The sequence below is a fragment of the Trichosurus vulpecula genome, chromosome 1, assembly GCF_011100635.1.
Source record: "Trichosurus vulpecula isolate mTriVul1 chromosome 1, mTriVul1.pri, whole genome shotgun sequence".
Lineage (NCBI taxonomy): Eukaryota > Metazoa > Chordata > Mammalia > Diprotodontia > Phalangeridae > Trichosurus > Trichosurus vulpecula.
In genome coordinates this window covers 220256066-220544423 of record NC_050573.1, presented here as the reverse complement: position 1 = coordinate 220544423, position 288358 = coordinate 220256066, and the positions used below count along the sequence as shown (strand labels likewise).

The window sequence follows — 288358 nt, the reverse complement described above, 5'->3', positions numbered from 1 at the left end:
AGTATGTGTCAAGTATCTGAAGCTGGATTTGAACTCTGATCCTCCTAACTCCAGGGCCAGTGCTCTATTCACTATGCCACCTAGCTGCCCCGTTTTTATTTATTTATTTACTTTTTCTTATGACTTACCATTTCCTTTATTTGTACAAAATAGTAAATAATCATACCCTGGCTGGGACAAAATGGTGGTTTAGGTTTTAAACAAATCCTTCTATCCTGAAGCATCTATTCTGAAGGCTTGGGACTAGCCTTACTCATGAGGAAGTTAAAATCTTCTGATTCAGTTTCAGGAAATTGGGGCAGAGTCAGGGAAGCGAGAGGCCCCAACGACAGTCACACTGACCTCATCAATTCCTTATGGTCTATTCTACTTGGACTAATAGGACCTCATACAGAGGTGATGATAAAAATTGAGAATGTGGACTGTAATGGTGACTTGGAAAGTAGATCTTAAATTACCATCATTTTCCAATCTTTTATGACAAATATCTGGGTAAAATAACTTTAAAGCTTATGACAGGGCTTGGACTTTGTGATTTGAGTGATAAACACTATCCATAGCTAGGATATATCTAGGTATGGAAGGAAGGAAGCTTGAAGTTTCCCAAGTTGGTCTGAGTCAATAGAAAAGTGGACACTTTGGCTCTGGTAGGGACAAACCCTCCAACACTCACTGGAGTATCAGCACTGATTGGAACTAATTCTAGAATTTTCAAAATTCCAGCAGGTTACTGCAAGGGACAAGTTAGAACCAATACCTGCACACTTGACCATATATGCAGACTGTGCAGAGGCTTATAAGAAGATAAAGTAAAGAGGTTTCCTTTCGTGCGTAAGTCTCTTTTAACTCTCAAATTGTGATATTACTATCACTATTATTGTTATTAGCCTTATTATCTAAGTATCGGCGAAAAGAAGTTATAGTTCTAACCTAACCTGAGTGTTTATAGTAACACAATGCTGTTTTTGTTAGCCAGTCACATGACTCCTTTTTGTAATATTACAACAGTCTTCTTTGTAAAAAAACAAGTAAATAGTAATTCATATCCTTGAGAAGTTCAGCATATTTGAAGTTTGAAAAACATCAGCATTATATAACAAACCTCTCACATCTGTACAAATCAAACTGCGGTGGACATTGTTCTTTAAGATGGAATGCTGTGAGGAGAAAGAATAAAATAGATCTCACAGCAAAGCCTTGGGAATGAAGTTAAAGAGTAGGAGCATGATCTGCTTGGGGGTGGATGACTTTTTACCCATTAGTTAAATGTTTGCAGGCACTGAAAAATTTCTCAAAGAATGCCTGTGTTCCTTACTGTAGGTTCCATTCATGAAATAAAATGTAAATATTCATAGATGGCATTTATGGTTGTGGAATAATGACTTCTTTTCTCCTAAGCAAAGCATCAGCAAAAATGAATTATTGTCAGTGCAGCTTAGTTAAATGTGGGGGGAGAAATGGTACATTGTGCATTATATAAGCACACTAAAAGGAAGGTTATCCTAATTTGAAGCAAATCTTCCTTGTGTCATGACTTCAAAATTCTTTCAGTCAATAATATAATAAACAAGCTCCTCTTTGTCTTAATGGAGATTCAAGAAAACATTCTGCACAGCCTTCCCACTAACCTTCACCAAAAAAGAGCTATTTTTTTTCACTAAAGAGAGTAGAAAAGTGGTTCTATTTGTGATTGATCTGTGCCACACATTTTCTCTATCAATAAAATGTATAATTTAGAAATAAAGTTCACATCCTTTCAGAAAAAAAAGAGTTACTCAGAGAGGCTCCCCCAGATTCAGGCTATCTATATAATAACAAACAGCCAGATCAGAAGTGGTTGGTTCATTCATTCAAATATCCAGCTGTTTGCCATCATGTAGAACAAGGATAAGTATGATGAAGCAGATTTTTCACTTTTGATCAAGATCATAGGACTGTAGGTTAGAACTGAAAAAGACCTTAGAAGCCATCTAGTTCAATCTCCTCTTTTGAACAACCAATTAAGAACCAAGGTCCGTGGAGTCATTACTTACCCAAAGTCATATAAGGAAACCAAGATCCATGGAACAATGTCTAGCTAAAGGCTAGCATAATTTGGTAGATGATTTAGTGGCATTCAACACACCCTTTCTGAGTAAGAAGCATGGACTACATTTAGTTCTGCACAATTTATTCTAAGGAAAATTGTTTTAGAGTCTCAGAGTCACAGAATCTCTGAGTTGCAGGGTGGTTTCTTCAGTGACCATCTATTATTTTTTGAGAAATTTCTTTTCCAATATATTTATTGGTCAACTTCAAATATTACAACATAACATAATTGTACCATTTAATATAAATCTGTACTTCCCTTCAGGCATTTTTTTTCTTCCAGAGTATGCTGTTCTGAAGAAATCTCATTATAAACTGATGTTTATAAAAGCAGATGTGTTCCATGTGTTAATGCTTTCTCATCAACACTTCAGTAGCTTTTTTTTAAACTGTGGTTGAAACTTGTTATACAAGTCATTACTCCATCTCTACAGTAAACTTTCTGAATAACAATTGACACCAACCCTAAAGTCATTTGATCACAAAAAGTCAAATGGTTCCTAAATTTTAAAAAAAAAGTATGGGGAATGGGGTGGAAAGTGGGCTAGTGGAGAGCAGTAGGAATTCTACTTTGGAAGTATTGACCACCATTTGGGGTATATTTAGTCAACATATCATTAATGAGGGAAATGAAACTATGCCTAAATTCTTGAAGTTATCCACTTTTGTCAGAAATTAAGGCTAAGAAATCAGTTAAATGAAAACTGACCTGATTAACTTTATATCTGCCTAATAGCTTAATCAAGTTGAATGACCATTTCAGTCATGGTGTCCAAACTTGTTCATTTCTGTTCACACAGGCTGGCACTTTAACATGTGAATATCCCACTTGTGAGTCTGGGTATTGAAAGCTTTAACTTTGACAGATAAAACCTGTACCATTTATACTTCCAGTTACATGCTCAGTATATGGAAAGTGGTTTTTGAGAAATGATAATTGTGGCCATCCGCGTGTGTGTGTGCGTGTGCCTGTGTGTGTGTGTGTGTGTGTGTGTGTGTGTGTTATGTGGAGGAATGTGGAGCCTATAAACCTGGGTTTCATTGGTGTGGAGAACTCCCAATGAAGAAATTGCCACTACCAATTCAAGTTGGCACCTGCTCAGCAACTTCCAGTCTAAGAGCTGACTGAGGCATGGAGAAGTTAACTAACTTGCGCAGGGTCAAAGATAGTATGTGCCCTGGAACCAAGGTCTTCCTGACTCAGAAGCTTCATGATTCTGAACTTACTGAGCAAGCCTGTCTTGCTAAATCAGAAAAAAAGTTTGCACCGAAATGGCTAAACACAGAAATTCCAGGGCCCCTGATTCTTAAGGGCATGGAATTTCCAAAAATATGTGGACATACTGTGGACACATTTTCTTGAAATCTGTGAAGCCTTATGTGTATAGGGAAAGTAGGGGATGAATTTTACTTTAAGATGATTTAAGAATTTTTGGATTAGGCTTGTAGGATGGGATGAAATTTAATGTAGAATGAATGTATAAGAGGAGATAAATATTTTTCATAGGACTTTCTTTTAATTCTTATGACCAGGATTAGAGTAGCATCCCTTATTTGTTATACAAGCAATGTGTTTTGTTCTTCGGTTTCAAATATCAGACCTCAGGATTCATGAAATGTAATCTGCTAAATTTAGGTAAAAACTGAAGCAGCAGTAGTACTAAGAAGGGTAGACATGAATAGAACGTAAAAGAAATCAACTTCAAAAATAGATAAAGTAGCATAGAAAAGGTGGTGACATTTCATTCAGATAGGCTGTTATAAAGTAAAATTTAAATCTCAGAAATTAACTAAAGATTTAGAGGCATGGTAGAATTCTCCTAGAAACACTCAATCCACTAAAGGAGGAGAGAAAAAGGCAATTATTTTTATGAAGAGATACCATCCAATTTGCTAATTTGGACACTAACATCATTCTGAAGCTTAGCCAGCCTTCCATAATTTAGCAAGTTGCTTTGATAATTTGTCACATTGTACACAGTCAGTGTGCCATTTCTAATTTAAATTGACAGAGACCCTTAAATTGGCCCTGGACAAATGTGGTAATTTTAGAATGACTTAGACGAGCTTAACTATGTGGAAAGAGTATTTTTGGACACCTGTCGCTTATTTTTCAAAGTGAAAAGCTGTGTCAAATTGCTGATAATCAATCAAAAATGGAGGAAAACCTAATGTATCTATTAAGTAATAAATTCTTAATTAAAAGTATTTTATGCTTAGCAACATTTTGGCACTGATGCCAATATTAAGGATTTATTTAGTAATTAAGAACTAAACAGCACAAACAGGACTCGAGTGGTAAAGAGACCAAACCAGGGTGATAAGGGCCTGGAGACAAAACAGACCTACAAGAATGAAGCAAGTGATGAGTGAAGATTTAAGCAGCAAAGAACAGAAGGTTGAAAAAATCAGATAGGAGGGTACTTGGTTTCAGAGAGGCTTGGTTGTAAGCATCTGGTAGCAGCTATCCTTGTAGTTATTTGAGCACTGTTTTAGGAAACTCTTGCTCAGATAAGCACTCAACTCCAGTCAGGTAAGCTGTTAGTATTAAGAAGTTCCAGCAGAAGGTACAATGATGAATGTCCAGGAACTCAATAGAGTCGCAACAGACATTCTTAATGGTTTTTTTGCGTGTCAAACTCCTTCTTGGCAGGCTGGTAAAGCCATGGATGCCTCAGAATGGTTTTAAATACATAAAAATATATAGGACTAAAAAGGAAACCAATTATTTTGAAATAAAGATGTAGTCTACTTTCCAACTCAAGTTCATGGACCTGAAATCCATCAACAATTCCACAGGGAATCCATGGATCCCAGGCTAAAAACCTCTGTCTTGGAGGAACTAAGAAGAAAAATCTGGCCGTTACTTAGAGGAAATCCAGAGCTCTGGGGAGGGAAAAACCACAGGACCCAGGCCTGGGAATAAAAAAAAATAGAGATAGTTTTTGAAATGGAAGTTAAGAGAAAAATCTGGGGAGTGATCTTCTAATTGTTAAACAGGACTTCAGTAATGTCAACATGTTTATGCTGCCCAAGATGACTGGGAGAGTGACAGCACATGAAAATCTTTCATAAAAGAAGTGTAATTAGTAGGTCTTAGTAAATGTTTTATTAAGAAGCCCAATGCTTAAGTAGACCTATAAAAGGATTGTCTTCCTGAAATTAATGATAGACGTTATTTGCATGGGCCTATTCTGGTGTGATATTTATCTACTCAGGATCTGACCAGCAGTATCTTGTTAACTAAAGCTACATGGGCAAAGTGCCAGGACCAATGAATTATCAGGTGAGATACCTTCCCAATTGACTGAGTGTTGTAAATATACCAATAGACTCACCAATTATAAAGTGGTGGAAACAAGTTCCATTTGAAGCACCACAGTGAGAAAAAAGAATGGCCAGTAGAAATGCCATGGGGGAGGGGCATATATTAAATAAGCGCTGGAAAATTAGCCCAAGACAAAATGATCTACGGACTTAATGAAGACCAATATGATATTTAACATATTATTTTAAATACAACTGCAATTATTTGACTTGTATTGCATGTTCACCATTATGGATATTACAGCTATATTCCTTATAGAACAGAGGCAATACAGTTTGGTCTTAGGAGAGTAAATTTTCAATATGACTTTGAAACCTTCTCTAAGTATTATTTTTCTGAGACTTTGGGATCTGATTAATTGCCGGACTTCAAGAACTGACTGCAATAGGTTAAAAGGTGGTGGCTTGTCAGTGGGAAAGAAAGCAAGAGATCAATTATAGGACCCAGAATTCAAGGTCAGAAGTGGACCAGGAGCAAGGCTGGTTTTATGCTGATCTAGGTAACTTACGGGCTTCTTATATTTCTCTTGCCTAAGGACAAGAATGATCCCAAATTTGGAATTGGGACTTAATTTACATAGGTGAAGGGTAAGTGGCTTCAATTGCAAAGGTAAGAAGGATTACTAGGCTAGAAGAGAGTATTACATTAAATTTTGCTTTGTTTAATTTAACATGTTCCAGATAAAACTGGAAACTGAATGAGATGCCAGTGTGATAAGCTAATGTCGACCAAGAATAAAGAATATGAAAACTATGTGATACCAGAGTATGCTATTATCATTGTCTGAATACCTATTGGTGGATTATATTTTCTTTGGATTATCCTGGAATTTATTACTATAATTATTTTCAATATTAATAACAAACACTACATTGAGTCAATAATTTCCCCTGGAAACTTCATGGTTGTAATTCCCATATCTTTGGACATAAACATAGACATAGCACCAACAACTGTGGTTAGTCATAATTTATTGCTTAGAATGAAAATAAATTTAAAGATATATGTGAAAACATTCAGCATTTCCTAAATAGTTAAGTCATGCCGTGCACCATGTGCCACATCAAGGATCAAGCAAGCTGCTTTCTCAGAGGAATGGGCTGGGATAATGCCAACTAAATGCATGCAGAGCTTAGCTACTTCTGCCAAGGTCACAGATACAGGCATATTCGCTGCAAGTTTGCCTGCTAACTCAGCAATGTCCCATTAACGATTTGTATAATCCTTGTTAAGTTTATTATCAGTTCTTTACATTCTCTCTTTTAGGACAGATTTAGGGTGGTTTGTGATACTTGCCAAAGTGTTATTGTTGTTGTTAAGGATATCCCCATTCTTATCACATTACAAAATATAACATTGCTGAGAATTATGAACTATCAGGCAAGACAACGAGGACCTCAAGGGCACAGGTGATGTGTGTGTGTGTTTGTGTGCTTTAATCATCATTACAATTAAAGACAAAGACTTCCAAAAAAGAAAAGAAGATAAAAGAAGTTTCATTAATCAGCCAATCTCCAAGTAGTCATTAAGCTCCTACTATATGACACCATGCTACATATTGAATACAATGTAAGAAACAATCCCTGCTTACAAGGAGCTGACATTCTAATTGAGACAAGCAAACATAAAACACATATATAGCATAAATTTAAAATTAATAAATACAAATATATGCAAAGTAATTAAATACAAAGTAAGTTGTGAGAGAGGACCTTATCATATGAAGGAATCTAGAAAGATTTCAAGTAGAAAATAGTGTTTCATTCTAATAAATTATTACTACTATTTATATTTATTCTTTTACTCTAAAGATAATTTGCTGTCTTAGATACTCTATTAACAGGAAGGAAATAGTTATTAAGCACCTAGGCCAGGCACTATGTTTTTATGAATGTTATCTCATAAAATCCTTACAGTAACCCTGAGAAGGTAAGGGATATCATTATTTCCATTTTATAGTTGAAGAAATTAAGTAAAAGAGAAGTTAAGTGACTTGCACAAGGTCACACAGCTAGTAAGTATCTGAGGCAGGATTTGAACTAAGAGCTTCCTGACTCCAGGACCAGAGTTCTATCTATTGTGCCACCTAGCTGAAAGATTTTGTTCCATCAAGAGGAGAAAGATGTGCCAATGCAGACACAATCTACCTATGACAGGAGTCTCTGATTCTCTGATGTCTGATTTCCTTTCCAGCTATGTTCTTGATTGGTTAATCTCTCTTTAAGCACAACTGTAACCTACACACATATATCCAGTTAATGTTCATTAGTGACTAACATATCAGTAAAAACACAGTATCACACAGTCTCAGAACTGGAAATGACTTGATTTAGCAGGGGTTCACATGGTCAAATTAATGTTTTAGCAAAATTACTTTGGCAGCAGTGTGGAGGATGTACTGGAGTTTGGAGAGACGTAAGGTAGAGAGATCAATTATGAGGCTGGCTAAGCAAATGTAGTCTGAGAAATGGATTTCTGGACCACGGCATAAAATATAAGGATGATGGGCACCTGGCCAGGGATGGAATACACCTATCATGGAGTGACAAAATACGATTGCTTAAAATCTTGCAAATATAAACCAACAGACTTTAAATTTAAAAGGAAAGGGAGAGGGAGAAAATGTCCTGTGCATTTTCTAATCTAGATACCACTGAAAGTAGCTACAAAGCAACAGAGATACCTAAAAATTCACTGGAGGAAAAAAATTAAAGATAAAATAAGAAAGAATCTTTCCTGAATGATTTGGGGGAAAGCCTCAGAAAATTTAGATAACCTTGCCCAATTGAAAACAGAGGGAAAAGTGAGACCTAAAGAATAATTAGCCTGGTGAGAGTTTTGTTGAGACATTTGACTTGTGAGAGTTGCTGATGTAAGTGGTCTGGTCTAAAGAAGAGAGGATGTAGAATTGTGAAGGCTCCAAGTATAAAGTAACTACAATACGATTTTCACAGGATTGACTTTTAGAATCAAAGACTCAGAGCTGAAATGGACCTCAGACATTAGTCCATCTCTTACCATATTGAACACAGATCTCTTCTACAACAAGCTCAACAAATGGTCATTCCTTCAAAGACCTATAGTGGTCTTCCTCAACTCATTGTGTGAAGGATGCAGAACACAAAAAGGAGGAACCCACTGCCTCCCAAGATGGTCCATTCCATTTCAGAACATCTCTTTTATTTTAGATCAAATTAATGTTGTTAAGAATAATTCTACCTTGGGGCGGAGCCAAGATGGCAGCTGGAAAGCAGGGACTTGCCTAAAGCTCTCCCCCAGGACCCTCCAAACACCTATAAACATGGCTCTTAACAAATTCTAGAACTGCAGAACCCACGAAATAGAAGAGGGAAGCAGGGCTCCAGCCCAGGACAGGCTGGATGGTCACTGGGTAAGATCTATCGCACCATGCTGGGAGCTGAGCAGAGCAAAACCCAGGGTGGGCTGTGCCTGGACCATCCAGACCTGGAGCCGGGTGGAACAGGCCGTAGCGCCCTGAATCTGTAAGCTGTGGCAGTTACCAGACTTCTCAACCCACAAACACCAAAAACAACAGAGAAGGTTAGTGGGAAAAACCGCAGGGATGTAGCGAAAGGAGTTCCTGGTTGGCCACCACCCGGGGGGGGGTGGTGGAGATGGTGCAGCTCTGAGGCTGCTTACAGAGCTACAGCTGCAGTTGCTTCCAGCCCCAGGGCCACCTGGTGGGAGGAATTAAGTGGTAGATCAGAGCAAGAGTGCAGAGCCCGCTTAGATCTGAGTTGTGGTCCAGGTTGGAGGTTCTTCGGGGAGGAGGAGCGCTGGTGTGGCAGGGCTTGCTGTGTAGAAATAGCTCTGAAACAACAGGGCAGCCCCTCAAGGTTGGAACAAAGTACTCTCTACCCTACAAACAGTCATACCCCGACCAAAAACTCAAGGGTCAAGTAAGTTGGCTGGGAACATGTCCAGGCAGTGAAAACAGACTCAGATTCAGACTCAGACTTTGGAATCTTTCTTTGGTGACAAAGAAGACCAAAATATACAGCCAGAAGATGTCAACAAAGTCAAAGAGCCTACATCAAAAGCCTCCAAGAAAAACATGCACTGGTCTCAGGCCATGGAAGAGCTCAAAAAGGATTTGGAAAACCAAGTTAGAGAAGTAGAGGAAAAATTGGGAAGAGAAATGAGAGTGATGTGAGAAAGCCATGAAAAACAAGTCAAGGACTGGCTAAAGGAGACCCCCCCAAAATACTGAAGAAAATAACCCTCTAAAAAATTAACTCAAATGGCAAAAGAGCTCCAAAAAGCCAATGAAGAGAAGAATGCCTTGAAAGGCAGAATTAGCCAAATGGAAAAGGAGGTTCAAAAGACCACTGAAGAAAATACTACCTTAAAAATTACATTGGAGCAAGTGGAAGCTAGTGACTTTATGAGAAATCAAGATATTATAAAACAGAAACAAAGGAATGAAAAAATGGAAGACAATGTGAACTATCTCACTGGAAAAACCAGTGACCTGGAAAATAGATCCAGGAGAGATCATTTAGAAATGATTGGACTACCTGAAAGCCATGATCAAAAAAAGGGCGTAGATATCATCTTTCAAGAAATTATCAAGGAGAACTGCCTTGATATTCTAGAGCCAGAGGGTAAAATAGAAATTGAAAGAATCCACCGATCACCTCTTGGAAAAGATCCCAAAAAGAAAACTCCTAGGAATAGTGTCACCAAATTCCAGAACTCCCAGATCAAGGAGAAAATACTGCAAACAGCCAGAAAGAAACAATTTGAATATTGTGGAAACACAATCAGGATAACTCAAGATCTTGCAGATTCTACATTAAGGGATCAAAGGGCTTGGAATATGATATTCTGGAGGTCAATGGAGCTAGGATTAAAACCAAGAATCACCTACCCAGCAAAACTGAGTATAATGCTCTAAGCAAAATATGGATTTTCAATAAAATAGAGGACTTTCAAGCTTTCTCAATGAAAAGACCAGAGCTGAATAGACAATTTGATTTTCAAACACAAGATTCAAGAGAATCATGAAATGGTAAACAAGAAATAGAAATCATAAGGGACTTACTAAAGTTGAACTGTTTTGTTTACATTCCTACATAGAAAGATGATGTGTGTAATTCATGAGACCTCAGTATTAGGGTATCTAAAGGGACAGAGGGCACAGGGTGAGTTGAATATAAAATTAAAGGATGAGAGAGGAATATATTGAGAAAGGGAGAGATAGAATGGGGTAAATTATCTCACATAAAGGTGGCAAGAAAAATCAGTTCTGTTGGAAGGGAAGAGGGGGCAGGTGAGGAGGAACGAGTAAATCTTGCTCTCATCGGATTTGGCCTGAGGAGGGAATAACATACACACTCAGTTGGGTATCTTACCCCACAGGAAAGGAGGAAGGAGATAAAAAAGGGGGGACGATAGAAGGGAGGGCAGATAGGGGGAGGAGGTAATCAAAAGCAAGCACTTTCAAAAAGGAACAGGGTCAAAGGAGAAAATTGAAAAAAGGGGGTAGGATAGGAAGGAGCAAAATATAGTTACTTTCACAACATGAGTATTGTGGAAGGGTTTAGCAAAATGATACACATATGGCCTATGTTGAACTGCTTGCCTTCTTAGGGAGAGTGGGTGGGGAGGGAAGAGGGGAGAGAATTTGGAACTCAAAGTTTTAAAAGCAGACATTCAAAAAAAATGTTTTTGCATGCAACTAGGAAATAAGGTATACAGGCAATGGGGCATAGAAATCTATCTTGCCCTACAAGAAAGCAAGGGAAAGGGATGGGGGGAATGGGGTGACAGAAGGTAGGGCTGACTGGGGAATGGGGCAATCAGAATATATGCCATCTTGGAGTTGGGGGGAGGGTAAAATGGGGAGAAAATTTGTAATTCAAACTCTTGTGGAAATCAATGCTGAAAACTAAAAATATTAAATAAATAAAAAAGAACATTATTAAAAAAATAATTCTACCTCTATGTAGTTTCCTACTTCTGCCCTTCATATCCAGCAAAACATTCTTAATTCCTCTTCCACATGACAGTTTTTCAAATAGACTCATACACAAGCATATCATTTGTCTGTTACTAAGGGAATATGAAGTTTGAATGGAAAGAACCAAAAAATCATTTTGGCATAAGGGTCATGAAGAGGTCTTTTTATTAGGGCACTAATCCTCCTGAAGGAAAAGGAATGCCAGAGGATAGAATGTAGTAAGAAAAACAGCACCAAAAATATCCCAAACTTCCATTGCTTACTTCCATACTCTCAGAGGTCAAGCTGGTTATCATTTGCCCACCAAAATCTTTCACTCTTTCCTTTATTTAAGTGTCTAATATTCTTGACCAATTAGAAATTCATTCATTTCATGAGCCAACACTTTTGGAAATTTTTTTACATTTTTGCTAAGTGAAAAAAAAATACATCTAATGCTAAATTAAAGGAGGTTTTGATTAAGACACGGGGGAAAGAGGAAAGGAGATTTCCTAGCTTCTAGCTCCCAGAACAACTGGTGTGCATCCTGCCAAAGAAACAGGTCTCCCTGGATTACAAATCCTGAGTCTTAAGAGGGATATTAGAAAAGCTTCCTACTCTACCTCTTCTTTCCATTTCCCTCTTCACCCTCTATGACCCTGAAAACGCATGGTTTGGCTTTCTAAAATAGTAATTGCAGCAATTTGCTCAAACTGTTTATCATTTATGTCTAATTATCATGCGACACAATAATGATTATGTATATAAAGGAATGTGTCAAATTAACTTAGTTGTTTTATTTGATTACAACATGAAAACTCTCCATACATTCAACCTGCATAGTTTGTTGCTCATGTAAAACAGTCAGGTCATCTACTCACAATTACTGAAAAAAAAAAAAAGAGGAATAGAGAAGAAATTGTGTTTGGAAGAAAGGCTGCAAACCTCTGTTTGATTTTTTGCATGTGAAAATATAAACTTCCATGATGAACAAATGAGGGTACACCCTAGCACTGGTAACTGATATTAGCTGCCTCTAACTTTGAGATTTTACCTGGCAGGGTATGCAAAGCAGTTCTATTTTTAGGGAAGTGAGGTTAAACTTGCTACATTTAACAAATATTTGTTGTTAAATTGAATGCTTGAATGGTTTAATGGACAGAATGATAGACTTAGAATAAGGAGATCTGGATTTTAACCCCACTTCAGATGCTCACGTGTGAACTTGGACAAATAATTTAACCTCTCAGAGCCTCAATTTCCTTACCTGTAAATATACTACTCAGTAAAAAGGGGATAACAACACTAATGCCATATTCACATAGTTATCAGAAGTAAATCACTTTATAAATGTTTTTATTCAAAATATTCCTCTAATTCAGTATGTATTCTCATTTCTAAGTAATTTTAACTAAGACTTTGTGCAACTCTGTCTCACTTAAGTCCAATTCATGCATGAGTCAAGATATCACCCTGTGATGTCATTAGTCCTTCTCTAAAATGGACAAACAACAACAATTCTCATTTTTATAACTCTCTAAGGCAAAACGCTTCTTTCCTCTGAGCAGTCAAGATAAGGTTGAAGCATTTAAAAAAGGGCTATATTAGGGAACTGAAGGAAAAAATAAAACAAAAAACCGAAAAACATGGAAATTGTAGAGGCTGCAGAGCACCAAAAAACCCCCAAAACCCATATCCCAAGCATTTTATAGGCTTTGCCATTAATTGGTTTCAGTAGAAGCACCATAACCTATTTCTATTCCTGATCTTTGGCCCTGCCAGAGAACCCCAAATTCCCTTTTTTTCCCAGTACTTGTGTTTCCCCCTAATTTCCCTCTCTGGGCTCAGAACAAAGTGGTGTAGATAAAGATAAGGTCAGACCTGGCTTGATAAGGTGTTGCTATACATATGCATTGGAAAAGTGAGACTATAAAGACAGTGGTAAAACAGTACAGTCATATATGCTGGAGGCACCTCTTCTTCCTTCTTAGTAACACACACATTCACACAGACATATGCCACATCCAAAGATGCTTATATGATGTTGGACAAGAGCACACTTATGATCCCTGGGTCTCAGCTGGATGATAATGAAAAATAAAGGGCTTCTTACATTAAACAGTGTGTGTATACATACATACATACATGTGTCATATCATATATGCATATGACTCTAGACACCTAACTGTATTATACATACATGCTAGTATCATAATACACTAGCGTATTATGTGTATGTGTAATTATGATACATAAGCATCATATGTGCATACATATACATGTGTGTCTATATATATATGTTGATAAACATACAAAATATTTGAGTAGCATTTATATGTTTTAATAAGTATTAAGATGCTGTAATGGCAAGCAAAGAGGGACTTTTTGCTGTTTTTTCCTTTGGAATGCTTCTCAGCACTAAGGCAATCAAGTGCCTTTGATTCAGTCTTTGATTGAATCAAGTCTTTGATGACCTGCTTAAGTCACAAGAAAGCCTGAGTCACATGACCTCTGACCCTGAAGAATTGGATATATACTCTGAGGTTAGCATTTTGCTTTGGGGGCACACTCATTGAAAAAGCATCCTGTGATTTCACCAGATGAGACTCTGGGTAGCCATTAAGGGGCACCCCCTCCACCCCCAGCTTTGAAAACCCAGATGTTGGTGCTTTTCTCTCTCTCTCTCTGGTAACTATGTATGTATTGCTATGGACAGATAGAAGCCCTGTCTGCTGCTTTGTGATATTTGCTCTGTTTATATAATTTCTGCTTGTAATTTCTGTTTGTGTTTTCTCTGAAGCCCAGGTTGCTGACTTTTCCCCATGAACTAAGTGAATGATATATGTATGTTTGATTAAAGTGAGATTGTAAATCCCTTAAAGTTGCTTTCCTTAGAAATTTAGTCTAGAAAACTTGGACTCATTTTTGTTCTTTCTTCATCTAAATTTATCTATCATCTTATGACCAAGGACCTATTTCCCCCATATGAATAACAGAAATATTCCATGTGCTTAGACGCATGACTCTTTGTTTTGTATTGCATAGGTGAATATAGTAATCATTTACAATCTATGGTACAATCTTCCTATTTTTGCAAGTTTTGAAGTTATATCAGTAGCCCAAGACTTTATAAAAAAATTAAAATTAAGCAAATGAATTCTAGAGATAGATTGTAAAATGTCTCTCTGAATATCAGCCTCCTGTGAAAATCTGAAAATGGGAAATTTACTGTTTTGAGGCATTCTGTTCCATTTTTAGAAGGTCCCAGTGAAGCAGTAGGCTCTTATCCCCAAATGTAGTGAACAAACTTACCATGATTGTTATATAGTATGGATAGAAGGGCTAGATGGCCTCTGAGGTCCCTTCCATCTACCTGAATTCTATTATTCCATAATTCTATGACATGCTAAATATGTTTTTTAATCCATTGCTAGACACAACAGATTTCTCTCTGTTTTTAGGCTTCATAGTTCTTATTTGGAATTTACTTATTGGAAACAGGACAGAAAAGGTGTTTCAAATAATTGTGATTTTAATTAGAAAACTGTTGCTTACTAGTCAGTTTTAAAATTTGTTCTTTCTTTACCTGAGATAAAGAAATATATTATTTGGAATACCTAAGGCTCTCCAGTTTAGCATTTTGAGGAAACTAGCCAGGAAAATAGTTTGACAGTTGGGGCTTGCCCAGAGAAGGCACATGGGGTAACTGAGGGTTCAGAGCAGAACAGACCTAGATCAGAGCCTATGGGAGACCTGGAGTTTAGGCTATAAGTAGGACATCATTAAAGGAGGGGACCACTACCTGTGGTAGTCAAAATAAGAGGAAAAAGTGGTTGAAAATAGACAAAGGAAATAAATAAGGCAGAGATGATAAAGTCAATCACCTTTCCCCTTTTTTCTAGGGCAGAAGTAGGTTCAATCCAACTCAAGTCAATTTAACAAACTTTTATTGAGTTAGTAATTTAACTAGTATTTATTAAAAGTCTGTTCTGCTCTAGGCAGAGTGTTAAGTGCTGAGGATTCAAAGAAAGGCAAAAGACAGCCCCTGTTCTCAAGGAGCCCACTGTCTAATGGGAAGGAGAATACAGGAATAAATGTACAAGCAAGATAAATAAAGGATAAACTGGGGATAGTCTCAGAGGAAAGGCTATTAAGGAGGACCAGGCTATTAAGGAGGAAAGGCTTCTTATAAGAAGGTGAGATTTTAGCTGACATGTTAAAGAGGCTAATGAAGTTAGGAGGTTGGAGGAGAGCAATCAGCCCACCTGCCACTACTTCCAGTAAAATGTTGAGAGTTCAGGAGATGGCATGACTTCCATGAGGAATATTAAGGAGACCAGTGTCACTAGATTGTTCATTATGTGGTGGAGAGTAAGGCAGATGAATTCTGGAAATGTAGGAAGTGGCCAGGTTCTGAAAGGTTTCAAAGCAGAACAGAGGATTTTATATTTGATGCTAGAATTAATAGGGAAACACTGGAATTTGTTGAATACAGAAGTAATGTGGTCAGATTTCTGCTTCAGGAAGGTAAATTTGACAGCTGAGAGCTAGATGGATTGTAGTGAGGAGAGAATTGGGGCAGGGGAAATAGCCAGGAGGTGATTACAGTAGTCTAGGCCTGAGGTTATGAGGAGCTGCCACAGGGCGGCGGCAGTGTCAGGGGGGAAATGGGGTATATGTGAGAGATATCACAAAGGTTAAAAAAAAAAAAAGAAAAGCAAAACAGGACTTGGCAGCCAATTTTTTTGGCAGTTTTCCTTAAATTTTAAGAAATTAAGCAATCATTTATATAACTGTTGAGGATATCACCATCTTCCAAGTCACCTAAGCTTTTCACCTAGGTGTTATCCTTCACTCTTCACTTTCATCCCCATATCCAAAGGATTGTTAACTAAATATCCATTAAAACAGTTTCCTAAAACCAAAGACTAAAAAAAGAAAAGGTCTTAAATTCCCCTCCCAAGGCAGGGTGATTTTAATATTCATGTATTGCTTTATACTGATTTTTGTGCTTGAGAAGAAGAGAAGTGAAGAATGTGTCAATAATTGTAGTGATTTGCAATTACATAGGCTTTTAACCTTTTCAAAGAATTTCAGGTACATTGTATCATATGTCATTCACAACATATAGACAGGTCCAGTACTCTTCCCTTTTTTACAGATGTATAAACTGAGATTTAGAGTCCTTAAGGGTCACATGAGCACAGTAGATACATGGCTGAATAGACAACTATAAATTCTTGGTGGTACAGCAGATAATGTGTAGAATTGGAAGACAGGGAGATCAGAGTTCAAATCGTTCCTCAGGAGCTTATTCTGTGTGACCCTAGACAACTTACCTCACTGATCTCAGCCTCAGTTTCTTCATCTGTAAAATGAGAATTATAATGGCACCTGTTTTACAGGTTTGTTGTGTGGATCCAAAGTGCTCTGTTAATTTTTTATTATTAAAATTAGTCCACTGCTTTTCCCCATACCCTACTTTGTCTGTTCCTTCCCCTTACACTACAAATCTTTTCTAATTAACCTGAATATGCTTCTCCTCTTTCTGGTGTTTTGGATGGATGTGTTTTTTACTTCATAGACCCTGTTTCATGATGAAGCATCTGCTGGTGGCATTGAAGTTGCTGGCATTCCACAAATTTGCCCTACAGCACAGGACAGATGGCAGTGTCACGGATGGTAATGATAGACTAATAGACTAACATTAGCCACAGGGGACAGCTTCTGCCTTTGTTCTGTTTTTAGTAGCAATCCTATCCAATGTATTGGAACATTTTTTCCTAAAAACAAGGAAACTGGCTGGTTTTGGAGGTGGCCACTGGGTGGGGCAAAAGTGCACACTTTAGAAGAGGACACTGCCCTATGAAAAACAAATCTTAATAAAAGTATTCTTTTTTTTTCCCACTGTTCATGTGATTTTGACAAATTTGATTTCTCAAATTCAGATCCTAAGTAAAGGGTTGCAAATACCCATTATCAGATGTACTTCTTCTGTAATGTTTGTACTGATCACATACTGTATGGCACTTCCTAGAAGAAACGTGTGGTATAAGAACAGATCCAAGAACTAATCGCAATCACTAATTTGTGAAAGAATTAAAGTGGTATTACTACTTATATTGAAGAACAGTTCCCTTCCATCCAACCAACCAGCATCACACATCATTTCCATTTGGAATTTTGGCCTTCTTTTGTAATTGAGTATTGACATTAGGCATTCCATAGAGTCAGTGCTGTAACCATGGCTAATTAGTATCTATAACCCTTTTAAAATAATAAGTGAAATGTGAAATTAGGTGTGGATAGAAGGGTTAAAAGAGTGAAGATGAATGTTTAAATTCATATTTAAAGATAAATTAGTCTTTTTCTACCAGCAGAAGATATCATTATGGGTTTGGATCCTGGTTTATTTTCATTTAGGCCCTGGATATGGGAATGTGTTAATTTGCACAGGTAGATAAGCTACATCCAGGCATAAGATGAAATGCGAGAGTACATCCAGGGGTGTAAAAATCTGGAAATTAATTTCTCACATACTAAGGAAGGGGGATGCTTTCTAGGCCTTGGTATCTCACTGACAATAAGATAAGATTATAAAATTATTTGTACAAATATGAAAATATCCTTTTCTGTTTAAGTAGACAAAGAATTGTGGAAAAAGTGACCAGCAAAAACAGTACGGTAAATGTTTTAGCATTAAATTAAAGCTAGAATATTACCAAATTTTCCTTTTAGACTAAACCAAAATATTTATCTTGTTCAAGTATGGAAAAAAGTATAGAAGAGAGTATCCAATTTGCAGGAAAAAAATCTGCTTGAATGATGCATTTTTAGCTCTTAAGAATTTATTACTAGGGCTGTCTACATTTTAGATGAAATATCTCAGCATATTATTCTTCTACTCTTTTTTAAAAAAACTCTTTTTATGAGTTTATTATATAACAGTGTAAGTATTGGGTAGGCAAGCTATTCAGCTTTTTCTATTACGAACTCATATTTTTGAAATATATGAGAAAAAGGGAATTGGAAAATAGGTAAAATTACACTGAATGTTCAAAAATGATATGGTCAATGTCTACTCCCATGACAATAATACTAAATTAATAAAATGTTCCTTTAGCAACTGTGACATGAATTTTTTTTGGCCATACTCAAAACCAACCGGGTAATCCTTATTGGGTTGTCTACCAATTCAGTAGATCAAGTATCTCTAGATTTTTAGCTCTGTAAAACAAGGGGGGCAGGGAGAGGAGGGAATCTACCTAATTTATGAGATGATATTATAATAATAGCTGATATGTTACTGTCTATATATAATCTTTTTTGAATAATATAATAATCTTGTAGGGCTTACAGTACTCATATTATATCATCTTCATTCTACATTTATAGTGACTTAGATGCATAGAAGTTAAAGGACTTTCCCATAGTCCCATACCTATTAAATGGGATAGCTGGGATTCAAACTCAAGGCTACCAGTTAAGACTTAAGAAGAGGTGGGGTCAGTCAATAAACATTTATTAAGTCAACTGTGCTAAGCATAGGGGATACAAAAGAAGTCAAAAAAGTTCCTGCTCTAGGGGAGTTCACAATCTACTGAGGAAGACAACACGTAAACAGTTATATACAAACAAGATCAGTATGACCAAGTACTGATCAAGAAATGATCAATAGCAGGAAAACACAAGCATTAAGAATTCAATTTTGGACAGGTTGAATACAGATTTCTATTTACTATGTTTACTGAAGAATATTACCTTGACAGTAAAGAATAATATCTATTTGGAGAACTGCTTAAAGAAGAAAAAAAAACATAAAGAAGGAAGAATAAACGCTGGATTCCACAATGGCATAAGAATGAAGGACAGAGTTGAGCTATATATTGTGAATATTTCTTCCTTTAAAATTCTGTAATGTCTGTCTGTAATTGGTCCTAATCTAACTTTTAGATTACCTAGTGAAAATGGTCCAGGGAACAGCAATATCTGTGAGAAGTAGCTACTCATGCTGATGTGTCTGTTCTTAACACCAAGAAAAAAATCAAGTTCTGTTTACTGCCCTGGCTGCCCACACCTACCTAATTCACAGCATTACTTTCCTTCTGCCATTACGAAAGGATACTGACTATAAACCACAGTTATACCGCTTCCTTCAGTGTGGTGTAGTGGAAAGGTCGCTAGTCTTAGAGGCAGAAGTCTTGAGTTCCAATAAATCTGTCACTTGTGAAGTCATAAACTCTATGAGTTTGTTTCCTTATCTTTAAAAATAGAAATAATCATATCTGAATTGCTGAATTGTCAGAGTTTTGAGGAAAGCTTGTTGTGATTGTATTGAATGGAATAAGAGTCTTTGATTTCAAGCTAAAAAAGCCTTAGAGATAATCCATTCCAATTCCTTTATTTTTCAGGGCAGGCATATGAGGTACAGAGAGACAATGCGGCACACTGGTAGCAAACAGAAGAACTGAGATTTAAATCCAGGTCCTCTGACTCCAAATTCAACACTGTACTCTGGGGATACAAAGAAAAACAAAAACATTCCCTGATCTCAAGAAGTTAACAGTATAATGGGGTAAAAACTATGGATGAATGTGATATGAACAGGATAAATTGGGAGTGATCTCAGAGGCGAGGCAGTAGCATTAAGGGGAATCATGCTGGTTCTCATCATACTGGCTCCCATTGTACCGAGATTAGAAAGGAAGGAAATGCCTCAAGCAAGGCTATTAAGAATGTGCTCCTAAATCACTGATAAACAAGACATGTGTGTGTGTGTGTGTGTGTGTGTGTGTGTATGTGTGTAAGTAAAATAGTATGGAAGGGGGGAGAATGGTCCAGGGACACTTCCCCCTTGCCTAAACAGTTTTTCTGGAGTAAAAACAAAAGTGTCCATTGTGACCCTAATTTTACATATGTGATTCTCAGGAAACCACATAACTTACTCAAGAGGGCTACCAAAGAACCAGACCTGGCAGCACTATGGACATATAGCCATAAAACTGGCTCATGTCACTGTACCTATTTCCTGCTGATTTAGAGTCTACTGAACAGCTGGAGCTGCTCTAATGAAGGACTTCATACTGTCTCTGCTAACAGAAATCATATTCATGGATACTGTATCTTCAGCCTAGGTAGGTCTTTTTTCCTGTGTGGTTTTCTCATATGTGCTTGGTCCATACAAGCCTGCTGAATGTGTATATGGAGACTTTAGTTTAATTATTGATTGAGGGAAGTAAATCTCCAGCCTATACTCTAGGACCTATATCTTGTCTGAAGGCATCATGAGGTACACACAGGAATACCTGAGAAGTCCTCTCTTGATGCAGTCAATATTTATCACCTTTTGTTCTTAGGTAAAGGTGCCAGATCAAGTACTTCCTTTCTCCCTTTAAGGCTGTTGCTAAGGTTGCTACTAAATTACCTTTAGGTGTGCTGCTAATTGTGATAGTAATTAAAGTGGGACTTTTTGCTGTTGACCTTTAATGATTCTGGCCTTTGAATGGGGCAGATAAAGTGGGATGTTTTTGTATATCTAAGCACTGAGACAATTGGGAGCCATTGATTTGTATCTGACGTGATATTGGGGGTGGGGAACTTCTCCACACCCAGCCTGGGTGAGGTCACCAGCCTGAACAGGATATATAAGCCCAGAGGTCAGCGTTAGTGGCCTGTGACTCTGGGCCAGCCATTCTAATGAGCTCCCCGGCTGAACACCCAGATGTTAATAACTATGAATTGTATTTTGTCTGTAATTCAGGGTGCTGTTTTTACCCCTGAACTCAGTAAATGATATTTGTATGCTGGATTAAAGTAAGATTGTTAACCCCTTAATGTTGCTTTCTTTAATAAAGCAGATGAAAAGGACCTGGGCTTGCAGCGTTCTGTGAGCTGGTTGTTGTTGCTGTAAATCATGCAAAATTAAATAATGCATTTGCAACTTCATAAGATACAATTAATTAAAATTAAAATATACACATGAGTAAAAAAAATAACTCAAACTATCAAATTTTTGTTCTTCACAACTACTTAATCTGTTATTTTGAGTTGCTTCATAATTTGCATAAAAAAATCCATTGAGATGAAGCTTCAAATATAAAACTAGATTTATTCAGACTTCAGACACCAAGAACCTTGGCCATCTAAACCAGAGATGGGCAAACAATAGCCCAAGGGCCAAATCCAGCCTTCTGACTGGTTTTGTAGGGCCCATGAGCTAAGAATGTTTTTTACATTTTAAATTAAATAAAGATTTACTATATTTAAAATATATATTTTAAAATTTTTTTAGTACACAGAGCAGTTGGGTCTGCACAGCCAGTACCTGATCTAATGCGCAGCCAAACATAGGCTATAACAGAAAGTAAACAAACAAGGAGTATAAATCACAGGAATAGCTGCCACAAAGCTACTGACTATTTATAAGAGGGCCCTCATAGATTATGGCCTCTTACTTTTCACAAAATTCTTACCAGTCTCCTTTAAAGACCCACAGAAGAATAAAATCAGCAAATGAATAGAACTGACACTAATAATAATACCAACAACAACAATAACTTACATTCCTTTATAGGCTTTTAAGTTTTGCAGAGTGCTTCCTAAAAAACAACCCTGTGAGTCCCAGTATTAGTTTACTCATTTTAGGGGATTAAGCAAACTGAGTCTCAGAGAGGTTAACATTCTTGAGTTATGGATTAAAGGTTATATTATATTCAGTATTCTCTGGTTAGGGGGGAAGGCAACACAGGAGAGCAGGGAGAACATCAAATTTAGAGACAGACCTGGCTTCCTGTCTCACTCTGCTACCTAATATCTGTATGATCTTGAATAAGTGAAAGTGACAATTTCTCTAAGTCTCAGTTTCCTCTTCTTTAAATGAAGTGGCTAGGACCACAATCAGGGTTGTGGAAACTGCAGGCCACATGTAGTCTTCTAGGTTCTTGGGTGTGGCCTTTTGACTGAGTCCAAGTGTTAAGGAACAAATCCTTTTATTAAGGGGATTTGTTCTGTGAAGTTTGGATTCAGTCAAAAGCCGAACCCACGTGTGGCCTCCAGGTCACAGGTTCCCCATCCCTGGAGATGAACCCTAAGGTTCCATCTAAATCAAATTTATAATCTTGTAAAAGTAAAACAATGTGAGATACACCAGAAATAGATACCATTTTGTTCATGGAAATGACCTTGCATTAGATACTTTACCATATGGTTTTCCCCTTTGTTCTAAAAACCACTGGACCTTTATATTTGATATACAGTAGAAACCTCCTATGTCTGCTGTCTTTGAAGTTAGAATGTGAGCTTTTTGTGAACAGAAAGTGACTTTTTTTCTGTTTAGCCCCAGTTCTTAGCATAGTGCTTTACATATAATAAGTACTTAGTACGTGTTTTTACATTTATTCACATAAAGATTTCCTTACCCCACCCCCAATAAAAGGGTTAAAAAAAAAGTCTAGCACTTAAGGATTAGGAATCAATTTTTCTAGAAAATTCACTTATAGGCTCATGTGGAACATTTGATTTCCCAAGTATTCTAGACTAATTATTTGTTCCTGTTTACATGGCACATAACTCCTTTTGCATACTGCAAGTAAAAAATTAGGCTCTTAAAAACATCTTAACTATAAAACTTTCACCAGAACTTAGCAAACTTTTAAATATGATGTGAGCATCACTAGACAAAATGAAAAGTATTATAAAAGTAAAAAGGTTTTTTCCTCTTCTGTAATTTGTTATTTTTAGATAATATACAAAAAATTTTGGAGGTGTATTATAGTTAATTGAAGCTCCAAGTCCATACACTGATTTTTGTTTGTACCTTTACAGTTTGTTCAAATGCATATATATGTAAATATGTTAGACACATGATATGACCGTAAATAAATAAAAAAGTGAGAAAATGTTTTCTACAGAGGATAACTACCCTAAAAAACACACACACATTTAGTTGAAGATTATATGAATAATACAAAAGAAAAATAATTTTAATATTATTTTAAAGGAATGCAAAATACTTGATTCATTTGTTTAAATGAAATTGAAAATATAAAACAATTTTAAAAATTCAAGTAAGAGTATAAACTCTAGGTCTGTGACCAGTTAAATGAAAAAACAATGAAATAAAAAGGGTGGAGGTAGAGGGGGTGGAAGAAATGTGAACAAAAAGAGAGACAGAAATAGACTGTGAAGGGTAGAGACAGAAAGTCAAGGAGAAATATGCACATATGAAAAAGAAACACAAACACAGAAAAAGAAAAACATTCAGAGAAAGTGTTGAGTGGCTAAAATTTTGTAGATTTTTAAAACTGTAATACATTTTTATAACTTTAGGCATACATAGATAAAATATTTCTTGGTGGTTGTCCTGAGGACAAGAAGATTACACTGAATTTAGGTCAGAATCTCTTTACTGTTGCCTCTAATAAGCAATGCACACAAACTTTCTGAGTTTCTGTTTCCTCACAAGTGAAATGAAGGTGTTCAGCAAGATGATGTCTAAAATTTGCTTTGTAACTCTATGATTCTATGAACCTGAAATTCTTTCTTTTATAATACTAGCACAGACATCACAAAAGGCATAAGCAGTAACAATGGGCATGATGATTAATGGCCAGAAGACTAGAAGTATAATGACATTTATCCTTTCAATATGGTACACTGTGGGTTAGTAGAAAGCACAATGGCCTGGCAATCAGGATAGTTCCCTGCTCGGTGGCTTCAGCCAGGTCTCTAGACTACTACTGTATAAGAGAAGAAGCCACTATTAGTGACTTCCAAGTTTTTCACTGATGGGCTACACAATCAGAAATTCTTAGGTATGGAGCCTCGATTAATTTAAGTATATGGTTAATTCTATAAAGCTTTAATTATGATGTATAAACTTATCCAAGCCTACCAACATGACAGTCCATTCTACAACAGAAGTAGCAGGCCAGGGGATATTAGTCCAGTAGTTTATGGGTACTAGCTAACTAGATATATAGCTCTGTCTCTCACCTAACTTCAACTTACACCTTAGGTTGGAAACCCAAACGGGACTAGGATAAAGGTACTCTGTGGGTCCACACTCCTTAATCTATAGCTCACATATTCTAACTGGAACATTTACCTTTAATAGTCAGCCAAAAGGGTACACTTAGCTCAAAGCAATGCCTCAGTGGCTTACTACCTTTATTACTTATCCTCTTTAGACCTCATTTTCCTAATTAGTATAATGAGAAGATCATAGGTTTTGAGCTTTAAATGTCTTAGAGGCCATTGAGTCCAACCTCCACATTTTATAGATGAAGAAACTGAAGCCAGGGAAGGTTAACTTGACCAAGGTCACATGACTAGTAAGTGGCTATAGAAACATTCAAATTCTAAGTTAATGCTTTATGTACTGAGGCAGCTACTTGGCCCCTAAGCCCCCTTCCAGCTCTAAATGTCATCACCTCTTCCTCCCCACCTAACCAAGGGTATACTTTCTCACAACTACAGACAGCATTGAAATGAACAGCGGGCACACACACTGAACACAATAGTAGAGAATGTACATATAGGGAACACATGTATCCTAAGCAATTCACATCTCTGTTAATTCAGAGCCCTAATTTGTTTTCTCTTCTTATGAAGTCTTCAAGCGGCTCCGTTTGGGCATAGCGTCTTTGCTAGGCACGTTGCTTATCCAGGCTTCTTAGGCTTGTCCTCCATAGCTCAATTCTCAAAAATCAGAGCTACCTTTCTCTTAACTCACTAAGCTCCTCTGTTATATATTGACTCACTGTGCCTGCTTTCTGAGTGGTTTGGTGTCTCATACTGCACAACTTTTTGTTGTTGTTCAGTTGTTTCTGTTACATCTGACTCTTCATGATCCCATTTGGGGTTTTCTTGGCAAAGATACTGGAATGGTTCACCATTTCCTTCTCCAGCTCATTTTATGGGTAAGAAAACTGAGACAAAAAGGGTTAAGTGATTTGCCCAGGATCACATAGCAAGTAAACTCATGAAAATGAATCTTCCTGACTTCAGGCCCAACACTATTCACTGTACCACCTAGCTACCCCTAGCTCCTATAAAAGACAGCATGGCTAATGACAGGAGAGAAGAGAGAAAGAAAACCCCTTTCTTTCATAAGTACGATGATTCTTTTTATTAACTGAGTTCTTCCATAGATGGTACTCTTTTCAATTGTCTGAGATCACTGTCCTCAAAATTTCTTCTGCTTTCTCTCCCTAGAGAGTACATTTTATTTTTTAAAGGATCGGTAGGGTCACTGCGGAACTTATAGTCAGTTGATGGTTATTTGGCCTCTAATTCCATGAACTTGACTGGAGAACTTATTCACACTTTGTAAAAGAGTATTCTAATCTACTCTCCTCCATCAGATACATTTTTTTAAAAATAATAATCCCAGGTTTGTGGCAAGTGAACCTAATGCTCCTACTAGCATGAATATTTATATGAGCCTATTGTCTGAAAAATATATGCATAGTTATATACAAAGTAATACTCAAGTACATTAGAGAAGTCAAAACAAAGTAGTATAGGCAATCTGAGAGACAGTAGGTCCTTAAGAACAATGGGAACAGTTCAGAGGCTTAATGGAATTAGTACCTGGGTTGGGTTTTAATGGATGGGTAAGACTTCAATAGTAAATAAAAGGAGGAAGAACATTTCAAGTAAGGAAATAGCATGAATACAGGTCACTGTTGTATGTGTTCAAGAAACAGCAGAAAGTATTGTTACATTATAGAGAAAGCTGTAGAAAGTAGAAACTAAAGCTTGAAAAGAAATGTGATGCCATACCATGGAAGGCTTCTGATGCCAGGCAAGGAGGTCTGGACTTTGAATAGCTAGGCAACAGGGAGCCACTAAAGATCCCTGAACCAAGGAGTGACATGACCATATGCATGTATGCATAATGAAGTGGTATGAAGGTGGGAGAGGTAGAAAAACCTTCAGAGGTGATGATCCTTTATACTGCTCAATCTTGATGGGATATCATCAGATGTGACAGTGGTTATAGGAAGGTGAGGACTGCAATGATGACTTCAGTTTTAAGCATTATCTCTTCACAAAGTATTACTTCTAATAGGATAAATTTAATCTATAATAAGTTTCTGCAGATGGAACAATGTTTTATTTTTATTTTTTCCTTCCAAATCCACTTACCCAGGTTCTTTTCGTTGACTTAGGGAACGATGCTACTTTCAACTTCTGCTTTACTTTTGTCATGATATTTTTATTGCATTTTGTTTCTACTTTCACATTTAACATGGAGAAGAGAAGATGGGAGAAACATAATTGCCTTCAATATCTGAAGGCCTGCCATGGGGAAGAGGGAATACCCTTGCTCACTTTGGCTGCAAAATCAGACAGAATCAGGAATAATGGGTAGACATTGCAAAGAAGCAGATTTAGGTTTCATGTATGGAAAAAACAAATTTCCTAACAATTAGAGTTCTCCAAAAGTGCTGAATTTTGAAAATTTAAATAGATCCCCTTTAATTGGAGTTTTTCATGCAAGAGCTGGATAATCACCTGTTGGATGTTTTGTAAAATAAATTTTCTTTCAAGTATAGGTTGGACTAGGTGGTCACTAGCATTATTCGATCCTGAAATTCTGTGATTCTATGATCTTTGTACTTCTATTTGTTTGTATTACAATAGGTCAGATTTACTTTTAATATACCCACCCCTAAATTGGGAAGTATATGCCTTAGGAAAATTTTAAAAATACTTTCCTCCTGCCTTACTATGATAATCTCAGAATTCTAGCAAGGCTTATTTAAAAAAAAAGTTTTCATTATTCCAATTGGACGCTCATATTTTTGTCAGAAAAATAGGAATTGCCATTCTGGAACAGACAGAGGGTATATCTAGTCTGGTGGCCAATGCCAGATGTTTCACTGAGAGGAATAAACCTCCCATAATACACCTAATTTCACAATACTATACCATGGGGGAGAATTTCTTCCTGACCCCATCTGGTGAGCAGCTTATGCCCTGAAGCATGAAGATTGATAGCTGTTGTAATTTTATCTTAGCTAGTGTACTGTAACTGCAGATGCTACTCTTACTCATATGAATGTCTAATTATCTTTAGGATCATTTTCTCTCAATCACATTCTGTGGCCTAGAGTTCCACAGGTTGAAAATATGGTTAATGCTTTAATGCTGCTCTGAAAATGGAATGAATGATTAATACGTTACTGTCTGGTTTTATTGAACAGAGGTCATCTGTTTCTTGAGAAATGGTCCTATTTATGCAACTGTGTTTGTGCACATCTTATAATGGTGTTTCAACTATATCTGTAAACTTTACTTCCCTCAAGGCCAATTGGTAGCTCCGTATATCCTACAAATGGCTTTGGCTATTTACCTGCTTTCCTTGGCAATTTTTCATACACATGAATGACTCTCTTTAGCACCAATTTTAGATTAAACGTCATTAATTACCAAAAATCCACACTACTGTAACAAATCAATTTTCCAAAATCATATTTCATATAGGGCCATTAGGACTATCAGGAACAGGGTAATTAACTTCACAATCTGAGTCATCTAATCATCATCTTGATTACTAATAATATTTGCATCTTGAAGGGATTTGAGCTTTCAATACAGCAAAGAGAATTAGGCTTTCAATTTCCACTTAAGACTTCATTATTGTTCAGAGGAACTTTTGTAATATCACCTGAATAGTCTTCCTGCCTCTAGTCTCTCTCCATTCTGGTGTTTCTTTAAAAGGGAGAGAATATGATCATGTCACCTCATTACTTAATGCTTCCTTATAGGTACCAAATAAAGTTTCAATTCCTTAGACTTGATGCTCAAAATACTCTTTAATCTGGTCCCAATTTCCTTTTGTAGCATTTATCTCTATTTTCCTTCATGTATCCTCTGTTCTTGTCAAAGTGGATTTCTCACCATTCCATAGATGAGGTTTCTATAACTGGGTTCAAAAAACCTTTCTTAATAAAAACAAGATAGGGAAAATATGGCTAGATAGTAGTTTGTCTAAGAAAGAATCAGATATTTTAGTAGAATCCAAACTCACAATGTATTAACCACATGACATGTAAGTTAAAAAAAAGAAGCAAATATGATCTTGGTATGTGCAAGGGAGAGAGGGCTTATAGGAAGAATAAGGAAGTGATAGGTTCATTGTACTCTGCCTTGGTCAGGTCACATCTAGACTGCTGTGTTCAGCTCTAGATGCCACAGTTTAAGGAAGGATTTTGATAAACTGAAGAACATCCAGAGGATGGAAACTAGAAGAGTGAAGGCTCTTGTGCCCATGCCTATAATAATCTATTGGAGAACCTTTGAAATGTTTGGAGAAGTGAAGACTCAAGTGGAATATAATAGCTTTTTTTAAGCAATTGAAAGACTATATTATGGAAGAGGGTTCAGGTGTATTCAACTTGGCCCCTAAGGAGATAAGTAGAGAAATGGGTAGAAGTTGGAAAGAAGAAAATTTGGGCTTCAGGCAGAAAAACTTCTAAAAAATTACAGCTATTCAATCATAGAATAGGCAGCCACAGGAGGTAGTGGATTCCTTCTCATTAGTGGTGTTCATGCATAAGTTGGATAATCACTTTTTAGGTCTATCATAGTGAGGATTATTTTTAAGGTATGGATTGGTTTTGATGACTGCTTAGGCCCCTTTCAGTTCTGAATTTCTAGACACCTGTATCACTGAAAGTCTTTAAGAAGAGCCAAAAAGACCATTTATCAATTGTTCTTATGGAGTATTTCCTCATCAGAAATGGGTTCTGAGGGTCCTTCCAACTCTTAGATTCTATGATTATAATTTTCCTTCTCTTATAAACCCCTGAAATTGTTGAAATCCTTTCCATCTTGACTCAATTAAAATTCTACATCTTTCATGAAGGTTCCTTATTTTCCAGTTGGAAATTATATCTGTAGCCTGGGAATTTGCACAGTATATTGTCCTCTCTTATAGAATTATTTCATTTCATATAATCATATTTTTTAGTTATACGTGCAATTTTCCCTGCTAGATTAGAAGATCTCTCAGAATTTTGTGTCTTATTTATCTTTATTTTTCAGCACTTTATGGTGATGAGGACAAGAGTACGGATGATGATGATGATGATGATGATGATGATAATGACAATGACAGGCAACATGGAGCAGTGATTGGATAAAGTGACAGACAGCCTTGAAGTCAGAATGACCTAGGTTTAAGTCCCATTTCTCACACTTACTGCTATGGGACCTTGGACTGGTCATTTAACTTCTCAATGTCTAGGCAATTTTCTAAAATTACAAGTTGTAGAAGAGATACTGATTTCCATTTGTAAGGATGTGGGGTTTCCTTACCTGATCTATATGAAGTAAAATAACACAAATAATAATGGGTAACATTTATTTAACATGTTAAAGTTTTCAAAGTGCTTATATACATTGTATCATATGATCTCAGAGTAGGTACTTAAAAGTTTATTGAATGTTTTGTTGAATGCAATGGAGAAATTATTTGGCAAAGTATTTCTTTAAGAATTATCTTGAAAGATCTAATTTTTCAGAAGTCTTTCAGGAGAAAGAAGTCACTCATACAAAGGATTAAGAAATACCTCATGTTTAGATAGGAGCTTAGGTGTGAGAGAAAATACCAAGAGATGCAGTTTAAGATGGAGTATATTACAAGCACTGGGGACAGTTCAAACTCAGGAGTTTATATCTGATCTTAGAAGTAGTCAATGGACTTTACTTAGTGAAAGTGAGAGGTGGAGGATGAAAGAGGGGAGATGACATGGTCAGATCTATAGTTTAGGAAATTGAATTTGATTTCTACGAAGAAGAAGGAATGGAATGAGGAGAGACTAGATTCAGTGAAAACAATTAAGAGGCTATTGCAATGGTCCAGGTGAGAGGTAATAAGGTCTTTAATTAGAGTGGTGGCTAGCTGGTGGAGAACAGAACATAGGAGAACAAAGTTATGAAAATAAGACTACACTAAGGCTAATGAGTAATCATCTCTAGAGGCATTTCCCCATCTCTTAAATTATGATATGATTAAATTGATTGACAAGCAGTAGAAAACTATTATGTGTAATATCTTTAATATTATCTTTGAAAACAAATGTAGTAGTTGATGTTCATTTTATTTTGAAATCATAAATTTTGTGACGTGTAAACAGTATATCAACTTTTAAAAAACTAAAGTACAGAATGCCTTTCTAAGTCACGGTCACTGGATTTTTTTAAATGGCAATATGTTGTATACCATGAGTCAGACACAATAAAAGAAAACTCAGCAGGTAATGAGGTGAGAAATGACAATGCTGAGATATAAAATCATAGATAAGAGAGTTCTCTGAAGGAAAAGGTAGAGGTCAGTATTAAAGATGGAATGCCTGAAGGGCTTGGAGAAAAACTAGATCTCCTTAAAATGGCAGTCTCAGAAACTATTAACAACTGGAGTGCCTAGGATCCTTAGTAATACCTATTGTCCACTGAAGCAAGAAAAAACTTGCTTATGCCAAGGGGAAGCCTCTAAATAGATCAGAGGAGTAAGAATCATCTTCTGTTCCCCTACCCTCTAACCACTAATTAAATTTAATGACAGCTTCATTTAACAAAAGGCGGGAAAACTCTCCAAAATGTTAATAGACTTTCAAAGTAAGAAATATATTTCATAACTAATGTATTCAAGTCAAGGACACATAGTTTCAAAATCAGATTTTTTTTAAAAGATTCAAATATTAGTGGTTAATTACTATGGAAAAGCTATATTTGTGTATTTTCCGTATTAATATTTTCTACAATTTGTTCATTGAGTCAAAATTTTCTGAACTTAATTTTTAAAAATCTTCTTAAAATTATTAACCTCAAATGTTCATTGTATGATAAACATACATTGAATACATTGAACACTGTTGTATTAGGTATATGAATTGTCACTGTGACTATCTAGTATTCTCAATCAAATAACTTAAAGGGAATTTTCCCCAAGGCCATTTATGTGACCATCTTTCTTCCTCCATTAATCTCTCACTTCGAAAATAAATGTATCCCCTTAGCCTTGCCTTCATTTTATTCGCATTACATTATTCTGAGTTCTATTATTTTATCAATGACATCATACCAGCCAATTTGTAGCTCTGAAATACAAGCTGTAGCATTGAAAATTGCCATTTTTAGGTAGGGGAAGGGGGAAAGGGAAAGGAGAGCAACAAGAAAATGGCTGGGACAAAATCTGCTTTCTTTTGGAAAGAATCAAAGAGATTTTATTGTTAAAGTTGTAAGACATTGACACTGCGGCTTAATGTATTGGTGGATTCATTTCTCTAACTTTATCCTCAGAGTATAGCTTGCCTGAACCTCATCGCTGAGGTAGACACTGTTAGCTAAGAAACTTAAGATTGATGTTAAGAATTTCAGGAACTTGATTGAATCCTGAAAGAAGGAATATCTTCATATTTAAAATACCTACTTTGTGTTTCTATCTTACTTAGCAGATTAGAAATTAATTGAGCCTTTTAAAAAGTAAATAGCAGGGGCAGCTAGGTGGTGCAGTGAGTAGAACACTGGCCCTGGAGTCAGGAGGACCCGAGTTCAAATCTGACCTCAGACACTTGACACATATACTAGCTGTGTGACCTTCGACTTAACCCCAATTGCCCTTCCCCCCCCAAAAAAAAAAACTAAAAAAAAAAAGAAAACTAAAAAAAAAAAGTAAATAGCAAATATTTGGGAACGTGTCCTCTTCTATGATACTTTGGCTCAATCATTTTTAATGGTGACTCAGAGGCACTGATTCTGGCTAGTACTGTGATTTGAGGCAGAATATGCTTTTTCTCTTTAATCTCTCCTACCATGCATAAAAATTGCTTCAATGTGTTTTCATTTCAACAAAAACTAGAATATATATGAATATACATGTATTCCAATACATGTATACATGAAGAATTATATATAGCATATGTAATTGTACAATCCTGAATATAGTTTAAAGGTTAAAATGGACGACAATTTGTTGAGCTTTGTCTAACCCACCATTTAGGAAGCTTACTTCCAATATAATCAGTCTTTATTTTCTCTTTATAAATATTTCTATCCATTCTCTCTTCAACGTATATCCAAGGAGAATGTCATATACAGCTGGCATTTGGGAAAGGGGGTATAAGTGGGAATTCCCCAGGTGTGCAGAGGTCATAGGTGCTACATGATTAGGGCATTAGATAATTAGGTGTAACTTAATAAATGCCTAAGTGCTATTCTTCCACACTTGCAATTTCTCATTGGTGTAACTATCTTGTAGTTTCTTATGTCATTACAGCCTACTTTTCAACAGGAGCATGTCTTAATATTGAGTGTATCAAATCTAATCCTACGGTTTATTGTGGGCAGCCCCAGTTGGTCTGTTCTGAGCTTTTCCCTCCTTTTTCTGGTGAATGGAAGTTGTATTCCTGCCCTGCTGGTGGCTTGAGTCACCTCAATTTGTTCTGGCAATCAGAGGCAGCTGCTTCATGTGAAAAGAGTGAGGACCACTGAACAGAGCATTAGGACTGACCTCAGACTGAATGTGAAGGGCTCGGCCCTTTCTGCTGGGCCAGTCAAGCATGTGCAAACAGATTTGCTGAAGTACAAAATGGTCCAGTGATTTAAAGCAAGTTTTCGTCTTTCTCTCTCTCTCTCTCTCTCTCTCTCTTTCTCTACCCTTTCAGAAATGAAACAGGATAGAGGACAGACTGGGTACAATCTTAGCAACATCTGTTGCCTTTCACTAGAGTCCTGGCTGAGGACAATATCTTTTCAAAAGGGGGCTGACATTTTGTTGAAAGAGGGGGAAAGCTCAAAGAGAGGATCATTTGAACATGTTTCCCAACACACACAGTTGGGTGCTTTTTTATGGCTGTGTCAGAATGTCTTTAAAGAAACTTTTCTCCCCTCCCTTTTCTGGTGAAGTTGTCAGAAAACAAATCTTCCCTCAATTAGTGCTTGATGCACTCTTATAGCAAAGAAGCAGTTACCGTCCTCCCCTTCAGCACCACACTCTTTGCTTTTATTCTCAATAACTAGTGTTTGACAGACCAAATCTTAAGCATAGTTAATCAGAAGTGTGAAGGAATTTATGCCTTGCATTGTTTCACATCTGTTACTTTCTAATTTTCTCATTAATTTAACTTTTATACTAAATACTGATAGCACTGAAGCATTCGTTAGCTTTTACTGCTTTTTTAAAAACATGATTGATAATTCACAAAGCTTTTTTTAAACATTTGGATTTTATAATATTCCTTCTTGCCTCTAATGCCGAATGCCCCATTGCAATAAACATTAATTTTAGTTGGTTCTTACATAGAAACAGTTACCTGATTTCTCTTTCAAAATGCTTTTTACAGGCAATTTTGTTCAGTCCAACCATGACATCCTTACATAAAAATGACAGATGAAGCAGCTGACTAACTGGTGGGTATTATTATTCTCTTGTAGGCATCTGCTTCTCCAAAAAGACAAAGCAAAACAAAACAAACATCATCTATTTCTTTCACTGACCTTAGGACTGAAGATGACCTGAAAATATTCAGCAGACTCCTTCCACCCCTTCACAATTCTACTGCCTCTCCAAAAAAGCAATCCAATTGCACAATAGCATGACTATAAAGTGAATTAAAACTTCATACCACTCTTTAATGGTTGTAACGTCATAAATCTTTCAGAAATAAAGAAGTATGTAAGTCTTCTCAGATCATAAAAGTAACTGCTATTAATGCACTATGGTACCTTGTTACTTATGTTAATTTACTTATGGAAATAGGTCAAAAGCCATATTTTGTCCATAAAGGGCTTAAGAAGTCCTTTAAACCGATTTGCTTAAAAAAAAAAGAAATTACTGAATTTCAAAATTAAAGTGTTAATTATTTAAATGATTCAGAAATAGATGAATCTTCATTTTATTGACATCCTTATTATAATCAAATTACACAAAAGTAGAAAAAGTATTAAAATATCCTGTGTAACTTATTGTCCAGTATGTCAAACAGCTGAACTCAAATGAGAAGACAATAAGCATGTACCTTGAAGAGTACACACAAAAAGACAGGGAACATATGCTATAATTAATCAACCCTTAAAAAGTCCTGTTATCACATAGAAGGCTTAGAATCATTCAGTATTTTTCTTTAGTAGAACTGTTCCCATTTTGCTTTTTTCCTCCTCATGGTTGGATCCACGTGTTAAATTCCTTCTATTGAGCTTGAATAGCCTTGGTAGGATACATAAAATGAGGAAAAGGTAGAAATCCATGTGTTTATTTACTCAGGCACAATAGTTTAGTGAAAACTAGGTGGCACAGTAGATAGAGTGCTGTACTTATTACTAGGAAGAGCTGGATTCAAATTCTGATGTAGACACCTAACTATCTGTGTGACCTTAGGCAAGTCACTTAAACTCTGTGAGTCTCTGTTTCTTTATCCCTAAAACAGGGATAATATTAACACCTACCTTGCAGGTTTGCTATGAAGACCAAATAAAAGAATATATGTAAAGTACTTACAAACCTTAAAATGCTATACAAATCATAGTTTTATATATACGTGTGTGTGTGTGTGTGTGTATTCTGAGATGTGTCCCATCAAGAGACATCATTTCTCAAATAAGTATGTTGACAACTTTAGTACAGAATGAATGGTGCTAATGTTACCATTCCCTTTGAATAAAAATAGCATATTGTCTTCATAGTATTCAAAAATATCGCTACACACATGAATGACAGTAGCTTAAAACGCCAATCTGTAGCCTTGTGTCATTTTCATACTTAGGGCTTATGTAGTCTATCCCCTAGCAAATGACTGTGTACCACTGTTTCTAACACATCTGCCAGTTCAAGTCAAAAGCTGCAAGCAATGACAGCTCCAAAGGAGTTATGGGATTTCTACAATAATCTCTATGTGCCAACTGTCAGCAGGCAGTGGTGATGCCATATTGCTTGATGTGTACTTTGGTGAGTTTTGCTGACTTTCTTGTGGTGACTTTTCTGGAAACTACTTAGGTAGTCTACATCCTATGTATATTCCAATCTGGTGGAGTTGTGTTCCAGTGAGCAGAATTTCAATGCTAATGAGCTGGTTACAATTTAGGATCTTGTTGATACTCTAATTTTGCAATATAATTTAATCTATAGGCTCAGGTGTTTTTTGATTTGAGGTTGTTTAAAAGTTTTAGTGATAAGATAGAGTTAGAAGTGGCAGGTCCAATGATGAATCATCTAGTAGTAATTCCATCCTAACAGAAATTTACAGTTTGATATATTGTTTATAAGTCATTGTAATTCACAGATTCTTCATGACTGTGTCAAGTATTTTCTTTGTCATCTTAGTTTAGTGGTCTGTTGGCTTTAAGGCAGTGTTGTAAAGTAGAGTCATGGATTTGGACTTAGAAAATCTGGGTTCAAATCCTACCTTTGATACTTATTAACTGTATGACTTGTCATTTGATTCCTAGGATTAGTAAACTAAGACAGAGAAAGTATTTCCTGTAAAAGCAGATTTATATTTAGGCCATGCAGATCACAAGGTTGTATTGAAGTCATTTTACTAAAAGTTTCTATTTAACACTAATGAAAGAGTTTCCATCTCTCCATTTCAAATTTTGATTTTCATATGTTTGCCTTAAAAAGAGTCAATACATCATATCTCACTTATTTTGATTCTTTAAAAGTGCATTTTAGTATTTCAGCTGTAGGAACATAAGGAAATTTTAAGGACAAGATTTAGGATGTTTCTATTTACATCCAGCTGAGAAAAACAGAAACCAACTTTCAGCTGCATAGTTCTGCAGGAAAAAAAAAATGAACAAAGGACATAAAGATAGAAATAACTTATCAAAATGTAATGTGTCTAGTAAGCACTAAGTAGATAAATGATAAAGGCATTATTAAATAAATAAATGTCGTTTGAAGCAAAAGAGAGTGAAGTTTGTACTTCTCTTCATTAATTATTTAAATCAATCCTTACAAAGAATTTAAATGAATCAATATTAGTCATTAGAGAAACACACATCAATAGGAATATTTATACCTCTATATTTGTTACAAAACACTTTCTAAACAGTAATCCCACATAATAATGTGTTGTTCCAGTCATTCTACCTATAATGCAAAAGGTCCAAGTAGGAGAAAACAGTGCTAGACTTGAAGTCAAGAGGGACATGAGTTCAAATGCTGCTCCCAACTCCTAACAGCTGTGTGATCATGGGCAAGTTACTTAACTTCATGGACTTCAGTTTCCTCATTTGTAAAAAGCCATTAATTCTTACCTCACAGTCTTCTTACGCTATATAACTGTCATCTTTTATTAAGTAATGCAAGTATTATCACTAACATGCATATGAAGAAACTAAGGGTGAATGATTTGTCTATAATTACAAATCCAGGAAATATCCAAGTTGCAACTTGAACCCAAGGCTTCTTATTCTGAGTCCAGTACTGTTTCCACCATAGCATGCATAATGATGGCAGCCATGATTTAATGTAGAAATAAAATACTTTTAAATGTGGTCTAAAAAAAGAGGGGGCATGGTTTAAAGAACAAAGGTCAGAGAGCTGCATTTTGTGGAGAGTCTATAATGAAATGACTTAATGAAATCAAAGTAAAAAAAAACCTGGAAAAATGTCTGAAATATAAAGGCTGAAACTTGGCTCAGAAAGAAAACAGAAATGCCTTCTTTAGAATTGGAAATAAAAGAAAACAGTTCACAGAGTAAAAAATCATTTGTATTTTAAAGAAGCTAAAGTGACAAGAATAAGTAGCATCAGATCACAAATGCTTTTCTAATTTCTTTTACACTAAGTAATCTAAATTTACAAGGTTTTTTTATCTCATTTCGCTTGTTGGTAAAATCATACCTACACTTAGAGTTCATTGTGAATACGTTCTCTATTCCAAGAAATTCATTTCCGTGGTAGATACTTTTCTTTACTAATTTTGAGGGAAAAGAAGGAACACTCTGTGTCTTGAAGTGTATAGGCCATGGCTTTGTATGGCTTTAACTTGTAACAAAATAAATAAACTGGATGTTTCCTATGTGAGGAGGGCTTCTGTTGGAGCCTCACGGCAGGATGCACATGTACAGAGAGTAATGGAATGCTTGGCTTTCCAAAGAGGTACCATAGAATATAAACAGATCCTTTCTGTCTACTGCTTTTAATTATTAGCTAAAGCATGAAGAATTCAGGGTCTGGTTTAGAAATAATGTTAAGGGGTTCCCTCTTGTACCTTGATGAGAACTTACTCTTTCTAACACAAAAACTATTCCTTAACCTCTAGCTTCTAAATAACTCATATCATTATAAAAGCCAGTATATAATAGATATTAAGTGACTGTAAGATTGATTATATTTTATATTCAAAAAAAATCTGGCTATTTTTTTAACCTGCCTAAAAAGTATGAACAAAGTCAGCAAAATACTTGATGTATCAAACTAGAATATTAAAAAAAAATTTCATGCTCCCTTCCCCTACATTTTCTTCATTTCATTCAGTAATGACAATGAACCCAGGCAAATATCGTCAGTCACCCTTTCTGACTTTCTTGGATTACATTTTATTGTATTTCTCAAACTGTAGGAACATGTTTAAATTTTAAAAGCCTTTTTGTGTTGGGAGTTTCTAACAAATAACATTTATATTTTCAATTAGATTTGTGGAGGCCTTATTTACTCTTCTAAATCTGAATTTAGGCCCTGAAGTACTTGGAGAAAAAAAAATCAAGTGATGAGGAAACTGAAATAACAATTCATTAAGATACTAAGTTTAAACTATTTTCATAGCCTACAATTGAACTGTGGTCAATCTGTGAACTATTCTGAATTTTGCCTCATAACACAGAAAGCCCTCTAAGTTTTACAGTAAAGGTCCAGCATCAGTAATTGTTATGCCGAGAGCCTGAATAATTTGCAGCATGCTATTACAATTTTAATGACAACAATGTTAGAAAGACTTTTCAATTGTCCTTGCCCAGTCTGAAGGGTTTAAGAAAAATACTTTCATGGTTTTTTCCTTTGTTTTTTTTTTTTTTGACATTGTGTATTTTCCCCCTTTGGTCAAGGCCAGCCAAAACATCAAATAAAAATGTGAATGAAGTTAGGGCCAATGTTCAATTTCCATTTCTTAAGAATATTAGATTATGTAAATCAGAGAGATTTAAAATGAAAATGTAAAATCATTACTTCTACATATCTTTGCTCTTTTGAGAAATACCAGAGTGTTTGCACAAGAAATTCTGGATTTTAGCTCTTGCCAGGTGACTCAAAGCTGCCATATAGTTAAAATGAGGGAAGTTTAAAATGCTTTGGAGGTGTTTTTCTTTTTTTAATGAGCCATTGAGTTAAGTTATTTCTACATATAATATAAATTATATAAAATTCTAGATAAATTCCAGGTATTATTATTAGTAACGTTATTGGTATGTAAGTTATTGTCATAAGTTGGATGCTTTATGAAGCTTACTATGTCAAGATAGTAATGTGTGATCGTGGTGCCAGGAAAGAGTACTGGAGCTGTAATAAGGAGAGACCTAGGTTTGAATCATTTCTCTGATCCTTGCTAGCTGTGAGAAAACAAGCTTAAGTCACTTAACTTTTCTTGACCTTAATTTCTTCATTCACAAAATGGGAATAAATTTACCTTAAGTAGTATATAATCTTAGAGTCGTATGGATCAAATGGGAAAATGTATGTGAGGTTCTTTGTAAATCTTGAAGAAGCACAGCTGAAGAGAATAATACAGGTATTAGTAGTAGTAAATTATCTAGGCCTGACAGTTCACATCTGTAATCCCAGCTACCAGGGAGGTTGTCACTGGTGGATCTCTTGAACTCTGGAGTTCTGCACTGCAGGGGACTACTAGGCTAATCAAGTGTCTACAGTAAGTTCAGCATTAATATGGTGATCCTCTGGCAGAGGGGTTCACATCTTTGGGAGGGAGTCACTAGGTTGCCTAAGAAGGGGTGAATTTATCAAGGTTGGAAACAGGGAAGGTCAAAGTTCCTGTACTAATCAGTAATGGTACTGGGCTCCTAAGTAGCTCTTAAACTTCCAGCCCTGTTGATAGGGAGATTGTGCAGTTAAGATCCATAGGACTCTAGGAGTATATACTACCTATTTCTGTAGTTAAAACAAACAAACAAACAAAAAACAAATAGTATGTTAGAGAGTTCTCACACACACATTATTTTCTTAAGTATCCTTTAGGTAAGTTTTCTTATGAATATATAATATAATAAAGCCTTTACTATATAACAATATTGTATTGACTGACCATTTCCACTCAAAAATATTCCTATATGAAGTTTATACATTTCACAGTTATGTTTCCCTTATGTGTAGAAAATGTTTATATTCATTCTCAAATATATTTTGAATGGTATACCTAATTTAATTTTTATTGACTATGATCTTTGTTATGGATGATTCCTTTTAATATATGTCAAAAAGAAAATAATCCTTCACAATGTCCCAAGCTTCTTGGATACAAGCTTCTTGGATAATCAAAATATGAGAAAGGAAAGTAGGATTACTTTCTACATTAAAGCCCATGATTGCTCAAAGGCATGATGCAAACCATACTGTTAAAGTAACATAAACCTTTCAGAATAGGGTTTTTTAAATATTTACTCAAATCTGGCCTTTCTCAGCAATTCACCTTTCCAGGTAATTTTCTCCTTTCAGCACTCTTTTGCATTGGAGTTCTGACCAAACTTTCCCTTGTTCAAGCCAAAGAAAGAATGAATCAAGTGCCCTAGGAGTTGTGTTCCTGGCTCCACAAAGCAAAAGGAACATCTTTGCCCTTGTATACATAAAAATTTTATGCATGGAAGAAGAAAAACATATGTACATATATGCATATGAATATATGAGTACAAATGTTTATAGTATGTGTGTACACACACATATATACATACACACAGACATACAAGCCTTAATTTAATGAAAAAGTAGTCATTTCATCCGAAGGTTTTATTTGGCATATGTTATCAACAATGCCATACTTCATTGTTTGGGATCTATTAGTATGTAACATTTAATAAGAAGTCAACATTATTGCTTTGATCTTTTAAAAGCTTTTGTGGAAAAAAGCTATAAACAAGAAGACAGGGATGTTCTAGGCTTATCATTTCTGACAGTTCTTCTGATATGAGCAAATATTTTAAAAGTAATTTGTGTTCTCCCTATTCTATACCTGAAGAAAATATGATTTTAACCATCTGCACATTGGTAGCATCATATACCATTTAAGTGAATAAGCATTCCTTTAACTTTGGGTAATGGCATATCCACATCACATGACTCTTCTACTTGCTCTTAGTATTCAGAAAAAATAATGTTGAGAAAAATAAAATTTAACAGGAATTGATTAGAGGCTGTCTGCTGTAGTGGAGAGAGAGCTGGACTCAGCTTAAGGACTCTCTGGGTTCTAGTTTCATCTCTGGAAATTACTGGCTGGCAAAGTGACCCTGGGCAAGTCACTTATCTCCCCCGGGCCCATGGAAACTCTTTAAAATTATAAGGTTCTGAGGGTGCTATTTGGAATTAGTGGAGAAAGTTTCTCATTCCCTATACCAATGAAACATATGTAAAGAACAATTTTCTTTTAAAGGAAATTATACTTCTATTTTAAAACATTAACTTATGGCTATCAAACCAGGATCAGGCATTCAGAGACATATGAAAGAGCGTCTAAAGGCCTGTCTGCAAATTGAGTTGATGATAGTAGCTGATATATCACACTTGATATACATTCATACTCTTAGGAGCACTACCACAGATTCTTCAACTCTGCTTTCCAATTCCATTGCATATTATTTTATAGCCATCTCTCTTCTGTGAATGGGTTTTTTCTTAATGACTTGGGGTAGGAATAAGGGTACCAGCAATCTAAAGGCTGAGACAGTTCCTTTTGCAACATAGGCTCATAATGGAAAAGCTTCAGAGAACCCTTTCATCAAGGAATCTCAGTTCTCTGATCCCAAATTGCTAAGAATTTGGTGCAATTACACTGTGGAGAATAGAGGCATCCTTAAAGGACTGTTGCTCTCCTCACCTGAAAGTATCCTTAAGGAGATCTTTTAGACTCTATTAAGCATCCCTTCATTTCCTAAGCATTTCCGTTGAAGCACAAAAATCTGCAGGGCCCTTTTATTTGAAAGGCATACCCTCCATGCAAGTGCCACCACATACAAAGGGAAGCTCTGAACAGTTTGGGGATGAAAAGGAAGCCCTTGAGAAAATCATTGAAATGCAGTAAATGCCATGCTGGATCAGTCCATGAGCCCTGTTGTCAATAAGCCCCAAGGGGTGTGCTATGAGAAAGAGGTACCGTAATGTGAGAGATAAGATAATAGCTCAATTTGTGTAACAATTTGTATCTCAGTTATTTATAAATTGGACATAGTTCTTTATGAATCCACTGTTATAACACTGCTTGATATAAAATCTGTTTGGCTTTTAAGTCCTTCATAAATTGGCCCCTTCTTACTTTTCTAGTCTTCTTATACTTTATTCCTCTCATGCACTTAAATTCTAGTGAAACTGGCTTCCTTTCTGCTCCTCACACAGGACAATCCATCTCCTGACTCAACAAATTTTTATTGGCTGTCCTTCATGCCTGGAATTCTATCTCCCTATTCCCTGGTTCCTTCAGGACCCAGCTAAAATGCCATCTTCTGGAAGAAACCTTTCCCAGTCCCTCTTAAAACTAGCAACTTCCTTCTGAAATTATCTTCAATTTATCCTGTGTATCTTGTTTGCATGTAGATGTTTGCTTGTGGTCTCCCCCATTAGACTATGAGCAACTTGAGGGCAGAGGCCAGATTTTTTTTTTTTTGCTTTCTTTGTATCCTCAGAGCTTAGCACAGTTATTAGCGTACAGTAAGTGCTTAAAAAATGTTTATTGACTCTTGAGGTAATGAGTTCCATTAGTAGACCTGCTGTCATCAATCAATCATTAAGCATTTATTAATCCACTACTATGTGACAAGTGCTAGAGATAAGGAAAAAAAGCAAAAATGAAACATTCTCTTCCCCAAAGAATTTACCTTCTGTTAAGGAAGAAAAATCGAAGATCAGATCAGAGTTGTCAAATACACAGCCTGCAGACACTTGACTGGCAACATTCCTGAGTGGCCTGAACCAGATTAAAATGTAATTGGGAAATACTTAACAAAACAAACAGAAATACAACAAAAAAAAGTGGATGACATTCACATGTAGTTTTCTAAGTCAATATGGGTACACAAGGGATCCTTATTTATGGTGCAGCAGTCCCCATTTTTATTTGAGTTAGACCCTACTGCATAAAGCAAGCTAGAATCCAAATCAGTGCAACATGTAGGATGCTTACTAAGGTGGTATGGAGGGGGGCCAAGAAATGTAGTACTTGCCTCATACCCCCCAAAACAAGTAATATCCTTGAGGTAAGTTTTTTTTGTTGTTGTTGTTCAGTGGCTTTTCAGTTGTGTTTGACTCTTCATGACCCCATCTGGGGTTTTCTTAGCAAAGATACTGGAGAGGTTTGTCATTTCCTTCTCCAGCTCATTTTACAGATGAGGAAACTGAGGCAAACAGGGTTAAATGTCTTGCCCAGGGTCACACTGCTAGTGAAAGTGTCTGTGGCTAGATTTGAACTCAGGGAAATGAGTCTTCCTGACTCCAGGCCTGGCACTCTATCCACTGCGCCACCTGGATGCTCCCTGAGATAAGATACTGCAGCTTTATTTTTTATCTTTGTATAACTAGCACCTAACTTAATGCAGGGCCATCTCCAGTCATCTTGATCTGTATCTTGCTATTGGACCCAGATGGCTTCGGAGGAGAAAGTGAGGCTGGTGACTTTGCATAGACCATCTCACTCAAATCCAATTCACTTGCAAGTTATTGCATTACTTCCTGATGTCATGGTTCTCTTCAGGAACCAAGGACAAACCACCTGTGAGTAGTCCAAGCTGCCCCACTAGGGATCCAAGTTCCAGTTGAACAATGCAGCTTCTTCCTTTCTTCCTTCCTTTTTCCCTTCCCTTCCTCTCCCTCTGTCCACATAGGGTATCAAACCCTTACCTGTGAGTGCTCTGCCTCGGGGAAAGTAATTTTGATGGCTGAAGCCTGGCAAGATATTTTGGGACTTACAAGATAGATTTCTTTCTTAAAGACCATGCCTTAAACCCAATTCACTCTGGCTCTCCTTGATTGGCCATCAATGGGTCCCAGCCCAAGCCCCACTTAGTGGTCATTGTTTGGGTCCTGATGGCTCAGAATGAATGTAAATAGTAATTGTTTCTGTTTTGGTCAGAAACCCTGAGGGTCTTCCCTTCCAGGATTGATTTTTTTTTTATTAGGTAAAAGGGGCCATTCCTTGGCTCATTTCTTACCTAGCCTTAATCACTGAATGGGCATTGCTTCAGTCAAGGCCAAGGTCTCCCATTGCATCTGGGCCATCTCTAGTCATCAGGATCTATATCCTGCCACTGGACCCAGATGGCTCCAGAAAAGAAAGTGAGGATGGTGACTTTGCACAGCCCTCTCTCACTTAAATCCAATTCACTTGCAAGTCATGGCATCACCTTCCTGATGTCAAGGACAAACAGCAATAACAACCTAGTATAGTGCCTGGCACATCTTGGGTACTTAATAGGTGCTTGTTGTTTGATCATTGATAATTCCTATAAATGCTCTGCAAACCTTAAAGTACTATATGATTTTTAATTATTACTGTGGAAGCATAGTATAGTGAATTTGCACTTGGAGCTAGGAGATCAGGATTTGAATCAAGTCTTACTTACTAGCTGCGTGTCCACTGATAAATCATTTAAGCTTTCAAAAATCTCAGTTTCTTGATTTTTTTAAATGGGGATAAAACTTAAGATTACCTACTTGATGGGTCCATAGTGCTTTGGAAATTTTAAAATGCTATAAATATATATATATATATGTATATGTGTGTGTGTGTGTGTGTGTGTATATATATATATATATACACATACACATATACAGTGTGATACTTTTGTGATACACAAATGTATAATGTTGCTTATATACAAAAACTCTTTTCTATGGAACCAGTCTTCACCAGATGAAATGTGGTAATGAATGTGAAAATTCTTTGAAACAAATAAAGTACTATTCAAATTTAAAATGTTACTGTTAGTATCTACATATTTTTATTGGAAAAAGAAAGTTCAGAACATAGATGACCGAGCTGGTGAGTAGCCTGCCTTTAATCAGTGTTTCTACCTTGTCGTTATGTTCCACATGTTTGTATTTCTATTGCAAGTCTTTCCAGCAAAACATATCACCAACAGTCAGAATCAAAAGGTTAGCTCTCAAATATAAGGGACAGTATTTCCTGTTTACCTTAATTAAAGGTATTAAGGGGAAAACCTAAAATACTAATATTTTATTACCAAAGGAAGCTAAGTGGCCCAGTAGTAAAGCATTGGGCCTTAAGTCGGGAAGACCGGAGTTTAAATCTGGCCTCAGATACTAATTGTGTGACCCTGGGCAAGTCACTTAACCTGTTTGTGCCTGTGTTTCCTTAACAGTAAAATGGAGATAATAGTACCTAACTCTCAGGGCAGTTGCAAGGATGAGATCAGATGGTATTTGTAAAGCACTTAGCATGGTGCCTGTGTGACACATGGAAAGTTCCTGAGAAATAGCTTCTGGGTAATAAATAATCAGTTTTATTAATTATGGCTATTAGATAATTAACAAAATGATGATCATTTGCCTTTCTCTTGTAAACCAAAGATGAATCACAGAGGCCACTCAATGCTTGCTGTACCCTGGAAGAGTAGGTGTTCCCCCGACAGGCAGAAATCAACTCTGACTAGTTAGCAATTTTGAAAGAATGAATATTATAAAGATAGGTGAGTCCATTCTAATAAAGGGCTGGGGTGATTATGTTACTTTTACTCATTTCCATTCAGACTACCCCCACCTCAGACAATCTAGACTAAGTGATCTACCTCCACCCAAACCTGCCTGATTATAACACAAAGGGCCAGAATTCACCTCTCTTCTTAAGATTTTCTAGTTGGGTGGGGTCCCACGCAAGATAAAAAGGCTTGTACCTGAGGATTTCAATAATCTTGTCTATCAGCAAAGTCCTCCCTGAGACTGGCTGAATAACCTACAGGGATTTATTTTTGAGTGAGCAAATAGAAAGAGAAAACCTTAATCTCTATTAATAATTGGTTATTAATATAAGAGAAATAAAATAGTCATTTCTCTCACCTGGCACATAACAAGTACTTAATAAATATTTGTTTCCTTTCCTCCTTCCTTCCTTCTTCTCCAGTATAGTAGGACTTTACTGGGCCCTCAATATGCCTTGGCTATTGAGTGCAAATTCTGAGTAAGAGACATAACCAAAGGATTATCAATTCTGGTGGTCCTTACAAGGATGAGAAGTAGCATAACATAATAGAAGGAGCATTGGATTTGGAGTCAAATACCAGGTTCAAATCCTACCTCTTTCATTCCCTATTTGACTTTGGGAAAGTCATTTAACTTCTCAGGGCTATTTTCCTTATCTGTAATATGAAGGGGTTGGATTAATGAATTTTAATCTCCCTTCCAGCTCCAAATCTCAGATCTTATGATCTCCAAGGTCTTTTCCAGTACATAAATCCATTGAATCCATAGCTCTTCCAACTCTCTGTTTTATGCTTCTATCATAAGTGATTCTGCTTTCTACTATATAGTTGAGAATGAACTAAAAAGAGAAAAATAATTTAAAAATGAAACTTTTGAGAATTGAAAGCAACAGATAAAATATTTGATTTGCATGTGGTATTACATACCACAAAGGCTCATGTGTTTCTTTTGAAGTGAGTGAAAAAATCATTACTGTTTGCCAGAGGAGCAATGCTAGAAAGTAAACTTTCAAATGACCAAAAAAAACTGAATGAAAGAACCATAGATATATAACAATATGCGAATGTGTACATGGCCTTTATTATCATTCCATAGAATCTGAGACCTGAAAGAAGACCTAGAAATGATTTAGTCCAATACTCTTGTTTTTGCAAATAAGAAAACTGAGGCCAGGTAAAGTTAAGTGACTTGGTTAAGGCTGAGATTGAAATTCAGGTGTCCTGTTTCCCAGTCACAGGTTCTTTTCACTACAGTACTGCATCCTCCCCTCTGGAAAATCCTTATGAAGTCTATTACTGAGAGTAATTTTAGTGGACTGAAGAATGAAACCATAGGAAAGGAGGTAGTATCTGTCTTCAGATAGACCTGAACTTGAAATGACCCTGCCCAGGCAGTACAAGGATAGCTATGGCATGAAAAGACCTGGACAATATAGTGGCACAATTACTCAGCCTCTGCAAAGGTTTCCAAATAAGCAGGTTTCTTTTGATATTTCCTGTGATGAACATGAACCAATAAACTGATACTGTTTATGTTATCTACAGTTTAGATGGAGCTGATTATTGGTAACATAAAAAATTCTGATTCCTAATCATGATACCATTTCATTTTTTAAGCAAAAGGAATAAAACAATCAGTCTATAATCTTTACTAAATACACTTCTTCCAGCAATGTACTAGTTATTATGTCATATACAGAAGTAGAATCAATCAGTCATTTTTAAGTGTCTCCTATGTGTAAGGCCCCATGTTAGGCACTGGGGATGTGAAGACAAAAATAAAACTGTTCCTACTCTCAGGGGGCTTACAGTCTATCAGGGAAGATATGTGTGCATGTGTACAAAATAAATACAAAATAAATGAGGTAATTTCTGGGTAGAGGGAACACACTGAAGACATGATCCATGCCCCTAAGGAGCTGTATCTAGTTTTGGAGATAAAATGTGAATACATAGAATAACTAGAGAACTATAAGGACCAGTTTGTATGGGACATTCTATGTTGTTGCTATTCAGTCATATCTAACACTTTGTGACCCCATTTGGCAAAGATACTGGAGTGGTCTGCTACTTCCTTCTCTAGCTCATTTTTACAGATGAGGAAACTGAGGTTAGGTGACATGCCCCAGGTCACACAACTACTAAGTGTCTGAGACTGACTTTGAAGTCAGGTCCTTCTGACTCCAAGGCCAGCACTCTATCTACTTCATCACCCCAGAAAAGGGAAAGATAAGAATGGTCTCAAGGAGGTAGGTCTTTAGTCAAAAATCAATGATTTTAGCATTGCAAGGGTTATAAAAGATGATCTAGTTCAAACCTGGCATTTTACAGATGAGAATGCTGAGATCCAGAGTGACTCACCAAGGTCATATATTAAGTAGTTAGCAGATACTGAATCCAGGTTTTCTAATACCAAATCTAATGTTTTTCCCTCCCTCTGGTATGCCACACTGACTCCAAGGTCTGTTAAAAGACCCAGAGATTACTGGTGCCTGATTGAGATTTGAGTAGTATAGGGTAAAAATAACACATTATGTTTTAGACACTATGGATTTGAGGTGATAATACCAATCCAAATAAAAATATGCTGTAGGCCCCTTGAGATACAGAGGTGAAGAAACCTGGAATTGTGGATGTTGTTATCATGAGTCATGAACCGAGTATATGTTTGCTGACTGGTTCTGGTGAAATTGGATTTTATTCTTGCCTTGTAGGGAAGGAGAGAGAGGGAGGAAGAGAAGGGGGAGTAGGGAGAGGGGGAGAGGGAGAGAGGGAGAGGAAGGGAGAGAGAGAGAGAGAGAGAGAGAGAGAGAGATTCTAAGGTCCATTGGTAGGAGTATAAGAATAATGGGCACAATGAAAAATTCCGCCTTGTTAGAGATAACAGGTTCCCTAGGATTTAAAACTAGAAGGAACCTTAGATATCAACTTACTTAATCCTCCTTTCCTTTCCTTTGGTTTCAGATAAGGAAACTGAGGTCCATTTCCCTAAAGGTCATGAATGAACTAAAGATGAGAACATGAATTCAAACCTAGGTCCTCTAATTACAGCTACACCTTCCACTCCCCCACTCCCCCCAAACTCACATGCCCCCATTACAGGATGCTGAACTGTTGGGAATATACTACATATCCCATTAGTTGGAAAGGCAAAATAAAAATTTATCTTCTAGCATACATATTTGGTCAATATGTCTTATTTCGCCCTTATCACAGAAGATTCAGCTCTCCACTTGGACCCCGGGATTGAATCAAGTAATGGAAGAGTGAAAGTAAAGCGAACCCAATTTGAGGCTGCTTGCTGTAAATAAAATGCCCACATATGCCCTCACTTTTCAAAGGTCTTTGGCATCCCACCGGGAATAAATTACATACCCTGCAAGTTTTTACACTGGCAAATCCAACAGGGAGGTTTCAACAAGCTTTGAATGTGGAACTAGGGCAGGCTGAGGAGATTGAAAGGGCAAAACTATAAAGCAAGAAAACTGTAAGTTCTGATTAGTTTTATGACTTTGCCTTCATGTCTCCGGAACTCAATTGATCATGGATTCTATGACAGGCTAACGGGTGGAGGGAAGGGGGAAATTAGGGGTGTGTGTGTGTGTGTGTGTGTGTGTGTGTGTGTGTGAAGAAATTCTTAAACTCTCTCCTCCAGCTTGCTGCTTTTCAAATGCAAATATCTCGCCAAGAAATGGATTGGCTGCAGCCCCCCCTCTTTTAAACCCTCGTCCTGATTTTTATGCAAAGGAATCCATCTGTATAGATTCCATCAAAAGGCAGGAGGAGGGTGCGTGCATGTGTACATCTGTGTGTATGTGTGTGTGTGTGTGTGTGTGTGTGTGTGTGTATGTGCGCGCGCGAGCGTGCACTGACAGGGTGGTTTCCTTTTTGAATTCCTTTTCCACAGCCACCATTGGGTCTTCGGGAGGTACAAAAAGTCTCAGTGCCTCCTCTGGCCGGCTTCAGATAGAACTGAGAGCGGGCGCCAGGCGGTGAACCTCCTCTCTGGGCTGCTCTTCCTTCCCCCACCCTTCCTCTTGCGCTCTCCCTTTCCCTTTCCCTCTCCCTAGTGGAACAAACCCTCTCTCCGTACCTCTTGCCTATGAGAAACGGTTGGGCAAGACCGCGAGAGCTCCCTCCGTGCATCGCCGGCTTCTGTGCTTGCAGCGCCGGGGAGAGGAGCGGGTTCCCTCCGCTAGCCGCCCACTCCGCATCGCGCCCGGACTAGCTCCAGCTTCTTGTGAATAGCGGGAGGGAGGCAAAGAGGGAGGGAAAAAAGAGGAGAGGAAGAGAGGAGAGAGGGAGGGAGGCAGTGAGCGAACGAGCGACCGCGCAGGCTGGGGTGGGAGGGAGGGAGTTCTCCGCAGTCTGCTCGCCCAGCGAGCGAGCTCCGGGGGAGCCCTCCGCCTCCACTGGATGCGCCCGCCGCGCAGTGTGATGTGATTGGAGGGAGGGAGCCCCCTGTGCCGAGCGGTCCAGAGCACAGACTCGTTGCTGGGCGATGCAAGTTCATCCCGGAGCTAAGAGAGGCTTAGGCACATGTTTGAGAGCTGCCCGCGAGTTCTTTGCTGATGAGAGTCTGTATCCATTTGGATTAAAATACTCACGCCGCTTGTGACTAACACCGGAGGGGGTACAACAAAATACCAGGTAAGAGAACTGGCATTCATTCTTCTTTGAGGTATAGGTTTGGAGCCTCTGTTATTTTTAATGTCCTTTCAGCCTTCTCCAAGTATTGCCAGCCTCCGAACAGGAGGAGCAAAGGAGGCTAGAATTCATTTGCAATTAGCTTTCGAATTCAAAAGTTATTGCTCTTTGATATGGAATGCTTCTATTGAAAACACGATATGCATATGGAAAGAACAGGTTACTATCTTGGAAGCCTTTGGAAAAATACACCAGATGTGACGTTTGAAGTAGTTCCGAATAAGAGGAAATGCCCAAAGACTCTTCGGTCAGTCAGTCAACAAGAATTTAGATGAAGCCTTAGACACAAGGAAGTCTGGACAGTTCTTCACACTTGAAGAGGGGTGGGGGGAATTAAGAACGCCCGCGTTCCTCTGCCACCTCACTGGTGCCTGTAAAGCTCAGTCTTTCTATTCAACACCAATCCTGTGTGGAGTTGTTGGGTTGAGGGTAAAAGGTTTTACTGTTGCAAGATAGATCTTCTTTTTCTTTCCCCCACCCCCTTTTAAACTATAGGTGTCAAAAATGTTTTACAATTCGAAAATGTGAAACAAGCCACATAAGGCTTTATTTCTGTAATTAGTATTCAACTGATAAGGTTGGCTCTGCAGTGCTTTAGCCTTTGATTAGTGACCTCCTCCCCCTCCACTATGTTGTATGTTGGGTGTATACCCAGGCATCATGCTTCTTTGATTTCAATTTGTCTGACGCTTAGTTCGCTTTCCATACTGGCTGAAGTCCTAAGTACTCGGTGCTACAATTTGAATGACAGAGAAAGAACCAATTGACTCTCAGAAGACCTTTCATACCCTTTTGTTGTCTTATGTACAGTTCAGGTGAGTAAGGGGTAGAGGCAAGTTCACATTAGTGGGAAAATGGATTAACTACCTTGGAAGGAGGGCCAGGGGACAGGATTAGCAAAGCCTTTTGGATTCTGCAAATTGAACCCAGTATATATACTTTAATCCTTTGCCATTGCAAGAAAAAAAGCTCCTTATTTATAAACAACTTATCAAGTGAAAGGAAAGACTCGAAAGAAAAAAACATGTGCTTCATAATCCCTTTGACAAGACAGATTTCACTGTCCTCTTTTATATGAAAGTAAATAATCAGACTTTGGAAGCAAACAAATGATGACATAGAAAAATACTGTGACCTAAAAGCAAATTTTATCTTGTCCCCTAACCTACTCATAAGATACAGGGACATTTACTTTTTCGAGACTTAACTATAACTCATTTCTTGTTCCTTGCAGAGAATACTTTTTTGTTGTTGTTTTTCTCTGAAAGGAATTTTATAAGCACTGTTAGTAATAGCCATGTATGCATTGCAGGTGTAAATCAGATGAACACCATTAAAATCAAACAAACAAACACAACTGAACCTTGTTTTTAGAGTTGAATGGATCAAGAATTTTCAGGGTTAATTAAAAAAAAAAACTAAAACAGTAGTTATTTTTATCAGGTTACTGCCTGGAATGCCTGGACAGTGTGAAGGTTGTTGGGAAGACAGGCTGAGGAAAATAATTTAGTGGTGCCTAATTAAAAGTATGTGTTTAAGTGCTATTTGTAACTTCACCTGGATACCAAACATGACTTCCTGCTTAATAGTCCTTGTTTTGACTTTGTGTTTATTCTCGAACTTTGCCTTATTGACTCTCCTGTGTAGGAGAACTCCCGATGGCTATTTTTTCCTTTTTTCTTTTTAGGGGTATTGGGAATAAGATGAATTAAAATGAAAACTCACCCAGGAAGAAATGAAGCAGAATGAAAACTGGCAACTTTTGTAGCAGTGAGAATAAGGGGAAAAAAAGAAAAACCAAGAAAAGTGAAAGCCTTATTTCTGTTAGTATTTAATGTGGAAGCAGACAGCTGAAGCAATTAGGTTAATATCCAAAGTTAATAGTCTTATTTCGTATGGCATGTTGAAAGTGTGCTGATGGGGGAAAAAATACACGCAAAAAAAAAAAAAACCAAACCAAAAACCCAAACAAACCAACAATCAGTGTGCAGGCCATCTTCCCTGCTAAAATCTATTAAGGTTTGCAGCTTTAATAAAAGGGCATTGTGCCCTTACAATGTAACATATTATTGTAATTAAGGGCTGCTATAGGTCATTAGAACTTTGTTAACAATCAGCTGACAGCCATACAACTCTTTCAAGTTTACTTTTATTGATTTAATAGCACAGAGCTTTTACCTTTTCTTATAAAAGGGTAATTGTAAAGCATCTGTATTACTGCAATTTACCCTTGAATTGACTGGAGTCTTTAGTGGCCAATGAAGAAGGGAATGCTGCACACTGAGTTGGCTTCTGTTCATCCTTCCTATGTATAAATATCTACAATCTGTCTTTTTTAGGTGTGTGTGCGTGCATGCATTTCTTTTCACTTCCCTGCTTATTTGTACATTATATAGCATTTTAGTTTACTTGATAGCAAAGTCAAAAAAGCCTTCATATAATCCATGATGAAGAAAAGTGAGCCCTGCTTGTGCTGAGTCAAATAATGCCTTAAGCAAATCTTTTAAACATCTTTTACAAGGTGCTAAACACATAAATTGTTTCTCTCTATAGTGGATAGTTATTGCTGAGTGGCCTCAACTCTCTTGGGCTCTCCAAGGTTTTAAATTGACTGTTGTAGCAGCTTGCTTATATGTAAAATCACTATGAGCTGGGCAAATACCTGTTTTTTTTTTCACTTGATTGGCAGACTTCAGAGCTTTCTATTACATTATCTTTGTCAGTGGCTTCTGAGTCAAGTCACTTTCTTTACTTGATTATCCAAGGTTTGTGCGTGAACGCCTCCGTGTAGACATTGAGAATTGCTTTTGTCATTAAGAATCAGTTGGTTTTAGATGGGGGTAATATCAAATAGGGCTGAACTGAGCACTGAAGAGGAAGGCATGTGAGCCAAGGACTCTTACGTGACAGTCTTTGACAAGCCTAGCACATTCAGTGATGAGTAGCAATACACGAGTGCCTCCTCTGGGATTTTAGAGGTTCTGCAGGAAGATACCCCTAATAATTTCTCCCTCTTGGTGTGCTATGAGACTGCACTGCCAAGATAGCCAATGCAAATGAGTTTGTAGGGACGTAGGCAAACTCTCTTGTTTCAGAATTGTTACCAAAGCTTGCTTTGGGGAGCACTGCTTTACTGTTATTCTATAAATAGATCAGGTTAAAATGATACATTTAAAGTCATATAAATCACATCTGATATAATGTGAAGGCCAGGGTAAATTTTGAAAAGTATATTACTGTGTATACATGCTCTCACAACATCTAAGAAAAAAAATCTTACACTAAAATAGACTTCAGCATTGCAATATTACATAATTAACTCTGAAGCACTCTGGGCTACTTCAGAATTGTTACTTTATTTTCTCTTTATGGCATATGGGATCCGTTTAGTTAATTGCTACCTATTCTTCCATTTCCTTGTTAAACCCATTAATTCAAGATAGAGGACATTTGTAGTTAACTTAGAGGGGCACTATAATCAATTTGGAGAAGTTTTCATTCCGTGTTTGATAACCAGATGCACACTACAGGCGAAGTACTTCATTTACAGGGACCCTGCCTGAATATTTAGGCCAGTTAACTGTGGGAGATTGTGGTCTGTAGTTGTAAATGTTATCTTGCCCAGGGAGCTAATGGATTTGATCACAGTTCCTTGACTTGAGAAATCACAATTAGAGGGTCCTAGCCTCACTATTTAAAATAATAATAATAATAATAATAATAATAACTTTGTCTTTGAAGAAGGAAGATGGGGACACATATCTTATTATAGTTCTTGAAAATACTTAGAAGATTTAGTGGTCTCTTCAAAGAAATATTCTTAAGGAGAATAAATCTGAAAGTATTGTAGCCATACACATAGGGATGTCAGGAAGGTTGGAAGTTATAGCAACAAAATTTCCAATTAGAGTTCTTACTTTATTTTTTACCGAATAATATCCTTAATACAAATATTTTATTCTTTTAAGTGATATTGCCCTAGGCTTGACGGTCTGATTCTAAGGTACTCAGGGTGGCATAGATCAAGTTTTAGTGGTATTAGTTAATTACAGAATACCACCTTATAGAAGGAACCTATTTTATTAACATACTAAAGGCATAGAAAGAAAATAATGGATCATTTTGTACTATTGATCCAGGGAACGCAGTACCTGCTACTTGGCATTGTTAAAGTGGCGCTTTAAGGAATGCTTTCAGTTGTGTCGGAGGTTATGGTTAACCACTAGCTATTGCTGTTGTTCAAAGAAGCTAGGGCTTAGGGAGAGAGAAACTGAAAAGGAAGAAAAAGTAAACTTGAACTCCTGAAAATTACACACACACACACACACACACACACACACACACACACACACACACACACACACACACACACACACACCCACCACCCTCAAGGGATTTCTCCATTCTCTCAGGGGAGGTACAGAAAAGGTACCAAGAGAAAATACTGAGGTATGAAAAATTTGAATATTTACTTCCTTGACCCTCACAGAACTACCAAGAAAAAAAGTAGATTTCTCTTGGTCACAAAGATTGACCCATTTAAAACTAGCCTTATTTAAAATCTTGTATTCAGTTAATGTTTCAGATCCATCCCTATCTTGAAGAGTGGCCTTCTGAGTACCTTTGTCCATTCTCCTTATTATAAGCCCTCAGGAATCCGTATGCCACTGCCCTATCCAATGGGGGAAGAAAAATACCTTATTACTTTTCCTTTCTGTCTCATAAATCCTGGCCTCATCCACAGTGTCAGTTTGTGGTCATAGGGAATCACCTACAAATAGGGCTTTTACCTTCTGAAATTCCCCCTTGCTGTCAACTCCCATCCACCTAAACCCTGTGGTTCCCAGCCTCCTTTATGCCCCTGATGATGTTATACTTCCTAAATATGTCTTCCTCCTGCCCTCATTTGTTTCTGTATTCAAGATAGTATTAATTGTGTCAGGAGACTGTGTGCAATAATAACAAGATCTTTGAATGAAAAAAGAGAAGACCTGGGTTCTAGGCCTAGTTCTGCCACTACTTCATTGTATGACCTTAGGCAAGTAATGTTTTCCCTGGGCCTTTATTTTCTCATGTGTCAAATGTAGGGGTGGAACTATTCTAATGTCATATGCCTCTTCTAGCTCTGATGTACAATTAAAAATTGATTTGGGTTAAAAAATGTTATATATGGAAGACAGGTGATCTCTCTGATATCCTGTCTTGATATAAATCATCCTTATTAAAACACCTGTGTAAATCCGTGTTGCATTCAAGTCAATCTGTAACAGGTGGAAACTATCTTGAGGAAAACCTAGTGATAATTACTAGTTTTGAAGGAAAAACTATGAAGTGTTTCAGAAGGCATTATTCTTTATTCCTGGACTACCTGAAGTAAGTTCACTTTCAACTAGATGGTTAAGAGAGGGTGACTTTTAGGAAGGACACTTAAATATCCAAAGGAGGACAGATAGGATTGTGAAAGGCCTCAAGGTCATGCAATATAAAAATTGGTTGAAAGAACTCACCTGGAGGAAAAGAAGGCTTGATGTGATATAATAGCCTCTGAGTATTTGAAGTTCAGTCATGTGGAAAAGAGATGGGATACTGGAAAGAGTGCTGGATATGCTGTGAGAGGACCTAGGTTCAAGTTCTGACCCGAGCACTTTTTTATCTGTGGTCTGGTACTTTCTATTTTGGTAAAGCCATGCAACTTCTCTTAGACTCAGTTTTCTCACTTGTAAATTCAGGAAGTTAGACTAGATTAACTCTGAGGTTCCTTCAAAAGCTTAAATCTGTGATCCTTGGACTCTAAGGGCAGAATTAGGAGCAATCAGAAAAGCCTCCTATCTACCCAAAAGTGTAATGAGCTGACTTTGAAGGTTAGTAGGTTTTTTCCTCTATGCAAGTCTTCATGAAAAGGTGAGGTGGCTTGGTTGGTTGGCTTTTTCAGCTCTAGTTTGGTATTGATGGCTTTTGAGGATTTTTTTTTGACTCTTAGATTCTATGACTACAGAAAATAAAATGAATTTTTCATCAGACTAAGCAAGAAAAAGTTTGATAGTACAATATACATGTAAAAAGGAATAATACAATTTTTAAATTTTGTAACATTTTGTCAAAATGTCCACTGTCCCAGTTAAACTTAAGGAATGTATTTTAATATGAGAACACGTGTGTGTTGTGTATATATCCATATACACAGAAATATATGTATATAGATACATTTCACTGTAAGTAATTATCAAATTTTTTTTCTAGGGTAGATCAAAACTGTTCGACATTGAAACAATTTTTGAAATGACTGTACCTTACCAATAGCATGTCTCTCCCCCACCCCCACCCCTTTTTAGAGTTGTGGTTTCTCCAGCTATAATGTTTTATAGATTAGTCAGTGAAATGTCTAAGAGAATATAAGCAAGATTCAGGAGATATTCAATAGTCAACCTTTATGGATTTTTTTTTTCTGATTCTTGTAGATCATTCTATAAAGAACACTTTTCTGAATCGGCATTTTATTCCTCTACTTTGTTTCCTGGAAAATGGAAATGTTAAAGCCAGTGATTATAGAATTCATTTATGGGATGATGTGATTACTGTTCTACCTGGCATTGTTCCCTTTCACTAAAATAAGAAATGAAAAAAAATCTCATCTCTGAAAAGAAAGAATTGGTGCTTTAAAGTCAGTTTGAAAAAAGAATAATCAACTGACCGGTCAGTTGTATTAGCTAATTATCTTTTGAACAGTTACAGATGATGATGGCTCAAGGCATTTAAGATTGCACAATCAGCTATATTTTGTTCATTATTTAAAGTGATAGAGGCAACTGGGCATTATACCTGAGGTAGCCATTTGGGTACTTACATTTGGGTAGGTAAAGTATATTTTAACTCACCTTTTCAAAGTTAAAAAGAGTAAGAGATTGCCTTGAATAATGCACTATAAGTCAATCGTGTTGTCTCTAGAAAGCATATAGAATAGTGCGTTCTCCCCCCAGAACGAAAATGTATTTATTAATTTACGATTATCAGGCTTCTAATCACCATTTGAAGTCCTTACCTTGGATTATTTGTAAATTTCTAATAAGTCAATTATTTTGGTTTATTCAGAATGTTGTCTTGAATTTGGAAGGATTTTAGCTTTATACCAGCAACTCAGCAGCTTCTATGTATGCTGAAAAATAAAAACAATTTTAGTTATTGGAAGTATTTGTTCATTATTTTTAAGTGTGAACAAAACATTTAGTTACAAGTGTGATGGGTACTTAATCTGATTTTTAAAATGGTTTCATAGAGATGCTAAGTAGGGCAGAAAAGCTGAGAAAATTTTAAAATAATGAATTAGTTCAGATAAAATAATATTATCTATTAAGGATAAATGAATAATAAACCATTTACTTGGAAATAATGTGTTGCCACTTAGCTGAACAAAAATAATTGGAACAGTGAGACAGCATGATAAAGTGATTTCAGACTAGATAAATAACAGCGATTCTGTGTATACTGCCTGACTGCTTTCCCTAATTTTTTCCTTCATTTTGGATTATTCTGTTTAACATTTGGGTTGTGTTATGCCCGATGTTTCATGTATAAGATTTCAGTTTTGTGCTATGTGTAATAAGGCAGTATGGGATGACCACAACTCTCTGTATGGTGATATCTCATACATTTTCAGGTGTGGAAAGATACATTTTGAAAGAATATTGTAATAAACATTAAAGAAACCTTAGCTTTTAAATGTCAGTGCCTAGTAACTCATTTTTCGGCGCTGATCAAAGAAGATTGTATTTCAAAGTAATTATTAGACCAATAGCTAGTCTCACAATGTCTTTCAAAAAAGCTGTCATTGACTATATACTTTTCTTTGCCACAAAGCAGCTAATTTCCATTTTAAAAAAATGTTTCTTGTCTGAATTTTCTATCCCCTAAACTCAAGCTACTCCTATTTATTTTTGGAAGTCATAATACTACATATTTGTAACTGTCTTCTCCTGACATGTATGTATTGATGTCACCTTAAAATGTGTACCAATACACCTTTTGAAGCATCCACTGTTTTCTGAACTAGAAATAGGGAACATGACAGACAGCCAAAAGCTAACTATTCTGTGTTCTCCGTGAAAGAAGGATTGTCATACTAGGCAGGATGAGCTGTGCTCACCCTGTTTATTCTGAAGAACTGTCTATCTAGTTAATAGCACACATTTACAGAGTACTTTAAGGTTTACAAAGTGTTTGCCTTAGCACAGCTCTTTAAAGTGAGTAGTGTAAACATTATTATTTATATTTTACAGATAATGGAACTGAGGCTCAGAAAAAATGTATAATAATTTATTAATGTTCAGGTCCCTACTAAGGGGGGTTGAGAAGTGGAATTGAAGCAAAAATCTCTTGACTCCAGATGCACTATTCTTCCATTATCCTATGCTGCCTCTGCATCATTAGCCTCATCATTGCAGCATTAAGGGTGAGGAGAGTGGACAAACGAGGCCTACAGGGGTAAGGTCTAACTTAGAAAAGTTAAGAATAAGGAGGAAAAACAGGGTTATTGTTGGGAGGCAGGAAATTGGCAGTCTCTGCAAATACTCCATATTCCAACACCATGCATTTTCACTGGCTGTCCCCTGTGCCTAGAAATCTCTTTTTTACTTGCCTCCATAGGCCTCTTCCTTCAAGTCTCAGCTAAAATCCTACCTTCTGCAAGAAGCCCTTCCCTGACCCTCTTAATGCTACCACCTTCTCTCTGCAATTTATTCTGTATATATCCTGTTCGTGGGCAGCTAGGTGGCACAATAGATAGAGTGCAGGGCCTGGAATCAGGAAGATTCATCTTCCTGAATTTTATTTGGCCTCAGACACTTACTAGCTGTGTGACTCTGGGCAAGTCACTTAAAACTGTTTGTCTCAGTTCCTCTTCTATAAAATAAGCTGGAGAAGGAAATGGCAAACCACTCCAGTATCTTTGCTAAGGAAACTCCAACTGCATTCAAGAAGAGTCAGACAAGACTAAAACAATTGAACAGCAACAACATCCTGTTTGTAATTAGCTGTTTGCACATTGTCTCCCCTTCCCACCCCTCCCCCCCCTCCCCGCCCCAGTTAGATTGTTGGCTACTTGAATTCAGGGATTGTTTTTTGGCTTCTTTGTATCCCCAGTGTTCAGCATAGTATGGAGCACCCAGTAGGCCTTTAATAAATGCTTATTGACTTGATTTCAAATGCATAATCCAACAGGACTTGACCAGCACCCACTGGACCTTTGCTAATGTGCTTTTGTGTATAAATTTTTTTTAATCTCTCCCTCTCTCGCCTTCCCTCCCTCCCTCCCCGCCTTATTTATTTTTGCATGCTTGACTGCTGCAAAATGCCAAGTATAGAGGATCCTCAGACTGGTTGATATTTTAAATACAAAGAATGGATGGGAGAATATACATATATATGTATGTTTACGTACACACATATTTTTCTTTTTAAGATCCTTAGTGTATAAAATAGAAGACATTGAATTGGTCTTCATACTTTTACTGATTTCCTTTAAGATTTAAAAGTGAGTAAAGAAAGATGGGCTGGTTGGTTTATGAAGTCAAAGAATACCTTTTAGCCAAAAACATCTTTCCCTCCAACTTGGGATTTGTGATAGTATGGTCATATAAATTGCTGTCTAAATAAGGGTAGCTAAACCAATATGATCAAGTCAAATAGCATTTTAACAATCCCCAGTTTGCTATTTGGTTATACTGCTTTTTGGCTTTGTACAAGTAAATTCTACAAAGGTTCATGCAGAGGTAATTATCATGCTTATTCAGGGATGGGAACTGTATTTATCCACTTATCTATAAATGAAAACTCACTGTGATCTTGAAGGACAGAGGAGGATCCTTAAAATCTCTCTATTTCCTTGTAGATCCCTGTGATAGCTCACATAAGGGAGTATAGAATTGACTCCCAGATATTCACTATATACTTTATTTGATTATTTTAAATTTAATGAAAGTGTGTTGAGATTTGTTGTTTTATTGAAATTACCAAGAAAGATTATCCTAGATGCTTTATGTATGAAAAGAAAAGAGATACAGACTCTTGGTGGTGCTAAGAGGAAGACAAGATTGGAATTTTGACCATTTTAAGGTTCATGTCTTTTGCTATATTTTCTTGTTCTGGTGCTTCTCCTTCCATCATCAGTGGGAATAGATTGTAAAATCACTTCAGAAACACTGCAAAGTTTAGAAGGGACCCAAGAGAACATCTAATCTGGCCCCTAATTGATTTTTGTAAGCTGATAGTGAGGGAGAAGTTTCAGATTGTCTCTAAGATCCATTTCAGCCTTAAATGTCATCATGATCCTATAACCTCTCCTTCTGTATCTGTACAGTTTCTTCATTGGCCTCCATGGTTCCTTTTTTTTCCCTAAACTCTTATGAATATTATCTAGATTTTTTTTTTAGTAAATACTATATAGATATAATAGGCTAACAGAACTGGGGAATCACAGAATATTTTAGAGCTACAGGAAACTTTGGAGATCTAGTAAACATTGTTCCTTATTTATAAAAATGAGACAAAGGCCTCAGGTGAGTTAAGTGACTTGATTATGGTCAGTTAGCTGGTTAGTGGCAGACCTGTAATTAAACCTGGATCTTAAGTCCAATTCAATTAAACAGTTCAAATATTTATTAATATTGTGTGCTACGGTGTAAAGAGTGCTAGATTTGTAGTCAAAGGGCCTATGTTCATATCCTAGCTCTGACTGTTCAACCTTGGGTAAGTCACTTAATACTTGTAGACTTCAGTTTGTTCAGTTATAAAATGAGGGAATTGGACTAGGTGATCTGTAAATCAGTTCATTTATTAAGCACTGTGTATGTTGTAGGAGGTATGCCAAGTGTTGTGAGGTTCTGTTTAGCTGGAATCTTTTCTGCTATCTGCAGAAGAGTTTACTAGATAGTGGAGAATATACAAAGCTTTTGTAAAAAATCACGTACCCCTCTCACATGGAAATTATAATTAAATGTAAGGAATTTGACACACAAAGAAATAACGATAATACAAAATATGATAAATATATGAGAAGCACCGTATGTGGTCCAAGGGAGGAAAAAAAGCAGGAAGGAAGGTAATCATTCTGTTATACTCAGCCCAGGTCAGGACAAATCTGGACTAGTTTGCCCTGTTTTAGATGTCACATTTTAGAAAAAAACATTGCTAAATTGGTGTTCAGAATAGGTAACCAAGGTAATGAGAGACCTAGAAAGTGTACTATATTTGGGAAGAAGAAGAGAAGATCAAGTTGGGAGACTGGGAGGGATATGATGTAGTCTGTACGTTGTACCTGGAAGGTTAGAGAAAGGCTGATAAAGGGGTGGTCCATCTACATTTTAGGCAGTGGGTGAAAATCACCGGTATATGGTTGGATGGAAGAGAGAAGGAGGCAGCCCAGGTAAGATAAACTTCAGATGTAGGAAAGCAAAGAAAATGGTATGGAGAAGGTCAGCATGTCTAGAATGTGTGTTGTGCTGGAGCCAATTCATACCATGAGTTGATTGTTAAATTTTCATTGTGAGCACTTATATCTTGGGAATCTGCAAACCCTACATATCAGGGCTGGATTTATACTTTGTTGATTTCTAGACTTTAAAAAGTGATAGAGGAAGTGTTAATTAAAGAAAATTCAGATTAAACTTAAAGTGTGTCCCGTGTGTGGTTGGTTGTTTTGGGGTTTGGTTTTTTTTTTTTTTTTGAGAATCAGTAGTTAAACATTTATCAGCATATGTCTGCCTGGAACATATACTATATGAGCTTTCTGAGAATGAAGTCTGTTTCATCTTTGTATTTCTAGCACCTAGCACAACATAGGCACTACTAGATGTTATGTTTGCTTTTGAATTAATACGTTTCTGACAGCTAGGTCTATTATGCCTTGGACCATAACAGAGTCAGGAAGACCTAAGTTCAAATTTGGCTTCAGACACAAGCTGAGTAACCCTGTGCAAGTCACTGAACTTCTAACAGCCATAGTTTCTTCACCTGTAAAATGTGACTAAAAATGGTGTCCACCTCCTAGGTTTGTTGTGAGGTTAAAATTTGTAGAATTCATGGTAAACCATAAAGTACTTTTATATATTATATAGATGTATAAAATCTATTGAGGTAGTCTAGATGGATGATAATGAGGATCTGTAGTAAGGCAATAGCAATAGGAATAGAATGAGTGAATGAAAAAGCATTTATTAAATGCTTATGTGCTAAGTGCCAGGGATATAAATAGGTAAGTGAAATAGTTCCTGCTCTCAAGGAGCTTACCTTTTAATTCAGGGGGATAATTTATAAAGTTGCTGTAGAATAGTGGTCCTAACGGTCTTGCTGCAGGGCAGATGGCAAGTCCTAGTAGTCCCAAACGAGCAGCTTCAAGGTAGATAGCCTGGCATGCATACAGTTCATTGGTATGTCAGATCAGATACTTGAAGGTCTGGAGCACATAGTGGCATAGCAGATTGTATGCCCAGTGGACCAGACAAGGGAATTAAATGTCCCAGTGCCCCTCCATCTGACTGTAAGGACTAGACTCATGTTCTTCCAAGGTGAGCATGGCTGCCCTTTAATGGTAGGGGAGGCAAAGAATGTAGGAGCCTTGCTCAATATTATTGAAAATGGGCCTGAGGGTTGGAGGTAGAGCAGGGACTCCAGTTTTCCTTCTTCATTGGTGAGGGGTGGAAACAGTTACCATCTAGCCATGAGGGGGAGAAGGGAGAGGAACACTGGCAGCAAGTTTCGGGGTGGAGGAGAGAGAGCTTTCCACAGAAGCTATTCTACTAGCCCTGGATGGTATCTGTGGTAGTGGGTGATGTATATAAAAGATAGGAAGCAATAGATAAGAAACATAATGCAGAATGGAATTGACAAGAATTGCCTACTGACTAAATGTAGAAATGAGGGAGAGAAAAGAGTCAAAGGTAATATCAAGGTTTTGAATATGGGTAACTGCGTGAATAGTTGTGCCACTGTCAGAAATAGGACAATCAAAAGAAAAAATCAGGTTTAGTATGGAACATACCTTGCATTTATTCCTAATCAGTGAACAGATTTAGTGGATTCATGTATTTCCCTAACATATATGTGTGTGTGTATATATATATATATATATATATATATATATGGTCTTTAAGGTTATACTTATTATCGAATAGGTGACCTAGGGGAAAATATTTAAAATGTTATGAAGAATTCATTTTTTTTCTTTCTGTTGGGAATCTGTAGGGAAGAAGGTAAGCCTCTGACCTCAACAAGAGCTTGAGGAAATAGTATTTCTCTACTTTGGAAATGCCCATGAGTAGGTAAAGAATTTGGGTAAAACATTTTATTCTATATTGTAAGATGTTGCAGGAGTAAATGTGATAAAGGCAGAGGAGTAGGCTGTGCAGTTGTAAAATTTGCCTTCTTCTTCCAGACAAAACATACCAATGTGGAGAATTAATATTTCACAAGTAAAGCCCTATATTAGAAGTGTGGTTTTCTGGCAAAGCCTTCTGTAAGTCACAGTCTGGATGGCAATTGTCATTCCACCCCAAGGATCAAAATTTACCGCCATGCCTTCTTTTACCAATAGGCATAGGTTTCCCTCAAAGGGCAAAGCCCTTCTGGGTAAGTCACAGATTGGATGTTGTTACTTCTTCAAAGGCTTCTCCAGGAGTGAGTGCCTAACTCACCAAGAGTCAAATGCTTCCCTGTTTGTCTCTCACTTAACCATGGTAGCCATAAGACCAGTGATTATTCTTTCCTTCTATAGAATATACCTCTTCACCAGAAGAACTAACCATTATAGGATTATGTACAACTGAAAGGGACCTTAGGATCTTTTGTCCAAATGTCACATTTTGCAGAGGAGGAAACTGAGGCCCAGAGAATTTACTTGTTCCAAGTCTCATAGATAGTAAATGGCAGAACTAGGATTTTGACCTCTGGATCCATGATATCAAGTTCAATTTTCCTTCTAGCATACCACAAAACCTCTTTCTGTGTGTATATAGCATAACATTCCTACTTTATTACCTACTGAGCCCACTGGAACTCTGAGTTCAGCATTATAAATTTATCAGTCTTTCTACCACATCATACTGCCCCTGTGAATAAAAACATGTTTTGAACCTTCATCACTGTTCTGCTAAAGTTTAAACACACACGCGCGCACACACACACACACACACACACACACACACACATACACCTACACACACACACACACACACAATTGTCATCAAACATTTAAGCATTAAAGTCTAAAAAATTCCATGGAGAGAGAAGAGGCTAAAATGGAAGGAATACCATCTCACTACTTTTGGAAGGAACATTTAAAATCTCCTGTGACACTTTAATAAACCAATGCTTCCTCTACATTTTCTCTCTTCTTTTTTCTACCTTGTTCCAACCTCCAGATTAGTTATTAGTTATTATTAGTATATTAGTTATACAAGCATTTATTAAGTACTTACTATGCCAGGCACAGGTTAGTAGTGCTTGAGAGTGTTGGGAATGGCAGTATTTAGAACAATTTGGGATTGGACATTTTAGTTTTATAGTGTTTTCCTCCCTCCTTCAGATCTTTAGATTCTTTACTGGTTCTATATGAAGTTACTAATGAGGTGTAGTCTCTCCAAAGATAAAGATAAGATACTAAGGTATCCATTGCTGCACATCCTTTGGGATTCTTTGTCTATTTCTTCCCATGAATTTTGCAAAAAAGGATCTGCATAACATGCTACTTCTTTTAGCTTTACATGGTTATGAGTGAAGCACATGCGTCGTCCATCTGTTGTTCCTCACTGTCACTCATCCATCTCTCTGATGACGCACTTTATACTGTTTCTTCTGTCTAACTCTTCATTTCTAGTATATTGGAGCCTGCTCATATTTACTATGTGTTTCTCAGTTGGGTGCTATTTGGGTGACAGAACATTAATTCTCTCAACACCTTTGTAATCCATGATTGCATATGGTACATTGTAATTAAAATGTCAGATTTTTCAGATGGAAAACTTGAACTACAAGTGTGAAAAAACCTTAAATAGGTTTTAACATTACTCTTACCGGGTTCTACATTGCTCTCAAACCTATCCCCATCTAGCTAGAGTTCATTCTCTCTCGAAATTACTTGGTGTTCATTTTTTTATATGTTATGAATGTATTTATAAATGTACATGTTTTCTTTCTCAATATAATCAAGCTCCTTGAGTGAAGAGACTGCTTTGATTTTGTTCTGTATCCTTATTCTTAGCATAGCACCCGGCATATAGCATATATGCTTAACGCATCCTTGTTAATTTCAATGAAAAACATTTCTTGCTGGCTTCCATTGTCCACTTGTCATCAACCTTTATGTTTTGATAGTGTATCAAGAGGCAATGTAGTATGTCATAACCAATCCTGGACTAGCTGTCTGAAGACCTAAGTTTTAGTCTCTAGCCATCTGATTTTGGGTAAGCCATTTAATCTCCATGAATCTCAGCTTCCTTATTTGCAAAATCAGAATATTTACCTGTCTTGCAAAAGGTCTATCCAAGGAACATAGCATAAAAGTAGTGAAAAGTTTATATACAGGAAGAAATCTTGCAATTAGGAGTGGTAATCAAAATAGAATTCTAATTCACTCCTAAAATCTAAAACCAAGGTTATTAGTGCAAGCATCATAAATTTCCTAAAATTTGTTTCTGCATAAAAACAGTTAACCACATCTGTGTTACTTCTGACTGGTAGTTAATCGGTAGCTAGTCTTTGATCAAAGGATCATTGATTTAGAATCAGAAGAGAATTTAGGGATTATCTAATCCAACCACTTCAGTTTTACAGATGTGGTAACTGGGGTCCAGAAAGGTGGTGTGTAAAGAGCTTATTTCATTGGGGAGAAAAAACATATACAGAATTTGTAAGATGCAAGATAAAGAGTAAATGGAAGGTAGCCTTAGAGGGTAAGATGCAGGGTCATGGGAAGGGCCTTTTTCAAGAAGTGGTACTTGTGCAGACAATTCAAGGAAGCCAAGTTCTAAGAGGTCGTGACTAGGAGCAAGAATATTCCAGTCATGGTGGATAGCCAGTGAAAAGGCACTGAGATGGGAAATAAAATATTATGTAAAAAGACTAGGATCTAGGCTAGTATGCCTGGATAATAGAGTGCTTAGATGAGCAGTAGTGTGTTCATGTGTTAGAAGATTGGAAAAATAGGAAGGAGCCAGCCAGATTACTTAGAGCTTTAAATAACAAACAGGGAAGTTTACTATTTTTTCCTAGAGGAAAGAGGAGTTTATTGAGTAGGGGGTGAGATAGTCAGACCTATAATTTAAGAAAATCACTTTGGCACCCATATGGAGGTTAAATTGGAATGGAGAGAGAGTTGAGGCAGGGAGTATACTTAAAAAGAGGGGTTATGAAACCCTGAACTCAAGTGAATATTACTAAATTATATTTCCTTGTCTGCAAACTGTTTAAAAACAGAACACTTAATTCTACATATGATGTGACCAGGACGTTTTGAAAGTATTCTTCTAAGAAGGAACTTAGTAGTAGCATGAGTGGAGAAAGGGGAATGTATTCAAGGGATGTTGTGATTAGATATGTAGGGTGAGTGAGAGAGAGGGGTTGAGGATGACGGAGAAGTTGAAAGCCCTAGTGAGAGTGAAAGAGTGGTAGTGCCCTTAACAGTAATAGGAAGCTCAGAAGAGGGGTGGGTTTGGGAGAATGATAAAGAGTTTTGTTTTAGGTATGCCACATTTAAGTTATTCATGGGACATCAATTTTGAAATGTCCAATAAGCAGTTGATAAAAGACTAGACCCCAGAAGAGAGACTAAGGCTGGGAAGGTAGATCTGGGAATCATCTATGATAGTTGAACACAGGGGAGCTGATCAGATCAATAGGTAAGAGAATACAGAAAGAAAAGAGGTATTAGGACCAAACCTTGAGGGAGTGAGTGTGACATAGATGAAGATCTAGCAAAGGAGAGTGAAAAGGTATTGTGGGATAAGACTTGATACCCACCATATCCATGGTGCTAAATCAAGTTCTTCCTACATTTGGGCAATCCAGAACTTCACAACTGGCTGTATTGCAAATATTCATTTGAAAGATACTCATTTAGAACTCAGAGTACATTTCTTATACAGTGTTGTAAAGGACAGGGAGATTTCCAGAATAGCCTATAAAATCTTTTTCAAAATCTTTTTTTATTTTGAAAACTCAAATAAAATAATATAGTAGAATGGTGTGTTAGATGGAATGATGGACTTAGAGTCAAGAAGACTCAAGTTCATATTCTGCCTTACACTTAAGAACTGTAAGACCGTGATAAAGTCTCTTGAATTCTGTACTTTTGTTTCATAAAATGGTAATGATTATATCTGTACCATTTACTGTATAGAGTTGTTAGATGGAGTATATGACATATCGTACACAAAGTGCTTTGCAAACATTGAATCAATAAGTACATATTTGATTTCATTATGATTCAGTTGTGGCTACGATAAAAATTGTATTGACTTCCCTTCCCCTCCATGAGTGATCATCAGGATTCTACCCCTTCCTTGATCGAAAGATCAAGGCCTGCAACATAGCTTTAAAAAGGTTTTGTTTCTGTTTTTTAAACTGTTGTTGAACCTAAGTCATATTGCTTTTTGGCCTTTTTGCCAAGACTCTTAATGGACTGCATGATTTCTGTGTTCATCCTCAGTTATCTGCCCTTGCTTAAATCTCTATTTCATATTTAATTCCAAATCAGTAACCAAGACTTTATTAAGCAATTACTGTGTACTGTATGCTGGGGATGCTAAGAAAAGCATAAATGCAATCCGTGCCCTCAAGGCACTCATATTCTAATGAGAGAGAAAACAAAAAAAACTACATACTAAACATATACAGGTACATATGTGTATGTGTATATGCACACACATGTGTATGTGTATATATTTAATAATCTCAAAGGGAAGGCACTAGTAGTGGAGGTGCGGGGGAGGAATTGAGCTAAGTTGTATTTTGAGCTGAATCTTAAAAGAAAACATGGTCCAACTTGTGCTTTAATAAATACACTTTGGAAAGTGAGTGGAGGACAGACTGTAGTGGGAAGAGACTTGAGGAAGGGATACCATCCCGAAGATTGTTAAGATGGTCCAGGAATGAAGTGATGAGGGCCTGCATTAGGGTGGCAGCCACATGCCTGGAGTGAAGGGGATTTATAAGAGGGACCTTGTGCAAGTAGAAATCACAAGGCTTGGCAGTAGATTGGATATGTGGGCTGAGTGAGGATATAGAGTCATGATGACACCTAGTTTTTGCATCTGAGTGACTGGAAGGATGCTTTTACCCTTGGTAGTGCTAGGGAAGTTGGACAGCAGGGAAGGTTTTAAGGGAAGGTTGATGAGTTCTATTTTGAACATAGTGAGTTTGAGATATCTATGGACCATCCAGTTAGAGATGTCCAGTAGGCATAGTTAATGTTCCTAGTCAGCCAGATTATTCTCTTTAAACACAACATCCTTTTTCTCCTCCTCTTTAATGACTTATAGAACCAGAATTTAATTCTGGAACACCTCCCGTTGCTTTTGAACCAATGCTTATAATTTATCCACTCATCTGCTTTTCATAGACACCTCCATCAGTAGCTGCTGACATATCCAATCACAACCATAGAATGTCTTACTGTGAGATTTATGATTTATATGAGGAACTTGTCATCTAGTTCTTCCCAGCTGCACTGGTGTTCTATAGTATATATCTACTACTTCTTTCCTCATTATCCTTTTGTAAATGCAATGCATCAGGACTCTTCCTTCAGGTTTGTATATATCCACACAGATATAAATATTTTCACGATGTACACTACTGCTCTCATTTCCTTTCTCCATAATCTGTTCCTTTTGTGCCTTTGCATTGCTATCTTAGAATCATGAGTCATACCCTATAAAGTCTGAAGTTATATCACTTTTTGACTGTATTTGAGATTTTGTTCACTTTGTTCATTTCATGTAGTCATTTCATTGGTATAGATTTTTAATCCTGAGTATAATTTCTTCTCATTTTCCGAGTTATTGTCTTCAGAGGACTATGAAAGCATTTCTACATTTAATCATCTGCCTTTTTCATACCTATTGCCTCAAAAAGCTGTCTGTTTTAGCAGCTATATCTGGATATTTTTCTCCTATCATCTTCAATTCTAGTCAAAAATCCTTGTAATAAGATAGACTAGTTGCTAGGCAAATATGTTCTTGTAGTATTCGGTGGATAAGGGTAGAAACATTATCATAGTATAAAAATTGTTTTGTTATGTAATACGTTGCCCAAAAAGGAGGACACTAAAATTGTTCCCCGTACCATATTGCACCTTTCTAATAGCCAGGGAGTCAGCTGCCCCCACCTCTGAAGTAAAAGGTAGCATGAACCAAACTATTCCTTTCATTGTCCACTAACTCTTTGTTTCATTCTCCATTCTCCATCTCTTGCAGTGAGATGGCCACTAGCAAGAAAAGAGAATGTTGGCCTTATGGGGCCTCAGCTAGAAATGCCTTTCTATTTTATAAGTTAATGAGTGACTCTCTCTCTCTCTATATATATATATACATACACATACACACATACATATATATACACACATATACATATATATATACACACATATACATATACACACACATATACTTATATACACACATATATGTATATGTACATATACATACACACACATGTATAGGCATGTTTTCAGGGACCATAATTTGATTAAATCTATATGAGAGTAAGCTTTTTTATAATGTGGGGTTCTGTATATTGTTTGGGCTAATATTTTGTCACTATTGTCATACCAACCAGAATTATAAATCACTTTTTAGTAATATATTCTGTTTTAGAGGAGCCATCAGTCAGTAAAAATTAGGATTCATTTCCCATTTGAGTAGAGATTTGATTGCCTCAATCCAGTTGTACTTTAGATTCTCAGTACTATCTCAAGGAATATCCTTAGAGGGAGACTTCTGAACATAAGTTTCTTCAGGTTCCTTGTTCAAACTGAAGCCCTTAGGATTAAGGGTCTGGAATCTGAGAGTAGAAATACTCCACATATAGTATTTATTAGATAGTCGTAAAATCATAGTTTTAGAGCTGGAAGAAATGTTGGAGGTAATTCCTAGACAAGTCACTTAACATTTCTGTGTCTCAGTTTTTCTATATGTAAAATGAGGAAATTAGATTTGGCCCCTCAGGTCCCCATCCAGCTCTAAATCTATGATACTATGATCCTAATCTATCCCATTTCCCTCATTTTATATATAAGAAAACTGAGGTCCAGAGAACTTCTGTTATTTGCTCAAGGTCACACGGTAACTGTCAGAGCTAAGATTTGCTAAATGCAAAGCCAGTGTTCTTTCAACTGTGCCATGTGACCTATTTTATTGGTTTGTGGGACATGCAGTGGTTAGCTATAATAAGTTGGGACATTCTGGACTCCTCCTATGAATTACAAAATTGTATAAAAATCATTTCTATTCCTAACCTGTACATTATAATAAAACAGACTCAAATCTAATTTCACCACATTCCAGAACTATTTTACTACATTTGAATTGATTTTGTATTTATTTTATTTTTTCCTTTGCTGATTTTCCCAATGCATCTTGAATCCCTGATATTTGGCTTTGATGAGCCAGCATGAAATTATTTTGTATGAAGGACAGGTGCTTAAAGAGGGGAGGAAAAGAATAATTTCTAACAAGCCTGTAGACCGAGTTCCACTTTTACAGTCAGGTTTTTCTTCTTCTGGTTCTATCTTCATAAACCAATTTTGCCCTTTTTTGGAGGGGGGTGGTGGAAGACATTCCCCCTTAATTATGACATTACAGATTTATTTATAGGCAGTAAAATGAATTCAGGAGGAACAAAGATATAGAATATTGATTGACATGAACTTGCTCATAAATTCTCAGTCCTCTGTGTTTTGGGCATACTTAGAAAGTCTGGTCTGTGGCTGATTTTATATATCTCGTATAATTATAATTCTGTAACTAAAATAAATAGAGATTAGCATAAAAGGTCCCTCCCCTATACTATTACTGAAGGACCACCTGGGCTCATGCCAATACAGAATTGAATTCAGAATTTAGTCTTATTTTCTGATTTCTCTAAAGATGCATAGAAACGAACATTCCACATGGCATGCATGGCAGTGTTTGAAATGTGAAAAGCAGGAAACTACTGAGCTTTTAAACAGAGCACAATCAAATCAGAACACATCAAAACAGCTGGTGTTCTGTGACTCAGAATAAATCAACGCGTTTTGAGTCACCTCATACTACTTTATTTCTCTTTACAGTTTCATAGAAGAGATTTAAACTAACATATGTCCTTTCCATTTGGATAAATCCCTGCTTTTAGCTGCTTTGCTTTCTCATCCTAAGATGAGTAAAACTGGTTGCAACATGAGAGGAAAAAATAAAGGCTAGCATTTAAAATAATTTCTTTAGGGGGAAAAAAAAAGATGTTCCTACATTTGTGTTACATAAATCACACACTCAGGTGATGTGCCCTGGGAGAGAACATGATTTGATAGGTTGTGTTTTGGAATATGAATGATGCTACCTCATCAGTTTTTATATGAGAGGAAAAAAACAACTCGCAAAATTATTATAATCCAGCATCTGAGTTAATAAAATATTCTTATTGCTTAAGGTAATAATGACACTTCAAAGAAATAGAATACTATGGTGCTAAGTAAAATATGAAAGACATTATTTGTTTTATATCCTGACATCAGTTTTTCACTTTTGTTCTGATAGGTACCTATTACACCATTTCTCTGGTGAAGGCTATTCAGCAGTGGTGACCTCTTCCAATCGAACACTCCACAAATTATTATCTCTGGACTCCCAGCTGACACCCTGCCGGAGGCTAGAGCTACTAAGCCAACTGGAACTGTGCCCGTTCTCCTGTCAAGGTTTTTTTCTTACAGAGGAAAAAAAAAGAAAAAAAAAGATGAAGTTGGGCAAAGTGGAGTTCTGCCATTTTTTGCAGATAATAGCTCTTTTCCTGTGTCTTTCTGGGATGAGTCAAGCAGAACTCTCAAGGTCCAGATCAAAGCCCTACTTCCAGGCAGGGAGGCCACGGACCAAGCGCAGCTGGGTGTGGAATCAGTTCTTTGTGCTGGAGGAATATATGGGTTCAGATCCTCTTTATGTAGGAAAGGTAGGGCATTTGATCATCCCTTTAAATGGGGCATATGCTTACTGTCAGTATTTAAGACATGTATTTGTGGGTAGAATAAAGGTAAATCAACAAAATCCAGAGGCATTTGTCCTGAATGCAGTTTTGAGTAGCTTGTCTCTCTTTCTGTTGCATATTTGAAGCTAGATTCTCTTTGTGTGTAAACTACTGCCTGATTTTAATTAAACTCCTTATGGGAGGGAGCCAGTCCTTTAGAAGATAGCTTGCTGACTTCTGTAGGTAGCCTTCGGTTCTTCCTAATCCTGGCTCTGTCACTAACTAGGTACGCTACCTTGGACATGGCACTTAAAGCCCCTAGTATCTCTGTTCCTTCAACAGAAAATGAGGAAGTTTGGTAGGTGATCTCTAATGGGTTATATCAGTACACTGAAATATAAGCTTAATGAATCCTACCTTAGTTGCCTGAAACATTAAATGAAGTTTACACAGAATGTAGAGTATATAATGTAGTTTTAATTCAAGTCCTCTGGGAAAATATTTTGTTATCATAAAGATTACTATAATGCTCCCAAATTATAGAGGATTAATGGGATTTGGTATTAGATTCACAAATTTACTCCTTGAATTACAGTTTAAATTATTTAGTTACTTTTTATAGAGGGAAAGGGATAGATCATTAGCATAGATGTTTAATAAACAACTTGCAAAGCCACAAGGTGAGATTTAGAACCATTTGACTAAATCATCACATTGCTGATTATCCTCATTTCATCTCTCTGTTTCCTTTTGCTTTGTCCACATGCTTTATGAATGTGAGCTGAGTGATAGGCCAAAGTGCAGTGGTAATAATGTTAGCGTTCTAGAATGTTGGTGGGATACAACTTGAGGTTTTAGGGCTCTGTCTTTAGTCCTCAGAATTTGGGTAAAAGCATTCAGCCTCTACCGCATTATTGATATAGTGGTATGACAGAAGAGTTGGGCCTTCCTTGTGTTACTTAAATATAAGGCCAGGTCCTTAGGCTTCTGCTGAGTTTTAGGCTCAAGCATCAGCATATTGTTACAGAATTACTGTGCTGAGCCCAGCTAAAGACTTTCCAAATAGAATGCTTTGGCAGGAACTACTAACTCTGCATTTTTTCTGGTTACTTTGTCACTTTAATGTTGTTGTTCCTGATAAGCTGAGGTCAAACAACCCAATAAACTTATCTATGTATTGATTTTTCAGCTTTGAAGATCTAGGAGGAACCTTTACTATTGATTACAAGGATTGCATTTTCATTTGAACACCTTAACCTGTATGATTCACCAAACTGTACTTCTACCCCCGGTATATTCCAAGCCTCAAGTTTTGTCCATGGTTTGAAGCAGCCCCCCCTTAAACAATATCAGGATGATTGCGATAAGCTGGTTTCATTTTGGGTGGCCCATCTCTAGCTATGGAAGGAAATGTGATGGTTTGAGCTCCTATATTTATATACTCTTTGCTTCTTATTTGGAGACATGTTTCTGATGTCCATTTAAATTAAGATGGTAGCAGCTGTTGTAATACTGTCTTTGTGCTGCCCCAAGTGTTTAACATAGTGCCTTATACATTTTGGACCATGAGATGTGATACTTTCTAGAACTATACCTCTTAGGGTGGAAACTCCCTCCGCTAGGCTGATGAGCTTTTCTTTTGTAATTTATAGTCTTAGAGAATAGCCTTGGGACTCTGAGAAGTTAAGTGACTTGTCCAGAGTAGCACAGCTAGAATGTGTAAGAAGCCTGGCTTGAAACAATGCTTTTTTTGACAACTGTCATCTCCTTTAGCCATGCTGCCTCTTGCCTTGCTCATAATAGGCATTTAATAAATGTTGGTTGAATTTAAGTATCCTGATCATAGTTATCCTTAAATCTGTATTTGTTCTCCCTAATAAGTATTCCCTTTTCAAAACTGCATTTTTATGCTGCCTGTTAAGCAAAATGATCAAGCCATAATGTATACTTTAAAAGATATGTCAGGTACTTTTCAATCCAGTTATAGAATTTTCTAGGCATTAAAACATACACATTAGAAGGGGATATGACATAATTTTAATTATCTTTCATGCATTAAGCACTCCAGTTTTATATTATTATCAGCACTCTCAGACACAATACAATGATGTATCTTCTTCTTCAGCCACACTGTGGTATTTTTTTCCTTTTCTTTTCTTTTTTAAATTTGCTTTAAGAAAACACAGAGAGCCACAAAGGTATTAAAAAGCATTGATGATTGGTTCAGTTGCAAAATTTCATCATTTGTAATGTGCATATAGCAATTTTGTGATTTATCTATTGCAAAGGGTAAAAAAAGTTCAACTATTTCAATAAAATGTCAATATATATTGAATTAAATCATAACTGCAAGAATATGAATGTTTAAAGAAAACAGAAACATTCTATTGATTTGACTTGAGTTTTAAATGGACCTCTATAATGTCATGATTTTTTAAAATCACATAATGATGGTTTTAAAAGCTTTTCTTTTAAAATGTAATATACACATACTGTACTAGAAGAATCCTCATAAGTATATAAATTGATTGGTCAGTATAATGCTCCTATACATTGTACCTCCTTTTTAAACACAATAACAACAGGAATCATTTGGCTTATTCATTTAGTGGCTATACATACTGGATGATAGAATCAAGATCTAAAAAGAAAGTTTAGAACATTGGGCCAAATCTAATAAGATAGTATTTAATCAAGATAAATTTAAATCTTTTAATTAGATTCAAATACTCAACCAATGCATGGTGAGAAACTAATCCAAGATAACTAACAATTTGTGTGGAAAATACCTGGCTTTATAGTGTATTTACAAGCTCAATGTGAGACAACAATGGCAGCCAAAGAAGCTGTTGTCATCTTAGGCTTCATTAAGGAGAAATAGTACCTAGAATTTGGGAGGTGATGGACCAACTACTGTACTGTCCCTTTGTCAGACCACAACTGACTGTTGTGTTCCCATAGGAAGGACCTTGACAAGCCTGAGTACATCCAGTGAAGCTTAATCAGGATAATGAGGGGATTCAAAACCCTACCACTTGAGGAGTGGTTAAAGGAATTGGAGCTGCTTATCCTGCTGATAAGAAAAGAAGACTGAGGAAGGCAGAGAATGATAATTGTCATCAAGAATTTAAAAGGCTATTGTGTGGAAGAAGAATTAATTTTGCTCTGCTTGGCTCTGGAAGGCTGAGCTAGGACCAATGGGCAGAAGTTGGAGAGAGGATGATTTAGGCTTGAGGCAAGGAAACTTCCTAGCAGTAAGAGCTAGCTACCAATGGAAGTCTAGATTAGATGGCACTTGAGGTCTTTACCGCATCTGAGATTTTTTTTCCTTTTGGAGGTATTGGAATAATGATAGATGTTTATAAGAAGATGGGAGGGTGAAGAAATGTTTATTTTCATTTGTTCTGTTAGGGGATAATTGTGACCAAAAATATTTTAGACTTCAAAGACAAATTATTTATGGAAAAAAAAAACAAAACAAAGAATCACTACTGTGTTCCGAGAAATGTGTTTCAACTAATTTGAAATAGTGTGATCCCTTGGGTCTTGCTTACTAATGAAAAGCTATTTTGGCTGTTGGGAGGGTGAAAATGATAATATAATAAATGTATTTATAGATAAGTTTGATTGCATAACAGAAAATTAAAAACTAAATAATCAGATTCCTCTGGTAGTCTATACTATGTGAATAGATGTTGCCTCAACAATTAATCTAGTGATATTTTCTCACCTGAAATACTAAATGTGAAATTATATATGTATCAAAAATACCTGTATATAGAAGTTTCAGTATAAAAATACTTAATTTCCACTATGTTCTCTGAAATTTCCTTGATACCTTTCCTTTATGCAAAGGTTATTCCATGTCCCTGACACTCCTGAACCGGTATTTATGGGTTCTGTCAGGATGTTATAAGCCCAAAAGTGTTCTATAGTCCAGTTACTTTAAAAAATACTATTTCACAAGTAATTATCTTCAGTAAATATTTCATAAAAATGGCAAAAAGCATCTAACCACAAAATGCTTATTACTTTCTTGACTATGGCAGAGGGAACAGAATACTTAGGCAACAGAATTGAGTTTGGATATTTGATTAAAGGTAAAATCATTCTTTATGGTGACTACTACGATACAGCCTTTCATATTTTGAAATGCTGTCATATATGTATTAGAAATCCATAAGAAAGATTTTTGTGTGTATCATCACTTGACTAAGAAAAATAACCTTCCCTGGGAATCTAGGGATAAATTTTGGATCAGTGCTTCTCAAAGAGGTGTATTTATGCATTATTGTGTTGGTGAGAATGGTAATAGATAATAAGTATTAAAGGTCAGTGATACACTGCTTTTAAACCTTCTAGCTCCTGGTGTTTGAATTGCTTTTCTTAACTTTCTAAAATGTGTCGACTTTCCCTTAATTTATAACTTGGGTTGAATAAGGTTTTATTAAGCAACGACTTTACTTCATCCAGTTGTTAGGAACAGGTTGATGTAGAAAAGAGCTAGAGCATAGATATGGTCAGAACGCTAAGTAAATTAACCTTTACAGAAGATAACCTAAAATTAGGAAAAAGTGTCTATAACAGAGGATCAAAATCAACACCCCACCCCCACCCCCCAGTTCATTTGGAAATAATGGCTGATAGCCATTTAGTGATTCAGATCTCTACAAGATTAATCCACTTTTATCATTAAGTCAGGAGAAATGACCCTTTTATTGGGCCAAATATAAGGTGCCCTTCCCTCCTCCAAAAAAAAAATGGCTTATATAAAAATGGAGTATGACATATAATCATACCCTTAGTATCATAGATAAAGTTTAAGCCTAGTTGGTTCAGGCGCAGGTGAAGTGATGGCTGCTAATGCTGTGTTGTAAGAGAAGCAGATAACTTTCCAGTTGCATGCTCTAAGTGGCTATCTACAACCCTATCAAAGTCCCTCAACTATGAAGTCTATCAACTTTTTTTCTTTCCCCATATCTACTGAGGCTAAAGAGAATGCTGGGAAGTAGGCATAGTGTTGGAATTATTTCCTAGTTTTAACTTTGTTTCCCAGCTTAAAGCTAGTGTTTGCTTTCTAAGGAGAGATGACTGCAGGGTGACTGTTACATGGCTGCAGAGTCATTTCTATGGAATTCGCTCTCAGAAAGTAGGAGAGTAGACAAGCGTGGTAGGGATGGAATAGTAGGGATTCCAAGCTTTGCAACTACATGAAGTGCTGTCCTAACAAGAGGCGAGAGGAAAGGGCAAGTGAGAGTGAACAATGTGTAAGCTTCCTCCTTAGAAATTATAAACCAGGTTATCATTTTAAATATCTGAACTTTCACAGGTTCACTTTAACTTGATATGAGCCTTAAATTTTTATTTGGCAGAGTTTTGTTTAATTTTAGAACATACATGATGGCTGAGACGGTAACCTTTGAATACTCATAGAAAACAGACAAGGCACCTCAGGATTAAAGGTCAAATTATCTAATCTTCAAAAAAGATAAAGGATTGTACATACAATCTATAGACTAATAATCTTGACTTTCAGTCCCTAAAAAGTAGTAAAATATGTCATAAAAAGGATGGTTAATGATATTTAGAAAAGTAAGCTGTAAACAACAGTTAAGCAGCATTGACAGCATCAAGAATCCCAGATAAGTACTATTTCCATTTTAAAGAGTTACTAAATCGTAGATCAGGGTAGATCAATTTTACCTAGATTTTAGCAAATTATTAGATGGCATTTTTCATGCTATTGTGGAAAAAGACAGAGTGCTATGGGCTATCAGGGTAGGGAACCTGTGGCCCCAAGGCCACATGTGGCCCTCTAGGTCATCAAGTTGGGCGGGGGGGTGGGGAGAGGGGATTGCTTTGACTGAATCCGTTCTTCACATTGTTCTGTGAAGGCCACATGTGGACTCCAGGCCAAAAGGTCCCCACCCCGGAGATGATAGGATAATTAAGTAGATTTGCAACTGGCTGAATGGCAGACCTAAAGTGTAGTAATTAACGGTTTGATGTCATCTTAGAAAGAAGATCTAGTAAGGGAAGTTTCCCAGAAATCTGTGCTTGGCCTTGTGCTGCCTTATTTATCAATGACCTAAATAAAAAGGAATAGATAATATGCTTGTCATCTTTTCAGATGATGTAAGATTTGGAGGAATAACACACTGGAATCAGTAGGCTAGAATATGGGGCCAAATTGAATATGCTGAAATTCAAAATGGATAAATGTAAAATTTTACCCTAAATGAAAAAGAAAAAAAATTTGAAAGTAAATGGAGGTGATATGGCTGCATAGTAGTTTTGTTTTTGTTTTTTTTTTTTTAAATAATGAGCTCGGGATTTTAGTGTACTGCAGGCTTTGTATGAGGATACAGTATGATACGGCAGCCAGGAAAAGTAATTAAAACCCAGGGTTTATTAAATACTTTGTAGGTATGGGAAGCTAGGTGGCATAATGATTAGAGCACCAGGCCAGGAGTCAGGAAAATCGGAGTTCAAATTCAGCCTCAGGCACTTACTAGATGTATGACCCTGGGCAAGTCACTGAACCCTGTTTGCCTCAGTTTCCTCATGTGTAAAATGAGCTAGAGAAGGAAATGGCAAACCACTTCAGCATTGTTGCCAAGAAAACCCCAAAATGGGTCACCAAAAGTGGTACATGACTGGAAATGACTCAACAAGAACAAAAGCTTACAGGAGTAAGAAAGTGATAAGCCTTTTGTACTCAGACTTTGTTTGGAATACTGTGTTCAGTTCTGGGAACCATATTTTGGAGAGTACAGTGTTAAAATAGAGAACAACCAAAGGAAGGCAGAAAGGATGGTGAAAGGACTCTAGTTCATGCCATATGTGGGTGACTGAAGGAATGGTAATATTTAGCCTGCAGAACGACCCACTTTGGGGGGACATGATAGCTGTCTTTAAATATATAAAAGACAAAAGGTAGAAGAGGACAGAAACAGGAATAATGGGTGGACATTACTAAGAGGCAAATTAGGGCTTAGAAAGGAAGACTTTCTAACAGCTCTATTCTAGTGTGAAATAGGCTGTCTTAAGAGGTAAGCTGGATCCATTGCTATTTACTGCAGGTCTTCAGAAAAATGGCAGATAATCACTTGTGGTAGAAGGAATTATTTTTTTAGGCATTTTTAAATGGTCACTGAGCCCCAACCCCAACTCTGAAATTGTGATTCTTTAACAAATAATTTTTTTTTCCAAATAGTCAACAGTGCTTTTAATACGGTAGCTTTATGTAATTAATTTTCCACTGATGCTTATCTTTTTCTTTGAAAGAGATCTTGCTCATTCATTCTATAAATATTTGTTAAGCATGTAGGAAGAAAATCTGGAAAGAACAACAAAACCTCAGACAGGAGAGAGTGTCTTATTAGGAAGGAGTAGCCAACAGAATCAAATGCTACACTGAAGATAAGAAGAATGAGGGCTGAAAACAGGACAGTGGTTTTTATTCTGAAGTGATCACTGCTACTCTGAGAGAATGGTTTCTATTGATTGAACAAATAGTAGACCAGAGTGCAAGAGGTTGAGAAGTGAATGAAGTAAGAGAAAGTGGGAGCATGGAGTGTAGATAGCTTTTTTCCCTAGGAAGTTGGTTGTGAAGGGGATGTGAAGGGGAAAGAGATATAGGAGGGAATGTTAGAATTAAACAAAAATTGAAGGTTTTTTTTTTAAGACTAGAGGGAGATATGGACTGTTTGCTCATTAGATATGGAGAGATTGAAAATTAGGGGGAAAGAGGAAATGATCAAAGGGATGAGCAGCAAGAGGGGGATGGAAGTGGTAGAATCAACTAAAGGGTCTGTTGTTGGCAAGAATCAAGGGTCTGTTTTTGGGAAGGGAAAGATCCAACTCTTTTTTTCCAAGAGTGGATCAAAGGAAGGGATAGGGATGATTTGACTTGATTTGAAGTATAGAACTGAGAGCAGAGGGAGTTCTCAAAGGATAGCCTTTGATGGCCTTTCTTTCAGAGAAAGAAAGGAAAGATCCTTTGTTGAGTGGGAGGGGGAAAGGGGTAATATCCATGGCTTGATGAGGGAAAAGGTTGGAAATATATTCTGAAGGGAGTGGGATAGAATTAATAATATATTTTTTAAAAAGGGGAAAGGATGGCTTATCATTAGGACTAACTTGAAATTATGTAACTTAAATTTATAGTGGACCAAGTTGGGATAAGCGTGTTATGTTACTTTTTGTGATGAAATTCAGCACCTCTCAGGTAGAAGGTGAAAAAATAGATGACAGGAATTATTCAGGGTTGGAGTTTGGAAGAGGATGAGTTTGGAAGAGGATGAGTTGTGAACAATAGGGGCAGTGACTCAAGGGTGGAAAAGAGTGAAAAGGTGAACTAGATAACTCCACATTAAAACTTTTGAAGGGAGGAATATGAGACCAGAGTTGGGGTGATGACTTGGAAAAATCAAGGAGTGGTGGAGTAATTAGGGTTACAATGAGACAATTGTTTATGAGAGAGATATGGCACAATGAGAAATGGAAAGATGGAAGATTATGTCAGAATGTCAGAAATGGGGAGTTGAAGACTTTAGATCTTTGGAATAATCATCCTTATGTATGTTTGCAGTAGAGTAAAGGAGCAAATCATGAGAACTGAGGTACATAAATAGGGAAGCAAGAGTTTTTGTGGGTATAACCACATGTAAATTAGAGTCCTTAGATATAAGAGTAAGGATTAAGGAGGAGATAAAGATCATGAACCAAGTAGTGAACTTCCTAAGAAAGGAGGGAGAATGACCTTGGGGGTAGTAAAGGACAACTAGAATCTGAATAATGTTAAATATGTGAATGCAGTGAACTTCTAGGAAAGGTTGCTGAGTGATAGTGTTAGTTCGAAAAGACTGGCAGTGGCATCAAGAAACAAGAAATATGTTGCATGCTTCTTCTGGCACAGTGTGCTGTGGCAAGGGGACCAGGGAGTAGGAGAATGAGTGAAGAGAAATCCAGTGCTGGAGAAGGTAGCTAGGGTTGCAGCCTCTGAAGCTGAGATGCAACAAAGTGTGGATAGATTCTCTGCTGCTTGTGCTAATTTTGGCCTAACAATTAACACCGAAAAAAACACAGGTGCTTCATCAGCCAGCATCACACCCATCCATATGTGCTTACAGCAAAAAGGAGAAGTTTTGAATACTGTGGATAAATTAACTTACCTTGACAGTGTACTTTCCAGGGAAGTACACATTGATAATGAGGTAGATGCATGCATTGCCAGAGCTAGCTCAGCATTTGGGAGACTCTGAAGGAAAGTGTGGGAGAAAAGAAGTATTAGGCTGACTACCAAACTGAAGATCTACAGAGCTGTTGTGTGTAACAGTAAGGCAATAATAACAATGTAGATGATAATTGTCAAAATGCATATGTAATTCTGTATACGAGAATCTCCACATAGAAGGTAGAAGTAAACCATTTATTCAGACACCAGAGAATCATATCCCACAAGCCATTTATCCAGTCTACCACAGCAGTAAAACATTCTACACACAATATTACAACCTGGAGCCTTGCCATCCCAAAACCTCTCTGACCCCCTGCTGAGGTCCTCCCCAAAACAAACTCACAGTACAGCTAAGTCAGCCTTTTCAGTTCTAATAATCATGAAGGGGGCCATTAGCAGCCATTAGTAGCCATAACATCTCTCTCTCTCTCCCCATTTCCTGTGATATAACTTCCTTTTCCTGTCAGGAAGCTCCTCCCACCACATGTAACTTAGGCTTCCTGTGATGTAGGCAGGTCACATGTCCTATTAATGGTGGGAAAGATCTTCAAATGTAGAATTGCTACTACATTGTGCTGACCTCATTCAGTATACCAGTGCCATACTGGGAAACTGAATTGCTTCCTTTTGAATTGTCTTAGAAGGATTCTCAAGATCGCCTGGCAGGATGAGGTGTCAGACACTGAGGCCCTTTCTTGAGCTATACTGCCAAGCATTCAAATTCTGCTGCAGAGAGCCGAACTCCAATGGGCTGGCCATGTTGTTCGAATGCTAAACATAATGCTTGCCTGAAAGACTATTTTATGAAGAACTCACACAAGGCAAGTGCTTACAGGGTGGTCAGGAGCAACAATACAAGGACACTCTCAAGGTCGCCCTGAAGAACTTTGAAATTTATTGCATGACATGGGAGACATTGGCAGGACCTCCCAACGTGGTATGTCCTCATCAAAGAAGGTGTTGTGCTCTATAAGCAAAGCAGAAATGAAGTAGCTCGAAAGAAACACTAGATACATAAATTTAGAGAATCCATCCCAAGTGTTCACATGTACTACTGGTGCCCAACCTGTGGTAAAGCATTCTGAGCTTGTATTGGTCTGATCAGCCATAGTCAGACACTCTTTAACTTGATTCTAACATAGTGATGTCACTTTCGTCTTTGAGAATGAAAGATATCAACCTGTAATAGCAAGCACCCTAGCATACCCAGGATGGCCTACTAGCACAGGTTCTTTGATCTGCTTTCAAAGGAAAAAATAGCTTTTAAAGGGGTCAACAATCTTACTTTAATCTAACATATATATCATTCACTTGATTCAGGGGAAAGGTTAGCACCCTGAATGTAGAGATAAGCAGAGAAAATACAGAGAAAATAGCACAGATCAACAGACAGGACATTTAACTGTCTAAGAAATTAGCACAGATCAACAGACTGAAGAGATACATACATAGTTATGGCAGTAAGACAAGATTCATGACCTCGAGGATGACCATGAACATGCCTGAATGCTTCGGAATCGCAAAGTATAAGAAATTCTCTAGGTAGAAGGCAGAGTAAGTATAGCATTTATTTAGACGTGAGAGAAGCCAATCACAGGACCAGAATTCCAGTTCCATATGGTAGCAATTATATTCCAAAACCAATAAGCCCACCTCAATGTAGCAACAAGGAAATTATAACACAATACTACTGCAAGGAGCCAAGTCATCCTGTAACCTTCCCCCCTGCTAGGGCCTCCCTGTAAACAGTCATTCATGAGTACTAACCCTGTGCTCAGCACTCTCTTCTGCAGCTCTCTAGACTCCAAGTTCCTGCTCCTTCTCCTTGGGCTGGATTCCAATTCTTGTAGCTCTCTGCAGATTCTGCTCTTTGATCTCCACAATTCTCTTGTTCTGCACTCTCCACTCTGCAGTCTCTCCCGATGCTGGCTCTCCCTCAGTGTCTGTTGCCTCAGTGTCTTCTTGATGTCTGCTCCTGAATTCAGCTGCTCTCAGTTCTGCTGTTCTCAGTTCTGGGCTCTCTTTTATGTAGCCAGCATCTGATTGACTAGAACTCAGTGCACCTACCATTGGATCTGGTCTTAGCAACTCTGCTTAGGGCCCTGAGGGCTTCATGCCCACATCAGCTTAAACTAGCAAAAATATATGGGCCTGGGGTCTTACACCTAGTTAGTGAAAGTATCTGGGCCTGCCTCTAATCAGGCCTTCCTTCCTTGGCCCCATTTGAGGCCTATTCAATAGGCTGGAAAGATCTTTCACTTAACTGATTGGCCTTAAAATAGTTACCAGAGAGAGAAGCACCAGCATCTAGGTTTCAAAGCTGGCGGTGGGAACCCTCCTTAATGGCTACCCAGCGTCTTGTCTGGCCAAATCACAGGAACATCCTTCCAATGAGTGAGCCCCCAAAGCAAAAACCTCACCTCAGAATATGTATACCCTTCTCGGAGCCAGAGGGTATCACAATCCTTAGTACCTAATTAGAAATTAGCAAAAGCTTCCGCCTAAGGCAGGCCCCTCCCCAATGGGTTCCATATGAGGCCTATTAATGGGCAGGGAAGATCTTCAAATCTGATTAATATTATACAACCAACCAGCCATTTGGGGGAGAACCAGGTTTCTGTGGTTTTTAGGGAATGGAAGGATCATGAAAGGATGACTTATAATATGTAGAGGTTTGTTACCAGTAGAATGAGAGTTCTATATGTTCCAATGGAAGGAGAAGGTAGAATGAAATGAGGATAAGGAAAGGATAGGGAGTGGAAAAGGATAGGGAAGTAGAACTTCTGCCTAGTCAGTCTGAATCACAGGAATTTTGAGAGATACCATGAGATGGTAGATTGTCATTAGCTTTCCATTAGCAGTGATACTTCCCTGAATAAGGGGTGGTGGGAAAGAAGAATCCACAGTTGGCAACTGGTTAAGTGGCAAGCACCAAGAGACTGAATGGGATTTAATCTTGAAGCTTGAATGGCTGTAGAAGGTGAAGCACAGTAGTCATCATCTAGGACAGCTCTTCTCTAATATTGGGTAGAATTCATTGCTCCCTGTGGACTCAAGCTCTTGAGGTTCTTTGGTCCTAGACTAGTGGCTGGTTTGGAGGGGTAGGGGTGTCAGAGCAGTGCAACAGTAAGAGTTCTCATTTGGGAGTGTAACACAATAAATTTAGCATGGGTAATGGTCCAGTGCTTTGAACTATTTTATCAACCAGAGGGAACTTTGTGTGATGATTTCTAGAAGGTCATTATAGGCATCCTATTGTATCAAATGTAAAAATGACAGTCAATCACCCCTGTGGTATAGTAGAAAGAGTTTGCAACTTGGAGTCAGAAGGCTTACTTCCCTCCCTTGTGTTGACTATTGCATTAGCTTTTTCGAGTTTTGTTTATTTCTGTCTCTACCTTGTCCTCTTCAATCAATCAATCTTCTTCTGATTTTAGAATGCTCTTTTTCATGGCTAGATCTGGTATTTCACTCTGCTCAAAAGTCTTCAGTTTCTCCATTACCTGTCAAGTCAAATTCACTTTTTTGTGGGGGAGGGATGTGTTGTGGAACAGGAAATCAAGGCTCTGTAACCTAGCACCATTCTCTCTTTCTACACTTAGCTCATATTTCTCTACTGTGTTCACTCTCTTCATGCCAAACTATATAATTCTTAATTCCCTAACCATGCACTTTGCATTTATGTATGTGTGTGCCCTTGCTAAGGCAGTATGCCTACCCTGAAATTATTGCCTGTTAAAATGTGCCTCTCATCTTATAACCTTCTGTGAATCTTGCAGGGTGATGATAACCTTCCCCCGCACTCCACCCCAGAATTCATATATTAATTTGTTTTTTGACTCTCTGCTTACTTTATGTGGTATTTCATATTATAGCTCTCTATATGCCCTCCTACTAGATAGTTAAACTCCTTTAAGGCAGATATCTGATTTTATCTAAATTTTGGACTTCTCCCAGCTCACCCAGAATGTACTTATTAAATGTTTGTTGACTTGACCTGGATGTGAATCCAGAGTCTTCTATTTCATCCTATCTATATTAGCATGCACAAGTCGCTTAAGCCCTATAGGTCTCAGTTTCTTATGTATAGAATGAAGAAGTTGTACTAGATGATCTGAAAGGTCCCTTCCAGCACGAATATTCGATAACTTGTGATCCTTTGCTTTGATAGGATCCCCAGCATTTCTCCTTAGCATCATTCATTTGTTAATACTTTTGCACATAAATTGAGGGATGGATTATGTTGCAAGTAGATTTTTAGGGCAGCTAGGTAGTATAGTGGATAGAGCACTGGACTTGGGATCAAAAGTCTCATCTTCCTGGGTTCAAATCAGGCCTCAGACACTTAGTACCTATGTGACCCTAGGCAAGTCACTTAACCCTATTTGCCTCAGTTTCTTCATCTGTAAAATGGTCTGGAGGCAAAAAATGGCAAACCACTTCAGTATCTTTGCCAAGAAAACCCCAAAAGAGGTCACAAAAAGTGGGACATGACGAAAGAACAGCAAATTTATTTTAGCAGCAAAGTCATATTTTGAATTGCCTTATGTGCATAATTCTTTGTTATCATTTTTACCTCTTTTGACTACATGTTGGTACTGTCACTGCTACATATTCAGAGAAGCTGTAGGCCTTTCCCGCCATGACTTTGACACCTGTGCTCAACTGATTATTTGAGACACATGCTTAGCACCTTCTTTACAAACTTTCTTAATTACATGGCATTGCTCTTTCAAACCAGTTTGCTTTCTCACCTTGGCATTTCTCACTTAATATCCCTAACCATCCAACAGAAATGCCTGTCTACAAAACCACTGAGCCTCTGTTCCAGGTATTAAGTGTTTTTCATCTCTTCTAACCATAATATGCTGCCAGGCCAATTGCTGTGCACTAGGGCATTACTTTCATTGTAATGTGTGTGTCGTGCCTTTTCCACAGTCTACTTCTCTTAGCGTCACTCGGCCTTTCTGCTACTCCCCTTCCTTCCCTACTTGTTCAGTAGGGATTGACAAATAACATTTCTATTGTGGTGAACAAATACATACAGATACATACTGGGACTTGCCTTGATTTTAATTTAAACTCTGCCTGGGAGTGTAGCAGAGCATTTTTTGATGTGCTTAATTACACTTCAGTGGTATTTCTCACCAGTGGTTCTATATCTCCTGGTATCTAAAGATAAGCTCAGTGTTCCAGAAAATATCTTCATCTTTACAGCAGGTTGTGATCACAAGCTGGATTTGAAAATAAGATTCATTATTGCACAGTGCTGTGCACAGATACACACAAGAAAGTAATGAATTCAAAGAATGTAAAACTGAATATTTGACTATAAAGGAATATAGGTTTTTATGAATTGTCTGTGCTTGTTATATTTGCTCAGCCATTAGGAGCATTCAAAGATTGTATATTTTGTTTAGATGGGCATAAGGAACTCATTCTAATAACCTCTTTAGGAAAGGACTTAAATGATGAAGATACTTTGCTTAGTTTCTTTGGGGATTGCTAATGCATATGTTGCATTCCTGTTGACATCAAAAGGAACTGAGATTTGAATTACTTCTATGGGATGCAGAGAAGTTCAAGAAATAAAACAAGATATTAAGATATATTGGTCTGGGGTTATTTTTGTCTTTTAAGACACTTCAGTGTAGCCAGAAAATATTAAAAGCATTTTTCTGTGTGCCAGATTGTCAATTCAGTATCTTTATTCTGTATCCCTGGAATGCATTTGGAGTACATGTCAAAGTTTGCCACTAAAGTGAATAGAAACCTATGATTAATTCAAGTTAATATCTATAATTTTCTGTTCGAAGACATCTTAGACAGTATGCAGTACACACAATTATCAAAGCAGATAGGCTTGATCTACACAGCACAAAGCAAAGGGAGAGAATATAAATTTGTCTGATTTACATAGACAACAAGTTAACTTTGGCCAAAAACAATCCAATTTATGATCTCTATTATCCAGTTATCTCTTCCATACTATAGGTATTTGGTTCTACGTACAGTTTGCAACTTGTAAGTTAATAGAATCATGAGAAATTTTAAAAAATCAGTGATCATTTTTTCCATTTTAATTTTAGATTATAATTTCCCTTTTTTCATGCAAGGTGAAAGCTATCAAGTGAGATTCAGGTTTTATTCGTTTCTATATTGTGTGGAAAAATACAATAATTTGTCAGGATTTATACTGAGTATTGATTACCACAAACTGTTCATGAAGCTTGCACATGGATTACTAAGATGCCTAAAAGATTGATCATCTAGGCTTCTCAGTTGTTTTGTGCCCTCCGACATTGTGTGTGTTTGTGTGTGTGTGTATATATGTGTTTTCAGTGTTAGGGAAGTGTATCCAAGTACTTTACAGGGAAGTATATGGCCCCAGAGTGTTACACATGCTCTGTATTGCTTGCCTGCTTGGCACACATCACACCAGAGAGAGAGCAAACAGATGGTTTGCGTAGGTGTACTTGTCTTGGTGCCCAAATGGTTCCCTAATGCATGTCTGCCATACACTTGCCTAAAGAAGCATCTGCTTACTTTATGGAATATGTTTCATGCTTATGCCTACATGAGTAATATGTAGGTGACCCCAAGATAGATAGATTGTAGACCTTTTCTAATATTACTGCATAAAATAGTTATATTATGAGTCCTTATAGGCTTAAATACTGACCAAGTATGCCCTTATGCTACCACCAGGAGGTTCTATAGTTATATCTGTGAATTTTTTGCTTCACGGTTGGGGGAGGGGAGAAGGGGAGACCATCATATCTGTTTAATATACTTCAAATCAAAAGACATACCTGAGTATGACTTTATGTATAATTTCACATGATGTACCATGGCTGGTAGCTTCTAAAGTATTTATTTATAATAGAAGTTGTTAGTTTTTTTTAATATTTATGTCAGGATTTTACCTATTATATATAACTGCACATTTTAAATGAAAATGGCATATACTAGTGAGGAGGATTTTGTTTGAATTCCCCACTCACCCTTATGGTGAGTGGTATTGGCATAAGGTGCTCCTCCTTCACGTTTATCAGAAGCTTGAGGAGTGAGCACTACAACTCTAGGGTGCTAATGAATCTTGAGCTAGATTTAGGAAAGTATTATTTATTATTATTTTGCTAACAGTGACTAAGTTTTTCATATGCAAAGCATTTTATGTTTTTCAAAGAAATTCTGCAAGTCATTTGATTCACAGTAAAGTCTGTGAGCAAGCAAGATAGGTATTACTTTTCTCATTTCACAAGTGAAGACATTGAGGTTTGATGAGGTTAAATAACTTGGTCTTCATCACCAGGTTTTGGCAGAGCCAGGACTAGGATTGATAATTGAATAGGACAGAAATTTTAAAGCTTTCCTAACATCATCATCATCATCGTCACCATATGGAGTAATTTATTATTAGTGCCCTTTGACATTGAGAATATTTTGATCAATAATAGCGCCTAAAATAGGTGTCATGTATCCAGTATAATCTAGCCTTGTTTTCACCCTAATTGTTTCACTAACATAAAAAAGATCACCCAGTATTGTATCTTACCTCCTCTACTCTAAATTCTATCCCCACACCTCATGAAAATGTCTGTGAAGGTGGACAGAGATTATACTTACACTGATTAAATTTTAGGCCTTTTGAAGCAGGCAAGTCTTTAAGGTAATGAGTTATTTTAGGTTGTATGATACTTCTTAATGCTTTTCTGTTTGCCGGTAGTGTAAACACAGCTACTCTATGGTATTTGGAATCCTGACATACTAGAAACTCAATAATGGTGATAATTATAATAGCTTACATTTATGAAGCATTTTGAGGTTAGAAAAGCACTTTGAATATAACTCAATTTTCCAAACAATCCTACAAAGTAGGCATCACAAATATCATCATCGGCATTTTAGAGAGGAAGAAACTGAGGCTTAGAGAGTTTAACTGGGTTGCTTAGGGTCATGTAGCCAGTCAGTATCAGACCCAAGTCTCTCCTGACTCCTTGTCCAGTCTCCTGTCCACTGTACCATATTCCCTGCCAGATGAAAGGAACAAAAGAAATAATGGTTGGGTTATGTTAATGAAAGCAAAACAAAGTGATTAACATAATTCTAACTATCTTTGTATGTTTAAAGTGAACAGTTATCTGGTAAGAATGCATCCCTTGAAATGTTTACTTGCCTCATAAGTTAAAAAGCTATTGTGTTTTAATTATTTTATCTAAAATGCACCATCAGGACTTAATTTTACAAGTTCATAACATTCAATTGCCTTGGGGTTGAAATACAGTTGAAGATATACAAGGAACAAAATTAGCTTGACCATGCTTAAATTAGATTCTTAAGATTTGTGAGTCATTAAGAATCTACTATTGGAACACAGTATATGTGGAAAGTGACAGATTACATTATTCATGGTTAGATTTTGAAATCATTTATTTAAAAAATGAAAATCGTTGTCTTCATCCATTCACTAAAATCTGGGAACTCAGCTCTGTAAATGATGTTTTCTCTTGCTTTGGCAAAGCTTAAGCAATTTTCTTAAAAGGAACCATTTAAATTATTTTAAGTGTTTAAGTTATATGATTAACCTGTGCAGGAAAAGGGAAGACCTTGGTTAGTTGAAATCTTTGGCTTTGTCTTTAATTATGGTGTAGGGAAATACAAGGCCAGTGAGATAGAAATATTATTTCTAAAGATGAAAATATCTGAGGAATATATTGTTATTGCATTGTTATCATGAATAGACTAAATTTAAGTTTAAGTAAAAAAATCAGAGAGACTATTATATAAGGAGTTATCTTCCAATATCCAAATAATATATACTAATATATAATGTTATAGATAATAAGATAATGCATTATATTTTTTATCTACGAGAGACAGAAATAGAAAGTTTACTTCAAGGAACTAAAGGTTAACAGCATTAAAAGTTTTCTTTTTAGTTCAACTTAGTACATGTGTAAATAGTTCATTATCCATGACAGAGAAGATGTATTCAGTGAATTCAGTTTGAGAAGTTGTGGAGAGCAATGATCTGAGACAAGAATTTTCCCCTTTAATTAGATTCCTGGTTGCAAATGTGAATACAATGGATGATGTAAACTGCTCAGTATTCTTCTAATTTTCTAGTCAAAGTAAGAGAAAAAGCCCCTGTAAAGATCCAACAATGAAAGCAAATGAGAATTTAAAGGGAAGTTAACTTAGTTCTTCATGTACATACCATGGTTTTCTGGTTATAATTTTGGCCTTTTTCTGCCAAATAGTTAAGGTTCTTTTAATACTACTCAGTGACAGAGTATAAATTGGTTTAGCAGAGCACATGCAGTGTTCTGACACGTGAACTTCCCATGTTATTTTAGCGTCTATCACTTTTAAAAATATATTTGTACATATGTGTGTATGTCTGTCTATATAAAATCTCCAAAGTCTGCTAGTCTTTGTCCGTTAGGGTTGGATTTGTTTTTTGGAATCAGCCCAAAGTGATTTAGCATCAAGGGTTCTGAATAATGTGGCTTACTGAGCTGATTTTGGTTTGGAAAACAAAACAAAAATAGTTGTGATTATAGATTGAGGTGAGTAACAGTGATTTGGGTTAAAAAAAAAAAGCTTATGTGTGGATACAGAGGAACAAGGCCTGTTTTCTCTTGTGACATGTAAATGAACCCTAAATGTTATTCCAAAAGAGGAGCTCCCCAAATGGAACATTGTTGGGAAAGGAAGCAATAACATTCATTTCATGTCAAAGTTCTGTTTTGCTTAATAAAATTCAGGCTCCTCTATTTCTGTCACATCAAGTACAGGATCTGGATTTATGGGGAAAAGGGAAAGGTACCTTCTCTCTACCTCATGGAGTCTTTCTCTTCCTTTAAGAAGCACCATCTTACTCCCTTCCCCATTCCCCCAAATTGATAGTGCCCTTACTCCCAAATACCTTTTATTTATTTAATCATTTTGTGTGTTTTTAAAATTTATTCACTTCATATTTCCGAGTATATTAATATAAGCTCCTTTTGAGTAGGGATTGTTTCGTTCTTTCTGCTTGCATCTCTAGCATCTAGCAGAGTGTCAAGCAAATGGTAGGCATAAAATAAATAGTTATTGATTAAGTGGTTACTATATCTTGCATATAATTTTAACATATGCATGTATACCAGGTTAATGTCCACCAGTTATTAGTGAATTAATAATTAAAAAAAATAGAATCAGATCATGTTAGATCTGGAAAGTGTACTCCTGTCCTAATTAGATTGTGTCTGCCATTGGCATGTCTTTCTCCTCCCGATGGAACAAAATCTGTTAATAGTATCTAAAACAACAATCATATTTAGAATAAAAGAATAACTATAAGCAGCATTTAATCATTTATCGTGCTCAAGGAGTTGTTTTTTATTGATATAATTTTTGTTTTTAATTCACCTTAAATTCAAAACCTATCCTTGCCTCCTCCCCTATCCAAAATGCCCTTTCTGGAAAAAAAGAATTAAAAAGGGTCTTTGTGGTTCCCCATCTCCCCACCCCACCCCGCCTTGCAAAGGAAAAAAAAAAGAGATTGATTTACTTAACTCTTCTCTGGGATGAAATTTCTTGATCATTATAATTACAGAGTTCAGATTCAGTTTTTAGTATTGTTCTTTCAATTTACATTGCTTTAATCATTGTGTAGAATTTTTTATTGTTCTGTTAACTTTGGATAAGTTCATGTACATATTTTCACAGGTCTCTGAATTCATCTTATTCATATTTTTTATATCACAATATTATTCCATTACATTCATATGACATAGTTTGTTTAGCCATTACACAAACTGGAGATATATTTTGTTTCCAGTTCTTTGTATAAGTGCTTCTATACTTTTGATTTCTGTAGGACCTTCCTTTCTATCAGATTTCCATGGGTTCATGTGTTTAGTTATGGGATTTGGGGGTTAAAGGCTATGGGCAATTTTAATCAACTTTTAAAGCATAATTCCAGATTGTTCCCATAAGAGCAGCCCACATTTCCACCAACAGTGGATTATTATTTCTATCTTTTTTCGTCTTTGCCTATTTGCTGGGTATGAGATCAAACATCAAAGTTGTTTTGATCTGCATTTTTTTATTATTAGTGATTTGAAGAAATGTTTCATGTGATTTTGTATAGTTGCATTTTATTAGAAAACTGTTTGTTCTTATCCTTTGACTTTTTGTCCATTGGGGAATGGAAGCCATGTGTAAATAGCTCCCTATAGGAGGTAGAATTAAATACTAGAAAAAAAAATGCACATATGATTGAGTCTTGATCCGAGGTCTGCCACTGTCAGTTTTGTGGTGTTAAACAAGTCATTTATCTTCTAGTGCTTCATTTTGTTCATCTGATACATTTGGGCATAATGCCAGTCCAGCTAATCTCACAAGCTTGTTTTGAGAGTCAAATGATATGTTTAGATCAAAGTGCTTTGTCATGTATAAAATGATGCACAAATATAAAGCCTGATTAATAGGGAGAAAAGCCGTGAATTATATAAATAAACCATAAGGTTAATATCAGAAATTTATACATTGGCACAGATATGACCTACTATAATATTTGCTATTCTGCCATCAACTATTTCTGATGTTCATTATCTAAGATGTATACAGTATGTAATCAAGAATACAATTACAGTTTTAATGATTGTATATGAAATCAGGCTTGAAATTACTCTCAGTATATTTTAGTATAGTATAGTGGAAAGAGCCTTAGAGGAGCTGGGTTTGCACTCAGGCTCTACTTCTTGACACTCCTGTGGCTTTGGATGTGTGACAATATCTTTGGATTTTTTTGGGGGGGGTTACTACTATTTTTCTTTTCTTTTTTTTTAAAATTTTTTTAATTAATTAATTTAACATATTTAGTTTTCAGCATTGATTTTCACAAGAGTTTGAATTATAAATTTTCTCCCCATTTCTACCCTCCCCCCCACTCCAAGATGGCGTATATTCTGGTTGCCCTGTTCCCCAGTCAGCCCTCCCCTCTGTCACCCCACTCCCCTCCCATCCCCTTTTCCCTTCCTTTCTTATAGGGCAAGATAAATTTCTATACCCCATTGCCTGTGTATCTTATTTTTTTTGTTGTTTTTGAACATCTGTTTTTAAAACTTTGAGTTCCAAATTCTCTCCCCTCTTCTCTTCCCACCCACCCTCCCTAAGAAGTCAAGCAATTCAACATAGGCCACATGTGTATCATTATGTATAATCCTTCCACAATACTGTTGTGAAAGACTAACTATATTTTGCTCCATCCCAACCCATCCCCCTTTATTGAATTTTCTCCCTTGACCCTGTCCCCTTTCGAAAGTATTTGTTTTTGACTACCTCTACCCCCATCAGCCCTCCCCTCCATCATCTCCCCCTTTATTTTTAATCTTCTTCCCTCTTCTTTCCTGTGGGGTAAGATTCCCAACTGGGTATGTATGGTATTCCCTCCTTAGGCCAAATCTGATGAGAGCAAGGTTCACTCATTCCCCCCTCACCTGCCCTCTCCCCTCCTCACACAGAACTGCTTCTTCTTGCCAACTTTATGCGAGATAATCCACCCTATTCTATCTCTCCTTATCTCCCTCTCTCAGTATGTTCCTCTCTTATCCCTTAATTTGATTTTATTTCTTTTACATATCTTCCCTTCATCTTCAACTCACCCTGTGTCTCTCTCTCTCTCTCCCTCTCTCTCTCTCTATATATATACATATATATATACACATAGATATATATATATACATACACATTCACCCATATATATACATAAACATATATGTATGCATATTCCCTTCAGCTACCCTAATCCTGAGGTCTCATGAATCATACACATCATCTTTCCATGTAGGAATGTCAACAAAACAGTTCACCTTTAGTAAGTCCCTTGCAATTTCTTTTTCTTGTTCTTTTTCTTGATTACCTTTTCATGCTTCTCTTGATTCTTGTGTTTGAAAGTCAAATTTTCTATTCAGTTCTGGTCTTTTCATTGAGAAAGCTTGAAAGTCCTCTATTTTATTGCAAGTCCATATTTTGCCTTGGAGCATGATACTCAGTTTTGCTGGGTAGGTGATTCTAGGTTTTAATCGTAGCTCCATTGACCTCCGGAATATCGTATTCCAAGCCCCTCGATCTCTTAATGTAGAAGCTGCCAGATCTTGGGTTATTCTGATTGGGTTTCCACAATACTCAAATTGTTTCTTTCTGGCTGCTTGCAGTATTTTCTACTTGATCTGGGAGCTCTGGAATTTGGCGACAATATTCCTGGGAGATTTCTTTTTGGGATCTATTTGAGGAGGCGATCGATGGATTCTTTCAATTTCTATTTTGCTCTGTGGCTCTAGAATATCAGGGCAGTTCTCCTTGATAATTTCTTGAAAGATGATATGTGGACTCTTTTTTTGATCATGGCTTTCAGGTAGTCCAATAATTTTTAAATTATCTCTCCTGGATCTATTTTCCAGGTCAGTGGTTTTTCCAATGAGATATTTCACATTGTCTTCCATTTTTTTCATTCCTTTGGTTCTGTTTGATAATATCTTGATTTCTCATAAAGTCGCTAACTTCCACTTGCTCCAATCTAATTTTTAAAGTAGTATTTTCTTCAGTGGTCTTTTGGACCTCCTTTTCCATTTGGCTAATTCTGCCTTTCAAGGCATTCTTCTCCTCATTGGCTTTTTGGAGCTCTTTTGCCATTTGAGTTAGTCTGTTTTTTAAGGTGTTGTTTTCTTCAGTGTATTTTTCAGTATTTTTTTGGGTCTCTTTTAGCAACTCATTGACTTGTTTTTCATGGTTTTCTCGCATCCTTCTCATTTTTCTTCCCAATTTTTCCTCTACTTCTCTAACTTGCTTTTCTAAATCCTTTTTGAGCTTTTCTATGGCCTGGGACCAGTTCATGTTTTTCTTGGAGGCTTTTGGTGTAGGCTCTTGCACTTTGTTGACTTCTTTAGGCTGTATGTTTTGGTCTTCTTTGTTACCAAAGAAAGAATCCAAAGTCTGAGACTGAATCTGGGTGTGTTTTCGCTGCCTGGCCGTATTCCCAGTCAACCAACTTGACCCTTGAGTTTTTCAGTGGGGTATGACTGTTTGTAAACTAGAGAGTTCTATGTTCCACATTTGGGGGGGAGGTGCCGGCTCTGCCACACCAGCACTGCTCCTTCCCCAAGAACCCCCAACCCGGACTGGGCTTAGATCTTCAGCAGGCTCTGCACTCCTGCTCTGATCCGCCACTTAATTCCTCCCACCAGGTGGGCCTGGGGCCTGAAGCAACAACAGCTGTAGCTGCCCCACCTCCGCTGCCCCGGGGCTGGAAGCAGTACCGCGAACTCCTTCTACTCCTGCAGCTTTTCCCACTAACCTTCTCCGCAGTCTTTGGTGTTTGTGGGTTGAGAAGCCTGGTAACTGCCACAGCTCACTGATTCAGGGCACTAGGGCCCCCTGTGCCTGGCTCCTGGTCTCTTTGGTCCACGCCGCTCAGACTGGGCTCTGCTCCACTCCGTTCCCAGCTCCCAGCTCCGTGTGGGATAGACCTCACCCAAAGACCATCCACGCTGTCCTGGGCTGGAGCCCTGCTTCCCTCTGCTGTTTTATGGGTTCTGCCGTTCTAGAATTGGTTCAGAGCCATTTTTCATAGGTTTTTGGAGTGACTCGTTACCGAGCTCAGGCTAGTCCCTGCTTACCAGCTGCCATTTTGACTCCGCCCCCTATCTTTGGATTTTAATTTTCTCATCTTTAAAATGAGGAAGTTAGAACAGGTTTTCTCTGAGAAAATCTTTTTTTTTTTCCTTAGTCAATGATTCAATAGCAGGAAAGACAGTTAAAAGAACAAAATAAAACTTACCATCTCTTAGACTTTATATGTTTTCCATACTCAGATGTCAACGACATTAGGTTTTGACCTAAGTAATGTAATGCTTAATAGCACTGGATAAATGGGAATCCTTTTTAATCACGTAGTTGTTATTCTTTTCTTAAGACTATTCTTAGATGAGAACTTCATTTATTAGTCTGACTTGGAACTAACCTGTGGGTAAGGTTTATTCATCTCTTGCCTACATTGACTTTTGAATTTTGAATCTGTGTTTAATTAATTTTGATTCCTGAAAATGACATGATACCAACATCTGCATTATTTATGCTGAAAGTCATAAACACATGCCATGCCAATAAATTATTAGAACCAAATGAGTTTCAGGTTTTATGAAAGACACTAATTAAGGTGATTTTTTTACTAGCCCTGAATCCCAGACACAAATAAACTATACTATCTAAGGAATGAGATGAAGGAAACCAAATTAATCTGCTAAAAATATTATTATTGATTTTTTTAAAGTGTAGTATATTACAAATTAAAGGTAAGTGGGAATCAGATAGTGATGGGATACTGGGTTTACTGCCAACTGAAAGGGGATGGGACATAGAAAGATATATAAGTAGAATTATTCCTAGTCTTATCAAAACTACCACTACAAACTGTTTTAGGTAGGCAAGTTCCCTGTAAGATAATTGGAGAAGACTCAAGGGAAAACAAAGGCCAGATGTCTTTAAACAAAAACAAAAACAAATCCAAGTAAAATAGAGAGAAAGGCAGGTTGTTGAAAGATGCAAGTCAAAGGAAATGTGATACAAGGAGAGAGAGAGAGAGAGTGTGTGTGTGTGTGTGTGTGTGTATGGAAGTGGGGGAAGAGGGAAATATTTAAAACAAAATCCTGAAATATAAAGTGAAAGAAAATATTCATGTGTCCAAAAAGAAATATTTTCTTGGCAAGAGAAAAAAAATTCAAGCCAGGTTATTCTATCTAGATGGAAACTATAGGGGTACCTGGGCAAAATGTGTACATTGAACAATAAAACACTATAGGGTTGCTTGATAAATGCTAAAACCAACTGAGTGCTGAGAAGAGAATAATGATTGTATGATCTGTGCATTGAGGCCGAGCTTCAGGTAAAAAGCAAAGCTTTTCTAACTGACTGAACCCTGTAGCAAATTTAGTTTTTATTCATTCAAATGGAACTTCTTGGTTGAGCGGATAGAATGCATCTCATGGCATCATAAATGCTCGGATGCTGATATACTACTCTGGGCAAGCTATTCCATACTTGTATTTTCCCTTCCCCCAATCTCTCATATATAAAATGAGGATATTAATAATATCAGCTCTACCTACTTCACAGGGCTAGTATGAGAATGAAAAAGTTGCAGTGTAAGCCTATAGAATTAGTTATCATTACCAACTCTGGTGACTTTGATTGTCTGTCTGAACAAGTAGTACAGATAGTACTTGCCTGCATCTCAGCCTGAATCACATCTGTTTGAAATTGTTGTTCATTTGTTTCAGTGGAGTCTGATTCTTCATGACTCCATTTGAGATTTTCTTGGCAAAGGTACTGGAATGGTTTGGCATTTCCTTCTCTGGCTCATTTTACATCTGAGGAAACTGAGGCAAAGAGGGTTAAGTAACTTGCCCAGGGTCACACAGCTAGGAAATGTCTGAGGTTGAAATCAGGAAGATGAATGAGTCTTCCTGATTCCAGGCCCAGAACTCTATCCACTGTGCCACCTAGCTGGCCCCAGTTGAGATAACAAAGAACTAGTTAGTATCTCATAAGGTTCTATTTCTTTCTCACATAGGGAAACTGAGGCTTCCCTTCTTTCTTTTGTGCCATGTCAACAGTAGTTTAAATGCTATACATACTAAATTCTTCTGATTGTTAAGCTCTTTATCATCAGCTAAGTAATATCATAGTCATTAATTAACGTTTAAATGCCTACTATGTGGCCAGCCTCTTTGCCAAACCCTGGAGATGCAAATATGAAAAAAGATACTTCTTGCCCTCAAGGACCTTACCAGATGTTGGGGAGATTACATTCCAAATGACATAATGGCCTAAGAGAAAAACAAAGCATGAAGAACTGTATCCATTTTAACTGATATATGAAATTTTTGTTATTTATTTCCATCCCCTGGGAAGGCAGGACTGGTTGCAGAGAGATTGACGAGCTATCCCCTCCTGAATTCATAGGCACAGTAGCTTACCTGTGCTCTCTTCACTTGCTTGTCTGAAATGGTTAAGAAGCAAAAAACAAATTGCCAGTGTATGACTCAGTATTATTTAGAAGAAACATCTGAGTCAACCTCATCTCTGTTTTGTCAATGCATCTCTGGCAGTTCAGCAAAGCAGAGATGGGTAAGCTTGTGTTCTTGATACGTTGTTTGCTAGTCAAGGATTGGGGGAAGTGCTTAGTGTCCCTCTTGACTTCCCCAGTTTCCTTATGCTATATTAGGTGCTTCAGCTGTATGGAATCCAGGTCAACTCTAAGTAGGCAGAAATGAAGAAATTGTGAAGAGAAACATGAATAAATGAAACACTATGTTAGAAGCAATGAAATGTTATTTAGAAAATGATATAAATGAGTTACATTTCCAGTGCAAATTATATGCCCATGTACACATATGAAACTGGTAAAAATTTCCTAACACGTTCCATCCCCTTGGCACCTCCCTGCAGATGGAATGGTGGACTCTCCTGACAAATATTGGTGTTCTTATCATTTTAAGAGAGTTCAGGTAGTGACTAGACAATCACCTATGGTAAATATTATAGATGGGGTTTGTGTTTAGGTATGAATTGGTTTAGAAATGATATCCTTTGAAATTTGAGACTCTATGTTTCCATGATTTTGTTTGCTCATAATACCTAGCAGGCCTCAGAGTCCTGACCATGATTCACCACAGCTATCTTCCTGTCAGGATGTGTGTCCTACCCTATACCCTTCCACACTTTGCTCTGAGAACAGTAATCAAATCAATATTACCAATGCTTCTGGAAATATATCAGTCAAATGCTCAGTGATCCTACCTACCATCCTTGTGATTTCAAAGATGAAAAATCCATTCCTAGATACCACTACCCTGGGATTGTATATTCTACAATTGGAATGTAAGATCCTTGAGAGCAGTGATTATTGCCTTTTTGTATTTGTGTTCATAACACTTAGGATAAGGACTGTAACACAGAAATATATATGTATATGTATATACATATGTATATATACATATTATATATAAAAATAAATTTGTTCATATTTGTGGAGTGGTACAGTGGTACAAATTTAGGTCCATTTTGTTTAAGCATGATTCTCTCCTTACTTGCAAAAGAATTCTATGTGGGGTGTGTGTGTGTGTGTGTGTGTGTATGTTATTTGAAATAATGTTATTTAAAAGAGGAAGTTTTCAGAACTAGTCAAATTATAGAAAGGTATATTTTGATTCAATATTAGGAACAACTTCCTGATAACTATAGCTGTCCCAAAATACAACAGACTGCTTAAGTATCTACTTCTCTTAAGTAGAGTTCTCTTTTCTTTGAGGTCTTTGGTGCCTGGATCACAGCTAGTAGGTGCTGGTATAGAGGGAATTGGTGCTGTAGGTAGAAGCTGGATTTCTCAGGTCTCTTTCTATTCCAAGATTTCATGATTAGGATTGAACATTTACCACACATTTATCTTCTAATGAGATGACATCTTTAAGCTCATAAGGATTTTTGGCACACACTTTTTGCTCTTTAGTCTATGTAGTATCTTCTTTTAAGTTTATAAATATGTTTAGTGATACAAGCTGTGGATATTTGAAAGAGTCACTGGTGATCTTGTCTCTTGTCAGGCATGTGGTGTTTTTCTATGAAGAAAGATTAGTTCAGGCTTGTGTCTGAGAGATAGCTGGTAAAAAATGTTTTGCTAATAATAATTGCACCCCTATGAAATATATGAGCAAATAATTATACTCGTAACCAGCTCTTCCACTTTACGTTTTTGTAGAAAACCTAGTTGTCAGTGTCCTTTATTTGACTATTCATTATATTAATATGTATTGTTTTCTGTTTCACAATTGATAAACCTTTTGCCTTTGTTGTGGTGGACTTCTTTAAGTGACACATCTTAAATTTAATAATTTTTGTAAATTTGTGGGTTTTTCCTGCATTGAAATTTTGATCATGCAGTCTTTTAATTTTTTTTTTTTTGGAAGGAGGAAGGCAGGGCAGTTGGGGCTAAGTGACTTGCCCAAGGTCACACAGCTAGTAAGTGTGTCAAGTGGCTGAGGCTGGATTTGAACTCAGGTCTTCCTGACTCCAGGGTCAGTCCTCTACTCACTGCGCCACCTAGCTGCCCCTTGATCATGCAATCTTGCGTCATGTAACTGTATCGTATTAAAAACAAGTCATTACACACATGTATTCCTGCAGATGAATGCTGGACTTCATGACAATGTGCAACATGCTGGCCTTCCAACACTTGCTTGTTAAGACCTATTGGCAGATTTGACCACTGATTATAGCTTGCATTTTGTGTGTTTATTTGGAAAATAATATAATCACTACAGCCTTAACGGTGTTATTTAAAAGAGGAAGTTTTCTATAGAAAGGTATATTTACAATGGATAAAACATGTATGAATGGTTTTTCAAAATTTTCTTCTCTTCTTTCCTTATGCTTCCATTGCCCCCTTATTTTTATTCAATGCCCCCCTGGATTGGTCCAGTGCCCCGCCTTTGCAACTTTAGACTTTTGATTTAAGTGACCAATTAAGAGAATCTGGAATCTCTAATATTCTTTTGTTTTCCATGTGTTTTGTGCTGTATTTAATTGCATGATAATATTGTTCATGTTTTATATTGTGCATATCACCTAGATATTGATGTAATGTATTGCTTTTCTTTAGGTCTTTAATACCTTCCTCAAGTTATTGCTGCCATAGAAATGTTTATCTTCTGTCTTTAGAAGTATTATTCTATATTGGGGTAACCTTTTTGTGCCATGGACCCCTTAAGCAGTCTAGTGAATGTATGAACTTGCATACATAAGATTGCAAAGAAAGCTATACAGTTATCAAAATATTTTTAAAACATGTTAACAGACCACATGTAAAGAACTCTTGTTCTATAGATTCATCTTTCCTTTAGAGTACTTACAGTGGCAATGGCTGTGACTACACTATTGTGTATATATCCTGAAATGCTTTTACAAATCTTATCAGATGTTGTGGGAGGATGTATTTGTTCATTATGACTATAGCAAATGCTAGCTTTAAAAAAATGTATTCCCTAATTGTGTAGCTATTCTACTAATTGGATTCAACTTTAGTTTTTCAAAAGGCTTTTGAAATTGTAGTCTAAGTTTGCCCATCTATTCAAAATCATTTGAGATATTGGTATTATTTTTGCCATCTGTTTTGTTCTTAAGTAGAATTTCCAGAGTTTGTGTTGAGATTTTTAGTGGCCTCAGGTTCTTCAACTTTGTACTCTACAGATTTTAATAGTGCCTCAATTTTAACTCTTATGTCATCTAATCTAGGTTTAGGGATTAAGTTATTCATTCTTCATTATACTCACATTGATCTGAAATATATTATTTTACTTGGAGCTAAGGGTATTGGTCACAAAAAAGCAGCATGAAGCTCTTGCCTATAACTAGCTATTTTTATGACTGGTTTTGTTATCATTGTAATACTGGCACATAATGAAAACAATCTTATGTCCAATTCATTTTCATGTGTACTCATGTTTTCCCCACTTTTGTGTACAGTGCCATCTACACTGAATCATTTCTAGAATTGGTATTTCAGATTTATTCTGGTGTATCATGCTCCTTGTGGTATCAGAACACAAATGAATTCTATGGACCTCTCTGCTCTGTGTCCAGTTGATCATTATGGTCTAAGAAGGGATAGCTGATCTCTCTGTGTTTCCCCATCTATTTGACTTTCAGGAGTAGTTTCATCTGACTGACTTTGGTGCTAACCCAGCCAGTGCTTTCTCCAAATCTCAGTTTGTTAGCATGTCAGGGTTTCTGCCAGACCTGTTTATCTGTCATAGAAATCTCAGGGCACAGGAAGTATCCTTTGAAGGTGTAGTTAAAATCCTAGGTTCAAATTTTGTCTGCTACTTAATCGTATAGTTTTGATAATGTCATTTAATCTCTTAGCATTATTTTTCTTACCTGTAAAATGCGTGGGTCAGAATGAATGGTCATTATGACCCTTTTAGGTTTATTGCCTATAACAAATTTATTTTTTATTTCTGACAGCATACAAATTAATTTTTAGAATAAATTAAGCAATTTAGGACCTTTCATTAAGTTGTCTGTTTCGAATGAGTTGGAAAAGAATCTTCCTCAATCACACTAATGCCTGTCAGGCCTTGTCCTTATTAAGTGGAGGGCGAAAGAGAAAGCTTTTCCTAAAGATTTCCATTGCAGTTACTCAATCAGAATCATTGAGTTCTCCTTGATGTCACAAGTCCATACTTTAAAACATGAAATACCCCCCCCCCAAAACTCTCAATACCCCCAGTAAGTCATAGGATTAAAAAATTGTACTTTAGAGAATATCTAGTCTAATCATAAATTGCTTGAGAACAAGGGATATGTCATACATCTCATACCCCACATAATCATGACATAATGACTTAAGAAAAAAAAATATTGCCAAATAAATATCATTCATCACTATCCATAGTGGCCAGAGAAGACTATTATATTGTCATAAAATACAGTCAAATCTTGATTACCCAGGAAGTAAACAAATTAGAATTATCAATGGATTTCTTTTTCAGAACTCAATTTTCATGAGAAAGAAACAAACTTGAGCAAATAATAGGCCACATAGGATTTATTTAAACACACACACACACACACACACACACACACACACACACCCTAGGATATGTGCCCACATATTAATACTTATCTTCTACATCTCCATTTTCACTCTAGTATGAATAATAAAGCAGTTAGCATTTATATAACACTTTAAATTTTTCAAAGCACTTTCCTCATAGCCATGCTGTGAGTCAGCCTACAAGTGTTATTTTCCCACTTTTACAGTTATAAGGGTACTGAAGCTCAGAGACCTTGTGATTGCCCAGGGTTAAACAGTATGATATACTGATGTTCCTGATGATGAATCATGTCAAAGAATTTTAAAGTGGGTTGCCATACCCAGCTCTGATCAGATAGTGCCTGCAATTTTCTAGGTACCATGTTTTAGGAGGGACATTGTTAAGCTCAAAAGTAACCAGAGGAGAGTTACCAAGGTTGTGAAGGACCTTGAATCCATACCATATAAAAGTTGGTTGAAGGAATTAGAGCCATTTAGCCTTGAGCAGAGAAAACAGAGAGGATACATGAAAGTTTTCTTTAAATATTTTGGAAGGATTATTTTTTAGAGAGAGATCAGACTTGTTCCACTCAGCCCCAGAGAACAGAAGTAGAAATTATGGGTAGGAAAATGATAGGGTAATGGAGTGAAAAGAACACTAGGCTTGAAGTCAGGAGAGAGACCTGAATTCAAAGACTGCCTCAGTCATCTATTAGCTAGGTGGCCTTGTACAAGGCTATCATTTAACTTTTCTAATTCTCAGTTTCTTCATTGAAAAGGAAAAACTAAAACCCATAGTTCCCATTTCACAGGTTTGTTATGATCATCAAATGAAATAATGTATGTGCCTTTAAAATGCTTTGCAAATTTCATAGCGTTATGTCAATATCTGATATTTTTTAAAAAATGCAAAGAGAATGATAATTGCCTTAATTTAAGGGGAAAATATTGTTGCTTTTTCAGTCTTGTCCTACTATCTGGGAAGCCATTTAAGGTTTTCTTGGCAAAGATACTGGAATGGTTTGCCATTTCCTTCTCCAGCTCATTTTACAGATGTGAAAACTGAGGCTAGCAGGGTAAGTGACTTGCTCAGGGTCACATAGCTATTAAGGGTCTGAGGCCAAACTTGAAATCAGATCTTTCTGATTCTAGGCCCTACACTCTATCTACTGTGCCACCTAGCTGCCCTTAAGGGGAAAAACTGCTCTTAATATTTAGTATTGTTCAAAAGTTGAGTGAGTTATAAGATAATGCTTCCTCCTCTCCACCTAGCCCCTACTCCTCCAGATCTCTAAGCAAAGGCTGGATAACCACTTGTTGAACTTGTTGGAGATTGTCATACAAGGGTAGGTTTAAATCAGGAGTGAGGAACCTATGGCCCTCTAGGTCCTCAAGTGCTGCCCTTTGACTGAGTCCAAACTTCACAGAATAAATACCCTTAATGAAAGGATTTGTTCTGTAAAACTTGAGTTCAGTCAAAAGGCTGAACCCAAAGACCTAGAAGTCCACGTGTGGCCTCAAGGCTTCAGATTTCTCACCACTGGAAGTCAACCGTAGAGATGGGGATAAATAGTAAGTCTGACTTTAGTGTCACTTTCAATGGATCATATGATCATAGATTTCAGAGATGGAGGGAACCTTAGAAAGGACAGTTACACAGAAGAGGAACTCGAGGCCCAGGGAGTAATAGTCACTTGTTTAAGGTCAGACTCACAGGATCTCAGTTTTGGAAGGGACATCAGAAGCCATCTAGGCCAACTCATCTATAACATGCCTGATAAGTAACCATCTTTATTGTCTGAAAAACTCCAATGAGGAAGGACCTGCTACCTCCTGAGCCAATCCATTCCACTTTGGGATAGTGCTAATTGTTAGGAAATTTTTTTCAAGAACAGCAACCCCAAATTAACATAAAATAAAATAAAATAGAAACAGTAAGCCACTGTGTACCACCATCATTCAAGAAACTGGTATTGGAATATTGGTACTAAACTGATCAAGTCAACAAGAAACTCTGATACTTCAGAAATGAAAACTGCCTGCCACCTCTAGCATGAAATACACTTGTAACAATAAATTTCATTGCATGCTGTAAGCAGTTATTTTTATTGACCCTTTCCTCTTATGAGAGCACAGAGGCCATATGCCAATCGCTTTACTAACACACCAGCCTGAGTCTTTTTTGGCTGAAGAGCTCCAGAAGCCACTGCCTTACCAACTGATTTGAGTGCCTTGGTGATGCCATTTGGCAGACATCAGTATAACTTTTTGGCCTAGGATGATGAATACGGCGGGGGGGGGGGGGGCAGGTGGGGGAGGGGAGAGAGAGGGGGGGGGGGGAGGGAGGGAGAGAGAGAAACTTTCATGGGTTTCAGTCTCTCTAGATCATCAGGTTAGTAGGAAAACCAAAGCTTGCAATCCATATTTGCCTGGAATAGATCTGTCCCAGTGTAGTTTCAATTTCAGCAGTGGCTAAGATGAGAAAAAGAAACAGACAGACAGACAGAGAGAAGCATGACATGAACTACATCCAATTTCAGTAGAGAGTCAATCCAATGGTGAAATATAGCTGAAAAAGCGTTGTTGTGGTTCTTTCTGAAGTCGCTATACCACTAAATGCCTCCTTAGATTTGGCAAGAAAATGGGCATCATGAGACCCCCAAATTGTTATATATTAAGCTATATAAACAACCGAGCCTCTAATTGTAAACCAGAAATCCTCAATGTGTCTCTTGAAGTTGTGATGGGAATAAACTCTGTTCTTGTGAAGGGAAAGAATAATAACATATTGAAAAACTCAAACATTATCTGTGATCTCATGTGAATTTATCTCATATAAAGTGTTTATTCCTTCCAATGCTGCAGACTGCAACCCGTGCATGGCTGCTCATTTTGTTCAGCTCTTGTCCACATCCTTCCATATGTTTATCATAGAGATTCTTTCTCACAGTTTCTTGACATCAGAAGGATACACTGTATATAATATAATAAAATAATGAAAATAGTAACAATCCTATTTATACAATAATTCCCATTATTCAGTATTTACCCAGCGTTTTCCCCACAGTCTCCACAAGAAGTATGAGATGGAAGTTTTATTATCTTTCTTTTACAGATGAAGAAACAGAGTTCTAAGGGATATTATGTTATCATAGTTTTTCGAAGATACTATAAAGTGATTTTCTGTCCCTCAGATCATCTCTCTCTCCCCAGAGCAGTGCTGACTCTTTATTTCTAAATGTGACTTGTACTAGGCCACATTGTCATCTGGGCTGGGCCTGATTCAAGTAGGCCAGTCTCCTGGTAGTTCATTTTTGATATTGGAATGAAATGAGACTCTTCTATTACATTGAATAGTTTTTAAAAAAAGGACCTTACTTAGTAATAGCAAGAGAAGGATATTCAAAAAGGATATGCATTGAGGACATCCCAAGTTCATTCAGCTCAGCAAAGCATTCCTTCCTCTAAGTTAGCCTTTGTGATCTTCCATTCCAGCCAAGCATCAGAACACACCTGGAGCTACTCTTGAAAATTTTATTCTCAGGCTAGCAGGAAATGACTTCAGTAGCCCATACCTTCAAGCCTCCTAAGCCAATCAAATCTCAAGGATGGTTTCAACAACATCAGAAAAATCTAGCCTAACTTGGAAAGGGGTGGGGGATCTTGCTCCCACCATACATGTCTAATAATTACCAGAATAAAAATTACTCAGTGTTTGTCCCCTCCCCCCCAACAAAGCAATACAATTTGGATGTCAAAATGTCTTCTCTTGTAGCAAGATCAGATGATTCAATACAGATACATAGTACTAGATTGGAACTTATACCACTGTGCTATCATCACTTGCTTATGAATTTTTAAATGCTATGCATACGTGAGCTCATGAAGCATGACCCAGGTTGACAAAAGCATGGAGAACAAATATTTCCTGTATGCCACAGCAGACACTCCAAGGGAAGATACTCAAGGCAAAGACACTATGTTGTCACTATTCTGTGCTTTCTAGCCTTTCCCTAATCTCGAATAAAATTTGGCTCTCTTTTTTCATAAGATCTTCTCATATCAAGTAAGGCATTGTTCAACATAGGTCCACTGATGGTACTCTAGTACTCGGTCCTTTCTCTTAACATGAATATAGGTTTTATTCGTTTACATAGAAAGCACTTAGTAAATGTTTGATTGATTGATTGATTCACACATCATCCTTCACCAAACATAACAATCTGATTTCTTCTTGTAGAAGTTCTGAAAACCCCATAGAACTATAATCAATCACTTTCTCCCATGGTATCAAGAGGTGTAGTGAGAACTTAATCTGGTTTCGACTGGTAGCAATGTAGGTAGACAAGAGAATTTAATAAAAGGAACTCCATTTTGTCTGTAATTCAGGATTGAGTTTTGAGAGGAGAGGTTTGAGGGAAGTTTTTTAAAATTTCATTGAGATAAGAAGTATATGAGAAACTTTATGTGGTTATTCTTAATGATATGGAGAATTTAGAAATATATTTGTAGCATGGAATTTAGGATGGCATATCAAAGTCTGTCCTTAAACAACTATTAGAAAGACATATTATAGTCTTTAAATGATAAATATACATCCATAATTTTCACACATGTGGACCTATCTCCTCTCAAAGTCACATTACTGAAAAATCCGGCAATTAAACTGGGGTGTTCTGACTCCATGACCAGTGTTCTTTCCAGGTCCCCTTGAGAATTTATAGAAAACTTAAAATTTCCATCTCCTATGCATCAGTTCACTCTTTTCATCCATAGTCATGTATATTTTATAAAAAATTGACACTTGGCTAAATTAATAGAATACTGTCAAGGACCTACATGAGAATATGTGTTTCAAGCTGTATGTGAGAGTCAGGAGAGATAAGCAATTCGTGCATTCAGCAAAGTATGAAAAAATGTTGCCTATTTAGCTATTGAATCCTCATACTATGAAGTATTGTGCTGGTAGCAATAGCTTGTTGTTCAGAATCACCATAAGCCAGGCATGCTATTAGACCTTGAAAAAAGACCTTCAGGAAGGTAGAGAAAAAAGAAATGAATGAATGTGGCTTTTTACTTTTATACTTAAATGAAATTTTTCTTCCCAAAAGATAGAATCAGTTATTTTCATACATTTTAAAAATTAACAAGAATATTTTTTCTCCCTCCAAGCTTGCCTTACCCACAGGAAGGGAGTGAGGGAGGAAGGGAGGAAGGAAGGAAGGAAGGAAAAAAGGATCTTAATATTTGGGTAAATGGAAAACCTTTAAAGCTAATCCCTTAGTCAATCTATCTTTTATCCTCTTCCTTCCTTCCTTCCTCACGCATGATTGTGTGTGTGTGTGTGTGTGTGTGTGTCCTTTGTTTTTGAAGAGGACCATGACATTAGGGAAATGATGACATGACTTGCAGTTGACTTTGATTTGAATGAGGGAGGGCTGTACAAGGTCACTTTCTCCTTTAAAGCCATCTGGTCCAGTGGCATGATATTCACTAGGAGGACTGGAGATGGCCCAGGATGCATTGGGAGACTCTGGCCCTTTTAGGCTAAAGTCTTTCCAGATTCTCACTTTGAGTGAGGTAACACACATTCAGTGAATAGTCCTCTTTAAGAAGTTAATCAAGGGATGGCTTCTGGTTTTGCTGGCTGGATTTCTTTCTCAAGGGCTAAGCCTTGAACCCACTTCACTCTGGAGCTTACGGATTGGACAGTGGGTCCCTGCCCTCCTAGGACAGAGTGAATAATGTAAATACCAAATAGTAACTCTTTCTCTTTTGGCCAGGTACTTGAGGGTCTTCCCCTCCCAGTCTGATTTCTTTTCTTTCCCTACAACCTTTATGATCATACATGGAGGATGAGGGACTGTGCAGTTGTATATTATAGTCTGGATAATAGGTATAGTTTATTTTTTTCCATTTTAAATAGATCAAATTCTTTTGAAGGATTATTATTTTGATTTGTGAAGCAACATGTTGCACTGGTTTAAAGTCTGTTCTGAGAATAAGAAATACTGGGGTTGAAGTTCTTCCTCTGACTCATATTAGCTATTTGACTGTGGGCAAGTCACTTTAACTTCGTTTATGATAGCACATATCTATATTTTAACAGGAGAGATATGAAGGTACAAAATGTCCAAAAGCTTCATTAAAAGATATGTATGGGGGGCGGATCCAAGATGGCAGCTGGAAAGCAGGGACTTGCTTAAGCTCCCCCCCAAATCCTCCAAACACCTGTAAAAAATGACTGAACAAATTCTAGAGCTGCGGAACCAATGAAATAGCAGAGAGAAACAGGTCTTCAGCCCAGGAGAGCCTGGATGGTCTCTGGGAAGAGTCTATAGTACAGTATTGGGAGCAGAGTGCAGCGCAGCATGGGCTTCCCCAGGACAGAACAGACCAGGAGTCAGCTGGCTGGAAAAGGCCTTAGGGCCATGAATCATTGAGCTGTGGCTGTTACCAGACTTCTCAACCCACAAATGCCAAAGAGCAGGTTAGTGGGAAACTGTGGGATTGAAGTGAGAGCAGTCTGGCCCCATCCCTGGGGTTGGCAGAAGTGGTGAGCAGTGGCAGTGGCAGCAGCAGGAAGCTCCTGAGGCTGCTACCAGAGCTCCAGCATTAGCTGCTTCTTGAGCCCCTTGCTCACACGGTGGGAGGAATCTAGCAACGGATCAGAGCAAGAGTGCAAGGAGTGCTTTGTGGGCACAGAGGCAGGTTCTCTTGCTGTGCCCTACTTGGATCTGGATTGCAGTCCTGGTTGGTGGTTCTTGGGGGAGGAGGAGCACTGCTGTGACAAAGCCTGCAGTGATGGTGGGGTAGAAGTAGCTCTGAAAACAGCAATGCTTGGACCCTAAAACCTGGGAAAAAGTACTCTCTATAAGCAGTCATACCCTGACAAAAAACTCAAGGGTCAAGTAGTTGGCTGGGAACATGAACAGGCAGCAAAAATGAACAGACTCAAATTTAGACTCAAACTCAAACTGTAGATTCCTTTTTTGGTGACAAAGAAGATCAAAACATACAGCCAGAAGAAGTCAACAAAGTCAAAGAGCCTACATTAAAAGCCTCCAAGAAAAATATGAATTGGTCTCAGGCCATGGAAGAGCCCAAAAAGGATTTGGAAAAGCAAGTAAGAGAAGTAGAGGAAAATTTGGGAAGAGAAATGAGAGTGATGCAAGAAAACCATGAAAAACAAGTGAATGATTAGCTAAAGAAGACCCCCCAAAATAGTGAAGAAAATAACACCTTAAAGAATAGACTAACTCAAATGTCAAAAGAGCTCCAAAAAGCCAGTGAGGAGAAGAATGCCTTGAAAGGCAGAATTAGCCAAATGGAAAAGGAGGTCCAAAAGACCACTGAAGAAAATACTACCTTAAAAATTACATTGGAGCAAGTGGAAGCTAGTGACTTGATGAGAAATCAAGATATTATAAACCAAAAGGACCAAAGGAATGAAAAAATGGAAGACAATGTAAAATATCTCATTGGAAAAACCACTGACCTGGAAAATAGATCCAGGAGAGATCATTTAAAAATTATTGGACTACCTAAAAGCCATGATCAAAAAAAGAGCCTAGATATCATCTTTCAAGAAATTATCAAGGAGAACTGCCCTGATATTCTAGAGCCAGAGGGTAAAATAGAAATTGAAAGAATCCACCAATCACCTCTTAAAAAAGATCCCAAAAAGAAAACTCCTAGGAATATTGTTGCCAAATTCCAGAGTTTCCAGGTCAAGGAGAAAATAATGCAACAGCTAGAAAGAAACAATTTGAATATTGTGGAAACACAATCAGGATAACACAAGATCTAGCAGCTTCTACGTTAAGGGATCAAAGGGCTTAGAATATGATATTCTGGAGGTCAAAGGAGCTAGGATTAAAACCCAAGAATCATCTATCCAGCAAAACTGAGTATCATGCTCCAAGGCAAAATATGGATTTTCAATAAAATAGAGGACTTTCAAACATTCTCGATGAAAAGACCAGAGCTAAATAGAAAATTTGACTTTCAAATACAAGAATCCAGAAAAGCATGAAAAGGTAAACAATAAAGAGAATTCATAAGCAACTTAGTAAAGTTGAAATGTTTTGTTTACATTCCTCCACAGAAAGATGATGTGTGTAATTCATGAGACCTTTCTCAGTATTAGGGTCATTGAAGGGAATATACATATATATAGACAGAGGGCACAGGGTGAGTTGAATGTGAAGGGATGATTTCTAAAAAAATAAAATTAAGGGATGAAAAAGGAATATATTGAGAGAGGGAGAAAGGGAGAGATAGAATGGGGTAAATTATCTCACATAAAAGTAGCAAGAAAAAGCAGTTCTGTTGGAAGGGAAGAGGGGGCAGGTGAGGGGGCATGAGTGAATCTTGCTCTCATCGGCTTTAACTTGAGGAGGGAATAACATACTCACTCAATTGAGCATCTTACTCCACAGGAAAGCAAGGGGAAGGGGATAAAAAAGGAGGGATGATAGAAGGGAGGGCAGATGGGGGAGAAGGTAATCAAAAGCAAACACTTTGGAAAAGGGACAGTGTCAAGGGAGAAAATTGAATAAAGGGAGACAGGATAGGATGGAGCGAAATATAGGTAACCTTTCACAACATGAGTATTGTGGAAGTGTTTTGCATAATGATACATATTTGACCTGTGTTGAATTGCTTGCCTTCCTAGAGAGGGTGGGTGGGAAGGGAAGAGGGGAGAGAATTTGGAACTCAAAGTTTTAAAAGCAGATGCTCAAAAAAAAGTCATTTTTGCATGCAGCTGGGAAACAAGATATATAGGGAATGGGGCATAGAAATCTATCCTACCCTACAAGAAAGTAAAGGGAAAGGGGAGTGAGCTGACAGAAGGGATTATATGCCATCTTGGAATGTGGGGGAGGGTAGAATTGGGAAGAAAATTTGTAACTCAAAATCTTGTGGAAATCAGCATTGAAAACTAAAATATTAAATAAAAATGATAAAACAATAAAGGATATGTATGTATATACACAAACTTATACATATGTACCCATATGCTCATTTATGTGTTTACTCTGGGTATATCTGTATGTATGGTGAACATGTAAACTATCATACACATATATACATATATATCTATATACATCTATACACGTGTGTGTGTGTGTATGTAATCATTTAATGAAGTCTTTGGACATTTTTTACCTTTGTATCACCACTGTTCAGTGTGTGTGTGTGTGTGTGTGTGTGTGTGTGTGTCTTTGTGTTCACTCTGGGACTCTGTCCAACACATCCTGCCACTATTTCATTATTTTTGTAGATGAACAGAATTACTGTGAAAGCTAATATAATTTGAATCTTTCTCAAATTTTGCCCCTCGATTTTTGAATATTTCCCCAGCTCTCCAACTACTTCATATACTTCTCTTTGGGCTTAATTCTCAAGTGTGGTACAAAGATTTTTAATTAGATGGCATATTACCAAATGACTATTACTTGCTTAGTATAGATACTTGTGAATTATTTGTATATGAATTTTATGGATTGCTTGCACATACTAATGTATCAATCCATTAATTCTAAATGTATATTAATAAAAGACCTTATAGGGGCTTGTTATATTTTATTAAATATTAGAAATGTCTTCAGAGGTTTAATACTTCTGCTTTCAAATGTCAACACTTATGAGACTCTTTCTGGATACTATAGAGTAAGAGCATTCAATTCAACTTAACAAACATTTATTAAGTGCCTACTATGTGCAAGGATTTAACCAAGACAATGTGGTTAAGAGCTAACCTACAGAGTGCTTTAAGACATTTGAGCAAAAAAGCAGAACACAATGTGAAAATGTGATAAGAACAAATGAAGGATCCAGAGAAATCATTCTCAGAAAATTTGGAGGAGAAAATACTTTCAACTTTGAGGATCACTGAAAGCTTGAAGGAGCAGTATTTCAACAGGCAATTAAAAGGAGAAAACACATCCTTAGTATGGAGAAGGAGAGGCCAGAATGAGATGAGGTTAAAGAGCTAATAGTTCTTTCAGCTCATTTTTGCCTGGAATTTGGCACATAGAGAAGACTAAAGTGCCAAAACAGTGGAAAAGTAAGTTGTAACCAGATTGTATTGCTCCTTAGAGGCCAGGTTGAGGATTTTGTGTTTTATCCAGTACAGTGTTTTTATTTTTGAGGAAGCTAGGTGGTTCAGTAGATAGTGTTGGGCCTAAAGTCAGGATGACCTAAGTTTAAATTCAGCCTCATCCACTTATTACCGGGGTGACCCTGGGCAAATCAGTTGACCTCTCTCTGCTTTAATTTCCTCATCTGTAAAATAAGGACAATAATAGTACCTAACTCACAAAGTTGTTATGAGGCTAAAACAAGGTGATATTTATAAGGCTCTTTGTAAACTTTGAAGCACTACATAAGTGCTGCTATTATTATTATTATTATTATTATTATGCCTATAGGTAATATAGAGTCATTGTAGGTTTGTGAGAAATGGTATGACCATATCACATGAGCTTCAGGAAGAATATTTTGGCAGTCAGGGGTTTAAAGATGACTTGAAAAGGAGAGTCAGTAAGAACAAAGGAGGCTGATTTGGAGCCTATTATAATAGCAGAAGGTGGTGAGGACCTGCAAAAAAACTAGTGATTTCATAAAGATGGCCAAGTACATGCCCAGCCATCCGAGAATCTGGATGGGAATTAATACAGGGATTATGTCCTTCAGTGCTCCAAAGGTGTGAACCACTGCACCCCATACCACCAGAAAGAAATGAAATGGTTCTGTATTACAGAGTAAAGGTCAAATTATCAAATCGTGAGGCTCTTCAAATAACTTATTGGTTATATTGCAAAGAGCTAGTGAGCAAAATAGCAGAAATATTCTGCCATTGTGGACTGGTCAATTTATGTTGGGTTTTTGTAATTTTCACATAATTTTAAGTCACTTCTATTCGTTTTGCTAGGTAGATAGCAGATAAAAAATATTTTGCCCTCTCAAGTGTGAATGAATCTATGTTTTCATCAATGTAGCTTTTATGTTTTGCTTGATTCTAATGATTAGATAATTGTCAAAAAAAGCTTATCTATTACATATTGTTTCAAGGCATCTCCCAAATTCGGCACTCAGTGATCTTCATTACAACTATCTTGGAAAGGATTAGGTATTAGGCAGTACCGTGCTCATGCTGATTAGATGCATGCACCCCTCAGGTCAGAAATCTCTCTATGGTTCTCAGATAAACCTTTCTTCCCTCAGTCCTACCTCTGCTTCCAGATGGAGATTGTTGTTTAGTTTTTTCGGTCAGTCATACTCTTTGTGATGCCATTTGGGGTTTTCTTGGCAATGGTAATGGAATAGTTTGTCATTTCCTTCTCCAACTCATTTTACAGATGAGAAACTGAGGCAAACAGGGTTAAGTAACTTGCTCAGGGTCACACAAGTTAGTATCTGAGGCCAGATTTCAACTCAGGAAGACTAGTCTTACTGATTCCAGGCCTGGAACTCACCTGACTTCTAGAACAGTACTGACTCCTTATTGTTCAACGTTTTTTGCTTTCCTCACTTATGCTCACCTTTTCATTAAAATCACTGATTATCAGAATTTTGTGGATTTAATTTTGAGGGTCTTATCAGTTCCTTTTGAGGTTTTTTAATTCTCTGCAACAGATGTTGCCAGATAAGCTACAATGATATCTGTGGTATTTTTTGGTATGTATTTATCATGAGCACTTCAAAACAAGATGTCCAAATATCACATGAAATGGTATTTCTTGTTGCTTTTGGATGCATTACAAAACCAACTCTGCCATGTCCTGTATTTATTTACCTCTTCAAGGAAAACCTTTGAGCTGTGCAGCCTCCTTTTTTTTCCTGGTTTCATTTATCATTACAAAGTCAACGTTAATTCACTTAAAGCCTTCCAGTAGCATGTTCATTCGTTGGTCATTGAACAAAGATCTCACATTTAGAATACCAACAACTAAGTTCCAGTTTATATTGTTTAAAAGCTGTGTGATTCTTAGTATCCTCTTCCCTGTTTCGTGCCATTATGCCAGTGGAAGAGCCTTAGAGGACTAAGGGACATTATATAAATATAAATTTGTGTGTGTCCTTTTTCATAGGATTGCCTCGTCCAACGAATTAAAAACCTTGTGGCAAGCCTACTAATGTTGAGCTACTTTCTCCCTAATATAATAACTGTCTGAAGCTACTATATTGACAATTATATATCACAATGTCATTAATCTTCAGTTTATTTTTCATCTTCTGCTTCCACATGTAATAATGTTGTCTTGGAGAAATAGAAAGGAGAAAACCCTCCCTCTTCCATTACTCCATATAGCATATTCTCCTACATAATCGTATATCTGTGAAGGAATCATGGCTATTTTTTTCCCTTTTTTTTTTTTCACGACTACTTAACCCATATGTATTAACTTGAATTGAATAGCGATCCAGAGGATGTGGAACAGATGTGGGGAATCCTAAATTCTTTGCAAATTCTCTTTGCAAATAGACTTGAATTCATAAAGTTAGAAAGGGCCTTATAAGTTATCTAGTCCAATCTACCTGAAGCATGATTCCCCTTCATGATATCCTGAAGAAGTGTTCATCTAACTTCTTCTTAAAGACTACCAATAAGAGGGAACATTGTTATTTAGTTGTCACTTCAGTAATTTAGCATTTTTTGTTGTCAGAACACTGCAAACCATAGTATGAAAAAATGACTCTATGTACATTGAATAACAGAGTACTTGATAAACTAAAGGATTTTTTGTTTCTTTTTAAAAATATGGTGTGGATGTCCTACATGCACTGATGTGGCCATTTTAATGATCTTGTTATCAACCTAAGATGCATAGTATTATACGCAGGGCATCGCTAAAGTCTGGACACATAGGCAAAAATGCATATTTTGAAATATTTGGAATATTGACAGACCTTAGCCCCTTGACTTCTTTTTTCTGGGGTATGCTAAAGGAGAAGGTATACTCAATGAAAATCACAGATGCAGCACACTTGATTGAACACATAAAGAGTGAATGTGCTAAAATTGACGGCAATGTGGAGTTATTTCATCAAGTTCACATGAATCTTGGAAAGCTCACCAGCCTTTGCTTCACAAATGATGGAAATCATATTGAAAATGTTATTTGTTAATGCTCCAATTAAATAAAATGTTGAAAATTTCATTCATTTCATTTCTTGAAAATACGCATTTTTGCCTATGTGTCCAGACTTTAGGAACACCCTGTATAGTCATTCATCCTTGCTTTTCTTCTTTTTGTCTTAGCTAAGTCAGGAATTTAGATTACAGTAGAACCTTGGTTTATGAATTTAGTTCATTCCAAGATTATGTTTGTCATGCAATTTGTTCACATTGCAAAGCGAATTTTCCCATAGGAAATAATGTAAAGTCAGAAGATCAGTACCACATCCCCAAAAATATTCATATAAAAATAATTATTTATAATTTGAAGTAAGTTTTTTTACCCTAATGTATCTGAAATACAATAGCAATGATTAGTACACAATATAAACCGAAAATAAAACAAATTAACCTGCACTTTACCTTTGAGAAGAGTCATGGCTGATGTGAGGGAGACTAGAAGGAGGAGGAAGAAGAAGGAGAATCTCCTTCCATGAGAATATGAGGGATTTCAACTTCAGGAGTGTTCTCTCTTATGCAACTTTCACTAAAAGTAAGACTAACACTACTGCCTTCACTTATTTTTCATTTTTTAGAATCACTCTCATGTTTTGACTCGCTGATTTCTTTTTTCTTTACATTTGCTTCTGACTAGGAATCTGATAACACTTGTTTTTGACGTTTTTTCAGAATGTCACAGAAATGTGACATTGTATTATTGTTAAAAATATCCATGGCTCTCATTGCTACAGCCTTATTTGGGTGATGTTTTTAAACAAAATTTGGCACTTTTTCCCCACATCTGATAAAACTCCCTAATCTCACTTGACCTGAGGGATTCCTCAGATCTGTCAACCTCCTCCTCAGACAAGGCCGATTAGGTGGTATACTGACCTGAGGTTCCTTTGTTTGACATATGAAAGCAAAAAAAAAAAAAAAACCAAAAAAAAAAAAAAATTGCCCCAGTTGAGTGTCATCCCTTGGCGAGCCATTCAAGTCCAAACATGATGTTTGTACTGCAAATTTTTCTTCATTCTGCAAGACAAATTTTGCAAAAAATTTTTTCTTGTCCAGCGAAGCATAAGTAAACCAGGTTACTTGGAAGCTGAGGTTCTACTGTATTGTGATTTAGATACTTTTTTATTACCTGGGTGACATGTCATCATTTTTATGCTGAATCTGGCTCTGGAAAATGAGGCCCCCAGTCATATAGTGACTGGATGGTGTAATTCAATGAAAAATGTCCATGAATATAAGGAGTGATTACTCTAAGCACCAATTCACAACCCTAATAGATACAAAACCCTTTGGGGAAGCTATTCTCTTCCCTCACTTCCCATGATAGGAAATAATCTTGTTCACTGAGGAAAAAAATCTGAAGATTTAGATAGAGTAGCCCATTAAAGAATATTTTACTATGCTTCTTCTTGCCCTCCACCATGAAGATCTATTTGTGCACTACTATATATAATATAATATGTGGTATATTTTGTCTACTTTCCAACTTCCTATAAACATGCTTGGATTTCCCGCATTCTTCAGGCAACACCTACTACTATCCCCTTACTTAACCATGTAACCCTCTCAAGCTATATCCTCCCCTTCACAGCAAAAGACAGAAAAAAGTCCCTTCTTATTCCTTACTGTACCACCCAGCTGAATCTAAGACTGCTTCCTTTAATAATCTCTTGCAAGGCAATTCAATTCAACCATCTTTCCTCAGTAGTCATCCTTTTTGATCTCTCTGCATTTCATAGTGTGGTCCACATGCTCATCCTGTATATACTCTTGTAACAAGAGTAAGTTTTCATGCATTTACTTGCCAGGTTCTCCTCTTGTGTGGCCACTCCTACTGATTTTTCTTTCTAAAGTGATTATCCATGTCCTAACCATTTTGTGTATTTGTCACCTACAGTTCTTTTATGGGGTTTTCAGCTCTGCTAGATTCAGTGATCCTCTAGCTTCACTCTATATAGTGAAAAACAAGCTCTTAATCAATCTATCCAGGATTCAGCCCTCACAGTACAGACTTCCTACTAGATATCTTCACCTGTAAGTTTCAAAGGCAACTCTAAGGCAACACATCCTACATGGAACTCATTATCTTTGTCTCTTAATCCCACCTCTTCCTTGTTTCTGTATTTCTCTCAGGAGAACCATTAATCTTCTAGTCACTCCATGTAACCAATATCAGTCATCCCTGACTCTTAACTTTTACTCACCAGACTCCTACCTCCAAGCCAATGTCCAATCAGTTGCCAAGCCTTTTCAATTCTACCTCCATAATATGTCTGTCACCTTCTCTCCATTTATAACATAAACTCCCTAGTTGAGGATCATCACTTGTTACTGAGTGGGATGGTGAAGCCCTCTCATGGAATCTGGATCTCAGCCTTTCTGTGAGTTAAGTGTGATGAACGGGGGTGGGGACCTTTTGGCATGGTTCAGGGCTTCTAATTGACAGCTAGGTCTAAGTTTTGAGTTACTAAAATCACCTGAACTGTGTCCTCGCCAAATAAGGATAAAAGTGTCCTTAAGAATTGTTATTGGCTCAATTAGCATTTCCTTGTACTTGGGTTAGATTTCTCCCTAGATTGTGAGCCTGAACTCCACCAATGAGGGTGAAGGTCAGTGGTGGGAGGAGGATGGAACCGCTAAGGTATATAGTCACACTTCACTTCCTGTACTGTGCCTCTCCCTACTGATTGTCTATGGGTTCGGAGACCGCCCTTTCTCGAGATAGTAATAAAGAAGTTTTCTGTTTTCTACCTTGAGAACTCTGACTCTTTTAATTAATTGCTGGTGGGTGATCTCACCCCACACATTACCTTAACTATTGCCAATAGCCTCTTACTATAATTTTTTTATCCCTTCTTCCATTTTCTGTTATTCCCATTCATCTTCTATATCACTATAAAATTTTTCTTCTTAAAGCATAATTTTGACCTAGCTTAAAAAAACAAACAAACAAAAGCAGTGCCTCTTTCCGTTTAGAATAAAATGCAAATGCCTTATTTAATATTTAAAGTTCTTTTAAGACCTTTCAAGGCTTTTGTCACATTTGGAACCCCCCCAAATATTCTGCATTTCAGACAATTTGACCTATTTGCTGTTCTCTTTACATGACATTGCATTTCCACTTCTGTGCCTTTGCATATTTTATTCTCCATTCTTGGAATGCCCTGCCTTCTCTGGAAATGACCTTGCTTCCTTCAAGATTCGGCTCAGGTGGTACATCCTATAAGAGGCTTTAGGTGATTCTTCCTCAGTTACTAGTGTTGCCCACCAATACCCCCAGAAATTACTTTTTATTTACTACGTACATGTGTACACACACACACACACATACACACACACATACACACACACACACATATATATATGTATAAGGTGTTCCAAAAGAATTAGTGGAGTTTCAAGCGATTAAAGCTAAGAGAAGCTAAGCCTTATATTATAAACATATGCTTATACCATAAGCACCATGAAGGCAGTGACCATATTTCATTTAATCTAGTGCCTAGGAATGTCTTCTTTGCCCAGTTAGCACTAAGTAAAGTTTCTGTTGAACTTTCTAAAACCTCTTAGTGATCTAATTAGTGGGAGATTAGTCAGAATTCAAATCTGTCTCCCAATCTAACACAGTATCTATACCACAAAGAATCCATTCTTTCTATCATTAGAAGGGTAGATTATAAGCAATGAGGGGGAAAGAAATCATACTTTCGTTCTGAGAAACATCAGCCTGGTTTTTGTTCCTTTATTTGAATCCCACTGTGTGATTTGTCCAGTACAAGCCTGGTGACAGGTTGCATGATTTTTTTGTCCAATAATCAGTCCACCTAAGTTTGAAAGGCCTGTAACATGAAGTTGAGATAGTGGATGATGGATTTTTTTTTTAATGCTATAGCAACTCGTGAAAACTTGATTACCGAAATCTATAAGGGATAGGAACTGTTTTGGTAGGAATTCTGCCAACATACATAAATTCAAAGATGCTTGAAATTTGGAAATAAGTTTGTAGTTTCTGTATTGGTATGTTTGGGCGAATTGTGCATCCCTAAATACTGTCCCCTTTTTCAGTCAGTATTTATTAAGCACCTACTATGTGCTGAGGACTATGGTTAGCACTGGCAATACAAAAAGAGGCCAAAGACAATTTTTTGCTCTTAAGGAACTCACAATCTACTGGGGAAGACAACAAGCAAACAAATATGTACAAGACAACTTTATACAGGAAAAATAGGAAATAGTTAACAGAGGGAGGGCATTAGAGTTAAAAGGGGTTGGGGAAGACTTCTGGTAGAAGATGGGATTTTAGTTGAGATATAAAGGGAGCCAGAGAAGGCAGTAAGTGGAGGTGAGGCAAGGGAGATGGCAGTGAAAATGCCTAGAGCTAAGAGATAGTGTATCTTGTTCGTGGAAAAGAAAAGAGGCCTGTGTCACTGGATCAAAGAGTCCATGGAGGGAAGAAAGATATAAGAAGACTGGAAAGGTAGGAGGAGGTTAGATTATAAAGGGCTTTGAATGCCAGACAGAGCAATTAGTATTTGATCTTGGAGATGGCTGGGAACCACTGGAGTTTTTAAATAACATGTCAGTCTTGTGCTTTCAGAAAATCACTTCAGTGGCTGAATGGAAGATGAACTGGGTAGGAAGAGATTTGAGCAGGTTGACTCATCAGTGGTCTATTGTAATAGTCCAATCATGAAGTGATGATGGCCCAGTATGGTGGCAGTGTCACAGGAAAGAAGGGGGCATATTTTAGAGAGGTAATAGGTGAAATTGTTAGGCCTTGGCAACATTAGATATTGGAGATAAGAAATAGTGAGTCAAACATGACACTTAGGTTGTGAGCCTGAAGGACTAGGAGGATAGTGTTGCCCTCAGCAATAATAGAAAACCTAGGTGATCGTGAAGGTTTAGGGGAAAAGATGAGTTCAGTTTGGGACATGCTGAGTTACAGATATCTGCTGGACATTTAATTCAAGATTCCTGAAACAAAGTTGGAGATGCAAGATTTTAATATTTTTTCCTTATATCCCCTTTACTGTTATTCTAAGAGTGCCTTATGTAAATTGAATGATGGTATATCTCTGATAGGGTTTGTTGTTGTTATTTTTCAGGGTTTATTGAAATAATGAAAATATGAAAGAACAAAATTTTTTTCACTTATATAGCATACACTGTATCAGACTATGAAACTTATTGGATTTTTAGCAGCTATAAATTTATAACCTTGTTCTGTACATGATTGACTTATCATATGAAACAGTAGATGAACCCAAGACTTTCTCTCCGCCCTGAGCTGTAGAAGAAAGAAGCAAGGTAGCAAAGCACAAAGCTAATGAAACAGAGTGAGACTGCAAAGTTTAATGGTATTATTAAAGAAAAAGTTCTAAGTTACAATCTCCTGCAGTGCATCTTTTCTGTATAAAATTTCTGACATTATTAATATGGTCCTGTTGAATATAGTTTCGCAGTCCATTACTTAATAGGCTTCTTCTATGACAATTAGTCACAGTAATTACCTTGATTGTTTTATATCTGACACTTTACAACTCTTATTCATCACATTATGGTTTCATCATTTTTTCTCTTATGCAGTGGAACAGAGAATAGGTTAAGGGTTAGCATATTTTCCCATCTCAAAGGAAATTTTAGCTAATGGATGCAACATAAACAAAGAAGAGGGAGATAGAGAATAAAAAAAAAAAGCTACCCCAAATGATGCCCTCTAGGAATCAGTTTGTCTGTATTAATGTTCTTTACTAGCAGGCTTCTACTAGGAAATCATTATCGGCCCCAGTACTGCTGCAAGGTATTTTGGATAGTTCAGACTGAAATAGAATAATACATCTAACCTCTGTATCTGTAATTTGACAAAAAGTGTATTCAGAAGAAGCATACCACTGTAAATACCAGAGTGGGGAATAAATGAGATTCTGTTGTATGCTTTATTTTTAAGGGATATTAATTGATTTTTATGCACAAGAATAAAAGCTAAATTACTATTTGTATAATAAGGGCCAAAAACAGAGTATATCCCCTTTTAAAGAAGTACTCCTAAGCTGACAGCTACTTGTTTGGGTAGTATATAATTTTAGCATCCTCTTCTTACCTATTTTTCTGCCTCTTCTTGACTTGGAGCACTTAAAATTTAGTACTTATTACTAAGTTGAAATAGTTAACCAAATAGGAATCAAAGTTTAAATAGAATCTTCAACTCCAAATTCTAAGTGGCTAGAAAAAGATATATATGTTAATGTTTCTTATTGTAAAGATATTGTCTAAGGGTTTTTTGTTTGTTTTTACAAAGTTATAAAAACAGAATCTTGGAAACACAAAATGACACTTTTCAAAAATCATGTAAGCATCAAAAGTCTACGTAAAATATGCTTAAGGCCAACATTATGTGCATGCTATAAAATACTAATGACTTTCATATGGTGGTAAAACCTGACATTAATTCAGGATTAGTTTATTTGCATGTTTGTATTGTGAATTTCTGCTATATCATGACAGCGTACTTCCTTACTTTATCTTGTTTACCTAGGGGAGAATAACAATATCTTTGCCTTTGGGAATTGGTTAAAAATGGGTGTGCTGGAATTTAGAGGCTATGGAAAAGTTAGCAGTTTATTTTTTGCCGATCTTCAGTCATAATGCTCATACTGTTAAATAAAGGGTAGCAGAATTGAGTTAAAACATCAGGTTACCATTTTAAGGGGAAGGAAGAAGTTCACATTGCAGAATCAGTATTGCTTTCAGGAAAATAATATGTAGCCTATTGAAATGATTGGACAACAACAAATTTTATTTAAGGAATTTGAAGTCTTATTGTTAAAAACAAAGCAGAGAATTCAGTTCAAATTAAAATGACAAGCATTTATTAAGCCTCTACCATGTGCTATACACTAGGATACCAAAAAACAGATATGATATAGGCCCTCCTCTCTAGGAGATGGAAACATTGCAAATTTGGATTGAAGACCAAGAGATATAATTATTAAGTCATATTTACCTTGTTCTTTAATTTCTTGGTTGTGGTGGATACACACACACACACACACACACACACAGAGTTTTGTTTTTTTCATTGTGATGTTACCAGTTTGCTCTTGGTGGTACTACAGAGTAGAAATATATCCTTTATATATACCTTGTACCTTCAAGTCATGCTGTCCATGATGGCTGTGAATGCGTGAATAAATAAATAAATGAAAAATAATTTATTAAGCTCTTAATGTATGCAAAGCACTATGCTTATACTGGGGATACCAAATGAAAAAGAAGATACTGCCTGCTCTCAATAAGCTAACACTAATGGAAGAGACAAAACCAGAGGTTTTAACAGGTCAGATGGTCTTCATGGTATGGTGGCAAAGAAGATGGTGATGCAAATAATGAGGTAATTTCTGCAGCTAATCATCTGTGTTTCTAATTTTGAAATATTTGATAATGCCAAGAACTTTGGTGGTAAGAATTTTATTTTTTTGGATCATCAATAGTTGTGTTTGCTGGAGAGGCAAGGGCTCTAGTACTTAAAAAAGCAGTTTCCAGGTTGTATATCCATAAGGGTTGCTTCCCAGGATAATGGTTATGAGGGCTGGGCTAGAAGCAGAACTGGTGGCCTGTTGGGAGTGGAAGGGATATTGGGGGTGCTACCACTCCTGGGACAAACTACTTTGTTGCAGCATTTGGCAAAAAGAGCAAATATTTGCTAGTTGAAGAAGTTTGGGGGCACTGTCAGTATTCTCATTTTGTCAAGTTTTCATTTGGCTTAATTTCATTGAGGAAATGCTGATAGCAATAAATTGTGAATTTTTGGTCATTTTTTTCATCTTTTAGAATCAACAATTTGTTTAAAGAGGTTAACTGGAGCTGCTTCAGTTGTGTGTGGCATCACATCTGTTTTTCCTGCCATTTGCTCTTGATTTCTGCCTTTGCTCCAATTGTTTGATGACCACACTGTCCACAATGTCTCAATACCTTCAATGTCTTCTTGATGATGAATAACTGATGGATATGTAATCACTACTTCTTATCCATTAAGAAAGCTGTCAATCATTTTTATGTGGTTCAATACTTGTCATATACAATGTCTCCAACTCTCTTTTTATTATTATTTTTTTAATTTAAATTTATTTATTTAACATATTTGGTTTTCAGCATTGATTTTCACAACAGTTTGGATTACAAATTTTCTCCCCATTTCTCCCCTCCCCCCCACTCCAAGATGGCATATATTCTGGTTGCCCTGTTCCCCAGTCAGCCCTCCCCTCTATCACCTCCCTCCCCTCTCATCCCCTTTTCCTTTCCTTTCTTGTAGGGCAAGATAAATTTCTACACCCCATTGCCTGTGTATCTTATTTTTTAGTTGCATGCAAAAACTTTTTTTTTTGTTTTTGAACATCTGTTTTTAAAACTTTGAGTTCCAAATTCTCTTCCCTCTTCCCTTCCCACCCACCCTCCCTAAGAAGTCGAGCACTTCAACCTAGGCCACGTATGTATCATTATGTATAACCCTTCCACAATACTCATGTTGTGAAAGGCTAACTACATTTTGCTCCTTTCCAACCCATCCCGCTTTATTGAATTTTCTCCCTTGACCCTGTCCCCTTTCCAAAGTGTTTGTTTTGATTACCTCCACCCCCATCTGCCCTCTCCTCCATCATCCCCCCCTTTTATTTTTTTTTATCTTCCTCCCTCTTCTTTCCTATGGGGTAAGATACCCAACTGAGTATGTATGGTATTCCCTCCTCAGGCCAAATCTGATGAGAGCAAGGTTCACTCATTCCCCCCTCACCTGCCCTCTCCCCTCCTCCCACAGAACTGCTTCCTCTTGCCACCTTTATGCAAGATAATCCACCCCATTCTATCTCTCCCTATCTCCCTCTCTCAGTATGTTGCTCTCTCATCCCTTAATTTCATTTTATTTCTTTTAGATATCTTCCCTTCATCTTCAACTCACCCTGTGTCTTCTCTCTCTCTTTTACATATATATATATACACATATGCATATACATATATACACACATATATATAAAAACACATATATATATATACACATACACACACATGCATACATATACACATAGATACATACATACATACACATTCACTTATATATATACATAAACATATATATATATATATATGCATATTCCCTTCAACTACCCTAATACTCAGGTCTCATGAATCATACACATCATCTTTCCATGTAGGAATGTAAACAAAACAGTTCAATTTTAGTAAGTCCCTTGCAATTTCCGTTTCTTGATTACCTTTTCATGCTTCTCTTCATTCTTGTGTTTGAAAGTCAAATTTTCTATTCAGTTCTGGTCTTTTCACTGAGAAAGCTTGAAAGTCCTCTATTTTATTGAAACTCCATATTTTGCCTTGGAACATGATACTCAGTTTGCTGGTTAGGTGATTCTAGGTTTTAATCCTAGCTCCATTGACCTCCGGAATATCGCATTCCAAGCCCTTCGATCTCTTAATGTAGAAGCTGCCAGATCTTGGGTTATTCTGATTGGGTTTCCACAATACTCAAATTGTTTCTTTATGGCTGCTTGCAGTATTTTCTACTTGATCTGGGAGCTCTGGAATTTGGCGACAATATTCCTAGGAGATTTCTTTTTGGGATCTATTTGAGGAGGTGATCGATGGATTCTTTCAATTTCTATTTTGCCCTGTGGCTCTAGAATATCAGGGCAGTTCTCCTTGATAATTTCTTGAAAGATGATATCTAGGCTCTTTTTTTGATCATGACTTTCAGGTAGTCCAATAATTTTTAAATGATCTCTCCTGGATCTATTTTCCAGGTCAGTGGTTTTTCCAAGGAGATATTTCACATTGTCTTCCATTTTTTCATTCCTTTGGTTCTGTTTTATAATATCCTGATTTCTCATAAAGTCACTAGCTTCCACTTGCTCCATTCTAATTTTTAAAGTCGTATTTTCTTCAGTGGTCTTTTGGACCTCCTTTTCCATTTGACTAATTCTGCCTTTCAAGGCATTCTTCTCCTGATTGGCTTTTTGGAGCTCTTTTGCCATTTGAGTTAGTCTGTTTTTTAAGATGTTGTTTTCTTCAGTGTATTTTTCAGTATTTTTTTGGGTCTCCTTTAGCAAGTCATTGACTTGTTTTTCATGGTTTTCTCGCATCCTTCTCATTTCTCTTCCCAATTTTTCCTCTACTTTTCTAACTTGCTTTTCCAACTCCTTTTTGAGGTCTTCCATGGCCTGGGACCAGTTCCTGTTTTTCTTGGAGGTTTCTGTTGTGGGCTCTTTGACTTTATTAATTTCTTCTGTCTATATGTTTTGGTCTTCTTTGTCAGCAAAGAAAGAATGCAAAGTCTGAGACTGAATCTGGGTGCGTTTTCGCTGCCTGGCCATATTCCCAGCCAACTAACTTGACCCTTGAGTTTTTCAGTGGGGTATGACTGCTTGCAGATTACAGGGTTCTATGTTCCACGTTTCGGGGGGAGGTGCCAGCTCTGCCACACCAGCACTGCTCCTTCCCCAAGAACCCCCAACCCGAACTGGGCTTAGATCTTCGGCAGGCTGTGCACCCCTGCTCTGATCCGCCACTTAATTCCTCCCACCAGGTGGGCCTGGAGCCGGAAGTAACAACAGCTGTAGATGCCCCACCTCCGCTGCCCCCGGGGCTGGAAGCAGAACTGCGAACTCCTTCCACTCCCGCAGCTTTTCCCACTAACCTTCTCCACAGTCTTTGGTGTTTGTGGGTTGAGAAGTCTCGTAACTGCCACAGCTCACTGAATCAGGGCGCTAGGGCCCCCTCCGCCCGGCTTCTGGTCTGGGTGGTCCACGCCGCTCAGGCTGGGCTCTGCTCCACTCCGTTCCCAGCTCCCAGCTCCCAGCTCCGTGTGGGATAGACCTCACCCGGAGACCATCCAGGCTGTCCTGGGCTGGAGCCCAGCTTCCCTCTGCTGTTCTGTGGGTTCTGCCGTTCTAGAATTGGTTCAGAGCCATTTTTATAAGTTTTTGGAGGGTCTCGGTACGGAGCTCACATTATTCCCTGCTTACCAGCCGCCATCTTCTCCAACTCTCTTTTTATTTTTTTTTATTTTTTTTTTTTTGACGATGCTGCTGTTTATTTTTTTTTAAATAAATTTCTTTATTTATTTTTAGTTTACCACACACGGTTCTACATAGTTTTGAGTTCCAGTTTTTCTCCCCTCCCTCCCCCCTCCCTCCCCCCTCCCTCCCCAAGACGGCATGAAGTCCCATATAACTGTCATGTATAACTTCGCATTGAATTAATTTATGCTCTAGTCAGGTCGTGGAGAAGAATTTTGACCAATGGAATGAATCATGAGAAGGAAGAAACAGAACCAAAAAAAAAAAAACCCAAAAACAAAAGAGAAGCAGAAAAGGCGAGCATGTAGTGTGCCTCAGTCTGTATTCAAACTGCGCAGTTCTTTCTCTGAATGAAGATAGCATTCTCCATCGTGAGTCCCCTGGAGTTGTCCTTGCCCTTTAGGTTGCTGAGAAAAGTGCAGTATGTCAGGTTTGGTCCTCACGGAATCCACATATCTGTGGCTGTGCACGACGTTCTCCTGGCTCTGCTCCGCTCACTCAGCATTATGTCGTGTAGGTTTTTCCAGGTTGTTATGTAGTCTGCATCATCCCCATTTCTTATGGCACAATAATATTCCATCACCTTCATATACCACAGCTTGTTCAGCCATTCCCCAATTGATGGGCATCCCTTTGCTTTCCAATTCTTGGCTACCACAAAGAGAGCTGCTATAAATATTCTTGTACATATGGGTCCTTTTCCCGCTTGCATGATTTCTTTGGGATACAACCCTAGAAGTGGTATTACTGGGTCAAAGGGTATGAACATTTCTATAGCCCTTTGGGCATAGTTCCACACCACCCTCCAAAATGGCTGGATCAGCTCACAACTCCACCAGCAATGCAACAATGTTCCAATTTCCCCACATCCTTTCCAGCATTTATCATTTTCCTGATTTGTTATTTTAGCCAATCTGACAGGAGAGATGTGGTATCTAAGAGTTGTTTTGATTTGCATTTCTCTAATCAGCAGCGATCCAGAGCATTTTTCCATATGCCTGTAGATAGCTTTAATTTCTTCCTCTGAAAACTGCCTGTTCATATCCTTTGACCATTTCTCAATTGGGGAATGGCTTGTATTCCTATATATTTGGCTTAGCTCCCTGTATATTTTAGAGATGAGGCCTTTATCAGAGATACTAGTTGCAAAGATTTTCTCCCAATTTTCTGCTTCCCTCCTAATTCTTGTTGCATTGGCTTTTTTTGTACAAAAACATTTCAATTTGACATAATCAAAATTATCCATTTTGCATTTTGTAATGCTCTCTATCTCTTGTTGGGTCATGAATTCTTTACTTTTCCACAAATCTGATAAGTAAACTATTCCTTGCTTTCCCAAATTACTTAGAGTATCAACTTTTACTCCTAAATCATGAACCCATTTTGACTTTATTTTGGTATATGGTGTAAGATATTGGTCTATGCCCAGTTTTTGCCCTACCATTTTCCAATTTTCCCAACAGTTTTTGTGAAATAGTGAATTATTAGCCCAGAAACTGGCTTCTTTGGGTTTATCAAAGAGTAGATTGCTAAACTTGTTGATTTCACCTGCTTGTGTGCCTATCCTATTCCACTGATCCACACCCCTGTTTCTTAACCAGTACCAGGCAGTTTTGATGACTGCTGCTGTGTAGTACAGTTTAATATCTGGTGTGGCTAAGCCACCATCTCTAGCATGTCTTTTCATTAACATCCTAGATACTCTAGACCTCTTGTTTTTCCAAATGAATTTTGTTATTATTTTGTCCAGCTCAGTAAAAAATTTTTTTGGTAGTTCGATTGGTATGGCACTGAATAGATAGATTAATTTAGGTAGAATTGTCATTTTTATTATATTAGCTCGGCCTAACCATGAGCAACTGATATTTCTCCATTTATTTAGATCTGATTTTATTCGCGTGAAAAGTGTTTCATAGTTATGTTCATATAGGCCCTGGGTTTGTCTTGGCAAATAGACTCCCAGATATTTTATAGTGCCTTCAGTAACTTTGAATGGAATTTCTCTTTCTATCTCTTGCTGTTGGGCTTTGTCAGTAATGTATAGGAATGCTGAGGATTTATGTGGGTTTATTTTATATCCTGCAACTTTGCTAAAGTTGTTTATTATTTCAAGTAGTTTTTTACTTGATTCTCTAGGATTCTCTAGATAGATCATCATATCATCTGCAAAGAAGTGATACTTTAGTTTCTTCTTTTCCTATTCTAATTCCTTCAATTTCTTTTTCCTCTCTTATTGCTACAGCTAATGTTCTAGTACCAAATTGAATAATAGGGGTGATAATGGACATCCTTGTTTCACCCCTGATCTTATTGGGAATGCATCTAGTTTATCCCCATTACATATAATGCTTGTTGATGGTTTTAGGTAGATGCTATTTATAATTTTGAGGAAGGTTCCCCTTATTCCTATGCTTTCTAGTGTTTTTAATAGGAATGGGTGTTGTACTTTGTCAAAGGCTTTTTCTGCGTCTATTGAGATGATCATATGGTTTCTGCTAGTTTTGTTGTTGATATGGTCAATTATGCTAATAGTTTTCCTAATATTGAACCAGCCTTGCATTCCTGGAATAAATCCTACCTGGTCATGGTGTATTATTCCCGTAATGACTTGCTGCAATCTTTTTGCTAATATTTTATTTAAAATTTTTGCATCAATATTCATTAGAGAAATTGGTCTATAATTTTCTTTCTCTGTTTTAACTCTACCTGGTTTGGGTATTAGTACCATATTTGTGTCATAAAAAGAATTTGGTAGGACTCCTTCTTCACCTATTTTCCCAAATAGTCTACAAAGTATTGGAATTAGTTGTTCTTTAAATGTTTGATAGAATTCACATGTAAAACCATCTGGCCCTGGAGATTTTTTCCTAGGGAGTTCGTTGATGGCCTGCTCAGTTTCTTTTTCTGATATGGGGTCATTAAGAAATTTCACTTCCTTCTCTGTTAGTCTGGGCAGTTTATGTTTTTGTAGATATTCCTCCATATCTCTAAGGTTGTCAAATTTATGGGCATACAGTTGGGCAAAATAATTCCTAATTATTGTTTTGATTTCCTCTTCATTAGAGGTGACCTCACCCTTTTCATTTTTTATACTGGTGATTTGATTTTCTTCTTTCTTTTTTTTAATCAAATTGGCCAAAGGTTTGTCAATTTTATTGGTTTTTTCATAAAACCAGCTCTTTGTTTTATTTATTAATTCAATAGTTTTCTTGGTTTCAAGTTTATTAATCTCTCCTTTGATTTTCAGTATTTCTAATTTGGTATTTAATTGGGGGTTTTCAATTTGCTCTTTTTCTAGCTTTTCCAGCTGTCTGCCCAGATCATTGATCTCCTCTTTCCCTATTTTATTCATGTAGGCATTTAGAGATATAAAACTTCCCCTAAGAACTGCTTTTGCTGCATTCCATAAGTTTTGGTATGTTGTTTCATTATTGTCATTCTCTTGAATTAAATTATTAATTGTTTCTCTGATTTGATCTTTGGCCCACTCACTCTTTAGAATTAAATTATTTAGTTTCCAATTAGTTTTTAGCTTATTTTTCCCTGGTTCTTTATTAAAAATGATTCTTATTGCATCATGATCTGAAAAGGATGCATTGACTACTTCTGCTTTTCTGCACTGGATTGTGAGGTTTTTATGTCCTAGTACATGGTCAATTTTTGAGTATGTACCATGTACTTTTGAGAAGAAAGTATATTCCTTTTTATCCCCATTCAGTTTTCTCCAGAGGTCTATCATATGTGCCTTTTCTAAAATTCTGTTTACCTCCTTAACTTTTTTCTTATTTATTTTGAGGTTAGATTTATCAAGTTCAGAAAGGGGGAGGTTGAGGTCTCCCAATATTATAGTTTTGCTGTCTATTTCTTCCTGTAACTCCCTTAACCTCTCCTCTAAGAATTTGTATGCCTTACCACTTGGTGCATATATGTTAAGCAATGATATTGCTTCATTGTTTATGGTGCCTTTTAGCAGGATATAATGTCCTTCCTTATCTCTTTTAATTAGATCTATCTTTACTTTTGCTTTGTCTGAGATTAGGATTGCTACACCTGCTTTTTTTACTTTAGCTGAGGCACAATATATTTTACTCCAGCCTTTTACCTTAACCCTATGTGTATCCCCCTGTTTCAGATGCGTTTCTTGTAAACAGCATATTGTAGGATTATGGTTTTTAATCCATTCTGCTATCTGCTTCTGTTTTGTGAGAATGTTCATCCCCTGCACGTTCAGGGTTATGATTTCTATCTGTGTCTTTTTCTCCATCCTGATTCCCCCTGTTTATGCTATTATTTCTCCCTTTCCCCTTCTCCTCCCCAACAAAGTTTTGCTTTTGACCGCCGCTTTCCTCAGTTGACCCTCCCTCTTTATTCCCCTCCCTTATCTTACCGTTACCCACTTGCTACTTCTCCTCTTCCTTCTGCCCTCCCCCCTCCCTTTTTCCCCCCTTTCCCTCCCACTTCCCGTAGGACAAGTTAGATTTCTAAACTTATCAGAGTATGTTATTCCCTTCTTGAACTAGATCAGATGACAGTAGAGCTCAAATACTGCTCTTCTCCCTCCCTTCTTTCCCTCTACTATAATATGTTTTTTTGCCACTTCCTTTGGTGTAATTTACCCTTTTCTACAGCCTCCTTACCACTTCCCTCATAGCCCTCCCTTTATATCTCTTATTTATATTTTATATCTTTACATCAGTTAATTTATACAGGCATTCACAACCTATGTATATCCCTTTCATTTGTCACAATAGTTGTACCATTCCCAAGAATGACTTATATATGTATATGTGTGTATATATATGTATATATATATATATATATGTATATATACATACAGACATAAAAAACATACATAAGATGATATAATCCCACATAGAGATGTAAACAACCTAAGCTTATTGGTTAATGAGGTTTGTGGGGTTTCTCCCCCAGGTTACCTTTTTATGTCTCTCTTGAGTTTTGTATTTGGAGATCAAATTTTCCATTGAGTTCTGGCCTTTTCATCAGGAAGGTCTGGAATTCCCTTATTTCGTTGAATGTCCATCACCTTGCCTGGAAAATTATGCTTAGTTTTGCTGGGTAGTTGATCCTTGGTTGTAGTCCCAGCTCCTTTGCCCTTCGGAATATCATATTCCAATTTCTCCTGTCTTTTAATGTGGATGCTGAGAGATCCTGCGTGATCCTGACTGTAGTTCCACGATATTTGAATTGCTTCTTTTTGGCTGCTTGCAGTATTTTCTCTTTAAGTTTATAGCTCTGAAATTTGGCTATAATATTTCTTGTTGTTTTCAGTTTGGGATCTCTTTCAGGGGGTGATCGGTTAATTCTTTCAATAACTATTTTGCCCTCTGGTTCTAGGACCTCTGGGCAGTTGTCTTTGATAATTTCTTCGAAGATACTGTCAAGGCTCCTTTTTTCATCGTGGATTTCCGGTAGACCAATAACTCTCAAATTGTCTCTCCTGGATCTATTTTCCAGGTCAGTTGTTTTGCCAATCAGATATTTCACATTTTTTTCTATTTTTTCATTCTTTACGTTTTGTTTTATTACTTCTTGATGCCTCATAGATTCATTAGCTTCCACTTGCTCAAGTCTAATTTTAAATGAGTTAGTGTTTACATTTTGCTTTTGAGCCTCCATTTTCAATTGGTTGATTTCACCTCTCAGGGTATCCTTTTCTCTCTCTAGATTCTGAATCTCCATAGCCATTTCGCCAATCTTATTCTTTAGGGACTTGATTTCATCAGTGAATTTTTTTCCATATTTTCTTTTAGCTCCCTAATTTGGTTTTTAAAGTCCTCTTTTAGCTCTTCCAGCAGTGCTTTTTGGGCTGGAGACCAGATCATATTAGCTTTTGAGGTATCTGATGTATCTACCATGTCATTGCTATCTTCTTCTATGTCGATATTTTGATCCTGCCTGTCTCCATAAAAAGAATCTATTGTCCTCGGTTTTTTTGTGTTCTTCTTCATGTTGGATTGCCTTTTGCTGGCGTTAGAACGAATTTCTATCTGTGAGTCTCAGGGCTTTCTGTCCCAGCTTTCTTATTCTGGGGGTTGTGAGTCTAGAATTATAACCTTCAGTTTCCTGAGGTGTGGGGGAGGGGTCTGGCTCCCTGGCGTCTCACTCCTTATGGGTGTTCTCCAGCACTTGCTTTTCAGCAATGGTCTCAGCTGTTTGTTGTTTGAGCTGATGACTGGCGCTTCCCCTGGGGGAGCAAGATTACGTCTGGGCTCCTGGCGTTGACCCCTGCCCACTCTTCCCCTCTGGGACTAATAAGCTGCTGGTATTTGTCCAGTGAGGCCCTGCTACTCTCTCCTCTGTTTCAGTTCTCTTTTTTTTTTTTCCCGAGGAATTCTCTGGGTGAGGGGGGGAGGGGTTAGAGCCGTTTACCTGGCCATTGAGTCTTGCGGAAGTTCAAGAAGCCGAGTTCCTGGGTTTTGCAAGCCTCAGAAGTGGGTGTTTTCACGGCCGGTGGCGCTGCGCTGCCTCTCGTCGCTCCCACAGACTGCCGTCCTGTGTTGGGAGCCCTGGGGATCTCCGCCGGTTTCGGGCGCCCGGCTTTCTCCCAGCCCGTCCCCCACGTGGATTTCCCGGCCAGCCGCCTCCGCCTTGGTCTGGAGCAGCTCCGCACGGAGCACTCTCCGAGCCTGCAGGCCCGCTCCTCCGGCCTTTCAAACTCTCCCGGCTCGGAAACTTGCCCCACGCAGACCGCTCGCGGCTTCCGACTCTCTCAAGTCCGCTCAAATTCACTTCTCCATGGGAATCCGACAGACCCCGTGAGAGAGCTCAGGCAAGACTCTGCCTTCATGCGGCCATCTTGGCTCCGCCCCCGATGCTGCTCTCCAACTCTCTTTTTAAAGAAAGAATGATACACAAGCATGAGACTTGTCCATGGTCTCCCAGCCTTTCCTTTCTTTTATTTCTTCATCTTGTAATACTTTGCCCCGCTGCATTTTTGCTGTTCTCTCTGTGATCACTTTGGCATTGGCATCATTGACTACTAGGGTAAATGTTCAGTTATTCTGGTGAATTATACCAAAATCTTTATAGAATTCTCTATTTTTTAAGAAAATACTGGTTACATGAATTACAACCATCTCCTTGGTGGTCTGTTTACAACAATAACAATAACAATGTGAGAGAAAAACCCCTCGTGCCCAAATAGACATAAATTAGACAGCCCCAGGATGAGTGAAGCAGTTGGAACCTTAATTACCGGATGAGATCCCTACAGAAGCAAGAGTAAGCCTTTTTGTCTTTGTTCCTGGCTGCCAGTCCCTCTTAGCCAACTCTGGTGAGAGTCAGCATAGTTTACAAACTTTCTGGAATGCTTACTACATGTTCCCCTTACTAGTTCCCCCTCCCACCTCAAGTGACACGTTCTCAAAATGGCGCTAACCCTTCCTTAGAGGCGTGTGAGTTAATATTCGTGAACCTTATTAAGCAGGTGAGGTAAAGAGCACCCTTAACCTTTGTCCTACTTTTGTCCCCTGGAATCCCCCAGTCTATTCTCTGGAACTTTCTCCCCACCTTCCTTTTATGGCTCCGTTTTCTAATATGGAAACATAGCCATTAGGCTAACAAGGCATGTTTACTGCATTCCTTATTCAGATAATCTTTGTGGAACCAGAACTCATCCTGCTAACTCTTACAATAATAATAAACAACATTTATATTATATTTACTATGATTCAGGTACAGTGAGTACTTTACAAATATCTCGTTTGATCCCCACAACAACACAACCTTGTAAGGTAGGTACTAGTATTAGCCCTATTTTACAATTGAGGAAACAGAGGCAAATAGAAGTGAATTATCCAGAGTCACAAAGCTAGTAAGAGTCTATAAGACTGAATTTGAATTCAGGTTTTCTGACTACAGTCCCAGCCTTCTATCCACTATGCCACTTAGTCATCCCATCATGTTCTCTCATATGCATCATCGAGGCAAAACGACAAAATATCCCATAAAAAGATAGTACTTTTTTTTGGCTACCCAGTGAAACTACCCCATATGACTCCTTATTTACTTCTGTAGAGAACCTGTCAGATCTCCTTCTGTTTAGTTGTAACTTCTCAGTGTCTTCAGGTTTCAATGATAGCAAAAATGTCAATATAGATAACTACACCTACATAGACTTTAAGCTATATACTAAGTACTTTCCTCATAGTGATCTCTTGAAGTAGATTGTAAAAAGCATTTTGTGTGGAGTGGGGCAGGTTGACCTCTGAGTTCATTTATGTGGGCTACTCTTGGTATGCAAACTCTTACCACTAATGCAAATCTGCAACTCATCTCTTATCTTTTAGAGGTGCCTTATACACTGAGAAGTTAAATGGCTTGATAATATTAATATGGTTATTATGTAGCAGAAATATAAACTTCATTCCATCTATATCAAAAACCTGTCTTTCATTAAAAGTATTTTTATCCTGCTTTTGTAGGTAAAAAAGCTAAGTCCCAGAGAAGTTATATAACTTTCTGATGATGAAATACCTGTTCTGTCAGAGTCAGAATATGAATGAAATGGCTTGACTTCAGTATGGTTCAGCTCCAGAAATGGTGTATCAGTTCATTGGTGAATGTGTATCAAATCTCTGCCACGAAGGGAATAAATAATTAATGTCTATAACACAGTCTAGGAACTCTATGATTCTTGGTAACCTCTGCCTCTTTTTCTACCACCCTGTCACTGTCACTCCTGAGGCAGAAGTTCACATAAGACTTAGAGTTGTTTTGTTTCCTTATTTAATTCATGGGTTACTGTCACCAACCTTCTAGAGATGAATATGATAGCATTTAGCAGACTGAACCTTGAAAAGGAAATGCAGACAAATGTGGAATCCTTTCAAGAATTGGAGCTTGTCCTCTGTAGGCATGGCCTTCCAAATCCTCATATTGCCTCTGAAGCACAGAATAATATCCTTGTGGATTCATATGAAAAAGATCTTTTCTGTATTGTTTCGTTAGAAAGCTTCATGCTTAAAAAAAAAAGAAAGCTTCATGCTTTCTGAAATTGTGCTAGGCAATGTCTGAGATAAGCTGTAAAAACTTTTGCATTTTCCCAACAAATTATTGTTGAAGCCAGGAACACTTTTTATTTTCCTGCTTTGATATCATACTGGTGAATCCATATCTCTTCATCCTATCAAACAGGATATTTAGTAAGTCACTTGGTTAAGAAAGGGGAGAAAATATTCCCCAATCCTTCCTTCATTTGACTGTGCATTCATTTCATAGTGAACATCAGGCGGTTTGTGAATAGGAGTTAACTATGAAGGCATAAGCCTTCAATCTTGGCTATTGACCATTTTCAATTCTATCCCATTCTAGGACATGATGTGCCTATCCCAATGTGTAGTTGAATTTATTCTATATACTGAAGCAGCCTGACAAGTACTGTTTTTCTATCCCACTCAGCTCCTCCTCTGCAGATTTTAAAAAATTTAGAACATAGCATATGCCAGTGAGGGACCTAGGGAGTTGGTGGGTGATTAATGCCTTTGTACTGTGAGCCATAAGTGTTCTGTGCTGTGTGTGTGTGTGTGTGTGTGTGTGTGTGTGTGTGTGTGTGTGTGTGTTTTACCCCCTCCCACCAATATTAGTGAGAGTGCTGTTAAGGGGTCATATTATGACATGAGCTGGTCAGGTATAGAGAGTGAGGGATAAGGGATGGATTGCCTGTGTATTCTGTTGGTATCCTCACAGTCTCAAGACATTCAAGTGAGGACCCTCAGCATGCTAGATCAATCCTCTAAAGAGGATGTATGGGGGAAAATGAACAAGAATCTAATAGAACAGAACCAGTTGTGATCTGCCTGCTTGGAGGAGGAGGGGGTACCAACTCAAGTGGTTCACAGCTGTATAGAAATGTTTTCTTGGGCTCAACTCTAAGAGTGGAGCCTAGCATGAATCATAGCGTGGTGTGCTGACATAATACAGTCATTTTATATAGTGAAATGAAATTTGGCTTATATTAATAAAACTGCCAAAGGGTCTCTCACGTAATACTCCCTCAAAATTAGCATCAAATCTTTCATAATATGAACTCTATAAACAAGAGCTATTGCTTTGCAAAATTGAAGCAGATTTTAAATTGGCTGATAGTTGCAGCCTTTGTTAACAACAACAAAAAGCAACAACAACTAAACCCAAAACAAAAAATCTTCTTAGAACTTTTTCATGAATCTGTAACATGAAAGTGAGTTTTTCTTTTATACTCCCTTCTTTCTTGGTGGAACATCATTTGTTTGCATATTTTAATGCAAACTTTAATCTTTCAACAAATCGTCACGTATGGTACAACCTTGCTTTTGTTGACCTGAAAGTTTTATTAAAAGAGGCACATAGGCTTGGTGATATGTAAATTCATATTTTTTATTCCCTTAAAGCTAGCAGAAGCTAACTAACCTGTACATCCAAGGAGCCAGAATGCAAATTGTGACTATTTGATAACAGAATGACAAGCCTTTTTATGTGTTAAAACAATCCCAACTCAGGGTCTCTGTGTCACTTAAATTTATGATCTCGATATATGTTTAACCATATTATGACAAAGGAACTTGCTTAATTGGCAATTGGTGGTAAATACAATTAGATAAGAAAGTTGACAAAGTATAAATTGAAATTACGACCCAGGATATTTGTATTTTCTTTACCATTAACATGCCATAACATAGTATATGTCCATAAAATATTAAGATAAGGAAAAGTCCCATTATTCAAGATAGTTAAGGGTTAGTCAAGGGTTAAGGGTCTCATCCTTAATGGCCGTAAACAGAAAGGGAAAAATGCTTTTAAGTCAGCACCATCTGGCCTTGTTGACCTAGTTAGAGTGATTCTGAGTTTATTCAGAGAAGGAAATATTTCTTAGGCAGGCTGCTTCTTCTGATTGATTAGTTTAGGTTCTGGTCCTTGTTGAGATTCAAATGATTGGAAATGATTATCACTTTTTATCTTTAAATGGAGAGGTCATTCTGACTTAGTGAAAAGTTTGATCTAGTGAACGTTTAAACAAATGCAGTTGGAAAACATTCTAGTAAGTCTAGGAACCCTGTTGACAGTTGGCTGTAGGGGTAACTATGTTAGAGATCTTTGATCATCTTCTAAGTACTTTAACAAATAGGAAAATAATTTTTGTGATTAACAACTTCATTGTTCCCCAGCAGTATTTGCATACAAAGTGGTTTTCTGAGTGCTTGAGAACAATTTCATGACTTCCCCCCTCAAGTAGGCTAAACATTTCTTTTGGTTCTACTATTTATTTGTTCAGCATATTCCTTTTCTATCTGGCATTTTAAGATTTTCACGAATTTTACATAAGTGGATTCTGAATTAATGAGGATTTACTGTATTAACGCTCAGAATGTACTTCAGCCCTTCAAGGATCTGTGATTTCTCCAGTGCGTATTACAGGCCTTCCATAATTTAGTAGGTGGTTAAATGAATTACTCTGCCTCTCCTCCTCCCCCATAAATCATCACCTGTTGGACAACCTTATGATGATGAGCCTCTTCACCCTTCAAAAAGGGCACAACACTTGAATCTTTCCCTTCTCTGTCAGATAAAGGATCTGCAGTAACTCATAGCTTTTGAGAACCCAGGGTTACTGGAATTGTATGTGAAAAAATATTTAAATGCTTACTATGTGCTAAGCATTTTGCTAAGCCTGAGGATATGAATACAAAAGTGAAATGGTCCCAGCCCTCAAGGAGTTTACATTCTAATAAGAAGAGACAATACAAACACATAAGGGTACTTTGGACTAGAAAGTCAGGTAATAAAATGGAATTGCAGGGCACCTGGACTGTCCCTTCCAAAGACAATAGTAGTTTTTAATTTGATTTCAATTCTCAGAGGAAGATGTAAAAAGAGAAGGGGGAAATGTGAGGTATGAGTTGGATACAGAGTGAAAAATGACCATGAATATAAGGAGGCCAAAGTCTGGTGTCACAGGGCCATAGTCTGATTCCATGATGAGATATCTGGGTAGGACTTAATGGAATCCTAAGAATATCTATGAAATAATGTTTTTGTCTCAAGTGTTGATTTCATTGGTGTATGGAATCAATCAAACAAAAAAGTTGTAACAAGCAGCTATTGGAATGTAAAGCATCATGTCAGGCAATAGAATCTCTGCCTTTGTTCAGGAGTCTAAGGGATCTGTGATCTTACTATCATGGGCATTCGCTCTATGTGGACTGCCACCTAAGATGAAAGACTTTGTAATGTAGTTAGGAAAGACAAGGCAGAGATAAACCACTTATGGGGTCTACTCTAGATTTGAAAATTCTGTCTTTGCTCCTAACCATCCCCAGTCAATTCATTAAGATATCTTATTTCTTGGTCTATCATCAAATAAATACCTACTTGTTATGAAGAATGTAATTTTCTCTTATTAAAATATGTGCATTTATATAAAGAAATTTTTAAAATTGCCTTACTTTGCAAATCTCTGAGTTGTGTATATCCTAGGTATGTGCCTTACCTTGGTTTTGAGAAGAGAATACTGGTTCCTTTTTTGATTATGAGTATCTGGCTCAGTTGAGACCTCTGGAAAAGAAGGCATTGCTAGAGGAATGCTAATAGCCAGGCTGAGGGAGTTGCTATGGAGTGAGTTGAGAAAAGGAGTGTTGCTACTGATTTTGTAATGCTTAGACCCTAAATGAAACCAAATGACGCAGGCAAATGACACAGGTGGGAATTTGAAATGTCTGCTTGAAATATCTGCTCAATTTTAAAGTCCAAATGAAGACTTTTCTTGTGTGTGCTTCTAGTATATTGCAGCAAGTGACTTGGGTTTGGTAACAAGGCAATCCTGATTAGATTTTTTTCCCCTAAACATTTAAATGAGTAAATTAAATTGATGAGGTAGATGAAGTTCAGATGAAGTTCAGATTCAGGTCATCTGGAAAGCATTCAGGGGCAGAGATTCTCCTACTCAAGAGGGCCTTATGTCCTTAGGAACACTAGCAGTTTGAGAAAAAACAGAGGCTTGCTTTTATACCCAAATTTTGGACCCTCAGCTAGGAGTCAGGGTATTCTCCTATGTGGGCAGTTAACCACAGGGAAGGATGTCAGGAAGGGAGAAGCAGGTTGTATAAGGGAAGGCAGGAAAGTTGGAAACAGGTGTTTTGGGTACTTTACAAAATAGTTCAGGGGTGTGGTCATAAAACAGGGACCTTAACTTGCATATTCGAGGATATGGGTGTAGTGGTTAGTACACAGAAAATAATAAGGTTTTCTTGTCAATAAATAGAGCCCTCTGTTACTGACAGATTTAGATTTAGGCAAGGCGCTCATTGTTGCTGGGCAAAAATCAGTCTCATCAGTATCTTGTATAAAAAAATGAGAATTGAGGGGGGTGGAGCCAAGATGGCCGCATGAAGGCAGCGTCTTACAGGAGCTCTCTCACAAGGTCTGTCAGATTCCTATAAAAAAGTGAATTGGAGCAGATTTGAGAGAGTCACAAACCGCGAGCAGTCTGCGTGGGGGGCAAATTTCCGAGCCGGGAGAGTCTGAAAGGCCGGAGGCACGAACCTGTAGGCTCAGAGAGTGCTTGGTGCGGAGCTGCTCCAGACCAAGGCGGAAGCGGCTGGCCGGGAAATCCATGTGGGAGATGGGCTGGGAGAAAGCTGGGCGCCCGAAACTGGTGGAGATCCCCAGGACTCCCAACACAGGACGGCAGTCCGTGGAAGCAACGAGAGGCAGCGCAACGCCACCCATGACACACAGTCTCCAGAAGTTTGCAGCCCAAACATATTAAACGCCGCTTCTTGAACTTCCGGGAGTTCTTAATGTCCAGGTAAACAGCTCTAATCTCTCCCCTCCCCACCCAGAGAATCCCTCGGGGGGGAAAAAAAGAACGCTGGAACTGAGCAGAAAGTAGTGGGGCTTCAGTGGTTAAATAGCAGAAGTTCATTAGTCCCAGAGAGGCAGAGTCGGCAGGGGTCAACGCCAGGAGCCCAGACGTAACCTTGCTCCCCCAGGGGAAGTGCCAGACATCAGCTCAAACAACAAACAGCTGAGACCATTGCTGAAAAGCAAGTGCTGGAGAGCACCCACAGGGAGTGAGACGCCAGGGAGCCAGACCCCTCCCCCACACCTCAGGAAACTGAAGGTTATAATTCTGGACTCACAACCCCCAGAATAAGAAAGCTGGGACAGAAAGCCCTGAGACCCACAGATAGAAATTCGTTGTAAAGCCAGCAAAAGGCGAACCAACATGAAGAAGAACACAAAAAAAAACCGAGGACAATAGATTCTTTTTATGGAGACAGGCAGGATCAAAATATCAACATAGAAGAGGATAGCAATGACACGGTAGATACATCAGATACCTCAAAAGCTAATATGAACTGGTCTCCAGCCCAAAAAGCACTGCTGGAAGAGCTAAAGGAGGATTTTAAAAACCAAATTAGGGAGCTAAAAGAAAATATGGAAAAAATGGGAAAAAAAAATTCACTGATGAAATCAAGTCCCTAAAGAATAAGATTGGCGAAAAGGATATGGAGATTGAGAGTCTAGAGAGAGAAAAGGACACCCTGAGAGGCAAAATCAACCAATTGGAAATGGAGACTCAAAAGCAAAATGTAAACACTCATTCGAAATTAGACTTGAGCAAGTGGAAGCTAATGAATCTATGAGGCATCAAGAAGTAATAAAACAAAACGTAAAGAATGAAAAAATACAAAAAAATGTGCAATATCTGATTGGCAAAACAACTGACCTGGAAAATAGATCCAGGAGAGACAATTTGAGACTTATTGGTCTACCGGAAATCCACGATGAAAAAAAGAGCCTTGACAGTATCTTCGAAGAAATTATCAAAGACAACTGCCCAGAGGTCCTAGAACCAGAGGGCAAAATAGTCATTGAAAGAATTCACCGATCACCCCCTGAAAGAGATCCCAAACTGAAAACAACAAGAAATATTATAGCCAAATTTCAGAGCTATAAACTGAAGGAGAAAATACTGCAAGCAGCCAAAAAGAAGCAATTCAAATATCGTGGAACTACAGTCAGGATCACGCAGGGTCTCTCAGCTTCCACATTAAAAGACAGGAGAAATTGGAATATGATATTCTGAAGGGCAAAGGAGCTGGGACTACAACCAAGGATCAACTACCCAGCAAAACTAAGCATAATTTTCCAGGCAAGGCTATGGACATTCAATGAAATAAGGGAATTCCAGACCTTCCTGATGAAAAGGCCAGAACTAAATGGAAAATTTGATCTCCAAATACAAAACTCAAGAGAGACATAAAAAGGTAACCAGGGGGAAAAACCCCACAAACCTTATTAACCAATAAGGGCAGGTTGTTTACATCTTTATGTGGGATTATATCATCTTATGTATGTTTTTTATGTATGTGTATATATATATATATATATATATATATATATATATATATACACACACATATACATATATAAGTCATTCTTGTGAATGGTACAACTATTATGACAAATGAAAGGGATATACATAGGTTGTGAATGCCTGTATAAATTAACTGATGTAAAGATATAAAATATAAATAAGAGATATACAGGGAGGGCTATGAGGGAAGTGGTAAGGAGGTAGTAGAAAAGGGTAAATTACACCAAAGGAAGTGGCACAAAAACATATTATAGTAGAGGGAAAGAAGGGAGGGAGAAGAGCAGCATTTGAGCTTTACTGTCATCTGATCTAGTTCAAGAAGGGAATAACATACCCTGATAAGTTTAGAAATCTAACTTGTCCTACGGGAAGTGGGAGGGTAAGGGGGGAAAAAGGGAGTGGGGTGGGCAGAAGGGAGAGGAGAAGTAGCAAGTGGGTAACGGTAAGACAAGGAAAGGGAATAAAGAGGGAGGGTTAACTGAGGAAAGCAGCGGTCAAAAGCAAAACTTTGTTGAGAAGGAGAAGGGGAAAGGGAGAAATAAAAGCATAAACAGGGGGAATTAGGATGGAGAAAAAGACACAGATAGAAATCATAACCCTGAACGTGCAGGGGATGAACATTCTCACAAAACAGAAGCAGATAGCAGAATGGATTAAAAACCATAATCCTACAATATGCTGTTTACAAGAAATGCATCTGAAACAGGGGGATACACATAGGGTTAAGGTAAAAGGCTGGAGTAAAATATATTGTGCCTCAGCTAAAGTAAAAAAAGCAGGTGTAGCAATCCTAATCTCAGACAAAGCAAAAGTAAAGATAGATCTAATTAAAAGAGATAAGGAAGGACATTATATCCTGCTAAAAGGCACCATAAACAATGAAGCAATATCATTGCTAAACATATATGCACCAAGTGGTAAGGCATACAAATTCTTAGAGGAGAGGTTAAGGGAGTTACAGGAAGAAATAGACAGCAAAACTATAAAATTGGGAGACCTCAACCTCCCCCTTTCTGAACTTGATAAATCTAACCTCAAAATAAATAAGAAAAAAGTTAAGGAGGTAAACAGAATTTTAGAAAAGGCACATATGTAGACCTCTGGAGAAAACTGAATGGGAATAAAAAGGAATATACTTTCTTCTCAAAAGTACATGGCACATACTCAAAAATTGACCATGTACTAGGGCATAAAAACCTCACAATCCTGTGCAGAAAAGCAGAAGTAGTCAATGTATCCTTTTCAGATCATGATGCAATAAGAATCATTTTTAATAAAGTACCATGGAAAAATAAGCTAAAAACTAATTGGAAACTAAATAATTTAATTCTAAAAAGTGAGTGGGCCAAAGAACAAATCAGAGAAACAATTAATAATTTAATTCAAGAGAATGACAATAATGAAACAACATACCAAAACTTATGGAATGCAGCAAAAGCAGTTCTTAGGGGAAGTTTTATATCTCTAAATGCCTACATGAATAAAATAGGGAAAGAGGAGATCAATGATCTGGGCAGACAGCTGGAAAAGCTAGAAAAAGAGCAAATTGAAAACCCCCAATTAAATACCAAATTAGAAATACTGAAAATCAAAGGAGAGATTAATAAACTTGAAACCAAGAAAACTATTGAATTAATAAATAAAACAAAGAGCTGGTTTTATGAAAAAACCAATAAAATTGACAAACCTTTGGCCAATTTGATTAAAAAAAAGAAAGAAGAAAATCAAATCACCAGTATAAAAAATGAAAAGGGTGAGGTCACCTCTAATGAAGAGGAAATCAAAACAATAATTAGGAATTATTTTGCCCAACTGTAAGGCCATAAATTTGACAACCTTAGAGATATGGATGAATATCTACAAAAACATAAACTGCCCAGGCTAACAGAGAAGGCAGTGAAATTTCTTAATGACCCCATATTAGAAAATGAAATTGAGCATGACATCAACGAAAAAATCTCCAGGGCCAGATGGTTTTACATGTGAATTCTATGAAACATTTAAAGAATAACTAGTTCCAATACTTTGTAGACTATTTGGGAAATAGGTGAAGAAGGAGTCCTACCAAATTCTTTTTATGACACAAATATGGTACTAATACCCAAACCAGGTAGAGTTAAAACAGAGAAAGAAAATTATAGACCAATTTCTCTAATGAATATTGATGCAAAAATTTTAAATAAAATATTAGCAAAAAGATTGCAGCAACTCATTACGAGAATAATACACTATGACCAGGTAGGATTTATTCCAGGAATGCAAGGCTGGTTCAATATTAGGAAAACTATTAGCATAATTGACCATATCAACAACAAAACTAGCAGAAACCATATGATCATCTCAATAGATGCAGAAAAAGCCTTTGACAAAGTACAACACCCATTCCTATTAAAACCACTAGAAAGCATAGGAATAAGTGGAACCTTCCTCAAAATTATAAATAGCATCTACCTAAAACCATCGACAAACATTATTTGTAATGGGGATAAACTAGATGCATTCCCAATAAGATCAGGGGTGAAACAAGGATGTCCATTATCACCCCTATTATTCAATTTGGTACTAGAAACATTAGCTGTAGCAATAAGAGAAGAAAAAGAAATTGAAGGAATTAGAATAGGAAAAGAAGAAACTAAAGTATCACTTCTTTGCAGATGATATGATGATCTATCTAGAGAATCCTAGAGAATCAAGTAAAAAACTACTTGAAATAATAAACAACTTTAGCAAAGTTGCAGGATATAAAATAAACCCACATAAATCCTCAGCATTCCTATACATTACTGACAAAGCCCAACAGCAAGAGATAGAAAGAGAAATTCCATTCAAAGTTACTGAAGGCACTATAAAATATTTGGGAGTCTATTTGCCAAGACAAACCCAGGGCCTATATGAAAATAACTATGAAACACTTTTCATGCGAATAAAATCAGATCTAAATAAATGGAGAAATATCAGTTGCTCATGGTTAGGCCGAGCAAATATAATAAAAATGACAATTTTACCTAAATTAATCTATCTATTCAGTGCCATACCAATCGAACTACCAAAAAATTTTTTTACTGAGCTGGACAAAATAATAACAAAATTCATTTGGAAAAACAAGAGGTCTAGAGTGTCTAGGATATTAATGAAAAGACATGCTGGAGATGGTGGCTTAGCCACACCAGATAGTAAACTGTACTACACAGCAACAGTCATCAAAACTGCCTGGTACTGGTTAAGAAACAGGGGTGTGGATCAGTGGAATAGGATAGGTACACAAGTAGGTGAAATCAACAAGTTTAGCAATGTACTCTTTGATAAACCCAAAGAGGTCAGCTTCTGGGCTAATAATTCACTATTTCACAAAAACTGTTGGGAAAATTGGAAAATGGTAGGGCAAAAACTGGGCATAGACCAATATCTTATGCCATATACCAAAATAAAGTCAAAATGGGTTCATGATTTAGGAGTAAAAGCTGATACTATAAGTAATTTGGGAAAGCAAGGAATAGTTTACTTATCAGATTTGTGGAAAAGTAAAGAATTCATGACCCAACAAGAGAGAGAGAGCATTACAAAATGCAAAATGGATAATTATGATTATGTCAAATTGAAATGTTTTTGTACAAAAAAAGCCAATGCAATAAGAATTAGGAGGGAAGCAGAAAATTGGGAGAAAATCTTTGCAACTAGTATCTCTGATAAAGGCCTCATCTCTAAAATATACAGGGAGCTGAGCCAAATATATAGGAATACAAGCCATTCCCCAATTGAGAAATGGTCAAAGGATATGAACAGGCAGTTTTCAGAGGAAGAAATTAAAGCTATCTACAGGCATATGAAAAAATGCTCTGGATCACTACTGATTAGAGAAATGCAAATCAAAACAACTCTTAGATACCACATCTCTCCTGTCAGATTGGCTAAAATAACAAAACAGGAAAATGATAAATGCTGGAAAGGATGTGGGGAAATTGGAACATTGTTGCATTGCTGGTGGAGTTGTGAGCTGATCCAGCCATTTTGGAGGGTGGTGTGGAACTATGCCCAAAGGGCTATAGAAATGTTCATACCCTTTGACCCAGCAATACCACTTCTAGGGTTGTATCCCAAAGAAATCACACAAGCGGGAAAAGACCCATATGTACAAGGATATTTATAGCAGCTCTTTTTGTGGTAGCCAAGAATTGGAAATCAAAGGGATGCCCATCAATTGGGGAATGGCTGAACAAGCTGTGGTATATGAAGGTGATGGAATACTATTGTGCCATAAGAAATGGGGATGATGCAGACTTCATAACAACCTGGAAAAACCTACACGACATAATGCTGAGTGAGCGGAGCAGAGCCAGGAGAACGTTGTGCACAGCCACAGATATATGGATTCTGTGAGGAACAACCCTGACATACTGCACTGTTCTCAGCAACCTAAGGGGCAAGGACAACTCCAGGGGACTCACGATGGAGAATGCTATCTTCATACAGAGAAAGAACTGTGAAGTTTGAATACAGATCGAGGCGCACTATATGCTCGCCTTTTTTTTTTTTCTTCTCTTTTGTTTTTTTTGGTTGGTTTTTTTTTCTTTTTTGGTTCTGTTTCTTCTTTCTCATGATTCATTCCATTCGTCAAAATTCTTCTCCACGACTTGACTAGTGCATAAATTAATTCAATGTGAAGTTATACATGACAGGTATATGAGATTCCATGCCATCTTGGGGAGGGAGGGGAGAGGGAGGGGAGAAAATCTGGAACTCAAAACTATGTAGAACCGTGTGTGGTAAACTAAAAATAAATAACGAAATTAAAAAAAAAATGAGAATCATCTCATTTATATGTATCTTTTTTATTTTCTAAAAATTGAGATTAACTCTGACCTAAACATTATTGTTTTGTGTTTTCCTTTATTTTTTTTCTCCTTCACTTCTTTTTTTAATATTTTTAGTTTTCAACATTGATTTCCACAAGATTTCAAGTTACAGATTTTCTCCCCATTTCTACCCTTACACCTTTCCCCAATCTGCCCCACTTTTATCACCCCACTCCCCCTTTTATCTCCTTTTCTCTTACTTTCTTGTAGGGCAAAATAGATTTGTATACCCCATTGCCTATATAACTTATATCCCAGGTGCATGTAAAAATAACTTTTTTTAGACATTTGTTTTTAGAACTTTGAGTTCTAAATTCTCTCCTTTCTTCCCTCCCCACCCACCCTCCTTGAGAAGGCAAGTAATTCAGCATAGGCCACACATGTATCGTTATGCAGGACACTTCCATAACAGTCATGTTATGAAAGATTAATTGTATTTCTCTCCATCCTATCCTGTCCTCCTTCATTCAGTTTTCTCCCTGGACCCTGGCCATTTTCAAAAGTGCTTGCTTTTGATTACCTCCTCCCCCAATCTACCCTCTCTTCTATCATCCCACCCCCACTTTTATTGCCTTCCCTGCTTCCTACCCAATTGGGTGTGTATGTTATTCCCTCCTTAATTCAAATCTGATGAGAGCAAAGTTCACTCATTCCCTTTCGCCTGCCCCCTCTTCCCTTTCATTATAACTGCCTTTCCTTACCACTTTTATGTGAGATAATTTACCCCATTCTGTCTCTCCCTTTCTCCTTCTCCCAATAGATTCCTCTCTCATTCCTTAATTTTATTTTATTTTTTAGCTATCATCCCTTCATATTCAACTCGCCCTTATACATGTAAATTCCCTTCAACTACCCTTATACTGAAAAAGGTCTTATGAGTTACCAATATCATCTTTCCATGTAGGAATGTAAACAAAATGGTTCAACTTTAGTAAGTCCATTATGATTTCTCTTTCCTGTTTACCTTTTCATGATTCTCTTGATTCTTGTATTTGCAAGTTGAATTTTCTATTCAGCTTTTGTATTTTCATTGAAAATGCTTGAAAGTCCTCTATTTTATTGAAAATACATATTTTGCCCTGAAGTATTATACTCAGTTTTGCTGGGTAGGTGATTCTTGGTTTTAATCCTAGTTCCTTTGACCTCCAGAATATCATATTCTAAGCCCTTCGATCCCTTAATGTAGAAACTGCTAGATCTTGTGTTATCCTGATTGTGTTTCCGCAATACTCAAATTGTTCTTTCTGGCTGCTTGCATTATTTTCTCCTTGACCTGGGAACTCTGGAATTTGGCAACAGTTTTCCTAGGAGTTAATCTTTTTGTGATGTTTTTCAAGAGGTGATGAGTGGATTCTTTCAATTTCTATTTTACCCTCTAGCTCTAGAATATCAGGGCAATTCTCCTTGATAATTTCTTGAAAGATGATATCTAGGCTCTTTTTTTGATCATGGCTTTCAGATAGTCCAATAATTTTTAAATTATCTCTCCCGGATCTATTCTCCAGGTCAGTGGTTTTTCCAATGAGATATTTACATTGTCTGCCATTTTTTTTCATTCTTTTGGTTCTATTTTATAATTTCTTCATTTCTCATAAAGTCACTAGCTTCTACTTGCTTCATTCTAATTTGTAAGGCAGTATTTTATTCAGTGGTCTTTTGGACCTCCTTTTCCATTTGGCTAATTCTGCCATTTAAGGCATTCTTCTCCTCATTGGCTTTTTGGAGCTCTTTTGCCATTTGAGTTAGTCTATTTTTCCTCTACTTCTCTAACTTGCTTTTCCAAATCCTTTTTCAGCTCTTCCATGGCCTGGGACCAGTTCATGTTTTTCTTGGAGGTTTCTGTTGTAGGCTCTTTGACTTTATTAATTTCTTCTGTGTGTCTGTATGTTTTGGTCTTCTTTGTCAGCAAAGAAAGAATGCAAAGTCTGAGACTGAATCTGGGTGCATTTTCACTGCCTGGCCATATTCCCAGCCAACTAACTTGACCTTTGAGTTTTTCAGTGGGGTATGACTGCTTGTAGACTACAGAGTTCTATGTTCCACGTTTGGGGGGGAGGTGCCAGCTCTGCCACACCAGCACTGCTCCTTCCCTAAGAACCCCCAACCCAAACTGGGCTTAGATCTTCAGCAGGCTGTGCACCCCTGCTCTGATCCTCCACTTAATTCCTCCCACCAGGTGGGCCTGGAGCCAGAAGCAGCAACAGCCGTAGCTGCCCCACCTCCGCTGCCCCTGAGGCTGGAAGCCAAACCGCGAACTCCTTCCACTCCCGCAGCTTTTCCCACTAACCTTCTCAGCAGTCTTTGGTGTTTGTGGGGTTGAGAAGTCTTGTAATTGCCGCAGCTCACTGATTCAGGGTGCTAGGGCATGCTCTGCCCAGTTGCTGGTCTTGTTGGTCCATGCCGCTCAGGCTGGGCTCTGCTCCACTCCATTCCCAGCTCCCAGCTCCCAGCTCCGTGTGGGATAGACCTCACCGAGAGACCATCCAGGCTGTCCTGGGCTGGAGCCCTGCTTCGCTCTGCTGTTTTGTGGGTTCTGCCGTTCTAGAATTGGTTCAGAGCCATTTTTTATAGGTTTTTGGAGGGACTCGGTACAGAGCTCACGCTATTCCCTGCTTACCAGCTGCCGTCTTGGCTCCACCCCCGAGTTAGTCTATTTTTAAGGTGTTATTTTCTTCATTATTTTTGGGGGTCTCCTTTAGCAAGTTGTTGACTTCTTTTTCATGATTTTCCTGCATCACTCTCATTTCTCTTCCCAATTTTTCCTCTACTTCTCTTAGTTGATTTTCCAAATCCTTTTGGAGCTCTTCCATGGCTTGAAACCAATTCATATTTTTCTTGGAGGCTTTCGATGTAGGTTCTTTGACTTTGTTGACTTCTTTAGGCTGTATGTTTTGATCTTCTTTATCACCAAAGAAAGATTCTATAGTCTGAGTCCTTGTATGCTGCCTGATCATTTTCCCAGCCAATTACTTGACTTTTGAGCTTTTTGTCAGGGTATGACTGCTTTCAGAGTGGAGAATGCTTTGTCCCAAGCTTCAGGGGTTTTGTGCTGCTGTTTTCAGAGCTACTTCTATTCTGAGGTGGTATGATGCGCCTCTCCTGGTCTGTGCTCTGGTCCTTGAGTGCAGGGACTCCTTTCTGCCATGTAAATACCAGAAGGACTCCCTCTCCAGAGCTACCACAAAGCTCTGCAACACCAGCTGTTTCAACAATGCAGCTAGGAGCTGTTGTGGGGGTGAAAGACCAACACAAGCCCAACAAGAAGAACGCTTCTAGTACGCTGCAAAAGCACAGGTTCTTTTGATCTGCTTTAGTAAGGAAAGTAACATTAAAGTAAGCTGACAAGCTTACTTTAATTCAGCATACAAATATCGCTCACTTAGTTCAGGAGAAAAATCCAACACCCTGAACTTCAGAACAAATACAAACAAATTACAAACATCAACAGACAGACCTTGTCTGATTCAAATCCCAATACATAATTATCAGAGTTTAACAAATTCACAGCATCCAGGTTTACAAGCTGGAGGGCTCTTAGCTACAGCTGCCCGGGAGCCTCCAAACGCCACCAAAAGTGAGAGCCCTGCGCAAATGGCTCTGTCTTCTCTTCTTATAGCATTTCAGATGTCATCAAATGTCATCTGAATGACCAGAACTTAGGCTCCTATGATTGGCTCTTGAATTAGCACCTCCCCTTAGTACCCTGGGAGCTTCACACCCACATAGGCTTAGCACCTAATACGGGTTTGGGCCTGGGGCTTAGCACCTAGTAAGACTCGATGAAATGCACTGAATTACTCAAAGGAAACAAAAGCCAAACTCTTCAAGGGCACTTTGTTGAACTGAGTGCTAAGAGCCTTTTTGCTTACCAACACAATTACCAACTCCTCCTCCCCCAAAAACTGCCAACCAGGACTGTGACCCAGATCCAAACAGGGCAAAGCAAGAGAATCTTGCCTCAGTGCCAGCAAAGAGATACCTGCACTCCTGCTCTGATCAGCCACTTGTTTCCCCCCTCCATTTGGGCCTGGGGCTCCAGAAGCAGCTGTGCTGCTACTGCTTTTTCTGCTGCTGCTGCCACCACTGCCCCCACTGCTGCAGCTACAGCCACCTCTCCCACCCAAGGGCTGTGGCCAGACTGTGTACTTCTCTCACCCAGATCCAGAAGTTTTCCCACTGAGCTGCTCCATTGTCTTTGGCATTTGTGGGTTGAGAGGTCGGGTAACTTCCACAGCTCAGTGATTCAGTGCCCTGAGGCCTGCTCTGCCAGGTCTACTCCAGCTTGGTCTGTCCTGGAGCAGCCAACATTTGGCTGTGCTCCACTCTCAGCGTGGTGAGATAGATCCTTCTCAGTGACCATCCAGGTCTTCTTGGGCTGGAGACTTGTTTCCCTTCTGTTATTTCTGTAGCTCTAGAATTTGTTTAGAGTCATTTTTTATAGGTGTTTGGAGGGATTTGGGGGAAAGCTTAAGCGAGTCTCTGTTTTCAAGCCACCATCTTGGTTCTGCCTGACCTGAACATTTTTTGAATGATATTTCTTTTGTTTATTTAGTCATTAAGCAATAAATACTGAGTTATTCATGTGCTATACATTATATTATTGCATTTTATCTTTCTTGTTTGAAACCATGCCATCGTCATTATAGGTAATTAAAAAATGGCTGGCATGCATACTTACTACTTAATGGTTTTCAGGGCTATTTAATACATAATCTCACTTGCTCTTCACAAAAAACCTGTGAAGGAGTCACTAGAGGAATTATTATACTCACTTTACAGTCAAGAAAGCTCAAAATAAGAGGAACAAAGGATCTAAATAAACTCTACCTTGACTATATTCAATACTTTGAATTAAGAGTACTTAGACTAAATTAAAACATGGATCAAACAGTTGTTTAAATCTGTCATTTTTTTCTCCAGAAGATTGAGGGCCATTAAGTTCCTAAATATTATATTATAGACATTTGTTAATGGTTTTGAAAAAAAAACTTTATAAAAGATATGTATAGTGAGTGAGTATTCTTAATTTACCTCCATAGCTTAAAAAGTATAATGGGTACTCAGAAAATTCATTGTATTAGTCCCACATGCTTATGTTTACATTTTAACTAACCTGCACCAAATTTGGGAGATCCACAAAGATTGACTCAATCAAAAAAGGTACACCTCTGTTATATTATAACTTTGATATATTAATTCCCAGAGGCTGACTGATTTCATGCATAAATAGGAATCTGAATATATTTGCCATGCAATTACTATTTCACCTATATATGCAAATGATAATATATGTATATAAATGGAGGCATATTTTAAAATTCTTGCTCATTTCATTGTCCATTGAAAGTAAAGAGTAGTTTTTGATTAATTTAATTTTATTCATTCCTCCCTCCCCCTTCAAAAATTTCTTAGAGTTTTGCTCAAAAGTTTTGCAGATTAAGAGTTTTCAAAATAGCATATCTCTACTCTCTCCATGAAGGCCTGGGTTTAGAGATTTTGTTTCAGTCCATTGTAGCTGAGCTTTTCAGGGAAAGAAACTAGCTATAGAATTACTCAGACCACTTGATCAAAAGACAAAAAGAATACGCGAGGATGAAACATATGAAGTCATAAAATCCTTTTTATTTTTTCTCTACCCTCTTATTATTTGTCTGGACCTATGATTTCAGATACTCCCTCTTCTAACGTAGATCAGCAACTTGTATGCTTTAGAAAGTTTTGAGAGTTACCTGCAGTATTGATAGGTTTAATGACATACTTAGGGTTAGGTTGTTAGTATGGGTTTGAAGAGGGACTAGAATCTAGTCTTCTTGAATTTTCAGTCAACACTAGCCTTCTAACCACTGAACTTAACAGCTTTTATCTTGATATTGTCTCTAATTTTATATCCTGCAAAAATTCTCGTAACAGATTTCATTTCTTGTTCTGAACTAATAAAATATAGCTTTGTAGGCAGTATGTTAAACTATAAATAATGGAACCAAGAATCATTGTACACTGCTCCTTAAAGATGCTGGCCCGATATACATAAAGATCTTGAAAGATCAAGAAAATGCTGGGCTTCTTCAGGAAGAACACTAGAGAAAAACTGAAGAAATATTATTCTCCTCTTGTCCAAATTCATGCTACATTTGAACCTGGAATTTTATGTACACTTCTGGTTGGTATATCTGAAGAAAGAAACAGTGAGGAGAAACAGGTCTTAAGAAAGGCATCCAAATTGAGCAAGACATACCCTAAAAAGGGTCAATGAAGATTCTATATGTACAGACTAAAACAATGGTCTTCAGCCTGGAAAAACTGATTTTTAATGATGCCTATAAAGTTATTGAGGGTTCAGTTAGTATGAATAAAGCCTTATTCACCCAATCTTTGTATATGAGATCTAAAGTGTATACCTAGAAACCCTGCAAAAATAGTTTCAGGACAAGCAAACTACCATTACTTTACAAAGAGCATAGAGGTGGTTCAGGCTGAAAATAAAAAAGCTTCTTAAGAGGTTTTAATATGTAGATGACACATCTAAGTTGGATTAATAATAGAAAATAACAGTATTTTAGGATATACCCCCACCTTCTGAGATTGATTTTATGCAGGAAAATTAGACCGTCACAATTTATGCCTGGTTGCTACTGATATAAACCAGAGGATTGGGCTAAATAGACTAGCCAGTTTGATTCACTGTGGTAATTCTAATATTTTCACTTTAAGTATCATTGACATTAACAGTCCATGCTACTCTAGGTGCATATTTTGCTTTTGTTAAAGCATCATAGTAAAAGCAAGACTCTATAATCCTTACTTCGTGTGTAAACTGCACTCCCCACCCTAAAAAATAGGGCAAAAAGTAACAACTTCAAATTTACTCTTAAAATAAACATTTACTGTTGGATTTACACATATATTTTATGAAGTACTTGGGGAATTAACAGTGAAAGTGAATTTGTGTTGGTGACTAATGAATTAAATTCCTCATCACTTGGGTGACCTTGAGAAAATAACACCATCACTGTGTGCAACAATATATCCAAATGACGTAGACAAGAAATGTGGAGTTATTTTTTATGTTGTAACACTAAATTTATTTGTGGTGGGTTTTCTGTTTGTTTTACTTTTTCCTACTCTGGGACTACCGTATGGGTTTGCAGAATGTGTGCCATCTCTATTCCCAGTCACTTCTTCTTGAAAGGAGTGTGTGAGAGGAAGTATATAGAGAATGGGTTTGACAAAATGAAGAAAGATCAAGATGAAAAGAACAGAATAATGTACTGTACTACAATGTGGGCCATCCTAAGGGTGCCTTACACAGTCTCACCCTTTCAGCATCTTAGCTTTTTGCTGATGATTCCTTTTCAGCAACTAGGATAGCACATTTCTGCCAAAAGCATAGGCTTATTCCGTCTGCTTCCTAAGACTGGGATAGTGCATATAATTGAGTAGATTAAATTTCTGAAGGACATAAGCTAGAACGTGTAGTAGATAGCTATTTATCCATCTTAAAATTTCAAAATTGGTCACCCATTTTTAACTGCTGTTGCTGACACAGACCTTGCAATGGCATTAAGCTCTGACTCAAAGTGATTTTTTGCCAGTGGATTTTGGCAGTGATTGCAATCCTAGTGTTACTCCTAGCTGGGTGAAAGTTGTTAGTGATAAGAAATGATGATAGAAAAGTACAGAGAAGCTAAAACGGAACCTGATGTAGGGAGACAAATCTAGATCCCTAAATACCATTCAAACAAGAAAAAAAAGTTCAAAACCTTTTATCACTGTCTTCTATTCCCTTCAGTAATGATCAGCTAATGACAATGGCCTTAAATAAAACATCAGATTCCAAGCTGGAGCCTGTAATCAGGATTTAATTTGTTCTCTGCTGATAACTTCCCCCTCCCCTGACCTTCTTAAACTACTGTTTTAAATAACGTATGCACTGATAAGTATCTAGGGCCTCAGAAAAACAATGTAGGGTCACATTTTATATTCTGAAAGTGGATGTCAACTGGCATGAATTGGCTGAAGAAATTATAGGGATTGATGGTATAAGTGAGAATGTTCACAGTCCTAAGACTATGCAACATCATCATAGGGTCACAGAGTTTAGTTGTGGAAGGGACTTTGATTTCATCTAGCTCGTTCAATCAAGTAAACATTTATTAAATGCCTTCTATGTGCCAGGTACTGTGATAAGTGCCCCCATTCCACAGATGAGGGAGGACAGGCTTAGACTAGTCAGTATAATCTGCCTGGCTTCACATCAACTATAGGTAATTTCTGATCATTTAGAAAATAAGGGTAGCATTGGCCCTGTGTCATCCCAAACTAAAAGCTGTCAACTAAATATTGGTGACAAAAGTTAGGCACCAGTTATTATATTTTCTATTTAAATTATCAGGTAAGTTACACCCAAGAACAGCTAGGCAGTTGCAATGGATAGAACACTCGACTTGGAATCAGGAAGATACATTTTCATGAGTTCAAAAATGGCCTTATACACCTACTAGCTGTGTGGCCCTGGGCAAGTCACTTTACCCTGTTTGCCTCAGTTCATCTGTAAAATGAGCTGGAGAATGAAATGGCAAACCAGTCTATATCTTTGCCAAGAAAACATCAGATGGGGTCATGAAGAGTACAATATGATTGAAAATGACTGGAAAACAAAGTCACACTCACAGAAAACAGAGCTTATGTAAACCATCTCAACTCTGAGCAACATAGTTAAAAACAGTGACAACAATAATGATAGCTGCAGTTTTGGGACAGTAGAGTCATAACAGAATGGATACTTTACATTTCTCTAAATAGGATCATAGAATTAGAGCTAAAAGTATATAGCTTAGATATGATTTAGGTCGACTCATTTGTTTTTCCTGGAAAAGGGAGCTGAAACCAGAGACGTAGGATAACTTACACATAGGGAGCAGCGAGGAGAGATGGGAAATAAGCACGGATATGACTACACATTCTTTACTCTTTGTGTTACTCCTTGCTGAAAGATCATAGGTTTAGAGCTGAAAGGGTTCTGAGAAGCCATCAAGATGGTATACCTAAGGAAAGATGATGATGACTCAGGAATAAACAGCAAGAACTGGTCACTTAGCTTCCTATAGATTTTTTCCCCTTTTTTCTCCCCCTTCTTACTTTGAAATTGGCAAAACAAAATACAAATAGAAGAATTTGGTATTAGAAGGCAGAACTAACATGAATGTCTAGGTGATCTAGCTCTAGCTATTCAAAATGTCATGTTATGTTTGCCCTCCCTAAGTCTTTCTGTATACATCTTAATTTATATCTCTACAGGCCCTGTAGTTTAAGAAATGCGAAGCTACCTCTGTGTGACAGTTTTAGATTTTCTTAAGAGAACCTAAGAATTCTTAGTATAGCAGGCTTTTAAGTGGTAATAAGTGGTAATTCCATTCTGTCATGATACTTTTGTTTGTTTTTGTTGTTTTGGGGCGGGGCAGGATATTATAAAATGTCTTTTGAAATGGGAAGTTCAGTTGTGCTTTTCTCAGTTTGGGAAGTTCAGGCAAGTATGCAATTATGTCAGAGTATCTCAAGGTCTGTCAGTTTGATATAACATTCTTACTTAGCAGGGACATTCCCAGGCATGAAATACAAAGTTAGTATGTGGTGTCCCCGCCATTTGGTTGGGCTTAATCATGTGGATCTAATGAAAGTCTGAGTATTTCAAGAGAGTCTTTAGCTGATGTGTCAGGTGCCTATTGATTTAAGACTCCAGTTGTGTGGAACAGCATATTCCCCCATTTTCCTCTTTTAAAATACTGAAATGCTCTTGGAGTCATATTTGGTGACTAGACACCCATCAGATTTTGCTAATAATGAAAAGGATAAAAGGAAGAAAAATGAAATGATTATGGTGAGTTTCTTTAGAGTAATAGGTGGTTTCTGAAGGAGTTTTCTTACTATTTAGATCCTAAATAGTAAACATATTGTACCATAGAGACTCAGAAGTCCTTTTCCTAGGAATAAGATGAATTAATTAGTAGATATTTATAGAATGCCTACTGTGTGCAAGTAAAATGGCTAAAACCTTGGAGGGATAGACTGAATTATAAAATGAAACTGCAAGTTACTATGATTTTAAGATGACATATATAGATTTGGAAATAAGACTGTTTACTGAAAGAAATGAAATTGTCTTGCTCATGAGAGCAAGTTGACAGATTCTGATAGTGTTTTTCTTCTGTGCACAATAAGCATTCAGCTTATCTTTCCTAGAACAATAAAATTTCACGTGCTGCTGCCTGACATAAGAATTATTTTTACATATCTCCATATCACTGACTCTCTTGTAAGTTAATCTCATCTCACATCAATTTTTCACCAGCTTCACTCTGATGTTGATAAAGGAGATGGCTCCATCAAATACATCTTGTCAGGCGAAGGGGCAAGTTCCATTTTCATTATTGATGAGAACACTGGGGATATTCATGCTACAAAGAGGCTGGATCGGGAGGAGCAGGCCTACTACACACTTCGAGCACAAGCACTAGATAGGCTGACTAATAAACCTGTGGAACCAGAGTCGGAATTCGTCATTAAGATTCAGGATATCAACGACAATGAACCAAAATTTTTGGATGGCCCATACACTGCGGGCGTGCCTGAAATGTCTCCTGTGGGTAAGTACGGACCACTTTGATTTTGTAGTAAAAAAACAAACTAATTTTTAGGGACACTTTTTTTTAACTTTCAATTTCATATATGTATTTTGTGGTCATATTTGCCCAAATGATCTACTACTTGTTTTGGAGGGGATTCACAGGAGACATCAACCATGAGCCCTACACTCAAAATATATCCTTGCCCTAATCTATATGGTGACACGGAACCCTCAGTATATGTAGCTCTTTTTGGAACCTGAACCAAGAGCTTTGGCCTTTTCTCTCTTCTTTGCTTTAGTAATTAAGCACTGCTTTTCTGTTAAATGGAAATGAAATTATGCATTAAAAGTATATTAAAAAAAACCTCACACCAAACAAATACAAATTCCTGTGATTTCATTCTATTTTTTCCCGTGCCACAAGGGCAATGGTTCAATGTTATGAGCAGTACTTTGTTGTCAGGGTTTCCTCCAGAACACTATAAATGGCCAGTCAGCCTAGCATTTGGATTGGCTGATCTCTGTTTTCTTGTAATGAGCCTGCATTTCACTGATAAATGTCCATTTACATTCACTTTCAAATCAAGTTATAATTTCTCCATAAACTTAAATGGGAAGTGTGCATTGAGTTTACATTAGGCACAAAGTAACTTTCGGTCTGTGACAGGAAAAAATGTGCTTGTAAACGTAATGGCACTGTTGTATTGCTGGCAGAATATCAAATAATGCGTATTTTTCTGTATCAAGAAATAAGAATGTCTTTTCTTTTGTCATTTAATTTGTCCAAATACGGCTATTTTAGCCAACTGTGAAGAAGAGTCAAGAAGGAGAGATAGCATAAAAATTTAAAGACCTAAGGAGTGGGATAGGACTAGACTGACTTTTTGCATTTGTTTTCTAAGGATCTCCAGTTTTTATAGTGAAAGCTTATCTGAATATAACAACATTCCAATTGTATTGATTTCCTTTAAATATGAATTATTTCTTGTTAAATGCTGTATTTGGTGATTACAATTTGGATGTTGTTATATTTGCCCCTATTTTATTTTGTTATTTTATATTTTATGTATCATTTCCCCTGTTTTAGTAGGTATTTTACTATTAAAATAAAGGACGCTTATGTTGGGAGTTTAGCTTTGGCTAGCTAGTGCTGCTGAGGTGGTAAACCTCAGGGACTAATAGCCCCCAGAGTTAGAAATTCTTAGAAATTCTGGTGCCTCTCAGGCTTTCTCTCTTCAGGCATTGATTTGAACTTGGTTCAAGCAGTTTACCACCATTAACAGGACTTTGAATACCTTTACTTCTACCAAACAGGGTCATTCATTTTTCTTGTACTATTGTTCCCAGTACTTCAGAGTGATTCTTAGAGATGCCTGGCAGACAACAAAAGTGGCCCCCTGGAGGGAAATAACATGGAGAAAGGAAATACATATTTCCTTCCAGAATAGAGCTGAGTGGGGAATGACAAAAAATGGGAGCAGTGAAGGGACATTTCAGTAAACATAGTATGCATATACCCCTTTACAGCATAGGGCCACTCATGCACAATTTTCACTGACTTACTGAAGGCTTCCTGTGTCTAGGTAATGACAGAATGTGGCTATTTCATACATATTTTAAAGTAGTTTAATATCAGCTATTTTTTAGAGAACTACATACTTTTGAGGCCAAATAATGCACCTTAGTCTTGATTTTGACAGTGCCACCCTGACATTAAAATATATGAATGCAGCATTCACATATGTGTGTTATTTTGCTTGTTAGATTGACATATGTAAAAACCTGGCTCAGAGCTTTTTAGAAAATCATTTTTAAATGCCTTCAGGGCTTGCTTTACAATAACATTCAATACTTCACTTATATTGAACTGAGGTTTTAAAAGATTCACTGCTTTAGCATATATTGCATATACTTATATTGAGTAATAGTTTTTTCAAATTAAATGTTTTTAATTAAAGCATTTGCAGTATTCCTCAACTAGTATACAACTAGGTAATATCTATTCATAAATAATCAAGAAAATATTTCTTGATTAGATGATAAACAATAATAGGGGCAAAGCTAAGGATGGGTAGTTTTGATTGCTTTTCAAAATAGTGTTGTTGAAAATAATTCTAGAAATTTAATTGTTCTTTGGGAATATGAAGGTTATTGTTGAGTAAATGGGTTTTTCAAAAGAGCTTTTTTGTCTTGGGATTTACCTCTAGCACCAGATTTTAATAGGCTTCAGTTTTTGTCAGGAATGGTTCATTTGCCCCTTGGGAGTAGTTTTGGTCTTTCAGAGAAAAGCATTCATGTCATTCAGAAACCTTTTGGCAGCATCTCCCATACTACTAAATCAAGAAAAACAGTGATGATGTCACCAAATAGATGTTGCAGTCTAGGACACACAAGAGAGGTGTGTGTGTCTGTATGTGTACATATATATGTATGTATGTACACACACAGAAACACACACATAGCTATATATTATATGTTTGTGTATCCTTTAGATTTATTAAAAGCAAGTAATAGAATTCTGTGGCAAATATAATCTCCTTTTAAGAGACAATGTAGAAAATGAGGAAAATCTTAGTATTACAGAGTTAAAGCTTTTATAATTAGAATGAGTATTAAAAGACAAAGAAAGATATCCAAGGCATTTAGAAAAATAAAGAAATAATAAGCCGTCAGCTACAAATTATAGATGAATCACAAGATATAGACACTCAATTCATAATATCTTCTTTAAAATATCATATGTTGATATTCTTAGAAATAAGTGAAGTTCTTAAAGGGAAATTCAAGGGAGGAAGATGGAATTATATAAGAAGAAGAATGATGATTAGAGGCTATGTGACATAGTGGATAGAGAACTTTTCCTATAGCATTAGGAAGCCTTGGATTCCTCAGACACGTACTACTTCTGTTATTATGGTAAACTCACCTAACCTTTCAATGCCTCGAGCAACTCTCTAAGGCTATAATTTATAGCAATATTGCCATTCTGCATTATTCAGGGAATTTCCAAAGAAGCATAATGATGATATATTCGCATCATATTTTAATCTTTAAAAAAATGCTTCCCTGAGAACCATGTGAAAATTATCCAATCTATTCATTTTTATCATATAGTCATTATCATCATAATCATTTTTACCAATAACTTCAATTTCTTCATTTCTAAAATGAAGAAATTGGGCCAAGTGACCATTAAAATCCTTCTTAGCACTAAAGTTTTATGTTGCTACATTCATTGTCACACATTTATTGAATAACCAGCATGCATATTATAGTACTCTACTGGGCACTAAGATTTTAAAAAAATTGACTAAAGAAGATATATGTTTCTGTTTTCAGGGAATTTGCATACCTAAATGGCCACAGGGTTATAGATTACAATAGAAATAAAGAAATAAATGTCACCAAGTAACTAAAGTAGTCAGTTAACCTCAAGGTCTATATGTCAGCTAATTTTTCTTTTTTTTTTTCCTGTGTTTAATATAGTCAGTTAATTCTGGTTGTAGCCTTAGAACAATGGTAGTCAGATCATACTAACAGATTTGGTGAGGCTTAAGTACCATTACTCATAAACGCTACCTTGAACATCAGGAGCAAGGACTTCTAGGAACCTTGCCACTTTTGATCATTTATAGATTGGATGTGGCAGATCCAGATATCCAAAGCTTAACCTTGCCTTTTTTTGTCTTGGACACATATATCTGATAGTGCTAGTAGCTTGAAACAATCACTCAGATTTTTTTCTTAATCCACCAAAATATTATAAATATTTCTGATTTTTAAAGCATTCATGGTATTAAAACAGAAACATTTAAATGTTTTTCAAAAATAATTAGAACTGCCAATTTACTGTTAATATCAATCTAGAATTTATAGAATTTTTTATGATACTTAGTGTTATTTAATTAAAATGGTATTTTAATGACATTATAGGAACCTCGGTGGTGCAAGTAACAGCAACAGATGCAGATGATCCTACTTATGGCAACAGTGCCCGAGTGGTTTACAGTATTCTGCAGGGACAGCCATACTTTTCTGTGGAGCCAAAGACAGGTAAAACTGTAATACAGCATCCTTGAAAAGGATTTGACATTTCTTTGCTTGGAATTCTTATGGGGCATTTTGGTAATATAATTTGTTATGACGCCAGACATTTTATTTGTCCTGATATTGTTTCATTCAGTATGATCATTTTGGTAACATGGAACATGCTCTTCTCAATATCCGTTGGCCTTCTTTGAAATATTTGGGTAAGTCACTAGTTTTTCCTGTCAAAGCTAATCAAGCATTAAAATTTGTGGGAATCATTAAAGGTGACTCTGACTGCTTCCTCTTACATGTGCTGTTGCATCTTGATTAGTTGCTTGTCCATTCCATGATGGAATTCACTTAGCAATTTAAGGTGGATTTTATAACTCAGGCCACTCCCTTCTGCCTCCTATTTTTCTATTGCACCTTCCCTACAAGAAATTGTTATCCTCCTCAAATATTTATAATATTAGTCTATTCAAAGCAATCAAAAAAAGCATATTTTTTTTGAACAGCCCCATCACCACCACCACAACCAACAAACAATAATGCATTTCAAACCAGTTTGGGATAGTAGGTTAATTCTATTCCATGCTAAACTCCATGTTCTCCAGATCGTTTTTTTTATTTTCATTTTTCTTGTGTTCTGTCAAATCCAACAAATTCCACTCACTCTAGCTAACATTTATTAAGCTCTGTCTCTGTGCAAGGAAGTAGTAGGTACTTTATACAAATTTTAAAAATATGTAAAATATTCAGCTCCTTCCCTCAAGTTTACTTCTACTGGCAGAGATAAGGTGGGATGACCAGAAGAATCAATATGTGTACAGATGAGTATAGTGCAAAGTAGGGTATTATGGGAGAATCATAGGATCATACATTTAGATCTGTAAGAGACCTTAGACTACAAGGCTTCTTAACCTGGGGTCTGTCAACTAATTTTAAATTTATATATGCATATGTACATAAAGACACACACATATATACATACATATCTATATATGCAAACACATATGATTAGTTGTTTTAAAATTTTATTTAAAAAAACAAAATCAAAATATATATATTAATAACAAGATTTCAGTACAGTTGATATCCCTGAAAATTCTATGTATTTTATTTTATACATTTAAAAACATTTTTGTGATCCAGTCCATAGGCTTTGCCATACTGCATAAGGGTTCTATGACAAAAGAAAAAGTTAAGAACCTTTGCCCTAGAGGTCACCTAGTTCAACCCTCTTGAGGAAAATGAGTCTCAAATAGCTTAAATTGGATCTAAAATGGAACACAAGTTTTAAGTGACAGAGCTGAGATTCAAACTTTAGGTCATCTAACTGCAAATCCCACTCTGTTTTCATTATACCATGCAAAGGTGAAAGCCAGAAAAATCTCTTTAAGAAAATTTGAGGAGAAAGAAAAACACTAAATCTTAAGGGACACATAAAGAATCATTATTACTTGATTAGAGTTACCTTAGGTCATTGGCAGAGGGGGTAGAAATATTTGTCATTCAGATTTGTAGTTATTACACTGTCCTCTTTGACTTTTATGGCTACCAAGGGTTATTTATTTATTTTTATTTTTCTACAGTTTTCCTTCATTAATATGAAAATCAATTAAATAACTAGATTTTCTCAAGCTCTTTTTCTCCATATGAGATTAGAAAAAGCACCTCTGGTTCTCCCTGAAACAGGTCTTGGAGCCAAGATATCCCTATCCTATCTGATTGTGAATAGCCTTCTTGATTTCTTTGGGCTCACTTTTGTTCTTTATACAATAGGCACTGTGATCCTCTTGCTTTATCACAGTAGGAAATTACACATATAACTGTAAGCATTTTTTTAAACAGTTGTGTTAGCTTACTTGAAAAATCGAGTTGGTACCACTAATTCACTAAATTCATGTGTCCTGAGATTTTCACATAGGCAATAACAGATTTTTGATATCTTGATATGTATTTAGCACTAAAAATTGTGAATCACATGGATGGAATAATATGGGGAAATGGTGCTAGATTAGTGAACTTAGAAGCAGTGAAAGAAGTAGATTTATAATGTGAATAATATGAATGTAAAGGGTGTATTGGTGATGCATTTAATGATAGATCAAAGGTACCTAAATCTAAACACCCACCCTTTCCCTATATATCACTCCTTTTTAGCATAGCTTGACATTGAAAAGCTTCTGACAGTTTTATCAAGAAATTTCACTCCCAGGAATTGTATAACCAGTCTTCAAATAACATTAAAATTACAAATCTTTCACAATTTTGTGGCTAGTAATGATTTCAATAGTACGCTTTGCAATGGTTTTCCAACATTACCTGGCTAAGGCACTATATACTACTGTTTTAAGCTCTTCAATCCACCAGAGGAGGAAGGATATTATTCTATAATTTTGGCAGTTATATATACCCTTTGCATGTTGAGAGCAATGATTATTTCTCTCTTTTATTTAATAACTAATTATTGAATTAGGACCAAAGGTTTTCCCCTTTACTACTTCCTTATCCGGAAATCAACCAGTGTGGGAAATATTGGGCAAAGACTTACCCAGGCTAAGATCTAAAAGAAATTCTGAGTTTAGGTGAATGGGTGGATTCCTGCTCATTGTGTTTACCCACATAGGTTTGGGAAAATGTGGATTCTCCCTTTGGTTAGACAGGTGATATGGAAATTGCTAAGTCTCTTTGACCAAGACTTGAGTTATCCAAGTCACTTTCTCCCTGTCCAAGACCCTCACTAGAATGAGCCCACATTTCATTATAATATTCATTTTCTCATTAATTATTAACCAATTAGAGTTGATTGCCACCCTCAGGAACACCCACTTTTCCAAGGGTACATAAGTTGTGAGCCCACCACCGTGAAGGTCTTGGGCATTCAAGAGTGCTACTGACTTTCTCTATTAATAAAATGACTACCCAGAAATTATGTCTCTCAAACTTTTTAAATGTCACAATATCATCTTTGTCCTTTTAGTCATAGGTGGAAAGAGGGTGAAACATGATGCAAAGAATGTTGGACGTAGAGTCACAGAGCCTGAGTTCAAATTCTGCTTGAGTCATTTACTAGCTGGATGACCTAGGGAAAGTTACTTAAACTTCTAGTCCTTAGTCTCCTCATCTGTAAAATTAGGGGCTTGGACTTTATGACCTCTAGGGCTCTTACCACCTCTGAATCTGTGAGCTTATGAATGGTGGTACCAGAGTGTGTGGTGGGGCAGGGAGGGAAGAGAGACATGGACATCTTGAAACTCATATAACCATTGAGCTCTCTACTGGCATTAGTGCATGTAAAATACACTCATTCTTCTGCCTTATGCTATTTTGGTAATCCACAACATGGAGATTGCGTGTCTTGGCAGAAAGGAAAAAAACAAAAAACAAAACATAAAGAACCCATCCTTTTCCCCCGTCACAGACTGAAAGTTGGAAACCCCAAAGGAAGCAGAGAGCTGTAAATCAGTTTCCTGTTCATCTTTCTTACATGTTGTCAATCTGGTTCTTACCTATGTGAGAAATAATATTATTTCCTACATTTCAAAATCTATGGGCTACAAGCTAAAAGGGAAAGAACAATGACATGGAAGAATATCACACCCCAAAATACATTAAATGAAGATTACTTATAAACAGGACCAAGTTATCATTTCCATGTTACTAGTATTCCTACGTGGTTTGTGAGTTTCGGTATTGAAATCACAAGATAGTAAAAATTACATTTGTAGGGGCAGCTAGGTGGCACAGTCAGTAGAGCACCGGCCCTGGAGTCAGGAGGACCTGGGTTCAAATCCGGCCTCAGACACTTGACACATGTACTAGCTGTGTGACCTTGGGCAAGTCACTTAACCCCAATTGCCCTGCCAAAAAGCAAAAAAAAAAAAAAAAATTACATTTGTTGTGCTACTGCTCACAAGCTGACTGAGTGGCCAGAGGGAAATTATTTCCCTTTCTGCCTCAGTTTCACTGTCTATAGAAATAAAAATGAGTTACATGTAAAAATTAATGTTCTTTCATTATTTTGACATTCTAGCATAAATCAATTCATAGTGACAAAGCATTTGAATGATAGCTCTGCAACATTTGAAGAAATCTTCAAAAGTCTGTCCCCTTGCTTCTAGTTTGTCTTCATTTAAACCAGGGGTGGGGAACCTGAGGCCTTGAGGTCACTTATGGCCCTCTAGGTCCTCACGTAAGGCCCTTTGACTGAATCCAGACTTCAGAAAACTGTATTTAGTCAAAGGGCTGCACCTGAGGACCTAGATGGATATATGTGGCCTCGAGGCTGCCGATTCTCCACCCTTGAATCATTTCAGACATTTATTAATTCTTAAGGATAAACCACTTCTTTAAGAACTATAGGAAATGGCTACCAGGAGATTTAAGACTGGTGAATCACTTGTACTAGGTAGTTCTATTGGGTGTCCTGAGTGAGTGTGGCACAAATATGGTGAGCCCACTGTCTAGGGAGAAATGAAAAAGACCAGAAAAGAAGCAGAGCAAAACTGATATGCTGATCTATGAGATCATGCATATGAGTGGCTACTTTATTTCTAACCTGGGCAGAGAGGCCCAGAGCAGCTGGTGCTAGGTGGTATGTAGAGTATAGTCTATAGTAAGTAAATCTAAAGTAAGGAAAATCTGAGTTCAAATTCAGCCTTGAAGCTTACTTGCTTTATGATCCTGGGCAAGTCACTTAACCCTGTTTGCCTCAGTTTTGTCATGTGTAAAATCAGCTGGAGAAGGAAATGGCAAACCACTCCAGGGCCTTTGCCAAGAAAACTGCAAATGGGATCACAAAAAGTCAGACACAACTGAAATGAGTGAATGACAACAACAAAGTTTCAAAAAACAGAAACAAACATGGGAAGTAAACAGTTCAGTGTCTAAACTTCTTAATTGAATATGATTTTGTACATAAAATTAATATAAAAATTCATTTATAGGGGCAGCTAGGTGGTGCAGTGGGTAGAGCACCGGCCCTGAAGTCAGGAGGACCTGAGTTCAAATGTGGTCTCAGACACTTGACACACTTACTAGCTGTGTGACCTTGGGCAAGTCACTTAACCCCAATTGCCCTGCCTTTCCCCCTCCAAAAAAATCATTTATAGATATTGCTTTATCATAACAGAATGGAAGTCCTTTTTTTGGCTTCCCCTGCCCATGTTACACATGGGCACAGACAGACACAGACAGAATTTCAGGGCTGAAAGAGATCTTAGTGTACATGTAATTCACCTCATAAGAAAAAAGGAGTCCTCTCCACAACATTCACAAAAAAGTAGATGTTCAGCATTGTTTAAAGATCTTTAGCAAGGCAAGATCCTCTGCCTCCTAAAGTAATCGTGTTCACTTTTGCGTAACGTTAATAGTTAGGAAGTTTCCCTTTCAGCAAATCAAAATCTGCCTCTTTGCAACCTATGTCCATTACTCCTTTTTTACTCTCTAGGGAAAAGCAGAAAAAGTCAAATCTCTTTTCTATGTGACAGCCTACAAAATACTTAAAGACTACTATCCTATCTCTCGGCTCCCATCACATTTCATCTTTTCTAGGCTAAGTATCATTGTTTCCATGTATTATGTACATATATTAGCATACACTATAACTTGTGTCTTATTTTGATTATAGGTAATGTACATAGCAGAAACAAAACTTTTGTCACTCTTCTAGATTTGTGAATTCTTGAGCGCCAAGATTCACCAATTCAAATATGTATATGTGTGTGTGCGTGTGTGTGTGTATGAGTATCTAGTATTTGTATTTAAGACTTTAGTACATAAATCATATAACAATTCAGATAAATTAAGGAGGAAAAACTATACACGTATTATCCTTTTTTCAAAAGAAAATATGGAACACTAATGTGTTATCTGTTCTCCGCTTTAAAATAGATATTCTACTTTGATATTCTAGTTGATATATGAGCTCAGTGATGTGGAGATTTCCTCTATCAGTACAAGTTGCAAATTACCTATGCTTTCTTTTTATGCACACTCTTGTTTATTATTCTTCCATAAATTCCCCAATTAAAAAAATTATTCTCAGTATTCCACCAGGAATAGGGAGGTAATGATCCCCATTGTACTTTGTCCTCATCAGACCTCATCTGAAGATTTCTTTCCAGTTCTTGCTGCCATGTTTTAACAGGAACATTTATAAACTGGAGACTGTCCAAAACAGAGCAAAAGGCCTTAAGTTCAAGTTCCATGAGGATCATTCAAATGATTCTTGAACTGTGTTCAAGTACTTGAATTGCTGTCAAGTGGAGCAACCTTTGGCCTTGTTCTCTTCAGGCCCAGAGGACAGAAGTAGGTAAAGAGATGGAAGTTACAACAAGACATATATAAATTTGATGTCAGTAAAAACTTCCTTCTCTTATATCCCTTCCCCTTTTGCTAATTTTTAAAGAGAAACTTCCAACTCTGCTTTTCAGCTCTATTGTAGAAGTGATTCCTTTTCAAATACAATTTGCACTAGCCAGCTACTAAGCTTCAACTCTAAAATTTTTTGATACGGAGTATACATGCCACCTCATATTGATAGGGATATTTTTGATTCGTAAATTAATATTCATTATTTTTTATAAGACATTATCTACTTCAGTGCCAAAAGTAGGTGAAAGTCTGAGACAAGATTCTTGTGTATTTTAATAGATAAGAAGTAATGATTGATTTGATCCTTATCATTTCTCTTCCTGGAATGAAGTGTTGTGATTATTATGGCTATTATGACTAAGAAACAACATCTGTGTATTCTTTACAGATATGAAGATTTCATTCAGTGTACTGGGCAATATTAAATTGTTTTTTTCTTGCTTTAAGAGAGAATTCATGGGTGAACATGTTACCACTGAGGATACAACTTAGCTCTTGTGACATTTTATTAGAGACCATGTGTGTAACTGGGTAAATCTTCTCTGATCCACAGTTTCTTTCTGTGTACAGTGGTGCCTATCTTACAAGGTTGTTGTTAGGATGTATGCAAAATAAAATGTGTGTAAAATGCTGTTGTGGATATGTTTCTCCATGAATTAATGAACTGATGATTGAATGGATTGAATGGATAATGATGGATGATTGAAAAGCATTTATTGTTTACTATGTCCCAAGAACTGTGCTAAATACTAGGAATATGAATGCAAAAGCCAGGCTCTGTCCCTCCGGGAAGCTTACGTTGTTTTAGGGAAAGATAATATACATGGGAGAGTGATCCAAGCAAGCTGTTTTCTCCTAAAAATTTCAGGGATGATGAGTGGAGCACTAGGGCAGTGTGTCTACACATACTTTCGTAAAGTAATATGTAGTTTTGATTTGATGATGTTCCTCTAAGTAAGAGGTAGAGAGTGGGATGGAGGAGGATATATGCTCAGAGGCAAGGGGAATGGCAACAATATATGGGGGTGGATGGCAGAATGAGATGTGAAGCATGCTCTGGATGGTCTGGAACTGCCTGGATAGAGGGAGCTTTGAGAGTCTGTCCTATGATTCTGTTCCAGAGTCAAAGTTCCAAAGGTGAATGGATCGATCAGTCAAGCAATCTACCTAATTGTCTACCTATGGGAGTTACTAAGGCACAGAGGATAGAAAATGATTTCAGTTTCAGAAAGACCTGAGCTTAAGTGTCATTGCCAAGTATTGGCTCTGTGACCCATGGCAAGTCACTTAATGTCTTAGTACCTTAGGAAATTCTCTGAGACTGTAAGTTGCAAAGCAGCTATTGATGATTTTCTTTTTTTTTTTACCATAAATTTCCTGTTTAAGTGAAAGCACAAGTAAGGCTAGATACTTAATAGCTGTCTAGCCTATAAATACTTATTAGCTCTCTAATCTTCCTAATCCAGGTACTCCTCCTAAAAAGCCAACCATGCCTCTGTATCCTAAGTAACTTTTATCTGTGTCCTCCAAACATCCCATGAGGTTTATTTATGGAATAGAGAATATTTCCGTGATATTAACATATGACTCATACCATGTTTAGTATTTCTTATCAATTCAATGTAGATATTAATATTGATGATAAACATTTTTAAAGTTTACTACTACTACTAATGCTGTATTTGTGCAAATACATATTCTCCTTACACAGTGTGGCATAAGTCAAACCTCCTAGTCTTAAACACAGGTGCACAGATAACACATCCCTCCTTAAAAGGCATTGCCATAAAGACAAGTGACATTAATTTTGATAAATCAAAAGAACAATGGCTAATACTTAGTTGCTGTATTTTTAAATCTGTGAATAAATTTTCATATAGTTTATCAAAAAGGTAGTATGACAGACTAGGCTTGCCTTAGAGCCAAGTTCATTGCACCTTTTGGTATAGCTGGATTATTCCAATCAAATACCTTCAAAACAATTCATTTTGATAAGCATTTGTACAAAATCCTTGTGACTTGGTATATATGAAATAAGATACACACCAGCTATTAGGTAATTCAGAACACAATACTGGTTTTTGAGTCCCTGTGTTCCTGAGGCAGCTCCAGAGGATGGGAAACTGGTGGTAAAGAGGGTAAACAAAGGAAGGTGGGTAGAGTTTTGTTTGGGTGAGACAGTCTGACATAGAGCCACTACAAGAAGCTTTTTCTAGTCTTATATTGATTTTAAGTTTGGAACACTAGAGGAAAGTAAGTCATTCAGAAACAGAACTAAGGAAACATCATATACAAAGTATTTGTTCTGTGTAGCTCCAGGGGGAAAAATGGAAATCCCCATATAAGCAATTTCAAAGTAATCCCTGACTTACTCCCTTTATCTAATCAGTTGCCAAGCCTTTACATTTCTACCTATCCTTTGGTCTTTTGCTCTCTAGTTACATGACCACAAGCCTAATTCAGACCTTTATCTCTTATCTGGACTTTTGCAAATAGTCTTCTATTTGATTTCCTTCCCACAAGTCTCTCCATTCTCTAATCTATAGTTAACAAAGTTATGTCCTAAAGTATAGGCCTTACCATGTCTCTAACCTGCTCAAAAAGCTCCTGTAGCTACGTGTTGTATAGGATCAAAATATAAACACCTCTGTTGAGCATTTAGAACCCTTTATAATGTCTCCTTCCTATTTTTCTAGGCATGTTACTCATTGTTTCTTTTTATGAACTCTGTATTCCATGCAAAGCAGTCTACTTGCTGTTCCTCACGTGCAGTATTCTACCTCATGCCCTTGAGCCTTTGCATAGTGTTTTCCCTATGCCTGTAATGAACTCACTCCTCTGCCTCTTAAAAACTTTGCTTCAAGGTGTAGTCAAAATATCACCTCCTAAATTTGGCCTTTCCTGATATTCCTAACTACTACTGCCTCCTATCCCACAAAATTACCTTGTACTTATATGTGTACAAATATGTTTCCAGAGTATTTCATGATTGTTCTCTTCAAGGAAAGCTGTTTAGATCTCTAGTGCTGGCCCATACTGACAAAAAATATTACAGAGCACTATAGCAACAGTGTTCAGTCATCATAACCAGTATTCCACCAAAAACCCCAAGAGCTTTACTCCTGCTTTAACTTTGTGAGCAGAGATGCTCCAGAGGTTGTCATCCACGTTACAACTTGTGAAACTCCTGTGCCAAACTTGTCCACCCAAATGCACTTGCACGGCATAGCAGCAATTTTATACTACATAATTTTAGTATACCAGAAAATCAGCTGAAAATCTAGTTCGTACCTGGCTAACAGACCACTCATGAGGGATCATGATAATGGTTATATTTTATATTTAGTATTCTATTTTTAATAACTGATTATAGATATTTCTGTGCCATGTCCTATGATCTCTGTGTCAGTGTTTTATGCTGTAGTGAACAAGTAAATAAAAAACTCAAAATTTTTGCCCAAAACATAAATTTTTAAATCATTCTCAAAATGCTTTTTTAACACTAAGGGAAAGATTCTTCTTCCTGTAGATCACTGTACACATAGTGATGTATTCAAATTAAATTATTGACTTCAGTAAGATCTCTACATAGCTTTAGTGATGTGGTGAGAAGAGATTTGATCCCTATCAATGCACAGAGCAGTCACCTGTCATTTGTACTACTCTGTATCTTTGACCATACATACATAAATCAATGGCAAAACATTTTTCATCAAATAGTTGATAAATTCCCACTTCTAAATTTCATGCTCTTTAATACTCAAGTAGAAAAAAAGAAGTATGCAAAGTAGACCTAGAAATATGTCATAACTGAATTTCTTTGGTCATATAACCATTTTCTGCCAACAGCCTTATCCTTGTCAAATATATGTTAAACAGAATGGGTGTTTACTTATTCACTTTCCCACCTGAATTTTCAGTGGTATTTTTTACTTCCAAAGAAGGTTTGATTTGCTATACCACTTATAGAGAGAAAATTAAAGGTTCACATTCAAGTGTTTAACTTGCATAAAAATAATTCTGTCCTAAGAATTCTGTCTCCTATCAGAGATAGCACCATTAAACAAAACCTTTGGAGGCTGACTGTGCTGTTTACTTTGTTGATTAGTAGAGAGCTATAGCCTTCTCTTTCCATAATAACGAACTTGCAAAGATGATGGCTCACTTTATGGAGCCTTACTTTAGAAGGGAATAATGATGAGGGAAAAGTGAATGGAAATTAAAAATTAAAACTTGATGAGTAGAAAATCTCTCTAATTTGGTAGTTTGTTGTTTTAATAAATTCGGTTGTCTACATAACAGATCTTTCCACTAACCAAATGTTCTAGCCTAAGAATATGTAATATTTAGAAAGTGAAGATAAATAAAACAGCTGCTTAGTATTCACAAATAGTAGATGAAAAGACATAGGTCCCAAAGCCCCTATCCTTTATTCAGGATATTTATATTTCTTCCTTTGGTGACAATGTGTACTGAAGAAGTCAATCCATATTCCTCTTGAAATCAGTGCTAGCAGCTGTACTGAATACCAAATATGAAATATTCATAGACTAGCCTTGATTTTTAGGAAGACTTTTTTTTTGGGGGGGGGATACATATCAATAGAACCAAGCATATGTGTGTTGCTGTTTGTTCTTGGGGGTTTTGCCTGCATTGTTTCAAAGCTAAATTACAAAATGTTCAGATGTCCAAATGGATCTAACCGTAGTGTACTCCCATTGTCCCTCTATTTGAGTGATTGCAGCAAAGGCATAGAATTGCAGTGTTTTAAAATAAGTGATTGATGCTTAAGTCCTTCCTCAGATCAGAGCTGTCATTTCATTGTCTTCTAGATTGTGAAGATCTTTATAGTTTGATTAAAATAAGTTTTATTAAAAAAACTATAGCTTCAGAGAATATTTTTATTTAAATATAGAAGTAGAAATATTCTGATAAAGATTTTTTTTTCTTTTTCCATTTCATATTTTTTAACTGGGTAGCTGATTTTCAAAATTCAGGTGGCTGATTTTTTTTCCCCATTGATGTGCGTGTAATATGCAATGTTCACAAAACTAAGGGTTGGGTGGCTCAGAATGTTGAATTATTTCAGACCAGAAATCAGGAGGAAATAATCAGTATAGTTCTTAAATTAATGAAAGCATTTCTTTTTCTACACCCCACTCCCCATGAAGGACCATTTTGCAACAATGAACAATGATCACTGATATGAAACAAGGGAATAGACTTTACCTATTATTCATTCACCATTTGTTGAAGGTTCACTAAGTGTACAATGCTCTGTCAGCCACTCCAAGTGATACCGGGATCACAGAATTCAGGGTCTCTGAGTTGCAAGGGACTTCCAGTGGGGAGACAACTAGTCAAACAGTGCACTCTATGATATCCCCAATAAGCAGTCATCCATGCTCAATGGAAAAACCTACAGTGAAGAGGTGATAACCTATTCTACTTTTGAATAGCTTTAGTTATTAGGAAGGTTTTTTTGTGTTGAACCTAAATCTCCCTCGGCAATTTCTATTCATTGCCGCTCATTCTTTCTTTTGGGACCAAGGATGGCACTGATTTTTTTTTTTTTACCTGACAGCCCCTCATATATGCTATGACAACTATCATTATTCTTCTACCCTTCCCAACCCTCTTCTGGCTAAAAATCTCTAGTTTCTTCTTATATGTTGTGGTCTAGAGGACCCTCCTTATCTTGGTAACCTTTCTCTTGACACTCTCCAGTTTATCAATGTCCCTCTTAAATAAAAGATAGTTTTCAAAACTGAACATAACATTTCAGATATAGTCTGAGCATGGCAGAGCTCTGTCCTTTCCTATGTTCTATACATTATGGGTCTCAAATTAGCGTAAGATTCCATTAATTATTTTGACTGCTATCCTGCCATTGATTCAGCATTTTTTTCACGCAAAATTTTGTATAGCTGCCCCTTCACCATATTACAGCAATGAAGTTGATTTTTTGAACCCAAATGTAGAAGTGTACATTCATCAGTAATAAGTGATAGGTTCAGCCTGTTTATCGTTTTAACCTGTGAAGATTTTTTTTTGGATCCTGAATTTGTCTTCTACCATATTTGCTTTCCCTCCCAGCTGTATATTATATGAAAATTTGATAAGCATGCCATTTATATTTAAATCAAACTTACTGGAAAAGAAAATCTCATTAGAAACTTCCTTCCAAGAAAGTAACACAGGTGGTAGATATGTCTCTTATAGCAGCTATTTAGCTGCTGTGTACATTTCATATATCCCATGATATAATTTTTAGCCTTCTGAAGACAACACTGTTCATCATTTGAAGTAATTAGCCTTCTTTCTGTGAACATCTAGAAAATCCGTCAATGTTCAGAGCAATGGTGCCTAGTTTTGGCTCCTGTAGATCACCCCAAAAGATGGAAAATTATTACAATCAGGTGGCTTTTGACCATGTGTCTGTTGAATTAATATAAGAATACTGAATGAAAGGCCGAGATAGGGTTTGTTTCCCATATTGATAGAGATGTCAAAGAGATGAATGCTTACATAGCTACAATTATAGAATCCTTTCAGGTCTAACTGAGAAATCGATGTTAAATATACTTTTCTAGTTGTTAATTTAATTTCTTTCGAGAGGAATAGTAAGCAAATATTTTAACATTTGATACCACACATAATATATCTGGCCATTAAAGGTGACTTTAAGTCAAATCACTCTGCAAGATGATTTATTGCCCACTGGTGCTAGGGTAAAAGAGCTTATAATTGAGTGGGTATTGATACCAAAATTCCATTTCATTGCAACAGAATGATATCAATGAAAATTTCCAAGCTAAACTATGGAAGATCCTCTGCTCTATGTTCAAAATGTCATAGGTTACATATTGAGAGTATCAGTCTTTAGTATGATCAATAGTTAACCTTTTGTCTCTGAATTCTCAATAGAGAAAGCAAATCAGTATTACTGACTTGTTTACATTCATGTAGTCCTTTTCATCTTTAGTACTAGATATGCAGTCATGAAGAGCTGAGTTCAAATCCTAATTCTTATGAGACTATTGGAAAGTCAGGTAACTTTTCCGACCAACAAAATGGAAGGTAATAAGACCTGTAGAAACTACCTCAGAAGGTTGTTGTAAGGCTCAAGCTTTTATTAAGTGCTTACTATGTTCCAGGCATTGTGCTTTGTGCCAGGGATACAAAGAGTGTGAAATGAAAAATATCATGAATGAAATGAAAATGAAACAGTCCCTTCCTTTAAGGAGTTAATATTCTATTAAGGGAGACACAATATGTGTAAATAGGTTTATATAAAATATATGCAAAACAAATACAAACACATTGAGGGGGAAAGGGCTAATTAATATAAAGTATTTTATATTCTATAAATGCTGGGTAATTAATTAGGAAGAAATAAGGACTTAGTTCTTGTGTACAAATGCTGTTAGTTACAAATGCAATTATTTGAATTTATTTTACTGGGGTTTGAAATTTTCCAGGTGTCATCAAGACTGCCCTTCCCAACATGGATAGAGAGGCTAAAGACCAGTATTTGCTTGTAATTCAAGCAAAGGATATGGTTGGTCAAAATGGAGGACTATCAGGGACCACGTCTGTTACAGTCACCCTTACTGATGTCAACGATAATCCGCCTCGCTTTCCAAGAAGTAAGATAATTTACTAAGCAATACAATTGCAGTATCTTTGCAACAGCAATCTTTGTTTTAAAATGACCTGAATGTGCAATGGGATATCTGAAAGAAGCATATTAATGCCCTCCCATGCTCTTAATGTAACCAAAATTACTGCTAGCTTAATTTGAAATTGTACTTTTATTGGTAACATGAATATTTAGCTCCAAGTTAATGATGATATAGGTTTTATAGGACAGTCTAGGTCAGAGATGGAGAGCCTGCAGTTTCGAGACCACATGTGGTCTTCTAGGTCCTTAGATGTGGCCTTTTGACTAAGTCCAAGTTTTATAGAACAAATCCTTTTATTAAGGGGATTTGTTCTCTGAAGTTTAGATTCAGTTAAAGGGCCACACTTGAGGACCTAGAAGGCCCCATGTGGCCTTGAGGCAGCAGGTTTCCCACCCCTGGTCTAGGTAATCATATAATTAAAAATTTAAACTAGTAGAAAATTTAAGAATTTTTTTTAAGTTTGCAGAGATAGGCAAATTTGGGGCATATATGCTATTACGTGCTACAGAGCACAAGCTTTTTTTACCACTGGTTTAGTATTGTCCTGTGCAGGGTAGGGTTGAGGGAGGAGGACATTGATGAGCTTCCTTGAAGTTAACTAGGGTAGTTCTGGAACATAAAAATATGGTCTATCTCTGAGTCCATATTCAAAACTGTCCAGCTTGATTGGATCTGCTAGAGCTTATACTCCATTGGCATAGTCTTCCAAATTCTAGAGTCCTTGTCCAAATCATAGGGCCACGTTAGTATCAGACTATAGTGGAAGATATTGTACTTGAGTTAAGTGCAGTTTCTTCTGTTATGACTATAATTTTATTTTCGTGTTCCACATATTATAGGGGTCTTTGAATAATGAGATTCAACTTCATTTTAGAAATAACTTCATATGGAGCAATGAATGACTTATTTTGAGACACAAGTAAAAATATACTAAGATTAATATTTAGTTTTTCATTTTATATTTCACACATTTGTTTACTTGTTCATGCACACTGCATATTCTTTCAGCATTTCAGCCACATTTTTCTTGCACATTTTATGTTTCAAAAGAAATCAATCTAAAACCCAGAAAACTGCATGCCCCCAATTTATTGCCTTTGAACAAGGTGGCATTTTACTTAACCAAGAAAAGGAAGGGGGAGAGATTCTCTCTCTCTCTGTCTCTGTCTCTCTCTGTCTCTAGTTAGAGGTGATGACTTTGGGGAGGGGGATGGGTGGTCATATCACTCATTTTCCTGTACCTTTTTGTAGTATTTCTTTAAATTGTCAAGAGAAGTTAGAACAAAATATGGACTCTGAAATGACTTGGCCCAAAGAAAGGAATAAGGTGGGACTCAAATAGTTCTTCAAAGTTAATAATGTCAAAGAAACATTGAACAAACCTCATTTTCCAGAACCTCCCATCCCCAGCCATGCTCACTGTGCCACCAACCCTTTGTATAGTTCCTTTGCTGCTTTTTTCTGCTTAAAAAAGAAAAGTTCTTTGAGATAAAGTGAAATTTGCTACCATTACAAAATATTTATAAATACCAAAACACCTACTATCAATGTTGGAAAAAGAAACCCAGAACTTAACCTTTAATGATGTTACTGGTGTCTTTCACATGTTGAAATAAAAAATGATTTCACAGTCTTGGTTCCTATTATAGACATAAGTGTTTCTTTCTTTCCTCTAAGGCTAGAATAGCAAGAGTTGACATTTAGTACTTGTCTAGTTTCCATTGTGATGTTTGGCCATGGTAATATGAATCTTCTCTGCTTAATGGGTGCTTCGTTATTTATTAAAGCCAAGTAAAGCAAGACTTTTTTATTAGGTTTATTTTCTTTTATTGATTTTATAATTTAGACCTTCTTTCTATGACCTTTGTGACTTTGCTAAGTAAACAGTTGGAATTTTGAAGATGATCACTCAGGAAGCTGAAGCTCATATTACCACTATAAAAGACAGAGGGGATACTTTTAGCAAGTTACAAATCCCAATATTCAGTCTAAGAGATGATTTATTTTTATCAGTCAGCTTACTCTCTCTGTTTCTCTCCTTCCCACCCCATTCCATCCCTCAAAAAAAAAAGCAATACTCTGTACTCCCCCAGAGAGAGGTGGCGGTAGGAAAAAGAAACTTTGTGAGCTATAATTCTGGCTCCTAATGGAACTGGAATAATATGTCAGAAGCAAATGTAAAGTGAGAAAAGGGGTAAAAGATGATGCTTTTCTAAAATAAAGAGTTTTAAAGTATGGTCAGTTTGATTATCAACCTAAGCCAAACTTATTTACATTTTAGAAAATATATAGTTAAGTACAGTGATCTTCCTTCTCTTCTTTCTCTTTGTCACAATTAAATGACATTTTAATTCTTTTTGATCATAGTAAGCATTATATTAAATTGAAACCCAAACAGTATTTTACAAGATTATGTCTCATCTTTTTAAGCCTCTGAAATTAAATCTACCAACTTATCCCATATTAAGTGAATTGTACCCATTAGTAGTAATAAAATCATTCACAACGATTTTATTTCTGTATCTCAGATCTGTGCAAGACATGCTACACCAACATCATTATGTCTTCTTTCTTTATAAAATAAGTTGTTTCATTACACCAGAAATGGAAGATGGAAGGTTTTTTCTCTTATCTGTCAGTAGGCCATCTGTTTATGTTTTCACATAGTGATTTAGTTTCCATTATATAATCTTAGCAGTCAGACTGCTTAAAGCTATCTAAGACTTCCACTTCAACTCATTGCTTCATCACCTTACGTACACTGAGATTAAAAAAAAAAAGAACCAACAAAATGATCATAGACTAATGGTTTTGATGTTGTAGTTATTGCTGATATAGGTTAATTTGGTGTCAGCTAAGAAGAGGGAATAATGTGTGCCTCCTGATAATAGAAGACATTATTTTCAGTCCTTGTTTTAAATTTTGTAGGGTCTTACCAATACAATGTCCCAGAGTCATTGCCTGTGGCATCAGTGGTGGCCCGAATTAAAGCGGCTGATGCTGATGTGGGACCAAATGCAGAAATGGAATACAAGATTGTGGATGGTGATGGCCTGGGAGTTTTCAAAATTTCTGTTGACAAAGATACACAGGAAGGAATCATAACTATTCAGAAGGTAATCTTTTGTTTGTTGCAGTTTTTGTTTTGTTTTGTTTTTAAAGATCACAGCATGTAGCCATGAAAGAAAAGTCTCTCATTGAAGGTTAGAGTTTGCTCTTGTTAGCATGTGCTAATTAAATGTGCTACATCAGGGATTCTTTACCTGGAGACTGAACTTTGTGTTTATTTTTAATATTTTAATAACTATTTCAGTATTAATGGTTTCCATTTTAATCCTGTGTATTTTATTTTTAAAATGCTTCTTCTGAGAAGGGGTCCATAGACTTCATTAGACTGCTAAAATGGGTCCATGACACAAAATAAAGTTAAGAATCCCCGTACTACATCAAGTTGAATTGCTTCTTCATGCCTTTTCCCCTAAAAGTAATCTACCTTTATTGTCAGATACTTGTAGGGCCTCGAGTAACCTTATGTGCTGCTGATTCCTCTGTTTCATTCTCTAGCCGAATCTATAACCCTTATCTATAATGCTGAAATAACTAGGATTGTTCAAAATTATACTGTCATGGAATGACCTACTGTCCGAGTCAAACTTCCATAGACATTATCTAGTCTCTAATCCTTTTCATCTTTTTTGCCATCTGAATATGGAAGACATTTCTCAGAGTTACAGAAATTTTCTCATGACAAAACTGTACTTTTAGAAGTTGTGGTTTTATAATACCTTAAGCATAATCCTTGAGGCTCTTTGTTTTTCCCTCTTATTAATAATGTCAACCTCTAAAAGGACTTAGCAGAATATTATTCTTATATGCCAAATTTATAAAAATTGAGAAAATTAAAAATGCAATACAAATTAATGTTAATGGACCATCCAAACGAAATTCAATTCCAAGTATTTGTAAAAAACATATAAGAGCAAGTTGTTGCAGTAGGTGCCAAGAAGAAAAAGATGAAAAATATAGATTTTGATCTCAAGGAAATTGCTGTCTTACTGATGATGAGTTGAGAAAAGAGATATGTATGATGATAAAGAGAATGAATTAAGCAGCTGTAATAAATATAAGAGAAAGGTTCAAAAGTGCTATGGGAAATTCAGAGAAGAGAGAGCACAGGAGTCACATAAGTAGCTCTGTAGCCCCTATTTAAAACAATCTCCCTCTAACAGAAATATCAAGGGATGTGATTTAAGGGACACAGCTAAATGTGTTTATAATAACCTCAGAAGGTTAGAATTCATAACCTGTTGTGTTTCTTATGTAATAACTGAATTCAATTATGTAATAACTGAATATATATGCTTTATTCTCATGTATTTATAATTAAATAAATAAGATATTATATATATGCAAATACATATGAAATATACACATATGTATATATAAATATACACACACACACGCACACACACACACACACACACACACACACATATATATATATATATATATATACAGATTTGTAATTATAGTGTTAAAACCTCCTGAGTAGTGGAATGTTTTATTCTCTTTTGTTTTTTCTGAAATGTGTTTCATAGAAATATATTGAAATTTTGAGTTTATGGTTTATACTATTTAATCATTTTAAAACCTCCTTTAGATAAAGAAAAGGGCTCTATTTCTCTTATTGAGCTATTCTGCTTCCATGATATAATATTTCTATTTTTTGATGAAAACTATATTCTTAAAAATAATTCTTATCCTTGCCATTTTATGTATTCTGACAAAAACATAAGTAACTTCAGACTCTTGTTAAGAGACCTGGTTTGGTGCACTCTGAATATTAATTAACAATATGACTTTGTATCTGCCACTTAACCTTGGTAAACTTCAGAATCCTCACCTAAAAAATGAGTAGTTTGGACAAGGTAAAATCTAAAGTCCTTAATTCTACCATTTGATAAGTTCTAAAATTGTTGCTAAAAATGATGGCATTCTAAAAGTACATTTGATGCACAACTTTTAAATTTTTTTAGTTTTTTAATATTTTTATTTAAAGTTTTGAGTGCCAAATTCTCTCTCTCTTTCTGATTTCCCCTTCCCCTCTCCGTGAGAGAGTAAACAACCAGATATATATGTGCAGTTATGTAAATTATGTAAAACATTGCCATATTAATCACTTTGTGCAAGAAGACTCAATTACAAGAAAAAAAATAAAGTGAAAAATAGCATATTTCAGTCTGTATTCAGTCAATACCAGTTCATTCTCTGGAGGCAGATAGGTGCTTCATCATTAGTCCTTTGGGATTATCTTGGATCATTGTATTGCTGAGAATAGCTAAGTCATTTATAGTTCTTTATCAAACTGTTACCGTGTACAACATTTTCCTGGTTCTGTTCATTTCACTATGCATCAGTTCATGTAAGTCATTCCAGGTTTTTCTGAAATCATCCTGCTTGTCATTTTTACAGCACAATAATATTACATTACAATCATAAACCACTGCTTGTTCAGCCATTCCCCAATTGATGAGCATCCCTTTGATTTCTAATTCTAAATACACACACACACACACACATACACAGAATGAATGAATACATTTGTTTCACCCACACTGCCCAAGAAGAAAGCCCCTGTACTCCAAATGTCTGGACCTGACCCTGAAGTAAAAGTGGTAGGAGCACTCATGTGTACATGTTTTCATCCATGTGGCAGCCTTGGAGAGGAGAATCAGGTGCTCCAAGGTGTGAGAGTTCCTGAACCCCAGATTTCTGAAAAACTGCCAGGCCCCTTCTTATCTTTCTTTCTTTTTTCCTTATACTTTATACCCTTCCATGTATTCTGAGGTCTAGTTATACTGGTCAACCTGCTGTTTCTCACACACAACACCCAGTTTCCCCTCTCTGTACCTGCATACTAGCTGTCCTCCATAACTAGAATGCTCTCTCTGCTAATGTCCATCTCTTGGTTTCCCAGACTTCCTTCAAAGCTCGGCTCAAATCATACATTGTACAGGATGCTTTTCTGCAAACCCACCCTCAGGCTACCCACAGCTAGAGCCATCTCCTCTAAGTTTACCTTTCCATCTACTCCTATGTATATGTATATCACACACACACACACACGCACACACACACGTATACATCCTCATTTGAAATGTGAATTTTAACTCTTTAAAGGCCGGGATCATTTTTGTTTGCTTTGTTGTATGTTTCCTCTTCTTTCATTTTATTCCCAGTTCTTAGCACAGTCTCTGGCATGTAGCAACCACTGAATAATTGCTTTTTGACTGACTTAATAGAGGAGGAAGGAGTTCTTGGATAGTGACAGCCTCTTTTAGTTTGAGTGAAGAAAAGAGGAGAGAGGAAAGAGATGTTGAATAGATAGAATCAAGAAGTCATTAATTGTAGATGGGAGATAAATTAGAATATAAAGTTGAAGATTCCTAGGTTATAAACCAAGATGACTGGAAGAATGTTAGTACCTCTGAAAGAAATAAGGAAGTTGGGAGGAAGGGTAAGTTAAGGGAGAAGACTAATGAGTTCTGTTTTGGACCTTCTAAGTTTGAGATACCTATGGATACAGTTGGAGATGGATTATAGATCACTGTTTTAGATGCAGAACTAGAGATCTGCATAGGTATGATAGTTGAATATAAGGACCTGATAAAATCATGAAGAGAGAGTTTATAGAGAAAAGAGAAGACTCATGGTAGAACCCCAGGATATATTCACATGCAGAGCAGGATGTAGGTGAATGGATTTGGATATATGGAGTGAATGGGACTAAGGAATCAAGGATGACACTGAGATTATAAACCTTGATGACTCAGAGTATGAATGTATCCTTAACAGTGATAGGGACATTTAAAAGAATTAAAAGGGTTTTGGGAAAAGAAAATTATTTCATATTGAGTTTGAGATGCCTACAGGACTTCAGTTCATAATTGTCAATAGATTAGAGCTCAGGAGAGAGGCTATAGATAAGAGAGTCATTTGAGAATATACCCTGTAAGATTTATCACTATCAATCATTAGAGTCTTTGAAAGAGAGGTTTATATTGATTTGTAGGACTGGAAACCCAATTTCAATAGGTTGGCAGGTGACTAGAAGGTAAGAAAATGTAGACAAATAGTATAGACAGAATTTTTGACAAGTAAAGGAATTTGAGGATATTTTGAGGGGATAATAGGGTCAAGTGAAGTTTTTCAAGGATGGGAGAAATCTGTCCATCTTTGAAGGCAGCAAGAAAGAAGCAAAAGTTTGAAAAGTAGGGAGAGAATGGGAATGATTGAAGGGGTAAGCTCTTGGATAATAGAGGAAAAGATTGTATCAAGGATAACAGTAGAGGGATGGTGGCGGCAGTTACAGGATCCACATCATCCTCTGAAACTGTGGTGAAGGAGAAGAAGAGGCATGATGCTGAGGCTATTTGAAGTACAGAACTGGGGAGAAGAGTTCATTTCATTCATATATGGAAAATAAGTTAAATACCTCAAGCTGCAGATATAAATCAATAACGGTATGACAGCGATTTTCTCAGTCTTTTCAATAAATTATGAGTCAAAGTCCTCCTGGATAACATAGGGCTGTAGTAGTGTAATATCAGAGGTGTCAGACGCTCTGCCTAAATAAATAGTAGGAAAACTCCTGATGGCCACAGGAACCAGATTAAAATGTAATTGGGAAATGTTTAACATATATACATATACGTATATATGCATCCATACATGCATATACATATATGCACATATACACTTACAAACACACACACACGCACATATATAATACAACAATATATATATATATACATATATATATGTATATATATATATAAAATGCCACATAGATGATGTTAATTTTTGGATTTCTAAGTCAACATACAGCCTTCAGGGAACCATTTCTTCTTGAGTGTTATAGCACTGGTGCAGATGGCTTGAGAAAAAAGGGTTTGGAACAGAGGATGTACAGAGGGAAATAAAGAGTCAATTAGGAAAGACAAAAATGGCTAACATTTATATAGTACTTTATATGCAAAACACTTTACATATATTTTCATTATTTACTTGCAGTGACCCTTTGTGTTAGGTACTATTATTATCCCTGTTTTACAGATAAGGAAACTGACAGAATGTAGGTGACTTATCCAGTCACATAACTGATAAATATCTGAGGCAGGATTCAAACTTAAGGCTTTAGGGACTCTTTACCACTCCATCTGGCAGCCTAAATAAAGCAGTGATAAGCAGCACTGCTGGTTCAGGCTCTTATCACCTCTCACCCGGACTCCTGCTACTTCGAGTCTCTCCGTGTTCTAATCTGTCTTCTATGTAGGAGCAAAGAAAGTGACTGGAGGAAGTAATCTAAGTTCGTGGTTTGGAGTGGTATGAACAGTGATCAGACAGTGGGACAAAGGGTTTGTGGCTTGGTGACTGTAAAGTTGAACTGATTAATCAAAGCATCAATATTTTGACAGGAGGAAAATAAGGACAAAGCAGGAATGGGTTGGGGGGGGTGTTATAGTTTAGGAAATTAGGGAGGAGTGTAACTAGTGATTTTAACAGTTTTAGGGGAAGTTAAGGCAAAAGGAAAGCTGGAACAATAAAAGATTATGTTCTGAGATATTACACAGTTATGGACTGTGAAGGTGGCCCACTTGTAGGTGATTACAAGGTCTAGGATATAACCATAGCTTGTGTATGACTGACATGAAGCAAAGATGCAGGTAATCAGAACTGAAGAGACTGATGAAATAGAAAACAAGGGGATATCAAAATGTAAGTTGAAATGTCCAAATATAAGATCAGGGTTTGAACTAGAGAGGAAATATGTGAGCCAGGTGCTAAACTTCTTGAGAGAGGAGTAAGAGTGACTAGGGTGCAAATAGATATCAGCTACCAGGGTCTGCATTGGGAGTGAGTGAGTCTCACAGAAAAGGAGATATTAGCTGAAGACTGCATAGGGAGGGAGAGGAGTGGAAATAATAGTACATCAGGGGCATGAGAGAAGGCACATCCACTAGTAAAGAGAGTGGCCAGGGATGAAATATCTTTAGAGAAGAGATGGGTCTCTGGGACTTCAAGAAGATGGAAGGAATATAAACAGGGCAATTTGTTAAAAATAGAATGAAGTTCTTCAAGGCAAAGAAAGATTGTGTGTGTGTGTGTGTGTGTGTGTGTGTGTGAGACTGACATTTATTTTATATGAAACTATTGTTTTTAACTACTATTTGTAAATTGAAAGATCTTCTGACCAAAAAAAAGTGAAGTTTGCTAGGTGACAGAAAGGTAAGGGAAATAAAGTTGAAGTAGACATGTGTAGGGACTGGAGGCCAAGGAAATTAACTTTTGTCCCAAATGAAGAAACCAGGTAGTAGATTGTAGCAGCTTTTCTAGAAGCAGTGGTAATTTCAATTTGATTATCATTCCCTGATCCAGAAGTAGAAAGTGAGAGGGGAAGTGTTGAAGGGACATAATTTGAGAAAGGCAAGATGATGGGAGGAACAAAAAACCAAAGTAAAACCAAACCAAATCAAAAATATTCCAGCTAAGCCCTGGTACCATGCTTGTATATTTGGAAGGGATGAAACTTCACCCAGACCTAGCTATATAGAGAGGGGTAGGTTGAAGTCTGACTTACCAAAAGCCAGGAAAACTCTGCCTGGCATGAATCCCAAAAATGAGTGGGTTAACTTCCCTAGGGTGGTGGAACTGGGTCACTGAATGGGTCACTGGAACCCTGAAGGTACAATATAATATTAAATGCCCATTTCAGTCTCTGGGGTGAGAGATTTTCAGTGAAATGTCAAGCATTTTCCTCTCTAGAAACCTTAAGTTTATTTACCTTTTGAGGGGAGTCCAAGCCAAAAGTGGTCGGTGATATGAATCTGAAGAAGTGTATAGGCCCCGGGAGAAAGATGGAATTCATTGGAGAGGGAAGGGAAATCTTGTTCATTGGGGGGGGGGAGGGGGAGCTGTAAAGAGCCCTTTGGTTTTGCTTTTTTTTTTTCATTTTTCTATGGAGTAGAATAAAGATTGTCATATACCCAGGGCATTATTGCCGCAAGTCTTAAATATAGGAGCTGAGTCGCTTTTTACTTGATTCTGTAGAGAACTAGGCATAAGGAATATGTGAGCTATGTTCTGAGGTTATCCAGAAGCAGCTCAGGAAGAGAGTAACACAAGCAAGAAAAAATAATTTTTATTTGATTTGATTTTTGTGGGGAGGGAGGGCCAACTACATCTAATTATGAACCAAGCCCATATAATCCCAAATCTTGGAGTGGTGGGCTATATTTGTTTACAGACAAGATGGGTCCTTTGCTGATATATGAAAAATCATATGAAATACTTAAAGTTGGAGTTATGAATCAATAATGATGTGGCACTGCTTCATGATTGATTGTACTTGCCCAGAATTTAAAATCATGTATATACTTAAGCAGTAAATTCTAACAGATACTTATTGAAGAAGAATTTCTGTAGTCTGTCATATGTTCCTGAAAAGAAATGGAATTGAGATAGTTTAGAAAGGCTGTGCAGTAATTGGGATAGAAAAACTGGTTGTTATGAGCTATTTTTAGCAGCTGTTAACATTGCCCCAAATTAGACCATCTCCAACTCTTAGTTGTTGTTTTTTTTTTCAGCACTCCCACAAATTTATGAAGTACCAATTCTAATTCTATTGATTCTTTATCTCATTTCCCAAAGTGATAGTTCCAAACATTTTACTTTCCCCTAAAGTCCTCAATAATACACACACACAAATGGTTTTTAGAAGATGATTGAGTTTCTTGCTTTCTTAAAGTTAAGTCTATCTCACCATCTCCCTCAACTCCCTTCCTCAGAATTTCTCAACATCGCTCAAGTAGCTTTTCTTTACTTCCTGTCTCAAGAAAAGAGTCACTATTGTTAGGGTGTCTTTAATCCCATCTCCTTGTTCTTGTAGGATATTGCTCCAACAATCAATCCTCCCCTATCTCATCCTTTTTTAGTCTTTTCCTTTTACTGATTCTATCCCATATGCCTAGAAACATGCTAAGTTCTTAATTTTGAAAAAGATTTCACATGCCCCTTCTGCTGCTAGTAGCCTTCTCTCTATTCATTATTTCCAATTTCATAGACCTATATATATTTTGTGTGTGTGTGTGTGTATGTGTGTGTGTGTGTTTGTGTGTGTGTGTGTCCTCTGGGCTTCTTGAGAGCAGATGCTATGTTTTGCCTTTTTTTTATAACCCCAGTGCTTAGCATAGGGCCTGGCACATTGCAGGTGTTTAATAAATGTTTATTGACTGACTAACTTATTTCTCTGTCATCCAGCTACCATCTTGTCTCTCTTCTTCCCTTCACAAACTTTTTAGAACAGTTGACTATAACTGATGCCTCTACTTCCCAACCATCCATCCTTTCTTCAGCCTCCTTCCATCTTGCTTCCATTTCTATCACTAGACTGAAGCTAGTCACCAATTAGTTACCTCTTCACCACATCCAATGACATTTTCTTAGGCTTCATCCTCCTGGACCTTTGAGCTTTGTTTGAACCTCTTGATCTCACTTTGTTTTTGAATTAGTTATTTTTTGTCTTTGGGGATATCAAGATCTCCCAGTTTTCTGTCTGCTTCCTTACATGACTTCTCTATCTTCATCCTCTTTTCTGTCCTAGCATGGTATCTTAATGCTTAATAAATATTTGTTCCCAGATGTTTAAGACGTATGTTCCGCAGGGTTCTGTCAGTATCCTTCTCCTTTCTATGCACTCTTTTTTTTTTGTCAGACTCATTCCAATTCAGTCCCTTATCACCTTTTACCTAGACTGTTACAAAAGCCTGTTAATTGGTCCTTCTTCCATAATACTCTCCCTACTCCAATCCATCTTTCACTCAGTTATCAAAGTGATGTTCTTAATCTTAAAGCAAAGTGTTGATTATACTACCTCCCATTTAATAAATTCCAGTGACTCTCTATTACTTTTTTAGCATTTAAAGTTCGTCATAATCTTATCTTTTTTTCTGCCCTTACAATCTTCTTACACTTTAGCTCTACAAGTCTACTTGTCCCTCACACATGACACTCTGCCTCAACCTTTGTACTGGTTGTCCCTCATACCTGGACTGCTGCCGTTCCTCATGTGTACCTTCTAGCTTCCTTGGCTTCCTTTAAGACTCAGCTTAAATTTCACCTCCTATGATGGCTTTTCTGCCTGCCACTGGCTACTGCTAGTGCTTTTCCTTTGAGATTACCTTCCATTTACATTGTAATTAACTTCCATTTACACAATACTTTTCTTGTGTAAACCTAGTTTTTTTTTTTTTTTGCATGTTGTCTCCTGCTTTAGAATATGAGCTTCTTAATGGCGTAGACGGTATTTTTCCTTTTTTACCCTGTTTTTTGTTGGTATCCCCAGTGCTTAGCTCAATGCCTGGTACATCATATATGCTTATTGACTATTTCCTCTACACACATAACTCCAAAATCTATGTTTGGAGCTTTGTTCCCTCTATTCTGTTCCAGAAATCTGTAACCGGCTATCCTACTGGATATCTCTGCCTATCTCAGACACTTAGTATCTGGGTAATACTGGGCAAGTGACTTAACCTCTCCAGCCTCAGTTTCCTCTTCCTTAAAATGGGAGCAATAATTGCACCTACCTCCCCAGGTTGTTTTGAGAATAAAATGAAAATATTTGTAAAGCATTTTTGCTAACCTTAAATTGCTATGTAAATTATCGATTATAATTATAACTATTATTATCTGTCCCAACACCTCCAACTCAATATGTGCAATGCCAAGATTATTATTTTGCCACTAGAACCTTCTAAATTCATTATTTCCGTCAGTGCCACCACTGTTTACCGAGCATCCCATTTTTGGAAATCTTGGATTCTTCTCACACTGTTATCTCATCTGTCTAATAAATTGTCAAGTTTTAGGGATTGTGTATCTACAATATCTCACATATCTATCTTCTCATCTTTATTCCCATTGCCAGCACTATATTTTTACCACCTTCCTGGAATATTGTGATGGCTAATAACAAGTCTTCTCACTTTTCACAGATTCAACCTCTCAGAGACTCAATTTTTTCACTTGTAAAGTGGAGATAATAAGAGTCACACTACCTACTTCAGAGTTTTGTATGGAAATTTGCAAATCTATACAATTGAAAATTATTCTTATTTATTATAATAATAATATTATCATTATCCAAGTCCTAGTACAATGTTCTGCACACAATCAGTGCTTAATTGAAATACCTGCTATATACAAAAGCACAGTATTAGATGCTTGGGTGCTAGAAGTGATACATAAATCAATAAGACACAGTTGCTGTATTCTAGGACTTTTGTCTTTGAGGATGAGGAGAAAGATGTATATGTGTGTATATATGTACACACACATATATACATGCACACACTATATAAATATAATGCAATATAAAATTTAAATGCAGAAGAAAATTTGAACAGGATTCTATGAGAATTCAGATGTTCTACGTTAGTGTATGTAAGTCTGTAGTAAATAACAAACTCCCAGACTCATCATTATACATGTTTACCCCCCACCCAAGTCTGTAAGTTGCAGAAATTCTTCCTTTCGAAATTTTAGTGGAACTTTTTTTTTTGTCAGCCACCAGATCCAGGTGTATGACTCCATAATTAACATTTCTCAATAATTAACACATATCAGTATGGAAATATATGTTTCCATTACTACAGCAAAACATCTGTTTGATTTTAGGCCAGCAAGCAAAACATTTCTACCATTGTTCTGGACAGCTGCTGTTTCAACCCAGCTGGTGGAAATCTGTGCAAAAAGGTTCTTATCACTGGGACAGGCTAAATGTTTGTAAAAAATGTTTTGTTTTGTTGTCAGAAATTAAAAGAAAGCACTGTGGAACACAGCTGCTCAAATATTTCAGTTGAGATAACACATGGGATACCTATGTTCCTGGACACGCATTTTTGAAAATAGGTACGTTACCCCAAGGTGCTCTGTCACTGGAGATGCAGCATTAAAAAATTGTGTAATAAAGGTTGTTTGCAACACATTGCTGTCAGGGTCAGTCGTGTTCATCCAGTGGGGAAAGGTGAAACTCAGCAGTTCTTTGACTGGCCAAATGTTATTCTGAGCTGTGGGCACCATACAAGCCACAGAAGATGTTCTCTGTCCACAGGATATAATAGGCAACAGATGGAACAATGTTTACATTTAGACAAATGAATAGCTACTATAGCTCAGTTTCCATGCCTCCAAAGCACAGTACCTAGACTGCATGATGCCTTACACATAGTAGGCACTTAAATGTTATATTGTTATATACAGGAGATATATATATATATATCTGTGTGTGTGTGTGTGTATATATATATATATATATATATATATATATATATATATATATATATATATATATATATATATATATATATATATTATAGTTATAGTTACATGCAGGAAGCAAAATATTATTCTATGAACTAGGTACAATAGGCAGCTAATTAACTATATTTTCTAATAATTTCATGTGTTACAAGCATTGATATCAATGTAGTTCTCATCTTTTAAATCCCAGTCCAACAACATGTCTTTTTTTCAGATGTTGTCTGAAAGCAGATATTTGATCAAGGAGTATGTTCTAGGTAGTAGTGAGAATTATCATTTTTTTCACATATTCTTTGCATTTTCTCAAATTTTACATAATTTATATATAATATAATAATAGCTAATATTTACATGGTACATTAACATTTACAAAGTGCTTTTCATATATTGTCTTATTTGGTCTTCACATAATCTTGGGAGGTAGGTGCTGTTATCATTTAACGAATGTGGAAATTAAGGCTGAGACAGATTAAGTGACTGGCTCAGGGTCACACAGCTGTATCTGAGGCAGAATTTAAAACTAAATCATCCTGACTCCAAGGCCATCAATATGCCTAATGAGATGCCTGAATATGTATGTATGCATGTATGTATGTATGTATATGTGTGTTTGTGTATATATGCATGCATGTATGTGTGTGTATGAATGTATGTATACATAAACAATTTGCCTTAAGCAGTTCTAAGGCATTAAACTTGCAGAGACTACCTTAAACTTCATTGGTAGAGGGATGCACGTACAAATATTTATTTTAAATTTATTTCAGATTCATGGAACAAAACAAGCATTTCCATTACAGTACAATAAAAAAGATGATTGCACATGAAACCGCAGATCTACCATGTACAAATTGCTATTCCCTCCAAATATACAACAAAGTTACCATGTAAATTTCTTTATTTTTCTTCCCCCACCCCCCAGAAGGCTACCAGTAGAGATAAATAGGTATACACATGTATGTATTATTCTATAGATATTTCTGTTTATCAGTTCTTTCTTTGGATGCAGACAGGATCTTTCTTCATATGCCCTTTATTTTTAATTTGTGTGTTTATAATAGTCAAAATGATTTAGTCACTCAGATATTCCAGTGGTAGGAACTACACTATGTGTATAAATAGGTAAGGTCGCCATAATTCTGTGAACAACAAAAAAAGGGTTTCAAATAAGACTTGTAGTATTTACTGCCACAATAAATCCATCACTCTGCTTTTACACTGAAGAATTTCAAAGTTAACAGACTAAGCAACTATCTGGAAGTTTCAGGCCAGAATATGTTTCATCTGTAATTTTGAAATAATTCAGGTAAACATATTGCCTTTGTTTTTTGCCTTTTTGGTTTGAATGTTCCCATAATTCTTCTCAATAGGTTGTTGGCATCATGGGATAACTTCATCTTGGCCATACAAACTCATGAAACTGCCTTCTACAGAATAGAGGTCTTTCAATCTGCATTGTTGCAGAGAGTACCCATGTTAATGAAATCATAGGTTCATAGGAACATAGATGTAGATCTAAAAGGGACCTCAGAGGCAGTAAAAATGCAACCCCCTTTCTCCCACAGCATCCTATTTTACATATGAAAAATCTAAGATCAAAGAGGTTACGTGACTTTCCCAAGGTCACACTGTGAAATATTGAAGTGTATTCTACATAATGATCAAGGCACTAGGAAGTCTGAACCCTTAGCATCCTGTTACTCTTCCTGAGAGGAATATTAATTGTATTAAGACTAATATAAAATTCATATATTATCATTTTTATAAACATTTAATTTGTCACTGTGTATAATTTGTAATTCTAAAGTTGATACTATCAATATATCATTTATGAAAAATGTATCATATATGATTAAGCATAATATATTGTGAATTATATAAATAATTATTTTAATTATAAATTGTCATATTACCATTTTATTAAATATAATAATTCTGCTTAAAGGAGGGGCAGCGTCACAGTGCAAAAAGGAGCTGGCCTTAGAGTCAGGAATACCTATGGTAAGTCCTACTTCTCAAACATAAGGATTATGTGACCTTGGGCAAATCACTTAACTGCTCTGTGACTGAGACAAATTTCAAAAACTGTAGATTACAGAAGGGTTGCTAATCTACTTTTGTAAAGGGAAGATTCCTTACCTGAGCTTCCAACACCAATGGGAGCACAATCCATTTAATTCTCCCTGACTGGTCTAATAACTCAATTCAACAATTAAGTAAACATCATCAAGTATCTACCGTGTGCCAGGAATTGTAAGGCTTTATCCCCTTTAAAATGCTTTATATCCTTTGTGAGGAATTTGGAGGATTGATCTTTTTTTTTTAAATAGGAGAAAAATATTATGCTAGGGAAGTTAAAGGATCTACATGAACATAATGTTGTATCAGAAAGAATAGAGGATGATGATAAGAACGAAAAGAACTAGCATTGATTAAGTACCTGCTGTGTGCAGAGCACTAGATTCCCTGAGGTATTTAGAGAATTCCTTGTTTTTATCCTCTTTTCAGGGAGTTGACCAACTAAGATTCAAACATAGATAACTACAACACAAAAGAATACTATAATGTCTGAGAAGGAGAATTCTTACTGACTTAATGAGAGAAGTGTCATTTTAAGCTATAAAAGACAGGCAATGAGGATTGTATGTGTGTGACCCTGTGCAAGTCACTTAACCCCAATTGCCTCCTCCACTCCCCACCCCTAGAACGGAACACATTTGTTATAATGAAGCCATCACTTCCTTTATCCTAGTTACTGGTGTAGTGGAAAGGGCATGGTATTTGGAGACCAAAGAACTGATATCTAGTCATGCTTCTATTGCTTGTTCCCTGTTTTCCCTTAAAAAAATCACATATTAATCTGTGGTTGTTTCAATAACTGCAAAATTAATGAGTTGTAATGGGTTACATGATGAGCTGTAAGGTCCCTTGAAGTTCTAAATTCCATGATGCCCTCACTGAAGTCTAATATCAGGTTAGATTTACTGGCTCACACTGTAGACTCATTGAACTTGCAATCCCCCTAAAGCCCTCAGATCTTTATTGCATGAATTGTTCCATAGTGTACTTGTACAGTCAAAATTTTAAATCAAACATAGGACATACATCTCTATTAAATTTTACCTTACTGGATTTGGCTCATCATTCTACCCTATTGGGAGCTATCCTTCACTTTGTGTTATCAACACATCTGATATTATGCAATCTGTAGCATTTATTCAAACCATTGACAAAATTTTTAATGAACACAAGGCCAAGGTTGGATCTCTGAGGTTCTCCTAACTTCCAAGTTGACTATAATGCATAAATCACTATTTTTGGCGTTGAATCATTCAAACATATCTGAATGCATCTAACCATACTACCATCTATTCTAGTCCATAAGTCTCCATCATGTCCACAGAAATAACATCATAGTTTCTATCTTATGAATGCCTTACTGAAATGCTGGCTTACTGTTTCTATAGCACTTCACTGATCAACCTCTTTAGTAATGCAGCCAAAAAGGAAATGAATGAAGTATTGAATGAATGAAAAAGCATACATTGACCATATGTGCAAAGCAGTAGGCTAAGCACTAGAAATATAGACGCAAAAGCAAAGACAGTCCTTTCCCTCAAAGAGCTCACATATTAATAAAATTAATAATACTATTGTTTCCTAACCCTACACACAAGGAAGCAATGGCCAGGGACATACACTTTGGTCCTGAAAGTACAAGGTTGGTGAGTGGGATCATAGAAGCCCTTGACATACCAATTCCAGGAAGAATGGCAAACTTCATTTGATCATGGTTTCAGAACTGGGCGGAGAATGGGGGGGCAGGGTGCAAGAATACATACCCACCATGACAAACAAAGCATTTGGTGAGAGAAGTGTTTGGGGAGTAATAAGTTAATTGAAGCAAGTCTGGAACCTGCCTTAAAGAGTAGCCCACATGGGGTCCCAGGGCAGAAATTCTAAAGATGAAAAACATGAAACTTCAAGGTATAGTTTAATAGCTGAATAGTAGGAAGTAGGTAGGCTGTTATCACTTGTACTGGATGAAACTAAGCAAATTTTTGCTGAATACTGTTTCTGTTATCAGGTGCTCATAAATTGTGTGTTCAATACACATTCTAAAGTTCTGCCTAAAACTCTGAAATAGAAGTCAGTCAACAAGTATTTATTAATCACTTAGTAGGAGCCAGGCACCGTGCTAAGTCTGGGAATACAATGAAAGGCGAAAACACAATCCCTTGTTAAAGACCTCATAATTCTATTTGGAGGACATAACATGTAAATAATTATGTGCATAAAAAGATCTATGCAGAGCAGATAGATAATAATCCTGGAGGAGAAGGGGAGTGGGAGAATGGAAGGTTTACTACAGAAAATAGGATTTTTATCCAAGTCTTGAAGGAAGTGAGGACAGCTAAGAAGTGGAGGTGAGGTGGAAGAGCATTCTAGGCATGAGAATGCATTTATGGAGAGTTGAGGTGAGACACCATGTTGGAGGTATAGCAAGTCAGCCAGCATAAATGGATTCTAGAATGGGTGGAAGGGTGTATAATGTAAAAGAGTCTGGAAATATAAGAAGGAGCCAGGTTATCAAGGGATTTAAATGACAAACAGAACACTTTATTTTTGGAGTTAATAGGGAACAGCTGTAGTTTATTGAGAGGTTTGTGGGGGTAAGGTGATCAGACCTGTGCTTTAGAGAAATCACTTCTTCAACTGAGCAGAAGAGGGATTAGAATAGGGAAAGACTTGAGACAGAGAGAGCAATTAGAAGAATATTGCAACAGGCCATTTGAGATGTGATAATGTCATGTAATGGGGTGGTGGCTGTATATGTAAAGAGGAGGGGAAACATACAAAAGATGTGAAGGTAGAAATGATAAGATTTGACAACAGATTGGATATGGGGAGTGAGTGCTGGTAGGGAGTCAAGATGACATGAAGGCTATAAGCCTGGGTGATCAGGAGGACAGTCGGGGCTCTCAACAGTAATAAATGAATAAGAGTCTTCGCTACAACATTCTGACAAATGATCTTCCAGCTTCTCTTTGATGATATTCACTGACAGATAACTCCAGATGAGATCTAAACAAGTCTGTTCTGGTTGTTATCAATTTTACCTACATTCAATACTAAGGACAATCAGTTTCCCAAAAAGTATGAAAGATTTGTCAGCTGTCATATTCCATAATTTCTTCAATACCCTGGCCTATGTGAATGCATTGAGGACAGCTAGGTGTTCTTTTACCGTATCCTTAATTATTTTATTAACCACTTAACAGGTTAAGCTGTTAAACATTATTATTCTATCATTACTTCTGAATAGAAGAAATTGAAGCAAAATAAAATGAGCTGTTACGTTTTTTTCCCTTGGTTTTAATAATCAGTAGACCGGCATTTATCAGTCAGGCAATGAGCTAGGCACTGGGCATATACAGGTCAAAAAGAAGTAGTGCTTGGGCTCAAGGACTTTCTATTTTATTGGGGAAACAATACGTACACCTATAAGTATATATTTAAAGTAAATACAGAAAGATTTTTTTTTTATCTTTGGGGGAGAGGGTAGAGTCCAGCAGCTGAGCTGCTCAGGAAGAGCCTCTTATAGGAAATAATACTTGACCTGGCCATGAAAGGAGACTAGGGATTCAAAAAAGTAGAGGTGAGGAAGGAATGCATCTGTGGCACAGGGGCTGGCTAGTGCAAAGGCATGGAAATAGATAGGATTAGAGTATCATGGGTGAGGGATGGAAGAGCAAGTTGCCCCATCAGCTCCAAGCAGCAATTATCTTCTTTCTTTGTTTTGCCATTGACATAACTAAAAGTGCTTTTTTTCTTGTTAGACTTAGTATTCATTGCTAGACTCAGTTCGTTCTGAACTTGAGTGTTTCTGACAGTGTTCTTACAGAATTGTGCCACTTTTCTGTATTCATCCTCTGTTATCTTAACTTGACTCCATCTTCCACAGTGCCTTTTTTATACCTCTAGATTGCTCAGTGAGTTAGTTCCCAGTGCATCTGTATTTGTCTCATTATACAATCCCGTTTTCTTTCTTATCAGCAGTTTTTGTATTTGTGTTGACAGAACTCTGTTTCGAATGTTGCCTATAACTTTGGGGTTGATTTCTCCTCTAGAATTTTAGAGTATCCAATCCGGCCTATTATTTCTCTCATTTCTTTGAATTTGCTCTCCAGATTTCTCTCCGAAAATCTAGGATGTGTGTTAGATCAAGTGTAGCTTTTGCTACCATGTGCTCCAAGATGGAATGGTCACTTACTCTTAAGGTTCCTATCATTTCTACTCTTCCTCCTCAAGGTCCCACTTTTTTTGGTCTCATTTGCAGCACAGTAGCATCATCTTTATTCTACTCCATCTGCCATGAATTGATTTATCCCAGGATTCTGTTTTAAGCCCTCTTCTCTATCTCTCTGTGTTTGTCTGGCTCTCTCACACCTCTCTCCCTCTCCATCCCTCTCTGTCTGCCTGTCTGTCTGTCTGTCTGTCTGTCTCTCTCTCACATACACACACACACACACACACAGGCATGCATGCACACACGTGCACATATGCACATGACTTTAAAAGTCCTTCACCATCTAGCTCTATTTTGTCTTTCCTGGGTGATTCACTATACCTTTCATGTACATTATGTTTAAGCCAAGCTGGTCTGCAGGCAATTTTCCATACAAATTTCCATTCCAATTTTCCATTCCATTCTCTTATGTCTTTGTCTGCGTAAATTGTTCCCATAGCCTGGAATGCATTCCTTCCTCACTTTCACCTCACAGAATCTCTAGGTTCCTTCAAAGCTTAGCTCAAGGAGCACCTTCTACCTGACCCCTACTCTGATTCTCCAGTAAATAGTTCCTTCCCATTGGATATTGCTTTGTCTGTCTCTTTGTCTCTGTGTACACACACACACATACACACACATAAACACACACATGTATATATATATATATATATATATATATATATATATATATATATATACACACACACACACATGTATGTGTGTGTGTGTTTTATTTTCTGTGAACATATCATTCCTCTGACCCTAGTAAAACATAATCTTTTTATGTAGGGATACAAGTTTGTTTCTGTCTGTGTATTCCCAAGGACTACTATAGAGGAGCTGTGATCTATGTCCCATGATATGATACCAACACTGGAATTATGTATCTTTGAAATAGTGAAGTAACCCTTGATATGTTTCTGGATAAAATCAGTAAGATTAGCATCACAGAGTAAATGGTGCCTATTGATGAGATTTTCTCTTTTTAGAAATTTTCAAGAAATTTTGTGTGTCCATATTTAATAGTACTAGACAGTTTTATCTATTAAGTTTTATTAACATTATTACATAAGTGATATGTATTATGAATTATGTTAAGCTACAGAATCTTACATCATAAAGGGACTTGAGAAATCATTTAGTCCAATTTCTCTTCATTTTATAGATGGAGGAAACTAAGGCATTTTGGTTGTTGTAGTTCAGTTGTTTAATTGTGTCTGACTCTTAATGACCCTGTATGGGTTTGTTTGTTTTTTGGCAAATGTACTGAAGTGGTTTGCCATTTCCTTCTCCAGTGGATAAAGCAAACAGAGGTTAAGTGACTTGCTCAGGGTCACACAGCTAGTGAGTGTCTGATACTGGATTCGAACTCAGGTCTTCCTAACTCCAGGCCCAGTGCTCTATCTACTGAGTAGCTCTGGTGACAGGGCTTGCTGAGGCCTTTTTAGGGCTGCTCACCCACCTTTAGTATCTATGTCTCCCCGAACTCTGACCTGTGGCTCCAAGAAGCTTTAACATGCTCAGTGGCCACAACTCAGTAAACCATCTTGGCAGATGAGCTAAACCAGGTTGAGGGTAGCTGACAAGCTTCTGTTGGTGAGCTAGGGAGATGCCTACCCCAAACATGTGAAGACCTCACAAGGCAGACGAGAACAATTTGCTCAGTGACCATGAAGATGGCTAAAACAAGTGCTGTGGAGTGCTTAGAGCTTGGTCAGACACCAAAGATGCCAAGGTTATCCACTGCATCCCTGGCTCTTGCCAGTTGGCCTGACTTTTATCTTGCCAGTGGATTTCAGTGACTCTGGAAGAGAGTGAGGCTGATGATTTTGTACAACTTATCCTCACTTAAACCCAATTCACCTGCAAGTCAAGACATCACTTATATTGTGATATCATTGGTCTCCTGTGAAAATGAAGGACAAACAACAACATTACGTATTATATAAAAAATGCCTAATAATATGGCCCAAAATATAGGATCCATCAAGATTCAACTGGCACAGAACCTGTCACGTAATGTGTGATCAATAAATGTTTAGTGAGCAAATGAACACTGAGACTTTACAAAGAAATTGGCATAATGTGGATCTTTCCTACATCACCCAACAAAATTATTAAATGTGATAAAACTAATATACTTCACTATATAAATTGGCAATTAAGATACTATTATTAAAGCCAAAGATAGTTCTAATAGTACTGTTTAAATTATAAAAATATTTTTCCATGAATGTAATCTTGATTGAAGAATTATATTTCTATTAGTATTCCACTTTTGTTTCCACCCGGAAAATTTATTTTCAGTGTTCTATCATAGTTTATAATTTAGGAATTCAAGCCTTCCATAGTTCCTTTGAGATATAATGTGCCTTTTTTGATGAACTGCAGTTTTCAATTTAAGAACTCACTTGAGATTAAAAATGGGATTTTCACTTCTATAAAGTACATTATTACAAAGTTACCATACAGTAAAATATGAGCATTACAAAAATGTGCTTCTTATGAAGGATAACTGAATATCCAGCTTCTGAGATGTGAATGACTTGTTTGGTAAATTCTTCCAGACAGGAAAAAAGGATCTATCCTTTCCAAGGCCAACTTTACTGTTCCACTCCCTGCTTTCTCTCCTCCACCCGCCTTCGAACAAAGATTAATGAAATGGGGACAAAATCTAATCAGATAGCACCAGTGTACAGATATTAATGAAGCTGTCATCTTCTGTTCTCTGTATTGAAGTAAGAACTAAAGTACTCAGTGCCCTTCCAACCTTCATCACTGATATCATGATGTGTAGGTTTTAATACTGCATTCACAAAACTTGTACTTGATTTATTGCTTGTAGGGATTAATAGACAATCCTATAGCCAATTAACTAGCTCCATAGGGGCTGCAAAATGTAGTGGAATACATTATTTGGAGTCAGAGCACCTGAGTTCAGATCCTGGCTGTGCCACTTTGCTAGGTTTGTGAGCTTGGGCAAGTCACATGGACTATAAGCCTCTGTTTCCTTATTTTAAATTTAAAGGCATTGGGATAGGGCCCCTCCCACCTTTAAATATTTATCTCTGCTTCAGTGAAATAAAGCTCATTAATATTTCGTAGAAAAAGAAGGTTGCAGATTTTAGTTTACTGCTCTTACTTTGCATTAGATATCACTTTTAGAGTTGTTTATATTATAGTTGTTTATAGGATGTTTATATTTCCCAACACTCACTAAAGTGACTATGATGATGATGTGTATGTGTGTCTATGTGTGAATGTGTATACACTCAGTTTTGTTAAAATCACCATTTCTGAAAATTGAATGCTGGAATGCATTGTCCTTTGCTTCATTCATTTGTACTTAAATGTGGGAGAAATATCTTTGTTCATATTTAAAATATGTGCAAATTACCATACTGAAACTGACTTAAGGGATTGGGTATGTTTACACTCACATACACACTCTCTCTCACACTCCCACACATATACATATACTGATGGAAAAGCTGTAAAGGTTTTCCATTCAAAGGTATGTCATAATTTGGGCAGTAGGTATTCTTTACCTCCTTACCTGCAAAGATGATCAAGCCCAACTCTTTGTAGTGGTTACAGTTCTCTTCTAAGAGGCTCTGCAGTATTCTAGATCTTGATGCAATTAGCAAAATATCAAACAAGTTGAAAGACCCTGTTATTCATGGAGAATTGTCTTTTCAACTAAAACTGTGTATTATTTCTCTTCAATTGTAATGGCCAACACCTTTGTTAAGTATCTCCTTGTTTTTTGCCTTACTTTATGTTGATTATCAAAAGGTGACTGGAACAAGGCTATTTCTTTTGTCTTTCAAAGAAACATGAATGATTTTGATGTATGGATGAGAAACATCTTGTTGGAAAAGAACCTTTCCTCTACCAAATCAAATGCTTTTTCATAACAAATAAAAAATAGGCACAATGGAATCTTTGTATCTATATTTTTTAGTAAATTCTAAAATTTGAAAGATATGATCTACTCGAATTTTACTTTCAAATGTCTACCTGCTCACTACTGTTTCCCTTATTGAGAATGCCTATGATTCCTCTATAAGTGATTCTACATAAAGATTTTGGTTTAAATGAGAGAGTAGTTCTCAGATGGTAGGTATTGATGTTTTCTGGATCTTTATTTTGGAGGGGTGGTGGTAATTAACAACGTATAAGCCTTTCCATAAACAATATTATTTTCTTTTGGTTTAAGGTACTATAATATTTTAAATAATTTTCTATTGAGATATTTTAGTTTTTTCACAATATAGTTTTAGCATATCAATGTTATCAGTTGATATCTTCCTTTCTCTCATAAGCCTAAAGAAATGTCTACATGTCCGGAATTGTATGTCATTTAGAATCTGGACTCTTTAGTTGTACCATTACTACCCATCTGGAGTTCTGCTTTGAATGTAATCACATCAGCTGCATGTGGCTATTAAAATAATCTTGCTACCTTGAGGCTGAGAACTTTAAAAAGGATTCACAACTCAATCAATACTTGTCTGTATCCACCAGAATGTATTCTCATTTATTTAAAATCTCATACGAGATTTTATCTGGATGCTTGATTTCAGTCCAAAAGATAATCTGTTATTATAGAAGAATGCTTTAGCTGAATCCCATTGTCTCTGATGAAATGGACAAATATAAACAGATCTCTAATAGGAATGGTCTACAACCATTGCCTCATTACCCCAATCCTTTGAACTCTAACTTTTATCACTTTTACTTTATTTAAAGTGTGTGTACAGATCATCGATGACCTCCTAATTGCCAGATCTAATTGTCTTTTCCAAGTTCCAATTCTCCTTGACTTCTCTGCATCATTTTACAATACTGAATATCCATTCTCTTTTTTCTTGAGATACTCTACTACATTAGCTAAGGCTATAATATCTTAATTCTCCTAACTCTTTAATCACTTTTCAGTCTCCTTTGCTATTTCTTCTCCTACTCTCATCCCCCTCTCTACTTTCACTCTCAGGAAGGATGATCATTTCCTAAAGTTCAATCTCTGTTCATCTCTTTCTCAACTGTATCCCTTGGATATTGTAGCTGCTATTATAACTTCACATGTCTCCTCCCACCGGACACTTTGTAAACTCTATGTCTATCTACGACTTTGGTTGTAAGCTGAAGCCCCCCGTTTTCACAATCCTGTCACTCAAATCCTGACTAGTTTTTCATAATTTTGCATACACTCTTATTCCCCACACCCCCACCCTGGTTTTCACTGTCACCATTTTAGTTTGTAACTTTATATGCTGTAACAACAATGTGGCTTGTCACTACTGTGGCTGTGTAAGACCAACAACACCAGCACACAGAAGAGCTGCCAGCACAGATTCTTTGATCTTAGGGAAAGCAACCTTAAGGGTTAACAATCTCACTTAAATCAAACATACATATATCATTCACTTAGTTCAGGTGGAAAAACCAGCACCCTGAACTTCAGAGCAAATACAAACGGAAATTACAAACTGAGACATTATAAACAGAGCAGATCTCTAACTGCCTGACCAAAGCATTACATTGTTACTGCAGAAAGAGGCACCAACATCTGGGTGTTCTAAGCGAGGTGGGGCAGGGTGGGGTGGAATGCTCCAGTGGCTACCCAGAGTCTTGTCTGGTCAAATCACAGGACTCTCTTCCAGTGAGAGCACCAAAACAAACCACCAACCTCAGAGCTGTTATACCCTGTTCAGGGCTCTGAGGGCTCAGAGCCTACTTAGCACAAAGGTCTGGGGCCTGGGGCTTTCCTGTTTCTTAAGCAGGTCGAAGACTCTTGATTCAGTCAAAGAAACAAAAGACAACAAAAAGTCCACTTTGCTTGCCATTACATTTGAAAGGCAAGACTCATCAAAGGTACTTGAATACCTCAGCATTCTAAAAACGGAAACAAAAACATCCTACCCTAATTACCATAACATGTAGATTGTTGGAGGTAGACTCCTAAATAGCCTACTTACATATTTCTTTATGTCCATCCTCCACATTGCCACCATATTCCATTCCTCTATGAATGGAGTCCCTAGCTTGGAACTTTTGGCCCTCTCTAGTTTGACTCCAACCTCTCATTCCAGCTTTTCTTTTTTTCTCATTTTTTTTTCTCTAACTATTCACTTTCGCAAACCTTCTGCTCAAGCCAGAGTGATTAGAGGCAATTTGATTATTGTAGAAAGATAGCTATATTCAGAGTGATGAATCAATAAGATTTAAATTTTGTCTGTGCTGGCTAACAGTTGTGTGATCCCTAGGCAAGTCATCTCATCTCTCTGAATCTGTCTTCTCACTAGTAAAACGATAATGATAATAATCCACTTTCTTCCCTCTCACTCCTTAACATTTTGCAGTCTGGCTCCTGACCTCATCAGTCAACATAAGCTGCTCTCTTCATATTTACCAAGTCTCTTAATTGCCAGAGCTGTTGTCCATTTCTTAATCTTCATGTTTTGTTTTAACCCTCTGCAGCATTTGACACTGATTATTAATTACTCTTTCCTTGTAGATATTTTCTCCTCTCTCGGTTTTCATGACACTGAATTCTTTTTGCATTCCTACTTCTTTTTCATTCCTCAGTCTCCTGTGGTGAATCACCATCTATATCATATCCTTAACTGTAGGTATCCATCAAAGTTCTTTCTGGACTCCCTTTACTTCTCTCTCTTACACCCTCTCAAATGACGTATCAACTTTCATAGGTTTATGTATCATCTCTATGGAAATGACTCCTGACTCCTATATGTATATATCTAGCTCTGTCTATTGAGCTTCAAGACTACATCACCAACTACTAGTGTACATTTCAAACTAGATTTTCCCTTAGGTATCTCTAACTCATAGTTTATAAGAAATTAACTTATTACCTTTTCCCCTAAACCCATCTATCTCCTGAACTTCCTATATTTCTAACAAGGGTGCTACGATCTTTTCAGTGCTTCAGGTTCACAACCTCAGTGTGAAGAGGTTTGAGGTTGAGAGGTGCTTGACACCCCAAAGTACCGACACACTGGGTCCTGCCAAAAGAATTCGACCCAAGTCTTCTCAGCCAAGGGAAAAGACAAAGTTTATTAAGAGTTAGCCAAATAGGTCTGCCCCAGAGATCCCACCCCTTGTGACACCTGTAACAAAAGCAGACCAGATCAATCTGAGCTAGATTGGATCTGAGCCTCTTCAAGGAGGCAAGATGGAAATTATATACACAATGATTGTGGGTGTTCTGGGGTGACCAGAGGAGGGGTCTAGGGAGGGACTTGAGGAGGAGTCTAAGGAGGAGGTTGAAGAGACTGGAATGAGGTCAGACTGTAGGGTGGAAAATAGCTGAGGGCTATATGACAGGACAGTAGAGCGCTATGGTATAGATATTTTGATCAGGATTAAGGATGGGAAACAGGATTAAGGGTGGGAAACAGCTGGACAATAGAGGGCTGGGCAAGGTAGGCATTTGGGCCTAATGGTTTTAGCCTCAGGCCAAAGCCAGATCATGTGGGAAGATTCAAGGAGAGTTCAAGGGTTCAAGGGGTTCCCAGAGACTGTGCCCTCATCAAGTGTAATCTTAAAATCTTTAGTCCAGCACATCCAGTCATTTTCCAAATATTTTCATTTCTTTGCCAATAATAATTCTTGAATATATCCTCTTTTATGTACTCCCATAGTTGCCACCCTTCAAATCCATATCACCTCTTAGCAGAACTATTGCAATAGCCTCCTAATTGATCTCTCTGCATCATTTCACCTCACTGCAATCAATATTCTACAAATCTCTCAAAAGAGTTTTCCTAAAACAAAGCTCTAATCATTTCACCGCCCTACTCGGTACCTGAAATGAACTTTCTCCTCACTTCTTCATTTTAGAATTCCTAGTTTTCTTTAAGATTCAATTCAAGTGCCAATTTCTAAATCAGACTTTCCCAGTCTTCCATTCACCTAGTACATTCCCTCGCCAAATTTGTTTTGTATCCATGTGTTATTTACACACAAACATACATACATCTCCAGTAGAATTTAATACCTGGAAGAAAGTAAGGTGTAAGAACACTGAAAGGGTAGTGTGTTGGGGAAGGGGTGTGGGGCGGGAGGAGAGAGGTATTCTAGGTTATTAAAGGATTTAAAAACCAAACAGAAAATTTTATATTTGATTCTGGAGGAGGTAGGGAGCCATAGGATTTTATTGAATAGGAGAGGGACATAGTCAGAATTGTACTTTTAGAAGATTCACTTTGGTGGATAAATGGAGAATGGATTGGAGTGTGGAGAAATTTGAGGCAGGCACACCCACCAGAAGGCTACTGTACCAGGTGTGAGGTGATGATAGGCTCAGACCACAGGTGATGAATATACTGACACCTGCTCATTCTCTTCATCGGTATAGATCATCACCCAAAGCTTAGTTACCTACCTTCCACCCTCCAATTCCTCATTCCTTTCCTCCTCAATTTTTCCATGTCAGAGTTTCATTCTGAGTCCACCTAGGCCATCCATTGTGCCCCCTGAAATGTCTGTTCCATAGACAACAAACTTCTTCTTCATTTTAAATCTGTTCTTCTCCCACTCTTTCCATCTGTTAGCTCTTATTGAAACCTGGCTTTCTGCTGATCACACAGCCTTCCTGGACACCCTTACCAGCACTGGCTGCATTTTCACTCATTGTCCTTGGCTCACTAGTTAAGGCAAGGGAGTTGGAATACTTCTTTGCTCACCATTGCTACTTCCAGGTTCTGCCCTTTCTTTTACCACTCAGTCACATTTCTTCCTTTTTCTTTCTTTATTTTTTATTTCTCAATTACATGTAAATGAAAAATTTTAACATTTGTTTTAAAAATTTTTGATTTTCAAATTCTCTTCTCCCTACACCCCTCTTTTAGAAGACAAGCAATTTGATAGAGATTATATATGTGCAGTAATGCAAAACATTTCCATATTATCCATGTTGCAAAAGAAAACACAGACTAAGAAAAATTTTTAGAAGTATGTTACAATCTGTATTCAGATGCCATCAGTTCTTTCTCTGGAGGTGGATAGCATTTTTCATCGTAAGTCCTTTGGGATTATTTTGGATCATTGTACTGCTGAGAATAGCTAAGTCATTTACAGTTGACTGTCATACAATACTTCTGTTACTGTGTACAATGTTCTCCTGTTTCTGTGCATTTCAATTTGTGGTATTACCGGGTCAAAGGGGTATGCACCGTTTTATAGCCCTTTGGGCATAGTTCCAAATTATTCTCCAGAATGGTTGAATTAGTTCACAACTCCACTGATAGTGCATTAATGTCCCAATTTTTTCCATCCCCTCCAGCATTTATTTCCCTTTTGTCATATAGTTAATCTGATAGACATGAGGTAGTACCTCAGAGTTGTTTAAATTTGTATTTCTCTAATCAACAGTGATTTAGAGCATTTCTTTTCATATGACTATAGATAGCTTTGATTTCTTCTGAAAACTCCCTTTTCATACACTTTGACCATTTGTTAACCAGAGAATGATTTGTATTCTTACTAATTTGCCTCAGTTCTCTATGTATTTGAGAAATGAGGCCTTTATAAGAGAAATTTACTATAAAAAAATATTTCCCCCTCTTTTCTGCTTCCTTTCTAATCTTGGATGTATTGGCTCTATTTGTACAAAACTTTTTAATTTGATGTAATAAAAATTAGCCATTTAATATCCCATAATGTGCTCTATCTCTTGTTTAGTCATAAATTCTTCCCTTATTCATAAATCTGAAGGGGAAAATTTTCCATGCTCCCCTAATTTGTTGATGGTATCACCCTTTACATCCCCAAATCTTGGGTCATTGGGTTTATCAAACACTATATTACTTTGGTATTTTACTATTGCATATTGTATACTAATCTATTCCACTGGTCTACCATGCTGTTTCTGAGCCAATACCAGATTGTTTTGATGATGACTGCTCTTTAATACAGTTTGAAGATCTCGTACTGCCTTTGCATTTTTTCGTTGATTCCCTTAATATTTTTGACCTTTTTTCCCCAGATCAATTTTGTTATTATTTTTCTAGTTCTATAAAATAATTTTAGGGGATAATTTAATTGATATGATACTGAATAAATAAATTAATTTAGGTAGAATTGTCATTTTTATTGTATTGGCTTGGTCTACTCATGAGCAATTAATATTTCTCCAGTTGTTTAGATCTGACTTTATTGGTGTGAAAAGTATTTTCTAATTGTGTTCATATAGTTCCTGGGTTTGTCCTGGAAGGTAGACTCCCAAGTATTTTATATTGTTTGCAGTTATTTTAAATAGAATTTCTCTATCTCTTGCTGCTGGAGTTTGTTGCTAATATAAAGAAATGCTGGTGATTTATGTAGGTTTATTTTATATCCTGTAGTTTTGCTGAAGTTATTAATTATTTCAATTAGTTTTTTAGTTAATTCTCTAGGATTCTTTAAGTGTTCCATCATATCATCATCAAAGAGTGATAGTTTTGTTTCCTTAAGTCCTATTCTATTTCCTTCCATTTCTTTTTTTCTTATTGATATTCATAGCATTTCTAGAATAATACTTAGCAATAGTGGTGATAATGGGTATTCTTGCTTTGCTCCTGATGGAAAAGCTGCTAGCTTATCCTCATTACACAGAATGTTTACTAATAGTTTCAGAGGGATATCATTTTTTTAAAAATTTTAAGGAAAGCTACATTTCTTCTTTTGCTTTTTGGTTTAATAGGAATAAATGCCATATTTTATCAAAAGCTTTTTCAGCATCTATGGAAATGATCATATAATTTTTGTTGTTTTTTTTTTTATTGAAATGTTGAATGATGCTGATGGTTTTGTTGGCATTGAACTAGCTATGCATTCCTGGTATAGAGCCCACCTGATTATAGTGTATGATCTTTGTGATATATTTCTGTGATCTCCTTGCTAGTATTTTATTTAAAATTTTTGTATCAATATTCATTGGGGAAATTGGATTATAGTTTTCTTTCTCTATTTTGCTATTCCTCGTTTAGATATCAGCACTGTATCTGTGTCTTTAAAGGCAGTTTGTAGGACTCTTTCTTTGCCTAATTTTTTTTTCAAATAATTTAAATAGCATTGGAATTAATTGTTCTTTAACTGTTTGGTAGAATTCACTTGTGAATACACCTGGCTGTGGGAATTTTTTTTCTTAAGGAGCTTATTTATGATTTGTCCAATTTCTTTTTCTTAAATAGGGTTATTTAAATATTCTATTTCCCCTTCTGTTAATCCAAGCAATTTTTATTTTTGTAAATATTCATCCATTTAATTTAGATTGTGAGATCTATTGGTATATAATTAGGCAAAATGACTCCTAAAATTGTTTTAATTTCATCCTCATTAGTGGTGAATTAATCCTTTTAATTTTTGACAATAATAATGCTGTTTTCTTCTTGCCTTTTTAAAAAATCAAATCAATCAATGTTTTTCTTTATTTTATTGTTGCTGTTTTTTTTTTTTCATAAAACTAGCTCCTAATTTTATTTATTAGTTCAATGGTTTTTCTTACTTTCATTTTTATTAATCTCTCCTTTGATTTTCAGGATTTCTAATTTGGTGTTTAATTGGGGATTTTAATTGTTCTTTTTCTAGCTTTTTTTTTTTAATTTGCTTTTAATTGTATGTCCAGCTCATTGTTCTGGTCTGTCTCTGTTTTATTGATGTAAGTGTTTAGATATATACATTTTTCCCCAAGCACTGTTTTAGCTTTATCCCATAAATTTTGGTATGTTGTCTCATTGTCATTCTGTTATTGAAATTTTGATTATTTCTAGGATTTGTTCTTTGATCTATTCATTCTTTAGGATAAGATTATTTAGATTCCAGTTAATTTTTTATTTATAATTCCACAGAACTTTATTTAATGTATTTGTTTTACTGCATTAAGGTCTGAAAAGGTTGCATTTAATATTTCTGCTTTTGTGCATTAGGTTGTGAGGTTTTTATGCCCTGATCCATGTTCATTTTTGTGAAGGTGCCATGTAATCCTGAGAAAAAACTATTCTCCTTTGTATTTTAATTTGATTTTCTCCAGAGGTCTGTCATATTTTAGATTTCTAATATTCTATTTATTTTCTTAACTTCTTTCTTGTCTATTTTATGGTTAGATTTATCTCATTCTGAGAGGAGAAAGTTGAGCTCCTTCACAAGTATAGTTTTGCTGTCTATTTCCTCCTGTAACTCTTTTAAATTTTTCTTTAAGAATTTGAATCTTCTGCCATTTGATGTGTATATGTTTAATATTAATATTTATTGTCTGTGGTATCATTTAGCAAAATGAAGTGTCCCTGCTTATCTCTTAATTGGGTCAGTTTTTGCTTTTGCTCTGTCTGACATCATGATTGCTACCTCCATTTTTGTACCTCAACAGAAACATAATAGATTTTGCTCTAGCCCCTTATTCTGTGTGTGCATCTTTCTATTTTAAGTGTGTTTCTTATAAACAACATATTGTAGTATTGTAGTAATATCTCTTCCTTTAAGGTTCATGCTATTTATGTCCGATGACCAGTCAAATTCCCTGTATCTATTGTCAGTAGACCCAAACGTCACTCTACTTCCTCAGTGAATTCATTCCTGTTACAATTTTTTCACCCTGTTAATTCTTGCCTTCATACTAGGGGACTGCCACATGTACATATATACATATATATGTACATACATACATATACATATATGCACATACATACATAGACAAGTAGATAGATACTCTTTCAAACACCTTAACCACTGAGTTCCTCAAGCTACTCACCTTCTATAAGCTACTGCTCTACTCTACCTGAGCCATACACAAAGATGGTCATACCCTTCATCTTGCAATCACTCACAAATATGTTATCTTCATATTCAGAAATTCTGAAATCCCTTTAGCTGACCATTATCTCTTGGCTTTTCATCTTGCCTTCTGTCTTCTCTTATATGACCTTGTTCTTCATATGCACCATGACTCCTCAAATCTCTCCCAGTCCATTTCACTTACACTTGCCATTCTCTCCTTTTTCCCCATGTTGACTCCTCGTGAACCAATTCAACTCTACGCTGTCCTCCTATCTCGAATCCTTAGCCTCCTTATTATACTGCCAGTTACTCTTAGCCAAGACTTAGCTTCAGATTGTTCCCACCATGCATTGCCTTCTCACCTGCACACATGTAGTTGAAGGAAGGTGGAGAAAATCACATAACTATTGTGACTGAATCCACTTCAAATTTACGTTAGATAGTCTCAACTGGGCCTTTATTGCTACTAGGTGATCCTACTATACTTCTCTTATCAACTCAATATCCTATTCTGCACAATAGCTGATCCAAAATTTTTCATCCTTCCTCAAGCCTCCCATGGCTTCCCCTCCTCCCCACACTCTCAGCTGAGAACCTTGCCTCATACTTGACAGAAAAAAAAAAACTGAAGTAATTTGCCATGAATTCCATCTTCTCCTTGCTTCCTCATCTCCTATTACTAAGATGTCTTCTGCTATTTTTTCTTCCCTTTCACATGATGAAGTGGCCTCCATACCAAGGCCAACCTTTCTACTTATTCAAGTGATCCTGTTCCGTCTTCACCAATAGATTGCCCCTTCTGTCCTCCCCACTTTCACTTATTTTCAATCTTCCTCTCTCTACTGGCTCTTATCCTACTGCCTACTAACTTGCACATGTCTCCCCTATTCTGAAAAAAAATCACTTGTTCCTTCTGTTCTTGCTAACTATTGTCCTGTACTGCTTCTGCCCTCTGTAGATAAACTTCTTGAAAAGGCTATCTACAATAGGTATCATCAGTTTCTCTTCTCTCATTTTCTTTTTTAACCCTTTAAAATCCAGCTTCCAATCTCATCATTCCACCAAAAAACTGTTCTCTCCAAAGTTACCAATGATCTCTTAGTTGCCAAATCCAGTGGCCTTTTCCTGAGCTGGACAGCATAGAGTCCTCCCTACAAAGACAGCTGTGGTCCACTATGAGTTTTTCACTCTCCTTATTTTCCTTCTACCTATCTGGCCTTCTCTCTCCTTCTCTCTCTGTGAGAAGGCAGATTTTGGCTGATTAAAAAAACCAAAACTAAATACTTTAAAATAAATAAAACAGGTACTAAGTCTGGGTTATGCCAAGATATCAAATACAACAAGGGGAATGGTAATGCAATGTGACAGAGCTGCATTTTGAATAAATTGTGTATGAATTACATTGCTAAATGTTTTCATGGCAAAACAAATCTTAAAATAAGTGGGGGAAAAAAAGAAAGTCTATACATGGAATTTGAAAATGGTGAATCAAAGTTAAGAGATCTAGGAAGAAGGTCTTTCTGACAAAAATTAACACTTTTCACATGAAGCATAATAGAAGTTGACATCTAGTGAACAGATACAGAAGGGAAGTTACTGACAAGGATAATGGAGAATTTGAGCTGGGCCATTGTGATTTGAGGCTTGAGAAGAACTATCTACTTCCTAGGATTGTTGGGAGGAAATAATATTTCAGTCATAATGATTATAAATAGGTCAAAATGGAAGAGAAGTTTGAGTTCTCTGTATGCATGATGTAACAGCAACTTTTATTCACTGTTTCAAAGTGAGGAGGTGACTTAACAATGAAGAAATAGTTGAAATGAGCTGATGCACATGAGGTCACTATTATAGTAGTGGGAATAGCACGGTGCTCTATAATAGTCATTGGAAGAAAGGCTATTTAGTGTTTGTCATGATCAGATAATAGTTACTGAACATTATATATATTGGTTATACCTATCCTTTCTTCCACAAGTCTTGGTCAAGGATTTAGTTTAATAGTTATGAAAGACAAGATAAACTTTTATACTTGGTGTTTTTATCATGGTTCATCTAGCCAGTGTAAAAATGATTATTTGCCATTTATACCAAAAGTATTTGTATTTACAGTCTTGAATATTATCTCACTTTATATACCAGCATCCTTATAATATAAATTCACTGAGAATTAAAACCCCTGTTTCATATAGAGAGACATTGAGGCACATTTGTATTAGTCAGTTTGTAAATGAGAATTTAAGTGCTAACAATGTGCTAGGCACTTGTGGCTGGGAATACAAATACAAGTAAATAGAAAGGTAGTCCCTGCCTTCACACTCTAATAAGGAAAGATAACACATAAAAGGAAGCTAGACTAGGGAGTAGAATGATAGAGAAAGTCTCTAGTGTATCCAAGAGAGCAATGAAATATGACTTACCTAGGCATCTTCCTTAAATGGAATTTCTGGGAGTGGAGGAGACTTCCAGTGTGTGAATTCCAGGACTCAAGTGAGGCTCCAAGAGAAAAAACTGAGGCATGGGAGAGGAAATCCTGAGTACAGTCTGGAGAGAAATGAGAGAGAGAATGGAGAGAAACATTTGTATGTTGACATATATGTGCATATTTTATGTATTAGTTTGTTATTAAATAATTTACTTTACATCTCAAATTTTGATGTTTTCATCACAAGTATAGAGGTGTTTAGTGACTAGCTCATGATTGGCTCTCCTTTCAAAACCTGATATTACCCACTGTTTTTATGTTTTACTTCTGTTAAATTGATTCATTTTTAATATTACCATGTCATTCCTCAGTTCTTTTGCTCATGTTGTTTCCTACATCTTAAATAATTCAATTCTCGTTTTCTAGCTATGGAATTTCTATAGTTTTTGACTGTAAGCCAAAATGCCACTTTATCCATGATCCCTTTCATGAAAAACTAGTTAGTGATGGTTCTTTTCATGTTAGATATCAAATAACATTTGAATCACACATAGTAGACACAATATAGATGCCCTTTTGCACATCCTTTGTAGTTTTGTAGTATTTGTATTTGTGTATGTTTTTCTAGGTGGTAATGTGTACAGTTTTGGACTTAGAGTTTGTAATAACTGAATTTGAATACTGCCTCAGACTACTAGCTGTGTGACCCAGAGCAAGTCACTTAACCTCAGTCAATCTCAGTTTCCTCATCTATCAAATAAGGCTAATGGTACCTACATTATAGGGTAATTTTGAGAATAAAAGGAAATATGTAGAGTGCTTAAGATATATATATATATATATATATATATATATACACACACATATATATACACACACACACACACACACACACACACATATATATATATATATAAATGTTGTGATGATGATGATGCTGGTGATATATCCCTTTACTAAATTATGAGCGTCATGAAGGTAGGGAACATGTCATTTAATCTTTGTATCTCCTTAGTGCCTGGCACCATAGTGCTCTGCAGTCTGTGGGAGTTTAATCATTACTGAAGTTGATAAATGACAAGATGCAGGGAAATTTCGGTGAATCTTTGTTGAATAGAGTAGGGACAGTAGTAGAACCATTATTGGAAAGAAAAGAAAAAATCTGGAGGCTGTCCAAAAGGATTTAAGTTGGCTCCTATCCTAAAATATAACATCATGAATCAGTAAAAGGGGTCTAAATCTAAAAGGAGGTCATTAAACATAATAAGAGCTCATTTGGCCATCAACCAGAAACTAAACATACAGTTAAAAAAGAAGAGGAAAAAAGGACAGTGCAGGAATTTTATTAAATTATTCCTTCCATAAGTCTTATTAATTGAAGTTCCTATGTTGTAAACCCAAAGCGGGGGGACAATAACAGAATATAAGAGGAGGGAGAGAAACAAAGAAAGAAACAGAGAAAAAGGAGAAGGGAGAAGCAGAGAGACAGAGCTCAGATATCGAGACTGCCTATATGATATAGAATTTTTCTTGAATTTTGGTTTATGCTTTTGCTAACATCTGCTTTTCCTAGATAAAGTTATATTGGGTTTCCACACCCTCTTCAGATGGAAGTTGACAGGTATTTATTTTACCCAACATTAAAGTCACTCCCAAATCTCTTGCCTGTTCTGAAGCCTCTGGAAATCTCTGTGACTCATATATTGTAAAAACTGCTACTGAGATTCACAGCATGGGCATGGTAATATATCTGAGCCTGGAGACTTGAGGTGCTTACATGGGCAAGACTGAAGGATGTTTTGGAACAGGCTGTTTTACCACATTTCACCATTCTAAGGTGCTACTTATGCTGTATAATCACTGTTATAGGTGCAGGTCTAAAGTCAGCACCCTCTTAGTTCTAATTTCATGTTGAGATGAAATGAGGCAAAAGTGAGTCAGAGAACATTTAACAAAGGAGGAGGTTTGCTTTGTCCAAACCCAGAAAGAATATGCAATAAGGATACTATGTCCCCCTAGTCTCCCATCTGGAAACACATCTGGTCATCCATCAGTGTTCAGGGGATAGGTCTCTCAAATCTTGGGCAAGTACCAAATTTAAGAGGCCCAGAGCCTTCATGGCTTGGGCGTTTTATTGGCCCTAGGCCAAAAATCTGTGTCACTGAAGCTGGGGCCATTCAGGTTTTATGGAAGAAGAAGCTTTACTAGGGAAACCCCTAGGGCAGCTGGGGCAGAAAGAAGTTCTGTGGGAGTTGCGTGTGGGGAGGGAGCTGGGTTTGACTAAGGGAACCTGCTGCCCTAACACAAGCACAATGGCATTAAGGACTTTGGGGGCAAAACTTGATATAGTATGACTAGAAAAAACATTTGACCCAACTACATAGACATGAGGGCTGCAAGGCAACATCAGTGAAACAGCCAGGGCCTGCAGCCAATGGTACAAGAAGCCAGAGACAGTGCCTCTTCCACCCTGGGTGCAGAACTCGAATTTAAAAGAAAGGAAAAAGGCCCCCCTGACCCCACACCCACTGCCCTCCCCCCAAAAAAGATGAGCAGAAAACAACAAAAGAAGAATCTGACCATAAAAAGTTATTATAGTGACAAGGAAAACCAAGACACAAACTCAGAAGAGGATAATAATGTCAAAACACCTATGGGCAAAATCCCAAAGGAAAATGGTAATTGGTCTCAAGCCAAGAAAGAACTCATGGAAGAGCTCGAAAAGGAGCTTAAAAATGATGAGTGGTAGGAGGAAAAATGGGAAAAGAAATGTGTGATACAAGAGAATTATAAAAAAAAATCAAGGGGCGGAGCCAAGATGGCCTCTGGTAAGCACGGACTAGAGTGAGCTCCGTACCCGAGTCCCTCCAAAAACCTATAAAAAATGGCTCTGAACCAATTCTAGAATGGCAGAACCCACAGAACAGCAGAGGGAAGCAGGGCTCCAGCCCAGGACAGCCTGGATGGTCTCTGGGTGAGGTCTGTTCCACACGGAGCTGGGAGCTGGGAACGGAGTGGAGCAGAGCCCAGCCTGAGCGGCGTGAACCATCCAGAACAGAAGCTGGGCGGAGGGGGCCCTAGCGCCCTGAATATGTGAGCTGCAGCAGTTACCAGACCCCTGGAACCAAAAACACCAAAGACTGAGGAGAAGGTTAGTGGGAAAAGCTGCAGGAGTGGAAGGAGTTCGCGGTTCAGCTTCCAGCCCCGGGGGCAGCGGAGGTGGGGCAGCTACAGCTGTTGCTACTTCCCAGCTCCAGGCCCACCTGGTGGGAGGAATTAAGTGGCGGATCAGAGCAGGAGTGCAACAGCCTGCTGAAGATCTAAGCCCAGTCTGGACTGGGGGTCCTTGGGGAAGGAGGAGTGTGGCTCTGACAGAGCTGGCACCTCCCCCCCAAACATAGAACATAGAACTCGTTAGTCTACAAGCAGTCATACCCCACTGAAAAACTCAAGGGTCAAGTTAGTTGGTTGGGAATATGGCCAGGCAGCGAAAACGTGCCCAGATTCAGTCTCAGACTTTGGATTCTTTCTTTGGTGACAAAGAAGACCAAAACATACAGCCTAAAGAAGACAACAAAGTCATAGAGCCTACAACCAAAGCCTCCAAGAAAAACATGAACTGGCCCCAGGCCATAGAAGAACTCAAAAAGGATTTGGAAAAGCAAGTTAGAGAAGTAGAGGAAAAATTGGGAAGAGAAATGAGAAGGATGCAAGAAAACCATGAAAAACAAGTCAATGACTTGCTAAAGGAGACCCCCAAAAATACTGAAAAATACACTGAAGAAAACAACACCTTAAAAAACAGACTAACTCAAATGTCAAAAGAGCTCCAAAAAGCCAATGAGGAGAAGAATGCCTTGAAAGGCAGAATTAGCCAAATGGAAAAGGAGGTCCAAAAGACCACTGAAGAAAATACTACTTTAAAAATTAGATTGGAGCAAGTGGAAGCTAGTGACTTTATGAGAAATCAGGATATTCTAAAACAGAACCAAAGGAATGAAAAAATGGAAGACAATGTGAAATATCTCCTTGGAAAAACCACTGACCTGGAAAATAGATCCAGGAGAGATCATTTAAAAATTATTGGACTACCTGAAAGCCATGATCAAAAAAAGAGCCTAGATATCATCTTTCAAGAAATTATCAAGGAGAACTGCCCTGATATTCTAGAGCCACAGGGCAAAATAGAAATTGAAAGAATCCATCGATCACCTCCTCAAATAGATCCCAAAAAGAAATCTCCTAGGAATATTGTTGCCAAATTCCAGAGCTCCCAGATCAAGGAGAAAATACTGCAAGCAGCCAGAAAGAAACAATTTGAGTATTGTAGAAACCCAATCAGAATAACCGAAGATCTGGCAGCTTCTACATTAAGAGATCGAAGGGCTTGGAATGCGATATTCCGGAGGTCAATGGAGCTAGGATTAAAACCTAGAATCACCTACCCAGCAAAACTGAGTATCATGTTCCAAGGCAAAATATGGATTTTCAATAAAATAGAGGATTTTCAAGCTTTCTCAGTGAAAAGACCAGAACTGAATAGAAAATTTGACTTTCAAACACAAGAATCAAAAGAAGCATGAAAAGGTAATCAAGAAACGGAAATTGCAAGGGACTTACTAAAGTTGAACTGTTTTGTTTACATTCCTACATGGAAAGATGATGTGTATGATTCATGAGACCTCAGTATTAGGGTAGTTGAAGGGAATATGCATATATATATATATATGTTTATGTATATATATATAAGTGAATGTGTATGTATGTATATATCTATGTGTATATGTATGTATGTGTATATATATGTGTGTTTATATATATATATATATATATATATATGTAAAAGAGAGAGAGCAGACACAGGGTGAGTTGAAGATGAAGGGAAGATATCTAAAAAAAAATGAAATGAAATTAAGGGATGAGAGAGCAACATACTGAGAGAGGGAGATAGGGAGAGATAGAATGAGGTGGATTATCTCGCATAAAGGTGGCAAGAGGAAGCAGTTCTATGGGAGGAGGGGAGAGGGCAGGTGAGGGGGGAATGAGTGAACCTTGCTCTCATGAGATTTGGCCTGAGGGGGAATACCATACATACTCAGTTGGGTATCTTACCCCACAGGAAAGAAGAGGGAGGAAGATAAATAAAAAAAAATAAAAGGCGGGGGGATGATGGAGGGGAGGGCAGATGGGGGTGGAGGTAATCAAAACAAACACTTTGGAAAGGGGACAGGGTCAAGGGAGAAAATCCAATAAAGCAGGATGGGTTGGGAAGGAGCAAAATGTAGTTAGCCTTTCACAACATGAGTATTGTGGAAGGGTTATACATAATAATACATGTGTGGCCTAGGTTGAATTGCTCGGCTTCTTAGGGAGGGTGGGTGGGAAGGGAAGAGGGGAGAGAATTTGGAACTCAAAGTTTTAAAATCAGATGTTCAAAAACAAAAAAACTTTTTGTATGCAACTAAAAAATAAGATACACAGGCAATGGGGCGTAGAAATTTATCTTGCCCTACAAAAAAGGAAGGGAAAAGGGGATGAGAGGGGAGGGGGGTGATAGAGGGGAGGGCTGACTGGGGAACAGGGCAACCAGAATATAAGCCATCTTGGAGTCGGGGGGAGGGTAGAAATGGGGAGAAAATTTATAATTCAAAGTGTTGTGAAAATCAATGCTGAAAACCAAATATGTTAAATAAATAAATTTAAATTAAAAAAGAAAATAAATAAATAAATAAAGTATAATTTTTAAAAAGAAAAAAAAAAAGAAACACAGAAATGGGCCATGTTGTTAGGAGCTTTAAAGGCCCATAAGGAGAATTTAAATCTCATCCTAGAGGTAATAGAGAGCTACTGGAATTTAAACGTGTGAGGAGAGGGGGATAACATGATCAGACCTTTTACTGAAAAGACTCTGAGAGCTGTATGGAGGTGGTTAGAGTGGAGAGAGGTGAGGCATGGAGGCCAATTGGATACTGAAATAGTCCAAGATAGAGGAACTGAACTAGGCGGGTAGCTGTGTGAATAGAGAAAAGAAGACAAATGAGAGACATATTATGCGGAAAGAAATTAGGAGATTTGGCAAATGACTGGGTATGTGGGGTGGGGATGATGCCAAGGTTGTGAACCTGAGTGACTGGAAGGATTGGGAATTAATAGTAATTGGGAAGTACAGAAGAGGTATAAACTTGGGGGAAAAGATAATGAGTTCTGTTTTGGACATGCATCTAACATGTATATCTATGGGCCATTTAGTTTGAAATGTCTAATAAACAATTGGTGATACAGGACTATAGCTTAGGAGACAGACAAAAAAAAACAAACAAAAATAAACAAATAAACAAATAAATAAATAAATAAAAATCAACAGCTTGGAAAACTGCTTAAAAGGTAGAATTGGCCAAATGGAAAAGGAAATACAAAAATCCACCGAAGAAAAGAACTTCTTAAAGAGTTACAATTGGCAAATGGAAAAGAAAGTACAAAAGCTAATTAAGGAAAACAACACCTTAAAAGTTAGAATTGGGCAAGTGGAAGCTAATGACTCTATGAGACATTCTTGATGAAGAATCAAACAAATTCAAAAGAATTAAAAAGTGGAAGAAAATATAAAATACCTCATTGGAAAAACAACTGACCTGGAAAATAGATCCAAGAGAGACAGTGTCAGAATCATTGGGCTACCTGAAAACCATTCAAAAGGAGGACCTGGTCAGCATCTTTCAAGAAATTACCAAAGAAAATTGCCCTGATGTCCTGGAACTAGAGAACAAAATAAGCATTGAAAGAATCCACTGATCACCTCAGGAAGGAAATCTTGAGATAAAAACTGCAAGGTACATTATAGCCAAATTTCAGAACTATCAGGTCAAAGAAAAAAATACTACAAGTGGCCAGAAGGAAACAATTCAAATATCAGGGAGTTACAATCAGGATTACACAGGTCTTGGCAACTGCAAAATTAAAGGATCAGAGGTCAAGGAACATGATAATACAGAAGGCAAAGGACCTAGGACTACAAACAAGAATCACTTACCTGGCAAAAATTAAGCATAATACTTCAAGGGAAAAAATGATCATCCAATGAAATAGAAGGATTCCAAGCTTTCATAAGGAGAAGACCAGAACTAAACCAAAAATTTAACCTCTAATATCAAGACCCAACAGAAGCATAAATAGGTAAAAAGGGGAAAGAAAACATAAGGAATGCAATAGAGCTAAACTATTTACATCCCCACACAAGAAGATGATATTTGTAATTCTTAAAAATTGTGTCAGTAATGGTACAGCTAGAAGGAATATGCATAGAGAGAGAGTGTATGGGCATATGGTGAATATGATGGAATGACATAAAAAAAATAAGGGATGAGAAAAAGGAGTACAATGGGTGCAGAAGGAAGGGAGAGGTAAGATGGAGTAAATTATTTCACATGAAGAGACACGAAAGATTTATTATAGTGGAGGGGAGGATGGGAGGGTGGGCAGTGAGCATTGCTTGAACCTCACTGTCATCATATTGGCTCAGAGAGGGAATCATATACACAATTAGTTGAACATAGAAATTTATCTTACCCCACAGGGAAGTAGCAGAGGAAGAGATCAAGTAAGGGGGTGAGGGCAGGAGAATGATAAAAGGGAGGGCAGATCAGAGGAGGTAATAGACAGTAGGCAAAACATTGGGGAGGAAGGAAAGGGTGAAGGTGAGAGAGTAGAAACAGGAGGAAAAATAGGTTGGAGGGAAATAAACAGTAATTATAACTGTGAATGTGAATGGGACAAACTGTCCCATAAAATGGAAGCAGATAGAGTGGATAAAAACCCAGAATCCTACAATATGGTGTTTACAAGAAACACACTTGAAGCAGAGAGGCACACACAGAGTTAAGGTAAGTGGCTAGAGCAGAATCTATTATGCTTCAGCTAAAGTGAAAAAAAAAAACAAGGTAGCAATCCTGATCTCAGATAAAGTAAAAGCAAAACCAGAGCTAATTAAAAGAGATAAGGAAGAAAACCAAGCAAGGAAATCTTGTTTAAAAGTACCATAGACAAAGAAGCAACATCAATACTTAACATATGTGTACCGAGTGGTATAGCATCCAAATTATTTCTTTAATTAATTAATTTTTAGTTTTCAACATTCACTTTTATAAGATCTTGAATTCTAATTTTTTTCCCTCTCCCTTCACTCCCCCCTCTCTCTCCACTTCCCCCTCCCCAAGACAGCATGCAATCTGATATAGGCTATACATGTACAATCTTATTAAACATTTCAACATTAGTAAAGTTGCAACAGAAGAAATAGAACAAAAGGGAAAAACCAAAAAAGAGAATAGTATGTTTCATTCTGCATTCATACTCCATATTTCTTTCACTGAACGTGGATAATATTTTCCATCATGAGTCTTTTGGAATTGTCTTAAATCATTCCATTGCTGAGAAGAGCTAAGTCTATCAAAGTTGGTCATCCCACAATGTTATAGCATCTAAATTCTTAAAGGAAATGTTAAGTGAATTACAAGAAGAAAGAGCTAGCAAAAAATAGATAGCAAAGATAGTTAGGACCCTCAACTCTCCCCTCTCAGACCTAGACAAACCCAAACAAAAATAAACATGAAAGAAACTAAGGAGGTAAATAGAATATCAAAAGAGTTAGATATGACAGACCTTTGGTTCAATTTAAACATAGAGTGCGACACCATAAGCAAATTAGAAGACCAAGGAATAGTTTACCTGTCAGATCTATGGGGAGGGGAAGAATTCATGAGCAAATGAGATAGAGCATTACAAAAGATGAAATAAATAATTTTGATTATATTAAATTAAAAAGCTTTTGTACAAACAAAACCAATGCAACCAAGATTAGAAGGAAAGCAGAAAGAAGGGAAACAATCTTTACAGCAAGCATCTCTGATAAAGGCCTCCTTTCTCAAATATATAGACAACTTAGTCAAATTTACAAAAATATAAGCCATTCCTCAGTTGATATGTGGTCAAAGGATATGAACAGGCAGTTTTCAGATGAAGAAGTCAAAACCATCTATAGGTTTATGAAGAAGTGCTCTAAATCACTTTTCATTAGAGAAATGCAAATCAAAACAACTCTGAGGTATCACCTCAAACCTATCACATTTGCTTATATGACAGAAAAAGAAAATGATAAATGCTGGAGCAGATGTGGGAAAATTGGGACATTGCTAGACTGTTGGTGGAGTTGTGAACAGATTTAACCATTTTGGAGAGCAATTTGGGACTATGCCCAAAGGGCAATTAAACTGCATACCCTTTGATCCAGCAATACCTCTAGTAGGATGAATGTCTGAACAAGCTGTGGTATATGAATATAATGGAATACTGTTGTGCAGTAAGAAATGATGAACAGGTAGATTTCAGAAAAACCTGGAAAGACTTGTACAAACTGATACAAAGTGAAACGAGCAGAACCAGGAAAGCATTGTATACAATATCAGCAACATTGTGCAATGATCAACTATGAATGACTCATCTCTTCTCAGCAACACAATAATCCAAGACAGGTGCAAAGGACTCATGCAGGAAAATGCTATACATATCCAGATAAAGAACTGATGGACTGAATATAGACTAAAGTATGCTTTTTTTCATTTACTTTATTTCTTCTCATTTTTTTTTTCCTTTTGATTTATTTCTTCTTTCACAATGGTCAGTAATTTGAAAATAATTTTACATGATAGAATATGTGTAAACTACATCAAACCTACCCACCATTTTCAGAAGAGGGAGGAGAGGGAGGGAGGGAGAAAAATTTGGAACTCAAAATATTGTAAAAATGAATGCTAAAAATTTTCTTGACCTGTAACTGGGGAAAAAATAAAATACTATTTTAAAAAAAAGTTGACTTCTAATACCACATCCAACTTTAAATCTATGATCTCTTCCCTCAAAAGGAACTAAATATATACATAACAGACACCACTTAAAATGACAGGGAAAATGCATGCATAAATGTTAATACACATTTTTTGTTTTGTTTTTCATTATGAAGCCCCTTTTAAAAAATTATAAATTGCTTCTGCATTTCCAACACTACTCTTTCATATTCAAAGCACTTTTATTTTTTTTTCTGTACTTATTCCTAAGATAATGAGAAAGGTCCATGATATGTAGCAGTAGCAATCTCATTCTGCTTAAAATCCTGACACATAATATATTACATAAATTCCTTTATTGCTGATTCCATAATAGCTTTTAGGCATCCCATCAGCATGTATGCTATTGTATTTCTTCATTACTTAATGGCATCCAGATGCATGTGCCTCATGTCATTGCCTTTCAGGTATTTTTTTTTAAAGTATGTTGATACAAAATAGCTGCACTCATTTCTGCAATAAAAATTTTAAATGGCCCTCTCATACATCATAATTTAAGTTATAAAAAGAGGGTTTGATGCCTCTGTTGATAACATTTAAAATCTGAATGGATGTCTAAAAGACTGTTGTTATTGTTTTCTATTGATTTGAAAGCATAAGTTAAAATGACATTCTTCGAAGTTTGTTCAATATGAAGCCAATCTGTTTGGAGGTCAGAGAAGTAATTTTGCCTCCATGAATGACCAGTTTAATGTGAAATGTCAGAGCACACAGAACAGATTAACTACTCATAACGTCCATTAAGATACTTGGGGGCTCCATGAAAGCATTCGAATGGGTGGGACTTTTTAATGTTATGTTTTAGCCACTGCCAAATTAAAATAATGACTTGGTTCAGAGCTAGGAAAGAATTAAGGGAGGGTACTACCTGTCATATACCCCAAAGAGGTCACAGACAGGTCCATTATATGACAAAAACTTACAGCCATGCTTTTTGTGGTATTAAAAAAAGGATGCCCAATAATTGGGTTATAGTTGACTTTTTTTGGTGAATATAATGGATCATAAATGCAACATGAGTAAGCTAGGTGGCACAGTCATTAGGGTGTTGTACCTGGAGTGAGGAGAAACCTGAGTTCAAATCCAGTCTTAGAGACTTATTATCTGTGAGAATCCTGGGTAAGGCATTTGACCTTTGTCTCCCTCAGTTTCCTTAGCTACAAAATGAGGATAAAAATAGCAACTACCTCCCAGTGTAACATGGTACTTAATGAGTACAGTGACAGTAACATGAAATACTATTTATAAAATTTGTAAAATGCTTTACAAATCTTAAAGCTCTAGATAAGTACTAGTTATTATTATTACATAAGAAAAAGGTGACTGTAAGGGAAATTGGGGAAGCATGGAAAGAATTTGCATGAACTAAGAGACATGGAAATAAGTAGAATTAGGAGAATAATGTGCACAATAACCATAGTAATGGAAATGAAAACAACACTAGAAGGCAGGCGATGTCTCTTTACTTGTAATGGCCGATCTTGGTTCCCCAAAATACCTAGGGAAGCCTCCCTGCCTCCTCTCCATAGAGAAGTCGGAATCTACACTGTCTTACTGCTATTTGTTTTTGTTTAATTGTTTTTTCCTTTGTTATACTGGAAGGCTCAATTACTGGGGGAGTAGGGTGGCACTCAGGGCAGGCAAGGAGATTAATTCAAGAAAGTGACTGCAGGATATAAATGAAAGGCCTCAATAAAACTTAACACCTCTCCCCTATTTTCCTAGTAGAATGTAGGTTCCTTGAGGCAAAAGACAGTTTCATTTTTGGCTATATCCCTAGTATCCTAACATATTGCCTTCCACATAATAGATGTTGATAGATATTGTTCAGTCATATTGGATTGAATTAAAAAAAAACAGTGGCTAGATTCAATTTAAAGTTCTCAGTGTTATAATTTAATTCATCTTTAATTTAATACTTTATCCATCTTTATGGAAAATTAAGGTAAAATGACCTTATTTTCACCAAAGTTTTAGAGTATACATTACTAGTTTTAGTTCTTTGGTATCACAGGAGATAAATGACAATATTATAGCGTCTATCAGGGAGCAACCTTGAAAATATGAGTAACAAAAGCTGTCATCATTACTTGTTCTACAGAACACATTAGAAAGGGAAGAATTGTTGTCCCTATTAAGGGTATATTCACTCATAATTCCTTGATTCCTGAAGTGAGATCTGTGATTATAAGTTAAGATTTCAGTGACTACATGTTTGCTGTTCTCTTAAAACCTCTTCAATCTACAATATGGTTTGGCTAGGGATCAATGTTTCACAAACAACATTTCATTTCCTACTGGTTGTCTGCCATGCCTAGAATCTTCTCCGTCCTCACCTCTTCCTCCAGGTTTTCCTGGCTTCTTTCAAGTCTCAGCTCAAATGCAACCTTTTACAGTCCACCTTCCCTAAAGTGCATTTCCATTTAAAAATGTTTATGTGAGTGTGTATGTGTAGTGTCTGTAAGTACATAGTGGTTTTGCATGTTCTTTCCCACAGTTAGAATGTGAGCATCTTATGGGCATAATCCAGGCTTTTGCCTTTCTTGTTTCTCTGGTGCTTAATATAATGCCTGACATATAATAAACACTTTATAATGCTTATTGGTGACGATTAGAAGAGCTACGAAAATTTAGATACTATGACCACCTCATACATAAAGCTCTTAATAAACTAATGGCAGGTATGGATGTGACTTTGAACATAGTCTTCAACTTGAGTCATTTAATTCCTAAATGTCCAAAGAGAATTCCTAAGACTTTCTAATTAAGGAATGTAGCTAGTGCTTGCATCTGTTGCCTGGGAAATAACCAGCCATCAAAAACCTGGGTAGTTTATTCAGGTATAATAGGCTGTGTTTCCAGACCACATAATGCAGTGTTCATTTGCAGCTGCTGGCTGCTGTCCCCTGTTGCTGCAGCATTTTGAGCACCCTAGTGATCAGTTTCCTAATGTAGCCTCCCGAATCAATGGAACAGGCCTTTCAAATTAGAATTTGGAGGGTAGTCATATTTTCTTCTCATTTTTAATGCACACCTCTGGGTAGTGCAGTTAAATTATATAGTAGGTGAATATTACATTGATGCCCCTGTGGGAAAAGATTTCTACAGCTTATCAGTGGCCTTTCAAATAATCTTCAAAAGACCTGGATTAGCCTAAGCAATATACAGCAGTCAAGCAGATTGAGTTAACTAGAAAAACATTTACCATTATCTAGTAGGCAGGAAAGCTGCATGGATGCTGTTGTCCTTACTATTATTTATTATTGTTGAATGCTGACAGTGTACCTTGATGGCAAAGTTCATTATATCCTCATTGACATTCATAAATGAAAGCACCCTTCTTTGCCATCTATTTAATTGGTAATTAAATTTTCCAAATAACTTTCTCTACAGGAGCTGGATTTTGAAGCCAAGACAAGCTATACACTGCGCATAGAAGCCGCCAATAAGCATGTTGATCCTCGCTTCCTCAGCCTAGGACCCTTCAGTGATATGACAACAGTGAAGATAATTGTGGAAGACGTGGATGAGCCCCCTGTGTTTAGCTCCCGTTTATATTCTATGGAGGTGTCTGAAGCCACCCAAGTTGGCAATATCATTGGAACTGTAACAGCACACGACCCAGATTCTTCAAACAGTCCTGTTAGGTAATTTTCAGGCTCATTTGTTCCTGTTTCTTTTTGCTTTCATGAGTTTTGCCAGGTTATGTGTTTTCACCAGCTTAGTATGCTATCAAGGTGCTGCACATACAAACTGGTTGTCATAAACATTGTCAGATTTTTTCGATTTTCAGTCTACTGACTTAAACCTGGGCAAGTGAAGCAATTTCAGTGAAACACAATATTTTCATGATGTAAAATAATAGCAATAATAATGTTACCTTATTATCCAAGGTCATTTATTTTGTAATAGTTTGGGAGGAATCTATTATTATACACAAACATAGCTTATGCTCCTATTAAATCAATTATGCGGAACCTTTTTCAGGACAAACTCTGTTCAGAAGAGAAGTGGGGTGTATCCTAGTGGCAGAATAAATGTGAATGTTAGAGAAAGATATTCATAAACAGTTTAAATTAGGGATTGCTTTATCAGACAAATTATGTTTTTATAGTTGTTTATTTTGAAAGTACATGTTGGCTTAGTTGACTATGTCAGCTTTGTTTTTGAAAAAATGAAGTATGCACATGACCTATAGTTTAAGGATCCTTTGATTAGGTTAAATCTAATCCAACAAGCATTTAATAAGTGCGTGCTGTATACCAGGCATTGTGTAGACACTGAGGATACAAAGACAAGAATGAATAGCTGCTGCCTACAAGCCTCTTATGTTCTTTCATATTTAAACACATCATGTTCCTTTGGAGAGGTAGGCTTATCATAGGATATATAGAGCTAGCCTTGGAGTCCAGAAGATAAAGTCCCACCTCTGATCTGGCCAAGTCACCCAAATAACCTTTCGGTGCTCCAGGGCAGAAAACTCTATCAAACTGTAAGTTTCAGAACAATCACAAATATAAATTGGGAGGGGAATGTCCTTTCTGGTATGTCCCTACACTTGCAAGAGAGACGGAGGATTAATTTTTCCTTCCTGGAATACATAACTAAAGCTAAGTTGTCTACTTTTTTCATGAATTAACTAGTTAATGATCTTTATTTCACCTTTTCAAATTGAGTGCCCAGCCTATAGTTGGTATTCAATAAATATCTGTGAATGAATCAATAAGTTAGTGCATGTCAACTAAGTTATACTGCTACAGTCAGAATGGTACTTCCAAGAGAAAAAAAGCTTGTTTGTTCTACATGTGCTTTGCAGGTAATTCTGAGAGTATTGTACTTAGGGAAGTATAATTTTTTTCTTTGTTTTTGAGTACAAAGCTAGCTATGTGGCTCACAGCAAATAAAGGGAGTATACAAAGATTGCAATTTGGTAGCCTCACTTTTGCAGGCAAAGAAACTCATGCAAAATGTACTCAGTTACATCCCAGGGAATATGACCTAAACACATCAGTCAGGTTTGTAGTATATAATGACTTTTCCTTAGCATTTCTTCTCCTTACCATAGTGCAATACACTTTGCCAACTTCATCTAATACCACTGCTATTACAGTAGTAATAGGTCTAGGTTTTCTGTTTGCTTGATTTTTTTGTTTTGTTTCTGTTTTTGTTTTTAGGGAAGTTGAGTGTCGTTTATTGAAGGCAGGTTATGCAATTTATTCTATCCCCCATGGCTGTTCCCATTCCCTCCACAACACAAGCCACAAAGCTGTCCAGAAGAGCAGTATCTCTGAATAGAAGAGCCGGGAACTCAGGACTCATATCACTGGAGGGCATAATCAGTCAGTCAGTGCTAAATGCAATCCCTGAGACTGAGAGTTCCCTCCTAGTTTTGCTATTTAGATGTGATATATTTGTAAAGCATTTAGCATGGTGTCTGGCACAATTATTTTTAATAATATTTTATTTTTTGCAATTATATGTAAAAACAATTTTTAACATTTGTTCTTTTTTTTTAAGTTTCAAGTTCCAAATTCTATCCTTCCTTCCCTCCCCTCCCCCTTCCCTGAGACAGTAAGCAATCTGATATGGATTATACATATACAATTATATAAAACATACTTCCACATTATTCTTTTTTTTTGAAAAAACTCAAGAAGAAAGGAAGAAAGAAAGGAAGGAAAGAAAGGAACAAAAAAGAAAGAAAGAAAGAAAGAAAGAAAAGTGGATAGCATTTTTCATCCTGGGCCCTTTGCGATTATCTTGGATCATTGTATTGCTGAGAATAGCTAAGTCATTCACAGTTGTTCACTGTAGAGTATTGATTAGCTATTATTATTATTATACTTCAAGAAAACTGTAATTACTTAGAATAGGCATTTAGAAGGTGCAGAAAATGGAGGGGAGAACAAATTATTCTTTCTTTTAAATCATGGATCAGAAGCAAAATATAAAATCCAAAAACATATTAGATTCATATTGGTATATTCTGTATTTATAGAACACTAAAATTTAGGAAGTAGAAGTTAATTTGTAAGTTATCTAGTTCCACACATACTTGAACAGTTATTCCCTCCACAACAAGTGTCCAGCTGTCATCTGCTTGAAGACCACCAGTGATAGGGAACTCATAATTTTTCTAAACAATACTTCCTAATTTTGGGTACTGTACTTATTATGAAAATATTTTTTCCTTCTCCTAAGCTAAAATTTGCCTCAGAGCAGCTGGCTACCATTTGCCTCTAGCTCTACACTATGGGGCTAAGAAGAGCAATATAATGCCTCTTCCATGTGGCACAGTGCCTGGACAATAGTGGATGCTTAATAAATGTTGAATGATTGATTGATGTGGCAGCTTTCCAAGTATTTTGAGACAATTACTATCTTCCCTACCTCCTTATAACTCCCCTCCCACCAGACCAAGTCTTCCTTTCTCCATCCTAATGAACCACAATTCCTTCAAGCCATCTTCTTATGACACAGTCTCAAATTCCCTCTCCATGTTCTCTTAAAGAAAGAATTCTTTCAAAAATGCAGCACCTAAAACAAAACACATGATCGCAGATGTCATCTGGTCAGGGCAGAAATATAGCCCTCTCCCCTCTCTGACAATTTTTCAGATTAAAGATTTTTGCTGCTTATTTTGAACATAAAATATAGTGGGGATAGATAGATTTTATCTAATAAATAGGAAGTTTCTCCACTTGTATTCTCTTGTTTCAAATCTGACCTTGTTCAAACTCATGACTCTTTTTCTGTTTACTAAATCTTGACCTTTCTTTTCCCTCTGTCTTATTGGTTTTCTACCCTGTTACTCTTTCACTTATTTTCCTCAGGGGGCAAAAACTTTATATTGACTAAGAATACTGACACAGCCTCTACATGCAGCATGTATCAAAAAGCAAAAAGGAAGTCAGAATAAATTAAGTACTAATAATAACAAGGTATTTATAGTACATTTTAAGGTTTTGGAAGTGGTTTGCTTATAAGTCTGTGATACAGGTAGTGTAGGTATGTTAATCCCATTTTATAAGTGAAAAAAGAATGAGAAAGAGAGGTTAAAGGATTTGTCTAGGTTTGTATAGCTAGTAAATGTCAGAACCAGGACTAGAATCCACATCTTCTGAACCCAAGACACAAGTACTCTTCCAACTATACACATAGTCTCAGGACTAATCAGCTAGTTTAATTGAAAATTTTTATTGGTTAGGACTTCTCAAGTCTATGCTGGTGAATCTGCTGTAGGCCAAGTGCTTTTGTACACTGTAAAAGGCCATATAGGAGTAAGCCATAACTATTACAGCATCATCATAGCGGGATTCAGTATTGCTTTAGGAAATTGCAAAGCTCCTTTAATACCCCAAACTTCCCATGGAAACAAAACACCATTTTTAAAAATAACATCATTCTACTGATGGAATGAAAGAATTAAAAATGAGTCTCTCACAAAGGGCAATGAAGAAAGATATATTTGAGAACACTACAACGTATGACTGATGAGGAACTTCTTTATTTTTTATTTAATATTTTATTTTTTTCCAATACATGTAAAATAATTTTAATATTTTTTTCAAATTTTGAATTCCAAATTCTCTCCCTCTCTACCCCACGTTGAAGGCAAGCAATTTGACATAGGTTAATACATGTGAAGTCATACAAAACACATTTCCACAGTTCCATGTAACACATATACATGTAAGTCATGCTATGGGGGAAAAACCCTGAAAAAAATAAAGCATCTTTGATTTGTATTCAGACTCAACCAATTCCTTCTCTGGAGATGAATAGAAGCGTTCATCATAAGTCCTTCAGAATTGTCTTGGATATTTATAATACTGAGGAATAGCTGAGTCATTCACAATATATCACCATACTATATTGCTATTACTGTATACAGTGTTTTCCTAGTTCTGCTCATTTCACTTTGCATTCTTCTTGCCACTCCTTACAGCACAATAGTATTCTGATAAGGAACTTCTAAGGAGAGTAAGCCTAAAAAGATGCATCCGTGAAATGTGTGATTAGAAGAAAAAATGGGACAGCCATAAGGGGAAAGGTTAATAGGTAGACAGCCCATATGTTCTGCTGGTATTCTTGTGGTGTCAAAAGAAAGTAAGGAAAACCTCAACAATGATGGTTAGAATGCCTGTGGCCAACTTATGGTAGGAAATAGACAAAAGTTATATGAGATGGATCGCTGTCTGCATCTTTAGAGGGAGCATCCAGATCATTGAGGTAGTAGATCCAGTTGGGTATTTGGGTATGACAACATTCCCAAGAAAGATCATGCCTGTAAAGAAAAGTTAGTTCAAAACTAGAAAATGAATAAATCAGAGGGAAAATTATAAACCCTCTTTTTCACATTAGAAACCAGGACTTCCTATGATCAGTGCAAAAGGTTAGAGATAAAGGAATTAGAGATGTGATTAAGTGGGAGGATAAACCAAATAATCAAAAATGAGATCATAGGGCATAGAAGCCAAGCAGAGCCTGGACAAGGATGCTAGAGGGTTTCTAGGTTGTCCTCTGCAGTCAGTTAGGGTGAAATATAATGACAAAGCATTGAACAGCAGTAATTGGAAAAAAATATCTAAGAGAAGGTCTTGAATAGAATGCTGTTCAATTAAGATGTTAAAGAATTGAAGCAGAACCAATAGAAAAGTTCTTTATTGGCGTAAGAGCTTATGCTTATATTGTACATATTAAATAGTTGGTTGTGGCTTTTTCTTTATCTTTAAAAGTTTCATTTCTCTTGTGTTTTACACAAAGAAGGTGTCCTCAGAGTTCATGGTTTCCTTGGCTACTTTATCATCTGTTCACTGTTTTTCATGACACTTTCCAAAATGCCATGTGCTTGGTTGGATTCACTTTTCTTATCAACAATACTTTAGTACTTTGAAAGCTTAAAATTTTGTTGGTGCAGACATTTATGCCACTGAGCTAGATCACAAAACTTCTATACCTTCTTATTTTATGGGATTTTTGTCCTTAAATTCTCAGTGTTATATCTATCCAACAGTATGGAATCTTTTCTCTTGTTCTTTTAATATCTTATTATAAGAACAGTTATCTGTGATTCTTACTGTGTGAACCACCCACGTCTCTTTCTGGTCACACATTTTAATATTTATGTGACTGATGCTAATATACATGCTATTTCCCTTTATTGATTTCAAATTGAGCTTAATACTGATAATACACTAAACCATGGCACAGTGGATAGAACACTGAACTTCGAATCAGAAGACTGAGTTCAAATCTAGCCCCAGACGCTTACTAATTGTGTGAACCGAGGCAAGTCATTTAACCAATGTTTGCCAATTTCCTAATTTGCAAAATGGAAATAATAATAGTACCTACATCCCAGGGTCGTTGTGAGGATAAAATGAGCCAGTATTTTTAAAGCACTTTGTAAACCTTGAAGTGCTATATAAATGCTAATTAATAATAAATAGGATACATATATTGGTCAAACTAGGTGAGATAACTAAGCCCTTTGAGGATAGAATGATGAAACCAGAATGGAAAATCTATAACACAGATAAAGGATTCATAAACTGATTGTGTATGAACACAAATTAAGTAGGTGATTTCATGGACCTGGGAAATTCATTTAAACTACACTTTTAACAATCAGAGAATAAAATGCTTTTCTGAGAATGCCAGCATATGGATAGTTTTAGTATAACTCTCCGGGGTGCTGTAAGTTTCAGTTCCAAATTAATTTATTAGTTGGAAAAAAAAGTTTTAAAACTTTGGATACTGTTTCCTGACACTTTTAGAAATGCCTTTAGGTGAAGACCATATGTTTCAAGAAAAACAAAGCAGTATTATTTTCCAGGACCTGAAGGCATTGGCAGTGTGAACTTCTTGACATTAAGCCTAATCTGACTTGTAAAAGACAGTGTGACAAGGATTGAAGAATCAGGTATTTAAGGTTGAGTCATTTTACCGAGGGATTAGGTTTACTAAGGTTTTATGTAGCCTAACACATGCCTACCATATGCCATGTATAATTGGGATGTGTAATGAAGTTGGGGGCACAGAGTTCAGAATTCTAGAAACAAATATGTTAGTGCGTGCTCTCAATGGAGTGACGAACTTGGTGTCAAGGGGATTGGGCTCTTTGCCCATTTCTGTTAGTTTGGCTCTGTTGCTGGGATATTTTGACTCATCTTTGTATTTCAGCTTCTCTGAATTTTTCAAAATTCAGCTTCATTTCTGCTGTGCATCCAATCAATGAGGATTTTTATTGTGGTAACATTATTTATATTGTGGTTACATAGTAGGTACTTAACAAGTATTTGTTGAATAGAATTGAATGTGTAAGTAAGGAAACTGAGCGTCAGGAAAGTTGTAGCTTACATATAAAGTCACAAAGAGAAGTAGGATTCCAGACAAGGTTTCCTTACTCCAAACTGAGGATTTTTTCAACTATACCATACTCCTCCTGCATAATCATAAGGATAACATGTCCCCGAAGGAGCTCATACATTGTTATTCAAGGGATGTAAGGGCTCAGTTGCTAATTTGAGTGTACACAGTGAGACGGCTGGGTTTCTAGCCAAGGCACTTTCATATTTGTATTCCTAGCACCTAACAGAGTGCCTTGCACACATTGGGTAATTAATATATATTTATTGATTAATTTCTTGGTTAAGGTAAGGGAATTGATTAAAGTAGTGGAAATGACAAGGTTTCTTAACTTCATCGTTTTATGTCATATCACTCCTGATAATGAAGAATTACAGCAAATTAGAATTACAGCAAAAGTGGAATGAAGCAAGACACAATAAATACCAACATACTAGCCATGTACCATGGTAGTGAGGTCCTGTATTAGGAATATGGCAGTGGAAACAGAGAGGAGAGAAAAAAATGGAAGATCTTATGAATTCAGAATTGATATGGTTTACTTAGTTTTTAGATATTAGAAATAATGTTAAGGTTTCAAATCTGGAAATATTAAGTGAATGGTGATGTAGCTCACCTTCAGTCACTTACTCTTTATTGACTCCTTCCCTACTGGCTATAAGCATGCCCGTGTCTCCCCCATTCTCAGAAAAACCCTCACTTTATCCTTACATCCCTGCTAACCATTGTCCTATATCTTTTCTGCCCTTTGTGGCTAAACTCATTGATAAGGCTTTCTACAGTAGGTATCACCGCTTTCTTTACTCTCACTCTCTTCTTAAACCCTTGCAGTCTAACTTCTGACTTTATTCTACCAAAACTGCTCTCACCAAATTTACCAGTAATCTTTCAGTTGCCAAATCCAGTGGTCTTCTCTCAGTTCTCATTCTTGACCTATCTGTAGACTTTGACTGATTATCCTCTTCTCCTTGATACTCCCTTCTCTTTAGGTTTTAGGGACATCCCTCTCTCCTGGCTCTTTTTCTACCTATCAGATCACTTTTTCTCAGTGTCTTTTTCTGGCTATATCCTAATCACTCCTTCTAAGTGTAGGTGTCTCACAGGATTGTCTCAGACCCTCCTCTTTTCTCCCATTATAATATTTTAGCTCCCATGGATGTAAGTACAATTTCTAATCTGCTTATTGTCAAATCTACCTATCTTGCTGTCCTAAACTTTTTACTGACCTCTAAACTCACATCTCCAACTACTTTTCAGTTATCTCAAAGTGGATATCCAGTAGACCTCTTAAACTCAGCATATCCAAAACAGAACTCATTGTCTTTCCCCTGACCCTTCTCCCCAATTTCTATAGAGGGCAACATCACCCTTCCAGTCCTCCTTGCAGTCAGAGTGTCATTTTTAACTCCTCACAATCTCTTATTTCCCACATCTAGTCTGTTGACAAGATTTGTCAATTTTACCTTTGCAGCATCTCTCACATATGCCATCTTCTCTCCTCTGACAATGATACCATTGCAGCAGTAATCACCTAATGCCTAGACTACTGCAATATCTGGACACTAAGTCTCCCTGCCTCAATCCGTTCTGACACCAAAGTGATTTTCTTAAAACATGGGTGCAGCCACACACACACACACACACACACACACGCGCGCGCGCCCTCTCCTCCCTACCCCAACTCAGTAAACTCAAGTGGCTCCTATTGCTTCCAGGATCAAATACAAAATCCTCTATTTGGCATTCAAAACCCTTCAAACCCAGCAGTCCTCAATTCTCACTAAATATTCTTTGATCTAGAGACACTGGCTTCCTTGTTCTTCCACAAACAAGACACTATCCCTCTGCTCTAGGCATTTTCTCTGGCTGTCCTTCATGCCTGAAATGTTCTCCCTCCTCATCTCTGCCTATTGATTCTCTGGATTTCTTTAAGTTCTAAATTAAAATCCCATTTTCTACGGGAAGCCTTTGTCCACCGTTCTTAATTTTAGCTTCTTCCCTCTTTTAAATGTGTGTGTGTGTGCGTGTGTGTGTACATATGTACGTGTGTGTACGGGGGCAGGGGGGAGAGAGAGAGAGAGAGAGAGAGAGAGAGAGACAGAGACAGAGACAGAGACAGAGACAGAGAGCTTGTTTGTACATATCTGTTTCCTTGTTATCTCCACAATTAAATCGTGAGCTCCTTGAGGGCAAGTACTATCTTTGGCCTCTTTTAATATCCCCAGCATTTAACACACTGCCTGCCACATAGTAGGCACTTAATAAATCTTTATTGACTCAGTGACTGACAGAAATAATGAAGTGTGATGGAAAGGCAGTTTGGGAGAATGTTAAATATGGTTTACACATGTTGAATCTGAAGTGCTGGGGAAATATACAGGTGGAAATGTCCTGGAGGCTGTTGGAGATAAGGCTTTGGAATACAGGAAACATTTTCCATTTAAAACTGAAATATGAGAAAAGCATTTGTATTTGTACTCTGGGATTGTCTGGTAACAGTTATTATACACATGGGTGTTTGACTTATTTTTGCTTATAGGTCCTCAGATAGAGTATTCTAACATTACTAAATATTGCATTATTTAGACTCTATAGAATGAATACAGCTCTGCTAAATGCATTTTAGAGGGAAAACAACTTAGTTTGTGTTTGGCTCTTACTTATTTGTTCAATTAACATGTTATTATTTAATTTATATCTTTTGTATCATCTATATTTGCCATTATACTTACTTTTCTTCCTTTCGGAGAGAGAACCATGCCTTAAAACAAATTATAAAAAGTGAGAAAAAATTTCACAAAACTAACCAACATATTCACAAGTCTAACATTATTTGCAGTGTTTTACACTGAGTCCCCACTGCTGCAAAGAAAGGAAGGGGAGAAATTCTTATATCTCCTGCTTGACCTTCAGTTTTTATTTTTCATTATTATTTTTTCCATTTGCATTTTTGTAGTTGGTTCTATCAGTTTCCTAGATTTTCTTCCTTCAGATTACATCAGTTCATATGATTCTAATTTTTATCATTTTTCACTGTTTTTTACCATACAAGAATATTACATAAAGTTTACATACTACAGTTTATTTTACAGTAACATTTCAGTACAGACTTTTGAATGTCTCTCCACTTACCTTTTTAGTATGGCAACAGAAAGAAAACCACTCCTATGTTGGGTATTTTTAAGGGCCTTGTGTAATAACTAGAATGACTTCTGGGTTCAGAATATGAATCATAATGTAATTTGTGGAGAACAACTGCATTACTGTCAAGGGAAAAAAATTAACTAGCAAGGAAAGGAAATATTTATGGGCATATATACACATATGGGTGTGTGTTTATCTGTTAAAAAGTTCTTAAGTAGAAAAATACTTAGCTAATTGAATATGTTTTATCTTTCTTGATGACCCTAAATCGACCTGAACTTTCTATTTCAAGTAGAGACCTTGACGATTTTAGGTCCTGGTCAATTCTAAAGATGGTAGCATATAAAACTGACTTTTTGAAGACTCTTCTCCCCACACCCTACGCTGATGCACTCCTTGTTTTTTCTTCCAAATGTTATAAGATTTTTGAGAGATTTTTTATTAATAAAGAATGAATAACACTCAAATCCATATTCTCTCTGTCATCATTCATAAAAGACAGCATAGATGCTTTTTAAAAATAAGTGATTTTTCTCTGGATTATTTTCCTCCATTGAGAGGGATTTTGCTTGAACAATTGAAAGTAATGGTAATGTGTAGACTGGCCCATGATCTCATATCTGAATGTAAACTCCTCTTTTTGGCATTTAAAACTCTTAACCCACTGCTCTCTTCCATGCATTCTATGGTCCAACCACACTCTCCTTTCTGCTTGCCATTCCCCAGACATAATACTTCATTACATGGTAGAGAATACGTGCCTTTGCTTTTCCTGTCCCCTATCCCTGCAACGCTCTCTCTCCTGACTTCTGCTTCTGAACATCTCTCTCTTACTCTAAGACTGAGCACAAAAAGCATCCCCCATTCCTCCACACTACAGGCCTTCCATTCAAAGGCTACCTTCCGTCTACTCTATTTATATGTTTATGTATATGTGGTCTCTCCCAATAGAATGTAAGCCCCTTGAGGACAAGGACAATTTTTTCCTTTTTCTTTCTATCCCCAGTGCTTTCCACAGTACTTGCCACATAGAAAGTGATTAATAATTACTAATTGATTAATTGATCAGTTGCCTGAACTCATGGGTGTAGGCTTGTATCATCAGTGCAATATTCAGTCCATGGAGATGGCAAATCCTCCACAATTTGTAGATGGTCTTCTTTGGTAGTTGTGTCCAAAATAATTAATGGCCTGGTGGCCAGCCTTCTAATAATGGGCCTCTTTGAATTTAGCTAAACTACTCATTGATGACAGACACACAATCATGTCAGGCTCTTCTGTTTAGTAAGATATGCCAGACGCTGAACTCTACTGGCACAGCTGATGACAACTCAGAATTACCTCAGTGCCAAAGTGAGGCAGGAGAATCATGAAACGTTTGTAGTATTTCCAGTAGAAAGAAAGTGGAGGTTTTGTACCAGAAAAAATAGATGGTTATTGTTCAATTCTGTTCTAACATTACTATTGATGTATTACATTTGTAAACTAGATCATGCACACACTATAGGATTCAACTAATTTGAGTTTATGTTAAGTTTTAATGGTGTGTCACACAAGAAGTTCTTGAATCGGTAAATGATCATTATAGAAAGTCTGTTTCACTTTCTGATTTGTTTTTGAGGGGGGAAGGCAGGGCAATTGGGGTTCAGGGACTTGCCCAAGGTCACACAGCTAGTAAGTGTGTCAAGTGTCTGAGGTTGGATTTGAATTCAGGTCCTCCTGACTCCAGGGCCAGAGCACATTTTTCCTTTTTAATTTCATAGCTTTTAAAAGTTTTTTTTTAAACTTAGTGTATATGAAGTTATTAGTTCAATTAAATATATGTTTTAACAATTTCATATTTTGAATTAACAAAAATATTTTCTTTACCCACCCCAGTCTTGTGACAAATATGCATAGCCAAGGAAAACAGATTTCATGTCCATATAGGAATGTTGGCCATGGCTGTGTGTGTGTGTGTGTGTGTGTGTGTGTGTGTGTGTGTGTGTTTATCATTCTTCATTCTGAGTCCATCACCTCTCTGTGAGGAGGTAGGTAGCATGTTTCAATAATAGTCCACTAGAATCATGACTAATCATTAAATTGATTGATCGGTTAAAAGTTCTTAAATAAAGGATGATACTATAAGCAATTTGGGAGAGCAAGGAATAGTTTACCTATCAGATTTATGGAAAAAAAAAAGAATTCATGACCCAACAAGAGATAGAGAGGATTACAAAATGCAAAATGGATAATTTTGGTTATGTTAAATTGAAATGTTTTTGTAGAAAAAAAACCAATGCAACAAAAATTGGGAGGGAAGCAGAAAATTGGGAGAAAATCTTTACAACTAGTGTCACTGATAAAGGCCTCATTTCTAAAATATACAGGGAACTGAGCCAAATATATAGGAATACAAGTCGTTCCCCAATTGAGAAATAGTCAAAGGATATGAACAGGCAGTTTTCAGAGGAAGAAATTAAAGGTATCTATAGGCATATGAAAAAATGCTCAAAATCACTACTGATTAGAGAAATGCAAATCAAAACAACTCTTAGATACCACTTCTCTCCTGTCAGATTGGCTAAAATAACAAAACAGGAAAATGATAAATGCTGGAAAGGATGTGGGGAAATTGGAACATTGTTACATTGCTGGTGGAGTGTGAGCTGATCCAGCCATTTTGGAGAGCAATTTGGAACTGTGTCCAAAGGGCTATAAAAATGTTCATACCCTTTGACCCAGCAATACCACTTCTAGGGTTGTATCCCAAAGAGATCAAACAAGTGGGAAAAGGACCGATATGTACAAGGATATTTATAGCAGCTCTTTTTGTGGTAGCTAAAATTGGAAATCAAAGGGATGCCCATCAGTTGGGGAATGGCTGAACAAACTGTGGTATATGAAAGTAATGGAACACTATTGTGCTATAAGAAATGGGGATGATACGGACTTCATAACAACCTGGAAAAACCTACAGGACACAATGCTGAGTGAGTGGAGCAGAGCCAGGAGAACATTATACACAACCACAGATGTATGGATTCTGTGAGGACTAACCCTGACAGACTTTGCTCGTCTCAGCAACACAAGGTACAAAGACAACTCCAAAGGACTCACGATGGAGAATGCTATCTGCATCCAGAGAAAGAACTATGAAGTATGAATGCAGATTGAGGCACAGTTCATGCTAGCCTTCCCCCCCCCCTTTTTTTTTCTTTTTCTCTCTTTTGTTTTTGTTTTTGGGTTGGTTATTTTTTTTTTCGTCGATCCTGTTTCTTCTTTCTCATGATTCATTTCATTGGTCATAATTCTTCTCCGTAACTTGACTAGTGTGTAAATTAATTCAATGTGAACTTATACGTGGAAGTTATATGGGATTCCATGCTGTCTTGGGTAGGGAGATGAGGAGGGAGGGAAGAAAATCTGGAACTCAAAATTATGTAGAACTGAGTGTTGTAAACTAAAAATAAAAAAAATTAAATTAAAAAAGTTCTTTAATTCAGAATTTCTCAAAATAGTATTTATGCTATAGTATAAATTATTCTGCTTTTGCTCACTTCCTTCTGTATCAGTTCATTAAAATCTCAGGTTTCTCTGAAACTGTGCCATCTCTTTGGGGTATTAGTTTTCTCACTTTAAATGTATATGTGTGTAAGCCTGTCAGTATTATTCCCATTTCACAGATAAGGAAACAAACTTACAGAAGCTAAGTAATGTGCCCATCTAATAAGATGAAGAGCTAGGACAAGAAGCCAGATCTCTTGATCTCAAGTTCCAGACCCTTTCTTCTTCACTCTGTTACTAGAGAAAGCAGGAGACTATTTCAGCAACATGCAACACATGATGGTACAAGAAACAAACTGTGGAGTAAGCATGCAATAAAAACAGGCTAAGGCAACTAAAGTGAAGGGATTACTAGGAGGTGAAAAGATCAAGGAGAGTAATAAAAGCAGTGTCTAATATTTAAAGGAACCCAAAAACTTCACCAGGGTTACCAGATCTTACGTAGCTTGGTCTGACTGTTGCTAAGCAGAGGCAGCTAAGGAGGTTATGGTATGGTAAAGATGACCAAAACTTGTCACCACTGATAGAAAACAGAAACTTGCCTCTATAGCTAGCAGCTAACAGAACACAAGGTAAGTGACTTGCCTGTGATCACAAAGTCAGAATTTTTCAGAGGCAAAACTTGAACAAGGTCCTTACTCCACAGCCAGCCTTCCAGTCACTGAGTCATACTGCCTCTCTGACTAATGTATGATGACTTTGAAATAATGTAGCCAAAACAGCATCCAGATTTTTTTTTAACTTTTGTTCCTTGTTCAATCAATGAAACATTTTTTAGGAAACTATAATTAAACATAAATCTTGAAGTTTTTTTTTAATATTTCAACTAGGTACTCAATAGATAGAAACACAGACTTGGAGAGATATTTCAATATTGATGCCAACAGTGGAGTCATTACAACTGCCAAGTCTTTGGACCGGGAGACAAATGCTATTCATAACATCACAGTCCTGGCAATGGAAAGTCGTAAGTGAAAGACTAAAGTTTGGGGAGCTTAGGGGGTATGTGTGTGTGGATATGCATTTCGTAAGATTAAGAATTTAATATTAGTTATAATAATTTCTCACTTTCATTAAAACTTGAAAATGTCCCAACATTCTTCAATAATTCCTCATCATCTGTTTTTATGTACAAATATTTAAGAAAATAATCTATAAAATATTGATAATATTTATCTTTGTGTGTAGTTTATGGAGTTATTTTCATTTTACAAGGCTGCAGTTGAAAAAACCTTTATATGCATTCATAGATATTTACATCTGTACCAATATCTGTCTCTCTCATCTCTTACTCTATTTATCTAATCTACCGAATATCTATCAATCTCTCTATCTTTCTATCTCAAATTTCTGAGAGGCAGCTTAGTATATTGAATAAAGGACCATCTACTCCTGCCTCTGACATTTACTAGCTCTGTTTATCATAAGAGTTCACTTTACTTCTCAGTGTCCAGGACACCTGTGAATCAATCATCAATCAATCAACATTTATTAGGCACCAACTATATGCTGGGCACTGTGCTAAGTGCCAGTGATACAAAAAAAGGCAAAAGACAGTCCCTGCCCTCAAGGAATTTATACTCTAATCTGGAAGACAAGATGCAAACAAGCTATGTGCAGGATGATTAGGAAATAATTAAGGAAAGGGAAGGCTTCCTGTAAAAGCTATGGCTGTGTCATAGACAAGTTGCCACTCTTCATTGATGGAGGGTGTTTCCACGTTGACTTCACTGATGAAATTACATCTGTAAATATCCCTAAATATGTATATGACAGTTTTATAAAAAGAATTAGTTGATTGAATTAGTGGCAACAACATATCATACACAATTATGCATTGAGTGTCTAGCACTGTTCTAGGTGCTAGAAACAGCTCTCCGTTTACTGAGTCAACACCTCTAATATTATTCTCCGATCTGAAACCGCTAAAAATAGATGGATTAGTAGAAAGCAGATTTCTACCAAGACTGTCTCAAAATTTGTGTGTGTGTGTATACAAGTATTTTGTATATATAAATAGCTTTTAATATTTAAATATTAATTTACAATAGCATTAAACTTTGAGTCACATTACTTAAAACATTTTAAATTTCAGTATTTTATGAAAAATACTTCGTGGAAAGTATCTGCAGCACTCCAAAGAAAGGCATGTTTGTTTCATCATAAATAAATTGCATAGCAACAAATAAAACACTTTGCATGGTAAATGTAAAGGAAAGGGCTTTGTTTGGATATAATCAGGATCTTATTCTCTAAAAGATATAGCAAACTTTATTCTCAAATTTTTCAAAGTTTGTTTGTTGAAGGGTAGAACCTAGAAAACCTGAAGAGTTACCTTTTCAATCCACATTCTAAAATCATAGCAATATGACATTCCAGGAAAACTAATGGACTATATTGAAGAAGTTTTCTTTCTGATGAGACTGAAATATTAGAATTATACAGCCATATTCTTCTCAGCTGCTGTTAGCCAAGTTACCAGGAAGGAAGGAAGTGAGAGAGGGAGGGATGAAGAGAGGAGGAAGGAGGGGAGGGAAGGAGAAAAAGATGGAAGAAGGATGGACAGCTTAAGTGCTTTCTCTGTGCCAGCCCTTGTAGTAAGTGCTGGGAATACAAATAAAAACAAAAACATAGAGTCCCTGGCTTCAAGGAGCTTATATTCTAATTGTAGAAGACAGCACGCAGAAGGGGGTAGGGCACAAAGAGGGAGATAGGAGGTATCTGGTTTTAAAGTACAGAAAGTCAGGACTGGAATGGGGTGGGGAGGGAATGAAAGCTAGGCTCCTCCACAAAATAGAGGCCCCTGGAGTAGAAGGGGGCAGGCTGGCAGAGAGATTATGGGGGAGGGGGGAGTACGATAGGGGTGGTTAGATGTTCTACTGGGGCAAGGAAGCCACAAGTGCTTAGGGAAATACCAGGATGAGATAGCAGATGAGGCATGATTTTGAAGTGCAGAAAGTCAAGACCAGAGCAGGGAAGTTTCAAATTAAATATTCCTAATATAGAAGCATTTCATTAGATTATCTGACTTCTTAGGATAATAGTATTTTGAACTGAAGAGACCTCAGAGAAGATCAAAATGAACCCCCTTATTTTAAAAAGGAGGAAACAAGGAACAGCTAGGTGGTACAGTGAGTAGAGCACTGGCCCTGGAGTCAGGAGGACCTGAGTTCAAATTCAGCCTCAGGCATTTGACACTGTAGCTGTGTGACCTTGGGCAAATCACTTAACTCCAATTGCCCTGCCTCCCCGCCTCCAAAAAAAATAAAGGAGGAAGCAGAAGATAAGAAAAGTTAAATGACTTACCTAAGGTCACATACCTAGTAAGTTTCAAAAGTGGGATCTGAACTGGCCTCCCTAACTCGACATCTTGTGTCTTAGCCATTACTTCTCTAAGGTCTCTTCAAGCTCTAAAATGGATTGGAATCTAATTCTACATTCTATTTTGTCCCCTTTTTAATTAGTAAAGTTACACTGTAGACATGAGATGAAAATGTTATTATTTAGGATATCACTACTCTCTTTTTTAATCTATGTGTTTCAAAGCAGAAGGGTAGTAGAGATACATATTTAGCAGATGAGTATTTTACAGGAAGCTTTTCTCTTTGATCTAGAGAATCCATCTCAAATAGGACGAGGCTATGTGGCCATCACTATATTGGATATCAATGACAATGCCCCTGAATTTGCCATGGATTACGAGACCACTGTCTGTGAAAATGCCCAGCCTGGTCAGGTAGGAATTATTGTAAACACATCCCTAAATGGATTCATTTGTCTTAAAGTTATGTTGCTGACACTTCTAAAATAAACTATAACTCCTTATTTCATCAATTTCACTAACACTTCTAGGTGGAACATAAACTGACATGAAAGTAACCTACAAATCCTGGTTTATTTTAGATGGTGAAAATTCCTCAGAAAGAAATATTTAAAATTAAAATGCCTTGTTTAATGGTTAGATGTCTTAGATTTCCTTACAAAAGGTTTTATCCAGGGCAGCTAGATGGTGCAGTGAGTAGAGCACCAGCCCTGCAGTCAGGAGGACCTGAGTTCAAATCCGAACTCAGACACTTGACACATTTATTAGCTGTGTGACCTTGGGCAAGTCACTTAACCCCAATTGCCCTGCTTTCCCCCGTGGAAAAAAAAAAGGTTTTATCCCCTGCTAAACCTGGTAGATTTTAAGTATATTGTCCTTCAAATACAAGTGACAGATACAATTGATCTCAGTTTGGTTTGTATGTCTGTGCTAGATGTCTGTGGTCCATATAATAAAGGTTTACTAGTATTGTTTCTGATTCTTAAAAAAAATAATAAATTCACAGATAAATTTGAAAATGAACTTAATTCAGATAATTTTAATGTATGGCCCTCCATTATCCCTATAGTTCACTCAGTTAAATTTTAGCCACTGGAAGCTTTAAATTCAGTGGTTCTCTTTTTTTTTTTTCTTTTATGCACAGTATTCTTTGCTGTGAGGAATCATTGCACACTGAAGATTTATGTTTACAACCAAAAAGGATTCCCTAGCAGTCAGGCCTCAAAACCGAATTACCCAGTCTAAGGATTCCCCTACCATTGCTTTTCCTCCCACACCCCTTCACCAGTTTCTTTCTCTATTTACCTAGAACTCTCAGCAGAGGAGGGACAATGGTGCTTTTAATGGGATCTTCCTACAAAACCTGGAACAAAAGGCAGCAATATGTAGCTGGGGACAGGGGCTATGGAATGGGGGAGTCTAGGGATGTGGGGAGGAATCTGATAGCACACTTAGAAAAAGTCAGGAAACCCTAGTATGCTGAGTCATACCTTTTTAGAACCATTGATTGCTTTGTAAAATCTTATTTCAATAAAACGCATATATGTTTGATCATTTGAATATTTGCTAATTAATAGTACACTTATTCTTTTTTCGTGCTTCCCAAAATTTCTTTCTAGATTATCCAGAAGATCAGTGCAGTTGATAAAGATGAGCCATCCAATGGTCACCAGTTTTATTTCAGTTTAACAGCTGATGCAGCAAATAATCACAATTTTTCCTTAAAGGACAACAAAGGTAAGACTGAGTGACAGTTACCACTGAACTCAGCAGGTGAGTATTTACTGAGTAGCCCCTTGTTGTTTAGCTCAGTAATGCTGATTATGAGCTACATAGATTATTACTTTTTTGCCACAAGGACATTAATTAAAGGGCAATGAGCCCCTCAAGTAATTTTTATCTATGGATTAGCTGTCATGAAGAAGAAGCTGTTGTTTAAATCATTTTAAGCCTCAAGCGAGAGTGGGAGGTCAAATTATTCTCTTTTTTTTCCTTCAAGTGACTTGCTTCACTTTTTGTACATCAAGCTCTTTATCCAAATTAGCTTTAAAATTGGGTACCAGTTGACTGCCTTCCTAAGGCTTTATGCTTTGTTCTGTATCAAATTTGTTTTTTTTTTTTTAAGTCAAAACTACAAATTTAAAACTTAAACAGAGATTATGGTATTCCTTTTCAATCATTATATCATTTATTTAAAAGAGATTTTAGAGGAAATATGTTCACATGTTTTTAATAGGCTGTATTCTCACATTAATTCACATTCAGTGTATTTATTTCTTAGCAGAAGTAAGGGATTTGCAACAAATATAAGGGAAAATTTGAACTGTAATGAACGTTCTTACCCAGCATTAGATTCCAGATCGTCAGTATGCCTTTGGTCTAGATTTTATATGTGAATTACTTTTCAGCGAGGAGAAGGGGAAAAACAAAACCCATAGAAATGTATTTTGTTGAATTGTCTCAGGAAAGTGACCTTGTGAGTACCTCTAATTTCTACCACTACCCAAGTCTATAGTCTACACCTTCTTCTATGTAGTTTTACCATTCATACAGCCTCCATTCTGCTCTTTTATCAGAAAAGAGGGAAGATGATATTCTCTGAGGTCTTCTGGCATGATGTTGGCAGTAAGAAATTCCTGGTGTAGCTGATGTCTAAACACCTTTATAGCTATGAGAACGGAAAGCCATTGGCTCTGTTGTCCCCAGGGGAGACATTGCTTACCAGGTTGCTCTGGGATAGAACTATCGTAAATCTATGGCAGGCATTTCTGCATAAGTTTGTTGGGACTTTGATCCTGCTTCCTCTGGAAATGATCTTTCCAAAGAAAACAGGGATAATAAGTAGGAAGAGATTCTCTCTTCTCAACCTGTACAGACTTTTGAGTTTTCGGGTAATTTTGACTCCTGTTCCCAGGAAATGATAGGCATGATTAGATGAAGGATTCATATGGTTCATTGTAAAGACCACAGATCCAGGAAATGATAGGCATGATTAGATGAAGGATTCATATGGTTCATTGTAAAGACCACAGATCCAGAGTCCAAGCACCTAATTTTGACTCCTGGCTTTGAGGCTTAGTACTTGTTTCTTTACTTTTGAGATGTGAATAAGAATATTTGTATATTATCTAACTCATTTGAGTTATTCCCAGGATCAAATGAGATGAGATAGGCAAAATATTTTATAAATGTGCACTATAATTTTCTATAAAATGAAGAGATTAATTAAAATTTTAGATAACTTTCCAGCTATATATACTATATTTTATGGCCAATACTCCAGCCAACAGGAACCCTCATCATATATTGTACTTTCCATATGTTTCCATGTTAATTTTTGTTTTTTTTCTACTATTATGAAAGACATTTTAGATTTCAAACCCATACTTGAATTGTACAATATGTATATCAGGACACTTTAGTGCTATTTTCCATTCTGTTGATAGGAGGGACATGTATTCACATATTTGTGATTTATACAAATATTAGTACACATTATTAAAATGTAGGTACTAATTTTTAAATGTAAATGGTACCCTTTAAATTTCATATTTATTCTTTCTATAACTTCCTTAGAGAATCATGTGTGTATGTGTGTCCATACACATAGACATATACATATATACACAGGAAGAGAGAGATGGAGAGAGCTAGGCAGATGGGATTTCTGCCTCATATCTTCCTGCCTCATATAATCATAGGTAATAAATGTTCTGCAATCACAAGTGAGCTTACCGTTTTGTTGATGACGTTTGAAACAGAATGGAATCTAGCTTGCTCTTTCATCATGGCATTATTGGCACTGAATTACTAACAATATGGATTGGAATGAAAACAACCTTTGCTAGGAAAATAAGCCAGTACCACCCTAAAATGTAGTCAGTAAAAATGACTACCTTCATGCTTATTCCCACCTGTGCAATTTTAACTGAAATAAAGTTAGAGTTCATCATGATTTCTTGGCCAATCAATCCTCTAGCTTGTTAGTTAACACATATTCAGATAATTTTGAGAATTCCCTCAGAATACAGATGATGATCTATAAAATTATGATTGTATAATGCTAGTCCTCTTAATACAACATCATTATTACTTTACTACAAATTCTCATTTGGGTTAGGCAGTAGAAGAATTTGGTGGACAAGAGCTTATTGCCTGAAGAAAGAAGTCGAGAATTTGGAGCCAGGATTGGCTTTAGCTATTGGTGGTAAATTATACAAAGCCTAAAAGTAAAACATTCAGATAATTGAGGAGAATCATCAGACCAATGGCAGTAGTGGGAGTGTGGGCAAGTAATGTGAACTAGGTCAGCTTTGTGCTCAGTTCAAATCCTAGTTCTATAATTTACTACCTGTATGATTATGGCACCAGATGCAGCTATGTGGCACAGTGGTTAGAGAACTAGTCCTGGAGTCAGGAAGACCTGAATTCAAATCCAACTTCAGATACTCACTAGCTGGGTGACCCGGAGCAGGTCTTTTAACTTCTTTTTGCCTCAGTTTCCTCAACTGTTAAATGAGAATAATAGCAGCACCAACCTTCCAGCGTTATTGGGAGGATCCAATGAGATAATATTTGTAAAGCTAAAGCACTACCCACAATACCTGACACTTAGGAGGTGATTAATAAATGCTTGTTTCCTTCTGGCAGTTCACTTAAACTGTCTAAGCCTTAATTCTTCATATGTAAATTGACTGGATTGAGCTTGAGGATCTGGAAACGTCCTTCCATTTCTAAATCTATGAACCTATTTGACATTCAACAGACAGTTTTAAGAGGCATCAATAAAATTAGGGTAGCCAAATCCAGAGCAGTGTTTCTTGCTGTTTCCTAAAGAAAATATTCAATCATATGTGAGACTAGACAAAAATGAAATGAAAAATCAGTGACTTATTTTTTCTCTTGTTTCTTCCATTGCACCCCTGCCCTGGCTATTCTTTCTGTGGTTCTTTTCTCAAACATTTGGTGAACGTTATCAGGTATACTTGAATCCCTGTCCATTGCTTTGTCAAATCTCATCATCTGCCTCTTTTGTTCCTATTCATGTGCTGCTTAACTGAGCAAGAAGAAACCACTGCATAGTGCTTACTAGATTTAGGACAAAGTTTTGTAATCTAAATTCAGTTGGAGGACAGAAAGGTAGCACAGTGGATAGAGTGCCAGGCCTGGAGTCGAGAAGATGAGTTTTTCTGAGTTTGAACCATTTAGCAGCCCCATGGTGAAATCCTCACCAGCTTCATATTTTACCAAAAACTTGAAGCAATTTGCCATCATCAGTTCCATGAATTCAGTTATCACATCTATGATGATGATTCCCCCCATGCATAAATTCAAACCTAGTCTCTCTACTAATCTCCAAGCTCCAATTACCAAATGTCTTTTGTACTTCTCAAGTTACATGTCCTATAAGAATTTCAAATTCAAAATCCCAAAACAGAATTTATTATCTTCCCCTCCCCTTCCAAAAACCCCCTGCATTCTTTTTGAACTTCTGTGACTTTATTTAAAAAAAGTGTTTGTTGATTTTTGCAAACATTTATTATCTTTCTTATCTTTCTTTCTTCCCCCCAGTGGAACAATAACGAGAGACAGAGAGAGAGAGAGAGAGACAGACAGACAGACAGACAGACAAAGGGAGGGAGGGACAGAGGAAGGAAGGGAGGGAGGGAGGGAGGAGGGAGGAAGCAAAGGAGGAAGGAAGGAAAAAAGAAAGAAAACCCTTACAATTAAATATGCATAATATAGCAAAATAAATTTCAACAGTGGCAAAATATATGTCATTCTGAGTTTTATGTCCAATACTTCTCTAGCAAGAGGTAGGTAGAAAGTGACATCTTCAGTCCTCTTGACTCTTGGTTTATAACTGCATTGATCAGGGATCTAGTCTTTCAAAGTTGTTTTTCTCTATAATCACTGTATAAATTGTTGTAGTTCTGCTCATTTCACTCTTCTCTCTGTTCATAGAGGGCGCCTGGTTTTCTCTGAAACTGTCCCCTTCGTCATTTCTTTGGTTTTTTTTTTTTTGTTTTTTTTGGAGGAAGGAAGGCAGGGCAATTGGGGTTAAGTGACCTGCCCAAGGTCACACAACTAGTAAGTGTGTCAAGTGTCTGAGGCCAAATTTGAACTCAGGTCCTCCTGACTCCAGGGCCGGTGCTCTACTCACTGCACCACCTAGCTGCCCCTTGTCATTTTTTATGACACAATAATATTCCATTACATACATATGTCATACTTTGTTCAGCCATTCCCTAATTGTAGGATACTAAGCTTCCCTATTATTTTCAAAGGCACTGTGCTTCCATATTATAGTCAAGATCACCAATAAACTCCTACTTATCTAGGTTCAGAACCTTTTTGTCATCCTTGATTCTTCACAAATACCCCACATATCCAATCTGCTACAAAATCTTGTCATTTCTGTCTTCATAACATCTCATATATTTATCCTTTTCTTCACTCACACAGTTACCACTCTACATCAGGTCCTCACCAACTTTTGTCTGGACTATTTCTATAGACTTCTAATTGGTCTTCTTGTCTCAGGAAAGATTCCAATCCTTCTTCCACTCAGCTGCTAAAAAAGTGATCTTTTTAAAACACAGGACTGGGCATCTTAGTCCTTACTTAGTAATCATCAGTGGCTCCCTATTATTTCAAAAATAAAGTTTTCTCTTTGGTATTTAAAGGTCTTTACAGACTTACATCTTCCTAACTTTTCAGGATTTCTAAATTTTAACACCTTCCCAGCCCTCTAAGATCATCTATAATGCTTCACTTGGCTGCTCCTTACACGTGACCCTCCACTTTCCTTCTCCAGGACTTTGCACTGTTTGATCCCCCAAGCCTGAAATGCTCTCCCTTGGTACCTCTACCTTTTAATTTCCCTAACTTCCTTCAAGTAACAATTCAAATCCTACCTTTTGGAAGGTTTCCCTGTGCCTATAGCACTCCCCAAGTTTTAGCACCTTCCCTTCTGAGGTTACCCCTTAGCTTTTCTAAATACATCTTCTTTTATTTTGTATCTAGTTATTTACATGCTGTTTCCTCCATTAGAATGAGAGTATGTGAGGTCCTTTTAGGGCAGGAACAGCTTTTTGCCTTTGTATCCTCAGTGCTTAATATAGTGCCTGAGGTATTACTTCTTGACCCAGTGGCTGTCTAATATTTTCTAAATGTGGCAGTAATCACAAAATTCCTCTCTTAGATGCCTATAAATTTGGAGGTATACTCAATTAAAAAATAAATGAAGAAAGTTTCATTATCCATTTGTCTCATTTAGACATATGGTTTAGCAGTGGCTGTTGATCATCAGTGGTAAAACATTTAGGGTTTGATCAAGGAAAGGAAATACGGATTTGATGTATTAGAGACCTTTCTCTGGCATTTTAGGATATGACATTCAATCCATCAAACATTTATTAAATATTATATCAGGTACCATAGATACAAAGAAGGTAAACAGCATAGTCCCTATCCTAAAGAATGCAGTGGGAAAGAGGGAGTAAATATACTATTAGTTCAAATATGATTAAGTATGTAGAAAAAGTAAGACCTTGGCATGAAAGATTTTTTTTTAGGAAAGATATCACTTCTTAGAGTGAAGTATTGATATCAAGAAAAAAAAATATAAAGGAAGTAGCATGAGGGTAGAGGATATCAGGGAAATAACTTTAAAAGAAGCAGCAGCTAATCTAGATTTTGAAAGAGAGCATAATTCCAGTAAGCTAAGACTATAGTGGGATGAATGCCTTTCAGACATGAGGAATATATCTATGTATTTAGGATTAGGAGTTGGGGAAATAAGTAGTCCATTCTTTCTGGAGCCATATGCTGCATGAAGAAGAATATGATTTAGTTATGCTAGGAAGATAGGTAGGAAACAGACTCTAAGGGGCCTACAGTTAATTCTAGGCTAAGTAGTCCACGGTGTTTTGTTTTGTTTTGTTTTTGGTAGGTAGTGGGGACCATTGAAGATTTTTGAGCAGAGGAGTGATCATGATCAGACCTATGCAATAGGAAATATTTGTTGTCTTCCCTAAGGTTCTCTAGCATGATTAAACAAATATGTGAGAATATTAAGTGTCATTTACTATAAGAAATGGTATAGATGTTTTTTCTAATTTATAATGCTGCCTAAGAATTTTTAAGAGTCATAAATGAGTAAATAAAATAGTTTAGATTTCTTCCACAGAATCACTGTATTAAAGTCTAACTGATATCTCTTGATCCTTTAAAATAAATTTGAAGGGGATACTGGAATTCAAAAAACTTAAGAGACATCATCTCCATAGAAGGTGATCCAGTTAAGAAACAGAACACAACACACTGTTAATCAAGAGTCTCAAGGGAAAGACTATTTTGGTTTGTAAAGTATTCCACCAAAGACCATGCCTTATATGTCTCTTTCTTAATCCTAGATAACACTGCCTCTGTACTCACCAGGAGAAATGGATTCCGGAGACAAGAACAGTCTGTTTACTATCTGCCAATTTTCATCGTGGACAGTGGTTCTCCTTCCCTTAGCAGTACCAACACTCTTACCATCCGAGTGTGTGACTGTGATGCTGATGGCATAGCTCAAACGTGTAATGCAGAGGCATACATTTTACCAGCAGGACTTAGCACGGGAGCCCTTATAGCAATCCTTGCCTGTGTCTTGACATTATTAGGTAGGTACCTGAGGTATTACCCATTTATCCTGTCCTAGCACAGTAGACAGAACGATGACAAGAGCACAAATATTGGTACTTGGCTATGTTCCATACTATTTACTTTTAGTTTTACTTAGGGAATTAACATGCATATTGCACTAAGTGGTGTTTTATATCACTAAGAAACACAAAGTTAATTGTTTGGGCACATCAAATTTAGATAAATTATATCAAAGTTGAGCAGCCTCCAGTGGCACATTTCAAGTAAAGCTCATGAGGAATTATATCAATTTCATCTTATGAAACAGTTGAAGATAAATGGTTCACATTTTAAAATGTCTTTTAAAAGGGTGTTTTTAAACTTCTCACAGCTGTTTATTTTCAGATTACTGTATATGCCTTATCTGCCCACTGAGAGCCCACCATTTCATTTTTCCTTTAAAATTTCCTTACACATATTCTCTGATCAGTAAAGTTTATTCAAATGCTAGCAGTTGCAATTGTTGTAAATTAATGAGAAGAGCCAGAGTATCTTTTACATGGTGTTCTTTTATTGTAGGATTAAATTAATAGCATAAATGGGAATGGTCATGGAATTGAGGACAAAGCAGGAGACATATTTAGCAAATTGGGAACTTGATCCAGAAGTTCACTCAGTACAGTAGTAGTAATTGTTAAACAATATAACAGATAACTCAGTTAATCAGTATAATTGGGGAATGGAGTATCCCAACAAATCTGTTTAACTAAGGGATAATCCATTCCAGTATGTAAAGAATTGACCCTAGGCAAAAGTAAAGAAATGTGGGAGGATATGGAATGGACCTAGATCTGCTTTCCTGCATGTGAGTATAATTATGTTGCTTTATTTCTTAATTGCTGATTTTTTTGAAACCGATCACAATGAAGCCATAAAAATGCAAAATTAAAGTAGTATCCTATAGCTCTAGCAAAACAAACATAAAAGGGAAAATAATTTCCTAAAATTTCACACAAGTGGTATAAAGCTTCAGAAGTTCTCGAGTACATATAAGCATTTCAAATGTAAAGTTTTGTTTGAATTGAATCAAATTGAGGTCATTCTGAATAAGAGTAAAACAGTAGAATGTAATCAAATTGAAAAAAGAAAATGAAGTGATGAAAACCTAAATCACAGGTTCTCTGAATTGAGAACAAAGATTAGAAGCTGAATCTAGTTTTTTGGTTTGTTTTGCTACAGTTTTTTTTCCTTTGAATCAAACTTTTCAGAAGGCTTTGGTAAGAAACAACAATAACAAAAAACCAGGCAAATAGATTAAGTGTATCTCACCATCAACTCAATCTACATTTCCCAGGTAACAAAGATTTTATAGTATTTTCCATGGATTGGGTCAGCCTGTGATTTGGAGATTATAAAATTCCACCTAGTCACAAAGAATAATCAGTGGCAGAGGCAAGTAGCTCCACTCAGGATTCAACTTCTAATCTTTGTTCTCTTAATTCAACTGTAAGATATCTGGCTGTAGGATTTGAGTCTTGATTCTAATACGTGCTATAATTTTACCAAATAAATTGCTAAAAAGAAAGAAAAAGAAATCACTTCTATGTTGATCAAAAACAAGATGACAAGAAACTTTAAATGATGAAAATATTTATATATATTCACAGTGCTTTACATTTAAAAAGTGCTTTCACATTTGTTTAAATATATTTCAAATTATGGAGATCCCTCTAGTTTGTTCATTCACTTTAAAAATCCCATATACTTCATCCAGTTTTAGTTTCTACATGTTTCCAAATAGTATGGCTTAATCAGAACATGGTGGCATCTGACATGTAAATTCAAATTCAGACACTTAATAGTGCCTCCCTCCTTTATCTTTGCCATCTTATCAAAGGCCACTCACTAAAAGTCTTAGTCATTACCACTTCCAAGACACTTGCACAATGAACCAGTGTCCCTCTATGCATCTCACTTGAGTTCTTTAGAAACAATCATTGTAAGATCTCTCCTTTCCCCAACATCTTCATTTTATTCCCATAATCACACTTTTTGTATTCTGCTATGTCTATGCAAAAGCTTGTTTCTATGCGCTTATGTTCAGAAATTTTTAAATGATAAAATTAAATCAGTACCAGCTGATGTACGCTCATTGCATTTGTAAATGAGTTAGGACCCTGCACATGAAATTAGTCCATTTGGATGGGAGGGACAGCTGCTCTTGCCGAGCACCTGGCTTCCCAAGTCTATGTGGATTTATCTTTGCTTCACCTAAGAAATAGATGTGAATATTCTTCTTAGTTTCAGGAAGTAAAGCCCAAACCTCCACAGACCATAGAGCAGGCTCAATGAAAGCTTAATTGTAAAGAAAAGAAAATTGATGGAGTCTCTAATTGCCCGTAGAGTGTCAAGGTCATATGAAGGCATGAACTTGAAAAACAATGTTACTTTTTGGCTGAAAAAGAAATACTGCTACTGTGAAACTTAGGTTCTTTGTCAGTGATCCTACAAAAGCTAGTTACAACACACCAAAAAACCAGGAGTTAAGCCCTAGTCTGTTTCCTGTTCTTCAGTTTCACATTGCCAGCAAATTATTAGACACTTTAAACTGGATGTCTTGCAAGCTTCTCAAATTCAACATGTCCAAAACAGGATTAATTAAATTTTTTTCCCCAAAAAAAACCTATCGCTCTCGCAAATTCCCCTAAATCAGTACTGGACATTTCAGGGTTTGCAATTACAGTTATCCTTGACTCTCTTTCAGACTTCACATGAAATCAGATGCCAGATCTATTCTACTGCCACAGTCTTTCCCATGTGTTCCCTTCTCTCCATTGACATAGTCACCACCCTGATTCTTTCACCTGGACTATGAGAGTGACTTCTGAATTGATCTCCCTGCCTCATCTCCCCCCACTCTAATCTGCTTATGGCTGCCAAACTTATATGTCTAAGCATATGCTACTCCTCTGCTCAATAATTTCAGTGGCCCATTATTATCTGCAGGACCATGTACAAACTCTCTTTTTTGGCACTTATTGCTATTCACAACCTGACTGCAAACTACTTCTCTAGGCTTATTATATTCATTTACCTTCTTCATGTATGCTCAGCCAGCCAGCCACACTGCCTTCTTATTGTTCCTCAGACAAGACATTTAATCTTCCATTTCCCACAATTATCTTGAAATTTTATGTACTGTGTAGTTATTTATATATTTGTTTCTTATCTTCATCAATAAGATATAAGCTTTTTGAAATAATTTTTTCTGCTCTTCCCTTCCTCCACTTTCTCTCTCTCTCTCTCTCTCTCTCTCTTTTATACCTGACATCTAGCACACTGCCTGGCATATTTAATAAATGCTCTTTGGTTGATTGGTCCCTCACTATGGCGAAAGGGCCATGATATTGCCTTTTATTCCAGTCAGCCCTTATGTTATGGTACATGGACAGCTAACTGGTGTCGTAGATAAAGTATTAGACCTGAGTTCAAATTCAGCCTCAGATAGTTACTGTGTGACCCTGAGCAAGTCACTTAACCTGTCTGCCTAAGTTTCCTCAGCTGTAAAATGGATATAACAGCATTGCCTTACAGGGTGGTGGCTGTGAGAAATAAATGAAACAATATTTGTAAAGTGCTTACTAGGCCTTACATAGCATAGAAGACACTTAGTAAATGTTTATTCCCTTTCCTCTTCCTCATACATCATCATTGACAATATGTTAGGCTTAGGGTCACTTTACTTTTATCATACATCTTTCTGCTGCCCTTTGGGTTATCTGTAATTTTGATGGGTGTGGGAGGAAATATACAGGCAGATGGGTGGCACAGTAGATAAAGTGCTGGGTGTGGAGTCAGAATGACCTGAGTTCAAGTATGGCCCAAGGTTGTTGTGAGAGTCAAATGGGATATGTGTGAAGCATTTAGCACAGTACCTGGAGTATAGTAGGCACCGTGTAAAGTTATTATAATTATTATTATTATGACAAATTATTGATTTGTCATGAAAACATCAAATCAGTATTGATATATTTTTTTTTTCTGTATTGAAATAACTCCTTACCTTAGTATCCTTAAGTCAGTTTTTATATTTCTAAGACCTTTCTCTTGTCTGTACTCAACTATGTGATTTCTAATACATTTTGCGTACCAGCTAAATCCATCATATGCTTTTTGATTTGTTTATACCTGATTTCTACATAAGCTAATGGAGCATTTAAAAATGCAATGTTCTGTAGTGAAAGGAACAATTAATCTGGACTCATGCATCCTGGTTCAAATCTTGGTTCTATTGAATATCTGGGTGACTGCTGGGCTGGTCATTTTAATTTGACTCAGTTTACTTAAAATTAGGAGGCTGGATTAGGTAAACTTTAAAGACCTTTTCAGATATAAATCTATTATCCTCTGATGAATATTTCATTCCTTCATCTGGTCATTGAAGAAAAATATTTTGAACAGTACATATTATTTCTCTCCTTGGGTTACAACCTTATAGGAAGCATATACATAGATAATAAAAAATACATGCATGAGAAAAGAACTACCAGATAAATTAAGCTCACTTGAAGGAGGAATTACTATCCACCCTCCATACCCTCTGCCTTACCGCTTCTAAATATATGTTCAGAAGGTGACTATGGAAGTATTGAGGAGCCTATGGTCAGCTATTTCTAATCAGTGTCTTCTGAATAGTGATTGAAATGATATGAAAGATAATGTCAGAAAATTCAAGGATACTTATAATCTAAAAAGACTAGTAGGTTTGCTTTAGGACAGTGCTTAGTGCAGTTCCTAGCACATAGTAGGTGATTATTAAAAGTTTATTGAATGAATGAATGGATAATCAGGAATAAATTTGCAACTTCGGTGGAGCACATTTCATAGAAAGCAAATAAGTATAAAATAAAGATCAGGGTTGTTTCAGCAAAGCTCCTAAATGCATTGTAATGCAAAGGGAATTTTTTTTTATTGTTTATTTTACCTTCCTGGGTTTTCCTCTCGTGGTATCCAAACTTCAGGAGGTTTGTCTTAACCTGTGTGTATCCTGAAAAGGGAAGATCACAAGGTCACAAGAAGCTTAGGAACTGAAAAGCATTTTTGACTGCTGAATCTAGCTCTCTCACTTGACAGATGAGATACTAAGCCCAAGAAAGGTTAAGTGATTCATCCAAAGTCACACAGGTAGTTTATAACAGATTTCTCCTGGGGAAAAATTCCAGTTTTTTCTGTCTGTGTATGATAGGAGTAAGGCAGGGACACACCTTTGGATTGGTTCGGTTATAATGGAAACCAGATTTTAATAATATCCAGCCCCAGGCTCTGCCTGCTGATAACAGCTGACAACATTGATTTGACGTTTTTCTTCCCCTAATAGCTAGGAATCCATAACTAAGAAAGGAGGCATACATGCAAAGTGTTGATAGTTCTAGGAAGGGAACAAAAGCTAGTCCCATTATGATCTTACATTTAGTAGTTAACAAATCAGTCTCCTACTTTGTACTGTTTGTGACTTGAACAAATAGAGATCTAGTTATGATACTTTTTCTTTAAGATGAAATTTTATACTTTTCATTTGTTTTTCTTACAGAAGATTATAATTATTTTGTGTATAAAAGAGTAAGGTACTTTAGTCACCCTTCTCTGAAATATAAATTACATTCTCTGAGATTACCAACACATGTATAACCTCATATCCTTTTGGCCATGATTAATTCTAATTGCTGATTTATGGGGTTAATTTCCCATAAGACTCCAACTGCTTTACAGAACTATAAATTTTCAACATATCTGAGAAGCAATAGCTTCAGTAGCTCATAGGTAATCACTTCTTGGGAGAAAATGAACAAAGAATAAGCAATTTTTAGCCCTTTTGTTTAAAAACATTTTTAATGTTTCAGATTGCACATAGATTCAAATAAAGTTTCTGTAAGATTATTTTCTGCTTAGTTCAAAGAATGATTTTATACCTTAAGGCGATGGCTGAGCTGTTTTAAGGCCTTTTCCCCCTCTAATTTGGGCATTGAGCAAAGCAATTTAGGTCCTGTGGCAATATTCAAATACAATATGTAACAGACTATTCCTGCTTCAGAAATCCAATCTAATAAGGCTTGTTCAGAAGCATACTGCTGTTTAGGGGAATCCAAATGCCTCCATTCCTTTTCAGGTGACCAGCTGGACCACTAGCTGTCAGATGTTCTTCCTTAAATGATGACAGTATCTTTCCTCTTGTCTTCTTCATCCATCAGCTGATGAACAGTATGAATTACTGCCATTATTCATGAGTATGTTTAATTGTTATATTTTTATGTATGAAATGCTCCTTACTTGAGCCAAGTGGCTAATAAACATTCTGTAAATAAAATAATAAGCTTAATTTAGAAGAAAAATAATGGTTTCATTTTGAAGATTTTTGATCCTCACTGTATGCGTTTACAGTCATAGAAATGTAAAGAAATCTATTGCTTGGTCTGACATACCAAGTTCCCAATGGAAAAAAAAATGAATAGACTCCAGTAGTTAATGGTACAAATGTTTTCCTCCTTCAAAAAAGAGTAATTGGAGTGTTTTTTACAAAACATGTTAATTTCTACTTTCTGTACTCAGAGACCTATTTGGGCGATGGGGATTGGTAGCTGCCTATACGTGACACATGTCAGCAGATGCCAGTTGCTTATTGTTTTGTATTTAGTTAGTGGAGCTATAACTTGACTGGGTAGTGCCTACCATCTCTGTTCCTTATTAAAATTACTAACAGAGCCACCAAGTGAAAATCTTCTGGTTGCTTTATTAGGGGGGATATTGTGAAAGTTTCCATTTTACTTTGGTAATTTTGTTTTGTTGTTTTATTTATAATCTCTGTACCTCTCTACCATTAAGAAAGCCTCATAAAATTAATCAAAATTCAGTTATTTAGATTTCAGTTCCATTAACTAGGATTCCTTTTGTTTTTTCATGTATTGAACAAATATTTATTAAGTACCTACTATGTGCAGGGTCTCTCCACTCAGGTTAAAACCTATGCCAACAAAGTACAAGGTCTAACTCCTGCTGGAAAGCCTTGGAATAGGTCCTAAAGATGTAGGCACCTGAGGCCCCATTTACCTAAATTTAGAGGCTCTTCACTAGGTTAGTCAGTTTGATAAATAGGGCAGGCAGTCACCACTCCTGATGGCCATCTGCTAAGATGTACAGAAGTCATGATGGAGGGTAGGAATCTATAAAGACAAAAATCACAAATCTTTGGAAGTACTGGGATGTTTACAATGAAATACATTTGTTCTTATGAGGGATAAAAAGGAACAAGGTACAGTCCCTGTCTTTATGAAGCTTACATTACAGTGGGGACTATTTACATATGTGTAGTAATAACTATAAGCGTGATACAACGTAAAATTAAAGTAAGAACTATAATGCCTGTTAAGAGTAGGTAAAGATGGGGGCGGAGCCAAGATGGCGGCTGGTAAGCACGGACTAGAGTGAGCTCCGTACCCAAGTCCCTCCAAAAACCTATAAAAACGGCTCTGAACCAATTCTAGAACGGCAGAACCCACAGAACAGCAGAGGGAAGCAGGGCTCCAGCCCAGGACAGCCCGGATGGTCTCTGGGTGAGCTCTATTCCACACGGAGCTGGGAGCTGGGAGCTGGGAGCTGGGAACGGAGTGGAGCAGAGCCCAGCCTGAGCGGCGTGGACGATCCAGACCGGAAGCCGGGCGGAGGGGGCCCTAGCGCCCTGAATATGTGAGCTGCGGCAGTTACCAGACCCCTCGACCCACAAACACCAAAGACTGCGGAGAAGGTTAGTGGGAAAAGCTGCGGGAGTGGAAGGAGTTCGCGGTTCGGCTTCCAGCCCCGGGGGCAGCGGAGGTGGGGCAGCTACAGCTGTTGTTACTTCCGGCTCCAGGCCCACCTGGTGGGAGGAATTAAGTGGCGGATCACAGCAGGGGTGCACAGCCTGCCGAAGATCTGAGCCCAGTCTGGACTGGGGGTCCTTGGGGAAGGAGGAGTGCGGCTCTGACAGAGCTGGCACCTCCCCCCCAAACGTAGAACATAGAACTCTGTAATCTACAAGCAGTCACACCCCACTGAAAAACTCAAGGGTCAAGTTAGTTAGTTGGGAATATGGCCAGGACGCGAAAACGCGCCCAGATTCAGTCTCAGACTTTGGATTCTTTCTTTGGTGACAAAGAAGACCAAAACATACAGCCTAAAGAAGACAACAAAGTCATAGAGCCTACAACCAAAGCCTCCAAGAAAAACATGAACTGGCCCCAGACCATAGAAGAACTCAAAAAGGATTTGGAAAAGCAAGTTAGAGAAGTAGAGGAAAAATTGGGAAGAGAAATAAGAAGGATGCGAGAAAACCATGAAAAACAAGTCAATGACTTGCTAAAGGAGACCCAAAAAAATACTGAAAAATACACTGAAGAAAACAACACCTTAAAAAATAGACTAACTCAAATGGCAAAAGAGCTCCAAAAAGCCAATGAGGAGAAGAATTCCTTGAAAGGCAGAATTAGCCAAATGGAAAAGGAGGTCCAAAAGACCACTGAAGAAAATACTACTTTAAAAATTAGATTGGAGCAAGTGGAAGCTAGTGAATTTATGAGAAATCAGGATATTATAAAACAGAACCAGAGGAATGAAAAAATGGAAGACAATGTGAAATATCTCCTTGGAAAAACCACTGACCTGGAAAATAGATCCAGGAGAGATAATTTAAAAATTATTGGACTACCTGAAAGCCATGATCAAAAAAAGAGCCTAGATACCATCTTACAGGAAATTATCAAGGAGAACTGCCCTGATATTCTAGAGCCACAGGGCAAAATAGAAATTGAAAGAATCCATCGATCGCCTCTGCAAATAGATCCCAAAAAGAAATCTCCTAGGAATATTGTTGCCAAATTCCAGAGCTCCCAGATCAAGGAGAAAATACTGCAAGCAGCCAGAAAGAAACAATTTGAGTATTGTGGAAACCCAATCAGAATAACCCAAGATCTGGCAGCTTCTACATTAAGAGATCGAAGGGCTTGGAATGCGATATTCCGGAGGTCAATGGAGCTAGGATTAAAACCTAGAATCACCTACCCAGCAAAACTGAGGATCATGTTCCAAGGCAAAATATGGACTTTCAATAAAATAGAGGACTTTCAAGCTTTCTCAGTGAAAAGACCAGAACTGAATAGAAAATTTGACTTTCAAACACAAGAATCAAGAGAAGCATGAAAAGGTAATCAAGAAACGGAAATTGCAAGGGACTTACTAAAGTTGAACTGTTTTGTTTACATTCCTACATGGAAAGATGATGAGTATGATTCATGAGACCTCAGTATTAGGGTAGTTGAAGGGAATATGCATATATATATGCATATATATATATATATGTTTAAGTATATATATAAGTGAATGTGTATGTATGTATGTATCTATGTGTATATGTATGTATGTGTATATATATATATGTAAAAGAGAGAGAGCAGACACAGGGTGAGTTGAGGATGAAGGGAAGATATCTAAAAGAAATAAAATGAAATTAAGGGATGAGAGAGTAACATACTGAGAGAGGGAGATAGGGAGAGATAGAATGGGGTGGATTGTCTCGCATAAAGGTGGCAAGAGGAAGCAGTTCTATGGGAGGAGGGGAGAGGGCAGGTGAGGGGGGAATGAGTGAACCTTGCTCTCATGAGATTTGGCCTGAGGGGGAATACCATACATACTCAGTTGGGTATCTTACCCCACAGGAAAGAAGAGGGAGGAAGATAAAAAAAAAATAAAAGGTGGGGGGATGATGGAGTGGAGGACAGATGGGGGTGGAGGTAATCAAAACAAACACTTTGGAAAGGGGACAGGGTCAAGGGAGAAAATTCAATAAAGCAGGATGGGTTGGGAAGGAGCAAAATGTAGTTAGCCTTTCACAACATGAGTATTGTGGAAGGGTTATACATAATAATACATGTGTGGCCTAGGTTGAATTGCTCAACTTCTTAGGGAGGGTGGGTGGGAAGGGAAGAGGGAAGGGAATTTGGAACTCAAAGTTTTAAAATCAGATGTTCAAAAACAAAAAAACTTTTTGTATGCAACTAAAAAATAAGATACACAGGCAATGGGGCGTAGAAATTTATCTTGCCCTACAAGAAAGGAAGGGAAAAGGGGATGAGAGGGGAGGGGGGTGATAGAGGGGAGGGCTGACTGGGGAACAGGGCAACCAGAATATACGCCATCTTGGAGTGGGGGGGGAGGGCAGAAATGGGGAGAAAATTTGTAATTCAAACTGTTGTGAAAATCAATGCTGAAAACCAAATATGTTAAAGAAATAAATTGCATTTAAATAAAAATTTAAAAAAAATAAACTATTAAAATACTAAAAAAAAAAAAAAAAAAAAAAGTAGGTAAAGATCCTGAGATTGGAGTTGGGGAGGAGAGCAGATAAGGGTTCATCGAAGAGGTCTGAGCAGCAGACCATTTTTGAAAAAAAGGGTGATGTGATCAAAGATATCCTTTCAGAGGATTATTTGTGCAGCAGTATGTAAGATCTCAGGGAAAGAAAAACTAAGGCAGCAAGACTATTTAGGGAGCCATTGTAATAATCTAAGCAAGAAGCAGTGAGGAAGAAGATTTAGTGCAATGGTAGTAGGACAGAGAAAGGGAGAGATTTAAGAGATGGAAGTAGTGATTGACTTAGGCAAGTGTAAGAGGGACAAGAATCAAAGATGACTCCCAAGTTTCAAGTCTGATTGGGACTTTTATTCCAGTCAGCCCTTATGTTATGGTACATGGGCAGCTAACTGGTGTCGTAGATAAAGTATTAGACCTGAGTTCAAATTCAGCCTCAGATAGTTACTGTGTGACCCAAATGGGAAGGAAGAAAAGGTTTGATTGAGAAACTGAGTGGTCTTTTACAAGGCTGTGATCGAAGTAGTGCGACATCCAGGTCAAAATAATTAAGTGACAAGTAGAAATGCTAGCTTGGAGCTTTAGGGAGTGCTCTATAAATGTTTTTAAGATCCTACATCATGTAAAAGAAAATTGAGCATGCATGAATAATATATTTATATTTATTTATAAATTATATGCATATACAAACAGTATGTAATTACAAAACATACATGAGATATTAAAAAGGATAAAGATGAAATAAAATAACCTTTAAATAAATTTATTGTATTTAATGGTATAAACATTTTTGCTATTATTAGTAATTTTAGTGAGAGGAAAGTGTGAGTATGCTTCATTATTTTTGAAAATCTGTTTAACATATTATGATACAGAATTCAAAAGTTTCCTTCTATGTAAAGTCTGGTTCTAAGTTCAGTTAATTTCAATGCTTGATTTTAATATGTATATCTAAATGGAAGAATTAAATCTTTGGCTACACTCACTAAATCGATATAGTCATTTTCTTTTTTTTTCTTTTTCTAAATAGCATTTTATTTTTTTCTAATTACATGTAAAGATAATTTTTAACATTCATTTTTTATAAGATTTTGAGTTCAAGATTTTCTCTCTGTCTCTCTTCCCACCCCGCCCTCCCTAAAACATTAAGCAATTTTATATGTCATATATATATATATGCAATCATGTAAAATCTATTTCCATATTAGGTTGTGAAAAAAGAAACCATCAGGAAAAAAAAATGCAGTTTGCAAAAGCAAGAAAAAAACACAAAAAAGTGAAAATAGTATGCTTTGGTCTACATCCAGACTCCATCATTTCTTTCTCTGGATGTGGATAGCATTTTCCATCATAAGTCTTTTGGAGTTGTCTTGGCTCATTATATTTCTGAGAAAAGCTAAGTCAGTTTATAATACTGATCATTGCACAATGTTGCTGTTACTGTGTACAATGTTCTCCTGGTTCTGCTCACTTCACTTTGCCTGATAGTCATTTTCTAATTACATCCAGCATCATACAATGGTTTTTCCTTAAATTCAGCTAATAAATTTCTGTCTTCCCTGATGCTATTCAGTTGCTCTTGCAAGATGTGTATTTTTAGATGTTTAACCCAATGAGTTCAAAAGTCATTGAGCGTTTTGTTTTTCAAAAGGTTTAAAAGTTATGCTTCCAAATTTCTCAAGTGTAAAGAAGAATTTTCATAGTGAATTTTCATCATCTTTAGCAAAAAGTATTAGTTTGTAAATTTCTTGCTAATCATGATGGCTTCATATAATAATTAGTTAATATCTCAGGACATATTAGACATTTGGGGTAAGGTTCATAATTAAGGATAATGGATGGGAATATATATATTTCAAATATTCACTTTGATGCAGTGATTTCAATTTTTTTGCGTCCGTCTTCCCTATCTCATTAGTAATTGTTTCACCATCTAATGTGGCTGACAGAGTTCATACCAGGAGTAAGAGAACTGTCAACTCTGTCACTTTTTTATTAGTTACCTGTACACAAATTATTCGTATCATCTTCAACCCATAATTTTTTTACAATAATTTTTTAAACTATTTGTCAGTGTTGTGAGGGTTGGTTAAGACTAGATAATATAATTAGTAATTCACTTAACTGCACACAAATAAATTTCAATCTGTTGAAAGTAAACAAACAAGTAAAGCTGTCAACCCCTTACATGTTTAACTCTCAGTCTTTCCTCAGGATATCTTGCCTACCATACATAACTCATTGTCATTCAACATATTGACTGAGAGAGCCAATTACAATCTATGTATTAATTAAGAATAAAGCTTTTAAAAAATTTAGATAAAAACAGAAGTTCTAATACTGTCATCCAATACCCTAATGTATCAACTTACACACTTTAATTTGGAAACCACTGATTTAGAGCTGGGTTTAGGCTCAAGGTAAGAGATGTGAGACTCTGCTAATCAGACCTGGAAATGAAATATTCTATTTGCCAAAACTGTCAAGCATAATATAAGCAAGTCACGGTAATGATGTGTAATCCATCCTACTTCATATACAGTTAGCCATAATCTGTATAGACAAATGCTACCTTCCCTGGCCCCAATTAATGTTTTCTATTTGTCACTCTCAATCTGATATTTTATTTTGCTTTATACTTATTTGTGTGTATCTTATTTCCTCCCAAACGTGACAAACTCCTTGAATAAAGGGATTGTGCCTTATCTGCACATCTCCCTCAGTACCTAGTATAATGCTTAACATAATAGTTGATTCTTAATAAATGCATGAATTTGAAATTTCAACATTGTGATTTATCCAAAAAATTAAGCCACCAGTTTTATTAATTTTATTCATTTTAAGGCAGTTATCCAAGTTGAATTATTATTAATTTCAATTAAAATTGTCATAATTATTAGTCTTTTGCTGTAAGATATATATTGCAAGTTATATATGATTTGACTCTTGGTGAATATAAACCCAAGAATCAATTAGTTGTATTAAGATAGATTTCTTCTATAGTACTTTACAGTGATTGTTAAAGTAATATTAATTAAAATATGTTTGGCTTCTCTGATTACTAGAAGAAAGGATTATCCTATTAGAATGAATACTTAAAACAACTATCCTCTTACTGAGTACGTTCTAATTGGTTTTTACTTTTCAAAAATATTTAGTTTGTTTTACTTAAAAAGCAAAACAGAACAAAAAACACTCTCACAATATAGGTACAGCAGGGAATTTGAAAGATCATATAATCAGGGTCTTTTTTTGTTCCCTGATCCTAACTCCCCCTTTTAAAAATCAGTCATGAGGCACTGACTATCCAAATGATTAAAATACAAAGTTCAGTATTTGTTTAATAAAATCATTGCCAAGGTAACTTGGCAGAATTGGAGATTAAAAATTGAAAGTAAGTTGAGTTATGCATGTAAAAGACACCATGATGAATGACCATTAAAGGCCATTTGTATGTTGTAAAAAATTAACTTATCGAAAGCCTTTTATACAGGCTACTTTGAAATTATTCAATAATATTCAGTGTAATGTTTTTCAGTTAATACCTCCCACAGTAATTATAGCTTTTATCATAAGTATTAAGCTATTCAATATATTACTTGGTAATAAACAGCACATCTTCATTGAAGAATAACAAGATATTTCTAATATTCTTAAATCTTTTCCTTAAATAGGAACATCTGTAAGAATTCATACTGTTTAAGGGAAACTATCTGAAAGGTAGAAATATATGAGAAAGCTTTGACTATACATGCTCACATGTTACATATCAGAATTAGGATTCATAATTATTTTAGCAGGTTACAAACCAATGGTGTAAACTTGATAGGGATACATGTAAAGTTCTACATATTACAAATTCAAAAAAATCAATTGTATAAATACAGGACAGAGGAAAAAGAAATCTGGCTTGACATAAGTTTGTGTGAAAAAGATGGGGTTTTAATTGGCTATAATCTGGATACGAGTGAGAAGTTTGATGTAATAGCTTATAATTGCTTTCTAATATATATATGTGCATAGATGCGATATAGGGAATATTTAGTATATATTTGTGTGTAGAACGGAACAAGGCAGAGGGAGAAGGAGAAAAAAAGTTCTTTGAAAATATAAAGCATATCATTGGTAATAGAAGCACTGTGCTGAGCCTTGGGCAGTCTATATTTCTAGTAATTTGGCCAGTCCTGCCTTTTAAGAAGAACACTTACAAATATGAACACATGTAAAGAATGATAGAATAGTAAGGAATCTGGAAAACATGTCATATGGAGAGCAGAGGGATTTTGAAAAGGGAAGCCTCAGAAGTAGAAACATGAAGAAGGAAAAAATCATACATGCCCTTATATGTCTGAAGGACTCTAAAATTATTCTATATTAGTCCAGAAGGCAAAACTAGGCCCAGTGAAAATTGCAGGGAGACAAATTTCATGTCAATATTTTATAACAACTGCATTTGTATCACATAGGCCCATGAAAAAAGGAGGTGGGTTTGTTGTTGTTTAGTCATATCTAACTCCCCATGACCCTATGGATCATGGGGTTTTCCTGGAAAAGATAGTGAAGAGGTTTGCTATTTCCTTCTCCAGCTCATTTTATAGATGAGGAATGGAGACAAACAGGGTTAAGTGACTTACCCAGGGTCATTCAGCTAGTAGGTGTCTGAGGCCAGATTTGAACTCATGAAGATGAGTCTTCCTGACTTCAGGCCCAGTGCTCTATCCACTGTGCCACCTAGCTGTCCTCCACTTTATTTTACCAGTGATTAACTGAGACTAAGAGATATTAAATTACTTGCCAAGGTAACACATACTTCCAACTTGTCTCATAACTACAAATACGTAGTACCTGAATCTTCCCAAACTAAGGTGTCTTACTTAAGAATGCCAATTTTACTAATGTCAATATTTTGTACTATTTCACAACTATTACTTCAACTATATGCCAAACTGCCACTGTACATGAAAAGAGATATTTCAATATATAGCAGGTTTTTAAAATATCAGTGATAACTTGTTTTCTTAGAAGATATTCCTTTTAATACAGGAATTATCTCCAGTCCCTACAGAACATTTAATACTTGGTCTATAATATCAGGGTGGGGAACCTGTGGCTTTGAGGCCACATGTGGTCTTCTAGGTCTTTGGGCGCGGCCATTTGTCTGAGTCTCCAGGTTTTCTGTGAAGTTTAGATTCAGTCAAAGGACTGCACTTGAGGTCCTAGAGGGCCACATGTGGCCTTGAGGCCACAGGTTCCCCACCCATGGTCTACATAAAGGTTAAATACATTTCTTATACTTGCTTAAGTGGTTAGAAATTAAGCCATTGAAATGTTAAACTGTCTAACCTTCTAAAAGACTCCACATATTTCTTAGCTTCAAACAAGTGTGGCATATCCAAGACAAGTCTTATAAAATATTAATTTTACCTTAAATTTTATAATACCTGTAGGCAGACACACCCATTGATATGTTTCCTATTTTTTACTTATTAGTGAGTGCTTAACTTTCAAAGGGCAGGCTTTAATAACTACAGTAATGTGGAAATATATCTCTATTTGAATAAAGAATATAAATGGTAGCTTATAACATGGTAATACATAATCCTCTGACATGGAAAAAAAGGAAAGCTTCAAAATTCCATTAGGAACGAGGACATTTATTTAAATCACACTAGAGTTGTGTAGTCAAATGTAGTGACTACCTTCTTACCCTCACATCCATTCACACCCATTCCTAGGAACCCTTTGTCTCCTTTCCCACTCACTTGCCCAGTCTTACCTACCTTTTCTCTTTAATATGTGTGATGAGAATTTTTTTAATATTTTATTTTTTCCAATGATATGTAAATCCTTATGTAAATGTTAATCCTGAGTTCCACATTTTCTCTCTCCCTTCCCTAAAACAGCAAGCAATTTGATACAGGTTTTATGTGCAATCATGCAAAACATATTTCCTTATTGATCATGTTGTAAAAAGAAAACTCAGGCCAAAAAAAAACACCAAAAAAAAATAAAGTGGAAAATTGTATGTTTCAATGTGCATTCAGACTCCAGCAATTCTTTCTTTGGAACTTGATAGCATTTTTCATCACGAGTTTTTCAGAATTTTCTCGGATCATTGTATTGCTTAGCATAGCTACGTCATTCACAGTTGATCACCATACAGTACTGCTGTTACTGTGTACAATGTGCTCCTGGTTCTGCTTACTTTTACTCTGCATCAGTTCATGTAAGTCTTTCCAGGAATTTTCTGAAAGCATCCTGCTCATCATTTCTTAAAGCACAATAGTATTCCATCACAATTATATACCACAATTTGTTCAGCTGTTCCCCAATTGACCACAAAAAGAGCTACTATAAATATTTTTGTACAACTAGGTGCTTTTCCTTTAAAAAGAAAACTCTTTGGGATACAGACTTAGTAATAATATTGCTGGGTCAAAGGGTACGCACAGAGTTGTAGCTGTTTGGACATCATTCCAAATTGCTTTCCAGAATGGTTAGATCAGTTTACAATTCCAGTAACAGCGCATTAGCATCTCAATTTTCCCCTATCTCCTCAAACATTTATCATTTTCCTTTTCTGTCAGATTAGTCAATCTGATAGGTATAAGATGGTACCTCACAATTGTTTTCATTTGCATTTCTCTAATCAGTAGTGATTTAGAGCATTTTTTCATATGACTATAGATAGCTTTGATTTCTTTGTCTGAAATCATTTGGGGTATCTGATGAGAATTTAACTTTTGCCTACAACTCTCAACTTTCAGATCTCACTCTGATCTACCCAATTTTACTTCCAATAGCTAAGGTCTCCTTCTTTCTTTCATTATGTCCTCTGACCACTATTCATGACACACACACTTATTATATTATAAAAATATACTTTCTACCAAATTCTTCATTTTTCCTTCCCTAGATACTTCCTTTTCCCCTTTATTCATTTTATCCAGTTAGCTTTTGCCATCTAAACCATATTATCTTTGCCACACATCTATCAACTCATTTTCTTTTTGAGTCTTCCCTAATTTAGGGAGAGATTCTCCTATTTGATGGTGCTTAGGAAAACCTTAACTAATATCCTTGGTAAAATAGAGTACCATAGTTTGCCATAATGGGAAGCAATATTTTGCAAGGGATCAGTTACAGTGGCACCAGCATAGAAGAATAGGAACACATAAATGCCAGTAGTGCTAAGAAATAAGAGTATGATTCACTGGGCTTTAAGAAGGAAAGAACTTAATAAATAAATCTGTAGTTAGAAGAAGAAAAGAAACAAAGTAAAGGAGTCACTCGGGCTTCAGAGCACTATGTAGTCCCAGTAGATGAAGATCTCAGCCAAGGCCTCTCAATCAAATTTTTGGCTAGGAGACTAGCATAACACCTGGCAAGATGGAAAAGGCATCATGGGAAGTGCTTAGTTTTGCAACTACCTCTAGAGTGCTAAAAAGATAGTTATATAACCAATCATATTTTTATTGTGATTAGACAAGAAAATCAACAAATGGGTTATTTCACTATTTCAATGGATCTGCTATCTTTATTAAATGGTAACAATACAAGGCCTTTTCATACAGCATGATTTCTTTTCCTTATTTTTCTGTAGCTCCTCAACAAAGTCATTCAACAAACTGGAGGTCTTACTATAGGTATTTTGAAACAAAGAAAAAAAATATCAAAATAATATATAGAATTGATTAGAGTAGGTTAATCATAAATATCTGCTGAATTGTACTAAATCATTAAAAATTTTCATTTTATGTGCAACAAAATACATATGTGATCTGTTAAAAGTGCTACTAGTTCTGGGTTTTCATTCTACATATTTACTTTAGATTGTAAGTTCACATGTATAACACTGATCTCAAAGGGCAAACCTACTACATAGATATTTAAATGTTAAAGTCCTCATTTTTCAAACCTGGCTTGTAAACTTTTCTTAGACTAATGTATCTTAAAACAAACAATTCTTGATTAAATTTGTAGGTCTTATGTTTGTAAGTACCACAAATTTTAGACTGATATAGCAATAATTTATTTTCATAATGCAACACTGGCAATAGCAAGTGAAGGAAAATTAATTTATTTTTCATCACATTTGTCCCTCTCGAAAAAGCTTCAAAACATGGTATTTAATTTTTCCTGTTTCAGTAGGTATTCAAGAAGTCAAGAAACTTAAACCTTTTACAATTCACATGTTTTTTGTTTGTTTCTTTGTTTTCTGGCCAAGAGACTTGGTCTGTCCTTTTTAGTGACCTACTTTCCTATCAAAAATATACATTATATAACAAAACTATTTAAACTGTAATTTATATCAAAGTGGTACTGACCTCTTTTGCATGCCTTTTTTGTTCATCACTGAAGTACTAATTGTAATATCATTGAAGAAAAATCCCTAAAGTCAATAGGGTTATAAATTTGTTATATCTATCATTGGCTGTTCCTGAAGACTTCATTGTCTTACTTGCTTTCTCTCTGGGCATAATTCATAAGAACCAAGTATTCCATACATTAAAGTAAAGCATAATCTATTATATGGATGTTTTTGATCTGTGAGTAGAGGCCAAATTCTGGACTATATTTAACAACTGAGAGCTTCACAGTCAAGAAATCTAAGACTAGATACTATAATTCAGTTAATTCTCAAACTGCAGTTATTAAACTATACATAGAACCTTTACAAATGTGATTTTACTTTTTAAGCAATAATTCAAAAAAGGACCTTTTTTATTTTATGGATGTAAGATTGTTATGTTTATTCTTAACAAATTCTCAGATTTCTTCTACCAAATACTTTTGGCTGTAACATTAATGAGGGAGAAAACAGGTATGGGGAAAAATTTCTTGATATATAAAAGCATTCTCTTTTAAAACCATTTTAGTAATTTAGAACAATCTATTAAGATGAAATTCCACATTATAGGTGACAAATTCTCTTTAATGTAAAGAAGGGGATCTTTATGGGCCAACTTTGTAGGGCTTGTGCTGCTGATGAGAAAAAGCATTTTTAGAGTTTGTTTTAAACCTTTATACCTTTGCTATTCTATGTTCCAGTGTTGGTCCTTATGATTGTCACAATGAGAAGACGGAAAAAAGAACCATTGATTTTTGATGAGGAGCGGGATATTAGAGAAAATATTGTCCGGTATGATGATGAAGGTGGTGGTGAAGAGGACACAGAGGCTTTTGACATGGCTGCTTTGAGGAACCTGAATGTCATCCGAGATACCAAGACCCGAAGGGATGTGACACCAGAGATTCAGTTCTTAAGTCGACCAACTTTTAAAAGTATCCCTGATAACGTCATTTTTAGGGAATTTATTTGGGAAAGATTAAAAGAAGCCGACATAGATCCCTGTGCTCCTCCTTATGATTCTCTACAGACATATGCCTTTGAGGGAAATGGTTCAGTAGCAGAGTCACTCAGTTCTTTAGATTCCATCAGCTCAAACTCTGATCAGAATTATGATTATCTCAGTGACTGGGGGCCTCGTTTTAAAAGACTTGCAGATATGTATGGAACTGGCCAGGATGGCTTATACTCATAGCCTTGGGACCTTTTCAGAAAATGCACTGAAGAGAAACAAAACAACAACAAAAAAAAGAACAAATACAAACTCTACTTACTGGATTTAAAAAGGGTGTAAATATTTCTCCATTTTTAACCGTTTAGGTTTTTGCCTTGGTGAAGCATATCTTCATTAGACTTGTCCTAGGGACTGCACTGACCACAGATGCTGAGCATTTGAAGGCATTTTGATAAAATGAGCCGCTCAGATATATTCGAATAGATAGCAAGCCTTATATACCTGCAAAGGCAACTAACCTCTCTGAGTCAGTAGTGCACTGTGACCTTGATGAGCCAGTGATAACCCTGTAAATGCCTTCCCAGTACCATTATGTCTAGATGTAAAGTTTATTTCTTTGATATGATGAAAGAAAGAACAAATGTGGTGCCATTCTAAGTCTTAGTTCTTTATACCAAATCTTTTAGGTTGATATCTGTAGCTTACTGGCTCATGACATCTAGCAGAATTTTATTGCTTTTGACTAAAGAATCCAAAATGACCAAAAATATTTGCAAATGCCTAGCTAGGTACTCATTGCCTCAGTCTACTTGCCCCACCAAAACACACAAAACCTTCTAGAATATATCAGTGTAATTTATACTGAAAAAAAAAGAAAGAAAAAGTTATAGCATTATCTTGCAAAAAGTAATTTGTGAAATGGTCAAAATAAGAACTGGGGGAAAAATTCTCAGAATTAAAAATCATCCTTAGATGCCTGTGTGGGTATAGGGGAAAGTTGCTGTCTATTCGATTTTTATTATCTCTTCTGATTTGTACAGGAGAATTTATCTTTTTTTTTTTAATTTGACACATGGTGTTATATTTATTTTGGAGCCCAATCTCCACAAAATTCAGGTCCATTTTACTGCCTCACAGTATTAAACTCATCAGAACATGCTGATTTTTCTCCAGTCTCAGCTACATGAAGGAAATGAAGCATAGAAATGGAGAAATTACAGTAAAGCAATTGAGCCCCACAGTCGTTCATTTCTCAGAAAGGAACACAGCTACAAGGACACACAGTTGTTCTTCTGAGCCATTAGAATGTCTGAAACATTTGAATAAAGTATTTGTACCTTGTATTTTGGAAAGAAGACTACAGAGGGAATGGGGAGTATCTTTGAATGGAAGATTGAATTTTCAAGGTCATAAGTTCTCTGTGCTCCTAAGACTTAAAAGAACTTGTTTTCCCCTAGCGCCGCCCCGCTTTGCTGTTGAAGCACTTCAGTGAAAGACTGTTTGAAAATTCTTTCCTATGTTAAAAAATGTAATACTATTAACTTCAGAATCTATCTTTAAACCCTGATGCAAATAAGTAAGTTCCCCAAGGAATTAACTTCACAATCCATAATTTCTATACTGGTCTGGGAGTGCCAAAATGAGGAGAATTGCAGACAGTCAAAAATACTGTATAATTTTGAAATAGGATTTCTTAGAATAAGACAACTTTTTTATGATTCCAATAATATTTATACCTATGAGATTTCATGGTTTAATACTAGTTTATGATGCATATAATCAATTAAGGAAATTTTTTTTCTTCTCCCTTTATTTTAAAAAAGTTTGTAGTTGAGTTACTAATAAATCTGCAGATAGTGGGCACTGTGTAAAAAATAGTGTTCTAAAAGAGCTTCTTTCTATATGAAATATAAATGTTGAGTACACATGAGAAAAAAGGTGTCTATGAAAGAGTCTGTAATTTTTGCAGCCCAACATTATAAATGAAGTATGTGAAAGTGGCCTTCAGCTTCATCAAAATAAACAATTCAACAAATTTAATTATCTGAAAATTTCTTTAATTTTGGTAAAGTTTTACAAGACAGTCATTTCATGAGTCATTAGATCTGCCACAACTTGTATCAAAGAATACATATGTGTATGTATATATGTAAACATATATGTATGTGTGTATATGTGTATATATACATACACACATATATGATTTTATAATGGAACTGAAAGATATTGCTCGTGACTGTTAGTCAAACATGTAAGATTTTCAATAAAAAAGGAGGGAAAAATGAAGCTTACTTTAGTCAATAAAATCAAAATGTGCTGCAGGAATTATATAGGTGTTAAATCATCCAGGTGCTGAGAAAACAGTTTTATAATAATCCTCTTGTTTGCAGGAAGATAAAATATTTTAGTACATTTGGATTATGGTGTCAAAACTGCTGATTGTTGCACATATCACTAAATGGAGTTCTGAGTATATTATAGAAAAGGAATATCATTCATCTTGCTTTTCCTCCATTTAATAAGGATATAAATTTTCTCATGCTTTCCCCCCTACATATATGATAATGGAATTGGATAAATCAACTCTAATTTATTTAATGCTCTGAAATTCTTCCATGAAACTATTTGATACTTGATGACATAAACAGAGTCCTGAAACTTCTGTTGTCTTGAATACATCTATTGAATATAGGGCCACTTTTGGGGTAGGGTGGGGTAGGGTGGGGAGAAGAGGGAAGGAAATTCCTTAAATTGGATGATTAATGTCACAGGTATTGGCAAATTATCTTTGTAAAACAAAAAGTTCATTGTAATTGTTTTAGGTTTCTTTTTTCCTTTGTCTTCCAGACACTAATATAATGAGAGATATATAAGATCATCTGGAAACTACTTAAGTAGAGAAAGTCATTTTTTTCCCTGAACCAAGAAGGGAGCAATTGGTTATGGAGAACTAAAGCTATAGTAACTAAATTACAACAGTGGAGAGAGTATCTGTATTAAAATGTCTGCCCTGTTATTTAAATTTCTGTTTATTCATATATTATTGCAGTAAGTTCCAGAAATTTACTAATTCTCAATGAATAATAAAAATAAGGCTGACATTTGCATAGTGCTTGAAGAATTGCAAAGAGCTTTACTTGTCTTGTTTGAGAATATGAAAATAGTAGAACTGATTGGCAGGAAAATATCTGCTTCATCTTCATCTTTGCAGGTGGCAAAAGGGAGATTTTCTCCTAAATGCTTTTCTCCATAGCCTCAAAGTAGGGTCATCACTCCATTCTGAGAAATAATAAAATCAAATGTTTAAGTATAAAGATTGGCTCAGGGAGGCAATATGTTTATATAATAATATAGTTACATTAACACATGTGTATATACACATGTGTACATATATACATGAGCATATACTTACGCATGTGTATGAATGTGAATATATACACACATGTATATGTGTATATACACACACTTGCATATGTGTATACCTGTAGACATCTCTCTCTAGATATATAACCTATAGGTAAAGATAGAACTCGCAGGCAGCATTGCATAGTGGATAGTTTGCCTCAGTACCCAGATGACTTGGGTTCAATTTCTGCCTCTAATTCATACTAGAGCTGTGTGGCTCTGGTGCCACAGGCAGCTTTCTGCAGAACAGTTTCCAACCTACACACGCATACCTGTACATGTAGCTATTTCTATAAAGATATCTACATATAGATATCTAGATATTTCTAAATACAAAAATTGAAAACATTTAACAAATTTAAAATTATACTTGATATGTATGTATAGATATTTTTCTATATCTTTATATGTCCCAAAATAGAATGTTATGTGTCTGTCTTATTTAACTTGCTTCTGTTTGTTTCATGGGATTTGACCTTGACACAGCAGGCTCTGAAAACTGTTTCTTGACCTACTGAGCTGAATTAGATTCTTTCTCAACTGCTATGACTAGGTTAATTGTAGTCAGAGAAAGTACAATTCAAGTCAAGAAAACCAAAAGGAAACTCCCAAGAAAAGGAAGAATCAGGCATTTGGGTCAGCTTGCTAGGCTCATCTCTGGACCACAGGATCTCTGATAAACAAAGGCAATGAACAGTGTGAAATAAAGAACCTGAGAGCTGAGTGTCCAAAGGAAACAGGGGAGTGCTATGATTTTGGTTTGGAGGGTTCAGCTTGAAACATAGGTCACTGACAGAAGAGAATGCCTTGGATCCTTAACTACTGAGGTACACCTGTCAGGGTGTCTGCTCTTCTGCCAGATAATGGATTGGAAGTTCACTCTGTGTACTCAGACACCTTTCTTCCCTGACATTTGGTTTTGTAAGAACATTTTGAAACATTCGCTAAATAGAATATCATACTATTTTATAGTTAAATGGAAAAAGTTTAAATAAATATTCTCACAAGCACTGTATATATTTTATAAAATGTGTAAGTAGTGTATTTGTTAAGTTTCATATGCATAAACAATTGCATTTGAAAATTAGCAGTTGGGATGTGCCTAAGTTGGGAGAAAATCTTAAATGAGATGCAAATATAGCTTTGAAAAAAATACTGAGTTAAAAATAATTGAATTAAACACTTTCAAGTTTTTTTTTGAATGACAAAGATATTGTTTTTATTAATAATGGCTTTAAATAACCTGTTAACTCAATAAAAAGTTTTTATTGATTATTTTTAACTTCTTAAATAAGGCAAAGTTTTCTTTTTTAATTTCGCTGAATTTTAGCCATGGTTCAACATTTGAACTATACTTGGGAAGGTTCAGCGTGCTAGTTAGTAGAGAGGCCAGTCTACTACATTTGAAGGCTGTCAGGGCTAAAAATAGATTTGCAAATAAGCCAACTTTTTCACATGGGCTATAAAATCTATTCTATTTAATAGAATGTACCAATGTACCAATGAGGAAATTTTTAGAGGAGGAAGTGATTATTTTTATCAAGGTTTACTGGCTGTATGGATAGCAATTAATGACCCCAAAATTCTGAGAGAGAGGGAGAGAAAGGAGAATATATTTAATCAGGAAAAACTACTAGGGGAGCTATAATCGAGGATATGGTAGGTATTTTAAGACTGTTACCTTAGGATAAAAAGAAAAGTGAAATAGTAAGGTAACTGAAAAAAAATACTATAACCTCACCCCAGTGCCTTACTTCCCAATATGTTTTATTGTGGTGACAGATGCCTAGATTCTCTCTCCTGGCTTATAGTTCCAGGATGATACTGAATAGTACATGAAAATATTCATGGGATCAGGTCAAATAAGCCCAACAATCTAATAGTGACTACTGAATCCTGAGATGTCTGTGGCAACTGGCCATGTGACTGACTGCCAATCTGGCCAGAGAATTTAATGCACCTCTGAAGAAAGCAAAATAGCTATGAATTTCCAAATCTGCATTTATTTCAATTATCTTGATATTTTTGCTATCATAAGCAAAAGCTTTTGAAGAACAAAGAAGTGGCTAAGGTATCCGGGGTGTTGCCTTAAACCTTCATTTTTTATAATTCATGAAGCTTTTTCTTTCTGGGTATTATGTGAAACATGAAAACAAAGCATCATGGAAGGTCACATTTGGTGTAGGCCCTGTGGGGGAGTGAAATGACCACTGGCTTTAGAGTAAGACAATGTGTGTTCAAATGTTGGATTTATTACTTGCTACCAGTGGGACCTACAGAAGTCATGCTGGGTGGCCGCAGTTTTTTTTTTTTCTTTTCTTACTCTGTAAAGTGAAGGTGTTGGACTAGATGATTAAAGTCCTTCCCTAAATCCTATGATCTTAATTATTTCTGACTTGAGTCACGAATCTGTTAAGGAAGGCACATGCAATTTGCATTCCAGATAAAGAATATATAGATGGAATTTTAAAGTGGATAGCCAAAAAAAAAGCCAGTCCAATGCATGAATTAAGTAAGTACATGCCCTTTTAAAATGTTATGAAAACACATATGGTTGATAAGTCAAAAGAGTTCAAAGTTAACCATACAATTTTCAGTTATAAAATGAATATTACCAAATACATTTAATTTCCAAATCAATTTTAAGGACATTTTCAAACATTAGTTCTTGAACTACATATTCTGTAATACCTATATGTCTAAAAAGAGTATATCTTTCCCAATTCAACTAGAATTACTTCAAATTGAAGTGCAGATTATATAGTTTCCCAAAATCTATACACCTGAACTATTTAATATATGCAATTAGTAGAATAGCGTAACTCCCCAGAAGGAATTCCTACTTAATAAGATGATTACACAGATGCTGATAAAGTATCTAAATACATATTGATCCAATAGAGCATAACAGTAGTAATCATTCCAGTCTGTCAGAGAAATCTATACTCATCAGAGGCACTAGTAAAGCAAGCATCATTCCATTTGGAGGTAAGAGTTTATATTTTCTAACTGGCCTCTTAGTTCCCACAACCACCTACTCTTCCTGAAAGGAAAATAAAAAGACAAATAATAAGAAACTATAGTTAATGAATCATAAGAAAGACTGGTCAAACTTCAGTTAAAACACATAAATCTTTGTTTTATGAATATAAATGTAAAAGTTATTAGGCACAAAGCTAAAAATAAAAAACAAACTAGATGATGCTAAATTGTAAAGAAGATGCACTGGTAGATTTGTGATCTGAGAGTTCTGTATACTGACAACACAGGTCTAATATTTATCCCTATCCCTCACCTAAATTCACTAATGTTAATAAGGCTTCTTTTCTATTATTATATGAATATATAACATACATTATCAAATTTATATTATATATTAATTGGTAAAGTTGAATTATTAGCTAATAAATATTCATAGGAAATATGTAAGAGATGAAGATTATTTTAAGATTTCTTCCTTTTTCCATGTATTTTATTTTTTTATAATAAAATTGATCTACCACCAAAAGAAATATTCCATATATTCATTTAAAGTGATAATGTACATTTTCACATTATTAAGACAAAGTTGAAAAATCCTCCAAATAAGAATAATTAACAACTGTGGTAACAATGTAAACAATATCTAAAAAGGTATTTAAATGTATCTCTGTATCCATATCTAAAATCAACAAAATATTCGTAGAGAAATGAATAAGAAAAAATAATTTTCTCAAAAGTGGTACATAAGATGATATTTTAACTAAATTGTTTTTGGATGCTGACCTGTGAATAAAATTTACTTCTCATTTTGTCATTGCTGAATTTAAGAATGTAAAATGTTATTAACAAAATCTTAAAGGATTTTATCTTGTTAGTGATAGTATTAATAAGTAATTAGAAATGACACGAATCTGAGACCACATAAGGAATAAAGCCCCTTTCCCTAGTATAGTGTATTGTCTATAAATTAGGATACCTCCTTAGTATCCTTAATACCATCGAGATGGCTTCACTAAAACTGAGAAATCTAACAAATGAAAAATCTCCATTACCATTTTTAATCCAATGTCTTCCTTTTCTCTGATAATGCTAAACTCACCAAATTTTTTTAATTTAGTATATGTGGAAAAACAAAAGCTAAACAAAGCTGCAAAAGAAATTGACTTTATTACTGAGACAACTGACAACTTACCACCCAAGTATTCATGCCACTCTACAGCCTTAAGTTTATTCATTCACTTAACCAATATTTGGATAATGACTGATATGTGTTCATTAATATAACATAAACTGCAAATAAAGAAAATAAGAGTAACACTTTAAATTTGTAAAAAAAAAAAAGCTTACTTTTCAAAATGTTTTTGCACATGCTGTATTAAGTAGTACAGACTCAACCTTTAGATATTTACAATCTAGATAGGGACATACTTGCTGCAGTGTTAGTTACAAAACTATTGTGAGGCAAAAAGAAGTGTAAGATTTGGTAAAGTACATTCATTTGCAGTAACTGAAGGGAGATTCCAGTAAATGGATTTCTTTTACCTGGGAACATATATACTACACATGATCACAGTTGTTCAAATAATTAGAATTGATTAAGATGCATAACACCAAAACTAACTTTTGCACTTTATTATATTCTTGTTAATTATCCCTGAAAAAAACCCTCATTTTCAATAAATTTCCAATGTTGTCTGACTGCTAACTGTGGATTACTAACCTCTAAAGAAGTGGAGCTGAGGTTCACCATGAAGCCAATGAGCATTTTAAACAGGCTACAAAATATTACAAATAAATCATGAAAGAGAAGTGGTATAAATGATGTCATGAAAGAAATGTATAAAAAAAAAGAAAATGGAAAGTTCATATAGTCAGAGTGAAGGACAATAGAAGGACAGTCTACATACTCCATTGGCATACTCTTATTTAATATTTTTTTGCTTAATTACATGTAAGCAAAAATATTTAACATTTGTTTTTAAAATTCTGAGTTCCAAATTCTATCCTTCCCTTCCTCCAATCCCTTCTCCCTGAGATAGTAAGCAATTTGATCTGTTATGCATGTGTGATCATGTGAAACATCTCTCTTATTACTCATGCTGTAAAAGAAAAGGCAGAACAAAAAAAAGAATAATAATTTTTTTTCAAAAAGTATGCTTAAGTCTGCGGTCAGACTCCATCAGTTCATTCTCTGGGGGTGGACAGCATTTTTTTCTTTTTTACCCTAAGTCCTTAGGAACTATCTTGGATCACTGAATTGCTGAGAATAGTGAAGTCATTCACAGTTGATCATTGGCCAAAATAGCTGATACTGACAATGTTGTCCTGGTTCTGCTTATTTCACTTTGAATCAGTTCATGTAAGTCTTCTTAAGTTTTTCTGAAAGCATACTGCTTGTCATTTCTATAGAAAAATAGTATTCCATCACAATCATATCCCACAATTTGTAGAGCCATGACCCAATTGATTGGCATCCTCTTAATTTCCAATTCTTTGCCACCACACATACATGCTGCTATAAACATTTTTGTACAAGTAGATCTTTTCCTTTATTTATTTTAAAAATCCCCGTGGGATATAGACTAAATAGTGGGTAAATTATTGGGTAAAAGGGTATACATAGTTTTATAGCCCTTTGAGCATATTTCAAAATTGTTCTGCAGAGTGGCTGGATCAATTCACAACTCCACCAATGATGCATTAATGTCCCTATTTTTCCACATCCACTCCAAAATTTATTATTTTCCATTTCTATCATATTAGCCAATCTAATAATGTGATGTGATACTTCAAATTTGTTTGAATTTGCATTTCTCTTGTTAATAGTGATTTAGAGCATTTTTTCATATGACTATAGATAGCTTTGATTTCTTCTAAAAACTGCCAGTTCACGTCCTTTGACCATTTATCGAGTGTGAAATAACTCATAGTCTTAATAAATTTGGCTCAGTTCTCTATATATTTGAGAAATGTGCTGTGAAATTTGCCCCATTTTCCTAATTCCTTTCTAATTTTGTCTGCAATGATTTTATTTATGCAGAACCTTTTTAATTTCATGTAGTCAAAATTATCCATTTCACATCCATTGCTATCTTGTTTGATCATAAATTTTTGCCACAAATCTGTCAGATAAAATATTCCATGATCCATTAATTTGCTTATATCACCCTTTATATCTAAATCATGTACCCATTTCGACTTTATCTCAGTTGTAGCATGAGATGTTGGTCTATACCTAGTTGCTATCAAACTGCTTTTCAGTTTTCACAGCAATTTTGGTCAAATAATTATTTCTTGTTCTAAAATCTTGAATATTCAGGTTTGTCAAACACTAGATTACTATGGTCATTTACTACTATGTATTGTGTACCTAATCTAGTCTACTGATCCACCAGTCTATTTCTTAGCCAGTACCAGAATATTTTGATCATGACCACTTTGTAATAGTTTGAGATCTGATATTGCAAGACCACCTCTCTTCATATTTTTATTTATTGATTGCCTTGATAATCTTGACCTTTTGTTCTTCCACAGGAATTATTTATTCTAGCTCTATAAAATAATTTTTGGTAACTTGATTGATGACACTGAATAAGTAAATTAATTTAGGTGGAATTGTCATTTTTATTATATTGGCTTAACCTACCCATCAGCAATGAATACTTCTCTAATTGTTTAGATCTGAATTCATTTGTGTGAACTGTTTTATAATTGTGCTCCTCTAGTTCCTGGGTTTGTCTTGGCAGATACACTCCCAAGTATTTTATACTGTTTACAATTATTTTAAATGGAATTTCTATCTCTTGCTGCTGGACTTCGTTACTAAAATATAGAAATGCTGATGATTTGTGTGGGTTTATTTTATGCCTTGCAACTTTGCTGAAGGTGTTTAAGTTAATTTTTTAAGTAGATCATCAGATAGTCTGCAAAGAGTGATAGTTTTGTTTTCTTATTGTCCACTCTAATACCTTAAATTTCTTTTCTTATTGTTATAGCTAGCACGTCTAGAACAATATTGAGTAACAGTGGTGATGATAGGCATCCTTGTTTCACCTCTGATCTTATTGGAAAGGCTTCTTATTTATCCCCATTACAGATAATGCTTGCTGATAGTTTTAGACACATACTACTTATATATTTAAAGAAAGCTCCATTTATTCCTATACTTTATGATAATTTTTTTTTGCTTTTTGGCAGGGCAATTGGGGTTAAGTGACTTGCCCAAGGTCACACAGCTAGTACATGTGTCAAGTGTCTGAGGTCGGATTTGAACTCAGGTCCCCCTGACTCCAGGGCCGGTGCTCTACTCACTGCGCCACCCAGCTGCCCCGACTTTCTGATATTTTTAATAGTGTTATATTTTGCCACAATTTTGCATCACTATTGTTAGAGAAATTGGTCTATAATTTTCTTTCTCCATTTTAGCTCTTCCTGGTTTAAGTATCAGTACCATATTTGTGTCATGAAAGGAATTTCATTGCACTCCTTCTTTGTCTATTTTTCCAAATAGTTTATATAGTATTTATTAGAATTGTTTCTTAAATGTTTGGTAGAATTCACTTGTAAATCCATCTGGTCCTGGGGATTTTTTTCTTAGGGAGCTCATTTATGGCTTCTTCAATTTCTTTTTCTAAGATAGGGCAATTTTTAAGGTAAAGCTATTAATTATTCTATTTCTTCAACTTTTTTTAATATAAATATTCCTCTTCATTTAGATCAGGGCTGTCCAACCTTAGGTTTTTATTGAAACAATAGACAATACATTTTGATTTACCATTTCAGTGAGAGCTCTGTGGTTTGTTTATTAAAGCATTTATATAAATTTCTATGCTTGTAGGCAATCCACATAAATCTCACTGCCAGCCTGCATGCAGCCCACAAGATGCATTTTGGACAGCCCTGATTTAGATTGTCAAATTTATTGGTAAATAGACAAAACAGCTCCTAATAATTGCTTTAATTTAATCCTCATTGGTAGTGAATTCACCCCTTTCATTTTTGATACTGGTAATTTGATTTTCTTTCTTTTTGCAATAAAATTAAACAATGGTTGATCTTGTTTATTTTTATAAAAGCAGCCGCTAACTTTAATTACTAGTTCAATGGTTTTCTTGTTTTCAGTTTTATTAATCTTACCTTTGATTTTCAGGATTTCTAATTTGGTGTTTAAATTGGAGGTTTTTAGTCTATTCTTTTTCTAGTTTTTTTGTTTGTTTTTTCTAGGTACATGCCCAATTCACTGATCTACTCTTCTTCATTTTATTGATGGAAGCATTTAGAGACATAAATTTTCCCATAACTACTGCTTTGGCTGCATCCCATAAATTTTGTTATGTTGTCTCATTATTGTCATTCTCTTGAATGAAATTGAGTGTTTTCTATGACTTCTTCTTTGACCCACTCATTCTTTAGAATTAGATTATTTAGTTTCTAATTAATTTCTAATCTGCGTTTCTATGATCTTTTATTGAATGTAATTTTTATAGCCTTATATACTGAAAAGGATGCATTTAACATTTCTGCTTTTCTGCATTCAGTTGGTCGTGAGGTATTTATGTCCTAAAACCTGGTCAATTTTTGTGAAGCTATCATGGTCAGCTGAGAAAAAGGCATACCCTTTAATATTGCCATTCAATTTTCTTCAGAGGTCTATCATACCTTTTACAAAATTCTATTCATGTCTTTAACTTCTTTCTTGTTTATTTTATGATTACATTTATCTAGTTCTGAAAGGAGAAAGTTGAGGTCCCCCACTAGTATAGTTGTACTATCTATTTCCTCCTATAACTCATTTAACTTTTCTTTTAAGAATATGGATGCTATTCTTTTTGGTGCATATATTTAGTATTGATATTACTTCATTGTCTATGGTAACTTTTAGTAAAACACAGACTCCCTTCTCATTTCTTTTAATTAGGTCTATTTTTGCTTTTGCTTTGTCTGAGATGATGATTGCTACCCTTGCAATTTTTTAAACTTCAGCTGAAGCAAAATAAATCCTGATCCAGCCCCTTATCATTATTCTGTGTCTCTGTTTCAAGTGTGGTTCTGGTTTTTATTCCATTCTGCTATTCTCTTGTTTTATGGGTGAGTTCATCCCACTCATGTTTATGTTTATAAACTGTGTCTTTCCCTCTATCCTATATTTCCCATTTATCCTTCTCTTTTTAACCTGTCCTCCCACAAGTCTATTTTGTTTTCTTTATCTACCCTTCCATTAGCCCTCCTCATTTCTATCATCCCCACTCCCCTTTTCTTATACCCTTCCTCTCCTACTTCCCTGTAGGGTTAGGTAGATTTCTATACCCAACTGTGTATGTCATTTGTTAAACTTTTGAACTAATTTTGAAGATTAAGTTTCAAGCATTGCCTGCCTTCTGGTCCCGTCCATTGTAAAAGCTCTTCCTTTCCAGCTTCTTTTATGTGAGAATGTCCCCCATTTTTCCTCTCATTTCCAGCTTCATCCATCTTTCTCACCCTTCAATTTTTTTTTTTTTTGAAATCAGTCATCTCACACTCATGCCCTCTGGATATATAAACCCCTTCTAATGGCCCTAATGATAAAGTTCTTAGTAATTGCAATTATTGTCCTCTGATATACAAATGTAAACATTTTGTAAACAATTTGATTGATTCCCTTATAATTTCTCTTTCATGTTTACCTTTTTATGCTTCTCACGTCTTGTATTTGAAAGTCAACTTTTTAAAAAAATACAGTTCTGGTCTTTTCATCTAGAATGCTGGAAAGTCCTCTATCTCATTAAATATTGATTTTCATGCCTTGAAAGATTATACTCAGTTTTGCTGGATAGATTATTTTTAGTCGTGATACTAGCTCTTTTGCCTTCCAGAATATCATATTAAAGCCCTCTGATCTCCTAATGTGGAAGCTGCTAAATCTTTTTGTTTTAAACATTTTGATAATTTTGACATTCTTTTCCTTTAAATTTGAGTTCCAAATTCTCTTTCTCCCTTCAACACCTTCCACCAACTACTGAGAAGGCAGGAAATAAGATATCAAGTATAGATGTGAAACCATGCAAAACACATTTCTTTATTGGTCATATTTCAAAAATTAAAGCAAGAAAAACAGAAATTTGTATTTCCATTTGCACTCAGAGTTCATTAGTTCTCTCTAGAGATGGACAGCATTTTTTCATCATGAGTCCTTTGGAATTGTCTTGGATCACATTATTGAACAGAGAAGTAAAGTCTTTCACATTTGATCATTGTTACAAAGTTGCTGTTACTGTGCACAAAAGTTTCCTGGTTATTCTCACTTCATTTTGCATCAGTTCATATACATCTTGGCATATTTTTTTCCTGATTTCCTATGTACAACGGTAGTTCATCACAATAATATGCCACAATTTATTCAACCATTCTCCAACTGATGAGCATTCCCTCAATTCCCAATATTCCAAAATTTCTACTATATTTTGTACAAATAGATCCTTTTCTTTTGATCTCTTTGGGATACAGACTTAATAGTGATATTGTTGAGTCAAAGGGTATGAATTTTATAGTCTTCTGGACATTTTCCCAAATTATTCTCCAGAATGGTTGGACCAGTTCAATATGCCACCAGCAGTACATTTCTTTCCCCTCCATCATCAGTAATTTCTGATAGGTATCAAGTGGTATCTCACAGTTATTTTACTTTGACATTCTCTAATTGACAGTGATTTAGAGCATTTTATATGAGTATAGATAGCTTTGATTTCTTCTCTCAAATACTCCCTGTTTATATCTTTTGACCATTTATCAATTAGGGAATGGCTCTTGTTTTTATAAATCTCAGTTGTATACTCAGTATATATTTGAGAAATGAGGCCTTTATCAAAGAAACTTACTGTAATTTTTTTATAACTGTTTCTTTGTCCATAGTACTTTTAGCATAATATAGTTTCCCTGATTATCTCTTTTAAGTATGTCTTTCTGCTTTTGCTTTCTCTGAGATCATGATTTCTATCTCTGCTTTTTTACTTCAGTAGAAACATATATTCTGCTACATTTTAAAAATTTTAACTCCATGTGTCTTTTTCTCTTTCAAAAGTGTCTCTTATAAACAACACATTGTTGGATTCTGGTTTCTAATCCATTGAGCTATCTGCTTCTATTTTATGGGTGATTTCATACCATTCACATTCAGTTATGATAACTAAGTGTGTATTTTCCCTCAATCCCATTTTCTTGTTTCTTCCTTCCTCTCTCTCTCTCTCTCTCTCTCTCTCTCTCTCTCTCTCTCTCTCTCTCTCTCTCTGTCATCTCCATCCTCAAAAATCTGCCTCCCTTAATCCACCCTCCCTTTTATCACACCCCCTTCTATTTCCTTATTTTGTAAGTTGCATTTCTATAGATAATTGAGGGTATGTATGTATGTGTATATATGTGTGTGTATGTGTGTGTATTCTTCCCTCTTTGAACCAATTTCAATGAGAATGAGATTCAAGCATTATCCACCACCCCTCCCATTTTTCCCTCCACAGTAAAAGCTCTCATTTCATGGCTCTTTCCTGTGAGAATACTTTCCCCATTCTACCTCTCCCTTCTCCAAGTCCATCTGTCTTTCTCACAACTTCATTTTATTAGAAATCATTCCAATATAATTAACTCACATCCATTCACTCTATGTAAACACCTTTTAACTACCCTAATAATGATAAAGTTCTTAGGAGTTATCATCTTCCCATAGAGGAATGTAAACATATTAACTTTATTGAGTCCCTTAGGATTATTTAGTATATATTTACTTTTTCATGCTTCTCAAGTGTTCTATTTGAATGTAATTTTTTTAAGCTTTGGTCTTTTCAGTCCTCTATTTCATTAAATATCCATTTCCCTCTGACAGATTACACTTAGATTAGATGAGTAGGTTATTGGTTTTAATCCTAACTCCTTTGCCCTCCAGAATATCATATTCCAAGCTTGCCCACTCCTTTAAGGTGGAAGTCGCTAAATCCCTATGATACAGACTGTGGCTCCATATTTTGTTTCTTTCTGGCTCCTTCAAGCATTTTCTCCTTGACCTAGGAGCACTGGAATTTAGCTTTAATATTCCTAGGAGTTTTCATTTTGGGATCTCTTTCAAAAAGGGTTTGGTTTCTATTTCTATTTTATCCTCTTGAGCTAAGATATCAGGGTACTTTTCCTTGAAAATTTCTTAAAATATGATGTCTCTAGGCTCCTTCTTTAATCATGACTTTCAGGTATTCTGATAATTCTTAAATTATCTCTCTTCAATCTGTTTTCCAGGTCAGTCATTTTTCTGATGAAATATTTCACATTTTCTTCTAATTTTTTTTTCATTCTCTTGCCTTTTTAAAATTGTTTCTTAATATCTCATGGAATCATTAGCTTCCACTTGCTTAATTCTAATTTTTATAGAATTATTTTTTCAGTGAACTATTGTACCTCTTTTTGTATATAGTCAATTCTGCTTCTGAAGGAATTCTTTTCTACAGTGAATTTTTGTATCTTATTTCCACTTGGTCAATTCTGGTTTTTTAGGTATCATTTTCTTCAGTATTATTTTTGTGCCTCTTTTACCAAACTGTTCATTCTTTTTTCATAATTTTCTTGCATCACCATCATTTTCTTTCCCAATTTTTCCTCTACCACTCATCTCTTTCTTTCAGGTATTCTTGTTGGGTTTGGGTCCATTTAACATTTTTCTTTGAGGCTTAGCTGTTTTTTTTCCCCATATTTTTGTCTTCTAAGTTTATGTTTTGGTCTTCCCTGTCACCACAGTAGCTTCAAATTCTTCTGTTCTGGTTGTTGTTGTTTGTTCATTGTCCATCCTATATATTGACTTTGAACTCTATGTTAAATTTGGGTTCTGCTCCCCTGGAGTGGAGAGGCCCTTTCCCAAGCTTCAGGCTTTTTTGTGCTGTTTTCAGAGTTAGTTCTGGGAGTTTGCAAGTTTTTGGTACTTCCAAAGTGGTGTGATCCTGGGAGAGGTATGGTCACTGCTCTCCTGGTCTGCACTCTGGTCTTCACCAAAGAAAGGCCCCCGTTCCCTTATAGCCACAAGCACTAGAATTTTCTTTGCCTTCGAACTGTGATCAGGGCCACTGCACCCTTGTGATCAATCACAAGTGCTGCACTCCACCTGGAACTGAGACCCAGAACTACATATGGGCAATGGAGTTGCCAGCTGCACCCAGTACCAGCGAAGGATACCCTATAATCTTTTTTCTGAGCAGTTGTCTCAACTCCTTACTGACTCTGGGGTGAGAGCTCCCAATGCTTCTGCTGTTGCTATGGCTGCCAAGTGTGTGGGCTCTGGACAGACCTCCACTAGACCTCCGCCCTGCCAATCTTGTTTTTAAGTTGGAAAAATGTCTCACCTAGACCTTCTGTTGGCTCTGCTGCTCCAAAATTTGATTTGAGTTGATATTTTAAATTTGTTTGGAGGGGAATGTTAGGAGAGTTCAGCTGGTTGGCTGCCTCCAATTTGCTATCTTGGCTCCTCACCAAAAGCTGCTAAAGCCTGTGTGACTGTTGCTCCATGATACCTGTTTGCAATATTTTCTCCTTGACCTGGGAGCTCTGAAATTTGGCTATAATTTCATTTAGGGATCTCTTTCATGAGGTGACTGGTAGATTCTTTCAATTTCTATTTTACCCTCTGGTTCGAGCATGATGGGGCAATTTTCCTTGATAATTTCTGGAAATATAATGTGTAGGCTCTTTTTCTGATCATAGCTTTCAGGTAGTCCAATAGTTCTAAAATTGTATGTCTTTGATCTATTTTCCAGGTCAGCTATTTTTCCAATTAGATATTTCACATTTTCTTCTATCTTTACATTCTTTTGATTTTGTTTTATTGCGTCTCAGTGTCTCATGGAGTTACTACCTTCAACTGGCTCAATCATAATTTTCTTGCATCCTTCTCAATTCCTTATCCAATTTTTCTTATACCTTTCTTATTTGATTGTCTTGATCTTCCATGTCACCATAGTAACTTGTTACAGTCAGATTCTTCCTTGTTGTTTGCTCATTTCCTCAGCCCACTTTTTGACTTTTAACTTTGTATGAAGTTGGAATCTGTTCCTGAGGTGGAGGGGGCACTGTCCCAAGTTTCAGGCCTTTCTTGCTACTGTTTTCAGATCTAGCTCTGGTGGTCTATAGATTTTCAGTGCTTCTAAGGTGGTATGATCTAAGGAGAGGTGTAGTCACTGCTTTCTTGCCCTTTCCTCTGGTATTATTTAGAAAGGGACCTTGCTCCCCTGTAGCCACCAGTGCTAGCA

The 288358-nt window shown here is 36.6% G+C and overlaps 1 protein-coding gene across 1 annotated transcript; it reads left to right on the top strand.

The window, feature by feature from the left end:
* Positions 1 to 49889: 49889 nt before the first annotated feature.
* On the top strand, positions 49890 to 271744 carry CDH7 (cadherin 7). Its single transcript, XM_036741803.1, has 12 exons — positions 49890 to 49910; positions 71747 to 72152; positions 157860 to 158154; positions 162069 to 162188; positions 176024 to 176191; positions 179156 to 179343; positions 225399 to 225652; positions 239897 to 240033; positions 242681 to 242802; positions 244008 to 244125; positions 250806 to 251057; positions 270466 to 271744. Exons 2-12 carry the CDS (start codon positions 71943 to 71945, stop codon positions 270957 to 270959), a joined length of 2358 nt encoding a protein of 785 aa, XP_036597698.1. The 5' UTR covers positions 49890 to 49910; positions 71747 to 71942; the 3' UTR covers positions 270960 to 271744.
* Positions 271745 to 288358: the final 16614 nt, after the last annotated feature.

Bases quoted from the DNA above. Each gene is read 5' to 3' on its own strand.
- CDH7 (XM_036741803.1), top strand. From the start codon at position 71,943: ATGAAGTTGGGCAAAGTGGAGTTCTGCCATTTTTTGCAGATAATAGCT. The intron at 72,153-157,859 runs GTAGGGCATTTG...ATTTTTCACCAG, and splicing joins ATCCTCTTTATGTAGGAAAG to CTTCACTCTGATGTTGATAA. The intron at 244,126-250,805 runs GTAAGACTGAGT...TCTTAATCCTAG, and splicing joins TTCCTTAAAGGACAACAAAG to ATAACACTGCCTCTGTACTC.